Source organism: Denticeps clupeoides, chromosome 15 (assembly GCF_900700375.1).
Source record: "Denticeps clupeoides chromosome 15, fDenClu1.1, whole genome shotgun sequence".
In the NCBI taxonomy this organism is placed as follows: domain Eukaryota; kingdom Metazoa; phylum Chordata; class Actinopteri; order Clupeiformes; family Denticipitidae; genus Denticeps; species Denticeps clupeoides.
Window position 1 is genome coordinate 17,528,340 of NC_041721.1, and position 245,536 is coordinate 17,773,875.

A 245,536-nucleotide genomic window follows, 5' to 3' on the forward strand; every position below is an offset into this window, starting at 1 on the left:
TTAATCCCTCTCGCCAGATTTTTCCTTTTTTCTTCTTTTTATATTCTTTTTTTGTGTGTGTAATAACACACAGTTCTCTCGCTCTCGCTCTCTTCCTCTCTCTCTCTCTCCGTCGCTCTGCTCTTTTCCTCCCTTCTTTAACTGAGATAAATCCCAGCGGGCCTCGCTGACAGTTCTCCATTGAGTCGAGGGCCAGGGGGTGACAGCTGGTGAGGAGCCGGCGTGAAAGAGCGGAGGACCCCGTAGCTCCTGCCCTCCAATCCCCTACGCGCGCTTGGGCTCCCTCGGCCAGGATGGACAGGGGAGGTGTGGAGCGGGCGCGGCGCCAGCTGCACGCAACAGACCCTCCCCAGATCTCTGACGGGGGGTCAGGAGAGACCCCCAAAACACTCCACAGAGGAGAGGGGGGACAGGTGAGGGATGCGGAGATCACGGGTTCACCAGTGCAGTCCAACAAGAATTAATGAATGACAGAGTGCAGAAGACACCCTATAGAACATCGGTGCATAAAATATTAACTTTTGGGAACTTTTGGGAATAATTTTCCAAAAAGGATATTCTTGGGAGGATATGGTTTAGGAGTTGGTGTGTGTGTGTGTGTGTGTGTGTGTGTGTTTGAGCGCACATGTGCCCCGTCTGGTGCCCCCCGCACCTCTCGCCTGTGACAGGACGTTTCCCCCTCTCCCCTCTGGCAGTTGCCACGGTGCCCGGGCTGGCTAACGAGGGCCTCTCTGATGGCCATATGGGCCTCTCTCATTAACCGCGGTGTGACAGGGACCGAGCCCAGTGCAGGGGCTGCGCGGCTCGGCCACCACATCACATACACACACACACTGTCACATGAAAGCGCACTAATGCACAGAGACAAAACTCCCACACACTCTCCCTCGCAAGGCGTGTTTAGCTGGAGCCGCGTCCCAGAGCAGGAGGGACATTTATGAAGGACAGAAGACGCTTTGCTCCCCCAAAGAACAAAACTCACACCACATTAGCTAAAATAGCTTTAACTGATTAATTGAATTGATTTGCTGTACATACACAGTAATTATTATCCAACTGTACGGTGTGGTGATGTAAAATATTTTCAATATTCTGCCCTGCCGCTATTGAATTTATTTAAAGCAGAGTGTCAAAAAAGACCTAAAAATTATTCTGAAAAATGACTGCTCGAACTTGATTCTGGCATGATAATGCTCTTCATAGTTCACATCACGTGTTAACATACTAATTTGACATGCTATGTGATTCAATTTCTTGTTTAGAATAATAAAAATTCTGAAAACAAAATGCAGTGCCATGGTCCTCTTTAGTTATAAAGCATTAATTACACATTTACACACTTATGCGAGAAAGGGTGAATGGTGGATGTCTTCCCTGGTCTCTCTGACTTGGGAAGGTTACTGAGGCAGGCACTGCTGCTTCCTCATCTGCATCCACCATTCGTCATGAAAGAACACGAGAGAGAGACAGAGAGAAATATAGGAGGAGGGAGGGAGCCCCCTACGGAAAGGAGAGAAGGAGAAAATATCTCGTTTACAGCATAGTTCATGTAAACCACTCAGCCTCCGACAAAAAAATTGAAAGCCATGGATTGTCGTTTAGGATTTTTCTTTTCTTAGTCATGTTGGACAGTGGCCGGTCCATAGTGTGTTGTAGAGTGAAAGTAAACTGATTGTCATTGTGAAGCACTGCACCACAGCACACGGTGACACAACGAAATGTGTCCTCTGCTTTTAACCAATCACCCTGAGTGAGCAGTGAGCAGCCATGACAGGCGCCCGGGAGCAGTGTGTGGGGACGGTGCTCAGTGGCACCTCAGTGGCACCTTGGCAGCTCGGCATTCGAACCAGCAACCTTCTGATTACGGGGCCGCTTCTTTAACTGCTAGGACACCACTGCCCCATAAAAGGACCACAGATCGAGGCTTAAATGTGAAATTTGCTTTGAAGCACATGAAAATAGGCACGCGGAGAAGGGGGAAAGAAAAACAGGGCCTGGCTGCGGCAGTGAATGGATGCGAGGAGGATGCGCAGAGGTCAAATGTGGGAAGGTGATCAATATACCATTAACATAGCAGTCCTTCCGGCAGGAGAGCACGGACGGAGGAGGAACACGTCCCCTCTGAGAGTTGGTGAGCACTCGGTGAACAGCGTAGGGCTAAATATACACGCGCAGTATGAGCTCGCGTCGAAATGTAGCCTCGTCCCGTGTCACGACTCCCTCCGGGCAAGATCTGGGTGCGAACGCGAGCGGATCGAGCAGTTAACCTATGTAAATTCAACATCTGTTCTGCCACGGAACAAATCCGCTATCAATATCACTGTCTGGTAGGGATTGTGTTGCGGTAATGAAGGCGGTTTCAATCTGATCTTTTCAGAAGCAGGCATGCCAACTCATCACGACCCCGAATGACCTGAGTCATGCAAACATCATCAACAAATCTATAAAATGCACCTTAAAATAGAGCCAGTGTTGTTTTACAACTAGTGCAACATGGTGATAGTTGCTACAATATATGATACAGTACAGCGACTATAATTACGGCATATAAGTGAAGAAATGAGCTTCCACTGATGTGAGGTCAGCTGAAGGCGACACAGTCCTTCTGCACTGGTGAAACCATCAGGGCCTAAGGAGCATTTTTGTTTTAAAGGACCCATTTTATGAAAATTTTACTTTATGTAACATTTCTGATTATTTAACATTAATAGGAGTTTCCCTAGCCTGTCTATGGTCCTATTGTAGCTAAAAATGTGTAACGAAAGCTTTGGTCATTCTGCTCCGCCGTTCAGAGAGCGGCAGCTCAGACGCTCAGATCTGGAAAAGTTTACCTCCCGTTTCTCATGCTTTTTCCGGCCAGAGAATTGCCCACCCCACCCCTTAAACATTATCTCCATCAACCGTCATGGCTTCCAAATGTGTAAAGCATTGCAGTTGCTCAGTGTTTGGATGTAAAAATGACTGAAGAACCAGTGGGTTCATTTAATTCACAACGTCCTGTCTGCACCAAACATTGTTCTTGGTGAATGGTGTTAAACATCATTTCAACGAATGGCCCCTCAACTTCTCCTCCTCGTCCCGCCTCTCTCCTCTTCATTTGCAGTCAGAGCTACAGACATGGTCCTGGGGAAATTTCATTGTGGGACCAAGGACAGTGGTGGCCTAGCGGTTAAGAAAGCGCCCATGTAATCAGAAGGTTGCCGGTTCGAATCCCGATCAGCCAAGGTGCCACTGAGGTGACACTGACCAAAGCACCATCTCCACACACTGCTCGCCTGTCATGGCTGCCCACTGCTCACTAAGGGTTATGGTTAAAAGCAAAGGACACATTTCATTGTGTCGCTGTGTATCACAATAACTTTGATTTTTCACTTCAAGCATTTTGAAAAGAGACTTTAGATACAGTATTAGGGAACCACTAAGACCACTAAGTAAAAAATCATCTTTATTTAATGATGGGTTGAGTTCGTACCCTTTTTTATCAGCTCCGTTTCAGAAGGACCTGTTTCGCACACTCACAATGTACAATATATATATATAATAAACAATAAAGAAAAAATTGCTTGCGGAGAGAGCTAACTACCCAAGCAGTACCCTAACTGACACACAAGATTAAGTTTAACTAGAAGCCAAAATTCCAGGGGAAATTTTGATGGGCCTGTCCGGGCATTGGTCACAGCCGCGGGTGTAGCCTCCTGAACTGGTGTCAACTTTAAGAGCGGGCGGTCCTATTAGAATGGTCGATGGGTCAGGCACACCCATGCAGTCGTGATGTTTGAATGATGTTGAAAAATTAGCAATTTAACATTCTAAAGCTAGCATGCTAACGTCAAAAATGCTAACAGGGCGTGGCCAAGAAGGATGTTGCCATAAGAGCATGATTCAAAATGAAGTGGCAGCTTTTTGATTGTGTTGAAGGACAGTTATAGTCTTATTCTGTAGGATTTAATTCTTTCCATTAGAAATGCATTGAATGTTTGAGCGTTAATAACTCGGCCACGCCCAGTCCGATCGCTTATAAAAGTAATAGCACACCTCACACAATATAGTACTAATTTTTTATATGAAGCAAGCCAGTGTGCGTGCTTCGGTACGACCCGCATTAATTGCCGAAATGTGGAAAAACACAATAGTAACGTTAACACTAGAAGCCAAAATTCCAGGGGAAATTTTGATGGGCCTGTCCGGGCGTTTTTCGTAGGAGCGCGGGCATGGTAACATCAAAAATGCTAACAGGGCTTGGCCAAGGTGCTTCACATGAAATTTGGTGACGTTTGGAGCATGTTTAAAAATTAGCATGTTAGCATGCTAATGCTAGCATGCTAACATCAGAAACGCTAACAGGGCGTGTCCAAGATGCGTGACGTTAAATTTGGTGATGTTTGGAGCATGTTTAACAATTAGCATGTTAGCATGCTAACGCTAACATCAAAAACGGTAACAGGGCGTGGCCAAGATGCGTCACTGTAAATTTGGTGACGTTTGGAGCATGTTTAAAAATTAGCATGTTAGCATGCTAATGCTAGCATGCTAACATCAGAAACGCTAACAGGGCGTGTCCAAGATGCGTGACGTTAAATTTGGTGATGTTTGGAGCATGTTTAACAATTAGCATGTTAGCATGCTAATGCTAACATCAAAAACGGTAACAGGGCGTGGCCAAGATGCGTCACTGTAAATTTGGTGACGTTTGGAGCATGTTTAAAAATTAGCATGTTAGCATGCTAATGCTAACATCAAAAACGGTAACAGGGCGTGGCCAAGATGCGTCACTGTAAATTTGGTGACGTTTGGAGCATGTTTAAAAATTAGCATGTTAGCATGCTAATGCTAACATCAAAACCGCTAACAGGGTGTGGCCGAGATGAGTCATGTTAGATTTGGTGATGTTTGGACAATGTCCCTAATAAAGCAGCCAAAGGACCAGGGGGTCTTAATAATGTGGATGATTGTCATCCTAATGAAGCTGCTGGTTTAATCTGCCATTGAATTACAGTGCTGGCGCTGCTGCTGTATCAGTACCCCTTGTAGGACCCCCTTTGCTGGCAATGACACAGTAGCAGTACCACTTAAAAGGGGCCCCATTTTACCAATGCTACCAGTGCTAAAACTAGCATTCAATACATTTCAATGGGAAATGACCGTGTTTGATCGTTAATAGCTCGGCCACGCCCACTCCGATCGCTTATAAAAGTAATAGCACACCTCACACAATAAAGAACTAATTTTTGATATGTAGCACGCCGGTGTGCGTGCTTCGGTACGACCCGCATTAAGTGCCGAAAAAAGGCTGAAATAATAATAATAATAACTAGAAGCCAAAATTCCAGGGGAAATTTTGATGGGCCTGTCCGGGCGTTTTTCGTAGGAGCGCGGGCATGCTAACATCAAAAATGCTAACAGGGCTTGGCCAAGGTGCTTCACATGAAATTTGGTGTTGTTTGGAGCATGTTTAAAAATTAGCATGTTAACATGCTAATGCTAGCATGCTAACATCAAAAACGCTAACAGGGCGTGGCCAAGATGAGTCACTGTAAATTTGGTGACGTTTGGAGCATGTTTAAAAATTAGCATGTTAGCATGCTAACATCAGAAACGCTAACAGGGCGTGTCCAAGATGCGTGACGTTAAATTTGGTGATGTTTGGAGCATGTTTAACAATTAGCATGTTAGCATGCTAACGCTAACATCAAAAACGGTAACAGGGCGTGGCCAAGATGCGTCACTGTAAATTTGGTGACGTTTGGAGCATGTTTAAAAATTAGCATGTTAGCATGCTAATGCTAACATCAAAAACGGTAACAGGGCGTGGCCAAGATGCGTCACTGTAAATTTGGTGACGTTTGGAGCATGTTTAAAAATTAGCATGTTAGCATGCTAATGCTAACATCAAAACCGCTAACAGGGTGTGGCCGAGATGAGTCATGTTAGATTTGGTGATGTTTGGACAATGTCCCTAATAAAGCAGCCAAAGGACCAGGGGGTCTTAATAATGTGGATGATTGTCATCCTAATGAAGCTGCTGGTTTAATCTGCCATTGAATCACAGTGCTGGCGCTGCTGCTGTATCAGTACCCCTTGTAGGACCCCCTTTGCTGGCAATGACACAGTAGCAGTACCACTTAAAAGGGGCCCCATTTTACCAATGCTACCAATGCTAAAATTAGCATTCAATGCGTTCTAATGGGAAAATGACCCTGTTTGAGCGTTAATAGCTCGGCCACGCCCACTCCGATCGCTTATAAAAGTAATAGCACACCTCACACAATATAGTACTAATTTTTGATATATAGCACGCCGGTGTGCGTGGTTCGGTACGACCCGCATTAATTGCCGAAGAGCGAGGCTGAAATAATAATAATAACTAGAAGCCAAAATTCCAGGGGAAATTTTGATGGGCCTGTCCGGGCGTTTTTCGTAGGAGCGCGGGCATGGTAACATCAAAAATGCTAACAGGGCTTGGCCAAGGTGCTTCACATGAAATTTGGTGACGTTTGGAGCATGTTTAAAAATTAGCATGTTAGCATGCTAATGCTAGCATGCTAACATCAGAAACGCTAACAGGGCGTGTCCAAGATGCGTGACGTTAAATTTGGTGATGTTTGGAGCATGTTTAACAATTAGCATGTTAGCATGCTAACGCTAACATCAAAAACGGTAACAGGGCGTGGCCGAGATGCGTCACTGTAAATTTGGTGACATTTGGAGCATGTTTAAAAATTAGCATGTTAGCATGCTAATGCTAGCATGCTAACATCAGAAACGCTAACAGGGCGTGTCCAAGATGCGTGACGTTAAATTTGGTGATGTTTGGAGCATGTTTAACAATTAGCATGTTAGCATGCTAACGCTAACATCAAAAACGGTAACAGGGCGTGGCCAAGTTGCGTCACTGTAAATTTGGTGACGTTTGGAGCATGTTTAAAAATTAGCATGTTAGCATGCTAATGCTAACATCAAAACCGCTAACAGGGTGTGGCCGAGATGAGTCATGTTAGATTTGGTGATGTTTGGACAATGTCCCTAATAAAGCAGCCAAAGGACCAGGGGGTCTTAATAATGTGGATGATTGTCATCCTAATGAAGCTGCTGGTTTAATCTGCCATTGAATTACAGTGCTGTCGCTGCTGCTGTATCAGTACCCCTTGTAGGACCCCCTTTGCTGGCAATGACACAGTAGCAGTACCACTTAAAAGGGGCCCCATTTTACCAATGCTACCAGTGCTAAAACTAGCATTCAATACATTTCAATGGGAAATGACCGTGTTTGATCGTTAATAGCTCGGCCACGCCCACTCCGATCGCTTATAAAAGTAATAGCACACCTCACACAATAAAGAACTAATTTTTGATATGTAGCACGCCGGTGTGCGTGCTTCGGTACGACCCGCATTAAGTGCCGAAAAAAGGCTGAAATAATAATAATAATAATAATAATAAATAAATTTTTTTTTTTCCCATTGACACTTTTTTGTTTTTTCAAATTTGTGCATAATCCGTAAATCAGACAGAGACAAACCATACGTCAAAAATTAGATCTTGATGAGATCTACGAGACACCATTAAAAACTTTTTTCTATGTCAAACCATCTGGACACAAAGTCCAAAAAAGTCCAATTTTGGACTAGGATAAGATACGCGTTCCGAAAACGCTTTTTGGCGAATTGCGCGCGGACCGTAAATCCGGCCGAGCCGAGCCATACGTCAAACCGTGCGGAAGGAAAAGCCGCACGACCTGATATGAGACTTGTGTGTGTGCTGTGAAGCGTTTGTTCGCAAATCTTAAGAAACCAAATTTTTTCACACTTTTAATGTTTTGATCACAATTTGTGGCCCTCCTGTAGTCCCCAAACAAGCAATCAATACGTCATTTTGTGCGGAGAGGTCAGGCCTTCGGTCTGACCTCTCCGTTTTTTTTGTGCGTCTGACGGCCTTAGCGTGGCAGCCACAAATGCGAGACATGGCCTTTTTGGCCTTCTTCCCTATGTCCCATGTTTTCCTGACCACTGTTGCTGGTAGCAACACATCCAATATGTCAGATTGTGTGTCTCGGCGAGGCCTTCGGCCTCGCCTCGACTCCCGTGTCTCTAGCTTTTACGGCTGGTCACAGGGAGCTGAAAACCTCTTCCTCTGTGCATTAGTAAACCACACTTTTTACACTTTGAACCCGATTTGTGGGCGGGCCGTACGACTTACCAAAATAAACAATACGTCATATTGTGCGGAGTGGTCAGGCCTTCGGCCTGACCACTCCGTTGTTTCTGTACGTTTCACGGTTTTTGCGTGGCAGCCTTGAACGTAAGACATGTCCTTTTATTGCCTTTTTCCCAGTGTTCCGGGTTTTTCCGGGTTTTCCAAACCCGCGTTGGTGGCACCGACTCGTCCCATATGTCAGATTGTGTGTCTCGGCGAGGCCTTCGGCCTCGCCTCGACTCCCGTGTCTCTAGCTTTTACGGCTGGTCACTGGGAGCCAAAAACGTGTTCCCAGCACGATAGTAAACGGTACTTTTTACACTTTGAACCCGATTTGTGGGCGGGCCGTACGACCTACCAAAATAAACAATACGTCATATTGTGCGGAGTGGTCAGGCCTTCGGCCTGACCACTCCGTTGTTTCTGTACGTTTCACGGTTTTTGCGTGGCAGCCTTGAACGTAAGACGTGTCCTTTTTTGCTGGTCCAGCACAATAGTAAGTGGTCTGTCATGCTGACAGGCCCAAATAAATAAATAAATAAATAAACTTTTTTTCGCCCATTGACACTTTTTTGTTTTTTCAAATTTGTCAATGATCCGTAAATCAGACAGAGAGAAACCATACGTCAAAGCGTCGGTCTTGGAGAGATCTACGATACAACATCAAAATCTTTTTTCTATGTCAAACCATCTGGACACAAAGTCCAAAAAAGTCCAATTTTGGACTAGGATAATAAACGCGTTCCGAAAACGCTTTTTGGCGAATTGCGCGCGGACCGTAAATCCGGCCGAGCCGAGCCATACGTCAAACCGTGCGGAAGGAAAAGCCGCACGACCTGATATGAGACTTGTGTGTGTGCTGTGAAGGGTTTGTTCGCAAATCTTAAGAAACCAAATTTTTTCACACTTTTAATGTTTTGATCACAATTTGTGGCCCTCCTGTAGTCCCCAAACAAGCAATCAATACGTCATTTTGTGCGGAGAGGTCAGGCCTTCGGCCTGACCTCTCCGTTTTTTTTTGTGCGTCTGACGGCCTTAGCGTGGCAGCCACAAATGCGAGACATGGCATTTTTGCCCTTCTTCCCTATGTCCCATGTTTTCCTGACCACTGTTGCTGGTAGCAACACATCCAATATGTCAGATTGTGTGTCTCGGCGAGGCCTTCGGCCTCGCCTCGACTCCCTTGTCTCTAGCTTTTACGGCTGGTCACAGGGAGCCAAAAACTTGTTCATAGCACGATAGTAAATGGTACTTTTTACACTTTGAACCCGATTTGTGGGCGGGCCGTACGACCTACCAAAATAAACAATACGTCATATTGTGCGGAGTGGTCAGGCCTTCGGCCTGACCACTCCGTTGTTTCTGTACGTTTAACGGTTTTTGCGTGGCAGCCTTGAACGTAAGACGTGTCCTTTTTTGCTGCTCCCAGCACAATAGTAAGTGGTCTGTCATGCTGACAGGCCCAAACTAGAAGCCAAAATTCCAGGGGAAATTTTGATGGGCCTGTCCGGGCGTTTTTCGTAGGAGCGCGGGCATGGTAACATCAAAAATGCTAACAGGGCTTGGCCAAGGTGCTTCACATGAAATTTGGTGACGTTTGGAGCATGTTTAAAAATTAGCATGTTAGCATGCTAATGCTAGCATGCTAACATCAGAAACGCTAACAGGGCGTGTCCAAGATGCGTGACGTTAAATTTGGTGATGTTTGGAGCATGTTTAACAATTAGCATGTTAGCATGCTAACGCTAACATCAAAAACGGTAACAGGGCGTGGCCGCGATGCGTCACTGTAAATTTGGTGACATTTGGAGCATGTTTAAAAATTAGCATGTTAGCATGCTAATGCTAGCATGCTAACATCAGAAACGCTAACAGGGCGTGTCCAAGATGCGTGACGTTAAATTTGGTGATGTTTGGAGCATGTTTAACAATTAGCATGTTAGCATGCTAACGCTAACATCAAAAACGGTAACAGGGCGTGGCCAAGTTGCGTCACTGTAAATTTGGTGACGTTTGGAGCATGTTTAAAAATTAGCATGTTAGCATGCTAATGCTAACATCAAAACCGCTAACAGGGTGTGGCCGAGATGAGTCATGTTAGATTTGGTGATGTTTGGACAATGTCCCTAATAAAGCAGCCAAAGGACCAGGGGGTCTTAATAATGTGGATGATTGTCATCCTAATGAAGCTGCTGGTTTAATCTGCCATTGAATCACAGTGCTGTCGCTGCTGCTGTATCAGTACCCCTTGTAGGACCCCCTTTGCTGGCAATGACACAGTAGCAGTACCACTTAAAAGGGGCCCCATTTTACCAATGCTACCAGTGCTAAAACTAGCATTCAATACATTTCAATGGGAAATGACCGTGTTTGATCGTTAATAGCTCGGCCACGCCCACTCCGATCGCTTATAAAAGTAATAGCACACCTCACACAATAAAGAACTAATTTTTGATATGTAGCACGCCGGTGTGCGTGCTTCGGTACGACCCGCATTAAGTGCCGAAAAAAGGCTGAAATAATAATAATAATAATAAATAAATTTTTGTTTTTCCCATTGACACTTTTTTGTTTTTTCAAATTTGTGCATAATCCGTAAATCAGACAGAGACAAACCATACGTCAAAAATTAGATCTTGATGAGATCTACGAGACACCATTAAAAACTTTTTTCTATGTCAAACCATCTGGACACAAAGTCCAAAAAAGTCCAATTTTGGACTAGGATAAGATACGCGTTCCGAAAACGCTTTTTGGCGAATTGCGCGCGGACCGTAAATCCGGCCGAGCCGAGCCATACGTCAAACCGTGCGGAAGGAAAAGCCGCACGACCTGATATGAGACTTGTGTGTGTGCTGTGAAGCGTTTGTTCGCAAATCTTAAGAAACCAAATTTTTTCACACTTTTAATGTTTTGATCACAATTTGTGGCCCTCCTGTAGTCCCCAAACAAGCAATCAATACGTCATTTTGTGCGGAGAGGTCAGGCCTTCGGCCTGACCTCTCCGTTTTTTTTGTGCGTCTGACGGCCTTAGCGTGGCAGCCACAAATGCGAGACATGGCATTTTTGCCCTTCTTCCCTATGTCCCATGTTTTCCTGACCACTGTTGCTGGTAGCAACACATCCAATATGTCAGATTGTGTGTCTCGGCGAGGCCTTCGGCCTCGCCTCGACTCCCGTGTCTCTAGCTTTTACGGCTGGTCACAGGGAGCCAAAAACCTGTTCCCAGAACGATAGTAAACGGTACTTTTTACACTTTGAACCCGATTTGTGGGCGGGCCGTACGACCTACCAAAATAAACAATACGTCATATTGTGCGGAGTGGTCAGGCCTTCGGCCTGACCACTCCGTTGTTTCTGTACGTTTCACGGTTTTTGCGTGGCAGCCTTGAACGTAAGACGTGTCCTTTTTTGCTGGTCCAGCACAATAGTAAGTGGTCTGTCATGCTGACAGGCCCAAATAAATAAATTTTTGTTTTTCCCATTGACACTTTTTTGTTTTTTCAAATTTGTGCATAATCCGTAAATCAGACAGAGACAAACCATACGTCAAAAATTAGATCTTGATGAGATCTACGAGACACCATTAAAAACTTTTTTCTATGTCAAACCATCTGGACACAAAGTCCAAAAAAGTCCAATTTTGGACTAGGATAAGATACGCGTTCCGAAAACGCTTTTTGGCGAATTGCGCGCGGACCGTAAATCCGGCCGAGCCGAGCCATATGTCAAACCGTGCGGAAGGAAAAGCCGCACGACCTGATATGAGACTTGTGTGTGTGCTGTGAAGCGTTTGTTCGCAAATCTTAAGAAACCAAATTTTTTCACACTTTTAATGTTTTGATCACAATTTGTGGCCCTCCTGTAGTCCCCAAACAAGCAATCAATACGTCATTTTGTGCGGAGAGGTCAGGCCTTCGGCCTGACCTCTCCGTTTTTTTTGTGCGTCTGACGGCCTTAGCGTGGCAGCCACAAATGCGAGACATGGCATTTTTGCCCTTCTTCCCTATGTCCCATGTTTTCCTGACCACTGTTGCTGGTAGCAACACATCCAATATGTCAGATTGTGTGTCTCGGCGAGGCCTTCGGCCTCGCCTCGACTCCCGTGTCTCTAGCTTTTACGGCTGGTCACTGGGAGCCAAAAACGTGTTCCCAGCACGATAGTAAACGGTACTTTTTACACTTTGAACCCGATTTGTGGGCGGGCCGTACGACCTACCAAAATAAACAATACGTCATATTGTGCGGAGTGGTCAGGCCTTCGGCCTGACCACTCCGTTGTTTCTGTACGTTTCACGGTTTTTGCGTGGCAGCCTTGAACGTAAGACGTGTCCTTTTTTGCTGGTCCAGCACAATAGTAAGTGGTCTGTCATGCTGACAGGCCCAAACTAGAAGCCAAAATTCCAGGGGAAATTTTGATGGGCCTGTCCGGGCGTTTTTCGTAGGAGCGCGGGCATGCTAACATCAAAAATGCTAACAGGGCTTGGCCAAGGTGCTTCACATGAAATTTGGTGTTGTTTGGAGCATGTTTAAAAATTAGCATGTTAACATGCTAATGCTAGCATGCTAACATCAAAAACGCTAACAGGGTGTGGCCAAGATGCGTCACTGTAAATTTGGTCACGTTTGGAGCATGTTAAAAAATTAGCATGTTAGCATGCTAATGCTAGCATGCTAACATCAGAAACGCTAACAGGGCGTGTCCAAGATGCGTGACGTGAAATTTGGTGATGTTTGGAGCATGTTTAACAATTAGCATGTTAGCATGCTAATGCTAACATCAAAAATGGTAACAGGGCGTGGCCAAGATGCGTCACTGTAAATTTGGTGACGTTTGGAGCATGTTTAAAAATTAGCGTGTTAGCATGCTAATGCTAGCATGCTAACATCAAGAACGCTAACAGGGCGTGTCCAAGATGCGTCACGTTAAATTTTGTGATGTTTGGAGCATGTTTAACAATTAGCATGTTAGCATGCTAATGCTAACATCAAAACCGCTAACAGGGTGTGGCCGAGATGAGTCATGTTAGATTTGGTGATGTTTGGACAATGTCCCTAATAAAGCAGCCAAAGGACCAGGGGGTCTTAATAATGTGGATGATTGTCATCCTAATGAAGCTGCTGGTTTAATCTGCCATTGAATTACAGTGCTGTCGCTGCTGCTGTATCAGTACCCCTTGTAGGACCCCCTTTGCTGGCAATGACACAGTAGCAGTACCACTTAAAAGGGGCCCCATTTTACCAATGCTACCAATGCTAAAATTAGCATTCAATGCGTTCTAATGGGAAAATGACCCTGTTTGAGCGTTAATAGCTCGGCCACGCCCACTCCGATCGCTTATAAAAGTAATAGCACACCTCACACAATATAGTACTAATTTTTGATATATAGCACGCCGGTGTGCGTGGTTCGGTACGACCCGCATTAATTGCCGAAGAGCGAGGCTGAAATAATAATAATAAACTAGAAGCCAAAATTCCAGGGGAAATTTTGATGGGCCTGTCCGGGCGTTTTTCGTAGGAGCGCGGGCATGCTAACATCAAAAATGCTAACAGGGCTTGGCCAAGGTGCTTGACATGAAATTTGGTGTTGTTTGGAGCATGTTTAAAAATTAGCATGTTAACATGCTAATGCTAGCATGCTAACATCGAAAACGCTAACCGGGTGTGGCCAAGATGCGTCACTGTAAATTTGGTCACGTTTGGAGCATGTTTAAAAAATTAGCATGTTAGCATGCTAATGCTAGCATGCTAACATCAGAAACGCTAACAGGGCGTGTCCAAGATGCGTGACGTTAAATTTGGTGATGTTTGGAGCATGTTTAACAATTAGCATGTTAGCATGCTAATGCTAACATCAAAAATGTTAACAGGGCGTGGCCGAGATGCGTCACTGTAAATTTGGTGACGTTTGGAGCATGTTTAAAAAATTAGCATGTTAGCATGCTAATGCTAGCATGCTAACATCAGAAACGCTAACAGGGCGTGTCCAAGATGCGTGACGTTAAATTTGGTGATGTTTGGAGCATGTTTAACAATTAGCATGTTAGCATGCTAACGCTAACATAAAAAATGGTAACAGGGCGTGGCCAAGATGAGTCACTGTAAATTTGGTGACGTTTGGAGCATGTTTAAAAATTAGCATGTTAGCATGCTAATGCTAACATCAAAAACGGTAACAGGGCGTGGCCAAGATGCGTCACTGTAAATTTGGTGACGTTTGGAGCATGTTTAAAAATTAGCATGTTAGCATGCTAATGCTAACATCAAAACCGCTAACAGGGTGTGGCCGAGATGAGTCATGTTAGATTTGGTGATGTTTGGACAATGTCCCTAATAAAGCAGCCAAAGGACCAGGGGGTCTTAATAATGTGGATGATTGTCATCCTAATGAAGCTGCTGGTTTAATCTGCCATTGAATTACAGTGCTGTCGCTGCTGCTGTATCAGTACCCCTTGTAGGACCCCCTTTGCTGGCAATGACACAGTAGCAGTACCACTTAAAAGGGGCCCCATTTTACCAATGCTACCAGTGCTAAAACTAGCATTCAATACATTTCAATGGGAAATGACCCTGTTTGATCGTTAATAGCTCGGCCACGCCCAGTCCGATCGCTTATAAAAGTAATAGCACACCTCACACAATAAAGAACTAATTTTTGATATGTAGCACGCCGGTGTGCGTGCTTCGGTACGACCCGCATTAAGTGCCGAAAAAAGGCTGAAATAATAATAATAAATAAATTTTTGTTTTTCCCATTGACACTTTTTTGTTTTTTCAAATTTGTGCATAATCCGTAAATCAGACAGAGACAAACCATACGTCAAAAATTAGGTCTTGATGAGATCTACGAGACACCATTAAAAACTTTTTTCTATGTCAAACCATCTGGACACAAAGTCCAAAAAAGTCCAATTTTGGACTAGGATAAGATACGCGTTCCGAAAACGCTTTTTGGCGAATTGCGCGCGGACCGTAAATCCGGCCGAGCCGAGCCATACGTCAAACCGTGCGGAAGGAAAAGCCGCACGACCTGATATGAGACTTGTGTGTGTGCTGTGAAGCGTTTGTTCGCAAATCTTAAGAAACCAAATTTTTTCACACTTTTAATGTTTTGATCACAATTTGTGGCCCTCCTGTAGTCCCCAAACAAGCAATCAATACGTCATTTTGTGCGGAGAGGTCAGGCCTTCGGCCTGACCTCTCCGTTTTTTTTGTGCGTCTCACGGCCTTAGCGTGGCAGCCACAAATGCGAGACATGGCATTTTTGCCCTTCTTCCCTATTTCCCATGTTTTCCTGACCACTGTTGGTGGTAGCAACACATCCAATATGTCAGATTGTGTGTCTCGGCGAGGCCTACGGCCTCGCCTCGACTCCCTTGTCTCTAGCTTTTACGGCTGGTCACAGGGAGCCAAAAACTTGTTCATAGCACGATAGTAAACGGTACTTTTTACACTTTGAACCCGATTTGTGGGCGGGCCGTACGACCTACCAAAATAAACAATACGTCATATTGTGCGGAGTGGTCAGGCCTTCGGCCTGACCACTCCGTTGTTTCTGTACGTTTCACGGTTTTTGCGTGGCAGCCTTGAACGTAAGACGTGTCCTTTTTTGCTGCTCCCAGCACAATAGTAAGTGGTCTGTCATGCTGACAGGCCCAAACTAGAAGCCAAAATTCCAGGGGAAATTTTGATGGGCCTGTCCGGGCGTTTTTCGTAGGAGCGCGGGCATGGTAACATCAAAAATGCTAACAGGGCTTGGCCAAGGTGCTTCACATGAAATTTGGTGACGTTTGGAGCATGTTTAAAAATTAGCATGTTAGCATGCTAATGCTAGCATGCTAACATCAGAAACGCTAACAGGGCGTGTCCAAGATGCGTGACGTTAAATTTGGTGATGTTTGGAGCATGTTTAACAATTAGCATGTTAGCATGCTAACGCTAACATCAAAAACGGTAACAGGGCGTGGCCAAGATGCGTCACTGTAAATTTGGTGACGTTTGGAGCATGTTTAAAAATTAGCATGTTAGCATGCTAATGCTAGCATGCTAACATCAGAAACGCTAACAGGGCGTGTCCAAGATGCGTGACGTTAAATTTGGTGATGTTTGGAGCATGTTTAACAATTAGCATGTTAGCATGCTAATGCTAACATCAAAAACGGTAACAGGGCGTGGCCAAGATGCGTCACTGTAAATTTGGTGACGTTTGGAGCATGTTTAAAAATTAGCATGTTAGCATGCTAATGCTAACATCAAAAACGGTAACAGGGCGTGGCCAAGATGCGTCACTGTAAATTTGGTGACGTTTGGAGCATGTTTAAAAATTAGCATGTTAGCATGCTAATGCTAACATCAAAACCGCTAACAGGGTGTGGCCGAGATGAGTCATGTTAGATTTGGTGATGTTTGGACAATGTCCCTAATAAAGCAGCCAAAGGACCAGGGGGTCTTAATAATGTGGATGATTGTCATCCTAATGAAGCTGCTGGTTTAATCTGCCATTGAATTACAGTGCTGGCGCTGCTGCTGTATCAGTACCCCTTGTAGGACCCCCTTTGCTGGCAATGACACAGTAGCAGTACCACTTAAAAGGGGCCCCATTTTACCAATGCTACCAGTGCTAAAACTAGCATTCAATACATTTCAATGGGAAATGACCGTGTTTGATCGTTAATAGCTCGGCCACGCCCACTCCGATCGCTTATAAAAGTAATAGCACACCTCACACAATAAAGAACTAATTTTTGATATGTAGCACGCCGGTGTGCGTGCTTCGGTACGACCCGCATTAAGTGCCGAAAAAAGGCTGAAATAATAATAATAATAACTAGAAGCCAAAATTCCAGGGGAAATTTTGATGGGCCTGTCCGGGCGTTTTTCGTAGGAGCGCGGGCATGGTAACATCAAAAATGCTAACAGGGCTTGGCCAAGGTGCTTCACATGAAATTTGGTGACGTTTGGAGCATGTTTAAAAATTAGCATGTTAGCATGCTAATGCTAGCATGCTAACATCAGAAACGCTAACAGGGCGTGTCCAAGATGCGTGACGTTAAATTTGGTGATGTTTGGAGCATGTTTAACAATTAGCATGTTAGCATGCTAACGCTAACATCAAAAACGGTAACAGGGCGTGGCCGCGATGCGTCACTGTAAATTTGGTGACATTTGGAGCATGTTTAAAAATTAGCATGTTAGCATGCTAATGCTAGCATGCTAACATCAGAAACGCTAACAGGGCGTGTCCAAGATGCGTGACGTTAAATTTGGTGATGTTTGGAGCATGTTTAACAATTAGCATGTTAGCATGCTAACGCTAACATCAAAAACGGTAACAGGGCGTGGCCAAGTTGCGTCACTGTAAATTTGGTGACGTTTGGAGCATGTTTAAAAATTAGCATGTTAGCATGCTAATGCTAACATCAAAACCGCTAACAGGGTGTGGCCGAGATGAGTCATGTTAGATTTGGTGATGTTTGGACAATGTCCCTAATAAAGCAGCCAAAGGACCAGGGGGTCTTAATAATGTGGATGATTGTCATCCTAATGAAGCTGCTGGTTTAATCTGCCATTGAATCACAGTGCTGTCGCTGCTGCTGTATCAGTACCCCTTGTAGGACCCCCTTTGCTGGCAATGACACAGTAGCAGTACCACTTAAAAGGGGCCCCATTTTACCAATGCTACCAGTGCTAAAACTAGCATTCAATACATTTCAATGGGAAATGACCGTGTTTGATCGTTAATAGCTCGGCCACGCCCACTCCGATCGCTTATAAAAGTAATAGCACACCTCACACAATAAAGAACTAATTTTTGATATGTAGCACGCCGGTGTGCGTGCTTCGGTACGACCCGCATTAAGTGCCGAAAAAAGGCTGAAATAATAATAATAATAATAAATAAATTTTTGTTTTTCCCATTGACACTTTTTTGTTTTTTCAAATTTGTGCATAATCCGTAAATCAGACAGAGACAAACCATACGTCAAAAATTAGATCTTGATGAGATCTACGAGACACCATTAAAAACTTTTTTCTATGTCAAACCATCTGGACACAAAGTCCAAAAAAGTCCAATTTTGGACTAGGATAAGATACGCGTTCCGAAAACGCTTTTTGGCGAATTGCGCGCGGACCGTAAATCCGGCCGAGCCGAGCCATACGTCAAACCGTGCGGAAGGAAAAGCCGCACGACCTGATATGAGACTTGTGTGTGTGCTGTGAAGCGTTTGTTCGCAAATCTTAAGAAACCAAATTTTTTCACACTTTTAATGTTTTGATCACAATTTGTGGCCCTCCTGTAGTCCCCAAACAAGCAATCAATACGTCATTTTGTGCGGAGAGGTCAGGCCTTCGGCCTGACCTCTCCGTTTTTTTTTGTGCGTCTGACGGCCTTAGCGTGGCAGCCACAAATGCGAGACATGGCATTTTTGCCCTTCTTCCCTATGTCCCATGTTTTCCTGACCACTGTTGCTGGTAGCAACACATCCAATATGTCAGATTGTGTGTCTCGGCGAGGCCTTCGGCCTCGCCTCGACTCCCGTGTCTCTAGCTTTTACGGCTGGTCACAGGGAGCCAAAAACCTGTTCCCAGAACGATAGTAAACGGTACTTTTTACACTTTGAACCCGATTTGTGGGCGGGCCGTACGACCTACCAAAATAAACAATACGTCATATTGTGCGGAGTGGTCAGGCCTTCGGCCTGACCACTCCGTTGTTTCTGTACGTTTCACGGTTTTTGCGTGGCAGCCTTGAACGTAAGACGTGTCCTTTTTTGCTGGTCCAGCACAATAGTAAGTGGTCTGTCATGCTGACAGGCCCAAACTAGAAGCCAAAATTCCAGGGGAAATTTTGATGGGCCTGTCCGGGCGTTTTTCGTAGGAGCGCGGGCATGCTAACATCAAAAATGCTAACAGGGCTTGGCCAAGGTGCTTCACATGAAATTTGGTGTTGTTTGGAGCATGTTTAAAAATTAGCATGTTAACATGCTAATGCTAGCATGCTAACATCAAAAACGCTAACAGGGCGTGGCCAAGATGAGTCACTGTAAATTTGGTGACGTTTGGAGCATGTTTAAAAATTAGCATGTTAGCATGCTAACATCAGAAACGCTAACAGGGCGTGTCCAAGATGCGTGACGTTAAATTTGGTGATGTTTGGAGCATGTTTAACAATTAGCATGTTAGCATGCTAACGCTAACATCAAAAACGGTAACAGGGCGTGGCCAAGATGCGTCACTGTAAATTTGGTGACGTTTGGAGCATGTTTAAAAATTAGCATGTTAGCATGCTAATGCTAACATCAAAAACGGTAACAGGGCGTGGCCAAGATGCGTCACTGTAAATTTGGTGACGTTTGGAGCATGTTTAAAAATTAGCATGTTAGCATGCTAATGCTAACATCAAAACCGCTAACAGGGTGTGGCCGAGATGAGTCATGTTAGATTTGGTGATGTTTGGACAATGTCCCTAATAAAGCAGCCAAAGGACCAGGGGGTCTTAATAATGTGGATGATTGTCATCCTAATGAAGCTGCTGGTTTAATCTGCCATTGAATCACAGTGCTGGCGCTGCTGCTGTATCAGTACCCCTTGTAGGACCCCCTTTGCTGGCAATGACACAGTAGCAGTACCACTTAAAAGGGGCCCCATTTTACCAATGCTACCAATGCTAAAATTAGCATTCAATGCGTTCTAATGGGAAAATGACCCTGTTTGAGCGTTAATAGCTCGGCCACGCCCACTCCGATCGCTTATAAAAGTAATAGCACACCTCACACAATATAGTACTAATTTTTGATATATAGCACGCCGGTGTGCGTGGTTCGGTACGACCCGCATTAATTGCCGAAGAGCGAGGCTGAAATAATAATAATAATAAATAAATAAATAAATAAACTTTTTTTCGCCCATTGACACTTTTTTGTTTTTTCAAATTTGTCAATGATCCGTAAATCAGACAGAGAGAAACCATACGTCAAAGCGTCGGTCTTGGAGAGATCTACGATACAACATCAAAATCTTTTTTCTATGTCAAACCATCTGGACACAAAGTCCAAAAAAGTCCAATTTTGGACTAGGATAATAAACGCGTTCCGAAAACGCTTTTTGGCGAATTGCGCGCGGACCGTAAATCCGGCCGAGCCGAGCCATACGTCAAACCGTGCGGAAGGAAAAGCCGCACGACCTGATATGAGACTTGTGTGTGTGCTGTGAAGGGTTTGTTCGCAAATCTTAAGAAACCAAATTTTTTCACACTTTTAATGTTTTGATCACAATTTGTGGCCCTCCTGTAGTCCCCAAACAAGCAATCAATACGTCATTTTGTGCGGAGAGGTCAGGCCTTCGGCCTGACCTCTCCGTTTTTTTTGTGCGTCTGACGGCCTTAGCGTGGCAGCCACAAATGCGAGACATGGCATTTTTGCCCTTCTTCCCTATGTCCCATGTTTTCCTGACCACTGTTGCTGGTAGCAACACATCCAATATGTCAGATTGTGTGTCTCGGCGAGGCCTTCGGCCTCGCCTCGACTCCCTTGTCTCTAGCTTTTACGGCTGGTCACAGGGAGCCAAAAACTTGTTCATAGCACGATAGTAAATGGTACTTTTTACACTTTGAACCCGATTTGTGGGCGGGCCGTACGACCTACCAAAATAAACAATACGTCATATTGTGCGGAGTGGTCAGGCCTTCGGCCTGACCACTCCGTTGTTTCTGTACGTTTAACGGTTTTTGCGTGGCAGCCTTGAACGTAAGACGTGTCCTTTTTTGCTGCTCCCAGCACAATAGTAAGTGGTCTGTCATGCTGACAGGCCCAAACTAGAAGCCAAAATTCCAGGGGAAATTTTGATGGGCCTGTCCGGGCGTTTTTCGTAGGAGCGCGGGCATGGTAACATCAAAAATGCTAACAGGGCTTGGCCAAGGTGCTTCACATGAAATTTGGTGACGTTTGGAGCATGTTTAAAAATTAGCATGTTAGCATGCTAATGCTAGCATGCTAACATCAGAAACGCTAACAGGGCGTGTCCAAGATGCGTGACGTTAAATTTGGTGATGTTTGGAGCATGTTTAACAATTAGCATGTTAGCATGCTAACGCTAACATCAAAAACGGTAACAGGGCGTGGCCGCGATGCGTCACTGTAAATTTGGTGACATTTGGAGCATGTTTAAAAATTAGCATGTTAGCATGCTAATGCTAGCATGCTAACATCAGAAACGCTAACAGGGCGTGTCCAAGATGCGTGACGTTAAATTTGGTGATGTTTGGAGCATGTTTAACAATTAGCATGTTAGCATGCTAACGCTAACATCAAAAACGGTAACAGGGCGTGGCCAAGTTGCGTCACTGTAAATTTGGTGACGTTTGGAGCATGTTTAAAAATTAGCATGTTAGCATGCTAATGCTAACATCAAAACCGCTAACAGGGTGTGGCCGAGATGAGTCATGTTAGATTTGGTGATGTTTGGACAATGTCCCTAATAAAGCAGCCAAAGGACCAGGGGGTCTTAATAATGTGGATGATTGTCATCCTAATGAAGCTGCTGGTTTAATCTGCCATTGAATCACAGTGCTGTCGCTGCTGCTGTATCAGTACCCCTTGTAGGACCCCCTTTGCTGGCAATGACACAGTAGCAGTACCACTTAAAAGGGGCCCCATTTTACCAATGCTACCAGTGCTAAAACTAGCATTCAATACATTTCAATGGGAAATGACCGTGTTTGATCGTTAATAGCTCGGCCACGCCCACTCCGATCGCTTATAAAAGTAATAGCACACCTCACACAATAAAGAACTAATTTTTGATATGTAGCACGCCGGTGTGCGTGCTTCGGTACGACCCGCATTAAGTGCCGAAAAAAGGCTGAAATAATAATAATAATAATAAATAAATTTTTGTTTTTCCCATTGACACTTTTTTGTTTTTTCAAATTTGTGCATAATCCGTAAATCAGACAGAGACAAACCATACGTCAAAAATTAGATCTTGATGAGATCTACGAGACACCATTAAAAACTTTTTTCTATGTCAAACCATCTGGACACAAAGTCCAAAAAAGTCCAATTTTGGACTAGGATAAGATACGCGTTCCGAAAACGCTTTTTGGCGAATTGCGCGCGGACCGTAAATCCGGCCGAGCCGAGCCATACGTCAAACCGTGCGGAAGGAAAAGCCGCACGACCTGATATGAGACTTGTGTGTGTGCTGTGAAGCGTTTGTTCGCAAATCTTAAGAAACCAAATTTTTTCACACTTTTAATGTTTTGATCACAATTTGTGGCCCTCCTGTAGTCCCCAAACAAGCAATCAATACGTCATTTTGTGCGGAGAGGTCAGGCCTTCGGCCTGACCTCTCCGTTTTTTTTGTGCGTCTGACGGCCTTAGCGTGGCAGCCACAAATGCGAGACATGGCATTTTTGCCCTTCTTCCCTATGTCCCATGTTTTCCTGACCACTGTTGCTGGTAGCAACACATCCAATATGTCAGATTGTGTGTCTCGGCGAGGCCTTCGGCCTCGCCTCGACTCCCGTGTCTCTAGCTTTTACGGCTGGTCACAGGGAGCCAAAAACCTGTTCCCAGAACGATAGTAAACGGTACTTTTTACACTTTGAACCCGATTTGTGGGCGGGCCGTACGACCTACCAAAATAAACAATACGTCATATTGTGCGGAGTGGTCAGGCCTTCGGCCTGACCACTCCGTTGTTTCTGTACGTTTCACGGTTTTTGCGTGGCAGCCTTGAACGTAAGACGTGTCCTTTTTTGCTGGTCCAGCACAATAGTAAGTGGTCTGTCATGCTGACAGGCCCAAATAAATAAATTTTTGTTTTTCCCATTGACACTTTTTTGTTTTTTCAAATTTGTGCATAATCCGTAAATCAGACAGAGACAAACCATACGTCAAAAATTAGATCTTGATGAGATCTACGAGACACCATTAAAAACTTTTTTCTATGTCAAACCATCTGGACACAAAGTCCAAAAAAGTCCAATTTTGGACTAGGATAAGATACGCGTTCCGAAAACGCTTTTTGGCGAATTGCGCGCGGACCGTAAATCCGGCCGAGCCGAGCCATACGTCAAACCGTGCGGAAGGAAAAGCCGCACGACCTGATATGAGACTTGTGTGTGTGCTGTGAAGCGTTTGTTCGCAAATCTTAAGAAACCAAATTTTTTCACACTTTTAATGTTTTGATCACAATTTGTGGCCCTCCTGTAGTCCCCAAACAAGCAATCAATACGTCATTTTGTGCGGAGAGGTCAGGCCTTCGGCCTGACCTCTCCGTTTTTTTTGTGCGTCTGACGGCCTTAGCGTGGCAGCCACAAATGCGAGACATGGCCTTTTTGCCCTTCTTCCCTATTTCCCATGTTTTCCTGACCACTGTTGGTGGTAGCAACACATCCAATATGTCAGATTGTGTGTCTCGGCGAGGCCTTCGGCCTCGCCTCGACTCCCGTGTTTCTAGCTTTTACGGCTGGTCACAGGGAGCCAAAAACCTGTTCCCAGAACGATAGTAAACGGTACTTTTTACACTTTGAACCCGATTTGTGGGCGGGCCGTACGACCTACCAAAATAAACAATACGTCATATTGTGCGGAGTGGTCAGGCCTTCGGCCTGACCACTCCGTTGTTTCTGTACGTTTCACGGTTTTTGCGTGGCAGCCTTGAACGTAAGACGTGTCCTTTTTTGCTGGTCCAGCACAATAGTAAGTGGTCTGTCATGCTGACAGGCCCAAATAAATAAATAAATAAACTTTTTTTCGCCCATTGACACTTTTTTGTTTTTTCAAATTTGTCAATGATCCGTAAATCAGACAGAGAGAAACCATACGTCAAAGCGTCGGTCTTGGAGAGATCTACGATAGAACATCAAAATCTTTTTTCTATGTCAAACCATCTGGACACAAAGTCCAAAAAAGTCCAATTTTGGACTAGGATAATAAACGCGTTCCGAAAACGCTTTTTGGCGAATTGCGCGCCGACCGTAAATCCGGCCGAGCCGAGCCATACGTCAAACCGTGCGGAAGGAAAAGCCGCACGACGTGATATGAGACTTGTGTGTGTGCTGTGAAGCGTTTGTTCGCAAATCTTAAGAAACCAAATTTTTTCACACTTTTAATGTTTTGATCACAATTTCTGGCCCTCCTGTAGTCCCCAAACAAGCAATCAATATGTCATTTTGTGCGGAGAGGTCAGGCCTTCGGCCTGACCTCTCCGTTTTTTTTGTGCGTCTGACGGCCTTAGCGTGGCAGCCACAAATGCGAGACATGGCATTTTTGCCCTTCTTCCCTATGTCCCATGTTTTCCTGACCACTGTTGCTGGTAGCAACACATCCAATATGTCAGATTGTGTGTCTCGGCGAGGCCTTCGGCCTCGCCTCAACTCCCGTGTCTCTAGCTTTTACGGCTGGTCACAGGGAGCTGAAAACCTCTTCCTCTGTGCATTAGTAAACCACACTTTTTACACTTTGAACACGATTTGTGGGCGGGCCGTACGACTTACCAAAATAAACAATACGTCATATTGTGCGGAGTGGTCAGGCCTTCGGCCTGACCACTCCGTTGTTTCTGTACGTTTCACGGTTTTTGCGTGGCAGCCTTGAACGTGAGACATGTCCTTTTATTGCCTTTTTCCCAGTGTTCCGGATTTATCCGGGTTTTCCAAACCCCCGTTGGTGGCACCGACTTGTCCCATATGTCAGATTGTGTGTCTCGGCGAGGCCTTCGGCCTCGCCTCGACTCCCTTGTCTCTAGCTTTTACGGCTGGTCACAGGGAGCCAAAAACTTGTTCATAGCACGATAGTAAACGGTACTTTTTACACTTTGAACCCGATTTGTGGGCGGGCCGTACGACCTACCAAAATAAACAATACGTCATATTGTGCGGAGTGGTCAGGCCTTCGGCCTGACCACTCCGTTGTTTCTGTACGTTTAACGGTTTTTGCGTGGCAGCCTTGAACGTAAGACGTGTCCTTTTTTGCTGCTCCCAGCACAATAGTAAGTGGTCTGTCATGCTGACAGGCCCAAATAAGAACATTAACATTTTCAGGGAGTTATGTGCTTGTTGCACTAAGATTGAAGTGAAGCACAGTCAATTTCTGCTGCCTACCAGGACTCCACATGCTGAGACATATTTTAGGCCAGGCCATTCGACACATTTTATTATTTATATGCCCTTAATCTGGCTTCATTTTAGCTTTACAGTCTTACATTATTAAATATATAATATAAATGTTATTTTTTATTTGAAATACATGTGCCGATCCTTGTATGGCTGTTTTGTGGAGATTCCGGTGTGAACTGTATACACTTCCTCCTGCCCAGACAAACATGGGGATCTGCATTTTTCATTTTCCATAGACGTCCCCTGTCCCCAGAAACACTTTTCTTAAACTCATCTGTCTCTCTGTAGGCCCAAAGGTCTTCACATCATTAGAATACTGGCAGGAGAAGTTATTCTCTCTTTCTCCCTCTCTCACAGTGTTTTGTTTTAACTCATTTTAAGCCCTAAATGTGTTTCCTTCCCAGGCAGGAGGGCGCCAGCAGCCCCAGTGGTCATGATAACTGTTATCTGCAGGACGTGATTATGTTTAGGCCTCTGCTCTCCCTCAGCGCGAGCAAGGCGCGGCTAATGGGGAGAGAAATGAAAGTGCAGCGAATCAAAGTGTGTTTTGGAGGTCATTTGTGACACGTTCACTTTATTTTCCCGCACTCGTCCGCCAAGCTCCGTTCCTCTCCATCTCTCCACTCTTCCTTAAATATGTGTATGTGGGTGTGAGTGTGTGTTTTTGTGAGGTTAGGTGAGGGACAGAATGAGGGCTAAATAAGGAGCGAAAGCATGAGAGGAGGGGGGAGAAAGGAGGCCGATAAGGAAATCTGCTGAAAGACTCTAACGGATTGTTGGAGGTAATGAATCCATGGCGCTAGTGGGGCTGGGCCATTGTGGGCCAGTAATTGCTGCAGTGTTCATCTGCAGGCTGAGAAATTCCAGCGAAAGGGCTTCATACAAAACACCTGCGCTCTTCAACAATATTTTCTCACTGACAGACCCACTTCCTTTCTGGCTCTTATTCATTCTTCTGTTTCGTTTTTTTTTTTTACATTCTTTTCTATTCAGTGGGCTTCCTGTGAACGGTGGCACAGGTCCATTATGTGCCTAACAGGGGGAAGAAGAGAGCGAGACCTCATGGGAAATGAGGAGAGAGGGAGAGCATGATGCTAATTACAAAGTGAAGAAAGAAAGCCTCCACTGGTGTGAGATCAGTGGAAGACGACACCGTTCTTCTTCACTGCTAAGACCGGCAGGGCTTCAGGAGCGTTTTAGTTCTTCATTAATGATGGGTGGGTTTCTTAGCCTTTATTTATTATGCAGTCGTTTAATTATTTATTTGTTTGTTTGTTTATTAAATAAAAAACATACATTGTAAGTTATTAACAGAAATAAACAGTTTTAGGCTGAATGGATAGATAACTATTTGTTGATGTTTAAATATTTAAGACAGACAGAGGACATCTTGAAATTTTATTTTTATTTTTTCAATTAATATTTCCTTTTTCTTTTTTTTAGGGGGAGCAACAACTGACAGCTCTCGTGCGCCCTTCTTCAAATGCGTTTATTTCTTGCCATTAAGTTATTCAAGCTTGCGCATGTGTGAGTGTGAAAGATAGCCGGAGAAACAGAGAGCAATACAAATGCGGTACTGTGGGTGCCCAACCCAGTTCCTCATGATCCACCAGGATCTACAGGTACCCGTATCTGGCCCATATAAGAAAGTCTGTACAATTTTGTATCCAACTTTGATTCATACTCTGATTACCAATTTAAAACAATAAATGTGTGATTATTTTTCAGACCATTTATCTGAGTGCAATGGCTCAGCATGGTACATATGGTGACGATAAACATAATGTAATAATGTCATTTCTTCACTGATAATAGACATTAACCATTTTTTTCTCTTGTACGTCCCTAGGATAATTCCAAACCATAAAACAGTATAATTATGACCAATATTAGAAATTACTAATTGTAGGGAAGTGATTGTCATCATGTAACACTGCAGCACAACACATGGTGCACACAACAAAATGTGTCCTCTGCACTTAACCCATCACCTTGGTAAGCAGTGGGCAGCCATGAAAGGCATAGAGCCATTGAGCAGTGTGTGGTGACGGTACCTTGCTCAGTGGCATCCAGTGACACCTCGGCAGAACAGGCAACCTTCCAATTACGCGTCTTTACCGGCTAGGCAACCATTGTCCCTTTAGGCCACTGTTCCCCCTTTAATTAGTACACTGCTCTTTTTGATTTTGTAAAGCTTTTTTTAAAGCACTTTACACTGTGAATCAAGTTTACCTTGAAAATTGAACCGGTATTTTTCCTCTGATTGTGACTGGAACTGGTAACTCTGCAGAAGTTCTCGGCAGTTCTCTCTGCAGTCAGACTGACATTAGCGATCAGCTTCCATAAGGATCTGTGAGCACCCTGTAAAATAAAGGTGCTTCATGGGCAGCGAGACTCCGAGTGCACCCTGGACAGGTGAGACCACGTGACCCCCAATTAGAGCCCAGCGGGTCCCGAGTCTCTGAGGCCTGCCACTCACTGCAAGGCCCGAGGCTAAAGAGCGGTTGGCGGTAGTGCTGCACGCGGCCTGACTGCAAACCACTGATTACGGTGTGATACCGATAACAGGGCTGACTGGAGGCTGAGAAAGCACGAGGATCTCACACATTTTTGCTTCATACACAAGAAAACACCCTGATTTACCAAAAATACAGAACATGCATGAATATACCCACTACAATCACTTCACAGACAGATTTAGTGATTCTGGTCATTTCACAGCCCAAAAAAATAAAGGGAACACCTAAACAACTCAATGTAATTCCAAGTCAATCACACTTCTGTGAACTGTCTCACCAAACTTGTCAACGTTGATCAATTTGACAATCAATTTGACATGCTGTCGCGCAAATGGAATAGACAACAGGTGGAAATTATAGCGTAGTGTCCAGAGCATGGAGGCGCTACCAGGAGACAGGCCAGTACATCAGGAGACATGGACGAGGCCGTACGAGGGCAGCAGCCCAACAGCAGGACTGCTACATCTGCCTTAGTGCAAGGAGGAGCACTGCCAGAGCCCCGCAAAAGGACCTCCAGCAGGCCACAGATGTGCATGTGTCTGCTCAAATGGTCAGAAACAGACTCCATGAGGGTGGTATGAGGGTCCGACGTCCACAGGTGCATTGCCAGAGAACACCAAGATTGGCAAATTCACCACTGACACCCTGTGCTCTTCACAGATGAAAGCAGGTTCCTCTGAGCACATGTGACAGACGTGACAGTCTGGAGACACTGTGGACAAATTAACAGTGTACAAAATAACACACGTGGTGATTTGTACTAAAGGAAAACTTGCAAATTAACTAAATGAGTAATATTTTAGGCTCTTCAAAGCAGCAAACTCTACCTGTGATGGCAGAATTTCACACTCTTCTTTCAACCACCTTAAGTTCAACAATTCACATGGTTTTCTGAAAGTCCTGAGAGAGTTCCTATGTTGGCTGCTTTTTGTCATGTTAAGCATTTTTCATGAAGCTGCTTGTGATGCTCTGTTGACTGGAACATCAAGCTCATTAAAGACACATTTGTGGAGCTTGTTACAGATTAATGCTGGATTCTGACAAAAGATTTTCACACATTGATGTTCGCTTGTTCACAGATCTGGTGACTGAAGGTCACATTGTATGCATTGTGGTTATTCGCCGTCCGATCCACTAGCGTGGGTCTGGAGAAGACTTGAGGAGAGGAATGAATGTGACAAAGTCATGTTCTTCCTTATTTCCCCTGTTAAGACCACTCTCATCCTTCTTTTCCTCCTCCTACTTTCTCTGGTCATTTCATCCATTACTGATCCCTATTAGAAATGTAAAAGTTCATTTGTTTGTTAGGCGTGTATTGTCTTTCAGTTGGGGATGCGGGGGCCTGACTATTCTACATTTTTATTTACTTTTAACAGAGTTCCGCTTGACAGAAATCGGATTCTTCATTTGGCCTTGCAGCACTGTACCTCCTCCACTTGGTAATAGCTACAATATGCAGCGTGCGATCTGCACGCAAAATCACCCCCCGCCCTGTGATCCCAAACAGCCGGATGGAGGTGGCGGCTGCTGGTGTGTGGTGGTGGTGGTGGTGGTGGTGGTGGTGGGGTATGTGCTCTGCTACTTGCAATGCACCTGCTTGCAATTATTAGCAAAGAGAGGGAGAGAGAGAGAGAGAGAGGGAGAGAAGTATGAAACAGACAGAGAGAGAGAGAGAGAGAGAGAATGTAGAGTCTGTAACTCAGCACTGAAGGCTTCTTTCTCCTCACACCCCCAGGCGCTCCAATTAAAGCACAGCAACCTGAAAAGCTGTCAGGATCAATCAGGCGGCAGACGCGCCACCCCAAACACGTATAAGCATTTGTTTGCATTGCAGGCACTTGCCGGGGAGACTTTGCACTGGGTATAAATCTAATTTATTAAAGTGAGCGCTGATGACGCGATAACCCCCATTTTTAATGATCTCTTTCAACCAGCCTGCTGTTCCTCTATAGACTGGTGACAAATTAAAGGGGGGAAAAGCAGCATGAAGTATACTAGTAAGGTGGTGGGGCAGCAAACAGCTTCAAAGACAGAAACAGGGGTGGATATATGGGAAAGTTCCATAACAGCAAAGATTGCGGGTGTATTCATAATGAATATAATGCCCATATCCTTACAAAGGCCAATCGCCTGCATGCATGCAAAGTTATTGTGATTTCAATAAAGGCATGCCTGATATGTCTTGCTCAGAATCCAGTATTTTACACCTTTGTGGAAAAAAAGTTTTTTATATATATACATTTTTATAATAACACACACACACACTGGGTAAAATCTGTGTTTTTGTTTTTTGGTAATAATAGCAGCATTTAATTTTATAATTAATTGTTATATAAATTGTTGTTTTACTTGAGGATGTGCGATTTTTTGAAAAGTTGGATAACTTTCATTCCCAGTGAAAGTGCCGTAATGACTCTCTCCCCATTCATTTACATAGGAGCCTGGTCTCATTTGCCCAAAACAACTGCCCAATGCTATTATCAAAATGGCAACCAAATGGTGAGACATGACCACAAGGGAGTCTGTTTTGACTGTCTAAGGAACAGTTTGCATTGTTGTTCTGAGAATCCTGAAGACAAGTTGCTAATATTTCTTGTGACACGCACCCACGTCTTTAAACTAACAAATTATTTTGCCCAGTCAAAACTGTTTTTATGTCCTAATTTGCATACTGTGTACAGTTCACTGCTAAAATTAGATGAAGACCGCTTCTGATTGGCTTATTATTGCTACACCAAAATCTGGAAACTGAAGGTCACTTAATGCAACTTTTATCATATTCATACTCATCAACCAATCAATCACGGGGGTCATCCGCCTGCACTCATCCGGCACTCACATTCACTATTGATCTGCAGTGGAACCTCAAACCAAAAAATACACCCACACTTGAGTTCCTATTCTCGTTTTGAAATTTTTTTAGTTTAAGACCTGCTAAACCCCAACACCCCTCGACTTCAATACACATCTCATCTTTTTTGAGATTTTAGCGATGCAGTGAGGGAGAAAGGACAGGGAGAGGCGAAGGTGAGCTGCCGGGACAGTGATTAATCCTCCCGATTCTGCGGTCTGAAGGAGGGGTGCAGGCGCTGGGGCAGGTTGAACTGCGGGAGGGGAGAGCTGGAGCGGTAAATCGGTGACTCGCGGCAGCTGGGCACTTTAAAATAAAGCTGTTTATTAAAGCTCATTGCTCATCAACTGCATTTAAACCTTAAACTGCTTAAAACTGCTGATCTGTAGAAGAAGAAAAGAAAGAAAGAAAAAAAGTTGACTACATGGTGAGATACATGAGAGTATTCTGTTCTTTGTTTAATTCATGTGCGTCAAGGTCGAGGTGCATCATTTGCATCAAGGTTGACCGTTTGACGGTTTTGTTTCCCTTCTTTCTGGTTTTGCCAGGTCTGGTTTAAAAAGCATGACTGTGCTATGTTCATTCGACACCAGTTAACCCCTGGCGGTGACCCAGACCGCTGTGTTCTCTGCTCGCACGGTGTGGTCACTCCTAAACAGGCCCTGCCTAGATGAAGCTCAGCGGCTGCTTAATGTGAGCCAGCGCAGCGCGTCGCCATGGCTAATAGGGACCCAATTAAAACTAATAAGAGGATATAATAACACAGTTCTGCAAGCCATGTGGGAAACACCTACCGTCGGTGTGTGTGTGTGTGTGTGTGTGTGTGTGTAAGAGAGCAGGGTCTGCACAATGTAAACAGTGTCAAAACAATACAGGTGCCTCTCTGTTCCACATTGTGTGTGTTCTCCCCCGCCTCGCCCTCTGTTGCCGTGGCAGTGTCTCCTCCACCTCCCGCTCCTCTCCTTTACCCTCTCCCCTCTTAAAATAATGCTTTTACTTTATTTTGAGAAAAACAGACTTCGAGTGTAGTGTGACGCCATGCAGTGGCATGTTTTCAGCAGAGAGGAATATCGCTGAGGCAGTGATGCTAACGTGCAAGAACTACATTCACACACACACACACACACACACACACAAACATTCTTACATCTTGCTGAAGTCTGATGGTTATTATGTCCCCAAGAAGCAATATTTCTCAGCCACAATAACTATAATAATGCAATCAATAAAAAAATATATAAGTGCAAATTATATAATCTTTAAGCAATAATGCACAAAACCCATAAAACAAAAATCTAAATAATGCAATAACTATAATAACTATATAACTATAACAATAACTATAATAATGCAATCAATAAAAATATATATAAGTGCAAATTATATAATCTTTAAGCAATAATGCACAAAACCCATAAAACAAAAATCTAAAGCTACAGACAATGCAGTTTTTATTATTATTATGATGATGACGGCAGGTGGGCTGAACATGTCTATCTTCATGAGGGTGGCATTTTTAACTTATTGATTGATTGATTGATTGATTTTTGATTGAAATGCATTTTCTAGGAGAAGTAAAATATTCCCACAGTATTTTCCTATTTCCTGAAATTTCTGAGGAAGGACAAGTCCATGCACATACACAAATACAACGTACACGCTGAACACACTGAATAATTTTAAGCCAATGCCCCATTGATCCTTGTAGCTATTAAACATATCATTATTGGCCGGAACCACCATCAGGCATCCTACCACCAATAATCAATCAGAGGGGAGGGCGGATCTACAAGTAGACGTGACAAACTGGTTATCGATTTGCCGTCACCCGCTGGTCCACACCTCAGCCTGCATGAAGGCCCATTGAAACATTCCAACTACGGTAATTGCATTAGACACCTTGTCTGCGCAACTTTGTACAGTTAATCGCCATATAATCTGGCGGCATGACTGGCGCCGCATCTGATTAGCTGAGTCAGGAGGTTAATGCGGATGATGCCAGGCTCGCTCAGGAGAAGAGTGCGAGAGGGAAGGAGCTTCATATGGCTCTTTCTGTACATTCACGTCTGCACAGTCTCAGTTTATTGGATTAAAAATGCTCTTAGAATCCACACAGAATTCTGCACTTACAGGATTCGTTTAGAATTTCCTGCTCTTCATTTGTCACCTTCCTAAAAATCTTATTATCAGTAATGCCCTAGTAATAACATCAGTCACATTTGCAACGTCCAGATTCAGTTGCAGGAAAGGTAACAAAGACAATACTATCAGCACAAACCCAGGCTTATAGTTGTCCGACTTGTGGATTGGTTTGAAAAATGTAGGGGACATGAAGTCATTGTTGTCAAAACTTTCACACGGTAACCCTCACAATAGATGCAAAAACCAAATTCATATGAGCGGAGCCTGAGTCTATGTGCTAGGACATACAGTTTGACTCTTGAAAGGGCATCAACTCCCTCACCAAACTGTCTCAGACACGTTTGATGCACTTGTCCTCTAAAGTGTGTAAGTCAGCAAATCCTTAGGTCCAGCCCCAAAACACCCCCCTTACCCCCACCCACCCCCACTCCTAGGCTGAGAGGACAGGAATGCCTTGAAGAAGAGGGGAGGACAGGGCAAAGGGCATCCAGGTGCCAGGTGTGATGGGCATCGGCTCAGCCAGGGGCGACAGGGGTCAGCAGGCTGCTGCGGGTGGCACCAGCGGGGAGGCCAGTCCTCCTGGCACTTGGCGCTAGAGGAGAGGTCAAGGCCGGTCAGAGCCACCGGCCCCCTATCCGAGTTCCCAGACCGGTGGGCTAAAAAGATCCTCTAACACACAAACCGCTCAGACAAAATATTTAACCCCTTAACACCCAGGATCTATTAGCAGACACCCATTCCGTGCCTTAGTTCCATGTAGTTACTTTATAAATAATAATTATGCTGTTTAGCACACCTCACATCCCCCCTGACCACAACGAGTTCTCAACAGCCATCCTTTTTTTAACATTTGTAAAAATGAATTCTAGGTTGGTGAGTGATTTTGAAGTGAAATCGCTCCGTGCTCCGACCAACTTCTGAAGATCAACATTCAACCTGGTGGTAGGCATTGATAGTCAAATTACACTTACACATAATAACTTACATAATAACGTCTTATAATCGAGCTCAAAAAAAAAATGGCTTAATATGTCATTTCTGCTGAAACTCTGCCTGTCTCTCCAGTTTTGTGTCCTGAACCATTTCTGAAGAGTTTCAGGTTAACTGTTTTGTGCCCCTGATTTCTTGATTGTAGGGTGGTAGTAGCCTAGTGGGTAACACACTCGCCTATGAACCAGAAGACCCAGGTTCAAATCCCGCTTACTACCATTGTGTCCCTGAGCAAGACACTTAACCCTAAGTTGCTCCAGGGAGACTGTACCTGTAACTACTGATTGTAAGTCGCTCTGGATAAGGGCGTCTGATAAATGCCGTAAATGTAAATGTAAATGTAAATGATTGTGTGTGCCTAGTAATAGGCAAAAATGATTGGTGCAGGGCAGGAAAAGCTGCAAACGAACAAGGGATTTATTTAAACTCAAAAGACAAATATACAAAAACAGTGAAACAGGACCAGCGCAGTGATACAACATGACTGACCTGACACTGACATGGCACAGCAGGATACATTTCTACACACAGACACAGAGACAGACAATCAGGTAATCAGGACAACATTAGACAAAAACAATACGCCCCACATAGTCAGGTTCGTGACAGTAAATTGTTCCATCTTTGCCTTGTCCACGTCCAGTCATTTGTCTGTTATCATATCCTGTGTTTTGATGTCTGAGTAATTGGTCATTTGAACAAATCATGGTGCACAAGGAGGTGTAAATAAAAATAATAAAAAGTTCCCTTGGCTATCCGAAAATACACCACAGCACAGGAAAGCTTTGTACAAAATTAGTTTGAGAGCAAAAAAAGTTTGACAGCTAAAAGTTGGCCTCTAAAGTCAAAAGCAGTTCGACCCCCTCACCCCTGCTCACCAAAAAAATAAAATGAAAAAAATAACATATAATTATATACTAAGTGGAATTAATCACAGCAGTGTCCCAGTTGTTTGTGTTGATGAGAGGCAATGATATTAAGAGCAGGAGACTGTAATCAAGGTTAGAATAATGCATGCACCCTGATAAAAAAAAAAAAAAAACAGAAATAAAAAAATAAATACTTAAATAGAATAAAAATCACAGCCTCACCTCCGTAATCAGGTAAACAAACAGCGATTTCTCCAGCGAACGTTGAGCAAACGGTTTCTGTTTACGGAGTAAATGAAATGACAATCACAAACACACTCATAGACATGCTCGCACTTTCACACACACTCACACACATACACACATACACAAATCAGGCTCCACATATTGTATCTGTGCACCAATGACCTTAGCTGGAAAGAGACAGTTACTGTGTTTGGCAAAGGCCACCAGCAATGAGCTTGAACAGTGTAGAGCTTTGATTTTATTTAAATTTAAATGAAATGATTTTGCCTACAGCACTCACTGTGGTAGAGTCCTATGCAATACAACAATAAAGTGAAATGGCAGAATTAAAGTTGATAGTGAAACAATTCTGAGATGCATTAGATGTGAACCATGGATCAGGGTTAAAACTGATTTTGTTGCCATTGCTCCAGTGCCAGTTCCACAAGTATGTAATTTGGAATGTACAATTTCAAGCAATTTGGAACTGTTTTTCTGGGTAGCATGATAATGTATGACCTAATATCTAGAAACAGAGATCAAAGGTCAAGATTTATATAAAATGTATAATGGAGTTATTTGATTGTGTAAAAATGTAGATTTTGTCCTTTGTTATTTCAGCAAGTTATTTCAGGTCTACTGAAGCATCTATAGGTCCACAATAAATTATTTAATCAATTAAGGCAATCTTTGGATCATCACCCTTTGCTTAAGTCTATTTTAAATAATACAAATTAAATGAAACCATTAGAATATTCTAGAGCTTACTCTGAATTATTGTCATTACTACAAATAATACTGTTATTACAGTTAATAATTATAATAATGAAAATAATGAAAGGTTTTTTAGATTTTCATTTCTTATGCGCACCTTATTTACATGATACGTTTATTTTCTCTCCTCAGAAGAGCTCATTACTCGCAGGCCGGGCCGGCTCTGTTTTCCACACAGGTAAATTACAATGTGACCAGAGACCCGGCTCGTTAGCAAGCTTGTCAATCAGCAACGGGCCAGGCAGAGCGGCAAACCTGGGGCGCCGACAGAGGGGTCAGTGATGAAGATGTTCATTTTCCATTCATCCATCACGCCTCTCCTCAAATCAATTTACTGCACATCAGCTTCACTGGGACCTGACAACAGTAGGACTTCGGTAATTATGTCTGCTGTATAACAAAAAATAACTTGAAAGAAAATAGGCGAAAGGAAATTGTGCCTGGCTATACATTAATCATGCATGTTCCTGCACAACTAGTGAAATGAGTGAATCTAAGGTAGACGGGTTTATGGTTTAGTGCAATTTAATAAAGTGATTTACAGTACATTGATTTGTTGTTGTTTATACTCTCTCTCTCTCTCTCTCTCTCGCTCTCTCTCTCCCAGTCGCTCTTCGTTATTTATTCTCTTTGAGATTTGGAGAGCGATGGTAGGAAGGCTGTGGCTTGAGATGTCTCGCATGCATTATTGGCTTCCTGCATATGTCAGCACAGCAGTTCGGTTATGGCATTTGTCTTTTCTCTTCTCTTCTATATATTTTTTTTTAGTTTTGAGCATAAATTTTGTATATTAAAAAATAATTAATTAAATTAACAAAAAAATTGTTACAAAATTTATTAGACAGCCTTTATTTGGAATATATATATATATATACACACATACACACACAAATACACATTACCTTTGCAATATGGCACAAGGTGAAAAAATTCAGTAAAGAAAGAGAAGAGAAGAATGAGGGAGATTGTCGGCTTTCATTCCAGGAGATGTCATGCTGCTTGGGTAAACTGCTCTCTGTCAGGTCCTCCTCAGGCCTGCTGCCTATGCCACCGCCCCCGCTGCACTCACACCACGCCAGCCGTGCCAACAACAGCCACCATGCAGTGCCCATCCTGCCAAGAGCAGACCCCTGTCCATCCCTCTCTCTCTCACGTGCTGGAGCAGATGCCAATCGTCCCTAACAGACAGCCTTCGCTGTGCCAACAGACGCTGCGAGGTGTGAAGTGGAGGTGGGGAGGACAGGAACAGGGGTTGCAAGAGAACACACAGGGCCGCCAAACATAGAGACCTCCACGACAGCACGGTGGAAAAAAAAAAAACAGACACAATTTTGCTCTCCTGAGAGATGGCACCCCACCACCAAAAGGCTTTTGTAGCATTCTAGATCTGTTTCCCCGATCCCATTATCTCCTAAAGTGTGTGACGTGTGAGTTGTAATTAGTGGCTCAGAAGTGAATAGAAAGTCCCACTGAACACACATTTTGGGAATACTCATTTGGGTAGGTGTGTGTCTCTCTTTCCAAATCCCTCTCATCCAATTCCTAAAATCACACACCCTCCATCTCTAAAAACACACACACACACAGCCCTGACCTCACCTCTTTTGTGGTGACACACGCCACGTCCTGCAGGAGGCCGAATCCAGGCCAAGCTGAATGAGCTAAAAAATGGGCAGAGCTGGTCCCAAGCACACAGAAGGGTGTGTGTGTGTGTGTGTGTGTGTGTGCATGCCCTGGACCCTTGGGTGGGCAGAACCGGCTGCTATCGATAGCCCTGGAGCTTTCCTTTTGGGCCAGTGAACCACATCGAGCTGGAGAGACTGGAGATAATGGTGGAGGTGGTACTTAAATTTCAATGAACCAAGGCAACTCAAGTAATTAGCGCGTGGGATCCATACGACGGGTGCTAATCAGAGCTAAAGCTACCCAGAGCTCAGCTACAAGGGACAGGCATAGTCTGTCCCTCTCTCCCTGACGGTCTCCGACTGTCCCCTCGCTTGCCAGCATCACATCGAAATGCATCACATCGAAAAAGTCTTTTTATTTTCATTATAACTAGCAAACAGCAATTTCTTATTCTTTTGTTTTTTTGCACTTGCTGGCTTACTGTTCTGCTCTCTCAACTGCAGCTAATACTGGCGTATTTATTAAAAAAAGGAACAAACACATTTCAAGTAGATCATTTTTGTGATGTTTTTATATGTGAATTCTGTCATTTGTGAATGAACATTGAACTAGATGTTTTTGGGCTTGAACCTACACCACCACTAACACCGTCTCTTGTTTTCGACCCCACTCCCTCTTTGTGTCCGTCACTCCCCCCTCATGCGCCTTAAGAACTGAACGGGAGACACGAGGAAGGAGAAGGGTGACAAAGGGAGGGGGGCAGATTTCTAATTTGGCTCGGGTGTCGGAGGACAGGGATGAGGCTCTGTCCTGCCATTGAGGCTTCATTAGAGGAACAATGGTGTCCCCGCAATTTAATTAGGAGAGGTTAATAAGCAGGAGCAAGGCAATTCATTACCCAGGATGCTCTCTGTTGCAACGAGTAAGGGGCATGCTGGAGAGAGTGGGGACAAGAGGTCCGAGTTTCAATCGGTTGTCATCTCCCTGTCAGAGTCGTCCTGAAGATGAAGACGTGCCCTTACAGACGCAGAGAGGATTTGGCATTTAGAGACATTACCTAAAAACTATGACAATTAGTTCCATGTAACCGCTAGAACCAATAGAGTTTAATAGAACTTAGTCTCAACTTAATTCCCAACATCATCATGCATTAGGGCATATCCTGGCAAGGACATTAAACCCTTCACAGGTTTAGAGCCACAAATAGTATTAGAAAAAAACAATTCTAAACACAGTATAAATATATAGTTATGTTGGAATAAGGAAACCATCTTGAACATAGATTTGCCTGACATTAGTGTTATTGTTTTAAGCAAAGCCTAAATATTGTTTTTCCCAAATAGTTGAATAGTTGAATTATGAATTGAAGGTGAGTTATCTATTTAGTCTCCTTATCCAAGGTAATCTAGTAACTCCATGACATGTATAAGCTGGAATTTTTAATTGAGTGATTACTGACACATGTTTGTCATTTGAAATGGACGGTGGAAGGACGGTGGAAGGACGGTGGATGGACGGTGGAAGGAAGGTGGGTGCACCTATTATAGCACCTATGAGCCGGTATGACTGCTGGAATAAACAATAAGCATATCATTGTAGTGCATTAACATATGCATTTGCAAAAAAGCATATACTTGCTATAAACTGAAGCTCCATATAGGATTATATGCTGTGTCAGTCACACGACATTTATAAGATTTATCTACCAATTGATTAATAAATTGGGTTTTCTTGTCACTGTGCATAATGGACAGTGGCAGAAGATAACACACAAAGCATGAAATGAATGTACATCAACCAGGTGTGCTAAGTTTTACTGTATGTACAGTAAAATCAATAAACCTTCTTCCAGGTTCTTGTTTGTGTAAAGATCGTGAGAGGAGCTGTGGCATCTGACATGGCCTCAAAGCTCAGACACCTACCTAAGCCGCTACTACCTCTGCTGTTCCTGTTAACGCAGGCCCAAGATCGATCTCATTTCGCAGCCAGCCGCCAACACACCACTAGTCTCAGCATCCAGCCCCGGCCCCAGCTGCCTATTAAAATTCACGGGTCGTAGAGACACGTTCCACTGCAAAAAAAAAAAAAAAAAACGCTACCCTTCCCTCCGCCGGCAAGCAACAACAGAGATGGGCGAAATATCGTTGCTTCGGCGGTGACACTCGCCTACTGATGCAACTTCAAATTAAGACACCGACGCCTCGTCACATAAAAATACGCAGCAAAAAAAAAAAAAAAAAAAGAGGCCAGTGACATGACCAAAAATAGCCCTCATTTTCCACAGTGTGCTATGCTGCGCATATTAGCGTGAATCACAGGACATTACACAGAACAGCAGCGATGGGACAATTACATTTGATGCCCAGTGTTTTCCCAGAGGTCAGACGTGCCTCCGTCTCTCTGATGGGGGACAATGAACAGCGTGCAAAAGAGAGCCGACAACAATAACTGAGTGCAATAACTCGTGTGCACACAAAAAAAAAAGATATGGCAAGGCACTAGCATGCTAGGCTAATGAACAATGGAGCAAATGGAACAATGGAGAAAAAAAAAACACACTTGTAACATTCAACAGTTCTTGAACAAACTAATTTGGAATTAAATGAGTTCATTAATGGTGGTAGTTTGTTTTAGCACACCACATAACAGACATTTTTCTGCTACACTTTTGGAAGTCCAATAGTTTTGAGTACATGAGTCCAAAGCATATAACAAGTATGATATATTACATAGAATCCTGGCGCCGACAAGAAACACGGGAAGATGGTGTTTTCTAACTGCGTTGTATGTTACTGACAACAATAATAATATTAATAAAGGACTAAATTAGTTATGCAAACTTTATTTTAACCATATGCTATAACTGATGTGCATTCTCTCTTCTTAAAAATGTCCGGCTCTCTCAAAACTACTTTCTTCCAATTATTTCTTTTATAACCCATTAGCCAGAAAGTTTGTTTTGGTCAGAAAAGAATACGTCCCCATTGCCGCAAATTTCCCAGTTAAGCACGAAAAATGTATCATAAGTCGTAATTACGAATTCCGAACTGGGCAGTGGGGGCTTATTACATGCATTTGAACACAGAATAACTTGACAAAATGTGTTGAATGTGCCGTTATTGCGTAATTCAATTAACTGATTTATAAAAAAAAATAATAGCAAATGATCAGCATGCTCAAGGTCATAACTGATGGGGGGGGGGGGACTCAGCAGCCAGATGAGATTTGTCCTCTGTCCAATGCATTTTCTGCCTGCTTTCTTGACTGTGCGTCGCCTATAATGGTACATCATTACCGTCACATCTATGTGTTTATAGCTGCAGCGCCATTCTAAAGCTTTCAAACAAGCGATTGTGTGCATGTTACGAAATTTTCATACTACACAGTGATGTGAGATGTCATTTTGTTGTTTGAAAATGAGGGAGGGAGACAGAGGTAATGTGTTAGCGTGTCACCACCTGGGCCGGCTGTACGGACACTTTTACGGCTGACGGAGTACTAATAGTAATGGCCTGGCCTTGGTAATAAGTATAATGGCTATGGCAGTTTTTTTACCAGCCTGCAAGGCTTTAGTTTTTATCCTTTTCCCTTGTACAGTTTGCTTCTCCCGAACAGTGTTGAGTTGTGTTGATTGGTTAAGACTGCAGGGACACAAAGTGAGGAAATTGTGAAAGAGCATGTTTGTATAGGGGAAATTACGGGAAATGTGGGAGAAGTTAAAAAAAAAAAAAAAAAACATTATGCTGATTGCACTAATTCACGGTTCAGTGTTTATTCCACCCCCTTATTACACCAAGGCCCACACAAAGGCATAACACAGGTGTACAGCACAGTGAGTGTGGCTTGTGTGTACGTGTGTGTGTGTGTGTGTGTGTGTGTGGTTTATATGTTTATTAGACTAAATACTGGGGAAAAGAACTTTTAACAACTTAACTTTTAATGATTTCTAACATATATGGCACAGGGTACAGAAACTACTTACAAATAAAGTGTGAATGTCAATTTATGTGTTTTTTAGTAATAAATATAGCACTGTAATGTTATTTTAAATTGCTTTACTTTTGCACCAATTATAAAATTGCAAAGTGCAATATTATCAAGGTAATCAACATACTGAAAGCAAGAAAAAAAAATGTTTAACAGACTGCCTCTCCAAAGAGTGAAACTTGACAGCAATTCTTCATTTTTGGCAAGGTTGTTTTTTATCCCAAAGCTGATGTGAGAAGAAGAACAACAACAATTTAAATTGCTGTGAAGCGCCGCTTCCCCAGCATCTTCAGTCCAATTGCTCAAGTTTCACTCATAGAAAAAAAAAGTAAGAAATAAATAAAAGAAATAAATGTTGAACAGGAAGAGGAAGAAAAGTGACATTTGTGAAGGGATGCTAATCAGATGAGAGAGAGAGAGAAAAAACTTTTGCTCTTTTACCACCCCGAAACACGACTCGGCAACATGGCAGCACAACAAAACAGTTGTTTGTTTGTTTGTTTATTTATTTATTAACTTTCTTCTCTCTCTCTCTCTCTCTCTCTCTCGCTGTCTCTCCTTCATTTCCAGGAATGTCGGTTTGATACTTTATTATACATCGACATCAAAAGTTGCGGAAGATATACGAGCGTTTTGTCTGTCTTTGCTGATTTTGGTTTGATTTGTCGCGCATCTTTCATGCTATTTGTTAGCGCTGATTTCTCCCAGTGCAGCGTGTACCCACATTGCCGTTCACACGCCACGTTGAGGTTCCTTGCATGAGAGGGAGATTGGAAGGGAAATAAATAAAAGGCGAAGAAAGGGCGAGGAGAGGAGGATCAGAGGAAGGGTGCAGAGAAAAGGAAAAGGAGGAGGGGGCTCGAAAAGAGATGGGGTGGGAGAACTAAAGTGGAACACGATGGAGTCTATATTTTAATATTCCTGCTTTTTTATGGCTGGAATTTAAAAAAAAAAAAAAAGAAAGGACAGACAGGAACAGAAGGAGGGATGGACGGACGGACGGAGGGGTTGGGGGGGGGGGTAGCATTTCATTTGCCCCCAAATGCCCCCCGCTACCAAGCAGCCCCTATTTTACACACAGTCTCTTCAGGTGGTGCTCCAGCCCCTTCTGAAGAGCCAGCCGGGCCCGGACAAAAAGAACGAGGGAGAGGGAGCCTTTGTGTTCCAAAGGAGTGACGCCACTGGAGTGGGCAGCTGTCGCCCTCTCTCTCTCTCTCCCTCTCTGTCCTTCGTTCCCCTGATCCCCATCTCTCTCCGGGGTCCACACATTATTTCATTAATACTGTAGCCGTGAGTCACTCCCGGAACAAGTTAGTGTGTGCTGCTGCGCAGGGAAGGAGTGGGAGTGGGTCGTTTGTCGCCCCCGTCCCCCTCTGATTGAAGCCTCTGTCACCGAGACGCGAGCGAAGAAAAGGGGAGCCGCACAAAAACCAGCGCAAGACTTTGAGCGCACCCCGAGTTCACCAACGGGCGCCGCCACCCAGGAGCGGAAATGAGCGTGTGACACAGGATTCAATTAAGCACCCTACCTCGGCGCGCTCCGAATTCACCCTGACACTTTGAATTCAAACCTCACTACTGTTCAGTGTGTGTGTGTGTGTGTGTGTGTGTGTGTGTGTGTGTGTGAAACAGAGAGAGAGGGAGAGCAGAGTACTGTAACAAAGAGTGTCACACGGCAGTGCCTGCTCCATCACCCAACGGTGACTGGCTCGATCTAATGCACCACCCAGGCTCCACTAACCTGCATCGCCATCTAGTGGCTGTCAGCAGCAACTGCACTTCCCTGTCTGTGACCTCTGCCCCGAGACCTCCAACAAATCTGGAACAAAACACACAATGAAAATACTTTAAAGAACAGCTCAGCTTAAAGGTTTTAGTTACGTTTGTGCAATGTTAATTGATATTGGTGGTTTTGTACACTGGATGTTATACTGCATATAATTTACTGGACATTTGTGGACAATATGTTGTATATACAGGTATGCATCGTGTGTGAGCTGGATACACGTGACTGTGTGATTCCGCAACTCTTCCATAATGAAATCATGCGAGTCATCAGGGTCGAAGTGGGACGGCGTGCAGGCAGGTCAACCACTGGCTCGGAACTAAGCTACTTTGACCTGGTCTGGTAGTGCTTGCCAACGCAAAACAAACGCGCGCACACACACGCACACACACACACACACACATTCATAGACTGTCAGCTACAAGAAGCCTTCTCTCAAACAGCGGCATCACTGCGGGCACAAAAGCTGCAGTTTTTATACATAAAAAAGAAAAAATAGAGAGATTTCTACAGTGAACTATAGCAGGATTAAAAATGTAAGGCATTTTTTCACATGAGAAAATATGAAACTGTAATCATCAAACAGCAAAAAAACACTCTTACTTAAGTGGTGTCTCTTAAATTAAAGATTTTAGATAAAGACTCTTATGATGATTTATTGATAATGGGCCGATACAGTTCAACATACAATCTGTAAAAATACAGAAATACACATGTTCATTACAGTGAACATGTGTATTTCACACATATGTTCCGATGCCTTTGATGTTTCTTGTCATTTTCATAGCAGATTAATAGGACGAGTGTCATGACTGCTGATAATCTACAGTGTGTAACAAGCTTTAGTCATTTAAATTCCATTACCTAACTGCATATTACCCAGGGACCGCCATCAGAATTTAATCAACACATTCACATTTAAATATTAACAACATGTGCATAATCGTCCCTTATCACCCTAAACAATTACATTTGCACAAGGCTGTTGTACCACCATGTAAACAAAAAACACACTGATCTTGACAATTTACAAACAATTTATAATCTTTTTTTTTTATTTCTTTTTAAACCCAATAGAAAAATATACGATATTAAATAGAAAAAACATGTATCTATACTTTAGCCCCAATTACTATTATTATTAATGTATATATTTTTTATATGAACATTTCTGTATATCTGTATTTTTTATATTACGGTTATATATATATATATTAAAAATACATGTAATTTTTGTCTGTACAGAAATGAATTATTCATTGTTACATAATAGCACATTTTGTTTATTCTAATATTAAAAAAATAATAACTGGTTGAACCGAGCTGCAGATTTTAAATGAAACATATCTGAGTTAATAAAGTGACACCCAGCCACCCGAGTGTCCCCCTATTTACTCATGAGCCTCTAATTTTCACCTGTACAGTCGGATTAATTGGGTCTAGTCGGATGTTAGTGCAGCAGCAGTCGTGGCGTCTGTCGCCGGGGCTTCAGCCACGCGCTCCCAACGTGTAATTAGGCGGGGCGAGGGGAGCGAGGAGGTGCTGCACCACGGGCCCCTCGGCGGCGGGCCGGGGAGGAGGAGAGAGGACGATTACGCATGCAGACATTACAAATGCAATTGTCTTGCGAACGTGGCTGCGTGGAAATGGACTTTTTGATTATTCAGTTGGTTGTGATAATTAAATATTCCATGCCCTGGGTTTGCCGAAGCCACTGAACCACACATGGGATATTTAACAGTGCTTGACAGATGTTTTAAATAATGTTTATTTATCAATACAAATATAAAGTGTCTTAAAAAGGGACACCCCCTGGGACACAGTGTCTGACTGTATTAGCTCATTTTTCACTGCTCAAGAACTTCCAGGATTATAATACCTACAAAAGAAACGTTTTATGGAACATGAGGAAAGAACACTTCTCTTGCGCAATACAACACTTTTAATGGTGATTAAAGTCACCAGTTGGTCTCCTCTGCCAGCCAATATGAATTACACAACCCTTAGATGAAGCATTTATGTCCTTTTTTCGCTGTCAGTTCGCACATGCAAATAAAAGAGCCACTCAAAAGTATAAATTAATAAATGAATACATGATCACACTGAACTAAATATCTATTCAAATGTATGAATTAATAACTGAATACATGGCCACATTTATTCATAATCTCCATGGCAACACAGACAGGGCCAGATATCTGAGAGGGAAAGAAAAAAAAAGTCATTATACTTTAATTAGTGAGATTTTATCATTGCCCAGCTCGTGAAAAAAAAAAAAGAAAACATGCAATATTCTATGTATTTACATTTAAAAATGTCAATGCCATTCAATAACACTGCATCATTAGCAAGTCGAACAAAGACAGACGCACTTTCTGAAGCGGTATAAAGGAAAAGGCCCGGCCTGCTTAAAGTTTAGACCGGGCGAGGATCTAGCTCTCAACCCAACTAACTCTCAGGATGAGAATTTATCTTGGAATGATATTTTTTTTGCATTAAAGTGCACCACCAGGGGTCCTTGTCATTGGACGAATTTGCTCCCTCTTCATGGGTGAGTGTTCATTATCCTCCTTATTGCTACTTATCGAGGGGAAATCTTAAGGGAATCATTAAGAAAAATAAAACTTAAAAACTCTCTAGGTCACATCTGAGTGCCTGTCACTGCTATAGCTACAGAGCTGTTTAAGACTAATTAAATCTCAGGGGGATTGTCTATGATCGAATAGTAATAAAATAAATTATCACATTTTTTTGTTTGTTCCAGGTCATGGGGCGACAACCTTACCCTGAACATGAAAAAGTGATTGACAGTCACTTTAAAACAGGCAAATAGTGTTAAAATGTCAAAGCATGGCTAATAATGGGGTAAATAAAGAAAATGAAATAATTTCACGTGCCACCGTGCACAGATGCATCTGAGTAGATTTTCTGCAATGAGGCTGCTCCAGCCAACCACCAGCAGGTAAGAGCGTGCGCGATCCGGACCCGCGGTGTTTAGGGTGTGTGTACTTTCGAGGCTCATCCACATCAAAGGGGCATTTACCGGACATTGTCCGTGCCAAGCAATAACTTTTACTGATCCCCCCTTTTGATGGACATTTGAGCACCACTTGTGATGCTCTGGTTGGGGGTCGGGGGGGGTTCCGGAGGTTGGTGGTAAGCACCGAATTGAAAGAAAATAAACAAATCAGAGACAATTAAGTGTGAACCCTCATCAAATATTCATAAGCGAGCTAACCTTCCGTGACAAGCCATCACGCCACCTTACCCCCCTCCTTTCGACACTACCAACGCCCCACCCCATCTTTTTTTTTCCATGTCCTGATCGCATTTTCCATGTCCTGATCGTCCCACTTAAATCAAATTACTAATTAGCAAATTGAATCAACAATTAGAGCAAAAGAGCTACATGGAATTAACGTCAGCCGGGTTGTGTTTTGTCATCCTGTCAGTAAAACTCCAAAAGTTCTCTCTCCTTTTTTTTTTTTTCTTCTCCCGCGGTGATGTTCCTCCCTCTCTCTGGCTCAAAGTCATCGGCCCCTCGCTCAGGGCCACCCTGCCCTCGCTTTCAGAGCCGCTTCCTCCTGTGACAACTGTCTGCGTGTTTGAGTGCGTGAGTGTGTATTTTTGGGACGTCTCCACCGGCGACTGTCCCTGGCGTCCTCCTCGGCGTTCCTCTCTTCCTCCCCGGCCTTATGTCTATTGACGTTTTCCCGGGCCGTAGCGCCGGAGCTCCGGGTCCGGAGCGTGGCTGCTCTCATTATGCTAATTCGGGCCCCAGTGATGGGCATGTTCACTTTCATGCATTGCGCCGCCATGTCACGAGTCACTTAGGATTTAAGTAACTTTCTGAGAAATTGTCACAGAGATTTTTGTTGTTTTGGGGGGGGGGGGGTTACATCACGACGACCCCCCTCCCAACCTGCCACTGTCAATTCAGTCAGCAAGTAAAAACAGACATACGTTTGCTCGATTTCCTCCTCGTGACAGAGATTTAACTGGAATCGGGCTGCGCGGGCCTACCGGCGTGTGAATTTTTGAATAATAACAACGATGAAATGTTAACCGCTGGAATAAATACATTTCAATGGCGGCTCTTTGTAATAAAATATGGTAAAGAGTGGCAGTTAGTGTATATTTTAAAACTATTCTTCCGCTTACTAACAAGCCCAACTCAAAAAGAGATGACAGCTTTCCCTGCAAGGAAATATTAATAATCATGTTGCATTAAAAGTCACAGAGAAAGACAATTTGCAACGAAGCGAACTCCTTAAATGGAAATTTAATAAAGTGTCAGATTTTCTTTATTTCTTTCGCCTTTTTTTTCTTCTACAAAGTTTCTGAAGAGGATCTCAAGCAAAATGAGTTTGCAGCCGAGGACTCAAACTCTCATGGGGCTGATGAGGACAGGCTAATTTCTGTCACTGTAAATTTATGGCTGTTACGGGACAGATCCTTTTACGTCATTAGTCGAAAAAAAAGTGTTTCGCTGGGCCTGACAGTGACCACCCAGGTCTTCTGAAAGGCCGTTACATTACTTTTGCCTTTGTGAGTGCACATGCAATGTGAAATCTGTAGTTGCATTTGGAATCTATAGTTTATTTTCATTTAAATGTTTTCTACTGTAATTTTTCATCACTTTGCATTTGCATCATTATGACTGTGCTATGTAATGTGTGCTGTGTACGGTTCACTTTTTTGTGTGTTTATCCATGACTTATCTATCTACCTTGCTATCTAAAGGCTACAATAGTGAAGTGTTCATGCTACTAATCATACTTGGGACATAATAGTTTTGGTTATTTGCTACAAAATAACTGCAACCTAATCCTGCATGTCATATGGGGAGGCACATGATCCGGTCAACAAGGTGCATGTTGCATCCAGTCACTGTGAGTGAGAAGAGAGCAGGGAGAGGAGACAGGGGATCTCCTTCTGCTCGTCTGCACTCCTGCATCTTTTGTTTCGAGGACAGAACCACGCTGCAAGTAAAAAAAAAATTAAAAAATTACAAATAAGTGTCACCAGGCATTTTTTAATATTCATTGCTTTCCCCCAGCTCAGATCAGCATTTTCCATTAAGCATTAATTAGCAGCCAGAGGGAAGACCAAACAAAAATCAGGAGCAGAATTGCTAATTATGATGGCTGGGATGGGAGGAGGCCTGGGCACCGCTTCCATGCTGGAGGAGTTGGTGATGGGACAGGTACGTAGTGGCACAATCTGAAACTCTCGATAATGGGGATTGCGACCTCTGGAACCGTGGGAAATATGTGGGTTTTACTTGGGTTTTACACCTGCAGGATCACCAAGGCCATGGTCATCATCAAGCACCTTTCAGACAAGCAAGGATGTAGTCAACGCCACCAAAAAACTATGAAACTGTGTGTGTGTGTGTTTGCCACAGTAATTACCATAAACAGTTTTTTTTAATGAGAGCAAAACATGGCATTATATGTATTTATACATATAATTTCATATTCATTTCAACTTTTATTTATTCCCCCCTACACAAAAAAAAATGCCAGCATCCTCCTGCATTGCATCTGGAATATTTGCCTTGAGGATTACATTAACATGTGTCATTAATGTGCCACATTATTCATCGCAGCATTTCATTGCATTTGCAAGAACACAAATGTATATGTATGACATTGTGCTTAGATTGTAAGAAAATTAATACATTTTGAAGATTTGAATAAGAGGCATGAAAAATTCTGCATAACATAATACTGCATCACTGTCTCTGCGACAAAGTGATACTGGGCAAAATTAAATTAAACATTACCCTTACAATACATGGATATTTATTTGCATGTATAATTGATAGTTTACAGAAAAAGGTCATTTTATTAACATTTCAAAATAGAAAGTAAAAAAAAAAGGGAATAAATAAATAAATACGCATTGTTTCAGCTGGGGAAAAACAATAAAAATGGGCTATCGTTGCTTTTATCTGTTTGGCAAAGGGTTTTAGGGGATCCCCACCACGTAAGACGTGGATAAAAGGAACACGGTGGAAAAATAAATGATATTGTTGCCAGGGCATTAGCCATAAGCCCTCGCTATCATTTGAAATGTATTGGTGAATTGTAATCAGGTATTTTAGCTTTGCAAAGCTCTGGTCGGCTCCGAAAGCCCTGTGCCATCTGCTTGGCATCGGGTTCTCTGACTGACACGATGGGAGGCTTACGTGGGGAAAGACCACCCCCCCCCACACACACACACGCAAACTCTTTTTAACTTCTTAATAGAATCCAAAATAAATCTAGGCATTGCGATGGATGTGCACAGCAACGCAAATCCACAGCAAACGTCCTGCGGCTGCTGCTGACCACCAGGGTGAAGGTGTCTAGCAGCTTTCAGCAGAGGATTTCAATATGGATAAAACAACCGTATATCCTACTAGATATGATGGAGGGGTTTCATATCAAGATATTGATGCAAAAACAGATTTCTATATTACTGTATAATCTACATAAATGTATCTGGTAAAGCTAGTTAGTGGACCTCAAGAGACAATTTTGGACATATATGGTCTGTCATTATATGGAGCCTGGGGAACTGCCCCAGTGACAAGCCGATATATCGTTTGGTTCATATTTGCACAGTTCAAAGTTTGTCACAGGTTCAGAAATTCACATACAAGGAATAATAAACAGACAATAAAAAATTATATTACATTTTGGACAGAACATTTATTATTTAGAGTAGTTACAGTTGTGTGCCTGTGCGTGCATGTGTGTGTGTTAAACAGTGTCAGTACAATGAATGGTCAGGATGAAAGGATCGCGGGCACACGAGGTGACCCCCGTGACCCCGCCCCCTCATCTGATGAAGCCCACCGTTTTCGTTAACAACCTTTGAGCAACGCCGAATTGTCCGACCTCACTTCGGAGCGCTTCAGCCCCCCGCCGAAGCTGGAGGGTCTTTCAGAAAAACCTCTTCTGGCCGCGTTTGAACTGACCAACTGGCAGCGCTCTGAACACTGGACACAAGAGTGGCCCTTTTTGTCTCCGCACCTGGAGGTGCGGAGGCACAGAAGGACGTAAGATCCATTTTGTTGTTGGTTTGTACCCTCTCAGCAATGTTTTCTTGCAAGTAAAAAAATTAATCTAACACAGCGTCTGCTAATGAACACGTTTGAAACACCTTCTCAGAAACCTTTCGGCATTGTCGGCGTCTCTTTTACAAAGAAGGAAAAATTTAAATGAGTGGCCACATCATTTCCAAAAGGAAGAGTCATCCTCATCCCGCTCCCACTTTCTCTTGCTCTGTTCTCACAGCCTATCAACATCCATTACCACAAATTAGAGTTCAATAAAATTGCTATTCAGAGATAATTAGGGGGTTCTGTGTTGGGGAGGTGGGGTGGAGTGTGTGGTGTGTGTGCGCCTGTGTGTGTGTATGTGTCTGTGTGAGTCATTTTGTGTGTGTGTGTCTGTGTGTGGTGGGGTGAGGGGTGTGGGGAGGGGTGATGTCATGGACGCCGCCGAAGGTCTTCAGTTGGGGGAAGTGGAGTGTGACACCGCTGTGCCCTTGGAGCCCCCCTCCATAGCCCAGTCCAATCCCAGCAACCCCTGCAGCGGTCCCAGCCACCCCCGCCCTCACCTGCTGAGAGGGGCACCGCTCCAAATTAAACAAATTATTTCAATCCCTTCTGTTTCTACCCCCCCTCCTTCTTCTTCTTCTTCTTCAGCGAGGACCGTGAAAAGTGCCACACAATGATCCCATGTAACACTGACGATTAACAAGGCTTCGAGGGGGGAGAAGTACACTTAATTGGCAAAAGGTTTGTCTTCCATTAATTAACACTTTTTGGCTAACACAAGCTTCCTATCTACACATGCAGAAATACACAAGCGAAATATTTTTTTGCACAGTGACAGGATCCTATTTTGGGGGGGGGGACCTAAGAGTGTTCATATTTTTAATTGAGTAAATATTAACTTAATCAAACAGTTAAAGATATTAAAGATAATTTATTTTAAAGCTGAATGCTATTTAATAGAATAGTAATCATTTAATGGCATTCCCAAAACAAATCTTTTTAATGCAGTAATGAATACATTCCTATGTCAAAAACATTTAAAATAAATAAAATATTAATCACAAAAGCATTTTATACTTTAAATATTTATACATTAGGCACATATACTTTTACAGTAATACATAGAATATAGAATCATAAGTTCCACCTTAATATTTCATGATGCTATAGAATCTATAGGTAAAAATGTAGGTCTAAATGTAGCTTTCATTAAAAGTTTCAAATAAAACATATTTTTATAACTTTTTTTATTTTTATCATCCACAAATTTTAATTATATTGGTTAAATTAGTCATCTTTAATTTTTTTTTTTTTGCGGTGTATGCTGTAGTGATATATAATAATATAAAATATAATTTTCTTAGACATAAGTGCTCTTCATTAAAATTTCTTCTTATGAACGTGTGGAAAGTAGCTTTGTGGTGCAGAAATGTAACTAAAATAAGGTGTTGTGTGTATCATCTATTAGAATTTTAGTGTGGATTAAATGTGACTGAAGGAGTAGGTTGGAACATTTATTTATTTGATACATTTTGTTTACCTCATTTATTTTTCATCCTATATCTATTATTTACCTCATATCTGCATCCCATTCTCCCCACTCACTTTACAGAGATGGTGTCTGCAGCCAGGGTCAAAAAAATAAAGCTACAAATTCCACGCGGACACTGATGCAGAGTGACCGGGCTGGGACATTCACACACAGCCTCCGGAGAGAAGCAGATAGAGGGAGAAAGAAAGAGGCGGACAGAGAGCGAGCGGGAGAGAAAGACAGTGGGAGAGCAGGTGTCTGGGCAGAAGGGCACAGCTCTGGATGCCCTCATTGTGGGCCGGCAGACAGCTACACAAAACAGGGCCCCTGGCTGCCTGTCCCAGGGGTCACGGTGGAACTTATCACACCATGGCCTTGTTTATTGGGTGGCCTTATACAGGCCAGCCCCTTACGCTCCAGTACCAAACATGCACTTTCGCAGGCGATACCGGCCCGGCTGAAAAGAGACACCGCTCGCTCTGCCCCCCACCCCTTCTTTTTTTTTTTGCCTCCCTCAAACTTTGTCAAAAGGGTAACTCCTCTAGTTTTTTCTTCCACGTTAGAAAGCAGCCACCAAGAACAAATACGACAAACGATACCACAGGTGTGGCCTTCCTTCCCCACTTTTAGCCCCTGAAAGGAGCCCTTTACACACCAAACAGAGCGCCACTGGCTCTGTGATCAGCAATTATGCACTTTAGAGGTAATAAATATAGCCGAGGGGCGAGGACGCCTCAGGAGACCACCAGCAGTCTGCCACTGCACCTCCTCAGTTTCTGAAAATTAAAGGACAGACAGTGCAAAGTATGTATACATAGAATGGAAATGATTCTGCTTCAGAATAAAGTACGCATTCTGCATATATATCAATATCTGTTACCATCCCAACCCGTATACTTTCTTTACTTATGATAGTACTAAAAGAAAGCAATTGCAGTCAATTATTATTCCAATTGCTCCATTACTCCATTGCACTAAAGTAACTGCTGTATTTGTTAAGGTATAGGACGAACCTAATAACTATTTTAGGTAGCTATCAAAAACAAGCAATATGCAATAAAAAAAGACAATACATTTAAAAGCATTTTTACAATTTGACTGAAGCCAATAAATAATAAACACAACAATAAAGTCAACATAAGTCATTTTAAAGAACTTTTTAAAGTTATTTGATTATAGATTATTTATTTTAGCACTATATTAATAACAACACACACATTGATGTTCAACTATGGAATTTTTAACATGTTTAACTGTGTGTGAGTGTGTGAGTGTGTGGTTTATTATTATGCCAAATGAAGATACATTAGGTTTTTAGTAAAATATGAAGCCACTCCAGAGTTCAAAATATGCAGGTCACCATTAATCTTGCCAAAAATATTCCACTAATTCACAGTTTTGTTTTGTTTTTTCATGTTGTTTAAGTCTGTCTCTGTGGATTAGAACCCACATCACCCACGTGAAGTGCAGCATGGGTAATATTTCGGGGCTGGTTAGGGCCATGTTCGTGTCTAATGGCTAAAGGGTCATTATGTGCAGTGTGCTCAGAATGCCGGATGAAGCTCTGTTTTTAATGGATTGGAATTGAACCAAAAACAAATGGACAGAATGGCGGTAATGTGTTGCGCATAGTTTGAGTGTAACTTCTCGACTCTGCCCTGGCACACGTTCAGGAAAAAAGCACACTCTGAGCATCCAAGCTGCTGCAGTATTCCAAGAATTCAAGCAAAACTGACCCCCAAAACTCATTCCGACACACCGCCAGACCTGCCTACAAAAGGTCATTAGGATGTGAATTAGCAGTCCGGGGTCCGGATGATTAATTCTATAGGAAAACAATGTGTGCTGGGTAAACTGTATGGTCTGCATGCATTAAACTGAATGAACTTTCTGTACTACAGAGTGATATCATGTTCAGGTCTGGAAGAAGAGCTCTGAAATCACGGATGCAGATCGTCCTTAAAACACAGCAGGAACAAATCCAGAATTAGAAGAAATGGTAAATAAATGTACCAATGAAGAACGAAATACCAGCTCAGAGCCATCGTTTACTTCTCATGAACGGTTTCTCACCATTTTAAAATTGTCATGCTTTCCTGGACAATATGGCTGACCAGAACCATCTGAATAAGAAACACTTGAAACCTAGAACTTCAGACCAGGGCTGTGTACCATCAGTAATCTCACTACATCATACATGGTACATTTACTGCATCATTACATATTGCAAGACTCTACAGGAAAAAAAATTTCAATCTAAAACTATGATGGCATAAAGAATACAGATTTAAGCAATAAAAAAGTTAGGTTCAATTAGGTTCAATGATTAATGATTATCTGATATAGACTGTATATATCTTGGCATCTAATTTGTAGATTGTAGAAAAATTATAGATGAAAAATGTGCGTGTTTTAGTATTGCAAAATGAATTATGGGACTACTCAAATGTTTTTTTTGTTTGTTTCTGACACCCCTACCTGAGACAGCATGTGCAGAACAGGGGCATAAACCAGGAGCGGCCAGCTAAGAACAACAAGAACAAAACCCTGGCACAAAGCGGCAACCTAAGAACACTACAGGACAAGGAGAACCCATTGGGGCTCCTGACAAAGACCCCACTCAGAAGTCCGGGTATCTGAAACACTGACTGGCCGATTGGGGGCTTGACCGGAGTAAACTGAGCATTTAGGGTATGAATATGGACCAAAAATCTTGATCAGATGCACTGTATTCATATAAAATATTGCTAAGTTAATACTCGATATGGAATAAGTTGCATGTATTTGTTATGCCAGTTCCGTTTCTTTTTTTTTTTCATTCTGCAATTGAGTAGAGCAGCTCTCCTTCACTGACTCATAACAGGCTCCCTGGGAGTTCTCGACTGCGCTCTTTCACCAATCCCCCATCTCGCTTCCGAACCTCCACTTGAACAAGCTCCACATCTCACTTGTAGAAGAGTGGGATTCCGCGGGCACTTCGGAACGCTGTGCTCGCCCCCTCCGAGTGCTGGCCTTGTGTTGTCTATTCAGTGTGGTGAGACCAAAGCGCACTCGCCATCAAGAGTACCCAGAATCCATTGGAGGGTCTTGCTACTTTTCTAAAAAGTCTTTAAATAAATGTAAATAGTGCATGACTGAGACAAAAAAAAAAACAAATAGGATTTTGCACAAATATAGCCCCATGATAACAGGTCAAATTCTGGTAAACGTCTCCATGTACTATTGTCTCCTGCTATGCATGTTCTGTCTCCCAAGTTCCTCTCAAATCCGTGTGCCAGCACCATGTTTTCTGAAATTCACTTGCTATTTATGGACAGCAAACAGCGTTACATACATGGGGGACGCCTGAATTTTGGCCACCATGAGTACCAATTGGGCATGCTGCACACTGCCAATTGGAGGGGCTCTGGTGGTCGCCGAGGGCTGGAGGGGAGTTCGAGGGGAGCTCGAAGGGGAGAGGGGAAGTGACAGCCGACAGTTGCTCCGCATTGCAGCAGGCTGTGGTGTCACACCTGTCACCCATCCGTCAGCTGCCACGGCGGAGCGGAACACCTCACTCAGTCATATCAATGGCAACTGCCAAGTATGCCCTCGGTGGTGTCATCCGGAGAGCTCCACTGTCTTACACTCACAGCTTCTGTCACTCGGAAAGAGGAGACGCGGTGTGTATTTACATATAGAAAGGTCACAAACAGCCTCCAGGCAACGTGCTAATTAGAGAGACACTACCAAAAAATGAGAAAAAGAGAGCGGGCAAAATGACGCGGAGAGAATAAAACGTCCTCGGATAAGTTTAAGGAAACATGGAGTTGCGAGAGTGTTTTAAAGAGCTGAGGTCAAAGATGAGGGAAGTGTGCTCTTTTTTTTGTTTTTTTTTTTTGAGCCTTCTGGTGAAGGTTGTAGCAATATGGCAGGATATAGCAGGAAGAGGGTGTCTGTGAAACATCACGGGACTTTGTAGGCCCGGGTCTGTTTTTTTTTTTTTGTTTTTTTTGTCGACATTGGAAGTGACAACGAACTTGCGCTTTTGAGAAGATGTAGCAGCATCACGATTAGCTGCGGCCTGGCCTGCTCAGAGACGTAAGCCATATGACGATATTCAGATGACCGGGCTTGTATGATCTCACTTATCCCAGATAAGCAAATCAACCTTTATAATTCAATGTGACAAGCTGACAAGGAAAATAAGTGTAAAATGTTATACTTCTGTGAATTTTTGTGTCACGTCGCCGTCTGTGCACTTGTTTTTCCTCTCTGTCCATAGCCGAGGGCTCCTTTCTCCCGAGCGCAGCGGCACTTTGTTTCCAGGCCTTCAGACAGATCCCCCTTCGCCCTAGTGAATTTGCTGATTAATTTTGGACGCTCTCCTTAATTAACACCCCAAAGGAAGTGTAGATTTCCGAACCTCTTGTTCCGTGGAAAAAAAAACAACTGGAGTCTGGAGGAAAAAAAAAAAAAAAAAAAGGGTGACCCCCAGGGAGACAGGCGCGCTGATGTCCGAAATGACATTACAGGAGCAATCTCACTCACTCGAGGTGGAGACCTGGACGGAGGCAATGCCTCGGGAGCTCCCGGGCCTTTTAATCAGTGACTGGAAACGAGCTTCCTATTAGTCTAATTTCATTTTGCTCCGCAGTTGACGAAAAGTGGGGCTTGCAAGATGCCACCCGACGCTTGAAACACGCTGCTCTTGTGCCAGCGCTGGTGCCGCCGGGCTCCCAGTCATTAATTGGTGGCGCTCTTACTTCCAGTGAAATTGGCAGATGACGGACGAGGGCGAAAATAAAAATGTGATTCGTTTTTCAAATATTCGGAAGGAATTTCACTAATTGGGTTGAATGGCTCCTGTCTCCTGTGTTGACAGCCAGATGAAATGTGTGACAACCTCAAGGCCTGGAGAGCTCCGTCCTCGTGCCAACTCCTAAAGACACTGACAAGGGGATGGAGTGGAAGGAAGGAACAAAAAAAAAAAGAAAGAAAGAAAGAAACGAAGCACACAAAGGCGAAAGAGGCTCAACTCGGCTACATACCCGGGGGAAATTTTATATTGCTAAATCTCTAACTCATCGAGTTTCACTAATGGCGACGCAGATCCTACTTCAGCGACCGTTTATTCACAATCAGGACTCAAAGCAGATGAGCGCAGGACCACAGATGGCCTTCATGTTGTCCAAAACCTCAATTTAATTAGCATTTAGCTCAGATGTATCAGTTCCATGCAGATGTAATGTTATCACACTGGGGACACCAGTATGCAGTCGGACACTGATAAGGTGTTCAGCGTGAAAAATTGAGAGGTCCAGCGTTACTTGTTCTGGTGACCCCGGTGCTGGCCAAAGTTACGGTTCTTGCGTAGGTCAAGTTGCATAAAAAAAGAGGGATTCCAAGCCATATACAGACCACGAGCTAATTATCCACCCGTGCAATCTTCTTGCTTCCTGCGAAGCAGACATATCTGTTTGAGGAGCCCGTTTTCGGGAACCTCCGCAAGACAATTGTGTACTTTGTTCTCCGGCCGGGGAAAACAAAAAAAACAAAAAAACCCAGCGCAGTTACAAAAGGACAAGAAATCCGGGTGTAATTGGTATATTTGGGAGCGTCCTGTTTCATGGCCGAGGTTAGCCCCGGTGAAATGTAGCTGGTAAGAGTAGAGGAAAGTCTTGCCTCACTAGCTTGCCCTGTGCGGTCCTCTATGTTCCCTGGTTGCCCCGGCGGTCCGTGACACGGTGAGGTGGGGGGGGGACACGAGGTAGGCAGGGAAGGAGGGGCTGCTTCGGGAGAGGAGCGATGATAGTGGCTTGATCGGGAGGTATAAGTAACAAATGAGATCAATTAAAGTGTCCAAGAGGGGCACCTGCCACGGAGTCGGGTTGCACTAAACGATGCCTGCCTGCTTTGTTTCGCTCTCACAGGATTCCATTTGCAACCTCATCACTCCCCACGGCAACAATGGGCTGGATTGTTTGCTAATGGAGAGAGCTCCGCGAGAGACGGCTCCTCTTTTTTTTTTTTTTCCACTGGAACTCTTACGTATCGCTGCGATCTTGGTCTTGGGACATTGGGACGAGGCCGGGGGGAGGAGGGCCCGGGCTCGGATATGTTCGCTATAAATGACCCACCCCCCCACCCGCCCCTGTGTTTTGCCCCCAGACTCAACTCCCGAGGATCTCAACAAGCTTAATTTGTAACAAATTTGTAACTCCAACTCCCTTTAATTGACTCAAAGTGGCTCAAACAAGGGGCTGATTGAGCAGAATAATGGCAGCGAGGGGGATAACCAAACTCCTCGCGGTAAAGCGTCTGGGAAGGGATCCGGCCGGTCCGATTTTGCTGTCAGACAGTTTGACGGACTGGTTTGTTTATCGGGAGATTGCAAATAAAAAAAATAAAAAAACCAACAACACGATAAAAAGAAGCTTTTGCACCAAAACAAAGTTTTAGGAGAGATCTAATCGACGCTAACGCTGAGTTTATGAGAAAAAAACACTATGGGCACAACACACGTTCCCCAAAGAACAGCGTAGACCGTGATTGCATCTGAAAATTGTCAGTGTTGCAATAATCGGTGACAAGGCAGCTCAAGTTGCACATCCTGCTAAACAAGGCGCTCAATAAGTAAACGCTTGCATTTTTTAGCACTTTTTTTAGTATTTACGGAGTCACCCAATTACACGGTTACTTATCACAGCCGAGGGATGAGATTAAAATGGGTCCGCGGTGAAACAAGCCTTTACTGGGGGTTAAAGAAATGGAAGCCACTCGACCACTGTGCCCGTCCACCTTTCCAATCGCCGCTGATGAATGTGCCACCATCACCTATTCATCTGGTGCAGTTAGGAAAGATTGTTTACTATAACCTTGTAATCAGCCCGGCTGACAAGGGACTATTACCCGTGATAACAAGCCCGCCGCAATCCAAGGCTGGAAGAAGAGCAGCCTGGGAGACGGGCCCGTTCTGATGCCTTATTGATAGAGCGCGGCGGCCCTGTTATCTTTGGCCATAATTTGTTGTCAAGAACTGTGATTTACATTTCAGTTGGATTACACCTTTTAATGCATCGCACGCCCGGAGAGGGGGGGCCCAGCACTGAATATTCCGCGCCGCCGGTGGATTTCAAATGACGGCACATTTCCAGTCCTCAAGTGGAGAGGATTACAATTACAATTAAAAATCAAAAGGCTGCGTGTCCATCTAACGATCCAGCATAACCCTTTGTGTACCACTTAATGATGAGACGTGAGGAGAGAGACAGAAGAGAGCGAGAGAGAGAGAAAGCGAAGGATTGGCAGATGCACAGCACTTCCTGTTAATCACAAGGCTTTACTACGGCTTCATTTGAATATTACATAATAAGTGTTGTTTTAGAGGAAAGTGCACATTCTCAACAACATGCAAATGTCAGTCATTTGGCAGGAGGTAAAAGGAAATTTGGACAGTCCTTTTAAAACAATAGTGTGTGGGATTATTATTGCAAAGTCCAATTACCTCCCAAGATATTCTTTTGAAATGGAGCCTGTGATGATGAGCAACAAAGCCTGAATACGTACATGTTGGTCTGGAGAATTTAATACCCTGTTTGAGATATTGCATGCATTTTATGGTATTTTAATTTGAAATTAATAAAAATAAGTCTGTTTTTGTTATTAGTCACATACATCCAAATGATCCAAGGCATTCATCCATCAAGATATTATCCATGTCTGGGTTGTCTTATAATTTGTCTACAATGATTTATAAAAAATACTTCTTTTTGCAAGCTAAAGTGGCGATACAAGTCTTCAGTGTAGTAGCTGAAAGTCCCACACGTTAAAGCATCATTTTTTTCAGGTCATCTTTGCACGTCCGCTGTTGGTCCGCTGTAGGTGCAGACTGTGACGCCAGATGACGTATATATTTTAATGTCTTCCAAGCGTATACGAATGTATTTACCTCCGTAGCACCTCCGTATAAGGGCTCATTCTAGTCCAAATTAAGTCATTCCCACTCGTCATCTGGCATGCCGGTGACGTGACAGTCTGCATCTTCAGTCGACCAACAGCGGATGTGCAAAGATGGCCTGAGAAAGACATTGCTCTAACGTGTCCATGCACAGTGGGTAATGTCGATTTCTTGCACATGTTAGACATCCCCATGATGTCCAAAAAATTTACAAAGTTAGGGTTTGTCTAAATATTGACATCCAAGTAGGGGTCATAGCTAAACGTCAAAATAGCGGACATAGTTTGCAGGTCGTGTAAAAGTCCAGAATTGGTCATGGACTAACGGACGCAATATAGACATGATCTGCATGACCATAAGACATCTAATGTTTAGTCGGATAAAAATGTTTTCATGTCCTTTCACGTCATTTAGTTTTTGCCTTTTTATTCACTCAGAAAAGTTTATGAATTAAAGTAGTACTTACAGTTTTTGGATGTACATTGTATTCTGGACCAGAATTTACAAAAACTTATCATTTAGGCTCTCACTGAAATGTTATTATTTGCAATGGACAGAATTTTATCTGCAGGATTCATAGGAAAAAATGAAATAATTAGAATAGAAAAAGTGTCATTCTATAGGTTCTATAAGGGCAGGTGTGTTTGAATCAATGGCCTTCTCACTCCATCACTCCAACTACAAAAAGTGGCAAATGCAATGCATAAATATGCAGTACATAAATATGGGCCTTTATTGTTTTTTTTATATAAAATGTTGTTTATTCATTATCTTGAATTGTTAAAGAAATTATGTAAAACAATTTCTCAGTGAGAATTTGGTGTGTAATAAATTCCCTACATATTCATGTGATTCAAATAAATTCTGTAACTGGAAGGCAAGAACGATACCAATTAAATAGAAGAAGGGCTGGGCTGAAAAGTCAAAAGGCATTCGTTTGTAATTGTAAATTATATTTTATCATATCAAACTGGAACAAATAAGGGGGGAGATATTCATTTTGTGTTTCAGTTGTGCATTCCATTGTGGAACATGTTAATCCCAATTTGAGATCCTTATTTCTTTTTTTTTTTTTGTCCTCAGCAAACTGATAAGGCACCTAAAGATTTGGGTCTGAATAGGGCCTAACAATTACGAACGACACCAGCAGCAACATCATTTAGTTTTATTCAAGTGATTATATCAACTATTAGCTGCAGTCATAAAAAAGAGGAAAAAAACCTCTGGCTCTGTGAATAGCCGCACAGATAAAGCGTTTCTCCCACAATGCTCTCTGATAACTAGCCACATAATGTGTCTTTAATGAATTAGCTTGTGAGAAGATACAACAAACGCCATTCACAGCAATGCGCTGCTGAAATTACGGTTCACGGCGGCCATTAAGAGTCTCGCCACGTGTTTCGAGGAGGTGGGGGGTGCGACCATCAGATTGCGGGGAGGGGAGGGTGAAGGGAAATAAAAAAAAAAACGGGGGCAATTCTCCCACCTCATCAGGAGCCTTTGTGTTCAGGCGACGGTCGTGGTGCCAGGCGGTGTTTCAAGGACCTGCTCCTCCTTCAAGTTGTTCAAACTCAATCAACACGATACCTGTCGTGCCCAGGCCTGGTAACGGGGCCCTACTTTCACACCCTGCCTTGCGCCCGTCTCTTCTCCCCCGTGTTGCAATTTATTATCCTGAGCCTGGTGAAAACAACACATAAATCTCACTACTGTATAAACCATTATATATAATAAAGCATTAAACAACATTAGCGTATTACAAAAAAAACCTCTATCATTATTGCATAATGTGTTATTATGATAAAACATTAAACAATATTAGTGAATTATAACTGTACCATATACTACTACACATGCACATTACTAATATATTCATTATTATCACTACATTTTTAGATTTTCACATTAACAACATTATTGTTTCAAGTATAGCTCATTAAATATAAATCATCGTTGTGATATTCCAAAAACATTACTATATTTCATATCTATGTGCTACATATTTGTGGTTCTACAAATCAAACCAAATGACAATATTTTGCAGGGTTACTACTGTACTTAACAGAAATATACTACACACAAAATAAAAAGATTTGTTTTATAGAAAAGTGACTGCGATATCTGTGGCTCTTAACTGATGCAAGATACATTTTCTTGTTGTTTCTTCTTCATGCATTTTTGTAGTTGTGCTTCTTCAGTTTACCTAGGCATAGCCGTGCACCATTTGTTTTCCCACGTCAGTGAAACAAGACTGTTACAGATGTTTGGACACCCAATCCCCTGCAGTTTTGTCCATATGTGAACACATTATGGTGTTTTATTTAGACATGTGTGCAAGGCCTGCGAAGCAACGCAGATGGCCGTTTTTCCGAAAGGTTACGTAGCATCCATATTTCTGCGTGATTCTTCATATGTCAGTTTAGCAATCTGAAGCCAGAGGATTCATGTGGCGTTCCAGTCTTTCCAAATGTGGATAATGGGGATGTTGCTATTGTGCCTCATGCCAGCATTCATGTTCACCATGAGGAGTTTGCATTAGTGTAGGTGTAAAATGCCTATGCCAAGCAGGTAGAAAGATTGCAGAGATTAATATGTTACATAAAGGGGGAAAGAAACAGATATTCTACTTGTATGAACTGTGGCCAAAAAATATTCAAACATCTTTAATTTATTTAATTAATGTATCTATTTTACTTTATTTATGTATATATTTATTTACACTGTTCCTGGCTTCAATATTAATGTTCAATAATGTTCTAACTTTTAGATCAAATGATTAAGTGCTGTTATTTCATGAAACACTTTCAGTTGGAATAAATACAGACTGCTTTTGTTGCTGTTTTTATTTAGGTTGATTTAATAAAATTCAGTTTGAGTATAGACTGTTGTTCAATTTTGATATCCATTGTAAAAGGGCTTTTTCTACTTCAATTGGCCTTGCATGTTACAGATGTGCAGTGTTTCCATGTATTGGAAGTTTATAAATAAATGAAAATTGCATGTCTTGTAGTGACATCTAGTGGTCATTTGAAGGATTTCCTGTGGATATTTACTGTTCTGGGGGGACACTGGAGTGAGTTCCATTTTCACAAGGGATAAGTATACAAATCTTCAGGTTAATTGGGAAATTTTACAACTCCACTATGGTAATCCCTGCAGAATACCCCCTCCATTTAGAAATATGGCAGATTCAAACAATCAAGAAGCTGAAAAGGATCTGATTGGTCTTGTCTGAGCTTTCTGGTAGAATCCTTTTTCAAACCTGCTTTTGACATCTCTGTTCTTGCTGTACCAGAACATTGTGACCACCCCATGCTCTGACTGCCCTCATAATTTCCCCATGCTCCCACCTCCACCTTTAATTTAGTTCAGGCTAATGGATTTGTTCTTTAAAAGCACCACTGTTTGTTCTCATGTTATTGCTCGCCCCACAACAGACTGATTAAATATAACAGCGCTCAACAATGTCGGCCTACACTTGCTTCATAATTCCCCCCCCCAAACAAAACCAAGGGCAAATCAAGTGGCGGATGATGACAGACTAGGGCCGGCGATGCGCAGTGGCACGGCTCTGATGTTGGTTAATTGAGGCTTTGTCACCGGGGATCCAGAAAGAGGGGGTTGTGCGCATAGCGGGTGTTCAAAGACGCTGCTCTTCTCCACGACAATGTTTCATTAGGACCGTCTCCAAGCTTTGATGTGTGCCACTCGTGCAGCACCTGTAGCTTTGATAGTGAAGGCCGGGAGGGGTAGGCCATGATCTCCATGACCTCCACTGACACAGACCTGCACCCTGAGCCAAGTAAGCGAGAAATGGAGAAAGGATGCTATAAAGTGAGCAGTAACGCAAACACAATACCCCAAAATTCCCAATATTTTCCGCAGTTTTTTTTATCGTCTGCATATTTAACATGAATTTCTGTTCTGTATTATTTTAAACTAATTCATTCTTAAAGAAACAATCCTTGTGGCCATTCTTAGCCTTGTCAAGACCCTGAGTAAAGCGATAAGGCCTTCCTTAGATTCCTATCTCTTGTGTAACGAGCCTTTTATGTACTCTGTGTGCTTATTTATGTATATTTCCACAGACACAAAACCAAACCCTCACCTTTGCCATTGTCCTCAATGTCAATAGGTCCCAATTCATTTGGGCTAAGCTCAATGATGGGCTTTTATTGAGGAGAAGAAGAAGAGAAAAACACACATTCAAAGCAGAAGAGGAAGACATCTTAAATAAAGTGCAAATCAATAATTCCCTGCTGACACTTGAGAAGAGTTGAATGCGGAAGCTCTCGATTGCAGAGAAATGGGTCGCTGAGGACCCAAAGCACTACCAATCACTCCTTCTCCACAACACTGCGTCGGGGGGGTCATTTGGGACCAGTGTGTTGAACCGAGCTTGATCTGATGCCTCTTGTCCCGGCGCCGAAACATCACCATTAACCGATATTCACCGCGCTCGTCCGCGCAGTTCTGTTCGAAATAGCCCGTCAGTCCTGTAATGGTTGGACATACTTTTGGCGGCACTCCGGTGTCACGTGCGGTGTTAATAGAGGAATATCAGCGTTATCGCCTGCTCTCTTTCCCTCCCGTACGGTGAGCTTTACAGCCGAACCAGTTGTTGGCTAATTCCCCCCTCGAACGACGAGCCGGTGTAATCACATACCCCAATTAGCCACCCCTGCTCCCCAGCTTCCTCTGCCACGGTCTTCTCACCGCGCCGCGTAATTAGCTTTCATCTGTCGTGCCGGCAAAACTAAAAGAGGGGAGGGGAGGAACGACAGAAAGGAGCACCTCTGCGACTGTGAAGGCCTCCCCTCCTCTCTACTTCTCCCTCGCTTTCCCTCCCGTCCCAGGCCGGAACCACCCCTCGTGTCCAATCAAATCCAATCTCGTTTTCTTGGCGAAGCCACGGGCGTCCTTGTTTTGGGATGAGCGACGTCCCGGACTGACCGGAAAGCGGAAACGGTTTAAAAATCCCCCCGTTGAGCAACATATGTTTTTTTCCCTCATTCCTCATGTTTAGACTGCAGCACCTTATGGTTGGTTGTTCCCGAACTCCCAGCACTGCCATAATGATGCATTTGAACAATGAGCGAATGAACGGTGCTGTGTCACAGCAATTCTGCAAGATTGAAGTATGCCAAGGTCTTGCAAGTGCATTTAAGACATGAGCGCTGTTGTGGACGTTCTTGGACAACATGAGTCATAATTTCACATTTGGTCTCTATATTTAGCCATGGTCTGGACAATATTGGTTGCAGACCGCCAGGTTGGAATGATGTCCGGTCAAAGAGGACAAAAGAAAAATGAAGAGGAGCTGCATTCTGTGGAGGGAAGGAGAGGAAAGACATGCACTCCATCAGTATTCCTCCCCACCTCCCCCTCTCCCTCACCACCTATTTGTTCTCTTATCTCTGCTTGTCCCAAACGAATCGATGAGGCGCTTGTTAGCCCAGGGACACTCGTCACATGCTGCCTGCTCCGCAGTGAGGGCTCCGGACCAGCCCTCACTTTGGACCTGGTGCTGCTTTAACTGTGGAGCAGCATTTCGTGTACATTTCTAATTCACTGATGTTAATTCATCTCCAGACCTTGGGTTTTGAAACAATAATGAATGAAACCAGAGATGAAGATGTTGCATATTGGGAGCGAAACTCTGCATCTTTGGTTTAATAGCAGATGTAGAATGTAGATATAGATGTAGATATAGAAAGGGATATAACAAACTGAAGAAATGAACGTGTGTGTGATGAACTGACAGAAAGAGACTTAAATAGTCCAGACTGAGTTCAAAAGTAGCATGGGTGAGAGATCTCTACGGGTTTCTGCCAAATTTCAACATTTTTGATACAAACATCATTAAAGTTCATCTTTTGGATGCCTGAAATAACCGCTTTCCAACAAAAAGCAGTCCCTTCTTGATAGTAGTTCTAATGCTAATACTGGGGCAGTGGTGGCCTAGTGGAAGTGGTCCCGTAATGAGAAGGTTGCCGGTTCGAATCCCGATCCGCCAAGGTGCCACTGAGCAAAGCACCGTCCCCACACACTGCTCCTGGGCGCCTGTCATGGCTGCCCACTGCTCACCAAGGGTGATGGGTTAAATGCAGAGGACACTCCTGCTGCTGTTTATCACAATGACAGTCCTTTCACTTTCATACTGATATATTTTCTGGTTGATATCCAAGTCTGCAATACAGTTAAAGCTAGCAAGCACTCATTCTTTTTCTTGTTTGCATGCATTCATTTTCCCAAACACTGGGAAATCCAGCCTGTAATATGAATGTTTCTTATTTTCTTCATGCAGGATTCTGATCAGAATCTGTCCAAACATTGTCTCCAGGAAGACAGGGGAAATGCAGCAATGTCACAAGTAAACTGGCACAGGAGCGATTTAGATTGTTCTTCACAATGCACAGCACGGCCAGCTGACCAAAGTCATTTGAGCCAATTTTCGCTTCTTTTCTAGCCACTGAATAAAAAAAAAAAAACGCCGAACCTGCAGCCACTTGGCCCAGCAATCAGACCAAAAGCAGTCGCTGTGGTTCTCCTATGCGTAGTTACAAGGCTTAGACCAGAAATAGCTGACACCCCGTCAAGGACAAAAATAGGTCTCTTTATACTGTTCTTATAATTATGTTGCAAATAACACATGGAAATGAACAAGGCTCTGTGAAATTCTCTTTTAAACCAATTACCAGTTTTAGCGAGCTGTAGACTGCGCGTCGGTGCATCAGTCAGCCATGTGGTGCGACACCCCCACATTCCGTTCAATTTGTCCCGTGTAAAAAGGGCACTAGCAGTATTAATGTCACCGGCGTTGGATAATCCCCAATTTAAACAGGAAAACCCCGATCGAGTCTCAAACATGGACGGCCATGTAAAACTGGAACTTCGGCATTTTGCGGGGGCAGTTCTCAGACTCGTGGAAGAAAGTTGCAGTTTATCACTTGCCACGGCGTCGCTTCGGAAGTGACAAACAGATAAATTGTAAAGTCAAACAGTGAAGTAATATAGTAATAATAAAACTGATCGTATGATAATAATATGCAAATGTGCAATGCTTTAGGCTGCGCAGATCATGCTTGCCTGGATTCGGGCCTGTCTCCCTCATTTGTGATTGCGCCGGGTGAAATGGTGCAAGGATCATTTACAACTTTTCATAACATGAATATGGATTTGGTCACTGGAGAAAACATTATTAATGATGGTTTGTTTGTGAACTGTTATGAGGGAAATTTAGGGAAAAAACTAAGAACAAAGGGCAAGTTTACCTCAAATGAACACACTGGTTTCATTTAACTTATTTTGAAACTTCTAAATCATTTTTTTACCATTTTTAAAAATATGTGAGAAATTATATTCATGTATTACATAAGGAATTCAGCTAAATGCAATATAATGACTTTGTTACTCCAATTATCTAATAAAGTCAATAACATACATACATTTCTTGTAGCAGAAGCACAATCTAATTTCTCTGATAAAGGCTAAAGTTGGTTTAAAAAAGATTACAATAATGCTCAAAATTCAACAGCAATTAACAGAGAATGATCAAAAGGAGCAATATCTCTCCTTACAGCTCATTGTCACTTATGATAATCATCTGATCTGATGAGTGAGGGTGTTTGAAAAGAAAACATCAGTAGAGATTTATTCCTGTTTAAGGCTTCCGCTGGTTGAAGGACTGACTTTTTCATGTCCCTCTGCAGTGAAAGTAGCGAATCCCACTCAGGTTGTTTTGACACTTCACACTGACAGGACCAGACTGGAAAGAGTCTAATTGCTCATCTGGCAGAATCATAACAGGTTTAGGAGGTCTGGTGAGAATCTGAGAAGATTAGACACTGTACTCTCCAAGATTCCTTTAAAAGACTGCCACATAAATATGCTATAATACAATCAAATGGTTAAATTGCTTTTAATAATTTCATTCCCCTTAAGGTATTATTGGAAGTTTCTCAAACTTCTTTTCACAATTAATGGAGGGTTTTGGCTTCAAAGGACCTTTGAAAGCTTGAAATGGTCACATACGCAGCTGGTTAGCAGAGTGTCAGCACCATGTGGATTTCACATGGTTCCCCACTCAGTATTCAGGCCGTTTCCAGTCCAGGTGAAGTGTGTCGAAATGGGCGGAGCGCCAGGGCGGGGCCGAGCGTGAGCCGAACCCGGGATGTGGGAACGCTCTTGCCCCTTCTTGCTGGACTCTGTGCAGAAGGGGGCTTATCCTCTTAATAAATAAACCTTGCGCAGGGAATAAGAGAGGGAAAAAAAAAACACTAGATCAGTCTTGGATCCAGCTGGCACGGCGCTCGACAGAGTAGGGATTATCCCTTTCACTTAGCCGCGGTGCTAATTTCTCCTGCCAGGTTGAACTCCCAGAATGCATCTGGGGGATTGGCTGTCTCCCCTCAGACTCACACACAAGTCTCTCTGTCTCTCTTTCTTGCTTGCTTGCGGTCTGCCGCTCACTCTGCCTTTCACAGCGATGAGAACAAAACTGGTCCCTCCTTTGATCCCTGTTTAAACATTCGTCCCACAGATTGTGGGGGTGAGATTTTAGCGTCTGATTTGGCATAGTGACTGAGATTTCAAATGACTGATGGAAAGTTAGATTCTTTTGTTCAGTCTATCCATCTATCTATCTATCTATCTATCTATCTATCTATCTATCTATTTATGTCTATATATAATAGAGCAGTGAGAATCATGAACCACAAAATTGATATATGAATATCAATTTTTATCAGCTATTTGTATCAATCAACACAGTCACTGCCAAAATGGAAAAGATGTTTTTTTTAATGGTTTTGAATAAAATATTGTTTACTATGTACTAGGTGCTAATGTGCTTTTTTAATGTGTGTTTTCTTTAAAGTCAGAAAAAATGTCTCAATGGTTCTCATCCTTCAAAATGTTTTTGCAGTGCCGATCGCTCACCCTTGACCTCCAGTGGCACGTTACTGTGTTATAGTGACTGGACTCTCGCCACACTGCTGTCTTTTTTTTTCTGCTGCGTGTGCATCCACTGGTGGGTTTTACAATACTGGTATATAAAGGTGTAAACCTATTTTTTCTTGAGAGCCATCTTGTATACTGTTCTTCGTGAATGGGAGAGCTCAGGTGTGAGAGGACACAAAAATGGACATCTGGGAAATAGAGGAGTCCTCTCTGACCTGCTTTATATGAAGCCTCTAGGCTGCACAACTAATAGCATCAGATGAACTCCAATAAAGTGCACGCTTTGCACTGCTCAACGTCGGTCAAATCACTGATTCGTCCGAGGTGCTTGACAATTTTACAGTATCTGCCAGTAAGGGCCATTATTCCAAATGACATGCATATGAGCGATTTACACCATGGGGTAATTTGTCATGCTCAATTAACACGTCATAAATCACCAGGAAAATTCGCTGGCCTAAAACTTGTTTGTGAAAGTCATGTTTACGGGTTTGCTCAGCATTTAAAATGCGAATTAAAATGTGCAGGCCCATTACTCCTATCTTGGCCCAGGGTTCCTACCAGGCTCCTCCTCTCTTGACATTTTTAAAGGCGCGGCCAGTGCCCTTGAGCTGTTTAGCACACAAAGCGCAGGAATATCCACTTTGTTATTGTGTGGAGCTAAAGATTTACCTTAATCCCCGAGATGCTCCACTACCTTAATTTAATCTATTGGCGGCATAAAAATATGCGGCGGCTATCTGAAATGAACGTGCGGCGCGCGTTATCGTACGCCGCACTGGAGACAGCTGGATTAGCGCTTAGCCCGGCGCGCTAAAACCGCATGCATTTAGCTAGCCTGCCGCTACACAACGCTAAAGCAACGTCTGAAGACACAAAAAGTGACACACGGGAGCTCGTGGCCACCAGTATTTTATGTTTAGGCCTTTGAATATCCTGAAATCACTAATTCTACGTAAACATATTGAATTTTATAATTTAATATGGGGTTTTGCATGGGCCCATTAGAACAACACAGTATGGCAAAAATGTCTTAACTTATCTAAATTCAGCATATGCAATGTTTTAATTCTGGGCACCAGTAGCCCACCTTTGAGGGCAACCTCGAGTGATAATATTCACATTCACTCTATTTAAATTGAAATGCTGTTTACTTTCATGTCGGCGCTACACACCTCAGAACTACCAGACTTTTTATTCAGATTATAGAAGACGAACCATGAGAAAAGGAAGCGAGTTGGACTCGATATCCCCGAGGGGGGCTGATTAAATATTGTACGGGGTGGCGGGGTCCCCTCGCTGAGGTTCACAAGACTGACCCTTCGGGCTGAAACTCAGGTGCCTCTCCTGCCGCCGCGGCCGGCATCACAAGGCCCCGCTCCGCTCCGCTCCGGCGTCTCCCCCAACTAGCTGCTGAGCTGTTTGTTTAGGAATCTCGGCCCGAAAATTGTATTCCATCGACCATGCTCGCTATCAACACACAATTATCTGGGTTAATCATGTGGAACAGTGGCAAATTCACCTGGGGCTTAGCAACTAATGACATTCTCGTCTGGCCTGCTTTAGTGAAATAGCCTAGCACCTGCAGCAGGAACAGAGAGATTGCCAAAGAAAATTTGGTCTCATTTTGCCCTCCCTCCCCCTTTGCTCGCTCTTTTGCTCTCCCTCATGCCCTCTCTTTCCATCCCCCTGTACCCCTCCCTCCTTTTTCCACTATCTACCCCCCCCGTCTCACTTCTTCATTTTTTTTTCTTTTTTCTGTCTCTTCGCCTATCTTTCAGTCTCTCAACCTTCGCAGCCCCCTCTCTCTCCGGCGCTGCGCAATTCCCCGTTCGTGTCTTCCAGGGGGTGGGCCTTCTATTGTTTCCCACCTCCCATCTTCTGTCTTTGTTTGTTTAGCCTTTTCATTTCTGAGCAATGAGCGCCGCAGTGTTCGCTCGACAAAAAGTATGTCGGGTCTCACCTCCGTGAATATTATTACTGGGCTCCTTCCACTGGAAGCGAGTTTGGGGGAGGTGGGCCGGGAGAGACGCGGCAGAAGTTGTCTGCTTCGGATCCGCCGCTCCCGCCGAACAGCATTCTCGCTGCATAATTACTCCGAGAATTCGGTGCAGTCAGCGCCCCGTTCTCCGTATGAAGTCATTCTGAGCCGCCGTACAGTACGGGAGGCATCGCCCACCCATTGTTCATAATTATTTATCAATATCCAGCACATACTTCCCCATCACTGATCCCATTCATGTGTGAAATGGGTGCCTCGGCGAGTCGCGGACACCTCTGTGTGCACACAGTGATTAGCATTGGCCCTGTCCCTGTTCCGAGCGGCGAGCGTGATACCATCCCTTATTAATTACATGGGTGTGGAATTTGGCCTTTTTTCCCCCCCTTCCTTTGTACATTTGCTCATGATATTATGAGCAAATTGACTTTCCGGGGACTGACCGAAAGTCTGTCAGACAGTCTGAGAACTCCAGACCTCCTCCTCCTGTCTCAGGATTAGAGGCCTTTTTAAAGAGAGGTACTCTTGCAGTTTTGAGCAGCGTACAAAAAAATATTAAATTACGTTAAGGATTGTAGAATGGATTGAGTGTGCCATGGAAGGATTTTATAAACCGACACAAAACCCGAAAGCCATTTTCATTAGTGCCTTGGTGCAAATAGATTTGCTCGCACACACTGACAACACTTTGGCCTGTTTGTTCTTGGAGGTAATTGAAAAGTGCACCAAAAATAATCAAATTTACGGGTTTAAGCATGCATTTCAGCGCAGGAGAGGTGCCACCGTAGGAAGCACCGTCGTGCTCCCGCAAAGTCTGTGACATGGTTTAATAGTCTCACAGAATTCATAAAACGCCCCTGAAGGCTTCTGTAATCTCCCCTTTTTTCCCAGCTTAATAGGAGATAATACAAGAGCGTGCCCCAATGAATCAGTATGCAACAGCGGCTTTGATTTGATAATTAATACCAACGTTGGAAATAGATTTGTGATTTGGCAGCACAGGTCTGTGGGTCTGATACTGTGGTTTCTCTCTCTCTCTCTCTCTCTCTCTCTATCACTCCCATCTCTCTCTGTCTCTCTTTCTCTCCAAAACCAAGTCCCTGTTCCACTGGAACATCCACGTCCATGGAGCTAATCTCTCTCTCTCTCTCTCTCTCTCTCTCTTTTTTTTCTTCCAAAAAACGTTAATTCTTTGACTAAAGCCTGTTATCTCATTAAGGAGCCCTGCGTTGGGATTCGATGGCTTCCTGACATCTGTATTCATTCCCCTGGAAATTAGTCTTGACACAAATTTAATGAAAAAAGAGAGAGAGGGATTTATTTTTTTTTTTTTTTTGCTTGGAACGGTGAAGATTAGAGAGGCAGGCCAAGAGTATCAGGGAGACAAATCGCTTCTTTAGTTTTGCTCACATCTTTGTGCAGGATTAATAATCGCTGTGATGCGATGCCTGGGATCTTTCTTTTTTTTTTTAATTATCATTTACCTGCATGTTTTTGAGGCCAAGGAACAAAGGAAATCCCTGAAGTTGTCCCTTAGTAAAGAGCAACCTATCCGGGGCTGATTTTCCAGCAGAAGCTTCTGAAGGCACCGTGAGAGTCAGCGCGTGGGATGCCCGTCGTCTGCCACCGCACAACTTTCCATCCAGCACCACCCTTCCATCGCGCCCTCCACCCCTCCGCACCCCCCCCAGCGAAGGCTGCGCCAGGAGCAGAACTGATAATTCCCCTCTGTTTGAAAAAAAAAAAAAAGAGATGAAAGCACTCATGGATGAAAGAAACTTGGATTTAATCTTTCTCTCTCTCTCTCTCTCTCCACTCTTCACTCACTCTCCTCCTCTCTCTATCTCACAACACTGTTGTCTCCTACGCGACAAAAGTAAGAGATGAGAAGACGCTGTGCGACCCCAGTTTAGAATGACTGGAAGCAGGTGAGGTGACTAGTTTAAAAGGGAAACAGGAAATAACCTTTTCTCCAGCAGATGATCCCACCAGGAGCTGGGAGCTTCTTCCATAACTAAAGAACTACCGGTGTAGACTGAATGCTCTGTTTTAGTGCCTGTCCGGAATGTTACGAGCTCTGGAGAGAGAGATGTAGCACTTGAGCATGTTCACTAATGTCAGGTCAGGTTTACAGAAGATACGGAGAAGAAAAGACACTTGACAGCAATCTGGATCTTGGAGAGGAGGAACTCACTCCCCACCCAGCCCTTTTTGTTTGGTTGCACCTATTTCGGACCACAAGAACAACACACTGAATACTCGGGCACATCTCCTCTAGTTTTCTTGTCTTAATACACCTTGTTCACCTAGATTGTCATAATTCAAGAAGGTCTCCAATGCGCTTTCGTGCAATACACCACGAAAATACCCCTGTAAGTGTTACTTTGACTTGTACTTGCATCAGCTGGAGCTCTGGACCAGATGCCGGGTACTGACACAACTAGTGTTCCTGCCAAACTGAGTCGATCTGGACAAACTTTCATTGAATTGGTGCCTGAAAGATGGCTGGATCAACAGAAGCTGCTTTTCCACGGTTTCTAATGTAAACACTGACCTAATGAAACCTGGGGGTGAGAGATGGAGCGATAGAGAGGAGCCATCAGCCCTTTGCAAGTGTCCCACAATCTTCTGTTTGGACCCCAGAAAATCGATTCTCGCTCCAGTTGCGGAGCGAAACGGCTGGCAAAATAACAATGAGCGAAGGGACAAGCTGGAGAGATGGACGTGTGGCCCCCTCCGAAGAGAGAAGTGTAAGAAGGAGCGGGAATGAAGGCCGAGGTCGCGGGAGACACTGGCACCGGCGGGGCCAGGGGGACTCCCTCCCTGCCAATGACATGTTTAACAGCTGCTTGTTGATCCTTTAGACCTTCATTAACCCCGAGGAAGGCGGCAGAGGAGAGCCGGGGCCACGGGGGCCACGCCGCAATCACAGACCTCATTACGCACACAAAAAGCGCTGGCCAGACGAGAAGGAGGGATGGAAGCGGGAGGAAGAGAGACCGAGAACTAATAAAAGAGACGGAGAGATGAATAGGAGAGGGTTAAACATTCCAGCTGTGGCCGGACCCCACCCCCTGTGATGGAAAAGTGGTGTCCAGGTGTGTCCCTCTGGCCACAGTCATACAGTAATGTTTCATGAGACAAGATCCAGCGTCCCAGAAGGCCAATCCCCCTTTTTTCCAGTTAACCCGCCCATCCGTTGGCCACCCAGGGGACAGTCACCCCTCCGGCCCAAATCAGACAGCGCTTCGGCCACGCTCCAAATATGACTTGGAGCTATCGGAGACCCGGCCAATCCACACAGCGCCTAAAAGTGGGATTGAGGGGCGGGGGGTCTGTAATTGTTCAAGAGGCAGGGGTCCAACACCGGCACCCAGGGTCCTGAAAGGTCTCAATTCCAGAGACACGGAGTAATTCCTTCTACTTGGTTGCGCAAGGGTGTGTATAATTGTGCCCCCTGGGCGAGTGGCGGCGAAGAATGGCGCTGAGTGGCGGCGAATCTTCCCAGGCCCGGTCCCAAGTCACAGGGCGGATTAAGGCCCGAGAGGTGCTTGTGTCGTCTGAACGCGCCCTTTCTTCCCCTCCCGGCGGACAAAGGGACCCCTGAAACTAGGTGTGTTTGCTGGCTGGGCGGAAGTTTTGGAACTTGTCTCGGGTGACACGTTTGAGCCTCCCCACCGCCGCCACCGCCACCTCTTTTAATGACATTTTCTACTGATGGAAAAAAAAAAAAAGAGAAGAAGAAGTGGGGAGGAACGAGATTAAAACGCCTATGCAAGCGTCTTTAATGCCCCTGCCGTAATTGTTCTGGACAGTCCCATCTCTCGGGGACAAAGACCTCGGCGATGGGGGAGACCAACAGCGGCGTGGGGCTGCGGGGGTGACAGTCGCGCAGCCGGGGGAGGCGCAGGAGGGGAACGGCGCCGGTAATGAATCTGCCAGCAGATTCTCGCGGAGGGTCGGAGGGAATAAAGAGACGAAGACGAAAAAAAAAAATGGAATCCGGGAGATATGAGCGGAGCGGGCCCGCGTTTCCGCGCGTTCATTAAAAGCCACCTTAAAACATCAATTCGCCGCGACGGCGTGACGAGGGCCGATGTGACAGAGATGTTTAAACCGGGAGCCGGTGGCGGAAGCGAATGTGACAGGTTCAGGTGTAATTATGCTCGGCTTGCTCACATTTGAGATTAAAGAAAAAGAGGAACACGGTGATGAGACGCGTCGGTTCATACACACACACACACACACACACACACACACACTCGAAGATCAGAGCCGCACACCAGCACGTGGCTCTAAGATTTACTTTTTATTTCCTGATTATCAATGTGTGAAGTTGCAAAAATGTATGAAATTCTTCCCTATGTGATCGTGCATTTAAAAAAAAACTGAAATTGCGGAAATTGCTGGAGGAACACATTCGAATTTACTGTTATTTACTTTTACATGTTTATTGACATTTTTTTTATTTCTTTCAGGTAAGCCTAGAAAATACGTCTGCTTACTGTAATCCCACACTTGCCCTTCTTGTTCACATCCTCGGACTTAGTGGGGCTGAGAGCGCAGGTGGGAGATAAAGCGGGTGGAGCCCAACGCTGAAGCAACGCTGCCCTCTAGCGGCCACTTTACACAACTGCTGAAAAACTAAAAAGTGCTTCTGCTGGGTTCCGATAAAGAACATTCGGCTAATTTTGGCACATGCGTAGAGACATTTTTCTCAGAGCATGGGCTTTTACATATATTTAATTAAAATAAATAACAATATAGATAAATTGAACGAACTGAGTTATAAAACTAAAGTTATTTGTAGATCGGGTCCTAGCGAACCAGATGATATGAGATCTCTATCAGTAATAGAGATCTTAAAGCACATATGTGAGGCACACTGGTTAAAAACATCTGCCAAATGCTGTAAATGGAAAAAGAGAAGCAGATCTACACTGTATCTCATATTCTACAAACAATAGACAGTTTAATTTCACACAAAATCTGTCAAAATAAAATCAAAATATGATCATTTCTCATTAGGGAATTAATTTCATCATTGAACGACCAATTACAGATGCTTATGAATTTACATTGAATTAGCATGTTAAATGTTTCACACTAAATATTTCTTTATAATACATGATGTATTTTTACAAGCATTTTTACAAATATTCAGTATTACCTCATGTGTGAAATGAGAGTGAACATCAACATAACTAAAATACCACGACCATTAATATTAACCCTGAAACAGACACGTTCATATCTTTAATGACTATATGTTTTAAAAAATGACTTTTTATGATAGTGAATGGATTCACTAATGAGAATAAGGAGTTGGGTTAAATGATTATAAATTATACTTCAGGTATACTGAAACGATAATAAAAAATGTATCCATACAATGCACAATCATTTCTTTGTGTAAAACATAATTTTTACTATAAATTTTTTAAATGTTCAAAAAATATGTCAAACAGTCAAAAGGCCTGGTACATTCTACACAGCTACTATACAGTGACGCTATAATAGCTCTTTATTAATCATGCATTTATCTTTTTATTACAAGTTTTTTCCGTGCAGGGTCACTGAATAACCTGTCATGTGGATCTCTGTGACCCTGACCAGGCTAAATGTCTCCTGACAACAGCACAGCAAGTAAGCAGTGTGTGTAATTGAAAGTCGCGTCGGCGACGGGCGGAGCTGAAATGGGACCTGTCGGTCAATTGCGGGCAAACCAATGCTCTTGTCAGCATAATGTATCCTGTAGCCTGTACTTTCTTTTTTCTCGGAGGTGTAAAGGCCTTGTTTGGCCAGTAAACCTCATCGGCCTCAGCACCACCAGCAATTCAACTTTTTTTAAGAAAGACATTTCAACATATACTGGGGTATTTATCCTTGTGCTAATTACTATAATACTGTGACTTTTGGATGATCTGTGGCTATACATATTCAGTTTCCACTTCCTCTATAGTCTGGGAGGTGTAAAACTGACTGCTTGTTTTCTCATCCTTTGCAGTTCCATTGTTGCCTCCGCTGCGTTGGTCTGGCATGGATCTCGCTATCAAGACAAAGAGGAGTCCAGCCAGGAGGCAGAAGAAGATGCCCACGGGGGCGAGCATGAAGGAAGGCCCGTAGCAAAAGCTGAGGTGGAAACTGTGGCAGATCTGTGCCCCCTGCTGGAGAACATGCTGTTCCAGCGTGTCTGTCGCGTGGAACCACACTACATACAGCACCAAAACACACAGCCAAATGGAACCTGCAGAGAGGGAGAAATAATAATGGCTGCGATCCCAACCTACACCAGCAGTAAATAATAAAATGAGTTCTTAGATGGATGCTAGATGAAGGTAGCAAATGAAATGAGACTAAAAATTCCTTCTTCACGGGGTCTCCGATTCCAATCATCTCTGTTCTCCGTTGTTGTCCCTGGCTGGTGGAACAACCTGCCCTCCTCCACACGACTAGCCGAGACTATCACCACTTTTAAGAAGCAGGTGAAAACCCTCTTGTTCAAAAAATATTACAGACAAATCTAACACTTACACATGCACATGCGTACACATTGCACAAACAATACAAAAATGTATAAATACATTATAATTTTTCTTCGTCTAGCACCTAACTATCTCTGAGCATGCTCTTCACTGACAAGTTTGAGCCTTATCAGGGCTCTTAGTTTGTAAACTCAATATTCTATAGAAATCGAACGAGAATTGCTGGTGTCTTCCTCTTGTACATCGCTTTGGATAAAAGCGTCTGCTAAATAAAGTAAAGTAAAGTAAAGGTTATATATACACAGTGTTCGGAAGGTTACTTTTAAAATGTATTCCATTACAGATTACAGAATACATGCCCCAATATGTAGTTTGTAACATATTCTGTTAAGTTACTCAATGTGAGTAATGTATTCTGAATACTTTGGATTACTTATAATATATTGTCATGCTTTTTACAACTACATGAATGTAGCAATCACAGATAATAATAAAAACCTGTTTTTCCCTAACCATTTCTTTTTTTTATAAAGCTGTGAAAGTGGAAGAGAAACATAAAATATGCCATTGAAAAGTATTTACTGTTATGGTGACCAACATATTCCATCACTTGGTACGATTTACTTATTTCAGTGCATCCATACACTGTAAAATGTGAACACTGTCTAAAATTGAAGCAATCTGTCACACCTAATAGTTTAACATTGACATAATGTAAATAAACAGGTAACAGCAGGGTCGATTCGTTTATTTACATCACGTCAATGTTAAAATATTAGGTGTGACAGATTACTTCAATCTCTTCAAGTTTAGCCAGTGCTCACTTTTTGTCAGTGTACAAGAAGCTCACCTCCCATCAGGAAGAAGACGCCGCCTGATTTATATAGAGCTCGACAGTGACAGGCGGAAGCTCCGACTCCAAGGAAGGCACCAATCACAACTGCACCGATGCCCAGCATTATGAATGCGATCCAAAATTCCCTGTAAACTTATTCAAAATGAAAAGACAAAATTATTAAGTTGTACCCAAAAGAAGGTGATCACAGAATCTGTAAACCTTCGTTTCGTACCCACTGCAGAGTCGTGGTCGGTAACGGTGTGTGCTGCCATCAGAGGTTTTGGGAACAGGTACGCATGTGTGCAGGTCTTAGAGGACAGTTGATCGGCTGTTGAAGGGATGACAGCCATGCGTTAATTCATTTTGCATTTACTTTATCCAGCGATGAGTTGGTAGGATGTTTAAATTGGAAGAGGTTTTACTGTTCTTGTACTGTAACCAGTTTTGATAAAACTTTGACAACCATCATAAAAATTTGCAGCATTTTATTCATTTATCAAGTGAATAGGAGTAAAACTGCAAGTGAGCGAACCCAGGCTTGCCTGCACGGAGCCTTAACTTACTAATCCAGAACTTCTTTTGGAAGTCCTTGTGAGCTTGGCCCTCAAAGAAGCACCTCCAGAACAGACCCTCGTGGTAGAACAGAGCAGAACCTGGTTCCATTCTACCCTCTGCCGCATCGGCCTGAAACAGAAGCAACCAAAGTGTATTGCAAAGTGTGTTATATACACTGCTCAGAAAAAGAAAGGGAACACTATACATCCTAATACGTCCTAGATCGAAATTAATACAATTCTTATTAAATACTTTGTTCTTTACATAGTTGAACATGCTGACAGCAAAATCACACAAAAGGTATTGATGAAAATCAAATTTATCAACCCATGGAGGTCTGGATTTGGAGTCACACTCAAAATTAAAGTGGAAAAACACACTACAGGCACATCCAACTTTGATGTAATGTCTTTAAAAGAGGTCAAAATGAGACTCAGTAGTGTGTGTGACCTCCATGTGCCTGTATGATCTCCCTACAACACCTGGACATGCTCCTGATGAGGTGGTGGATGTCTCTTGAGGGTTCTCCTCTCAGACCTGGACTCCTCCACGTCTCCAGATGTTCTGGCCTGTCTCCTGATAGCGCCTCTATGCTCTGGACACTACACTAGCAAACCTTCTTGCCACAGCTCGCATTGATGTGCCATCCTGGATGAGCTGCACTACCTGAGCCGCTTGTGTGAGTTGTAGACTCCGTCTCATGCTACTACAAGAGCGACAGCACCGCCAGCATTCAAAAGTGACCAAAACATGAGCCATAAAGCACAGGAACTGAGAAGTGGTCTATGGTCCCCACATGCATGGGGACGTCTTGCTAATTGCCTATAATTTCCACCTGTTGTCGATTCCATTTGTACAACAGCATGTGACATTGATTGTCAGTGTTGCTTCCTACATAGACGGTTTGATTCCACAGAAGTGCAATTGACTCGGAGTTACATTGTGTGGTTTAAGTGTTCCTTTATTTATTTGAGCAATGTATATATAATGGTATCTGATGGTATACTAATACATTTATTACCTTCACAAAATCTTCCAGCATCTCAAAGGTTCGTTAAATGTGTCACAATAAGTCACCAAGAATCTTCTCTGGAACAGAATATTCATTTCAGAAGCACATGCTTCACGGCTCCAAAGTCGTGGGTTAAGATGTGTTTAGCTGTGTGACACTCTTAATTCTAAACTGTCCATAGATATGCAGGTGAGTGGCATGAGTGATTGCGTGCCGCTTACCACCCTGAGGACAACTTAAAGTTGCCAGTTCACCTGGTGTACCTTTGGACAGTGGGAGGGACACGGAGAACCCGGAGGAAACCCATGGCAACATGGAGAGAGCATGCAAACACAACATCCGAGCCAGGATTCTAACTCACGATATGCACAAAGGCTGTTCCAAGATTCTGTCAAACAGACCATACAGACCATCAGACCATGGAGTCTGGTACTTCTTGTAACTTTATTAATAAAGGAAGTATTTACAGAAAAGTTGAAAAGCACAATTTCAGAGAATGGTGGGCATTTTGAGCAATGTCCTGATTATCAAAATACATATACATATTAGAATCATTTCATTCTGTCAGAAGTGTAGAATTATTAATATGTGTGTTACCCATGGAGGAAATATCATTTGGTCTCCTGCTTCACATGACTCTGCAGCGAGCGACCAGTAGTCCGTGCCGAATGAGGAAAGGAGAAAGAGCGTTCCCAAAGCCCCAGAGAAGCCAGCGAAGAACTTGGCCACAGCCAGCGTTGTCCCCGGAGGACCTGATAAGGGTGACATTAGTGTTTTTCTGTCCATTTTCAGAGTCTTGCTGCCCCATGAGGGAAGGGCAGCAGTACTGTAGCAGGGTCTGTAAGAGGTCTGACGTGTTTGGGGTGAAAATGGAGTCCTGCCTAAAAATATAAATCCTGGAATGGCTTGCTCGCAACACCAACCAAAATAGATATATCGCTAGGGCGAGCATAACAGAGATATAAATTGCCGCATAACTACGGGGTGGTAGTAGCCTTGGGGTAACACACTCACCTATGAACCAGAAGACCCAGGTTCAAGTCCCGCTTACTCCCATTGTGTCCCTGAGCAAGACACTTAACCCTAAGTTGCTCCGGTGGGGGGGAATGTCCCTGTAACTACTGATTGTAAGTCGCTCTGGATAAGGGCGTCTGATAAATGCTGTAAATGTAATGTAAATGCATAAAAAAGGAACTTTAATTTAAGTCTGAGACTTAATGTCTGTGACATTTGACATGATAGCTTAATATTACAGGTCTCAGAAGAACCACCGTAGACTTTAACACTAAATGTGAAGCTTTCTGAAACCCAGGGTCACAGAATTGAAAACTCTGGCGATCTGGAATTCTGCAAACCTGCCAATATAAGTGGAAGTGATTGTTTTTGTCATTGTGAAAACAGCAGCACAGCACATGGTGGCAGTTTGGGATTTGAACCCGTAACCTCAGTTATCAGTTCATTTCCTTCTTATAAAGAAAAAATAATTGAGCAAAATGAAATGAGCGTTTTCCAAGTCCACCCCAGAGAGACAATTTTCAGTGCAAGCATTCATCACACATTCGTCCATTACAATTCACAGTTTATGTAAGTCTGGAGGAAGCTGGAGCCTATCTTAGCAAGAGAGGAGAACATCTTTTGAATATACAGCATTAAAATTAAAATGATGATTTGACAACAACCATCAAAAATTCTCCTTCTAGTGGATCTAAGTAAAACTGCAAGTGAGTCAGGTTAGCCTGCATGGAGCCTAAATTAAGTCAAGTATTCTCAAGTAATCAAGATCCAGATGGATGGACAATCATACCTGCAATATCTTTCATCACATTTAGTGCTATGTGTTTTGTAAAAAAAAAAGACAACAACATTAAAACTTTGAGGCCGTGGCCTTAACCATGTAAGTTGTAAGATGTAGACTTGTATCTTTAGAAATCGTGTCTGCGTTTTTTCCAGAAAAAATAAAATGAACCCACTGGTTCTTCAAAGTCTTGCATGACAGAACTAAAAAAATTTTCACATCCAATCAACTGCAATGCTTTGCACATTTGGAAGCCATGACGGTCAGTGGAGCTCCTTTTTTAGGGCAGGGATGGGAAATTCTCTGGGCGAACAAACGGGAGGTAACCTTTCACCTTATGGTGGCATAAGGGAACAAATTCCAGATCCGACCGATTCTGAAGCAGAATGGCCAAAGCACACTTTACTATGGCAAGCACTTTTAACATTTAATAGTTAGAAAGGATATGTATTGCAGATGTCCATAATTTAATTATTCCTATAGTAAAAATGAACACTTCAGTTATCAACAATGAAACTCTTCCTAAACACATTTTCCCTTTCAGACATCAACATTATTCTTTCTAGAAGAAATGACGCCACGTTTCCCAGTCATGTCTATTGGGCTGTCTATTTCAGATATCCGGAATGAGTTTTCTACCTATCTGCAGTAACATTCTTACTAGGAGATTTGTACATGTGAGATATTTACCAATCAGTTCTTACTATTCACAATTTTCATTTTGGATATAAAATATTCAAAACACATTTCCGATATCCAAAATGATATTCTGAATATCCACAATACATTGTGACTATTAAAAATACCATTAAGGATATCGAAAATTTGTATTATGTCAAGTATAAATGATATTTCAGAAATGTTCAATTACATTTACAACTAGACACATTGCAGGGATACACAAATATAGCATTATATCTAATCAGATATGATGGCATTTTAGCAAAATAACAATTTTATTGACATGCCACAGTTATATTGTAAATATCAGTAATAGCATTTCATCTATAAAGTTCTTAAATTTACTCTGACTAGTTATAATTGCATTTCACAATACCAATAAAAATTAAGAAAATTTAATAAGATTTACTGGGTAGACTAAGTGTGTATTGATGTCCATAATTTATATCTGCCTAGTCAAATTGCTCACTTCAGCTATCCAGAACAAAACTGTTCCTAGGAGAAATGACTTCACATTTCCTATTCATGTCTATTAGTCTTTACATTTCAGATATCCAGAATGAGTATTCTGCATATCTGCAGATAATCTGAAAAAATCTGAAAATATAATTTATATTGGTAATAATGAATATTTTTTGAATATCTATATTTACCATTTTTACTACTGAGAAAATAGTTTTGACCAGTTTATATAATATTTTAACTGTATCTAAAATTAATTGCATATAGGAGTGACGTTTCCTTCCTGGTAGTAGCCTAGTGGGTAACACACTCGCCTATAAACCAGAAAACCCAGGTTCAAATACTTACTACTACTACCTACTTACTACCATTGTGTACCTGAGCAAGACACTTAACCCTAAGTTGCTCCAGGGGGACTGTCCCTGTAACTACTGATTGTCTGATAAATGCTGTAAATGTAAATATGTTAAAACAGCTTGCCATATTTTACACCTACCCCATTTCTAGCCACTGCAGGACCATAGACTGGGAACTGAGAATTAATGTTAGATAATCTCACAAAGTCAAATTTTCCTAAAAGGGGACCATTAATTTTCCTTTTTTTACTGTCGGGTTTCGCGTATACCGCGGTAACACACTGTGACCACGTGGTGGCAGCAGAGTCTTAATAAAAACAATGACGTTCACTTTTCACTGTAATAAATAGCTGGCTTGTAAATTGCATCACGTAACACTATCCTACCGACTCTTCGATTAATCCGTTTGGATGAATCAGAAAATGCTGAGATCTTTCTGTCAATGTTCACAGTGTTGGGTTCTCCATAGAACACAGAATGCAAGCCTTTTTTTCCCAATTCGGCTGGTCATTTATACATTTAAATAATCGTGGCTCAACTAAAACGTATTGAGAACTGTATTCATCCAAGGATTTGAAAGCTCTATTTTCTGGTGCGTGTGTTTACATCCCGCAGCGCCGCCGGGTTTTATAGCCGAGGCGAGGCACGTGCTGTCGCAGGGTGCCCGTGGAAGGGGCGGAGCGTTGTCGCTACGTCACGCAAAGGCGGGGCGACGCGGGTCCGCACCGCCGCAGAGCAGAGGCGAAGTGCGCGGACGCGGAAAAAAAATGTGGCGACGCGACCGAGCCGCCGCCGCCGCCGCCACCGCCACTTCGGATGCGAAAAAGAGCGATGGGATGATGGTCCGCGCCGTCACAAACGTGAGTGTTCCCGCGCGCGCTGCGTATGACCTTTTGTTTACTGCTGCGGCGGCTTTGCGGCAGCGATGGGCACGCCGGTTCTTTTGAATCTTTAGAGGAAGTGAATCGGCTCGGAACGTTCCCTTAAAAGATTCGTTGTGCGAATCGTTACCGAAGAGCAAAGTTGGGGGGGTGGGGGGGCTGTGTACACTGCGTGACATCGTGTTCCACGCCGCGACCCGTCCTGCGTGTTGGGGTTGTCGGGATGGCCGCTCCAGCCCCACAACATGATATTTACTGAGATGCTCGCGCCTGTTCGTTCGTGTTGATGCAGATTGTCCCACGAGTGAAGAATGTAAACTTTTTTTAAAATTCCCTTCGCTGCTTGCCGAAGTATTTTATGGATTTATTGATCCATTGGGAGGCGAACGTGTCGTGCGTTTGTCAAATGCACTTGTTCTCTTGTTATTGCACGTAGCGCCTCTATTACCCGCCTTAATTTCAGCCTCGTTTATTCCACGCAGCATCTGATGTATCCCGCTATATCTGGGCTTGTTTGGAGGTGGAGCGTTGGTGTGATCACATTGTGTGGGAGCTTTTAGCAAGAGATGACAGTGTTTGCGAAGTGAAATGGCTGATAACACTCTGGGTGGCATCTGTTGGTCCCACTCGGCCTGTGAGGAACCAGGACTCCTGCCACGTGCCAGTCTGGAGCAGTTCGGGGTATTTTAGCTGCCGCTCCTCCATCTCAGAGTGTATTCACGCCGTTTCAAGATGATGCTGGTGTCATTCCATCATTATCACTCCATCATTTACATTTACATTTACGGCATTTGGCAGACGCCCTTATCCAGAGCGACTTACAACATGCTTTCAAGTTGCCATCGATGAAGAGATCAATTCTGGTTCACTAGGACCCCCAACTATGAATACATCTATTTTATTCACAGTATTTTACCAGTATTTGCTAATAATAACCCTTTCATATAATTTACATTTTATGGATTTTATCAGACGCCCTTGTCCAGAGCTACAGAGTTACAGGGACAGTCCCCCTGGAGACACTCGGGGTTAAGTGTCTTGCGCAAGGACACAGTAGCAGTAAGTGGGGTTTGAACCTGGGACCTTGTGTTCTTCTGGTTCATACCTGCCATGCTACGACCACCCAAAGGCTTGTGGTGAAACGTACAATGGCACAGTGCAAAATATTTTATATATATTGTATTTAAATATTTTCCCGACAGGTTCATTTACATTCATGCAAATCAGTATTATGTTGTTGACAACATTGCGACTCCCGCGAATCTTCTGTGGATTGTGCAGCCTTGCATCTCAGGATTGTGTTGTTTGCAGTATGCTGGCCCTGCCGTCTTGGAGGCGAAGGTCTGAGACGGCTCGTCTTTCCCAGAGTCTCACGGTTATCCGTCTACAAGCACGAGGCTGCAGGAGCTGAGGAACCTTCCATTACCTCCCCGACTGTGCACGCCAGTTAAAACCGCGGAGATCTCTCTTCCTGAATGCCTTTTTTTTTTTTTTTTTTTTTTTCAAGAGGCGTCTGCAGAGTGTTAAAATGCAGCCGGGCGTTGGGTTTTTATCACTTGCTGTCATTCAGGGTCAGCAGCAAGGTGACATGCGTGCTTTTGTTGTTGAGTTTGGTCACGATTATTTAAAAAATCCTTATTAAGGTTTTCTTTTCTTTTTTTTTTTACTGTGTTGGAACGTGGAAAAAAAACGTATAGCCATTGCAAGTGGTTTTACTTTACCAGGATCACAGGCAGTGGCGGTTTAATACAAACCCGAGTTGTGCTTACATGTCACCAGCGCGGCTCTCAGCGCGACTGGTAGATGATGCAGGTGCTCCGTCTGCCCTGCTCACACCGGAATAATCCTTTTGGAAATGAAGGACGCGATGCTTCAGGCAAAGTGCCCGAGACACTGGCATGGAAATTGGGGTAATCTGAGAAAGTATTGATACAGGTTTTAGAAGAACAGCACTGCAGTCGTGTTTGGAGGGTGTCCAGCTACGGTGTACGGTCTGAGAGTGGGTCACAAAGTCCGGAGATCTAACCATTCACTGGCAATGGGTCAGGCGCTCTATTGAACTACAATTGATTGCTGGAAATATGTAACTTTTGCATAATTCATCATTATTACTTCTGTTCATCTTTTTAAAACTTTTTTTTTTTTGTCCCTCTGTACCATGTATAAATGGTGCTTGTTTAATGACATCCTCCTATATTCCCGTGTGTAACTGCATTAATGGAGAATGATGTACGTTCAGTAGCCACGCCTCCCACATTCTGATGCTGGCATGTTTCCTACACGCACTCTGATGCCTGCAAATTGTCTACTGTGTACTTGGTGGCAACATTGCACATTTCTATCAATACATAAATATTATTAAAAATGTTGTAAAGTAAAGTAAGTAAAGTAAAGTGAAGTGATTGTCACATGTGATACACAGGAGCACAGCACACGATGCACACAGTGAAATTTGTCCTCTGCATTTAACCCATCACCCTGATGAGCAGTGGGCAGCCATGACAGGCGCCCGGGGAGCAGTGGACTGGCACCCAGTGTCCCGGGACAGGTTCTGGCAGAGTAGAACTTATAGAAAGGGAGTGAGAACAGAGAATAAGGCGTTTAAATAATTAACCACAATTCCTTGTGTGGTGGTTAATGGTCAGGTAAAATTTCAGGATTGTGACATAATGTCCAAGAAATTATAATCAGTCAATGAAAATTCCACTACAGTGGATAAATGAAATAAAATGCACCTGTAGGACGCATGGTTACATAACTTCAGTCCAGGACTATGGTAGTCAAATGTGATAAGAAATGTACAGAAGCTCCATTATAAATAGTCTAATGAAATAAAGAAAAATCTGTTTTGATAATGATAATTCAGCATTTATTTGTTTATCTTTCACTATTTCACTCGCTCACTCCCCAAGGCCCACGCTAGATCTCTGTATGAGATCGCAGTGACTCATCTCTCCCACTCTCCCACCCGAGGTGCAGAAGCCTGTTGATTTATCATCTCACCCTCCAAAAGATGTCTCTCATTCTGGAACCTTCTCTGCCACCGAGCCTTCAGAAACGTGTGCTGCCGCTTGGCGTCCAACATATGGACAGTCCGTGGCTGTGAACATTCTAGTAGATGCTAGATGCTCGTCTATCTTGCTAGAAGTGTCTAGTAAGCGATTTGACTTGAACCTACAGTTTGTATATCCCCCTGGGAAGTGATTGTGACACACAGCAGCACAGCACACGGTGCACACAGTGGGCAGTGGGCAGCCATGACTGGCGCCTGGGGAGCAGTGTGTCTTTCTTGTGGGGGACGGTGCTTTGCTCAGTGGGATTCGAACCGGCAACGTTCTGATTACGGGGCCATTTCCTTAACCGCTAGGCCACCACTGCCCCAACAATGGTACTACCACTACAATAGTAGTAAGTGGTGTTTGAACCTGGGACTTTACTAACCTGACCACAATGTGATGTGGTTCGGAACGTCTTGTTAATGAATCAGTTTACTTGTTTCTTTTGTAATGGCTCAGCCGCATTAATTATATGCACCAAATTGCATTGAACCTGCTGCTCTCTCCCAGTGTGAAGGGGGGGTGTAATGACTAAGGTTGTTTCCTGCAGACCTCTGGTACGGGTCGCGGCATGGAAACCATGTATTGATTGGCAGGTGGGGATATGTTTCATCTTCAATGACTTTCTGTTACGGAGACGCTATCGACCGACGCACGATGGGAATCGAAAGCGGGGCTGCAAGTCTGCACCACTGGAGGAAAGAAGGCTCGTGCCTCCGAACGTGATGGCGAAGACCTCATCCCCCGGGTCAGAGCCCATGCAGTTCCATTTTATGTATTTTGTTACATAACCGTGGTCGTCTTCGTGTCTCAGGAAGCACACACTGGGGTCCCAGACGTGAGGAGTAAATTATGAATGGTTCACGCTTGCAAACAGGCATTCAAGGTGGGACCTGTAATGCAATGGTCTGATTTAAAGTTTCATCTGTGTTGCATGTGTATCTGCAAGTGTAATCGCACCATGCATAGTGTGTTTAGCAGGCCTGGGTGGATGCTGCTTGGGCAGGATGTCCTCTTCTGCTCTGTGTATCAAAGCATCTCCTGTTTGCTTAGTATACGCGCCGTCCCTTTATTTATCATATCTCAGCCCAGTCTGTGCTTTATGTGCTTTTTTCATCTGTATTTGTATCAGTCTCTGTAGAGCAGCGTTTACTAGAGGGCACATGATCCGATCAGCTGTGGCTACAGGCTTATATACAGTAGGTGGGTAAAAAAAAAAAAAAAAATAGATAGATAGATAATCTATACAAATCAGCTTCATCCTATGACCATGACATTGTATCCTGTCATCAGGCATGATCCCTATTGACTATTATAACAGATTCTGTAGCAGCATGTCCATCACCACCATCAAACACCAAATGAGGGGAGAAGACTAAGATTCATTACTGTAGAAAACATTGCTTATTGGATTTATCATTTTCCTTTATGCTTTTGACCAGTAAGACCATGGTTTTGAATTCTGTGCACGCTTCACAGCATTATGGCTTGCTGTGGATGGAAATTGTACTCAGTCCTGTGACTCAGTGGAGACTTCAACTACACAAAGAAAAAACAAAAAGACTATTTTAAAGCAGAAGTAGGTCCTAGATGAAGGTAACCAGGAGTCATTTTGGCAAGAGGAAGCAGCTCCAAGATAATGACATTTTGTGCTGGAGTTTTGAGGAGTTTTAGCTGGCAGGCAATTGCCACATAAAAACTCAAGTCAAGTTGTTCATTTTGTGAGGCCTAAATGAGGTTTAGATGTCTTTGGAGACTTTCGGACCCTCCTTCAAGATGAATGAAGCACCAGAATCACAAATTCAGCTAAAGCTCAAATAGCTGATTCTCTACGTGATGTGTGTTTATCCCCATAACTAGTGGTCAGAACTATGAAGAATTGTGACATGTATGTAGTACTTGTCATGCCTTATTACTGGGTACAATAAACAGTTATAACAAAAGTCATACAAGCAGTTTGAAAACTTGCCATGTGGTTCACAGGACTCAGAAAACTAGTCTCACTTGTTAAAACCTCCACAATAAAATTCTATGAAGCATTCAGACAAAACTATTGCACCAAATATTTCAATGCATAATGGGTGTCAAAACTGTGCAGCACTTCAATAAAATAATGTTTATGCAACCCCAATATATGCTGCTTAAATGACCAAGATGGTGTGATGCACGGGACAACATCATCACTGGTTTAAAAGCTACTCTATTGCTGTTAAGTTTAACATATGATAGCCAGTACTAAGAGTTAAAATGTGGTGCATTGTATGAATATATTTTAATTAAGCCTGATGCACTATTCAATATAACATATATATAACCTGAATTTTGAATGTCTAGATTATGATAATAATTAGTTTGATTGAAATTAGTAACCATGTTTCAAACGTCTGCAAAATCTTCAGGTTTTTAAATACATTAAATGATGTTCCGCATTATCTGAGTACCCATTTTAAATACTAGGACAAGGAAAAGTACAAATATTACAGACATTTTTTTGCCATTTTGCTTTCATTTTCCAGAGAATATTGAAGAACTACCGTAGTAATAAAAACAAGTTTGAAGAAAATGGTACATTGAAAGCAAAAACAATGCAGGATTGTATCTGCCTTGTGTCTGGGTGGCATTTTCCAAATCATGTGTGCATCCTAAAGGTTACAGAGGTAAAGAGTCTGTAGGTCATACTCGTGTTCTGCCCAAGCCGCTCCAACGATGCTTTGACTTGCAAATCAGCCTGCTGTATTCTGTGTTCTGCTGTCCCTCGTTCTCCGTAAATGAGAAGCAGTCCATGCTTTCTGGCAAACTACCAATATGCAGTAGTGATCTGTAGTTATAAATGCCGTAAATGTAAATCTCATCATTGGATTATTAAAATACATGATTTAAAATAAGAGTTTTTAGGGGCGTATTATACATCCCTTTTCCAGTCGTCATGCTGTTCTGCCGCCTGCTTGCGAAGCAACGGTCCAAACTGGTAAAAACTCGCCGCCTCCTCCCCATGAGGCTGGAAGGCGGATAAGAAGACGTGCCTAAACTGACAGCTAAAGACTGAGGCCTGCAACGTCATGCAAAGGTCATGACTTATGGTGTGGGATGTCAGGAGGAAGACCTGGCAGATGCTCTCGACGTGGCTTCGGCCCTGATGTTGTTCTGTGTTTTTCGATTGTGGTCCATCTCTGTAGCCCCAGATTCAGCGTTGCTGTGTGAAATAACCATTTAACGTTTTTTTTTTTTTTTTTTTTTTTTTGGAGTTCACTCCCTCAGGTCTGATGAATGACTAATTATATTATAGATATAACTGTCTGTGCCAGAACTTTCCTGTGGAAGAAAGTGCGTCTCGTATGAATCACTCCATTTTAAGCATGCACCATCAAGTTTCTCACCGTTTCTTTCAATTTTGGTCCGGGCTTAATGCAGCGATGTCATCAGACAGAAAAGCATGGGGATCTGCAGACCTTATCTAAAGCTTTGTTTACATTGATCCAGAATTTGGGAAACTTTGTCTATTTTGTACTACTGCTTATTAAATTGCCATGAAATAGCATACTGTTCATGATTTGGAGGGGGAAAATGTGATAAATACACAACATTTACAATTATGCCATTTAGCAGACAGGGTTTTTGAATTACAAAAATTTATTTAGTAAATATAACACAATTAATATATATGTTTCTTTTGTAAAGTACATTTCAGTTGATTATGCTGGATTTTTTCACATTGAGTGAAAGTGACTGAATTGAAAAACTGAAATCAACGTAATCATGTTTGGCCACCACCGGAAATGGAAATGGGCAGCAAGAAGTGTCAGTGGGCAGGTTAATTTACACGAGCCCGCCTACTGGGGGACGAGCCGAACAAGGCGGTTGCCGGCGGTGATTGGTGGTTCTGTTGATGGGTTGGTGACTGTGTGACAGGAATATGGAGTAGGGGTTGCTGAAATCGTTTTGAACGCTTCAAGGGTTGGTTGTAAAGTGCTTTGTTACATTCTCTGATTTGACTATATAAATGTATTTTTGGAACTTCCAGATACATAACAGAAGAGCTACACGATACATTTGAGTGATGTAAGCATTAATAAATCAAGTTGATGTTACCGTTGAAAATCTCATACTCCAGAAGTGATAAAATTGCGTTGGCATTACACAATAAAACATGAATTAAATATTTTAGTTTTGAAGAGTAACAATTAATTGAGAAAAAGAGAAAGATTTATGTCAGTATGCCGTATTCTGATCATGTGGGACTGATTTACACCTTGGAAGGATTGTTTTTTTCCGTGTCTTACCCACTAAGATACTACCACCCATTCCACTGTGAGGCTTATCACATTACTTACTGTTTTAGCGATTTGGATTTATTGGATTTAATCTGGATATTGTTTCATCTTACTGGTGCTAGAGGGAGAGTTGATGAACTGAAACAGTCTGTGATCAGTGGTTTCACAGTCCAGATAATGAAACAAGCACACCCTTCATCATTATGAAGTATGTGGAGTGACATTGCACCCAGATAACAGTAGCAACCGAAGATCAAGTGTCAAGGTCTGTGTTCCATTGTGGTTAATTTTTATTTTATTATTTTATTTTTGGTGTGTGTGCGTGTGTGTTTATTTTTATTTTTTTTTTTCCACAGAGACTTGAGTCAGCGAAGTGTGAGCGGTGGGGTAGGGAGGTGTTTTTTTTTTTTTTTTTTTTTTTTAGATGGCCTTGTACATCAGTTGGTGTCAGAAAGTGAGCAAGTGTTGCCACACATGGACCGACACCAACTGGTGTAACAAGAAACACATTCCTCCAGGTGTGCTTCCTTGCTCAGTTACTATTTGCAGTTTAGCAATATTGAGACTTCCTGCTTGATGCTTGAAGTGTGTGTGTGTGTGTGTGTGTGTGTGTGTGTGTGTGTGTGTGTGTGTGTGTGTGTGTGTGTGTGTGTGTGTGTGTGTGTGTGTGTGATGAAACTTTTCTTATCTTAAATAAAAAAGGAAGATTGTTGCCTGAATCTGTTCAGGCAACAAAATTAAGAACTGGATGAAAACACTTTGTTGCTGTGTGTGTGTGTGTGTGTGTGTGCGCGCGCGCACGCATGCGTTCTCATTTTCATTTGAAAGGGTTACATCTGTTGGTGCCTTCTAAAGAAATTATTCACGGCACCATCTAAGAAATCTGCCCTTTTAAATGAGCTCGCTTTTTGTTTGCTGTGTGAAACAGGACGCGCACACACACCCATACCCACACTCACCAATACACACACACTCCTTCTCGTACGCCCTGGGAGAGGGAGGGGCGGAGGCTCGGGGCTATTGAACTGCCTTTCTGTTTGGGATCTGAGGCCATCTGGACCTCTCCGCTTTCTAAACAGGCTTCCCAGTGCAGGAGTTACGGCTTGGAACGGCATCAGATACAGCGCGGCATTCTTAATATTACATAACAATTTATGTGCATCTAATATAATACTAATATAAACTATACACATGTCTGTACCAAGTTCACTAGGGTCCGTTATTGAAATGTGTCTTCTCCCAGTGATGGGTGCTCCAGTTTCCTCCCATATTCCATAATCACTCTGGTCAAGTGAATTTGTGCTATGAAATTGCGGGTACAGTGTTTTAAATACATGCTACATTCTAGAGATCGCTTTATATAACATAAGCAGGATAAGACATTTGATGCATTTTAATGCATTTCCATTTAAGAAATTCTCATTTCTCATGTAGTCTCCATTCATGAGCATACCTGAGCAGAACTTCAAAGGCAGCCTGGGAAATTTGTAATTCTTGCTCAGCCCTCGTGACAAGGCACCCGATTGTCACTTTTGCTGAACAACTAGCTGTCTTCTGTGTTTTATCTTTGACCTTCCTGGGGAGCAGTTGACATGAATGTGAATGTTGTGAATTGGACGGGATTCTTTTTTTCAGACGCGCAGAGGTATGGACTAGTTTAGTGAAACTCTTTGCCAAAAAAAGATCCATGTATGTCGAAGGATCCAAAGGTCAGAGGATGAAAAGTATGTAAGAGTTTCACTGTGGCTACGTGGGTGTTGGAGAACAGTGTCAGATCTGAGGGTGTTTGGCACCATGGTTACGTGCTCCACTCCGGTACAGGAAGGTAGAGCGCTGTGCAGTGACTGCAGCTCTGGCAGCTTGCAAGTCACAAGCTCGCTTACAGTTTGCCCTTTTATGGGAGAAGTTTTGTGTTGTGGTTTTGTCTGGTCAAATGTCTGGGAAAGGGAAGGCCTCAACTAAACAATGACGCTTAGCTTGAATCTCACAGAAAGGCTACGTTGAGTATTTTACAGGTTAAACAATTTGGTTCTTATTCTGAGGAATACTATAAAAATTATAGCATTTTTTTGTATTCATATATTAATACTTCAGTGAATCGGTTGTTGGTTCTGATGTCTGTGAAGGTTGTAGTTTAATTTGAATTAACTGATTATTAGAAATCGTGGAAATCAAGGCTCAAACCAGACACATTGGGTCTCCCTTTAGCATTGACAATCACTTTATATGGAAGGCCCTATGAAAGTAGTTTTTATATTTTTATAAATTCTGTTTTTTTTTCCATTTTAATTCTTCTGAATGTTTTTCATTATAAACATATTTATGGAGTGGGTCGGGAGAAAAAAGAACAAATGCAATATGACCCCATTTAATCACTGTTCAACAAAGGGCTTTGGCATTTACGCGTTGCTTTTTTTAAACATTTTACATTTAAATAATATGTGCATTTCATGCAAATAACTATTTTGCAATATTCCATATGTAAAATAAAAGTGCTTCACGTTTGACCTCAACATAAAAAAACATTTTAGTTGTGCCCATTTGCATTATGAACTGGAACAATGATCATGAAACATCATGAAAAATCATGTTTTGAATCAGCTGATTCATTTGCCAGAGTTTGCAGGGATTCGACAGTGACAGCCCCTTTGCCATCGCTGACTGTGAGTTTACATTGCGTCAGTGTGCGAAAGTCCTGTCTCAACAGGAAACACGTGTAGTGAACTGCAGTGTCCGGAAAAGCGAATTATACGCAATTTACAACCGATTCCATTTAGTTTTGTTCATTTCTGCGATTCAGTCTGCGTTTTCCACATTTCGGAAATCATAGTGCTATATACATACTATATACATGCAGAGTGACTTACAGTCAGTAGTTACAGGGACAATGCCCCCTGGAGAGACTCAATAGCAATAAGTGGGGTTTGAACCGGAGACTTTGTCAGTTACACTTCAAATTTATACATTTACTATAGGTGTGACCCTTCACACCTAGGCCAGTGGTGGCCTAGCGGTTAAGGAAGCGGCCCCGTAATCAGAAGGTTGCCGGTTCGAATCCCGATCCACAAAGGTGCCACTGAGGTGCCACTGAGCAAAGCACCGTCCCCACACACTGCTCCCCGGGCACCGGTCATGGCTGCCCACTGCTCACCAAGGGTGATGGGATAAATGCAGAGGACAAATTTCACTGTGTGCACCGTGTGCTGTGCTGCTGTGTATCACATGTGACAATCACTTCACTTTAACTTAACTTTAACACTGGTCTCGCAATTCGATTCAATTATCAATGGATCGCGATGCATCCGTTAAATTTTTCTCCATTACTTTGCTTTATGTTTTCAAATGCATCGTAGTTATTTGAGTGAAGGCCTCGTTCACAGGGATGTCTGAAACAGGCGACCGTTTCCCACTCATTGAAGCAAATCTTAAGCATTAAACGGCCAGTTTAACAAAGTAAATACCACCGTATCGGTTCTGTCACCTGGCATGCATGAGAGAACATTACGGTGAAGAGAAGTGAAATCCGCCTGGGTCTAGGCCAGACAGCTGTGGAAAGAGGAAGCCCAAAAAATGTCCAGCTTTTACACATTCTGTTCACTCCTTTTTTCTTTCGTAACTGTCTCTACTTTCATTTTACTTCAGTAGCAGTCGCTAAATACAGTACGTTTGTGATTATTATATTTCATTCATTTTTAATATGGTTCATGTTTTCGTTACATTTTCAGTGGCCATGAAGTCTGCTGTATCTGAAAAATGTTTGATATGTTTTTGTCATCGATAAGATCAGTGTTTCTATTCTTGGTTATGCAAGATGCTGAAATAAGATCAAGTAATAACTTGAATGTACATTTTTAACCAGTTGCGGTCAGCGGTGAACGTTTGCATGTGTGTTAGGCCTTCATGTGGGAAAGTGTGTCAGGGTAAACCTGTGGGGGATCAGCACTGCAGGCTAACCACTTCACGTGACACAAATCTTGAGGGTCTCCAGAAGCAGGACCTAAATCTGGAATTGTTGATGCTCTCTGAACTGTTCCTCTAGGAGAGCAGAATGAGGAGAAGCTCCTCTTTGGCCTAATCATGGTGGAGATTAATAGCTGTGCCCCATGTTCTGAGTTGAGTTGTTGTTTTTATAGTCTGCCATCCATCCTTTAGAAGGTACCCTTGGTGAACTAGGTGGGTGAAGTGATTGTAATTGTGAACACTGCAGCACAGCACACAGTGACACAACTAAATGTCTCCTCTGCTTTTAACCAATCAGCCTTAGTGAGCAGTGGGCAGCCATGACAGGCACCCTGGGAGAAGCGTGTGACCTTCGCTCAGTGGCACCTTGGCGGACCAGGATTGGAATCTGTAACCTGCTGGTTTCAGGTCTACTTCCTTAACCGCTGGGCCACCACTGCCTTAGAAGTTTGGGGGTTTGGGGACCGCTGAGGTCTTCTTGAGTAAGGTACCGTCCCCTCACACTACTCCACATGCTTTGTGCAGGATTACCTGCACTTTTAGCCAGTCCCACAATGAGATTTCCCCAGGATCCACTGTCTGTAGCTTTAAATGCTAATAAGGAGTAGAGCCACTTTTTTAGGGGAGGGGTGGGAAATTGTCTGTATGGACAAAGCATGGGAAAGGGGAGGTAAGCAGTTAAGGAAGCAGCCCCGTAATCAGAAGGTTGCCGGTTCGAATCACAAGCCGCCAAGGTGCTACCGAGGTGCCACTGAGCAAAGCACCGTGTTACATATGCACATGGGCAGTGTGCGTTTTGTGTGTGTTCCAGGTTGTGGGTGTTGCTGTAAGGGATTCTGGGTATACGGAAATAAAAGAGAAAAGAAGCAGACCGCGTGTTGAGAGTCCGCGTGGTTATTCGCAAATAGCAAACACAACACACCGTCCCCAACACACTGCTCCCCGGGCACCTGTCATGGCTGCCCACTGCTCACCAAGAGTGTTGGTTAAAAGCAGAGGACACATTTCGATATGTGCACAGTGTGCTGTGCTGTGTATCACAATGACAATCACTTCACTTTCACTTCACTGAGCTTCAGAATGACCAAAACACTTCTATTTACTCCTATCGCCATTTCTAGCCACTGCAGGACCATAGATAGGCTAGGGGAACTTGTATTATATCAAATAATTGGTTAATGTTAACTAAAGTGAAATTTTCAAGTGATCGCTCACATGCTTAAAGGTCCCCTTTCTCAAGCCACCAGTGACAGGGACATGGCAACATCACGCTACAGCATAGCCATTCAAAAGCTGTACTGTAGTGTCTAACTGCGCCCCAAGGTCTGTAATATACTGGCCTAATAAACCATTTTCAGCTCTCTCTGAGGTGAGAAGGAGGTCTGGTGATGGAAGGCCAGGATGGAAATAGGCTACTCTCTCTCACTCATTTTTACCCTGAACTGGGTTAATGGCTCAATTTGGATGTATGGTGGGAAATGTAGGCCAGTCTTCCACATCTTCCACCATAAGTGTGAGAAATTCCGGGTCTAATGTGCTTTCAGCATATTGCAGAGCCCTAATAATAATTTGTTTGCTGGAAAGCAAGGCACCGCGTAACTCAGGCCAGTTCTGTTTTCATTTGGAGCATATACACAAATCTATTAGTAGTGATTGATTGATTAATATTCAAATGTTTGAAATGACCACCGGCTGGTGGTTTTATTATTAATTATTTGATATCATTATTATTGTATTTAATATTAGTTATTAGCCCTAATGGTGACTAATTGCTGTAGCCAAGTGCAAATGGGATTCTTTTGGTCTTGGCACTAGTTCTGCATTAAATTAGTATTAAGATACGAGTTCACCTTTTTGCCCAATTCATAAATACAGAAAAGTTGAAAACTCTATGCATGAAACCGACAGTATCAGCTAAAAATATTCATATTAGTTCATTACTGCTTGCAAGGATGAGTGATGAAGGTGTCAGAAAGCAGTGTGAGAGTAACAGGTCTCTCCCTCTGTGAGAGGGTGAGACGTGAGGCATCCTGCTGACCTGATGTTAGTAACTCTGCTCTCGTGTGTGTGTGTGTGTGTGTGTGTGTGTGTGTGTGTGTGTGTGATGTGTGTGTGTGTGTGTGTGTGTGTGTGCACCTCTGAGTGGGTAAGAACTTGCAATGGGGACAGTCATTGCTCTGTAAGTGTTTTTTTTTAGTTTTTTTTTTACTCATATTCTCCATGGCAGGGAGACAAGTACGTGTCTGAGCCACACATACACACACATACACACACATACACACCCCAGCTGCTGTAACAGCCACTCACTCCACATATGCTCTCATGCATTATAAAGTGCCCGTGGAGTACTAGACATGTTTCGGACTCTGTCATTAAGAATGTTATTAAGGCTTTTTCTGCAGGCAAGTAGGATCATCTGTGATGTAAATCTTTTCTTTTAGAATTTGAAGATGTTTAGCATGTGTAAAAGCTGATTGCATGCACTGTGGCATCATGGTTATTGAGGTGAAATCCATGTAAACACATATGACATACACCCTGGCACACAGTATGTGCTCATAGACGAGGCCGCTTCCATTCAGGGACACGTGGCAACAGAATCTGGACCAGGTTCCTCAGGAGACTCGCATCATTATTGCTGGAGGGGCAATGCAATCATGGAGAGAAAAAAAAACACAAGACTGAGGGAACAAAGGCCAGAGGCGAAAGAGTCCAGGGAGCTCCAGACTATGCAGCTCATGCTGAGTACTGTGCTGAAAACAGTTTTTAATGTTAGACCTGTGCTGACTGCGATGACACGCTCTTCAGAAATCAAAAAAAGCCTGCAGAAATTGTATTATAGAATTTAGAACAAATAAAAAAAACACTCACACATATTTGCTTTCTGTAGCTCTGTTGTCCCACAATAGCACAAATAGAGGCAGTGGTGGCCTAGCATACTTTTATCTGAAGGGTTGCGGGTTCAAATCCTGAACCGCCAAGGTGCAACTGAGGTCCAATTGGTCAAAGCACCGTCGCCCCACACTGCTCCCTGGGCGCCTTTCATGGCTTCCCACTGCTCACCAAGGGTGATGGTTAAATGAGGGCTTCTGTAGTCTTAAATTGAATTGTCAAAAATTAAGGCCTTAAATGTAATCAAAAATCCTTATATTGCAGAGTTAAAGTAAAAATACTTTATAGTAAAAATACAAAACATTATTTACTGGTAGCCTCTAAATTATTTGGTGAATTTCTAATATGTGTTTAGCATTTTTGTGCATGAGATCTGAATTAGCAAAGCCACCCATAGAGCTAGACTGCAGCTATTTAACTGAATAAACAGTTGGTAAACACAAGTACATCTTATTGAACATAATTTATTTTCATCACCAATTATCATATTAGAACAGCTTTCTCAAGCAGTTTGTGATGCATTTTGGAAACAGGAGATGAGCCCCTGGTCTAATGCGCCACCTGGCTTGAGAAACCCGTTCTCAAAGACTTACTTTTAGTCATTATTTGGGTAGCACACATATTCTGAATGCCTTTGTCAGAATTCAAATGAGGCATTTTAATCTATATTAATTTAGATTACTCTAGATTAATCTAGATTAATTCCAAGATTACAGTGAAATTAATCTATATTAAGAAAATTAATCTATGCCAACCTCTAATATATATATATATATATATATATATATATATATATATATATATATATATATATATATTGTTTTTGTTTTTGTTTTTTTGTGCAGTGTGTGTGTGTGTGTGTGTGTGTGTAAGTGTTAGATTTGTCTGAAATACTTTTTGAATAGGCGGGTTTTCAACTGCTTCTTAAAGGTTGTAGTAGTCTCGGCTAGTCGTGTGGAGGAGGGCAAGTTGTCCCACCAGCCAGGGACAACAACGGAGAACAGGGTTAATTGGAATCGGAGACCCCGTGAAGAAGGAATTTTTAGTCTCATTTCATTTGCAGATCTGAGAGAGCATGCAGGAGTGTAGCTAGGTAGTATTGTATTGACATAGGGGGGTGCAGTTTCATTTACAGCCCTGTAGGCAGCATCAAGGATTTGAACTCAATGCGAGCAGCTACCGGGAGCCAGTGGCGTAACATGGGTGTATTTTGTCTGGTTGAAGATGAGACGGGCTGCCATATTTTGGATCATCTGGAGTGGTTTTATGGTGACTGCAGAGGCTCCAGCCAGGTGAGAGTTACATTAGTTGAGTTTGAGATGACCGTGGCCTGGACGAGGAGCTGCGTAGCCTGTTGCGAGAGAAAAGGCCGAATCCTGCGAATGTCGTAGAGAGTGAACCTGCAGGATCTGGAGATCGCAGCAACGTGATGGTTCAAACTCAGTTTGTCATCTATCCAAACTCCAAGGCCTGGAGTTTACAGACTCCGTGGGTGTTAAAAGTAGCGAGCCAATTTGAATTGAGAGGTTTTGCTGAGGGGAGTTGTTGCCCGGAAAGATCAGAAGTTATATGTCATATCGATTGCTTACATGAACACAAAATTATGCAATTAATATTATGAGTACATTGGCTGAAGCGACAACATATTATGTCATTTTCATATTATCTCTAAATGAGCGGTCAGCAAATTCAAAGTTCTGGTCTATTTTACCTTTTCTTTACCGTATGATTCACAGCTTGTAAACTTGTTTTGTCGATTTGTCGTTAAAGTTTTTCGCATGTTTTTAATAAATGTATTAATTAATGATTAATGTTTATTTGATTTGCAAATTGCATTTACTATTGTCAGGTGATTGTGACCACATATATAAAACTGTGGGGGCTCCTGTTCCTGACCCAGATAAATACAGAGGATTTATTATTGCGGGGGGGGCTCCAAAGACGTTCATGATTTTTATTTCCTTTTTTTTTTGTTTGTTTGTTTGTTTGTTTGTTTATTTTTTGTGTGCTTTTAGTTTCCTCTTATTTTAGTTTATTGAACTAAAATCTTGATACTTTGGTTATAGATACAAGTGTTTTTCGACTATATTAAAACATTTCACAACATTTTTTTTCTATTTATTGTCCTGCCTGCTGAGTGATGGACGATGGTTTGCAGCCCCAAGCATGAGAATCGCATACTATTATGAAAGTGAAAGTCAAGTGATTGTAATTGTGATACACTGTAGCACAGCACACGGTGACACAATGAAATGTTTCCTCTGCTTTTAATCATCACCATTAGTGAGCAGTGGGCAGCCATGAAAGATGCCCAGGGAGCAACGTGTGGGGACCACCATGGAGTTTTAGGATTCAAACCAGCAACCTTCGAATTACGGGGCCGCTTTCTTAACCACCAAGCCACCACTGTTCCATAAATATTTATCTCAAGAAAGCCAAATCATGAGGTTTTTTTGTGTCCTTCTGTCAAAATCTTCCATTGCTATCAATAAATCGCTTTGAATTTTTATTAATGCAAAGCCATGCACTGCTTATTTGCTTGAATCCACCCAATTGAAATATGATGTTTCTGGGCAACCGTAAACTGCTAATGAACTGAAGAATGATTTTCTCTTGGTGAATTTTTGATTGACTTACACAGTTAATCAGTAATGAGATACGCATGTCGACATGTTGGAAGACATTTCTTGTTTTTACTGATAATAGCCCAATAGAACTCAAACTCACAGACACTTATTGACTAACTGCTTAATCAAGCTATAATCACAGACTTATTGCTTGATTTAATCATTTTGAAGAAACCTCTTGAGTCACTGGTAAAAATAAATAAATAAATAAATGCCTTTAGGCCTCACTCAGTTTTATATATATATATTTTTTTTTGTTCTTCACGACAGTTTTGGTAGGCAGGAGCAGCCCTGAAGCGAGTGTGGCTTATCCTAAGGCTGATAATCAATCACACGACCTGGGGTCACTGGATCGCAGGCGTTCAGGATCCCCAGAGGCGTCCGCTGTGTCCAGATGTCGGCTAGAGAGCGGGTGTCGCGGCACCGGCCGTGGTCTGTGTACCGGGCCAACACCTTCGACCTTTCCTCTGAGATGCTAGGCCTCGCCCTTGCAGGTGACCACCAGTCTGCTTTAGCATCTTCTCTTTGTATGCCTACACAACAGCCCCGACAAGGACTAATTGCTCTAGCCAAGTTCTAATAGGATCCTCTGCGGTGTTGGCACACATTATTCATTTATTTTGCTTGTCATTTGAACAGAGGCTAATTTCTCAGCATTTGTCTCTCCAGGAAACAGCCTAGATCCAGATGAACCTGTTCTGGAGTTCAGTCTTGGTGAGTAAAGTGGTAGCCTTGCCATTATGGGATATGTTTTGACTGAAATCCAATTGTAAGAGAGGAGCTGGCAGAGAGCTCAAAGGTCAGGCCTTATTGGAGTAAGAGTCTGCTTAGTGCTGTTGGATCAGGATCAGAATCACGTTTATTGGCCAAGTATGAGCTACTTAATTCCAGTCGATGGTGTCTCTCAAGTTCAACAGTATGAAACAACAACAATATACAATATAGTCAACATTTTTCTACTGTAAACAGAAAATAAAAAAATGATCCCATTGAATCACCACGGAACTGCATGAGTGCTCTGCCAGGATCTGTGTTTGAGTCCTTCCTGAGCTAAATGCCAAGGTGCACAGGACTCACTCACTTGCTGAATTATGAGGATTGCTGGATGCTGACCCTCAGCACTTCTCAGTTCATATCCCTGCCATCTTGGCATATGCTGGCATTTCCATGCACGTCTTTGTGAAATGTCAGGGCAATATTTGACCATAGTTTGACCCTTTCAGCCATTATTTGTGAAACTGCATATTTGTCTGCATTGGTTTACCACTTAGTTCTTTCAATATATTAATGCATTAAAGCTTGCAATAATCTGAATATATTATATTATATGCATCTTGAATACATTGTATTGTTTTTAATGCACATTTATTATATATATACTGATCCCAATATCCTCCCATAATTCCATAATTTAGCTAGCTACTTAGATTCAGAGGTCTCGCCAGATAGCTGCCTCGAAAGTTCATCAAACCTTTCTTTCAGATTCTTCATAGTCATGTCACAGGAGAATCCAGAATGCAGTTGTGGGCTGCATATATAAAGTGACTCTAACGTGGGTCTTATACAGACCCAGATGTCCATATTCCACTGATGTTTTGTTTCTGTGTATAAGTTTTTATTTCTTGCTGTGTGTGCATGCTTGTGTTTTTGTGTGCGGTGCGTGTGGCCGTCCAGCCTGCAGTGAGCTCATCACGCCGTCTCTGGATCGAAAGCCCAACATCTTTGTGGCGGTGAGTTGCACAACGCCCCCTCAGGCCTTCTGGACCAAACACGCCCAGACGGAGATCATCGAGGTGAGAACCAGCACTTAGACCGCTGTTTTGTGGCAGCATTTTAGAGCCCGAATCTATGTAAACATGCATTTTAGAATTAAAAAAAAAAAACACTTAATCAATTTAACTGAGCATTTCTGGTCACTGACCATCAGTAGATGGTATAAATCATTCTTAGTGACTATTAAATTGATTTACTTGCCTTGCCCTTACCTTTGCCTGTGCTTTCCATCTGCAGGGCACCAATAATCCCATCTTCTTGAGCAGCATCGCTTTCTTTCAGGACTCGCTCATCAACCAGCAGACTCAGATCAAGATGTCTGTGTATGACGTCAAGGACCGATCTCAGGGCACTGTGAGGGTCCCATCCTAAAGTTACACTTACTTTAAAGATGGAGGTCCAGGCATGTGGACTCCAGAGAGTAGCATTACACCGAAAAAACATTTATTGCTTGAAGTATCATAATATGCGTATTGTGAAATGATGGGCACGTTTTTTAATGTTTTAGATGTACTTATTGGGCTCCGCCATGTTTCCTGTAAAAGAGTTGCTTCAGGACCATAGCCACAGGTTAAACCTAACGCTGAGGTAAATTACATTTACCTGTAAAGTCAAATGTTATTTCCCATGATAATAATTGAATTGTAAACCATTCCTTTCAGAAAAACTTACCTAGCTCAGTCATATTACATCAATCATTTTCTACAGATCTGCGGAGAATGTACAAGTGGGAAGTATTGCAGTTATTGCCTGGCAAATGGAGGAGAAGCGGGACCAGAGTCCAGTTGCTCGGTTACCAGATACCATAAATGGCAGGGTATGCTTCTGCGTGAAAATGCTTTTTTTTTTTTTTTAAGAAAACCTGTGCAGCCTGAAAAATAACCTTTCTTTATTTTTAAATTATTAATGTTTGTCTTTTAAGCTTTGATGCGGTCTGTATTTAAATGACACCTGACCTCCCTGTATGACATTCAATAGTTATGGAGTTATGGATCATATATTTATTTTGTCCCAATTATTTTTATCTGAAAATACTAAAATATATAGTTTGATAATCATTGATGTGTTCCTACTTCTTCTCTCTAGACAAACTATAATTTTTGGCCATAGAAGGAAAAACTTTTTTTTTTTTTTTTTCCACCAGATGGTTTTACCTGTGGATGAAAGTCTTACAGAGTCCGTGGGAGTCAGAGCAAAATATGCCTCATTATGCAAAGACATGTTCTTGAGATCAGGTAAGTCTTCTTAAAAAGCTGTGTTTTTCTGTCACCATTACACTTCCATTTAAAGAGGCGGTCTGGGTTATCTGTGCCATTGAAAATGAAGGCAGGATCCAAGGATCAATTGTCCATGAATCCAAATGTATTGCCATGTGCTGGTGAATATTTCAGTACTAGATCCTGCTTTCCTTGTAAAAGTAGATCCCAATAGATGATCCGGTCTGCCTCTTTCAAACAATTAATTATTCTGGTGTTTTCTGTTGATGCAGCCTGCTCACACGCTAGAAAGTTTTGGAAAACTTGTTCCCTGTTTCCAGAAATAATCATAGCTGTGAAATTCCTTGTTTATTCCTGATATGAGTTTTAGTGAAAGGTTGATATGGTTGTGATGATAGCAAAATGGCATCCCAGAATGGCTGTACAATTAGTAACATAAAACAGCAACATAAAGTGTCCTGGTCACTTATCCTGATTAACCAGGGGTTTGGGGTTAAATGTTACATAGTTTACATATATAGTACATACTAAATGCTGACTCCATATGAATCGAAACACTGATGAAATATTTTGGTTGTGAATTTTTTTCTGCAGTGTTTGGCGGCACCATGTCCCGCATGTATCGTTTCCCCACCACGGATGGAAACCACCTGCGTGTCCTGGAGCAGATGGCCGAGACCGTGCTGTCCCTCAACATCCCACGCCAGTTCGTCAAACTCCTGCTGGAGGAGGACACTGCCAGGTGAGAGAATTTCTGTACAAAAATGTTTTATTTTTTGTACAGATGGTAACCCCTTACTGAACTATAGACGGTTGCCCTGTATTATTCAGTATCTAACAAATTTTAATTTGTTCAATAAACGCATGCAGGAAGTACATGGGTTCAAAATCATGGAATGCAGTATTACATAAACACATAGGAGTACATTTTGGAGTTTTGAGTCCTTTTTTTATGCATGAGAAATGTATAGGTGTGGACTTCAATTCTAAAGGGATTTAATCAGTGGTGGCCTAGTGGCTAATGATGTAGACACATAATCGAAAACTTGCAGGTTCAAATCCCAAACCACTAAGGCCGTCCCCTTGACCAAGGTAGTGTCCCCACAGACTGCTCCCTGGTACAATGAATGCATCATTATGAATAGTTAGATTAATCGATGTACTGTAAAAATAATGGCTAGATTAATCGTTTGAAAAATAATCATTTTGCCCTAGTCACATGATGAATGTGACAATGTGAATTAATATCCTGATAATCGTTTTTCACTTCACCTTTACTGACTCCATAGCTGAAGGGTTGAATTTTATCATCACCACCCATATGTGTCTAGAGTATGTGAGCTGGAGGAACTGGGAGAGCTGTCTCCATGCTGGGAGAATCTTCGGAGGCAGATAATCACTCAGTACCAGACCATAATTCTGACCTACCAAGACACCCTCAAAAACCTCCACAACTACAAAGGTACGCTCCTATCTTGAGTGTCAACCACTGAGAGAGAACGTGGTGGAATATTCTAGCAACTTTTGCTGCCAGACCCAAAATTTCATTTGGTACTGAGATCTGGATCACGTTGACTGGATGCTCCATTACATCAGCGATCAACATCCTAAAATAAACTGCAGGGTCATAAACAGTGAAACGTTCAAGACTTCATTAGTATTTCAGTAATTTATATTTTAATTCTGAAATAACTGGTTAATTAATTTGTCTAAGAGCAGTGTGTTAAAGTATGACTTCAGAATCTGTATTTACTGTATTTAGTTAAAACAAATTGCCATTATTTATTTTTATTTATTTTTGCAAGTCACATTATATGCTTTTATTTATGGCTGATGGCTTGTTAGTTTTGCTGATCATTAGATTAACCCGTATAAGCCTTTTAATGGGTTAATTTGACTTTTCCCTTCATCTGCCCTAGGTCCCTTGTTTAAAGCGAGTAATCTGAAAGCAGACAGGAAGTTGGAGTTCATTCCCACCAATCTCCACGTACAGAGGATGAGAGTGCAGGACGAGTCTGGCTCTGGTGCACATTTTCTCTCTCTGCCTTTGTGTTTAATGTTTATATATGAATACAATCATTTTCACTATTAAACACACCTTACATTCAATCCCTGACAGCCATTCACTTGCTGACCCTGGATCAGCTGCTGGCTCTGCCTAAACAAGAGCAGAATGTAGCACAGTGATCTGACCTAGAATCTGTTCATTATCAGAACTTATTTAAAACAGCTGAAAATAGCAAACCACCAAAGGCTCCTCATTACTGACTCGGGATCAGCTTTTATACCAGCTTCATTATTCAAAATGTAATCCTTACTGACAGTGATGTGACGTGGTGAACTCACATTTCTGTAGGATTCTGTTATTTGTCCTAAATGTTTCAGGGAATGTGCACCTGTCTACATTGTCAAATCACCAGAGATTGTTAGACTTGCCCACTAATACTAATATACCGCAAACCCCATCCTCCTCCTCTGCAGATCACACATATGACGTAGTAACAATTGGCGCACCAGCCGCCCACTGCCAGGGTTTTAAGAACAGCGGCCTGAGAAAACTCATCCAGAAGTTTGAGGAGGCAAAGAAACAGTAAGTGACTGGTGCCGCTGTGATGCAGAGTTGGATGTATCCACTGGCCATGTCTGCTGAGCTATATTAAAAAGGCACTACCAGCCTATCGATAATACAACGTGATCTGATCACAGTTTATACAAATCCCAAAAACTGGAAATCGGTTCGGGATTTTTATGAATCAGTATGAAACGCTCAACTTCCTCATAACTGTGTGGCTGGAATCTTTCTCAGCTGGCCTGCAGTTTGTGTTTGAATGATTCTGGTGATGTTGGAAATTCATGCTTTCATTTTCTTCAGCTTTCAATAATTTTTTAAGAGTCCTGCTGAAGTAAAGATGTAGACCGCTGCCGTTGCATGCTTTTTAAACCCCTTACTTAGTTTTTTTGTTTTCCCATAAGATTTTTCTTATTTATATTCATAGCTGTTCATGATTTTAAATCTGTGTTTCATAATTTTGGCTGAATTGTTGTTTTTAGAGCAATTATTTTATGACAAGTTTTTTAATTGAACTTTTTTTTTCTAATTAGCTTTTATGAGGAGGAATGGTGAGTTCATTCGTGCCTGTTTTATTTCTGAACCACTATTTGTTTTTTGGCATGACATTCGTGAGTCCATTCTCATTTCTGTCACCAGTTTTGTACAGTTCTCAGTGCATTACCAAGCCTGCCCCATATGAAGATGTATTTATGTTTGAATATATTTATGTATGAGGACACTTTGCTTGTTTACACGTTTTCCTGTTTACAAAAGCTTTTTGTCCAGATACATTTTGTGTTTGTGTTAAGGATCTACATTGTGAGGTGTATTCTGCCACCCCGTGCCCATTTTCTCCAGCCTGTTTTATGAAGGTGACACCAGGTGTCCCAACTCGCGTGTTTGTGACATCATTTCCAGCGTTCATATTTTGCTTTCTTATAACCTGTCCGTACTGTACTGATACTGATTCAGACACAAACTTGTTTGTTCCTAAGTTGGTTGTTTTAGACGTGTTAGTCCTTCTGATTCGTTTTAAAATTCATTTAGTCGACATCAGCGTTGCCAGTTGAGGCGGAGCTAAGCTGAGCCTCAGCTGGGAGACTCACGTGCGGCTCGCCGTATGCTGGCCGGCAGCTCCAGCGAGATGGATGTGGAGGGAAGGCGGGGTGCTGATGTAATGGTCGAGGGACGGTTATGTAAAGCGCACGTTGCCCTTCAGACAGGGATCCAGTCAGATGCGGTGTGCATTTCAGACTGGGAGTCACTGGATATTTGTCACTGATGCTTGTGTGTTGGTTAGTTTGTGTGCTCTACACCCATACGTTCACTGTGAGGGGCCAGATGTTTCTAAAATATTTTTCCCTCCACAAGGTAGATTTGAGTTTGTATGACCATAAACGTCACTCCCAACTAGCTATATCGTGTAGACAGTTTATCAATGTTATAAGTGCCTAAGGGAAGAATCCCTGTCAAGTGTCGAACTGTGTGTGTGTGTGTGTGTGTGTGTGTGTGTGTGTGTGTGACCATGTAACCCAGGTCTCTCTCACCCCCTCAGCAGCGCCCTGTCCAGCTCTCAGTCCATCGTCTACCTCCCTCACGACATCGTCCGCGCCAAGGAGATCATCGGCCACATCAACACTCTGAAGACGCAGGTCGGTTACTACGCCGAGCGGCTGGCCCGGGCCGCTAAAGAGCGCTCTGCTAACGGCCTGGAGAGGACGCTCGCCATACTGGCTGACAAGGTACTGTATGCGCGTATGTGGTTGTTGAATTGATTATGTGTCCAATACAAGTTGGTCATCATTCTGGTCAAATAGACAAATAGTGGAAGTAATGCTGTTCAGGCCTGTAGTGTGACATGAACATTAGTTATCTGAAGTGGATGACGTAAGACCGCACACAGCGTTATCTGCAAACACATGGCCAGTGTTTCAACTGGCGCCTTCATCAGTGGCAGAACACCATTAGCAGCCCTTCGTTTTACTAATACTTCATTTTCAACATGGCACAGAACACAAATACGTATCTACATCAGCAATATTTTATCATACGGTGCATTTCAAGTCCGTACTGTAATGAAAGATGGAGATTTGCTTTTTCAGCTTATATAATGGCAGAATTCATAAGGACATTTTTATTTTTTTAATTGAAACTAATTTTAGTTTTAGTGTTTCATTAGAAAGGCTTCTATTGCAACACTTAAAAAAAATGTGTAACATTACTTTTGTCCCCAACTGGAAACACTATTTGCTACAGGATATTTAAGAAAACATTGCCTTTTCATTAATGGAAATCAAACACAAAATTCTGTAAATATATATTTATTTTTTGGCCAGAATCACACATTTCAGGTTTATCAGTTTCTGCTATTGAAGCTGACTTTAATAAACAGTGGATTATTCAGTTGTATAGATTAGCCAGTAAGGAAATTGATAGGCTCTTGGGCTGCAGCCCAGCCAGGCCAATCAGATGTTTCATTGATCGTAATCAATGTGCTATTGCTAGTAAACAGATGTCACCTGCACCTGATGTCGAGCTCCAGTTTCCTTGTGACCTTGACCTAGATGGAAGACAGGAATAAATGGGTTGAAATATTTATTCCCATGCATTTGGTGGACTACAGTTATTCCGTTTTGGTTTTAGCTCAGCAAAGACGTTCGCATCCGCCCCTCATCTCCTTTCTCCCATTATGTGTATCTCAGACTCGTCAGCTGGTAACGGTCTGTGACTGTAAGCTGTTGGCCTCAGCCATCCAGGCTCTGAACGCCGCACGCCCAGAGTACATCGCCTCCAAGATATCGCCCTCTGCTGAGTCGGAGCAGGTGGTGCTGCGCAACGACCAGGACACGCTGCTGGCCAAGTGGAGCGGCCGCAACAGCCGGACCTCGCTGCATGTGGACTGGCATGAAGAGGAGTGGGTAAGGCCTGCAGTTGCTTCGCTTCTATCAGCTCCTGTTCAGCTGTTTACAGGATCGGTCCAGGATCAAGTTTTTTGGTTGACTGTGCGCGAATAATAGAGACTGTGAACCTGGGCAAGTTCAGACCTTCCAGAAATACAGTCTCTGACAAAAGTCTTGTCGCTTATCTATTTTGCAGAAACACCTGCTGTTAACCTGCCTTTTAATTAATCAATTGGTGTTAGAAATAGCTCATATGAAAAGCTAAAACCCTACTGACTTTAATGCATGGAAATGAGTTAGTTTCACTGAAAAAAGATTTATCATTTAATCAAGACAGAAAGCTCACATTTTGTTTTGTCGCCTATGCAGAAATTGAACAAATTTACTGCAAATACAAAAATATGTCTGCAAATTAAGTAGCGGTGCTGTGAGATCCAAATGTAACATCTTGTATGACTTCCATGTGCTTGAAGGACTGCATCCATGCGGTTTGGCAAGGGTTCATACAATTTATTGATGAAGTCATCAGGAATAGCAAAGAAAGCAGTCTTGCATGCCTCCCAGAGTTCATCAATATTCTTTGGTTTCATCTTCCATGCTTCCTCTTTCAATCCTACCCCACACATGCTCAATGATGTTCATGTCTGGTGACTGGGCTGGCTAATCCTGGAGCATCTTGATATTCTTTGCCTTGAGGAACTTTGATGTGGAGATGGAAGTATGTGATTGAGCACCATCCTGCTTCAGAATTTGGCCTCTTTTATGGTTGGGAACATAAAACGGTAGCTACGATTTCTTGGTATTTCAGACTATTGATGTTGCCTTCCACCCTGCAGATCTCTTGCACACCCCCATACTGGATGTAACCCCAAACCATGATATTTCCAGCAGCAAACTTCACTGTTTTCGGATCCATGCAGGCTCCAGTAAGTCTCCTGCAATATTTGCAGCGACTGTGGTGTATTTCAACAGAAGATTCATCTAAAAAAAACCCACCTTCTGCCACTTTTCCAGCGTCCAACCTTTTAGCAGGCTGTGGGCCTTGGCAAATGCCACACGGTTTTTAATTGTCTTTTGATTAGTGTTTGCTTCTGGTCACTGAGTTGACCATGGAGGCCATTTCAAGACAGAATCTGACAAACTGTTCTCGTTGACATAGGGAATTCAGGTGACCAGGTCTCGTGGAGTTCTGCTGCAGTGGAAGATGGGCTGGCCTTGGAATTTTCGAGCCAACAAACGGTCCTCCAGTCTCTTTTTTTTAATCCTCTGTACTTGACACTGAGACACATTGAAGGTGTCGGCCACATCAGCAGTGGATCTGGTCTTCAGCCTCTTGATAATCAACACTTTAGTCTCAGGGTGAATCTTAGGCATGTTTGCAGAGGTCTAGTTGCAGTTGATGTGAAGGTCTAGTGTTCTGGTTTTCTTTTTACATTTACATTACATCACACCTGAGACCTAATTCATCCATTATTAGTCACAGGTGAAGCTCATATGACAAGGCGACAACACTTGTGTTTTTGTAAAAATTGACTCATTGGGCTTTACCAATCTATGAATATTAGAATACTTTTTTACAGTTTCGTTTTGCACTGAAACATTTATTACAAAAGCTGTTGGGAATAAAATGAGCCATATTTGGTAAAAAAAAAAAAAAAAGTTGATTAGAAAAATATTTTAGTGGCACTTGAGGTCAATTTGTACACAACGACAAGACTTTTGTCAGGAACTGTATGCAGGGAACTCCTTTGTTCTGCGTTCATGCAGAATGTACAGTTTGTTCTTTCTATATTTAGATGGTTTATACTTTACACAAGACATGTACCTCTGTTCAGCATTTCAATTTTATGTCTTTTAAATGCCTCAACAGTTTTATATGCTGAGGCACTTTAGTGTTCATCTGTCCTGATGTTGACCCCATCTTTGTGGTTGTAGAGGTCAGATTGTACTTAACTCTGAAAGAACCAGTGCAGGATGTGTCATGGAGAAAACTAAGAGCTAATTCAGTCTGAAACACGTCAGAAACTTGTTGAGGAGAAACAGAAGCTAATAATTTGTAGGACCTTAAGTAGCATAGCTACATCCTTCAGGGGGCATTTCCCTCAATAATTTGAACAATTGATTTGTCCAATATCATCGGCCCATCCCCCGTTAGCATGGCCACCAATGGAGGTTTCTACCTACTTCTCATGCGTACAAATATGAAATCTGACCCAAAAGTATTTGTGTGTGTGCTTGTGTTGTCTGACGTCATCAATTGATTTCTGCTTGCGCATATTTTTTAATACTCTCGGGCTATCTAACAGTTATCATTTTAATTAGGAATGAGCTGACATAAACTAACAGTTGTGCAATTTGTTTATGCAGCTACAATATTCAAGGGCTTCCCAAGCTTATCTTAGTTTTTTTCCCAGTTAGTGGGACTTGTTGGGGCCTGTTCGGCCTTCTGGAAGTCTTAGGCCTGTGTAAAAGGATCAGATGTCTACAGAATACGCAAAAGGCCTCAAAGGCTTAAAATATTTAAACAGAATATTATTTCATAATTTAAAATAAGTATTTCAAGTGAAACCTGGGTCAAGGACCTCAAAGACACCAATTGGTTGCGAAATGAGCAGTGGTCAGCCATGTAAGGTCCCCGGGGCTGGTACCTTGATCAAGGGGACCTTAGTGGCACCTTGGCAGTTCAGGATTTGAACCCCCAACCCATCGGTTACAAGTACACATACGAGTACACCCACTAGGCCACCAGTTCAAACCAGTTAGTTAAAGAAATCTGAAACATTCAAACTTATTGCATCTGTGTAATAAAAATCCTATTTTTATTGCTAAAACCTTCAGCTACAAATGAGTATGCTGAGAAAAAATGTCTTTCTGTACACTTTATGGAATGTATTCAAAGTTCATATGATAACTTCATCCAAATCTAGTGAGAGAATAATACCAGTTCTCATAGAACAAGGAGACCTGTGTTGAGGATTCTGAAAGTTTTGGTCTGGTTTCTGTAGGTGCTCCAGATTGCTCTCACAGTTATATATATATATATATATATATATATAGAGGTTGGTGATGCTAAGTGGGCCCTTGTGTGAGTGTGTAGGTGTGTGACCTTGACCTGAATAACTTGGTTCAATAAATAGACTGAATCATTGCTTTTTTTTCCTTCAGGAGAAGGTGTGGGTGAACGTGGACAAGAGCCTGGAGTGCATTGTTCAACGGGTGGACAAGCTGCTGCAGCACGAGCGTCTCCACAGCAGCAGCAGCAGCAGCGAGGACATGTTTTCCATCGACCAGCAGGGCGGCACCCCAATCAAGAAAGGTAATGGGAGGACACGGGCGTACTGGATAAACCCCGCCTGCACGGAGGACCATTCATCGGCACCTCTGCTGCCACCACCATCCTCCTCCTCCTGTACCCAGCATGCTGAGCTCAGCTCTCCACCTTCCTCATCACCACCATCATCCTCCTCAATGCCTGTTCTCATCACTGCATGCCAGTCCACCTATAACTCTTACTGTAGGTTATTTCTCATCACTTCTTACAAAAATTGTTTTGGTTTCTCTTCTTATTTCAAAAGTACCAGTATTATTTCTTAGTGTGAGATGATTTAGCTGAACTGGATGCTGCTCTAATTTGCATGGCTGTTAGAATGACTTTGCTGCTGTTCTGAGATAATCTGATTGGCCACTGGACAGCAATAGCATTGTGGCCATAGACTCTCTCTCTCTCTCTCTCTCTCTCTCGGTTTCTCTGTCTCTCTCTCTCTCATGTTAAGCCCAGTTTGTATCCTGGTCTGTCATCCTTTCTGTTCTCCCTCTTTTTCTGTTCTTTTTATGAACTTGCTTTGATATGCTAAATGTCGCTCCATCTTGATCTTGATCTACTGACCATCATCCACCGTCTCTTCCAGTTGTCACTGAGTTGTGGCCAGAGTTCCTTGCCTGTGTCTGTGTTCTCTATATCATCTACATGCTGCCTCTGCCTCCGTAATGTTAATTATTGTTTTTATGGATTTAAATATTTACCTTTTTTGTATGGTTTTAATCCTGCTACATGCAACAAAAAGCTTTAATCTCATGCAATTGTTTTGTTATTAGATGATTCTTGGGGGTCTCTTGTTTGCATGTTTTGTGTCTTTATAACTAATGGCCTCTTGCAGCCTCCGCCTCGTTCATCATCCAGCAAATACACGTTGCTCTTCTGGGCTTCCTCTCTGGTCCTCTGGGCCTGTTTCCTCTCCCATTTTCATCTCCAAGATTGGCACAGGAGCACTGGGCATTGATCGCAGCTCTCTAGCAGAGAGAACTGCAGACATAAGTTAAAGGCAGCAGTGTGGTGAGCTCTGATCACAGTTTATGAGCTGGATCTTGCTGACTGCATCAACAAGCAGCCAACCAAGGGCCTGAGTCAGGGTCACAGTAATCTTTTTTTTTTTTTTTTTTTTTTTTATACATATAATTAATAAATATTGTATGCATATATAATACATAAATGATATTATGCTCATTAATTATGCTTTATTTTGCTCATTGCAGTCATTCAGTCCCACCATTTGATGGATTTTTTTTTTTTTTTAATGATTTGTTGCTTTTCTGTTTTGTTTTTAGCCTCATCCTCATCGTTCATGTGTCTATAGTTCTGTCCAGTTTATGCATGTTTTGGTGCAATTTGGTACGTCTGAATGTGCCTGGTTTTGGCTGTTTTGGGGGCTGTTTTCGTGTCCCCTGTGTGTGACTCTGGCTAGGCCAGGCTGCTGCAGTGTTGCTGAAGGTGCTTGACCTAACCATGCATGTTGCACCTCCACCCCCTTTAGATGGCAGCCCCAGCAGCGAGGAGGCATCCGCAGGTGAGAGTCCTCTCCACCCCAACCGCTTCTGTCAGTCCAGCTTCAGCCAAATGTCCCGTCACACTCACTGTTAATCATGCTGCTATTTATAAATACAGATTAATTTCACTAATCAAGGTTGTTTTTAGGTAGTTTGATGGTAAATTTCAGTTTTATCAATAGTGTGTGTGTGTGTTTCTGTTTGTGTGTATTCTATGCGTGTGTATACACGTGTGTGTATGTGCGTACACCTCCAGGCGAGTGGAGCGAGGCGCTGTACCCACTCTTGACTACACTGACTGAGTGTGTTGCCATGATGAGCGATAAGGCCAAGAAGTCCATGGTTTTCCTGCTAATGCAGGACAGCGCCCCAACCATCGCCATGGACCTGAGTCTGCAATACCGCCGGGACGTGGTCTTTTGCCAGACAGTGAGTTACACGCATGTGCACACACAGATCTGCATCTCTTCAACCATGTTTCGACACTTCTACTTATTTACGTTTTTTTCTTTCGTGAAACTTTTCGAATTCTCTTGACCACCTTGAGTTAGACCATGAAGACGGGTTTCCAACAATCTAGAAAATTCAAGAAAAAATATGTATTGTGTTTGATTCTTCAAAATAACAGTCTCCATAGCCTCTGTAGTGTTTTTGATTGGTAGTGTAGATAGAAAAACATACATACACATAAAGGAAATTCTGTCTTTCTGTCTCTTTCTGTAGCTCACAGCACTGATCTGTAGTTTTATCATCAAGCTGAGGAACTGTCTCCGTGACGACAGCTTCCTCAGGCAGCTCTACACTATTGGCTTGCTGGCTCAGTTTGAGAGTCTGCTGAGCACCTATGGTATATTCACTCACACACACACACACACACACACACACACAGAGGCACAATCTACAACGTTGTATAGCTCTGTCTTTAATTAAGCCCTGTAGATTAATTTGTAGTGTGTGTGTGTGTGTGTCAGGTGAGGAGTTATCTATGCTTGAAGACATGAGTGTGGGCATCATGGACCTGAGGAATGTGACCTTTAAGGTGACCCAGGCCAGTTCAAATGCTGCCGCGGACATGCTTCCTGTCATCACCGGCAACCGCGATGGGTTCAACGTCCGCATCCCATTGCCGGGGACGCTGTTTGATGCATTGCCGAGGGAGATCCAGAACGGCATGTTGCTGCGGGTCCAGCCTGTGCTGTTCAACGTGGGCATCAATGAACAGCAGACCCTGGCAGAGAAGTGAGCACCATCTTGGTTACATGTAGAAATTTCAAAACAGTAGGTCCTCTAAATGATGACCTTAATGAAGATAATTATGCGACTAAAAACACTGTGTATTATTGTATCATTCATTGGATGGGAATATGGTGCATCTCATCATACCCATAAATCACAAGAATATCTGCTGCGTTTGAGCGGTACTGTGATCCAGTAAAAATGAAGGTGTTTTTTTTTTTTTTTTTAAATAAAGGTTCTCTTTGTTTAAAGGTTTGGAGACACGTCGCTGCAGGAGATTATCAACCTGGAGAGCCTGGCGCGACTCAACTCCTATTACGAGCAGTTCAAAGAAGTCCTACCTGAGGACTGTGAGTCAGACTCCATCACTCACATGAAACGCTCCCCAGTGTTTATTTCCAGGCCCGTTTCACGGCGTCTTCAGAGGAACAGAGCTGAAATATTTAGAGGGAAAAGACTTCACTTCTCCAATCGAATGTAACAAGATATGCAATTCCTTTCAGCCTGTTTGTGTTACTTTTAAAGACTTTTAAATTCTGTGAAAAAAATTAATATTTGATTGTGACGTCTGCTATCTGTAAATGTTTTGGAGTCATTAAATGTGTTTACAGAAAACTCATTTTGCAAAACTTATGAATCATTCAGAGGGAAATAGTTTTGATACTAAAAACAGGAAGTATTTCTAGATAAGGTGCACGTAACAGCCTCCTTCAGAAAAAAACCACAGTGTTCCCCTTTAGCAGAAGATCTTTCTGAATTATGCCGTCTGAAAGGATTTGGACATACAAGACCTAAACATTTTATTTGATCATGCCTTGCTTTTTCCTCAGGTCTACCTCGGTCCCGTAGTCAGACCTGCCTACCTGAGCTGCTGAGATTCCTGGGCCAAAACGTCCATGCCAGGAAGAACAAGAATGTAGATATCCTGTGGCAGGCTGCAGAGGTAAGAAAATCTCCACTTCCTGTTCACCAGTTTCTGGTAATACCAGCCTTATCACGACAGGGATCAGTTTTCAGACACAGAGGGCTACTTCTGGATCTGGTTTTGCATTGCATTCACCCTTTCCTTGTGTTAAACTGGAAGAATACCTTAAGCATATGGCTGAGCTCCTTTGTGTAAATTTGTTAACTGATAGATATATATTCTATTTAACCAGCCATACCACTTTAAGTACATTGACCATATGTGCTCGTACTTTGCTTCAACTAGAGTCCAAAATAAATTACAGTTTGATCAGAGCCCTCGATTTTTTACATCAGTGATATATTGATGTTTCTGTCTCTCATTTCATATATCCTTGTATATTACACAGTAACTGTGTGCAGTATTTATTGGTAAAATGGAAATGTCGATGGTCACCTCCAATAGTGACACTTGTTGAAGATCTAAGGTCTATTATTTCTAAGGTGTGACCATCTGTGTTTTCATATCTCTGTTCTGTCTATTGTGAATTGTTATTGATGTTTGTGGAAGCAGAGATTCCAATAAGGCAACTTCAGGAAGTCATTGTGAAAATGGGGCGCCATCTGGTGGCAATATGAAGCGTGGTGCTACTATTTTGAATAACATATAGTGGTCCAAAAAGTGGTAATGTACTGAAGCTTAGATTTGAAAAGGGAAAGTAATAATCATGAACATAAAGAGTCAGTCAGTATCTCTCTGTGTCCTGGTTTCAGATCTGTCGGCGGCTGAATGGTGTGCGCTTCACCAGCTGTAAGAGTGCAAAGGACCGCACGGCCATGTCCGTGACCCTGGAGCAGTGCCTGATCCTGCAGCACGAGCACGGCATGGCGCCCCAGGTCTTCACACAGGCACTGGACTGCATGCGCAGGTAACAAACTACCCAATACCCGCTTATCGTTTTAAATGAATGAAGATTAGCGTCAAAGATTAAAATCGTTTATTTTGGGTAAGAAAATTCATCCTCGTCAGAGTGAATATGTATCTTGATGATCCTTTCTACAAATGCCTGAAATAGTAACATTTTATGAAAAGTTGACTTTCAGATGTTAAAATGTACTTTTGCTTAACCATAAGCAGCCATTAGTCTGAATATAATGTTACTGAACTTTTGCAGTCTGCAGCAGTGTCTGCCGCTTGTTGGACTGTGAAGCCGCGTTGTTTTTGGTTGCCCATGTTTGGTTCCTCTCAGTGGAGCACCACTCCCCACCTCCTTTTCCATAATACCAGTTCATCTCATCCCTTATTTCTATCGGCTCACCCCGCCTGCTGATAGAGGGATAAGTGTAAGGGTGAAGTTGGGCTTCCGCCCGGGAGTGGGGTCGTTGGGGAGTAACTCTGGTGGTTGAGGTGTTCCTCAGCTCTATGCAGGAAGTGCATGCGTGGCTACCGGCTTTTCTCCTGGCATTGGTGCACTTCACAAACCCTCCTCCTGCTTCCTGGCTTTCCCACAGCCTTCCTCAGATCTCCTCCTCTTCCTCGTCCTGTTCTGGACCCTCCCTCTTTATCTATTCGGGGTGGGGGGTGATTTGAAGGGAAGGTGATTATTTTATCTTTATATATATTTGTTTTTATTATTATTATTTATTTGGAAATTATGGTATGGGGTGGTTGCCATGGCAACGCTACAAATTGCCATTGTCAACCATCCCTCCTTACTTGCCGCCCTCTACTGGCCTGATTTGTGCCTGTTGCATGCTGTGCTTGTACTGCATGGTCCCTTCCTCTGCTCTCTCCAAAACTTACATGAAGGTCCCCCTCTCTTTATCCTCCATGTTTGCGTGGATGCATGTTCACCCATCACTACATCCTGCAATCATGCTGATGCTGCAGCTCATCTTTCCAAGTTGCTTCATTTTCCAAAGTGCCTAATACAGGACACTTAATTTTCCTCTTTATTCTCTCTTTGTCTGTCTCTTTGTGTGTTTGTGCTCATTCTTCTCTCTTCTCTCTCATGTAAACATGACTTTTCTTTTTTGGATTTTACATTCTTTGCTTCTTTACTGCCCTCTGACTACCCTTCTTAATTTTGGTGTTGTGAACCTGTTTTCTCTCTGTCCCCCCCTTACGTTGCGTGCATGTGTCATTTCCATCGCTCCCTCCACCTCTCCCTCTACAGCATTGGGACCAGGGAGGGGGTCATCCAGAAGAACCTGAGTGGCCTGCTGCCCATTCGGGACCTCAGGCTGGACCCCAACCTGCTCTACTCTCTCCCCCTTCTGGCCCTCAGCCCCAACCTGTTGGTCGTCTGGCTCTTTCTGAGCGTGGCCTTCCTGCTGGCCAAGCTCCGCTGCAGCTAAGGAGCTTCTCTCGCACTCTTTCCAAATTCTCTGGCTACTCTGTCCTCACACTTCCGAGAGCAAGACCGTCTGACCTCTCTCTTTTAAACTTTTTTCTTCTTCAAGGCGAGGTTTTTCTCCAAGCCAAACTTAACCTCCTTGCTCTTGAGACGTTTGTCCTCTGTACAAACTACTATGTTCTTCCCACCATTGTTCTCCACTCAAATACCAAAGTTGCTGGTTAAGGGTCCTGTCAGTTCCTCTTGAGCTGTGGAACGAACTTGATGCAAATTGAAGGTTCCATGTCCTGTAAGTCCCTGTAATAGAATGTGCCATGGAAAAGCGCCCCATTGTGTCGCACCTCTCTGGACCTGGCCCAATGTGAGCTGGTGGTTGTGGCTACTTTCTCTCTAACTTTGCCTTATTTGCACTATTAAGATGATGTTAAGTTCTACAAATGTAAATGTAAATTAGTTTGTATTTCTAACCTTGCAAATATTTAGAAAATGATATAATAGAATCATTTTAAGTTATAAACCTGATCTTAACAATAATATATATATATTATTTATTTTTTTTCCAATTTACTAATGTTGCGCTTCCTAGTTGTTGGTTGTATACAGATACAAAAAAAAATATATCTTTATTTCTATCCGTATTTACATCTGTATATATTGAGGGGTGGGGATGTATTGCTTTGCTTTTGGCATCTTCCATTTGTCGTTCGTGCCAAGTATAGGTTTGCACGGCTTTTAAGATTTGGACATCAGATGCAGTAATGTGGCTGCTTCCAGAACCCTGTGCAATGTTTCCGTCCCAGTGGTCCCACCTGGTCCGGGTGTCTTCCTACATAGCAGGATGAGCGCTATCCGCTTCCATTCCAGCTTTGCACTTTTATTGTGTATGAGATTGTCATGTTTAAGGGCAATTGAATTATGGTTGCTTGAGGGTTTTATGCAAGTTTCAGGTATAAACATTTATGGTTACAAATAGAGGTTGTTTAATGAAATTTTAATATGGAGTGTTATTATTTAGATCATGTATGGTGAGGGGGAAGAAAGTGTCACATTACAAATATACCCATTCTTGGTGCCATAAAAAAGTTCAAGATGCTAAAGGCTCTGCACAGAAAACAATTGTACAAATGTTAATTATTTAGGCTTCAGACCTTTATGGTATTTAAATGCACTTTTAATTAAACTTCTTCTCCCTTAGCGTGCAATTGCAGAATATACAATTCGAAGGAAAGTGTTCAGTGTGTTCCAATAATAAGAAATAGTTTGATGGTTCTGAAGAGATTTTATTAACATGCAAATCATAACAACCTTTTTTTATTTTATCTTGTGTTATATTTTAATGGCATGTTGGCCCCGTTTTGCATTTATGGTTATGAGTTATGTAATCCTATCTTCACTCATATGTTCCTGTAGTTATAAAACCGGCATTTCGTTATTTTTATTAGTGTTAAGATATCAGAGCAACTGGATTATTTGGATGCACTTTGATTAGCATATTTGGCTTGAATGTGTTTTTTATGTGAAGGCGAATTAAAAGCAGGGATTTTTAGAGTATTTTTGTTTGAAAGATTCTAGAAACTATTTTACAGTGTAATGTTTACATCCCATCAACTACACACACACACACACACACACACACAGAGTTCTGATTAGACGTGGTCTGTTTTGTGTGGTCGCTGTTAGCTGTCAATTCTGCTGTTCCACCCAGATTGCATTCTTAAGAACAAATCTGATCCATAACTACCTCTTTGCTCCCTGACATCTGGTGTGTGTGTGTGTGTGTGTGTGTGTATATATATATATATATATATATATATATATATATTATTTCAGTTGTGTGCAGAGTATATAAAAAGATAATGTTAGCATGTGTTTGCTAAAGATTCTATTTTACATACACCTGGTTATACAATATATTTCTCAGGCTGCGTTTGTGCTGGGGGTTGAATAGGGTGGTAGTTCGGGTGGGCGTGGGTTGAAAGTCTATTCCTATGATTTCTTTTTATGATATACAAACAATGAGACACTTTTTTTCTGCCTCTCTCTTTCCTGATCTTTGGTTCACAGTGTGAAATTAGAGTGAAAATGGAATCGTGGCCAAATAGAAGTGTGAGCTTTAGTGCTGAAGGATAGGATACCGATATATGCATTGTGTGTGTGGTTCTTTTTTTTTTTTTTTTTTTTATTGTCACACAGACTCATGCGTTAACCCCATGCTTACAACCCAACCATCCTGTCATTGCTCCATCTACGCTCCACCCTCCCTGTCCCCATTCACATTTGGGTGTTTGTGTTTCCTTGTTGTTGTTGTTTTTTTTCATGATCCATGTTTTGTTTTGTTTTTTATTATTATTATGTATTCTGTTCAGCACCATAATCTTGTAACATTGTTGCATTTTGTTGTCTTTTTATCTTGTCCTTTTTGTCTATCTTTCCTTGTTTCCTCCTCCACTCTGTCTATTTCTGGTTCTCCTCTTGTCTCCTCTACCTGCTGTACTCTCAGTGAGGGATGCCGCCGGGAGAACACGGTGAAGAACGTGGGATGTCGCAAGTATGCATTTAACTCCCTCCAGCTCAAGGCCTTTCCCAGACATTACAGACCCCCCGAGGGCACCTACGGGAAAGTGGAGACCTGAGACGCCTAAATGCCTTTTACACCCACCAATCAATGGCTGGTCTTTAAACAAAATATACATCACACTGTAGTGCTACTGTTAAACTTCCTGAACTATACATGTGCACTGACTGAGTTACAGACGTGCAGTGAATGCAGCCGGGGGAAAAATGATGAAAAAGTTCTCACCATTTCAGATTCAGTATGTGTGCAGCATCCATGTAGTCACTGTTGTTCTTCTAAAAGAAAATATTGCTGCACTGTTCTGTCTGTGACCATGATATTGTCACCCGTCCATCAATGTGATTCTATTTGTATTATGAACATCTGATAAATATAAGGGTTTCACGACTGCTTCTGTTTTTACACTGGCTGCCTTTGATGTGGAGGAGCTTTATACAGGACAGACAGTGATCATCTGTGTTTTACTAAAATGGGATTATTAAAATCACGGCCATTTAGGCACATACACTGTGGTCTGAGCTAAACCCCTCAGAAGGAGGCCATGTGATTAAAAATATATTTCCATATGCACCCCTTACACTATCTGCATCAGATATACAAGGAAGGATGGACCCAACCTCTGTGGTGACTTGGTTTTGTCTGGTTCAGCACTGATTTGCCCACATCCACAGAAAAATGTATCAGTATGGTTATTCTTTGATTTGTCGCCAACTAAATGCATTTTCATTTGTCATCATTCAGTGCGTTCTTTGTTTTATGTTGTATGCTCATTTGCTGCTTTTATTTATTTGTCAGACAAAATGTTAGTCATTTTTGGAAATATCTTGAGTTGAACATGTGTGTCCTTATGCGTAGTCCAGCTTTAAACAACAGTACAGCATTATAGCAAGACAGCTGTCAACATGGTTCACATGCTTACATCTAACAATTATCTTAGATCTTATTATTTGAAAGTCTTTTTGCTATTCTTAGATCTTATTTTTCATGACTATACTTTATATACTATAGTGTATAGTGTGAGATATGCTTGGAAATATTTGGATTGGACTTTTTATTTATTTCTTAATATTGTACTGGAGTCATATCTTTTATGTTCTCTCCATAGACCAGGCATCTGCTGTAAAGTATGCTTTGAATAAAATACAGTTAAAATACCAAATGACTTAATAAGCTTCTGTGTCTTAATTGGTTGTTTTCAGAAAACAGTTTGCAGTATGATTTCTATAACTAAATGTTTGTCTAAGTTGCAAAATATAATTCCATTTAAAATGTGTATTGTAAGCGAACGTAGCAGCAGGACAAAAGAGGCCTTCAATCCAATGGACCAGTCTGAGTTTGCATGCCTGGCCTTCTCATCCAACGACAGGGCTTGACCTCACAACTGCTCTTCTGGAAGACTGGGCAAAAACTCCTATAAACACACTCCTAAACCCTGTGGAAAGCTTTACCAGAAGAGTTGGAGCTGTTATGGCTGCAAATTGTGTGCCAGGATTAGCCTGCATGTTCAAGTGTGGTGGTGTTGCAATAGTCATATCTCAGGGTTAGGATGTGCTCCCTTAATATTGCTATAAGATACCCTCATCCATGTTCAAAAACGGTAGTCAAAGTGTTTTGTTTTTTATTAAGATATACCTTTTCTGAAGATTTCAAATATAAAATATTTTTTAATCAAAAGGCAACTGTTATGGTGCGGGCAACTGCACGGCCAGGCCACTAGAGGGCCCCCAAGTTGCGACCAAATTTAGAACTGCAGCTGTACATTCTGACTACTCACTTGGCCGCATGATTCTCGATTAATGCACCGAATGACGAGGAAAGTATTGAAAGAAGGGGAGTGAAAAACGTAAAAAGGACTCTGGTAAGTACAACGTATTGTGCGCGCATGGATACATACTCTAGATGTCGCATTCAGCCTCAGCAGAGCAGCCTGCAATGAGACGCTAAAGTCACAAAATAGGGCGTAACACGGCCACTTGCCGCGGGCTTCAGGGATGTCACTTCAGACGCACATACCGGAGAAAACGCGGGTTTCAGTGCCCAATGCAGGCCGCGTTCGGTCTGAAAGCGGGAATAAGTGAAGAGGAAAAAAAAGTTTATTTATTACTGTTTTTGTTATTTCAGTGCATATGTTACTGCTTATTACTGATTTAATGCAGTTTTATTTACAAGCCAAATTACCAACATAACATCCAAAGTTGCCTCTTTTAAAATCGCCTCCATGTTTTTATTACAATCCGCGCTGCGCTGCACGTCGTGCGTCGTTGTCATGGTAACGGAGTTTATCACAACATAAAATTAACCGTCAGAGCTGCGAGGCGACAGATCCGAGTGGCGGCGTGTTGGGTGAGTAGCGAACCTGTCTGACTGGCGCCATGATTTACAGATAAAACCCTGACGAGAAACTGCAGCGGCCCGACATCGGTGTAGCATCGTTTTAGCTCACAGACTCTCATACGAATATTCACGCAAATGGCGTCACTTCTGCGAATTCGTTACAGTTTTACTGTAGTGCGTGAGCAGCTCGTGGAATAAAGTCATTTACTTTCCTAGTCTGGTTGCCTGACTGTCGTTTTCTGTGTACTTTTAATGCTCAGGAGTTTAGCGTTTCTAGATGCAGTTTCGCTACAAATTCATCTTTATGTTCTTTAGTCACATGGTTCTCACCCTGTCTGGTTGCATGTTGAGATGTTGAAAACAGATTGCTACCTTCTATGCTTTAATTTCAGACCTCTTCATCACTATTAACCAGTCATGTGTTTGTACAAAAATCGGTATTATTCATTTTATTTTCTCTATCATTTCATATAATTAGAGATTTCAGAGATTCCAGAGAGACTAGATTCATCAGAGAAGAAAGGTTCCAGAGAGAAAGGAAGAGGAGATTTCCATAGAAGAGGGATTCATCAGGGAGGAGGAGTTTTCCAGAGAAGAGAAGATTCCTAATCCAGCAGCAGAGATGACCAGCGTCCGCTGCTACACACATTGCAAAGCTAAGAAGTTTTCACTGACCTGGACCATCACTAACTTCAGCGTTGCTGATGGCTATGTGCAGAGCGCGACCTTCACCAATAAGAGTGGAAAGTTGAAATGGTAGGTGTGGCGTCCTGGACTGCTGCACGAGGCTCTGGCTGCTGGTGCTCTGAATGGCGGTTCCTTTCTCACACTGTCTTTCTTCTGTCTCTGTCTTGTCAGGGCCATGGTCTTGTACTCGAGTGCTGTGAGAAGCCAGGATGACCAATACATGTCTCTCTACTTCAGTCTGGTCCATGGTCCACCGAGAGGTATCCGTGTCAATGGCAGGATGGCCATTCTCAACAGGGAGGGAGAGGAGTCCATTTCCAAAGGTGAGTCTGTCTGGAGATTCAAAATAGTGAAACTGAAGAACACAAAGTGTTTGTGCACGTGTTTCACTGAACTCACATGGCCTACTTGTGTGCTTTTGTTCTGCAGAGCTGGGTAAAGCGATGTCAATGAAGGAAGGGAAAGCCATCGGTTTCAGCAAATTTGCCAGAAGGGATGACATCATGGACAAGGAAGCAGGAATTCTTCTGGACGATGCCCTAACAGTGACCTGTGAAGTATGTTCTGTCTGCATAACCACACTGACTACATTGTGAACATTAGACTGTCAGATGTGTCAGTAATGGCGTCTTTTATTGGACGCTGACAGCGTTGTTGTGCACCACCTCCGTTGTGTGTGTGTGGATGTTGTAGCTGAGTGAAGTGTAGTAACTGCTGTGTTGGCTTGTTGTAGATCCAAGTGTTGTGTAGGTCCAAGAACACCCAGCATCCGCAGGTGAAGATGCCTGAGTATAGCATGGCTGATGAGCTTGGCGACCTGTGGGACCAGTCCCTGTTCCCAGACTGCTCTTTGTTTGTGGCGGGACAGGAGTTCCAGGCCCACAAAGCCATCCTAGCAGGTACCATGCTCACATGTGCAGAAACAGCAACAGTGATTGGTGGAAGCGACGATGTTCAGGCGATCTAACGTTGCTCCTTCTCTTTCTCTACCTCTGCAGCTCGCTGTCCAGTATTCAGGGCCATGTTCACGCACGACATGATGGAGCGTCAGACCGTAAGTCTCTATCCTTCATCTTAGCCCTTGTCCTGTAATCCCCAATATGTTGCACATTAAAGCAGAAAAGAAAGATTTATAAGACTCATTCTGTGTGGTTTAACAGGAGCAGTCTAAACTCCGGCTTCTCTCTTAATGTCATTGTCTAGAACTGAACTCATCTCAGCTCTGCTTTCCCCTCTAGAACCGTGTGGAGATCCATGAGATGGAGCCAGAGGTGCTTAAAGAACTGCTCACCTTCATCTACTCCGGCAAGGCACCTAACCTACAGGACGTGGCCGCTGAGCTCTTAGTAGCAGCAGACATGGTAGCTAATGCTCACACACACACACACACACACACACACACACACTAATGCTCCTCAGCACATACTCAGTCAGCAGGATCTCAGACATTCTTTTTTCTCCCTCCCAGTATCTTCTTGAGCGGCTGAAGAGGATGTGTGAGGAAGCTTTGTGTAGCAGTCTCACGGTGGAGAATGCTGCCGAGATCCTCATATTCACAGACCTCCACTTGACCCCGGATCTGAAGGACGAGGCCATCAACTTCATCAACAGGTGGGTGAGGGTTCCACAGCTCATTTACTCTGGACTGTTCAAGTCAAAGTCAAAGTCAGCTTTATTGTCAATTCTGCCACATGTACAGGACATGCAGAGAATTGAAATTACGTTACTCTCAGACCCATACAATAACATTAAATACAAAACAGTAACATTGAATACAAAGGTATAAATACAATTTTAAAAAACACAATATACAATTTTAAAAACACCATATACAAATAAGGGCACATGGTGGAGAGTGCAAACCCATGTAGTGCAACAGAGGTAAGTTTAAAGTGACAAATAACCCTTTTCTTTCCTTTTTGTTTTAGCCATACTTTGAACATCATGAGGACACCTGGATGGAAGATCTTACAGAGAGATCATCCGCACCTCGTTGGAGAGCTGAATCGCTCTGTGTTCTCTGCTGGGCAATCACCAGCCAAACGGCTTCGGCTTTTATAATTGTCCCCTTTTTTCAGTGTGTTCAAATATTTAAGCTCTTCTTATAATATTTATTTCATATTTGATATTTTGTAAATTAAATTGTAACATTTTAATTTGTTTTGTTCACAACCCTGTCTGTTCACAGCTGTGACTGTTTTAATTTCACAAAATTGTTAGAAAACACATTCTCCTGCACACCCACACACATACAGTTTAAGTTGCTCTACAGACTTTAACTGAACCTCTGATTCTCTTTCCAGATTTCCAGTTTGTTTGGAGTCTGGAGGTATGTAGCACATTGATTTATTTCCATTTTATTAGTATTTAGTATTACTTTTTTTTTATATTTTATTATCGTTACTATTTTAAGAATAGTTTAATCACACTATATATTTATTTATTGTTGTTGTAGTCTTATTGCATTTAAGCATTGTTTAATTCAGTTATATGACAGTTATATTGGTTAGAATTTAGGTTGATAAGTATGTACAGTATTGACAGGACTGAATGTCATTGATATGATGTCTGTATGTTGATGTGTGTTGTTCTAATGACATGGTAGCACAGTGCTTGAAGCTGCTGCCTTATAGAAAGAAACTGGGTTCTAGTCCTGGCCTGGTTTCTTTCTATATGGAGTTTGCGTGCGCTGCGCTGTGTTCATGTGGGTTTTTCTCCGGGTACTCCGGTTTCCCACACACTTCCAAAAATGTTTCTAATATCAAATTATTTTTAAAATTATAATTTTGGCTTGGAAATCTTATTCTTCTGTTTCTTATTATTATTATTATTATTCCAAATTTTTATTTCTCACTGCAACCAGTCTACAGTTTTCATCGCACATCCACGAAACGTTACGTTGATGTTAGCATGCTAGCATGTTCCAAGCATCACCATATTTCAAGTGACTCATTATGGCCATGCCCTCTTGGCATTTTTTATATACTAACATGATCATTTTTAAACATGCCCCAAACATCACCAAATTTTATGTGACACATTGTGGCCACACCCCGTTAGCTTGCTAACATGCACATTTTTTAACATGCTCCAAACGTCACCAATTTGCAGTTGACATCATGCCCATGACCCATTTTTTTTATATATATATATATATTTTACCAATTCCACAAAATAAACTAATTCAACAATGATTTCACTCTTCCTCTTCATCCTTTCATCCTCTTTTACTTTTTACTTTGTCTTTTCACCTTTCATTGTTTTCCAAGCCAAAATCGAAGTTTGTTCATGAACTTCCTTTTGTTGTTTGAAATCTGTCACTTGTAAGTAGTTTAATTTGGCAGTTAAATTTAGTCAAGCCACTGGTTGTTATGTGAACCAGTATGAATTGGCAAACCAACCCCAAACCCTGGTGGTGTATGGTAACACATTCACCTTCTTGGTGAACGTACCAGGTTCAAATCCTGGCCAGGGTGTACTGGTTTGCCCTCAACATAGTTGAAACAGGTGAAAGTCGTACAGTTGAATTTTTATTTAAGGTAAACTACTGAAGAACTTGCTTTTAAAAATTCTTTTGTATTATTGCAGTTTTTTGTATTATTGGTCTTCGTCTTTGTCTTCCACCGCTTATCCGGGTCGCGGGGGCAGCATCCCAAGTAGGGAATCCCAGACAGCCCTCTCCCCAACCACCTCCACCAGCTCCTCTGGCAGGACCTGAAGAAGGTCCAGTCCACAGCTGGATGAGTCCATGTATCCAGTTCGGGCGGGGCCCAACCGGGACCCATGGGCGGAAGCCCGGCCACCAGGCACTCGCTCACAGGCCCCAAGCCCAGGCCTGGCTCTAGGGTGGGATCCCGGTAACACTCTGGGCCGGGTACACTGACTCTTTGTTGTTCCTTCCATGAAAGATCTTCTGAACCCTTCTCACCCTTTACCTAAGACCAATTTGTCATGGGAGACCCTACCAGGGGCACCAAGTGCCCCAGACAACATAACTCCTAGGATCATTAGGCTCTCAAACTCCACCATGATAAGGTGACGGTTCGAGGAGGAGTGTATTATTGGTTCAACACATAAATCAAGCATTTCATTTACATTTAATTTCCAAGCAATTCACTGCATATCATACTATGTATGACTGTGTACATGACAAATAAAATTTGAATTAAAATTAGAAAAATTTGATTTAATTCCTGTGAGTAGCTTGTACAACCTCTAGAATAAATGTCAGTATCCGGTCCGGAAGGGGCTAGAACCGGATTCTGGGTTCAGAACAGATTTTTGTGTTTGTCCCTGTGTTATTAACAGGTATGGCCTGCATGTTGGTATGCAGCCAAAAAAAAATCTAATCAACTTTAGTTGCACCAAACTGGTCATTAGGTGCATCAACTAGTCATTATATTTCTACTTTAGTTATATGTCAGTCACTAACAAAATGGCTCTTGAAGCTGGCTCTTTGAAGTGAATGATTGGAGCCAACTCCTGCCAGTGAGTTAGAGTTACTAACTCTAACGTTTTTTTTCTGTTTTTTTTTTTAGAATGGTCTGGCTGAAGATCCACTGTGGTGCTGGATGTTTACTTTGATGTCAGATTTCCTTCTGTTTATTTAATATGGTGACAATGTTCGCTGCTTTAAAACATTTTAATATCATTAATTACGTTAAATTCAGTTTTAATAAATGGAAATTGAAATTTCTTTTTGCATATGCTGAACACGATGTCATCTTTTAATAAATCTGATGTTTATTTGTGCCAAATGTGTTGCTACATTTATAGGCGTTACTGGCATCGTTGAAGTGGGGAGATTAATCTCACCTTTATTTTACAAACACGTGAATACACACCACACCCAACGGCATTTGCAATCCAGCAGGAAATTTCAGTGAGGAAATGTGAAATGTCGGAGTGATGAGAAGACAGTCTGCAGGGGGCGAAAAGTTTGGACACACCTTCTCATTCAATGTGTTTTCTTTATTTTCATGACCATTTACATTGGTAGATTCTCACTGAAGGTATCAAAACTTTGAATGAATTCATGTGGAGTTATGTACTTAACAAAAATAAATAAATAACTAAAAACATGTTTTATATTCTATTTTTTTCAAAATAGCCACCCTTTGCTCTGATTACTGCTTTGCACACTCTTGGCATTCTCTCGATGAGCTTCAAGAGGTCGTCACCTGAAATGCTTTTCCAGCAGTTTTGAGTTCCCAGAGGTTTTTAGCACTTGTTGGCCCGTTTGCCTTCATGCTAAACATCTCAGGGGTGACTGTGGAGGCCAGGCCTGCACTTTTTGTTAATACAGGCCTGTATTGTATGATTACAGGCATTATGTGATTATATTGTTTATAACACATTTATCATTATCTGCTTACCTTTATGCATTTATACAGTTCGGGTGTTTTTCTGATCATATGGGTTTAATTTCAAACAGTCTGACCACTATATAGTTTGGTTTCAGCACTATTTATATAATAGATATTGTGGTGGTGGAGGCCGGCCATGAGTTGGGACCAGCATGCCTTGCGGGCGCCGACAGGACGGGTGCAGCCGGGGACTGTAAATAGTTAACCATGTTATGGGTAAAGCCACCTACTGGCTTCTGTTCAATAAAAAGCGTTATTCCGAAACCCTCATGATGGAGCCGACTTCTCCTTTCCTGGCTCGTCACATTGGTGTCAGAAGTGGGATCGCCAGCCATGCCACTGAAGGAAATGGAAGAAGTCCAGATCGGGTTAGACCAGGATGCCGAGCTTTATGCCCTACCTGGTCGGCCCGATGGGGCGTCCTCGAGTGGGAGGCACTCAAAGTTCTGCTCGACCTACCGGAGTGGGCGCAGCGCGACTACTCCTGCCTCAATGCACTGGAGCGGCGTTTTGGACAACCCGGTAGGCCCAGCCGCGCCTGCTGGGTGGACAACGACGTGAGACACAGGATGAGGGGATGGTACGAGCTTCTGCACAGGTGGGACGCCACCCCTGACTGGGGCGGGACCCTTGCTATCGCTGTGGTGAGGAAGGGCACACTCTGGATGCAGTGGATGAGCTACAGCAGCGGAGCAGCACGCACCTCATGCCCGAACAGCGGCAGCAGCTGCAGGACCTGCTGACACCAAACATACACCTTTTTGCGGCATGTGACGAGTATTGTGGTCGCACCAAATGGGTTCAGCACCCTATCAGATGCCGTTGGCCAAGCGTCGGAGCAGAAAATTCATGAGCTGGCGGCAGCCGTTGTTATCCAACCATTGGACAGCCCATGGGCGGCGCCCGCGGACCTCGTGAAAAAGAAGGACAACTCCTGGCGGTTCTGCGTGGATTACCACCGCCTCAATGCGGTGACGCACAAAGACTCCTACTAACTCCCGCGCATAGATGACACCCTGGACTATGTGACCAGATCACGGTGGTTCGGCTCCCTCGACCTGCAGAGTGGATACTGGCAGGTAGAGCTGACCCCGGAGGCCCAACCGAAAATGGCTTTCACGGTAGGCCAGGGACTGTGGGAGTTCACAGTGATGCTGTTCGGGTTGTGCAACATTCGAGCAGGTGATGGAGCACATGCTAGCGGACATCCCTCGGAATAAATGTAGTGTCTCCTTGGACGACATATTAGTGCATGCTCCCACCTTCGAGGAGGCTGAAGGAAGTGTTCAATCCCGCGGTTCAATCCCGCGAAATGCTCCCTCCTACGGACACAAACTGAATTCTTGGGCCATGTAGTGAGTGGAGAGGGGGTAATGACGGAGCCAGCCAAGGCGGCCGCCGTACGAGACAGGCCGACCCCGGACAACGTGGCCGAGCTGCGCAGTTTTTTGGGTCTCGTGTCGTACTACCAGCAGTTTATTAAAGACTTTAAAGACATTAAAGAGCAGAAACTGGACTGGTGCGCCAAGACCAAGGTGCTGCACTCCCAGTTCGAGTCCCTAGAGATCCAAAATAGATTATTATTTCAACGTTGAACCAATGAATTACCGGGCCATTGGTGGTGCCCCAAGGTCTCAGAACGACTCGTGCTCAAAATGATACATGGGCACACTGGGGCTGTGCATTTTGGCGTGGCCAAGATGGTGAGGAGGCTACGAGACCGTTTTTATTGGCCAGGCTGCCGGCGGGACACTGAACTATTTGTACACACATGTAATGCCTGTAAGGGACCAAGTGGGTGCTCGCACGCCCCTATGCAGTCCTACATCATGGGCATGCCCATGGAACGAGTGGGGGAGGACATCTTAGGGCCATTTTCTACAGACTGATGCCGGAAACCGCTACATTCTTGTCACCATGGATTAGTTTACAAAGTGGCCAGAAGCGTATGTGGTCCCGGATCAGAGCACACTGGGCCACTTCACGACAACACCAGGGGGCAGCTACACTGAAGCAAAAAGAGCTTACGACTCGCAGAGCTGCGGCAGGGACTTTGTACCTGGTGATCAGGTTTGGGTTTACAGCCCCTCCTGGAAAAAGGGGCAGACGCCAAAATTGGCCAGTCACTGGCGAGGGTCAGGACAGGTGCTGCAAAAGATCTCAGACGTTGTGTACCGGGTGAGTCAGCCCGGACACGAGAAAAGCTGTGGTCCTACATCAGGATCGGATGGCCCCTTACCACCCTCATGTAGAACGGACTGAGAGCACTCCATCCCCTGACCTCACCCCATGCATAGAGAACCAAGGCGAGGCCCCGCAGCAGGACCTGAGTGCGACTGGAGTGCAGCGTGCGGAAGAGAAACATGAGAAATATTTTTTCATTTCATAAAACTTTGCTCATTCCCCAAATTATGTTGTAATCAAACTCTTCTTTCTTGCTTTAATGATTCTATGTAACTTTACATTCAACCCTTTCTACATTTAATCGAGTGCTGGTACATGTATGAATACAGCTCTCATCTCTTCTTCTCCAAAACCATGCACATGTACAACTGCACATGTTATGAACTAACCCACTAACCCAAGTTTAAATTTACAGTTAGGGATATTTTTTGTTAAATAGTAAGTAAGTCTTTAGAATATGGCTTACATTAGAGAAAAGCACTATTAAGGAGTGAGAGTAGGTACTCATAGGTTTCTAGCACACCCTCTCCTGAGAGACATAGAGGAAACCTTTCCTCCAATGACGTTCTAAAAATATAAAAACATAGCCAGTCTTTCAAATATTACACACGCAGAGCAAACAGAGAAAACTCAAGCAAATGAGCCTCTGCTCCCTTTTATATGTTATAATGTGGTCAGTGAGAGCATCACAGTCCTGTATCCTACAGGTTCTTACCGATTCAGCCTCCTTGCTTATGATCATCCAAACGTCTACCTCTGATCAAACACTGTTAGATAATACAGAAAGCAAATTTAAAAAGACACATCTCAGTATTAACTACTCTGCCTTTAATACATACTTTTCCATACCGGTGTTCATCAGGGTGAGGCACCACCATCTCCTCATCTTTGGCATGTCAAGGTACACATAAAAGACAACAAATTCAAGATAATTGTCTTCATACATAAGAATGTGTAAAATTTTAGAGCATTGCAGAGCACATCTCTGTACATACAGCACTGAAGTGGAATAGCTCACACAAAAAAATAATAAGAGAGGAGAGGGAGGTTGCAGGCAAAACCTTAGTTATTACAAAAAATTATTTAAAATTATCAGTGAAATGAATTACTGACATACAAAATGTACATTATATCAAATGTTCAATTAATGTTGTATAACATGGTACATAATAAGTAATTACCTGTGCAGAATCATTTTTTAAAAAGTGCACAAGGCATGTCATTACTCCAAAGAAGGTGTTATACTTGATCTATACTTGATACTTGTCTTGTTGGTGTGAATTAGATGAAGCATATTAGTCATCCCTGTCTGCTATAAATTTAGCTGATTTAATCAAAAGCAGTGATGTTAAGAGTTTTTGGTATGACAAAGTGCTGGAACCATTGATTGATGACATATTGGAGAGACATGGACTTTCCATTGAAAAACCTAAAGATTGTGAAGCGCACCATTTATTGAATTGTTGCTGACAATCTTAGTGCTCACAGTATTGCCGGATTTGTGGAACATTTCTCTGGAAAATATGCCTGCAGATTTTATACAGCAGAGAAAGAAGAATACCAGACCAAGAAATTAGAGCTGAAACATTCTGCATCAGAACTGAAGAACAACATTCTGCTCATCTTAAGTTTACAAAAGACAGTGACTTGCCTCACCATTGAAAGGGGTGTGAAGGGGGGATGTGTTTTCAGAAAAATGATCACTTCAAAGTTTACACAGGATTCCCGGCTGATAATCTCTTTGAGTCACTTTTGAGATAGCTTTGTGCTTGAGAGTCTTTTCATATTTCACTTTGGAACAAAATGACAAGACAAATTGTCCACATACTGTTGCGCTCACATTTTCTGCAAGAAGAACAGTAGGGGGTAATGCCCATGAAAATTGGAGCCTTTTTTGATTGGAGACAAAGTGCCTGCTAATGAACCTGCATGGCAAGAGAGATCTTGTTGTCACTCCTTCACACACCAAAGCTTCTATAGCATATCTGGCCTTCAAGATATCTGAACATAAAATCAGATTTCAAGAGTTTTTTCCTGAGACTAAACTTTTGCCCAAACACCAATACTTGGACCATTACCCTGACCTAATTTAGAAATGTGGCCCTCTGGTTGCTCTGTGGACAATGCGATTCGAAGCTAAGCATGGCTTCTTTAAAAATAGCTGTGCATCACACCAAATACTTCAAGAATGTGCTCGTATCGTTGGCACAAAGACATCAGTTTCATGTGGCATATCATCAAGAGCAGCTTACACCAAGATTGGAAGTATCACGTGTTTCTAATCTTCCCATTGATGTTCTTAATGAAGACATATCACTCACTGTACAATGGAAACACGCAAACCTGGAGGTGAAAGTGAAAGTGAAGTGAATGTCACTTGTGATACACAGCAGTGCAGCACATGGTGCACACAATGAAATTTGTCCTCTGCATTTAACCCATCAACCTGAGTGAGCAGTGGGCAGACATGACAGTCGCCTGGGGAGCAGTGTGTGGGGACGGTGCTTTGCTCAGTGGCACCTCAGTGGCACCTTGGCGGATCAGGATTAGAACCGGAAACCTTCCGATTACAGGGCCGCTTCCTTAAAGGCCAGGCCACTGCTGCCCCGCCAGGCCACCACTGTCATGTGTGATTGGCCAAGAAAGTAACATTTAAAGGCTTCACATACAGATATGGTATATGGTAATTGCTCATGGAGAATGTTCAGGACTTCCAGAGTTTGCCAAATTTGTGCAAATTATTGTGTTGCAGGACAAACCACTGCTCATTGTCAGAGAAGACTTGATGCATGGTGTGGGGCAGTGGTGGCCTAGCAGGTAGGGAAGTGGCCCCATAATCAGAAGGTTGCCGGTTTGAATCATGGCCTGTCAAAGTGCCACTGAGGTGAGCAAAGCACTGTCCCCACTGCTCACTAAGGGTGATGGTTAAAAGCAGAGGACAATCCGCCAGAACTGAAAGGTGTAATGGAAAATTTTATGGGATTTTATTAGAGTATAACAACAAATTGCATTTTTTTTCTGTGCTTTTTCAATGCACGTACAAAGGTGTATTTTGATTTAGGATTTGCAGGAATCCGTTTGTGCTTTTGGAAGGACAGCTTAATCTTCTGCTTTAGTAAAAAACAGAATGGCAAAACATGCTTATCAGGGTTTTGTCCCAGCTCTGCAAGCTGGCCACAGAAAGAGGGTAGGGGTGATAAATAAATACATGTGTGTACCTTAGTGAGACAGCGTTTTTCTGATGCTCAGCAGAGGCTCTCAATAAACTTTTTTCTCACCGAGTTGGGTTATTGAAATTTTTATTTTCCACAACAAAGGAAATTGCACAGGTTCGCGCACAGCATATTTCTGTGCCTCTCGAGAAAACACTTGATTTTACATGACTTGAAAAGACACACATCTGTCTATATAAGGTCCCACAGTTTACAGTTCATGACAGAGCACAAACCAAGCAAGAAGTTAAAGGAATTGTCTCTAGACTTTGAAGGTCCCAATGAGCACAGTGGCCTTCATCATCCATAAGTGGAAGAAGTTCAAAATCACCAGGACTCTACCCCGCCACCTAAACTAGGCGGCCGAGGAAGAAGGTCATAGTCAGGGAGGTGACTAAGAACCCAATGGTCACTCTGTCAGAGTGGACAGAGGAGAACCTTCTAGAAGGACAACCATTTCTGCATAAATCAACCAATCAGGCCTGTATGGTAGAGTGGCCAGACAGAAAAAAACACTCCTTAGAAAAAAGGCACATGGCAGCCCGCCTGGAATTTGCCAAAAGCCACCTGAAGGACTCTCAACAAATCGGAGAAAGAAAACTTTCTGGTCTTTGGTATGAATGCCAGGCATTGCGTTTGCACTGTATAGGCTATTCTACTTACTACTGCATGCTTTCAGGCTGCAGGCTGTAAAAGTTTAGGCTACAGACACTCAGCATTGAAAAGCTGATGCTAATCATCTGGGCAACATTATCCAACAGCAGTCAAGTTGTCATTTGTGTCAAACTAATTGTACATTTGTTAAAACATTAAAACAAAATATGACTTATTCTTTGCTTGAAGTGATGCTTGAAGCGATAACTCATCTGATACTTGACTGGCACTAGGACCCAGAGGAGACGCCTTGTTTCATGGTGAGGTGCTGCTGTCTGAGAAATATGCCATTTCCTTTCAGTTCAAGCGGATTTTTCACTCAGTAATGGAAGGTTTTAATATGTAGTTAAGTACAATACTTGGGTAAAAATGTAAGTGAGTAAAAGTAAAATGACATATTTTAAAAACAACTTAATAAATAACAACTTATTCAATTACAGTAACGTGAGTAAATGTAATTTTATACTTTCCACCTCTGGGGATTAAGTTCATTTTCAATGCAATTCATCTGATCACTCTTCATAACATTCTGCAGTTTATGCAAATTGCCATAATAAAAGTATAAGCAGCAAACTGATGAAAACCAGTATTTGTGTCATTCTCAAAACTTTTGGCCATGACTGTATATGCCCATTACATTAAACAAGGGTTTGTTAACAAAAAAACACTTCTTTAGCATTTTATTTGCGGCTCGGTCCTAAATACATGTCTGACATTTGTAATAAACCAAAACAATAATAATCACTTCTCAAATTTGCTGATTAACGGTTCTTTAATTCTGTTTTCCACGTTGGGAGGAATACAGAACGTTCATTCATTTAAAAGTAGTGCTACCCCGTTCTAAGATGGCGGCTCTGTTGACACCTACACGCCCACAGACAGCCCTCTTTAACGCGAAATCTAGCGTTTATGTCCATGACAATATTATATACGTCAGATTTTTGTAACAAACCAAAACAATAATAATCACTTCTCAAATTTGCTGATTAATGGTTCTTTAACTCCGTTTTCCACGTTGGGAGGAATACACGGATGTTCATTCATTTAAAAGGACCTCTACCCCGTTCCAAGATGGCGGCTCTGTTGACACGTTCACGCCCACAGACAGCCCTGTTTAACGCGATATCTAGCGTTTATATCCGTGACAAAACTCTGTTGGACTCTTGGCTCTGACCCCCTCCGGTACATTTTAACACTGGAAACGGCGTCTGGAGCTGGTGGATCGGTTGGAGAAGTGGGTGAAGGTTAGTGTTTGCTTTTGGGTACATTAGCAGTTGTGTTCAGTTTCTCTTTGGTGTTCTGCAAATCTTAATTTAAGATGTAAGTCCTCGCCAGCCCTGAAGTGGCTTATGTGGCAGATTGCAGTAAAGAAAAATACACATTATAAATCATTTGATTGTTGATATCTTGGTAAAATGGTTAATCTTCCTGGTTAATTTCATTGTGAAAGTTTACATAAAACATTTAGCTTTGATTTATGGCATGCATTCACTGTCACATTTATTTCAGCCTCGAGTTATTTATATGTTCATGAATGTAGAGTGGCACCATGTGTAGTCGCCTCCAGCGCATCACAAAGATTTGCAGAGTTTCATGCTCCCTGAACCATTCTTTCACAGATAAATCCTGGCATTTCCTTCTTGGAATACAGAAAAGAAACCCATTGAAATGAAAGGTTGTTAAATATATATTCATTCAATTTCCAGACCCATAATACTGCCTCCACAGGCCTGTACAGTAGGGACTGTTATGCACAAAACACTCTGCAACAAAGTTTAGACTCATCAGACCACACCTTTTCCATTGTTCAAAAGTCCAAACTTTATTTTATTGCCTTCACTTAAAAGGGGGTTTCTTACAGCTACACAGCTGCTTAGACACAGTCCTGCAATCTTCTGTCGAGATGTCCCTTTTCTTGGATTTGACTTCCAAGGTCAATGATCATGGTCCACTGAGATAAGGGGTTCCCCACAGTTCTTTCAGATTTTAATAACCCTAACCATATTTTTATCTCCTTAGTTGCTTTATTTGCTTATTTAAATCCAGGCAGCATATTATATGCTATGTTTTATAAGTTGAAGTTGAAACTTTATTGTCATTACATAGTGAAACGGAATAACGTTTCTCTGGAACCTGGTGATACATTTTTAACCTGGTGTAAAATTTAAACAACGTCACATACTGACACAAAGTCCACATGTGCGACAAAGACAAACTGGGCTGCATAAAGTGCAAACAGGGGACACAGGCCGTGCAAGAGTAGCATTTAACCAAAAATATGTAGACAGCGCAAAACTAGTGAAATGAATTATAAATGTGCAAAGTAAAAATAGTTCAAGTACTGCTGTGCAAAATGGAATAGTGCATTCAAGGGTGGTAGTAGCCTAGTGGGTAACACACTCGCCTATGAACCAGAAGACCCGGGTTCAAATCCCGCTTACTACCATTGTGTCCCTGAGCAAGACACTTAACCCTAAGTTGCTCCGAGGGGGGACTGTCCCTGTAAATACTGTCGCTCTGGATAAGGGCGTCTGATAAATGCCATAAATGTCATAGATAATATTGCGGACAGTTAATATTACTCAATATAACAGAGGTTGTGTGTGTAACGTCCTGGTCTAGGTCAGGAACGTGAACAATTAGAAAGAGAACAATTTGAAAAATCACAGGGTAACTACTGTGAGCAGGGCATCTGTCTGCTGTATTTCCCCTCTCTCCTCTTTCCTCTCCTCGCAGGAGACCCACGCCATCTTTAACAGCCTCACTCCGATGGGAGCAAATCAGAGTCAGGTATGGGAGGAGTTCCATAAATTACAGGCTCCTCCTACAAACAAGTCAGTGAAAACAGACCACACATCACATGACCACGGGATGGAACAGTGTGTCAGTCCAGAGTTGGAAAGTCCCTGAGTGTTCAGGTGTCTGATGGCCTGTGGGATGAAGCTGTTCCAGAGTCTGGCAGTGAGGGCCCGAATGCTTTGGTACCTTTTTCCAGATGGTAGGAGGGTGAAGAGTGCATGTGAGGGGTGTGTAGAGTCTTTCCCAATGCTGGTGGCTTTCCTGATGCAGCGTGTGTGGTAAATGCCCTTAATGGAGGGAACAGAGACTCTGATGATCTTCTCAGCTGTCCTCACTACCTGCTGTAGGGTCTCATTGCTGTAATGGTTTCATTTTGCTTGTCTACATTTATGAATGAATGAATGAATGAATGAATGAATGAATGATAAATTACTCAGGTTTCTAGTATTTATATATACATTTATTTATAGTGCAAGTTTATTACAGGACCGTTTGCAAAAACACTGAATATGCAATAGTGTATGAAATGAGAGACCCCTTGAGATACTGAGCAACTTTTTCTGTATGAAACATTTTATGAATTGCATGACATCTCAGTGGAGCTGTGACCATATTCCAGTTCTTACTGTATGCAGTTCTCCAAGGGTCTGCTAGTAAAATTACTCACAGCAAGGAGAGCTTCCTATAGCATGAGGGTGAGGTTAGAGTGGCAGAGAAAGTGGAGCAATGGCTTTTTCATCAGTGCCTGGAGTGAATGAAGTGTAATGACCCACTGATTGAGTTTGTCTGTGTTGTTTTTGACTAGCTACGTTACTGTCCGTGGAAGTTCTCCATTTGCAAAATTACTGAGGAACAGAGGCACCCTGCACTTTTCAACCCTTTACCCAAAGCACGGTAAATATATTTCTGTCACGTTGGGCTGGACATGGCGATGAAGGAGGACTCATACGCACAACTTCACACGACAGGGGTTTAATACAAACTGCACACGACAAGGGAACATTAACACGTAATGACCCAACACGAACAGGATAGTTTTATACAATTATATAAATATACACCAGGTGAACACGATCAGAGAACATTACACGAGACGAACATGAAACTCTGGGCCGCTTTTCAGGAGTCAAGAACTGTGGTACTCTTCTAGTGGTATGCTGGGAGACACCTGATATGTGTTTAAATGTGTGCTTTGTCATCCACTATGAATATTAGTCAATGATAAATATTCAAATTAGTAAAATGGCCTCCTGTAGTGATTATATATGGACACATTTTCCAATAGAAGAGCAGATGGCGAAAAAGCTGATATTGGACGTGGACTGCGGGGTAGATGATGCCCAGGCTATCATGATGGCATTGGCTGTTCCAGATGTACAAATCCTGGGCATAACCTGCGTGCAAGGAAACACCTCAGTGGACAACATCTGCAAAAATACACTGCGGGTCCTCAAAGTCTGCCAGCGTATGGAGGTACATCACACTCTGTCGTTCATTCACGAAAAAAAGTACATTTATACAGACAATTGTACATGAAACATGTGTGTTGGTTTAGATATCAGTGTTCCGTGGAGCTTCTGAGCCTCTCCTGGGTGGTAGCCTGTCTTCAGAAGGTTTTCATGGAAAAGATGGCTTGGGGGACGCCCCTGATCCCATGGCACCGGGCCTGGAACTGGTACAGAAGGAGGGAGCTGTGGCAGCCATGACCAGGATTGTCAGTGAGCACCCAGGAGAGGTAACAGGACCAACAAAATGCTGTTATCTGAGGTTTCCTCATCAAGGGCATGTAGAATGTGTATTTTTTTGCTTGCTTGCTTTAGGTATCCCTTGTAGCTACAGGTCCTCTAACAAACCTGGCTTTGGCAGCGAGGATAGACCCCACGTTCCCTCAGAAGCTTAAAGGCCTGTACATCATGGGAGGCAACACTGAGTGTGAGTGTGTTTGTCCTCTTATGGGAACTGTAATGCAATCACACTTTTTCTTTAATAAATCATTGAATAATTGCCTGTGCGCTTGCAGCACGAGGGAACACTACAGTGTGTGCAGAGTTCAACTTCGCCTCTGATCCTGAGGCCGCTTATATTGTGCTGAACAGCTATAAGTGTCCTACCTACATTGCCACATGGGAGTTTACCTGCCGCAACAAGTTACCATGGGTACGTATTTATTTTCCAGTTTCATACTTATAGCTATTGCTATAATCAGTCAAGAAAATAAAACCTTTTGAAGATCTGTGACAAAAGGTGAAAAACTCTCCCAACTGGCTGAATTCAGGTAGCAACATTCATTGTTGTTCAATGTTCTATTCCCCATTTACAGGGCTTCTGTGATGGCTGGCTATCTCAAGACTCTGAGAAGGCTCGTTTTATGAAAAAAATCTTCAAGCACTCCATGGACGTTTCTTACAATGAGCGATATCAGAAGGAGATGGTGGATGGTATGGGCTTCATGTCCTGTGACTCCTATGCTGTGGCCGCAGCCATTGATGAGTCATTTATGACAGAAAGTGACCACATAGCTGTTACCGTGGAGCTTACAGGGACACACACCCGTGGAATGATGGTTCTGGACACGCTTGATGTCCTCCAAAATAAACACAAAGTTCATATCATGAAGAAAGTAGACCTGGAGATGTTTAAGAGGATGTTGATGAATGCTCTTAAGTAACCAAAGAGTCAAGGAACTGATTTAGTCCCTTAGTTCATTTTTACTAATAAAAATAATAGTTTGATGAACTTGTGTATTTCAGTCATTGTTGATTAAACGTTGTCTATGAATAATGGTGTAATCAATTACTTGAATGCATTTTTATGTATACAATTTTAATGTATTACACGAATTATGAGCATGGCCCTTAGTGCATACATTTCCCACAAGGCAATGGGACTAGACGTGAGCGCTTCCGGTGTGGACGTGTTCACTTCGAGACAGGAAGTTTTCTCTTGTGTTGTCAGTAACTGGAAGCGGAGCTGCTTAGTACGGCCACGTTTGGGTGGGGGGCTGGTTTCGCAGGTGAGTTCGTGTGCTGGATTTCTAATGTTTTCATGTGTTGTCTGTCAAAAATGCCAGCGTGTCGGCGCTGAAACGACCATTCAAATCATGTCAACAGTGCTGCACATTAGCATTAGCATCTAGGCTGCCTCGACCTGGGAGTGTTTCTATAAATGATCAAAATTATGGCCACTCTCTACAACACCGGGTATTAGGTAATAATGTCGTCTAATGATAAATTCTTTAGCTGACAAAATTTTCTTTTCTTCCTACTCCTTGTATTATTTTACTCATGTTAGATAGTGTCTTGGGTTCCTACTCTGATTAGCTGCTGATCAGCTTTAAACCACTGGTTCAGGTTCATCACATAATTATTGTTAATTCAGTGTCATTACTACTGTATTTTTCTAATTAGTCTATACACTGTATGTATATTGAAGTTGTATGCATGTCCCATAACTGGAGGGATGTAATATTACGTAGAAACCCAGTTACTACCCTGTATTAATACCACACAGCATTGATTACAGTTATTAAACCGTAAGTAAGCATGTGTATATGGGAAATAAGTTCATTCTTTCATGGATTTTGGTTCAAGTTAAAGCCTGGTAGTTTGGATTGAATCATTTGAATGTATTCAGTGTGTCTGTTCTGCAGTGAATCTGTTGTGTAGCGTCCTCGTATCATATCAGATTTCTCACGCTCACTTTCACCCCCCGTCCCTCGTCACCCAGCACCATGTTGCCCACCACCTCCTACAATCCACTGAGCCAAGGCAACGGGGCCCTGAACAGCCGCGACGCCGCTCGCCACACAGCCGGCGCCAAGCGCTACAAGTACCTGCGGCGGCTGCTGCACATCAAGCAGATGGACTTCGAGTTCGCCGTGTGGCAGATGCTCTACCTGTTCACCTCGCCCCAGAGGGTCTATCGCAACTTCCACTACCGCAAGCAGACCAAGGACCAGTGGGCTCGGGACGACCCTGCTTTTCTGGTTTTGCTCAGTGTCTGGCTGTGTGGTTAGTACACTATGGGTGGGGAAAGAGGGAGATCTTGTGATGAACTCTCTGTGGTGCATGTAAAAACGGCCGTTTGTTATAGTCCACCCTCTCATCATAATTCAATTATTGCTGTTTTTATTATTAGTTATGTAAAAATTATGATATTGCAGGTTAATCCAAAGGGCGATTCTCTGGAAAATGAGAAAAAGATGAAGGTTACCTCTCGCATTGTAAAATCTTTACTAATTTAAATGAAATTCAAAGCGTATTATAATCATAACCCAGACATTCAAAGTTTAGATTATATACGTTATATTGAATAGTGTATCAGGCTTAATAAAAAATATATTCATACAAGGCACCACATTTTAACTCTTAGTTCTGGCTATCATATGTTAAACTTAACAGCACTTGTGTAGCTTTTAAACCAATGACATTGTTGTCTCGTGCAATCACACCATCTTGGTCATTTTAGTTAAGATAAAGTGAAGTGATTGTCATTGTGATAGCACAGCACACACAGTGAAATGTGTCCTCTGCCTTTAACCCATCACCCTTAGTGAGCAGTGTGTGCGAATGGTGCTTTGCTCAATGGTACCTCAGTGGCACCTTGGCGGATCGGGACTCGAACCAGCAACCTTCTGATTAAGGGGGCCACTTCCTTAACCGCTAGGCCACCACTGCCCATATTACATATATTGTATGTTACATATATTGGTGTTGCATAAACATTATTTTATTGAAGTGTTGCACAGTTTTGACATTTGAAATATTTGGTGCTTGTAGAGTTCACAGAATTTTACTGTGGAAGTTGGTTTTAACTGATTCCCGTGCATCACATGGCAAGTTTGTCATAACTTTATATTGAAGTACCCAGTAGTAAAACACTTCTTCATAGTTCTGACCACTAGTTATGGGGATAAAATAACTTGCATTATCAAAATGTCGAGAATTGTCCCAAAGTAAGTGACTGACCCTGTTTCCCTGTTCTGTAGTTTCCACTATGGGCTTTGGTTTTGTGTTGGACATGGACTTTGTGGAGACCTTAAAGCTGCTGCTGTGGGTTGTGTTCATCGACTGCATTGGTGTTGGACTCCTTATATCTACACTTATGTGGTGAGAAGGTTATAACGTGTATCTAATAAGTGCTTCTGTGTGTAGATCTTGTCTTATGTGTGTTTTGGTAAAAATTACAGTTCATTACATTAGTTGATTTTGTCTGACGTTCTCAGTCCATTTCTACTTTAATGAATATTGGATCAGCATCTAGTACTGAGACAGAGTGTAAGAGGATGATCTTCACATTTTCCACTCCAGGGTGGTGACTAATAAATATCTGATGAAACAGCCGAGCCGAGACTACGATGTGGAATGGGGTTATGCTTTTGATGTGCACCTCAATGCCTTCTACCCTCTGCTGGTCATATTGCATTTTCTGCAGCTGTTTTTCATAAACCGTGAGTGCAGAATTTCATGAATGCGTTGATTATATTATATTTATCATGTGGCCATTGTTTAAACAGTACTGTGCAAGTTTTAGGTGGTAGTGAAGCTAATTACAGCTAATTAATTTTTCATCTTCCCAACACTAATAGTTCAGGAAGAACATAAAAATAATAATGATTAAAAACAAAAGTGAATATCTAGAGAACTAGGTGTCGCCCTATAACTATAAACTAACGAAAATTGGATTGCTGCTAGGAGAACAATAGCAGAACAGAGTCTTTTTCCATATACACAATACCATTGTTTCACGAAAGTAAGGAAATTCTGTGTTAAATGTTTTGGGTAAATCAAATGTTGCTCGATGTTTGAGGTTTTTTTTTTTTTTTGACAAAATTGCTTGCAGCGTAGATAAAGAGTCGTTTAGTTTTCACTGGTATTTTGCACAGTAATACACATGGTAGCATCTAGTACTGCGTCATATCACCATGATTATTCATAACATGGATCATATTGCAGATACCCAGCCTCAGCGGGATTTAACTTCCATGCCTTTTGTTTCTGTTCGTCTCTCTCAGATATCGTTGTCATAAACTCAGACTGGTTCCTGGGTTACTTTGTGGGCAACACACTGTGGCTGACTGCCATTGGCTACTACATCTACATCACCTTCTTGGGCTACAGTGGTGAGTCAGATGAAGTCTATAATGGCTAATGTAATGTTTTCTCCGGTTTTTACTGTAACACGCTATATTTATGTGTCAGCGCATAATGTCCATCATGTCCCTTGTCATGTTTTATGTTGTGTGTTATTCCGTTTGCAATATGTCTTTTTGCACACTGTGAATCTCCAAAGCTTCGCAATATCGTCTCTCTGTGTACTTGTATATAGTGAGATGACAATAAAGTGGACTTTGACTTTGATTTCAGTGCCATGTAGATTAGGGACCATGTGACAATGTTTAAAACAATGCAGATAACATATTCCATGCTTTCTAACCCTAAACTTTAGTATATACTTATGTACAAGGTAAGGTAAGATATACAATTTTACAGATATATTTTAATCAGGCCCTGTTAAGAAAATAAAATGTAACGTAATTTACATATAAGTTATAAGTCAGGTTTTATTCATAATATTTAAAGGTTTCAGTGTATTAAATCAGGTTTGCACTATGGCTGTTTGTCTCTGTGAGGACACATGGAAACGGACATTTTCTCAGTATAAGGTGATCTCGAACAGTGCTTGGTTTAATTTTCCTCATCTCTGTCCACAGCTCTACCGTTCCTGAAAAACACAGTGTTACTGCTCTATCCGTTCGCTCTGCTCGTCTTGTTATATGTTCTTTCCATCTCGCTTGGGTGGAACTTCACCAAGGGACTCTGCTGGTTCTACAAGTACAGGGTCCAGTAAGGAGGAAATCATGTGTGGAAGGGTCATGCAGCCCTGAACTGTTTTGGGCTGTGAAAGGACCTCGTCATGGAAACGCTGTGCAAGTCGGGAGACGTACTTTACGTGACTTTCTTTTGCAGAGCGTGCTGTGGATTTTGTATACTTTGTAAATAACATGGAGATTGTAGATTAAAAAAAAGAAATAAATTGTGAGTGCTTTAAATAATATGTTAAATATGCGTGGTGGAGAATAGGAGACCAAAAAAGCATCAGTCAGAATGAATGGTGAGTGGTGCAGATGATTATCAGGTCTGAGGTCTCTTTTTCTGAGTGTACATTCCTGTTTCTCAAAAAATAAAAAAACACCTTCAATAAAGAGGTTTTTACTGTTTTCTACCTCCAGTTTTTTTTGCGTCAGGTAAAGTACAGTAGTGAGGCAATGGGCTATACCACTTGTTAATTCATAGGGAAATTTGAGCGTCTTTATACTCTTTTAACACTTTATCAGAATCAGTGGTTGGTCAGACATTATTTTAGGTCATAATATGGAACTGGCGTAAGTGTATGAGCAACAATGAAAAAATACTCTCTAGTCTCTTAAAGAGTGGTTTTTAATTCCATTACATGGAAATCCAAGGACTATAAATTTAGAATTTTATTGATTGGCCTAAATAGAAATAGTAATAACGTTAATGTACAAGCTCTTCAATTTTTATTTCGTCTGAATGCTCTGTCAGTCCATGCTTTTGTCACTCCAGGCCATAGACTTCCTTTTGGCCAGCGCCATCCATGATGGCTGACTGTGTTCTGCTGTCGGCTGCTGCTGCAGCTGCTGTGCCACTGCCGGGGAGGACAAATGTGACTCTAAGTTGGTGGCGGTTGACAGTGCTGAGGGGAAACAAAAGTATATTTAGAAGACAATAATTACGTTGGTTTGTGGGCTTGTAAATTTTCACTGGCCGAACAAATGGTAGCTGCATGTTGTCTATTATGCGTTTTTTTCCTCAACTCAGTTTACCAACTACAATATATTTCAATTCAATGGCACGTAACGCATAATTTAGGGGGAGGAGGGGAGAGAAAATGATACATATACAAAAACCAAATGCACTACAATATCAACATAAAACAATTTTATGGATATATGGTTTGATTATGGTAAAAAATATAAAATATGTATTTTCACAAAAACATGGGCAGAGTACCTGGTTTTGAGATGTGATTGGACCATTCTCCATCTGTAGTCTCTGGCTTGCAGCTAGTGTGGAATTTCTGGGGAGTAATCGTGTCATTATTCTCTATTTTTATATATATGACACAGTTTCTCAAAAAACACCAATATCAGGGTAGTGGGTAAGGAAGCGGACCCGTAATCGAAAGGTTGCTGGGTCGAATCCCGAGCCGCCAAGGTGCCACTGAGCAATGTACCGTCCCCACACACTGCTCCTCGGGCGCCGTTCATGAAGCCCACTGCTCACCAAGGGTGATGGTTAAATACAGAGGACACATTTTGTTGTGTCACTTTTTGCTGTGCTTCACAATGACCATCACTTTGCTTTCACTTTCAATGCTGAACTTTACAGTTTTTACTTGCAAATCAACCACTAGGTGTCACTGAAAATACAGTTTTACCCGGCAATGAAAAATGCACCATTACATTACATTAAGCATTACATTGACAAGTGTCTTCAGTGCATTATTTGCAGCGTTTGATGCTTTACCTTATGTTCTGTCACGTTTAGTCCATCTTTCTTCTGCTCAACCAATGCGGTGCTCTCAGTCTTGCCTTGGCTGACAGAAGCCATTTCTGTTCTCCACTTGGCCAAGGCAGGTTTATCAGATGGCGTTCGAGGAAACGGCTTTGGCAACGTTGGTGTTTGAGTGGCGGACTGAGTTGCGGTAGGTGTTGGTTTGGCAGCTGGCTGTACTGGATGCTGTGGCTGGAGGGTCAGTTGATTCGTTCTGGCCGGGGGTTTGGGTTGCATGGATGACCTTGGGGCCGACTGTTGTGGAGGAGTTGAGGTTTCCATCATGGCCTTGCTGCTGTGTTGCTGCTGGTGGCTCCTGGTTTTCTCTCGCGCCATGCTCATCCAAACAGGTTCCAAACTCAGGCCCTCTGGTTCTCTGGATGTTCTTAGTGAAGGTCTGGAACCTTGGCAAGGACAGAAAAGACTGAAATTGTCAGTATGATTTAAGAGTACCCATTGATTTGGACCACAGTGGAAACTTAGATTCACATTGATTAGCAAAACTCTTTGCATCTTTATGCATATTAGGGAAATTTGTCTCCTGTGAACTCCAGAAGCCAACCTTCCATTTCACTTTTCACTTTTTTCACTCTGGGTAACATGATTTGATTATTCTGGATTTGCTTATTCTGCATGCTTAAGTCTGAATTTACAAAATCACTGGTGGTAGAATGTTTGAGTTCCAAGACTTGTCTTACAGCTTAAAATATTTTACCTGCATCTGCAATTTGGTCTTTTGCCTGCAGGTCAGTATCATCTAAAAGATAAAAACCATATGGCCAAATTTGAACTCTTTCCACTGACACAGTTAATCAGCACGGGATCACATGACACTCACCTAAATGTCTGAGAGTTCTGGAAGCCTCTTTGCTTTGGATGTCCCCTGCTGGTGACACGACTGTGCTTCTGCTTTCAGAGGTCAAGGAGAGGCTGCTTCTGAGGTGCGTGATTTGTTGATCTCTTTTGAAGTGACTGCCCTCATCTCTGCAAGGATGAGAAGTTTGTGCGGGTTCCGCATGGCCAATTGACAAGTTTTCCGAGATGGATCTCACAGAGCCTGCCTCTAAACTGTGGCGCTTCAAGGTGGCTTCAGTCTGGGCAACTTCAGCGCGATATCTCAGAGACATGGAGGTGGTGCGCAGCTTCACCCCAAAAGCACTTCTACTTTCCTCCTCTGCATTGCTGGTCTTTTCCTTATTTCCAGCCTCCTTCATCTCCAGCACAGTTTCTTCTGGCTTTCCTGTTGCTCTGCTGACAGGACTGGTTGCTGTGGCTCTCTTTCCAGCAGTTGTCAGAAGGTTCCACTGTGCCTCCTTACGCCTCTCATCTTCTGAAATGTCCAAGGTCATATCTTGTTCATTAAAGGTCAGTAGGGTCTTGGGTGGCTCCTCTGGATTGTCCACAGACTCGCCTTCACTACTTTCACTTGTCCTGGATCGACGCTGGGCTGATGAGATAGGAAAGCGAAAAGATCCTGATGCTTTATTGTCTATCTTAGAAGCTTCCACTAAAAGAGGATTCGCTGTGGTGCTAAAATTGTGCTCATCAGTCTCATTACCTGAAAATTCAGAGGATTCCCTCTGAGAAATAGGGTCATGGGGTCCCAGGGGTGACTTTCTGGCACGAGGTGCTGGGATTGGTCGATATTTGGTGGGGGATCCTGTTGGATGAGGATCTTTGGCTGTTGGGTTCGAAACCATTTTGTCTGTCTTTTCTCCACATGCCATGATCGCCACAGCTTCTGTGGATGTCAAAGGCAGCTCATATTGACTTAAGACATCTAAATCCTGCTCAGGGTTCACAGGTTCTAGGGTTTGAGTGATGTAGGTGCCAGTATTCTCTCTCTTCTCCTGACACACATGGAGATCTACCGCCATTGAGTTGTCATTTGACATAGGTTCATCAACATCCACTGTAAGCTCATCTACAGAGACCTCTTTGATAGATGCAGTCCTACTAGAAGGTTCTGATTTTATCAGCTCTTGCGGCATGGGTTTGAGGAACAGCGGATTGGTTATGACCAATTCTTCAAGCTGCTTCTGTCTTGGGTCTTCATTCTCAGTAATGTCAGGCCCAGAACCAAAGCCCGGGATTGGATTTTCTAGGTCCAGCACATGCATTGACAGGGGCAAAGGTGCTGGATCCGTCTCAAAGGAATTATGGCTTTCTGTCTCACTCTTCATGATCTGGACTGAGTGAGCACGAACTCGGCCGGCCGGCATGGGCAGATCAATCACCTCATCCACAAGCTCCTCTCCTTCAGACAAGGTGATGCTCAGATCATGCATGCTCTCTGAACGGGACCTGTAGACAGTCTGAAAAAGGAGAGGCATGAATAGTAATAACCAATGAAATCGATCCTAAAATCGACTTATTAATTGGCTTCAACGATGGTTGTTTCTCCACTCTGCAAAATTGGTTTGAAGGCATCTTGGATGTTTACTGTTCTAAATGTGAGATAAAGCATTTCAAGATCTTACTGCTGGCCCCCTTTTTCCCTTATTGCTGGCCCGCTGTTTCCTGGGTTTTACTGCCATGCGGTGGCGGGCAGCTGACGTGTCCAGGCTGGGTGTGAACTGGGCGGGGCTGCTGAAGTCAATGCCAAGAGAATCAGGAACTGCAGGAGGTATTGGACTGGAGGGGGGCGAGGACAGGCATGACACAGGCGACAGTGGTCTTGATAAAGACCATGATGGAGCCTGAGGGGGTTTGTTAGAGATTTCGGATTTGGGTCTTTAGTCAGTGTATATGAAGAAGACAAAAAAGAAGAAGACAAAATCTGATCTCCATAAAGCTACCTTCTATCCTGACATACAACTTTATTTACCTGTTCTTCCTCTTCACTTCCTGTGCCAGCCAGACTTAAAGAACTGTGGTGCCTGTCAGGAAACTGTGGAAGCAGTGATCAATACATAAATTATTTGCAATGATATTATGCACATGTTGGATATTGATTTGGGTACTTTGTAAGGTGCTCCACGTGTTGGCCCATCCTGAAAAGACACTTCTGGGGGGCTGTTAGGCAAACCGTCATCCTCCGAAGTTGTACCAGAATCCTCGAATCGTTTGGTGGGGATCCGGAGGGGAGCCGGCCCCAGACGCAGGTTCTGCTGCTGCAGCTTCAGCTGCCAGTTTACATTTCAAACCATTAGAAAAGCAAATCAGCACATCTCGGAATTTCCGGGAATACATTAATGCAACTACTGGCATTTTAATGCTGCTAATGTCTGAAAAGCACATAAATGCTGTATTGTATCTAATAAGGTTTTGCTGAGGTCAGTTCAAATCCTGCTGAATTACTCACCTGTAAGGCCTTTATTTTGTCGTGGACGTTCTCCTGAGATAACACTCGAGTTGGCTCAGCAGAGCTCTGCGTCTGGTCAGCCAGGAAGATGCTGTCATGAGACAGTGCTCTGGAGCCCAATGTCCCCTTTGGGTACCTGCGGAAATGTCAGGGGATCTATTATTGGATCATCTGTCGGTGGCTACTAAGGAGCTATGAACGATAAATCAAGCAGTTAATTGAGGTAACCAGGGTGCAAAATTGTCTTCTGGTCTACAGCTTAGTGACTGGTGAACTGAGGAAAAAAAAAATGCTGCCGAATTAGATTCATGAAAAACATCCTAGAATGCCTTCTTTCAGCCAACCAGGTCTGCATTTCTGCTAGTGTGAAGGAATTTCCCAACCTCAACCTGACAATCAGCAGGGAAGGTTTTATATATATTTACAGCTGCATCTACAGATGCTAAGGACAATTGTGTGTTGTGTGTGTGTGTGCATATTTTTGTGTGTCTGCATATTTCTGCAGTTCACCAAATGCGTACAAACCCATAAAATGGTTAATTTGCACTTGCCTGCTAACAGATTCCATAATGTTTTACCTCCATGACTTCATAATATAATTTGACATCATCTGTTTGACAGGACCCTTGCATTCCAACATGCTGATGTAAATGATGTTGTTACATTCATAAAATTTCACATGGTGCTACAGGCTCTGTGCTCTTACAGGAAGTCCTCTTCGGAGTCGTATCCCTCTCTGCCTCTCTGCGGAGCGGTCATGTCACTTGCGGACTGACTCTGTTTCATCAGCCCCTCACTGTCCTTCCTCTTCAGTTTTCCAAACAGGCGGGTCTTCAGGGCCTTAAACCTGGACTTCTTACGTCCTGGAAAAAACTGATGAGATTATTATGGCCTGCAATTGCTCCCTTAATCTGCTTGCATCTCACAGATGCTACAGTGTTTGCAGAGTGTCAATTATTCACAGGGCTGCTTGGTTTCATAGTGCTTCAAACGTGAGAATGAAGGACCTCTGACCTGTGAGTTCTTCTGTGTTGCCATCTGACTCTCCCGAGTTGCTTTCCATGTTTTTTCTGATTAGCTGCATAGTGAGACACATAGGTCACAATAAAAAAAGATCATGACAGATTTTTTAAATCAAATAAAAGCATGGTTCTTGTGTGTGTGTGTGTGTGTGTGCATAATTATGTATAATGCAAATATTATGTCATATGTTGGCATATTTACTTAAAACCTGTTTTATGTTCAGGTGTGAAGAAGTAATTGACGAATGCCCCAAGGTAAGGCTTAATATATATATAATGCAGGCATTACAGGTACCCCAATGAGTAATTTGTAGAAGGACCTCCTGTTTTGTTCATTTGACCATCAACATCTGTCCAACCACAAAATCCCATTACACATTCCATGATTTGCTTAGGAACGTGTTAGTGGTGTTGCACTGATTTAGCTGCTCCTGCTGAATCTGCATCATGCGCACGCTGCTCTATCAAGTTCAGATGAAACCTACTGATTTCACATAAGAAGGTAGATGAATTACTACATCTCCACCAGCTCCCTCATCTGACTACAGGCCTCGGCAGACTTTGCTTCGGTTGCCTAGCAGGGCTCCGGGTGGCGTGGTGTGGCATTAAATAGCACAGAGACAGCCTGTCTGGGCTTGACTCCTCTCCCAGGCTCGTCCCGCCTTAAATCCTGGGGGACAAAGCCACCCGACTCGGAGCTCCACACATCCACTGCTCACAGAGTCACCCAGGAAGTGCCTGAGAGAAGGTCTGAAACGTGCATCCAGGCCAACGGCCGACTCGCCCCGGGCTGGGAAGGACAACTGATAAATGAACGTATAACAATAATAAACAACAGAGGCCTTTGTCTGCGCCGGAGCCCTATCCCATTACCTATTGAGGGTACTGAAAGGGAGGCAAACACGGACCCAGGCCCGGTCTGTTTGGGGAGCGTAAGCTGGCACCTGCGCTGAGTTACCCGGAGTTACTCCCCGCCATTGCCGAGACGGTAAACCTGAAAGGGGCACACATGCTGCTGGCATGTCCCTGGTGGCCTCCGGTGACATATCTGGCCTTTTTTTCCATCTCTGCTGTTGTGATGCTTGCCCGCAGAGAGAGGATTATTTTCAGCCACTGCTTCACGCACGTACGCTCCCTTCTTAGCCCTATTTTCAAAGCGATACAATAGATGTAGCGCATGGGGCTTTTTCGCTAATGTCAGATCAAGCACGTCCTCAGGATTTACATAAATAGAGAAAAGCAGGAAAGAACCGCTTGCCAGTTTACTCTCTGTGTTCTTTTTTTCTATCAACCCAGAAAACAAACTTTTTATGAGCAGAGTTTAAGTCTTCACACTCTCACACACACAAATTCCTCATTTTGTATGATGGAAAACCCTGTCTCATTGAAAGTGAAATGATTGTCATTGTGATACACTGCAGCACAGCGCACGGTGCACACAACAAAATGTGTCCTCTGCATATTGCGATATTCTACAGTTTACTGAAAAGGTAAAAAACAGCTGAATACAAGATGCTGTGTACGATCTGGATTTGAACTAACTGAACTAGTGGATAAAATGCATGAGATTGAAAAGAAGATATTTAATTGCCCAGTCAGTTATTTAAGGCCATTGAGGTGCTTGTAGAGGACTGAGCCAGCATCATATTTTTATAAGCAGAATGTCAATATTTGATGTCCCTGTATCGATACAATATCACCACATAAAATATCACAATATATTGCTGTATCGATATTTTCAAAACACTGCAAAATACATCATGTAATATTGTTGACAAATAAAATTATACTAAATATGGTTTACAAAATAAAAACTATTCTAAAATGTCTCTTCATTTTCAATACATATGCAGTATTTCTATTTCCTGTTTCCATGATTTAATTTTTTTTTTGTTCAACTAGGTACTATGTTGGTTGGGTTAAATAGAATTGCATTACTGACACTTGATGGATGCGACTAAGACTAATAAAATCTAAAATGACAGCTTAAAGTAAAGAATAGACTAGTCTGAAGTGAGGGGAAAAAGAAATAAAGTAATATGTCTACAATACAAAATATAAACATAAGGAAAAGCAGGTAACAGCAAACAGTAAATATGAATTAAATATAAATACAAATCACATTTTGCAAATGAATCAACCTGAGCCAAAGCAAACATTCAGCCAAAATGTGTGTGAGTACCACCAACCTGATTTTGAAGCCAATATTACAGGTAGTACAGGTTAAAAGGTAAATTTTACCCTTGATCCAGCAGGTGAACTCTAATTATACTCTTCCACTTGCAGTTCATTGTCTTCAATTATATGGAAATATAAATAAACGGTATTGACATAAGGCAAAGTACACAGAACACCGAGCAAATTCATTCATCATATAAACTGGCCTGCGTGTGAGAGGAAAACAGGGAGGGTCCCAGCAGACAGAGCTGGCAGGTCTTCCGTTCTCGGCAAACCCAAACAGCAAAGATAATCCCCACTTTTAATTCTGTTTTCCATCAAAACAAGTCTGGACATCGGCTAATCCTCACAGGCCTTCTAATGAAGTTCTATCAAACGACATTACTGGGACGTATCCCATCCCAAGTCTGTCCAAATGTGTTTATTTACATCAAATCAGACATTCATGTCGCATTTCTCTTCATTTTATCACCAGATTCGTTCAGAACAGTTCACTTAGCTGTTTCTCAGCAGTGTGGCAGTACGTGTGTTCTCTAAAGTTACTGATTTCATAACTTTTCATGAAAAACTGAAGGATATAAATTGCTGCATAAAAAGGAGATGTTTGTTTCCCAAGCCAGCTGTACTGATGAAAAAGAATGTTATTAGAACACTGTCTAACCCAAACCTCCAGTCAAGGTTTGTTTTTTTTCTGATTTCTTTCTCTTACTCAGTGTGAACATGACAATACATGACATGACAGTACTTCTTAAGACAACAAACCAATTTTTTATAATTGAAAAGATTGAAATTTTACAATTCAAGACTGAACCAGGTCCTGTGGATGGTTAGTGTTTTGCATGAATTTGTTTTTCACATTGGACAATGGGTCCCAGCTAAATATATATTCAAATTCCAACTTGCTTCATTTGATAAACATGAGAAGAAACCAGAGAAGTGACAGACATGTAGAAGTGACTTGATGACTGTAGAATTGCTAATTAATAAAAACAAAGCAACATGGCACAGATAGAGATAAGCAGCTTTTGGGACAAAAGCATTAGTAATTAAGATCCAGCTCTGTTTCTTAGACATTGAATTTCTTCAACTACCGGGTAATAGTAGCCTAGCGGGTAACAAACTCGCCTATGAACCAGAAGACCCAGGTTCAAATCCCACTTACTACCATTGTGTCCCTGAGCAAGACGCTTAACCCTAAGTTGTTCCAGGGGGGGACTGTCCCAGTAACTACTGATTGTAAGTCGCTCTGGATAAGGGCGTCTGGTAAATGCTGTAAATGTAAATGTAAACACGATGAGCTTCTCATTAGATAATCCACTCCACAAAATAGCACCAATCAAATGGTTAAACCCCATATAGTTATAATAATCGTTTTTATATATCTTAATAGTGGTTATAAACTTATTTAGTTCAGCATTATACTTAACTCTTATGGTCTTCCTCCTGTGACCTGATTGAACACTATGCTGCTGTGGAAAAAAAGCATCCACTAAATAAATACAAAGAACATGTTTACACAGACGCAAGCCCATAAACAGATAAATGGAATTCCTTTTCCAATGCCATTTTCAGTGTTTGGAAAGGGTGGTGGTGGCCTAGTGTGTTAGGTCACTATGAACCAGAGGCTCAAAAAGTCCCAGGTTCAAACCCCACTTACTACCTTTGTGTCCCTGAGCAAGACATCTCAAGGGGGACTGTCCCTGTCACTACTGTAAGGCGCTCTTGATACAGGCGTCTGATGAATTCCGTAAAATGTAATTCTTCAGTAGAAAATTAATGGAGTATTAAAAATATGAATCAGTTCATTCACAAACCATATTAGAACAAAGATCTCCTCTCTCACTGAACACATTCATTTGTGTGAAACGTTGGTTTTGGTTTCGATGTTCTGTTTTATTATAAATTTACTTTCAAGCAACCGCCACCTTGCTGAGGGCATTTAAACATTAACAGAGGCATTCTGCAGTTGCCAAGATAACTGGAGATCATTTACAGCCTTTTACTGATGCAGAGGAACTTCTCCTGCACTCGGGTGGGCCTTCTCCAAGACGTGAACTTTGAACTGCCATTATTCCGCAGCATGCCGGCCACTCCCATGGAAACAGACAATACCCTGCAACTGCAGTCACGTGGCAGTGCCCACCATCTGCTGAGATGGGCTCTGTCCACTTATTTATGGCCTAGCCGCGCGCTTAAACTTTCTTATTCCACAAGGCACCAAAAGCAAAAGAAAGGTGCATTTGTTAATTATAATCTATAATATTACGAATGTTCAAACAAGTGACCATGTCTGTTTACTGCAGATCTGGACTGCAGTAGTATCACCTTTCTTTTCTTTAAGTCGTTACGCTCCGTACACTCTTCTGTATCAGTCTAAATAATTAGCGCAGCAAAATGTGTGAGAGGTGGCTGGAAAAACCAGCATTGGCAGCACGATTTCCAAGCAGAGTGCTGGGTGAGCTGGTGGACCAGCATAGTCTCCTTACATTTAGGGCAATGGGCCGATTTCTGGCTCCGATTGCATTAAATAAATAAGAAAAGCGAGGTTTTTATATATATACACAACCTCAGTGTTTCATATATAACTTGGGACGTCACGCTTACTGTTCATTACGCATGTAACAAATAAAAATGTAACATATATTTTTACATTAATATGTTGTGGTAAGCGCAGGTCAGTGTTAGCATATAACAGAACATGTGATTATATTATTTTATATTCATTTCATTTTGTTCAAACTGGTTGGAGGGTAATTAATGTAACTGTTATGATCGTGATTATTATTGACGCTTCACAGACTTGTCACAACGAATGGCATTTCATTCATGAGAAAAACATTTTTTTTTTGGTTCCTGTTACTGTTTTTTTATCCAGCAAGAGCATTTCAATAATACCCACAAAGAACCATGAAATACTAGCATACTAATACCAAACTATATTCAATGTTTAAGTTATAATGTCGACTGCACTCCATCATTCATCTCAGGCTCACAAATGGATTCATGATGGTGTTTTGTGACGTAACGAAGTCGTCCGAACAGGCAATTCGCAGCGGAACTCTAACCCCCGTAAACAGACCCTCGTACACGGCGAAGTAAAGGAAATAAAAAAGGAAATAAAGCCCCGTCCTACCTGCGCAGGTCCGCTCACCTCCACCGCGCCGGCGGCTTCTGCGCCGGCCGCTTCCGCGCAGGCAGGCGGCGCTCCGGAGGGCGAGGTCGGGGGCCAGAGGGGAGATTTAACGCCAACAAAATCCACTAAAGTTCAAATTCTCCGCAAGGCAAAAGCCTTAAAAAAAATAATAAAAGAACTAATAACTAAAGACACGCCTCGTTCAATCTGAAAAATCCTCATTAGCAGAGTCAGGTTAGCCTAGTCCACTCATTCCAAGTCTTACATATTTACAGGACACTGTATGCACATGCAGAATATTTAACATGTAAAAGAGCAGAAAAGTTGGTGTTTGATCGCGTTCTCTTGCTCTGAGGGGATAGGACGGGGACACGACGAATACTTTATAAAGATGCTTACTTACCAGTTATGGATTTCTCACAAAGATGACTAGGAAACGTGCAAATATAGAAATCTTAACATCATTATTCTGACTAAACGCTGATGTGGTGTGTCTCATTCCGCCACTCTTGAGGAACAAGAGTTGATTTCTCATGAATAGGTAAAACTATGAAGATGTTTGCCGTGAACTATCACCAAAGACTGACCTCTTATGGCTGTTAAGTGTGACCACATTTTGGAATGGAGCTCCGCTCAGACACACACAATACTCACAATAAGTTAGGAATGTTATTTACATGAGTGCTTTTTCTATTTGATCTGAATTTTATCGAAATAAGCAAAAGTTCCATTTCATATTACTAATAATGTATCAGAAGAAACACTTCCCGCAATGACAGCGACGCCTCATGCTCCTCACCAGCTTCATGATGTTGTTCTGAGGCAATGTGTTCCACTCTTCTACAAGTGCTACACACAGTCCTGCCAGGTCATTCAGTCTCTGCTTCAACTGGTCCCAGACGTGCTCTATGGGGCCTACGAGGCACTCCAACTTCCTGAAGTCGAGCTGTGACAATTCTGCCACGATGTGGTGGAGCATTATATCCATGAACAGAAAGTCAGGGCTATGCTGGTGGGGGGGGTGATGACACAGCCAGTAGTTCTGTGCCTTGATGCATGTCTGCTGATCACGACCGGCAGTCACCCGAAGGCGCGCCGTGGCCAGGTGACCCTGCTCGTCCATTAAGTGACGTTGTGTGTTCGTGGCTCTTTGGGATGGAATGATTTACTGACAATACCAGCTTTTTATACACACAGAATGTTGAAATTGATGCCACGTTCAGAACGTGTCTCTTGGTTTTGGCCCCAATATAAAGCCTATACCTGTATACAATGATACCATTACATTGAAAACACATAATGAGGTGTGCATATCACCCCAATACAATTACCTCCTGATCCCAAAAATATCTGAAGTGAATCAAATATGACATCCACTTAGTCTCTCACAGTATCCCGAACTTATTGTGAGAAGTGTGTGCGTGTGTGTGTATATATATATGTATGTGTGTGCGTGTGTGTATGTATATATGTATATATAAAAGGCCTTTTACCCTATGTTGTTTTCTGACACGCACATAATTTCTCAGACATGAAGACATAAGAATGATATTCTTGTTAATGCACACTCCACAGGCTTACACAAAACAATACTCACTTATTGTGGAAATAAAACTTATTCACTGCTGCACAGATTATTGATATCATTACTCTCAACCAAAGACGAAAGGCATGAATACAGAAATGTCTTTTTTTCTTTTTTAAATCCCTTGAAAATCCAAATGCTTTTTCCAAAGCGTTCTGTTTTCCTACATTTTCCCATTGCCTGGAAGCCAGGTCCAGTGAAGAGCTATCAGACCCCTTCATTCATTTGATTAAGCAGATGCTCGTCCTGCGGGTTCCTGAGTCTTCCCATTAGAGCAAAAGCGTGTGGTATGAAGTCCATTGTCTTCTAACAAGAGTTTCCTCCTGTAAACATGTGCAAACAGCTTGAAAAACATTCAGTTCAAGTCTTTAAAAAAAAAGGCTGAAAATTTATTGTCCATATGGTGAGATTAACATTACGATGAAGGATCGAAAACAGGATGTCACAAAGGATTTAACAAATAGCAAAACAATATTGACATCAAGGACAGTAAATCTCCCAATGTCCTTTACCTTTAAACATTTCTTCTTTCCAGAAAAACTTTATTTGATAGGATCTGCGAATAGTATTAGCTTTACATGCATAACACAGCAGGGTCATGTGGTGCAAAGTCTTGATGGGTGCTCTACGACACTGACTACGCAGTACGATATACCAACGTAGGAAACAGAACTAAACTAAAACTCAAACCTGGCAAACAGAAGAAAGAGTAAAGAGTCGCTGATCGTAATGGCCATCCAGTCGGCAATACAACAGATAGGAGCTTTTTTCCCCACCGCAATAAAAACAGACATTTCAAAACAGTCTCTTTCTCTGTGCGCCCCCCAAATGACCCTGACCATACACCTCCATCCATACCTCCATCCATCCTTAGGCTAGCACATACAGCAGTCTCTATGGTGGACGTACGTGAAAGGCTGTCTCACAGTCCTTCCAATGAACATCGACTTCACGGTTTCTCGTTTTTAATAAACGGACGTGGACGGGGTGCAGGCAGAGGACGAGTTAATGACCGGTCAACATTTTACTCACTGGCTCATCCCCCCCTTACCCGCTGCTCCTCTTGTTTAAGTCGCACATACTTCTGTGGGGGCGCTGGGCTGAGCGGCGGATGGCGCAGTCTCACCCTTGTCCGGCTCCGTCGTCTGACTAGCAGCCAGAGATTTTTTAAAAAGACGGATGCTCAGCTGCAGCAACTCGCTGTCCACCACCGGGGCACCGGAGTACATCTGCTTGGTGGTCCCCTGTTCACAGAGACCATACGTCATAAACATCATGCATCTATTCAACTCTGCAACCCCCGCAACAGCACGGGTGGCCGCTACAAATGACAGAGAGGAAGGCCTGGACTACGAGCAGCTGGTGCAGACCTTGTCGTTTTTCAGCAGCTGTCTGCGGATGGCCATGTCACGACGGGCACAGAGCGCTTTGCAACAGGGGCCCAGATTCCGCAGCAGACCTGCCCTCTCCACACGCCGGTTCAGGGCAGCCATGTTCAGGGCGCCCAAGTCATGCTCAAACAGCTTATCTACATCTGGAAGAGGAAAGCAGCTAGGTTAAAGTTTACCTAGTTAGCATTAGCTTAGCATTTCATTAGTCTCCACAGGTGCATGAGGCATTTATTATATGTTTCATCATAGTTGATGCATTTCCTATGTATTATAAGGTATCAATATAATGTGTTAACATAAATTATTATAAATATAAATTAGAATTTCATTTAGTTTTATTTGTTCTGTTTGCCACATGCACAAATCCTCCTGATTGAAAGTGAAGTGATTGTCATTGTGATACACAGCAGCACAGCACAAGGTGCACACAGTGAACATTTTCCTCTGCATTTAACAAATCACCATTGTGATTCCTTTGCTCAGTGGCACCTTGGCGGATCGGGATTCGAACTAGCAACCTTCTGCTTACGGGGCCACCACTGCCCCAGTGATTGAAGTGTTCTGAATTTCATTGTACCTCTTTAGAAAATAGACCCTTACTAGGCATAAGCATAATGATTTACAGCCTACACCACTGAAATGCTCATAGTACCTGTTAAATCGGCATTTTCAACCCATCTCACCTTTAGGATCCTCCAGCTCGCCACTGCACACCTCTTTAACACGGGCGAGGAGCCGAGGGCCAGCCAACCTGCGAGACACGCCTGCCCTGAGGAGAACGGCACCCGGGGTGAACTTAAGCAGCGCCGCACCCGGAGTCCGCGGCTCCTGCTTCTGCTTGGGCATCAGGCTGGACCAGTCCACATCAATCACATCAAGAGGCCCTGAGGACAGGACGGTAAAGACCCACATTACACTCGATCTCTGTGTTTCAATGGTTTAATCTGCAAACAGAAAAAGTGTCCAGAGATCTTTACCTGGGGTCTTCTCATCATCCTGTTGCTCTTCTTTCTTCTGAGCACTGTCAGCTAGAATCTCATCCAATTCGTCATCACTGATTGGCTCATACTCCTCACCACCAGAAACCACTGACTGGGCATCCTCACCCTTGCCATCCTCCTCTTCTACAAAACATGGACAATCAATCGCACGTTCAGGACATTACAGGAAGACTGTTAATACTTCTACTTACCATCTAGACTGTCCACCTTGTCTGGTTCACTGGCTTCCCCATGAAGATGCTGGCTGTCTGAGGGCTTCTCTGTCTCCATGGCGACAGATTCCCGTGGCAGCAGAGGTTCGTAGTCCCCTCTATCCAACCGGCCCTCCCCCCTGGTCTTTGGCTCATTATGTGGCAGAAGATCGAACGGCAGCAGTGTCTCGCGTTCGCCGCGTTCTCGGTCCCTGTGGTCCCGCTCGCGGTCCCCACGCTCTCGGTCCCGCTCACCGCGGTCCATGCGGTCGTGGGACTGGGATGACGAGAGCAAGCCCTCCGGCAGGAGGCGTTCACGGTCGCGCAGGTCCCTGGGCTCGCGTTCCCGGATGGGCTCGCGGTTGGCTCCGCGGTGGGGCAGCAGGGGCTCCCGCGGTCCCCTCCATTCTCGCGACTCGGGCTCCCAGTCTCGCTGCGGCTGCGGCGCTCCTGGCTGTGGCTGCTGCGACGGCAGCTGTTGCTGGCGCAAGTCTTTGCGGTCGCGGTCAAACTGATCCCGATCGCGTTCTCGGTCCCGGTCGCGGCTATCGTACGACCCGGCCCGGGACCGCGCTTGACGTTCCGACTCGGGGGAACTGCGACGAGAGCTATGGCTGCGGGAGTCCTGCCGGTCTGGAGAATGGGAAAAAAATTGGAAATAAACTGAATAGTTACATATGACAGGAATAATAAATAAATAAATAATATATATATAGTGACAATCGTTTCAAATAAAGTTGAAAAGTGAAAAATTAAGTCATTTTTAGTAGTTTAAGGTGAAATTGTGAGTGAAAAAATAAATATAATTAACATTCATAAGTATTAAGGATTTTTTAGAGAGTTTAAAATGTGCAGAAAGTGAAGTGATTATCACTTGTGATACACAACAGCACAGGGTGCACACAGTGAAATTTGTCCTCTGCATTGAGCAGGGAGCAGCGTGTGGGGACGGTGCTCAGTGGCACGTTGGCGGATCGGGATTCGAACCGGCAACCTTCCGATTACGGGGCCGCCCCGGTCGACAGGCTACAGCGATGAACATGATTGCACCCTGCATGCCTTGATAACCTGTAGCTCACCTGAGGAAGTACTGCGGCTGGGTTCGCCGCGTCGTAGCTGATCAATGCGCGACTTCCGCTCAGACGACGGCGGCTCAGTGGCCACGCCCCTGTCCCGCTCGCGGGAAGCGTTGCCGCCTGCGGGCTGCCGTCCTCTGCGGGACCGCGGGGCTTGGGGGTTCTCGTCGCGATGGGCGGAGTCGTTGGAGGGGGACCGGAGGCGGCGGGACGCGGTGCGGCTGGGGTCGCTGCCCAGGCTGCTGCTGCGCTTGGTGGGCGGCTGGTCCTGGGAGGACGGCTTGCGGAGGAGATGCTGGGGCAGCAGGGGCTGCGGCGGCAGCGTCTGCATTAACATCGGGGGGTCCGAGAGCAGCGGTGCAATCGGCGGGTCCGACCTGTCGCGGGCCACCCTGCCGCCCCTCCTGCTGGAGAAGGCTTCGGCTGGCAGCAGGCTCCTGGTTTCCGGAGGGGCGGAGTGAGGGGCCACCAGAGGTAAATCCCCCCGGTCAGGAACGTCCTCGTCAGACCAGTCGCTGAAGTTGGGGTCCATTTTGAGAGGAAGCTGCAGAGGGGACCGCTGACTGGCCGCCAGTGCTCTCTGGGAGGGGAGATCCTCTTTGGTGATTGGCGGGGGCGTGCGGGGACCCCGCCTCCTCTTGCTGATGGCATGGTGCTGCACTACAGGCTCCTCCTCTGAAACGTCAGAGTCTCCGCCCCTTGAGTGCTTGCGTTTCTTGTCCAGGGCCTTTTTCTTGGGCAGTTTTCGGGGGGAGATCAGGGCGGGAGGCGGGTCCGGGGCAGGAGCGCTGGGGGCGGGTTCAAGGTTAAAGCGCTCGCCTCCTGTGACGCCTTCTTCCTCTCTCCTGGTCTTCTTCAGACCCTTCTTCTGAGCCTTGGCCTTCTTCTTGCCGTCGTCGTGGCTGACGCTGCTTGACACCTCCCTCTCTCTGTCCCGCTCCTCGACCGCGGAAGAGCTGGGCAGGGGCGGGGTCGGGTCCCGGTCTTTACCCCACCTGCTCTCTGAAGCTCTGGCGTCACCGCTGCTCTCCTGCTGATGTTCCCCCCGCCGGTCTCCTCCGCCCCTGCCGCCGGCACTTCTCTCCACGCGGGCGTCGCCCTCCTCGTGGCCGCGGGCGCGCGAGTCCTTCTTGTCACCCGCGCCGGTCGTCGTCTTTCCAGCGGGAAGGCTTTTCGTCCGTTACGACGCGAGGCGGGGTGCGGGGAGCCTCCTGAGGACGGACCACCTGGCTCAGGAGCCGGTGCTTGTCGCCGGCTGCGGGGACAAGGACGGTAAATTTAGGACCAAGTCACGGCGCAGAGACGTGAAGCGGTGACGGCTGCTGCTCACGCGCGCACCTTTCTCCTCCGCGCTGTTGTAACCGTCGCTGTCTGCGGGGCTGGCGTCTCGCGCTCGCTTCGGGGAGGGACGTGGGCTCGGGGTGTTTTCCACACGATGCCTCTTGCGGCTGTGAGACAAAAAAGGACCAAATTGTACTTAAAATTCGCACAAAAGCAAAGCATGATGGAACCAAAAGAATTGAATTGAAGAAAAAAAAAGATCTAGAACACACTTACCTGGTCTTGCGGTCTTCATGCGAGTCGCGAACGGAGCGTTCATCTCGTCCTTCCTCTCTCCTCTCCCTCCGTTCCTCTCTTCCTTTCTCTCGCTCGTCCCATTCCCTCTGCCGCTCCCGCTCCCTCTGCTCCCTCTGCTCCCGTTCCCTCTCTCTCTCCTTCCTTTCCCGCTCTCTCTCCTCTCGCTCTCTCTCTCGCTCCCGTTCTCGCTCTCTCTCCCTCTCCCGCTCGCGCTCCCTCTCTCGGTTGCGCTCGCGCTCCCGCTCTGCCTCGCGCTCCCGCTCTCGTTCCCTCTCCTCCCTCTCGCGCTCCCTCTCTTTTTCTCGCTCGCGCTCCCTCTCTCTCTCCCTCTCTCGAGTCCGGTCATCTCGCCGGTCGTCTCCGCGCTCCGCCCGCCGCTCCTCTCGTCTCTCCTCTCGGTCGGGCTCCTCCGCACGACTCTGGTGTCGGGTGGGCGACTGCGCTCTAGTCTCTGAAAGACGAGCGGGACGAAGGTTACGTTACATGGAAAACGTGTCTACCCGGCATTGTGTAATACCAGAAGTTTCCGCACCCCTGTCCCGGTTGTCCCTGCGATCGGCGTGAGCGCCACGGCGGTCGTAGGACGAATCGCGGGCCTGCTCTCCTCTCTGGCGCTCGCTGTCGTAGCGCTCGCTTGCGCGGTCGGCGAGGCGTTCGTTTGCGCGGTCGCCGGTGCGGTCCGAGCCTCTCTCCAGGCTCCGGTCGCGGGCGCTGCTTCGCGACTCCCAGCTGTCGTGACCGTTTTCACCTTGAGAGGCGCGTGAGCCTCTGGCAGAACCTGCAAGCAAATCCACAGCTCAATATTTGGATATAATAATATTACGTGTACCTGTATACTGCATCTAATCAATCACGTGTTGTGATCGTTCCAAATTACGCTTTCGTAGCCCCATTTATATATATATATATAAAAAAAAAAAAAAAAAAAAAAGATTCCTGAAGTTAAGATTAAATAAAGAATGTTGGTTCCTGTTCCGGCATTTTGGCATAAAGTGGTAGATGCTACAGACAGACGGAAATCAGGTGAAGTGACCCCGTGGTGACCCTGAGCGAGCTCACCTTTCTCGGACGTTTCTGCGGCACGGCCCCGCCCCCGGACAGACCTCTCGCCACGCGTCTCATTCCTGGACTCCAAGCGTGTTTCAGATCTGCTCTCCTCCCGGCTGTGACCCCTCCCATAACTACCGCGCTCCTCCTGGAGGGCCTCTTCTTTCCTGTGGGCATCAGCTCGCTCGCGCTCCCTCTCGCGCTCCCGCTCTCGTTCTCTTTCTCGCTCCCGGTCGCGCTCACGCTCTCTGTACTCGGGGGCGTCTCGTGCGGTCCGTCCCTCGTTTCTGGAGTCGCTGCGTGTGTCTTTGCTGTCCTGTCGGTGCTGCCGCTCATCTCTGGTGTCCCGGCGATCCCTCGTGTCGCGACGCTCTCGCGTGTCTCTTGCGTCACGGTCATCGCGTGTCTCTCGAGAAGTGCTCTGTTCCGTCTCGTAATCGCGATCTTCGCGCTCCTTGTCTCGCCGTCCCCGACTCTCTGGTAGTAGACGGAATAAAGGATCAAACACGTAAGAACTTGATTTAAGAGCTTGTTTACTTCAGAATTATCCCAGCTCACCATCTCTGCGCTCATGGCGCCGTTCCTGGACTACTGGACTCCTGTCCCGCTCCACCCGGCTACCTCTCTCTCGACCCTGTGAGTGGTGCCGGCTGGGGCTGGAGCGTCTCTGCGGCAGGGGTGAAGGGTCGCGGGGCGTCGGAGGAGACCGCGAGCGCCTGTGGGCTGAGGACGAGGGGGGCGAAGTGTGCCCAGGATCACCCCTGACGTGGGGAGGAGAGTTGGGGCTCCTGCCCCTCCTGCGTGGGGAAGGCGAGTGTCTCTGGGCTGAAGAACCTGAGTGGGAAGAGGGGGAGTGGTGGCGAGCGGGCGGAGGAGATGGGCTGCGATGGTGACGACTGGGTGGAGTCCGCGATCTGTGAGATTAAAAAATAAATTAATAAATTCCAGGACACTAAATCGCAACCAAAAAGCTACAAACATGCCTAAATATGAACTTTATAAAAGCATTAATGTTTATCTTACTTGCAAAGTTGTCACAGACAACTATTCAACCAAACTGACATTTGCTTTAGTGTTGAATGGTGAATGTTGCCTCCACAAGAAGTATACGAAGGCGTCCAATTAGTAGAGAAAGTATACCTGCGAGGGGAGGCTAACACCGCTTGTCTCTGGGACGAGGCTTTGGGCGATAAGGACTTCCTGCGGCTGCTTGGAGACACCTCTCTAGAGGGGGACGAAATGCTTCCAGAACGCTCCTCCGAGGTCACTGAACGCTTGGCTTTGTGGGAGCTTTCCGAACGATCCCTTAATAGTTAAACAAAAAATATAACATTTAATAAACATTTACTCAAAACCTAGTCCTTCATGAACAGAATTCTTCTAGAAGCTCGTACCTGCGTTTTTCCTTCTTCTCTTTGTGCTTCTCTAGATCACGACCCCGCTCCTTCACCTCCTTAGCACGGTCCTCGGACTTCTCCTTGTTCTTGTGCTTCACCTTGTGTTTCTTTGTCACCACAGCGCTTTCGACAGGAACTGGGGGAGGAGGGCTGGGTGTTCTTGGCCCTTTTTTCTTTCCATGGGAACCCTTAGAGGATCTGAAAAGAAAATTGTAAAATAATGACAGGATGACACAATCCATGAAGTTCTACCAATTTAAATTATAATCATTCAAGAAGAGAACTCCCAACTTTTATATCAGTCTTATTGGTCCCCTAACACTGTATCTAAAGTCTCTTTCGGAAATTCAGTCATGGTGCAGAATTACAGCCACTGATCCAGTCCCACAACGAGATTTCCCAGGACGCTCCATTTCAGTGTCTGTAGCTTTAAATGCTAATGAGGAGGAGAGCGGCCTCCTCGCGTTTTTCCAGAAAAAAAAAAATGAACCCACTGGTTCTTCAGTCTCTTGTGACGGAACTAAAAAATATATTTGTGCTCATTTTTACATCCAATCACCAAGCAACTGCAATGTTTCTGACATTTTGAAGCTATGACGGTTGGTGGAGACAATGTTTAAGATGAGAAGGGGGAAATTCTCTGGGTGGGCAAAGCATGAGAAAGTGGAGGTAACATTTCCCCTTATGACGTCATAAGGGGACAAATTCCAGCTCAGACCATCTGAGCTGTCGCTCCCAGTGAAGCAGAATGACCAAGGCTCTCTTTACACCTATCGGCATTTCTAGCCAGTGCAGGACCACAGACAGGCTGGGGGAACTAATGTTAAAAGTGAAATTTGTGATTGACACCTTTAAGAAAGTAATAATACTTCCTTAAGGAATTCCCTTATGCCTGAAACTTGGCTTTCCAGATGAAGATCAGATACTCACCTGGACTCAGCCTCCTCGAACCTGGCCTCTGACACTGGCGAGATGATGGATGAGGCCTTCTTCTCCTTCTTCCCAGCGAATGAGCTCTTACCAGAGACCTTATGCTTGGGTGAGTTACTGGACTTCAGGGATGTCGGCGACCCTTTGGAGCTTACAGGCTCAGGGGAAGCCTAAATAAAGAAATATCAAAGCCCTGTGACCATCAGTAATGACATCAAACCTCATAATTAAACTGAACTCTGACACTGAACTTGGAAATATAGAGCAATAAAGCAGTATGGAACGATAATAAACATCCATAAAATTCCTCAACCCCAATAAAAGTAAACATTTGAAATATAAAAAGAAATGTAAGAACCCCTTACCAAAATGTGTTAATGTTACACTGTCAGGGTCATTTATATTTAAAGCACTTATCAGATGCCTTATCCAGAGCGCCTTACAATCAGTAGTTACAGGGACAGTCCCCCTGGAGACACTCAGGGTTAAGTGTCTTGTTCAGGGAAAGTAATGGTAGTAAGTGGGGTTTGAACCTGATGGAACAGATGGGGGTGACTGTTCTTCTGGTTACAGATGAGTGTGTTACCCACTTGGCTACTACCCCCTACTACACACAACTATTGGTAAGCCTATTTAAGAAACAGTTTAGACAGTAAAATACATTGTGAGAATTTTTGACCATTCTTACCATCGGCATGCTGCTTGTCCTGTTCTTACTGACCTGCTCCTGAGGAAAAAAAACAGAGGCTCTCAATGCACCGCTTACACACCCGCAGGCTTCAGCTTCTCTATTACGTCAATCTTGAATTCTCTTACCTCTTTCTTGATTATCTCTTCTCTCTTGTCTATGTTCTCCTGCTCCAGCTTCATCAGCTCTCGCTGAATCTTCTGCCTCTTCATCTCCAAAGATAATTCGTAATCGTAGTCACCGTTATCAGAGTCTGGATGAAAAAACAAAAGGTGTGGTGTTATAAAACTCTCCCCAGAACTGCACATCCTGCTCAGTCGGATGAGAGCACAGTTAAACCCCGACCTCTCAATGGCGTGTGTGAGCAGACAATTTCACAGATTACAAGCCTGCCACTCTAGATGGCCGGGGAGCACGCTAGACCTCACCTTCACGGCTGGCTTCCCACTCTGCTGGCTCTTCTTCGCTGGCTGGGGTTCGCTCCTTGGTGATCTTTATGTCCTCTTTCTCCCGATGTCTCCCTCGAGAGGAATCGCGTTGCTGCAGCAGAAAAGCAAACCAAACTTAATCAGAACCTGGTAGATTCTTAAAATGTCCAAATCAATGAATAAAGGTCCCCTATCATGAAAAATAATCTCACAAAGTGAAATTAACATTAATACGAGCCTGTCTGTGGTCCTGCAGTGGCTAGAAATGGTGATAGGGGTAGCAAGGGCTTTGGTCATTCTGCTTCGCCGTTCAGAGAGCGGCAGCTCAGACACTCGGATCTGAAATTTGTCCCCTTATGACGTCATTAGGGAAAAGGTTACCTCTAATGCCCTCCCCCCAGAAAATAGCTCCAACGACTGTCATGGCTTCCAAACGTGCGCAATTTTTTTTGTTTTGTTCAGTCACGCGGGACTCTGAAGAACCAGTGGGTTCATTGATTTTTTTTTTTTTTCCTGGAAAAATGCAGACACAACTTCCTGTCTGGAATGTCAAACATTTTGGTTGGTAAATGGTGTTGACGACGATTCCTATGAATGCCTGATCACTTCTTTAGGCTGCTCTCCTCCTTGCCCCGCCTCTCTCCTCCTCATTAGCATTTAATTCTCATTGGGACTGGATCAAAGTGGCTTTAATTCTGCACCACAGCAGACTTCATATACAGCATTAGGGGAACCAATAAGATTGGTATAAAAGCAATAAAATTCATAATAGGGGACCTTTAATAAGTGACCTTTGACCTTCTGAGGAAGAAGAGAGAAAAAAAAAAAAAAAAAAAAAAAAAACCTCCTACTCTGGCTGTGGGGGATACTGGCTCGTCTGGTTCTCTTTTCTGACTGTTCTCTTCAACATCCTGTCTCTTATTTTTCATCCTCTCCCGGAGGTCCCCAGTGGGCCTCTCCGCAGACCTGGTCAAATACCACAGTATTTCATACAAAAAAAAAAGTTCAACATGAGCACTTATAACACGCACAAGATTAATTACAGAACATCTTACCTGCTGAACGTTCCAGAAAAGCCTTTGCCTCGTGGCTGAGTTCCATGGGTGTAGCGGCAAGTGTTGCCGTAACTGCAGTTCCCTGTTTTTAACCAATTTCTACAGTGTGTCTGGGAGAGGACCAAGCACAGGTTGAGGAAAGATACACAAAGTGTGTCAACGTAAATGTACCTATTTCATTAGGAAAAGCACTCACCTCAGCAGCATTACCTCCTCCCGTACTGGGGCCGAGTCTCTCAAACACGCTTGGCCGGCGAGAAGGTGCAGTGCTGCTGCTGCTGTCAGATATGGTCTTCGAGTTCTCCACTGTCACCTTCCGCCTGATCTTGGACATTCTGCAGGGCTGCAACACCAAATGCTCACAAGTTCATGGACATGGTCTGCGGTGGAGCCATTTTGGAACATCTCATCACAATCCAAACTCCAGAAACAACAAATGAGTCCCCATAGTTATACAGGGAGAAGGTGGTGACCTTCTGTAAAGGCCATTAAGTCGGAACGCGTGACACTTTCCACAAAATTTGTTGTGGTCAAGTGACAAATGGGGGTTTAGCCAAATAAGCAGCGAACATGAAATGCGATCTGGAGTTCCGTAAAGACTATATAAAGACGCAAGTCGGAAATCACTTCATCGATGTTAACTTGAAAGCACGTTGTAAGTCGCTCTGGATAAGGGCGTTTGCCAAATACCTTAAATGTAAATGAAAAGGCGCACTTCTACAGGACTGTGCAGGTGACAGCGTCGACGCTGCAGACGCGCCCGTGGAAAAGACACGCGACAGAAACAACGCAGCGATCTGTAATCGTCCATCATCTCAAAAGCGACGTGGACGAGCACCAGGCCTGGCGGCGTCGGGATGGCCACCGCGCTGCGGACAAAAGCGGGGAGCCTCACCCGGATTATTAATCGGGCGTCGCGTCCAGTTTCGCTTCTGGGGAGCTTTGTTTGATGAAACTACGAGGTTGAAAGTTGCATTTCAACAGCCGGGCGCCACCCAACCCGCCTTCATGGTGCTAGCAACATTGTGCTACAAATGCTAGCTGCGGTCCAGTGTGGCAGCGCTCGGGCTGGACGGGAACGCAAAGAACTGTGGGACACTGGAGGTCTTAAGTGCATTTACGCCTGTGACCGCCAGGGGTCAGAACATCCATCCTGACGGAATAGATGTACAAGAAAATGCTTTTTAAAGTACCTTGGTTTCGATCTCTTAAAATGTTTAAGCTCTCATAAATATAAAGCAATTATAAGAAAAAGAACGACAAAGAACTGCCGTAAGTGTAAATTGAAGTTATTAAACTGACTTTCAGAGACACTCAGGGTTACGTGTCTTGCTCAGGGACACCATAGAAGTGAGTGAGGTTCGAACCTGGGACTTGTTCTTCTGTTCCATTTCCATCTCTTTCTGGCTGGGTGTTATTTGAAAAAAATATACACACACAATTTTTTGGTTATTTTGTTTTTATTGTAGTTTTAGAAATATATCACATATTGAACAACGCATACATCAAGGGAACAAGACCCCAAATGTTTTGTTTTTTTTTCATGTATATTGAGAGAATGACATTTTGGGAAAAAGTTGGCACAAATGGAGGACCATACACTTTGATCAAAAGTTTCTTCCAAGTCTTTTTACTAGACAATCTGCAAGACAGGTACCTTTAAAATGGAAGATCTGGGTTAAAAGCAATGGGTGAACATAAAGAATTAGGAATTTTTAAGTATCTCCTTACGTCACTCCAGGCCAACAAAGTGCTACAGATAACTGGGTTGCTGGAAATAGTCTCAATCATTTTAAAAATTTCAAGCAAAACTAACAGGGTTGGATCCTTACTGGAAGTGGCCTGATATTGTATATTAGTGAATGTGAAGTGATTGTCATTGTGAAACACTGCAGCACAGCACACGGTGACACAACAAATTGTGTCCTCTGCTTTTAACCATCACCCTTAGTGAGCAGTGGGCAGCCATGACAGGCGGGGAGCAGTGTGTGGGGATGGTACTTTTGCTCAGTGACACCTCAGCGGATTGGGGTTCGAACTGGCAACCTCCTGATTATGGGGCCCCATATTAAAGAGTCTACGCAGGTTGTCTTGACAAAACCGGTTAATCTCCGAGCTAAAAGGTTAGTAACGATTTTGTAATCTATATTTAGAATTGGACTATATGAGGAGCAGTCTAAGGAGTTTTTTTTAAGTAAACTAATTACTGTAGACTTCCAGGTGTCTGGAAGCTGACCTGAGAAGACGGTACAGGCATAAATATTGGGCCAAAATGTCCGACAGAATTCCAGAGGGTAGCCATCAAGGCCTGGAGATTTACTGCTAGGCATATCCAGAATGACTGTCCAGACCTCCTCTGAAGTGAAAGGGGCATTAAACATGGAACGGTCAAGAAATAGTCTTTAACGAAGAACGGATGTCAGTCTCCATGCCACTGCTGTCAGAGGAGTAAAGGCTTCTATAAAAATCTCTAAAAGTTGTATTGATCAGAGTAGGGTCTTGAGCAACTGTGCCCTGAGTGGTCTTAATGGAATTAATGGAGCGCTCATTTTGCTGGATTTTTAAATGGTGTGCGAGAAGTCGGCCAGGTCTGTTTCCATGTATATAATATTTCTGTTTTTTTGTGACTCGAGTGTATTCCATATGAAGTTTTGTCTTTGCCTCAATCAATATCGTAGGACATTCATAGGACAGAGTTTGGGTAATTTTTCCTTTTTCCTCCAGAATTTTCCTATTTTGGAAACCACGTAAAGTAGCTTTGGAGCATCCCACATAACAGCAGGAGAAACTGGGGAGTTCCTATTATTGTGCCAAAATTGTGAAAGTTTTACACTAACAAATTCACAGAAGTCAATGAAGTGTCCAAAGTGGAGTTTTATATATGCAGGAGGATAATTGCACATTTAGATGCACTTGGGCATGGTCTGAGAGGTCTTGGGCACTTGGGCATGGTCTGAGAGGTCATGTCACATGACTGTATAACATGCATATAATTCTTTTGATTAAAAAATTAATCCAGCCTTGAATAAGAGTTGTGGGGATGAGAATAAAAGGTACAGTCTCTGATATTTGGGTGAAGCTCCCTCCAAATCCAGTATCCTTAGTCAGAATATTAAGAGTGCGGGAGGATTTTGGATTACTAAGGACAATTTCTCTCTACATTTGGTATCTTTTGTTTATGTATTAATAGGTCTATTTGTTAAATTAAAAAAGTATTCTAATGATAAATATTTTGCTGTTGTGTTTTTAAAAAATGTATATAGTGCATCTCTTGCGATGTGGAAGTTATGCTAGTGGATTTTCTGTGCGTGAATGAAAATATGTAGGAATGTTCTGTGACTAGAAACCTAATTTGTCTACTGAAACAATAAAAAAGACAGAAAAAAAGAGAGACGTCAAACATTGCAACTGACCTAATGATTTTGCCTTTATGTGAATACACATTAAACATACAATAATTAAAGTAAAATATAAGAGTTGTTGCTAAAAGAAATAGTAGGCATTCTGTAGTCTTCTGTTCAGCTCTGCGGTGGAGATGCCCACTGTTTCTTCTGGATAACTCTCAGGGTTATACCCTTCACTGCCAGGGCAGCCTCTTTACTGGCTTTGGTAATGTAGCTCGGTGGAAGCAGGAATCCATACGTGCCACGGTCCTGCAGCTCAAACGTGAAGGAGTACTCGATTCCCATCTTATAGGCCCAGTCATCTGAGCCTCCTGGAGCCAGGTCTGGACACGAAGACACACATACCGCATTTCACATTCAGATTAAGAGAATGGTGTAGTCTCTCGAAATTACTCCACAATACCTACATATTGTTTTGGCACCAGCACCGTATTTGTATTGGTTCCTGTAATATCTGCGGATGTTCTGGGCTGCCTCCTGTACGAGTGCAAGCTAAAAGAAAACCATCAAACATTCAGAAAAGTATATAAAAGATTTTAATACACTTTGGCGGGTTTAACTGACCAGCTCGTCATGGTTCTGTGCTTGCTCATAGGAGCAGGAGTAGGGGAAGAGCAGCATCTGTGAGTACGAATGGATGGAGAAATAGAGCTTCACAGTGTCCTTATGGGAACGTAAGAAGTTGGCCACCGCCCTGGACTCTGGTTCAGATTCTGGGAACTGGCCACAGTAGATCTCTTCACAAGGGTAATCAGATGCACCCTCAGCTTTGAAAGGATTTCAAATAATGGTTATGGTCTTGGTTATCAACCAGAGGGTTATGGCAAAGGTCAGTAGTAGACATTAGTCTTAAAGGTGCCCTATTATGATATTTTTTGCTTTTATATAGGTCTTATTGGTCTCCTAATACTGTATCTAAAGTCTAATACTGTATCTAAGTCTCAGTCGTGGTGCAGAATTACAGCTACTTTGATCCAGTCCCACAATGAGATTTCCCAGGACGTGCCGTTTCGTCGTCTGTAGCTTTTAATGCTAATGAGGAGAAGAGAGGCAGGACGAGGAGGTGAGCAGCCTATAGAAGTTGAGCGTGCATTTGCGGAGGTAACCTTTCTCCTTATGACGTCATAAGGGGAGAAATTCCAGATCCGACCGCCTGAGCTGCCACTCTCTGAACGGTCAAGCAGAATGACCAAAGTTCTCTTTACACCTTCGCCATTTCTAGCCACTGCAGGATCATAGACAGGCTAGAATGAGAATAAGAATCAGAATATCTTTATTGTCATTGTAACAAGTACAATAAAATTAGGGGCAGTCTCTGAGCTGGAGAGGTATCTTAAATACTGTGTGTAAAAAAGAAAATGAGACAGGAGAACCCTATATTAAAAAGAAGATAACTAGCATAAATACTAATGTAATACAAAATCTAATACAAAATATGATACAAAATGTAACATTACAAGGCAAAGGTGAGGTAGACATGGGGGAACTTTAATGTTAATTAATGTTAAATAATCTCATAAAGTGAAATTTTCATAATAGGAGACCTTTAAGTGCCTGTTATCATCATAGTTATTCGTAAACCCATACGGGTCATTGTGAACATGAATTTGTATTAATGTGATGGATGCTTGGTGTTAGCACTTACTGCACCAATTCGCATCAAAGTTTCGGTTGAGATCCGTTCCTATGCAGTCACTATGTGGATGCTTTGATCGGTTCTTTCTCCACATGCGGTTCTGTACAAGCAACAAAACTTTATTCAGAATTAACCTGTCTCCTAAAATAACTCCATATGGCATAGTATTGATGAGGTTACAAAAGAATACTTTTGTTTCATTTTGACAGAAAAAATGTCTTACTGTCGTCCAAGTGTACTTGTACCCATCTGGATTCATGACGGGGAGAACATACAGATCCAAAGTGTCCAGCAACTGAGTGACTTCCACGTTTTCTCCATAATATTTCAAACACTGTGTGATGGACAAGGATGCAAAATCAATTATGGATATAACTAAAGATGCATTCAAAAGAAGACAGAGAGCTAGTGATACTGACATGATCTACAAACCACAGGCAGAAAGCTGGCGAGATCCACTCCCTGGCGTGGATACCACAGTCAATCCACATCGCCTTCTTAGCATCATTACTCTTTCTACCAGACAACTGTTCAGCACAGTAGAGTGGAACAAATGATCTTGTTGGAAAAGTAGACAGACCATATGTGAGTTTGTATGGATGTATAAAGAAAATATGAATAGCAAGAGTACCTTCAGAACATAAAGTGGTCGTTTCTCATAGGATGAGCCAATCAGAATGACCTTTGCCCTGTCAGGATTGTCCGTTATTGTCCTGTTTATCCAGTAATAAATCTAGAGAAGAAAAAGCATGATTGTGTTTCTCTTAACATACTGTTATGCTGTAGTATGGTGCATTCGTATTTTTGCTCACATCTTCCAGCGAGTGGTATCTCTCATAGAAAGTCTCACTGCTTCTTGGGTCGCTGGTGTGATTTCTGGTTTGCATGGCAATTAGTTCCTGGGTGTCCTGCAGCAAGACCCTATGAGCACAGAATACATGGTTAAAGAAAGAATGTCACATGATGTAATTGCTTATTACCTCATCAGCATGGTGGAAGCGTAGGGCTCCAGAAAAACCGTACCTATGTGCGAGCAGGTGAGTTTTCAGCAGGTCGGTTACGTTCTGGACATGGTGCTTGGGGATGTAGAGATGAACCTCGGTGTCTGGCTTGATGTGTCTCGCCGAGGCAGGCTGCCAAAGCACAGTCTGAACAAGAACGAACATTCCCGATTAATGTTCATTTCAGTGTGCAGCTGTAAGGAGTCGCCTTGAATCATTCCCCTCTTCATTTTTACGATAAAATTCGAAGATAAAATTGCATCCTTTCAAGGAGCCACACCTCATGCTGAGTGGACATATTTCTCAGAATGTCCACTTCCGCCGGCGTCTTGGCGATGATGGAGAGAACCTGATCACTGTATATGAGATGGAACAGAGAGCACACATCAGTACTATATGAACACAAATAGCTGAGATTTCATCAAAGATGACATTTCTCTTAATGTGGGGGGGAAAAAAAACATACGCTATATTTCTTGTTAAAGTATTTAAACGTAACCAGACAAGGTGCATTACATCATTCTATGCTTGTCTGAATTGTGTACCCTTTATACAAGATGAGCACGGTATACAAATGCAAACTTACTGTTCAGGTGTACCGTAACTTTCTTCAGGAAATATACCAGAGCTTGTCAAGAGAGCCACTAATAGCAAGAACCTCATTTTCTCCGACTCTCCAAGACTTGTGCAATAATTTGTGCAAAACAGTAGAAAGGGCAACAGTATTGATTTTGCGTCATGGTTTAATACTGACACAAAATGGCGACACTGAGTTTGTAATTATTATAAACATGGGCCGTGTTTAATCATCAGCATCAGAAGCACACATATAATAATACGTTAGTATGAAGACATGACCACAAGCTCTACGAAAAAACCCGAAACTTCGAGCGTTGCAATTGGCGCTTTACGCCTCCGGAGCAACAGGTGGCGCTAAGCGCCTTTCTGTGCGCCAAGCGCAAAACCGGTGTCATCACTTCCTGGTCCTTAGGAACCGTGTTGTCAACAAAAATGTCTGGCCACGATCACCTGAGCCTCTGCCTGTGCGACCTAATCAGGTAAGAAGTGGGTCAGTTTCATCCGGACACGTTTATACGCTGAAATAAATCCGCGCCGTGACATCAGCTCCCGTTGTCTGACTTGCCTGGCGTTGTCTGCGACAGAATGCTGCAGAATGAATGGGACGTTTGCCTTCGTAAACCACTGCGCTGGACGATGTGTCGCCCAGTTTCACACCGAAAATGACCAAACTGGAGCATTTTTAGAAAAATACAAAGTCATTTCTCCCAGTTTATATAATGAGTGTAAATGCTGTGGATACGTTTAAAACGTGTAATATGGCGGTGGAACAACTGTCATTCCATTTTGACGCAGATACAGTACAGGCCAAAAGTTGGGACACACCTTCTCATTCAATGTGTTTTCTTTATTTTCATGACCATTTACGTTGGTAGATTCTCACTGAAGGCATCAAAACTATGAATGAACACATGTGGAGTTACGTACTTAACAAAAAGTGGAGACCTGACCTCCACAGTCACCGGACCTGAACCCAATCCAGATGGTTTGGTGGTGAGCTGGACCGCAGAGTGAAGGCAAAGGGGCCAACAAGTGCTAAACACCTCTGGGAACTCCTGTTGGAAAACCAGTCAGGTGACGACCTCTTGAAGCTCATCGAGAGAATGCCAAGAGTGTTCAAAGCAGTAATCAGAGCAAAGAAACTAGAATATAAAACATGTTTTCAGTTATTTCACCTTTTTTTTTAAGTACATAACTCCACATGTGTTCATTCATAGTTTTGATGCCTTCAGTGAGAGTCTACCAACGTAAATGGTCATGAAAATAAAGAAAACACATTGAATGAGAAGGTGTGTCTGAACTTTTGGCCTGTACTTTACGCCGATTTGATTTCAGCGCTGACTAACTCTCTGTGTTTACTCAGGCTGATGTGGTCGCTGGTGCTGCCGTGCGTCTACCTGTGCCTGGTGCTGTCAGCCCTGCTCCTCCTGCTGGTTCTGGGCGTGCGGGCATGGCTGCAGATGAAGAGGAAGGCCAGACTGGTACAGGACCCCTCGCCGACTGTGGCATTTTTCCACCCTTACTGCAACGCCGGGGGTGGAGGGGAGCGAGTGCTCTGGTGCGCACTGAGAGCCCTGCAGAATAGGTGAGGAGGAGTGTGGGCCACACACGTGTAGTGTGTGGTGGAGGAAAGGAGGTCCCTCTCACGCCGCTGCTGGGGTTTCCATCACACGACGCCTCGGCTCGTTACGGCAGTGTTTCATCTCAAGTGCCACTTCCTCGATTAATTGGGGTGAATCCTGTTGGAGATTGTATGAGGATTTATTTCCAAATGGAGCCAACACACAAGAGAAAGTATTCACCTATGTTTATTTATTCCTTTTTATTTTGTTGACTCAAAATGACAGAGACAGAGAATGAATGAAAAGAAATCACTGAAATGCACATATAAAAACGAATTACACAATCACATATTGTAACGGGAGACCGCAAACTACTTCATAGGAAGTTTTAAATTTTGTTTTATTTTTTTAAATATTATGTTTAGATAAGAAAAAATGTCCTGTGTTTAGTTCTTTCTCACCCTGTAGTATCAAAAATAGTACTAAGTACTATGGTACGTACTGTGGTAAAAAAAAAACAGCAAATATTAAAAATATATGCGCGTTGTGCAGAGGATAAACATTGTATATACTCTGAGTATAATTTGCCCGGGGAGCAGTGTATGGGGACGGTGCTTTGCTCAGTGGCACCTTGGCGGGTCGGGATTTGAACTGTCAACCTTCTGAATACAGGGCCACTTTCTAGGCCACCACTCAACCATATATATTTGACTGTTACACATGCATCAGAAGGATTACAGTTGGAGCAGTCAGGCCACTGGTTAATTCTTCAGATCAGTTGACTCTGTATTTAAATAATTTTACCTTGTGACAGGTACCCGGATGTCTCGTTTGTGGTATACACTGGTGACCAAGATGTGACCGGTGAGCAGATCCTGGAAGGCGCTCGAAGACGCTTCAACGTCCGTCTGCCACGGCCTGTGCGCTTCGTGTTTCTGAAACACCGCCTCCTAGTGGAGGACCGTCTCTACCCCCACTTCACCCTGCTGGGCCAGAGCGTGGGCTCCATCTGCCTGGGCTGGGAAGCCATCACCGAGTTTGTACCAGACGTGTACATCGACTCCATGGGCTATGCCTTCACCCTCCCTGTCTTCCGCTTCCTGGGTGGCTGCAGCGTGGCCAGCTATGTGCACTACCCAACCATCAGCACTGACATGCTAGCCGTGGTCCGAGAGAGAAACCCACGGTGAGGTTCGCTCCAGCAGATTTCCTAGTTGTGTACCAAAAGCTTGCCATATGCATTATAATCCCTTATTGTTATAAATCAGTGTAATAGACATGTAACTTTAAGCATTTATGTATTATATTGTAATGATATTATTGTCTGGTAAGTAAATTTGTGATTGACTTTTTCCTTGACTTTCTTCATCAGCTTCAACAATGCAGACTACATCAGCAGTAATCCTTTTCTGAGTGCCATTAAGGTGGTGTATTACTGTGCATTTGCACTACTCTACGGGCTTTCCGGCTCCTGCAGTGATGTCGTCATGGTGAACTCCACCTGGACCCTGCGCCACATCCTGGCCCTTTGGCGCGCCCCCAACCGCACCAGTGTGGTTTACCCACCATGTGATGTCCAGGCCTTTCTCAGCATTCCTCTAGAAGAGGAGCAGGCAGATGACAAAAAATGCCACTCTGTGGTGTCTGTGGGCCAGTTCCGCCCAGAGAAGGACCACCTACTCCAGATCCGGGCTTTCAAGAAGCTTCTGGACCGGAAGGGACAGGGACCTGGGGGGCGTGAGGGGGTAAAGCTGGTTCTGATTGGAGGATGTCGTAACCAAGAAGATGAGGAAAGGGTGCTGATGCTCAGGGGGCTGTGCCAGGAACTTGGTGTGGCGGACAGGGTGGAGTTTAAACTTAACATCTCATTTGAAGAGCTGAAGAAGGAGCTGGCTCAGGCCACAATTGGACTGCACACCATGTGGAATGAGCATTTTGGCATTGGTAAGAACATCGCTTTACTTTACTATGTGTTTGCTTTGAGTATATCCACCTAAATGTAACACCTTTAGAACAAAACAAAAAAAAAATTTATCAAGTGCATTCGTAGTACATTTTTCCTGTGTGCTAAATGAGGAGATTGCATTTGTGTGTGTCTGTGTGTGTATAATCATTGCAAGCATGTTTCTGTCTCAGTAATACTTTAGTATATTAAATGTAAGTACACTAATTTGTAGTAATTGTACTAAAAGTGTATTCAGATGTGCTACCAATCACAAGCACATTTCATTCTCCTGTACTTAAAAATATTTAAGTGAAACTTGATGATGTCTCAAAATAGTAGTAAAGTACACTTAAGTTTATCTTAATGATGTATATTTAGTACACTAAGTAGAATAAAAGTGAGTACATTGTAATATAAGTCCACTTAAATGAATTGTACTTTCCTGAAATGTACTGGCAGGTGTGGTGGAGTGCATGGCAGCAGGAACAGTCATACTGGCCCACAAGTCCGGCGGCCCCAAGCTGGACATTGTGGTGCCACATGAGGGCGGACAGACGGGCTTCTTAGCAGACGACGATGACAGCTACGCTGACGCGATGGAGCGGATTTTGTCGATGGCGCCCACCGCGCGACTGGAGGTCCGACGCCGAGCCCGTGAATCCGTCACACGTTTCTCTGACCAGGAATTCGACGCTTCCTTCCTGGCAGCAGCGGAGCAGCTAATGGGAACACTGGAGCGATGAGGTGGATCTTCTTTTCCTCCAACCTGACAGACTGTAGGAGGGGCCTCACTCCGCCCACCTGAAACAACCCCCCCAACCCATCATCACCACCACTACTCCGTCCAAGGGTTCGATTCAGACAGTCATTGCAGAACTGAAAGCTTAGCGGCCGTTTTCACTCAAGCTTGTTGGCTTTAGTTGACACGCTGCACTTTTCTCCTCCTGGTTTGTAACTGTCCCATAATTTGCTACATTCTACTGAAGCAAGAGGATCTTCACTGAGGATCATTTAGTGCAAGCGCCACCGCAGCAGGAAGCATAAAGCTTTTACCTTGCTTTCAGGTTTATCTGAGGTAGAATACATTTGCACCAAGCATGTCTCCATGTGCTCTTTACATTCCGTACAACTGTGGGGTACAGTGGGATTCGAAATCCGTTTGGGTTTCGTCAAACACCGATGGGATTCTAGAGAAGGGGAGATTTGGGTTTTTTGAATTACAGTTATCCAGGATGGGGATATGCCTTTGACAATCGGCCTTTAAAAAAAGGCAAGGCTTCTCATCTGGATAATGAGACTGAGATGGAAATAAGAACAATCTTCACATCCCACTATTTGTTCAACATCTTGATCATTTTATTTTAGGATAAAGTCTCTTCACATTGAATGTTCTCTCTATTTCATTTGTGTGAATGTTTACAAATAAACCTGTTGACACCAATGAGCTGTCATGTGTTCTGGTGACAGTACATTAGTCAATGTAGCATGTCGTTATTAAAAAAAAAAAAATCTGAATATTAGTCATTCAGCGCAGTGTTATGCTTTTCTAATCAAACGTATGAAATGGAATGGAAGGCAATTTCAAAAAACGTCTCTCAACGCAGGACTCAGGGTCCAGAGTGGGATGTTGACACGGTCAAGGCCAGTGTACGTACGACCAAAGTAAGCAACAGACGAATTCAACAAGTCAATGACAGGATGAGGGGAGGGAGGGGAAGTTACAGAAGGTGTCACAGCGAGTATTTAAAGGGGACGTTACGCTTCCAGTGGCTTCTTTGCTGGCTTCCCACAGGATGAAATTCTTTCTTTTTACCCTGGTGCTAGTCCTGGGACTGGGTGCCTCAGGTGAGTTTGTACTGGTAGGAAACATCTAGTTTTACCATGAGGAATCGTTTTTTTTTTTCATAAGGAAATAATATTATAAAATATAAATTTGGTAGTCAATGGAGTTGAAAATGTACCATACACATACATTTTTGTATAATTTTATAAACCAATGAACAACACTTGTTTTTTGTAAGTGGATTTTTAATTCTCGTTTAAACTAAATTACATTCTTTGATATCTGCCAGGTTTCCCGCTGTTCCAGCCTGAACTTGCTTCCAAAGCTGACAAGGCACTGCACGTGGCTCTAGGCCAGTTCAATGCACAGTATGCCAGAAGCCGTCTGTACAGGGTGTCCAAAGGGTCTGTCAAGAGGGTGAGATCCAGATTCAAATAGCAGAGGTTCTCTGGCATTCCTACAACAATTCAACATAGTACAATATAGTCTAGTAAGACTGAAACTTGTCTCGTCCAGGTAGTTCCAATGGCAAGGAACGTCCATGACTTGTTTCTGACCTTCACTGTGAGAGAGACAGACTGTCTGAAGACCTCTGAAGCAGATCCACAGATGTGCATGTTCCGACAGGGCTTCTTTGCGGTGAGATCCACAACTGGAGGTCTACATATATATTACACAGCTTCATGTCTGTAAGCACTGATTCCTCATCCCCTTAAATTATTCTGTATCTCAGCACCTCATAGGTAAATGAGATCTTTATCGCTGTACAACAACAGTCCTGCAAGCCAAGTCTGTAAAATGAGCACACAGCAATGCAGGTTCACTGGGTTCAGGCCCACTGGCTCTGCATTGGAACTGTGGGCGGAGTCTCACCACCTTTGGGCCTTGAGGCACATGATACAATGTTACACAAGCCTTTGTTACCCAACTTATTTGTTCTTTATGCTTGAGAACTGGTTCATTCATTTCACCCACTTCTGTAGCCGGAAGCCTCCTGCTACTCCCGTGTGCGTCTGACTGGTGAGGTCACCAAGGTCATTGACCTTAGGTGCAACAAAGGAGACAGCTACAGCTCTGAGTCCAGCAGTGAAGAGGTCAGAGAAGAAGACACAAAGAAATGAATGAATATTTATTTATTTATTTATTTTCTTTATTTAATTTTTTAAGGTGGGCCGCAGATGGGCCGTTCCATTCCTCCCCATAGGTAAATATTAACTGTGTTTTCACACAGTAGCCTCGTGTGTATTAAAGCCTTAATTAGTGGATTACATGCATACTGAATATTAGCCATTCAATCCTCATCACAAGACTAATTTGTGCTTATCTGTGTCTTATAAAGTTTGGAAAACATTATTTTGGGCTAGAAGGAGCAGGCTTTTGTAAATGCCAGTTCACATCAATATGCCACACTAAATACAATCTTACAATCAGTAGTTAGTCATAACAAGACTAACAATGGATATGATATTCATATTATACTATGCACAATCATTTTTGTACTGCTAATTATACTATATGTATACATTAGTATTTTGTTATCTGTGCAACACAAGTCATTCATAAAGTGCGATCTAAATCTTCTCCGTCTCTTCAGACCCGGCCCCAACTCAATCTCCCTTTAACATAGATCCACCACTGCTGCACCAAGATCCCAGCCCCAGGGAACATGGGTGGAGAGACATCTTTAACAACCGCCTGGAGTAATGGGCAGAATGAAGTGTCAAGGGACCATACTCCGTAAATAGTACAATAAATGTGCAAAAGAATGAACGCAGCACTTTTCCAAATACTTCGCACATTTACATGCAAATACATTACTCTCTTTAGAATTAAAGGGGGGTGGCACGGTGAGATTGGGTTTGAATCCTGGCTTGAATCTTGTGTATATAGAGTTTGTATGCTTTCCCCAGTGTTGGTGCAGGTTTCCTCCAGGTTTTCTGGTTTCCTCCCACTGTCCAAAGGCATGTACACTGCAGCTGCAAATCTTGGCCCGAGCCTGGCTGATCCAGCTCAATTTCATTTCAGTTGTGCTCGGGTTCGGTCAAGCTCATGCGGTGAAAGAGCGATCAGCAAACACAAACTTCCAGTCTATAGTACCTATCATTCCGTTATGATTTGCTGCTTGTAAAAGTGTTTTGAATGTTGGAAAGTTTTTTTTTTTTTTTAAATGAAATGTAATTTTTTTTTTATTAAATGTTAATTTTATTCACAATTATTGGCCACCATTGTCAGTTGATGTGTTTCAATAACTGTGAGAAAGAGCTGCTTATTTCTCTCTGCTCTTAGTCAAAATTATTTTATGCCTGATTACAGCTGTAGGTGGATTGGTTGACGGTAGGCGTAGGCGCGTGTGTGTGTGTGTGTGTGTGTGTGTGTGTGCGCCCTGTGGTGGCCTGGTGCCGCGCCCCTTGGCCTAGTGTGCTGGGATTGGCTCTGACAGCCGCAAACCTGATTAACAGGACTAAGCGGTGAAGGTGAGTGAGTGAGAGAATTAAAGAGGCAGGAGTCAGATAGGTTTTCATTTCAACATTTATATAGTGATCTTACATTTAAATGCAAAGACACGGTCTTCATTTTCCCGATAAGATTTATAAGAGGTGCCCTGGGAACGGTCCAAGAGATCCCAGAAAAACCATCCAACTTCAATAATTTAATGCCTGATTCAGTGATATATTAGGCAAAACCTGAAAAAAAAAAAAAAAATAGAACATGTTGCGTGAAAACGGTTGTCCTTTGTCAGTCATGATACTTCCAGTTCGGTGGGAGGCAGAACATGTCTTTTGTGTGGTCCATAAGAAATTTCCAGCTGTTGGTTTCCATCTTATTTGACAGTTCTTTAATGATGGACCGTGATTAGACCACAACTTACATTGCCCTATATTGAAAAGCGGTCTATTGAATGCACCATTCCTTAAAGCTGATTCAATTAAAAAAAAAAAAAAAAAAAAACCTCCGTGGCTCTAAATACACTAAATTAAAAGGCCATATGAAGTGTGAGACAAGCTCACATGATACTCTATGATCTTCCTGTGATGCTGTTCAAGCAGCAACAGGAAGTGGCACCTTATTGGCAAATTTAGGCCCACTTATATGACTGTTGCCTGCTCGTTTAAGGATCCGGTCAGAAGAAGGCAGAGATGCAGGCAGGCAAAAAAAGCAGCTGAATTTTTTCTTTTTTTTTGCACAGAGATACTGCAGTAATAAGAACTGAAATGAAGAGACTAAACAAGCCAAGGGTATAAACCAACACACCACACTTTACATCCAGACGTAGCTTTCAGAGAGCATTTGATTTGATCAAAATTATTATTTGAATGTGTAAATTAAATTTCTCATCTAAATATGCTCTGCACCTTGAGGTGAAGACAGACAGTACCAGAATTTCCAGAGTATTATGTGGACAAATACAAATGCAAATTTAAAAGCAAAGTCTGGTTACAAGCCACTGTTCAAAGCCATACTTCAAAAACACACCAATTTCCGATCTCTTCTCTTCTTAAGACATTTCAGTTTTAAATTACAACGATGAGGCCCAGCCCTCAGCAAAACACACTTCCTCGTTGGGTGACTTCCTATACTTACTCACTGCCACAGTCCATCAAAGATGATTTTGTGTTACACACTTCACACTACAGAGAATATTCCGGAATCGCAGCAAATTCAGAGGGATCTGTGGTGAAGCCCAGCCACCAAAGCGGTCTACTCAGATTATGTGTTCGTAGTGTGATGCTTGCTGCGAACCCCCAAAACACCCATTTCAAGGCAACTTGTCAATTATCATTCATTCAAACACAACTGAAAAATAAGACAGACAATCTCAAATCTCAGATATTAAATATTGTTTTTTTTTCCCTGGGTATAAAAAAAACAAAACAAAAAAACACAGAAAGCAAAAAATTAAAAACCCCTTCCCCTTAGTCCCAAGTACACAGACATGTGAATATGAAGTCCATGCAGTACCAGTCTGTTGTGGGTAGATCATTTCTGTGTGTATACACTCATGACGGGGCGAAGCTGAGCTGTGGTCGGAATTATTTTTTTCTTCTTCTTTCATTCATATTTCTTGAGTTCATGTGTAGATAGGTAGGTAGATAATATTGGATTACTGCTTAGCACACATGTTCTTCCACAAACACCTCAGAACAGGCTGAGAAGGAATGAACCATTAAAAGGAAATACGGTTAAAAGGGTCAGTCGGCCAGTTGATTCTTTTCACACTAGTTTGTGAGTTTGGTGCTGTTGTCCCGTTTGGGAGGTGCAGGAGGTGGCCCCCTCCGTAGGGTTGCATAGCCTGAGATGTTCCCCGACATGTAGGAACCCCCATTTCCATTCCCACTGTGCAACAGTTCAGGTGGAGGTGGTGGCAGCGCCATGTCATCCATGGTTGTTGTGACCACGGGCTCAGCGTTGGTTGAAGCAGGGTTGGCAGCCGAGCCCTGCCGGCTGACTGACTTGCGCTTTAGTGTCCGGCTCAGATCGTCCAAGAAGTTGGGCTGCGTGGGAGCAGAGACGGGGGGTGCACCTGGAGGTGAAAGGGGGCGAAGGACCTCCGAGGCCATTGGGGTTGGGGTGCTACTATTGCTTCGACGAGCCAGCGTGGGTGGAGGGGTCTTCTTCAAAGAGGCTCTTCCAGCAGACCAGATGTTGGAAGAAGAATGGGGCTGAGGGTTTACTACAGCCACTTTAGTGGCTCCTCCATGGATGTCAACTGGAAGAGGTGGAGGAGGTGGCAAATCCATGTCCAGAGGAGGCGGTGGAAAGGAATAGGAGTAGTCACTTCCAGGTTGTGGCAAGGGTGAAGAGTCGCTGGCAGCTTTACCGACTTTGCCTTGCAATGCCAGAGGAAGGTTGGCCAAATTCAGCTTGCCTGGTTTGGGGGGTGCAGGAGGAGCTCCGGTGGACGTATCCTTAGAAGGAATTGAAGAGCAGTTGGAGGGTGGGCCTGATCCTGAAGCAGGACCAAACCTGTTGACCAAGTTCTCCAACCTCAAGCGAGCCTCCTGGTACTCGGCAGAGGAGTCGGACTTAGTGCTTGAGTTGCGCTGGGGTGCTGGCGGAGGCCTCTTTAAGGTTCCTGGGGGGGATTTCCTCATGGGGGAGCCTCCAGATTTGGTGGTGCTGGTAGGGGGCAAAGGAGGTGGTGGGGGCAGGACAGGTCCTGGACCAGGTGGAGGCGGTGGGGGAGGAGGAGGAGGAGGTGGCGGCGGCGGAGCTGGGAAAGTCAGACTGTTCTCTGGAGGTGGTGGAGGAAATTCAGGGGACTGTGCCGGCACTCCTCCTGGTTGCCACCTGGGCTTGGTCTTGACTGCTGGGGGAGAAAGTGGAGCTTTCTGGCTCTCCACGTGATTGGCTGTTGCCCCTGGAAACTGACTAGCAATTTGTTTGACCAGGGACGAGGATGAAAGGGGTGCCACAGGAGGAGGTTTGGAGATGCTGTGTTGTTTTGGAAGAGTGGGTGGAGGATGACTTTTCAGTGATACTGTTGAAGGGGGCAGAGGAGGTGGTGGCGGCGGGGGAGGTGGAGGTGGTGGTGAGGGGGCAACAAAAGATGCAGTAGGAGGAGGCTGGGAAAGGGGAGCAACAGGGAGCACTGCTGGGCCTAAGGGCTTTGGGGCAGTGTGAGGGGGAAAGTGGCATCCGGAGAAAGTCTTGGGTGGAGCAGGAGGTGGAGCTACAGGTGGAGGTGGTGGAGGAGGAAAAGGCATTGCATTAGCCAGGGACTGCTGGGGTGGCAGAGGAGGCGGTGGTGGAGGGGGAGGAGGTGGAGGAGGGGTAGGAGGTGGAGGCGGGGGCGGCGGTGCAGACTGGGCCTGGATTTGGGGAGGTGGAGAAGGAGTGAGGTCTGAGGGCGGAGGGGGGAATTTTGGAGAGCCATTGGCAGCCGGCTTGATTGCGAAGGGCAGCCCCGAAGGAGCTGGAGCTGGAGGTGGTGGTGGTGGTGGTGGAGGAGGCGGGGGGACTCCATTGCTTTGTAGGAGCGGTGGAGGCGGGGTTGGGGCGGGAGGAGGCGGTGAAGGAGGCTGTGGGCTCAGGGCAGGTGTGCCCAGTTTAAGAACAGCCATAGCGGAGCCCGGAGCAGGCATTTGAGTAGGTGGTGGTGGAGGTGGAGGTGGAGGAGGAGGTGGGGGCATATTTGCCTCTGGTCGGGGGCCACCATTGACTGCAGAGACACTGTTCAGGTGAGGTTTGGTCGTCTGAGGGGGTGGGGCTGGAACCTGGGACTGGGTTTTGTGTTGGTTCTGCTGAAGCCTGGTGATAGTGCTATACTTGGCAAAAACAGTTGGAGCTTTAGACTGGTGTTGGGATGAGCCAACCCAGGCGGGGGGAATGCTGGGAGGTGGAGGAGGAGGTGGGGGAGGAGGAGAAGGCTGGGGAGGAGGTATGGGCATCACATTGGGCTGGGGCTGAGGAGGCTGGGCATGGATTTCAGAAAATGGAAAAGTGTGCTGAGGGAGTTGGGGTAGTCGTTGTGGGGTATGGGGCAGAGGTTGAGGTGTAAGAGGGGAGTGATTGTGACCCTGGGGAGTATGTGGAGGGAGTGGTGGGGCAGGTGGAGTATGTGCAGGGGGTGGTGAAGCATGTTGCATCTGGTTATGTGGCATATGTGGGATTTGGGGTACTGGTGTATGTTGTATATGTGTGATTTGTGACTGTAGGGTGTTGGTGATATGCTGGCTATGTGGGGTTTGGGGTTGTGGGATATTATGAGGAGGATTGGGTGTTTGGGGCGTTTGAGGAGGGTGGGGAGAGCTGGATGATCTGCTGGATTCTGTCTTCATCTGTGAAATTGAAAAGTAATAAAACATGTTCAAACAATACTAATATATAAAACACAGTACATACTCATATGTGTGTATTTTTAAAAGCAGTAATTAGATACCATTGTGTCAGCTAGTTATTGATAAAGGGAGATGAAAGGAAAGCTAGAGAGATGCTCACCCGTGTGCTCTCCTCCATCTGAGTCCCTCGCTTCCAGGCTTCAGAGAAGATTGAACTGACCACACTCTGGGAGCGTGCGTGGAATGAAGATGTTCCATCAGACATACCGCTATCAGTCACACAGGAATGGTTAGAGCGGGACTCTGCACAAAACACACACAGACACTGTTAGGGCACAATTTACAAAGAGAACCTGCTGTGACTGTGTTTGGTTCTAACCAACAATACCAACCTGGTATACTGGCAGAGCTGCAGCCCGACCTGATGCTGGAGCTTGACAGAGAGGTCCAGTCGTACGCCGCTTCAGTCCGCTTCATGGCCTCCTGATAGTTCACATACAGCTGCTTGCCATACTGCTCCCACACACAGACGTGCACAACAAAAATACACATTTAATTCCAAAACAGGAACTTTACTTTCAATACAAATGGTGGGCAAAATGGCAACACCGTGAGTACTGTGAGTTCACCTTGGCAATGCGAATACCGTTGACCCATTGGTGTAAGGTCCTGACATCATCACAGCACAGGTATTTAATATACTGAGACTTTTTCTGGATCTGGGGGTGCTAGTAACAAAACAGACAAACAAAGAAACAGACAAGTTACCATAATAACAGCCTGACATTAAATACATGAATATTATATTCGTTTTTCACAATTGCACTATTGGGGGTCTGTGTGAAACAATATTTCAATACACTGTATACTGTGTATACAAATTTTCCTTTGAAAGCCATTGACAGATTTAAGCCTGGATAAAAAACTTGGATTAATAGCCATAATTAAAATTTTGTTTGAAAAATTCAAATATGACCTGATTATTTTCAGTATCTCAACAACAACATTTAACAAACGGTCGCACAAGATATGTTTGTGTTCCTCCATAACCACTAGATGGCGCCACAGTACAACAAGGCAAAATTACTAGTCACCTTAAAACAAAGCAATTCAACAAAGTAATCTTCTAGTTAAGGACATAAGAATAAAAAGATAAATGTTTGTTCTTAAAGATGATATATTCCCTAAATAAGTCAAGGACTGAAAATTTTCTGGTATAACCACAGACACGATGACCATCTGGCAGATGGTGGTGATATATGAGCGGTCTTTGCAACTGTAATGAAGATGATGTAATGGCTTAGATAAGCCAGCTACCAAAAGGTCCAGGAGAATTTTTTTATAGGTTTCAGATATGCAGGGAAAAAATGAGGACCAGAATGGTCATGTACCTAGATATATTATATTTCACACACACACACACACACACACACACACACACACACACACACACACACACACACACACTGCAGGGTTACCTTCAGAGCAAGGCAGTAGTCAGTAGGCGCCTTATATTTGCTGCGATAGTCATGACCGTAGTACACGTTCACATGGTCCAGCTGCAGGAAGCACACAAGGTCCCTGGAGGCCTGGGGGACGGGAGGGACAGTGAACCACAGGGATTCAAACACTGAAACACAGCAACAGCGCCACACAGCAGAAAAGGGATACACTGAAAACAAGGAATTTCACTGCAGAACTACAGGTTTCTCTGGCTATGCCTGATGTAAACAATTAAAGTACATTGTATCAGGTATTCAGTTCATAGAAATACATAATATGGCCTCATATTAGACAGCTTTCAATTTAGGAAAAGATTACAGAATTTATGAATGATACTACTGATACTATGAAATTTGATTTAAAGATATCTGCTTAATTAGCAAAGGGGAAGGCAATATACTATAAGGAAACTGTTAGCAGGATTCCCACCCTGACACCCACCCAGTTTCCATCTTATTAAAATCTGCAACACCATGGGCCAACATGTGCCCAGCTAGAGCCTCTCCCCATTTTGTGGTAACAAACTATGAATGACCCTGTGACGTAATTGTACAGGAAGGGCTCCATTATCATGATAATAAACAGGAAATGGCAAGGAGTTCAGAAGCATGTCCATGTGATAACTCCTAAGGGACAAGACTCCAAACACACATATATAGTGAGTTGGTCAAGCCTGAGAAACTCACCCAGGGGGATATTCATTGTTCTGTATGTGTGTTTGCTGGTAATGTTCATGAATGTAAGAGTCGCTAATGATAATAACAGCCCCCTTTAGGGGCAGAAGGTTGTCGGTTCGAATCCCGATCTGCCAAGGTGACACTGAGCAAAGCACCGTCCCCACACACTGCTCCCTGGGCGCCTGTCATGACTCCCCACTGCTCACTGGTTAAATGCAGAGGACAAATTTCACTGTGTGCACCGTGTGCTGTTGTGTATCACAATGACAATCACTTCACTTTACTTTTTACTTAACAGATCCAATGTGCATATTTAATTTTGGTAGTGGACGTGGACCAAAGATTACATTTGCCCATTGATGTTCCATGAACAAGTGGTGGAATGGAGACAGGACTGTGTGCTCAATGTTGCCAGATTGGGTTGTTTTGAATTTGATATTATGAAAGTACTAACTAACCCAACAATTATTTAAGTAGTCTCTGCCCTTATATGGTTTGTTTGTGTTCAGGCACATTTCTGGACCATTTTCGCCTGAAACAATCATATAACTGGCAACACTTGAAGTGTGTGATGCACTGATAGGAGAGTTTGAATAATCTAGAATGAAGACGTAGGGTATGTACGCATATGCATTTACCTTCGCCTTCCCCTTAGGCACAAAATAGATGCCGGAGGCACGGAGCAGGAAGTAGCGCTTCTTCCATGACTTCTTGCCATCATCCTTCAGCCAAAGAATTCCCTCCATCTCCGGAACAGAGACAGAGCTGCCACAGAAACACTCCTATGTGTAGAACACACACACATACACATACACACATTACATGTAAAGGCGAGTGTGTTAACCACTAGGCTACTACAATCCACATTTTTCTTTGGACACAGATATCGACTGTGCTGCCATGACTTTGGAAGAAAATAAGGCTCCATTGAAAATACTGTGTAATTTGAGCCATGAAATTATATATGCTATATAATTATTTCCCTAGGTCCTCACAAAGACTTGTGTATGTGACTCTCACCTCCAGCAGAGCCTCTTTGTTCCTGTCAGCCATCTCTAATGTCTCTTTCCTACCCAACAGGTAGTTCTGTAGACAGGGAGCAGATATAGTCACTGCATTATACTCGGTGGTTGCTTCATTGAACATAATGTATAATGTATTGTGTTTATTGTTTGAAAATGGAAAGAGATTATTTTCCTTATTGCATTATGCCGTCATCTAAAAAACACCCACACATACACACAGTTTGGGTGTCAAGTGGAGGATATAGTTTTACTCTCCAGCCAAATAAATTATTCATCCTTAGCTGACAGTGCCCTATATCTGACCCGCTCCCACATGTTTTCTCTTTAACAGCAATTATATCCTCATTCTGTGACTGTGTATTTTTGGCAGTGCGGTGAAGTTCGGAAGGCAGTTCTATACACAAGTTGTAAACCGTGTTCACCTGTGGGTTCTTGAAGAGGGCGTACTTCTCAATACGCTCAATAAACATGAGTTTGTTCTGGCTGTCTCTGGTCCAGTTTAATAGGTTCTCTACCAGGTTCTCATGGTCCTCAAAGATTCGGTCTGATTTAAAAAAAAAAAGCAGCAAGTTAAGCATTAGATCTAAAGATAAACAGCAACACCTGAACATGTGAATGAAAAAGATGGTAATTTTCTCACCCATCTGCAGCTCGGGGATGGTCTCCACCAGTGCCCAGTCGGGGCTGTAGCCACAGTGGGATTTGTCCAGCAGGCTGTCCAGTACCTGCCTGACCGACTGGCGCTCGTCCACCATCATAGTCTTTGAACTCTCATCTGACATGTGCACCCGGATCACCAGCTGGAGAGGGAGCGGTAGAGAGAGAGTGTGTGTGTGTGTGTGTGTGTGAAGCAGGATGGGGGTGGAGACAGACACAGTGTGATTAGCACAGTATCAGCACATCGAGAGTCTTTCCGACCAGCTAATGTCATTATAACCCTGCATGTTCTCATGAATCTCATGGTCCAAACTGTCTCTCTGTTCCTTCTGGCCTGAATACCTGCCCTCTCTATAGTCAGTCACCATGGAAACAGCCCCACTCACAACTATTTGTTCACTGGTTTTCCTTCCTTGGACCACTTTTGGTTGAAGAGCCCATCCAAGATCTGAATGATCAGAGAAGCGCAGACTCTGTACACACAGCTAACTGACCTGGTTATGCATTTACTACATTTGTTATGCTTCAAAAGATCAGTGTGAATTGGACACACACACACACACACACACACACACACACACAGTTTCAGAACAGAAAATAATTCGAAACATGCTTCAAAATTTTTTATCAAAAAGCAGAAAAATTAAGATGCAGAGCCCTCATGTAAAACCACTGGGAGTTCTGTATACAGTGGTGATTCCCATTCCCCGAAAATTCACAACTTAATCCGCGTTTTTACATCTGAGGTGTGTCACAAAGCGTTCGTCTGTCCCACTTCCCGCACACTGCTTCTGAACGACAGTGAAACAGACAGAGTGCCCATCTCCGCCATGGTCTGTGCCTTCGGAGAGACGACTCCTATTGTTCATCAGAGAAAACGGATGAACTTGCCCAGTGGGGAGAATTAACCGCCCATACAGCAGGGCTGGACAACTGGGCTCTCATGAGGGTTTCTGTGGCCCTCAGTCACACCAAATCCTCAATATACAAAGATTCTCACACACACATATGCAACACACACCCCGCAGTGACCTAATTTCTGTGTGAGGAGTGATGCTACGCTGCGCTGAGGAGGATCTGTACATAACCAAGTGTGTGTGTGTGTGTGTGTGTGTGTGTATTGGCTGGACTCACCTTTTTCACCTGTGCCTCTTTGATCTTTTCTAAAGCCACCCTAATTTTCTCTGCCTTCAGTTTGGCAGCCTGCTCCTCCTGTACATACACACAAGGAAGGTTTTAACATACAGAACCACACACACAACACAAAACGGACAAAGAACCGCACAGAAAACAAGAATACACACAAAAGACAAAAACTGAACATAGCAGTCATGCAAAGACAGCTACACATGCGATGCAGAACCGGTGCAAGGAAAACGGTGCAACCATAACATTCATCTGACAGGTGGGTTATTGCCAGAAAAAAAATAACTAAACCTTACCTGCCCCTTCCAACAAGATGTCATCATGTCTGACCCCCAAAAATAAAACCCAGTACAAGAACCAACGTTTACAGAGCTCTTCGCTGGAGGGGTGGATGGGTGGAAGGATACACTAGCAGTCCAATGCAGTAGCAACCCCCCAAAAAAATACAGGGCTTCAGACCCTCAAATGAATCCCGCACGTAAGCACTCGTCATTGAAAAAGATGAGGGGAGTGATGAAAGTCTTGGAAATGAAGAAAACGAGAGGACGTTTTCTCCAACAGATCTCCATCCAAAGCGTAGCGTGGCGGTGGTGGTGGAGGATACGTCCTCCAGTGATGATGAGACACACAGAGAACACAGGAAAAACCAACAGAGGGAAAATCCCAGATGCAACGTGTGTGTGTGTGTGTCCTTAAAATGTAATTCATCCTCTACCAGCAGCAGTCAATGAAAATGTCTCTCCCTTTCACACACACACACACACACACACACACACACAGCTGCATAAGTCGGGAGCGTGACCAATCGCAGTGCTTAACCCCACCCCCATCACAGCAGCCCCCGTGAGGATCACAGACAGACCAAAATCAGACACTGCACGCTCGTCCATATCAAACCAAGAGGTCCCGACCCCCTTTCTAACAGCCAATCTGGACTGCGACTAACCCCACCCCTACAGGTTAAGGGAAGGGGGCTTTCTGTAATGAGACTGGGACAAGTGGTTATTTATGACTTTTTATCATTTATTATGGAAGTGGTGATGCCTGAGAAACTCCTTGAATTATCTTGAGCATACAGATATAGAATATTTTTCGTATAAAATCTGTCAATTGTTTTTACTTAAACCAATTTTATTTATAATCTGACAATCAGATTTGAAGATGTTTTTGTATGGAAATTAAATGTCAATATAATTAAGTTATTTTGAAGGTGTAATAACTGGCCATGGAATATGGAATAGTCATAAAAAGGAATCAATTTATCTCAACTCTTCTGGTCCAGTAAGGGATTTTGATGAAAATTTTGTGATAACAGAATTTCTTTCCTGACACCATTTGTCATGAGAAATATGGCAGCAAAATCTCTTGCAGTTTGACTGCTTTGTATCGTGAGACGTCTGAGAGCTGGAGAGAATCTCTCCTCTGGAGAAACAGGCTTTGGCAGAGGCAACTATAAAGGGCCCACAGATCCCCTTTGAAGTCTCTCTCACTCGCTCTCTCCGGTCTTCTCCTCCCTTCCGTTATGGTTTTTATATTCTGACTAACAAGCACTAGAGATGGTGCTAATCCACACACCACACACATTTGTGAACTGCATTGTTCTACGCAGACAGACTAACGCTACTGCAGTGTTGCATGTTGCAAAGACGTGTGCGTGTGTTTATGCAGAAATATGTTAAATTGCCTCGGCTTCAACAGAATTGTGTGCTTCTGCTCTCTCCTTCTCTATGTGAGTGTTAAGTGTGCCACTGACACACAAACACACTCTGGGGTCTGAAATGCATTGGCAGGCTGACTGTGTCTGCATGCATGCACCTTACACACACACACACACACACACACACACACACACAAACTAAAAAAAAAAAAAAAAAAAAATCCTCAAATCAAACGATTTCTCCAGCAGTTCACTTCTCATTATTTTGGAGGTTCCACCACACAACTGCACTCATTACCCTAGATGCTTTAGTCTTTGAGTGCCACATTCATGACTTGCCATTTAGATTTTTCATACAATTTACATAAATTATGTCTAAAGGATGACTAGTAGTTAACTCATCTATGGCTGAAAATGGCAATAAGGTGCATCCCTAAGGTGTAGCTGTGGGAAGCTGCAGGGTGTACTACATTGTTAATCACATATCATATAAACAATGATAAATAGAAACACTCACTAATTAGCACATCTAATAACCATCATAGAAAATTAAGTTGTGACCTAAATCAGCACATGTACAATCGCTCACATGTCCAAAATGGTGCACTTGGCATTTTCCTCTTCATTGACCTCAGTGTTCTTTTGTACGGAGTACTTCCTGTCTGCTGGATTTAGAATCAAACCTATTTTCTTACTGCCAGTAATTCAAACACGGCCATCTCCTGTTGGTTTCATAAAAAAAACTTCCCATAACCCGCCCCCAATCCCAAAACAAGCAGGCGATCCTGAAACTCATGCAGCCTCAATGAAGAGCAAAATTTTGTAGGTGGTTTGCTGGTTTTGGAACATCCAGTTCCAAATATAATGCTAAATGAAAAAACAATAATGGAATTCAAGTATCCCCAACGCCTCTGACACCAAATGAGGAAGGGGAGGGAATCAGGACTGCAGAAGTAAGAAATGGCACAGGGTAGAGCAAGAGGTGAAATGTGATGCATCCTTTGAAGGCAGCACCCCCCCCCAAGGGTTGTTAAATGAGATGGTCTCGTCTACAGATAATTAGACTAGGTGAATGCACCTCCAGCGGTGGCTGGTACACGTTGACAAATGTTGGCCCAGGACACATTTCTGGGCTGCTTTCAAATGAGCACGGGAGTCAAATGCAATCTTACAAGGATGCATCCCATAACAGGGGATTCAACCTGCAAAAGTGGGCAGGGGGCGAGACAGTACGGGTGGTTATGAAGCAGCAGATGAGACACAGCCAATTGCATGCAGACAGAGAAGAAGCAAGTGTCTCTGGGCATCACCTTGGTCAGCAGGTGAGAGGGCTTTCCTGCAATACTTTTCAGAATCAGAGATGTTTCTTTGTCCAGATACGAGTGCTTGGTGCGAAGAAAAACAAACAAGAATGTCAGTGCAGTGATTCTCAATGATTCCTCATTACAAAAAAAAGCATTAGGTTTAAAAAGAGTGAAAGCAGACAGGATAATTAGCATTGATTGTGGTCATTAATTAGGCAGTTATGGAAAGATATCACCTCATCCCAAAGCAGTTCTGAATATAACAAATATCCCCAGTGTGAAAAAAAACTAAACAAGAAAAAAAAAAAAAAAAAACTAAGAACTCGGTATAAGCATTTGTGGTTTTCTCAAGGCTTTACGCTACTTAAATAACACTCCATAGATAACAGTTTAAACACACAAACACATACACACTTAACGCACACATGCTGAATAAGCAACAAAAATGGTTAAATACACAGAATACAAGTTTCATAACATGCATGAGAAATGTTTAAAGAGAAAGGTCCATTAAGAGGTCACTTAAGGTCACCTAAGAGACCAACATAAACGCTGCAGTGGAATAATGTCTCTGGTGTGCATCTTCCCAGATCTCCATAAGACTTTAGACTTCCAAGCATGCAAATGTTAACTGGTGACACACACACACACACACACACACACACACACACACACAAACAAATCACATACACTTACAGTGGCCAGATCCAACTCCCCTTCCTGTGAGGTAAAGTCAAGGTGTCGCCTGGCTGGCTTACCATTGGGCCTTCGCTGTGATGCATGCAGGGAAAAGGGAGGTGCAGACCATGGAGAAAGACAGACAGGTGGACAGACAGAGGTGACAATGCAGTCATGCAGGGAAAGAACCAGGTAAGGGGCAGAGCAAGACAAAAAAAAAAAAAAAAAAAACCACCACCACTTCACGCAAATAACTGTACAATGCATAGCACACACATTACACATGTACTGTAGACATATGTAATTATAAATATTCAGTAGCCATACTTATAATTACAGGAAAATAAATTAGTTTGCCTTTCATGCATCATTATGCATGCAGCACAAATACACCCAACATCTACAACAAACGACATTTGACCAAGTACTAAGCCCAGAGGAACTTAGGTTCATTTTAGACCGGAGTGTGTTGTGGTATGTGTGTACCATTTATAACCGCTGTAATTTCTCTGTCATGTCTGCACCATTAATAACGGTCATCTCTCTGAATTCCCGTACCACCTTTCTGTGAAATCTTAGACCACTTAAAAAGCCTAATAGTCTAACTAATAGACCAAATGACACATGCACACCTATCTCACTGTGTCAGTTAGTTTGGGAGCCAGGATGGGGAAACTGTGTGTGTATATATATATATGTGTGTGTGTGTGTGTGTGTGTGTGCAAATGACTGGCAATTTCCTTTGACTATTTCTAGACAAACATTAAAATGTCAGTGAGACATTTAAAGGACTAGGTCTGGGGTGCCTGCCGCCGCCCCGCCCCCCCCCAGGTCAAGGTCCACTTTCTATTGTCTCAGCACCCCACAGCCACACCCCACCTGACCTTAACCGCTATGTAAACTGCACAATGATAGAATCAACCGCAGAGACGCTGACCCGGTGAATGTCTGTTTTTACGACCCCAAGAATTACCGGTTAGAAGGGAAAATGAATGCATAGTGGTCCTGGTGATGTGGTCTCTTAATATCGTACTTCTGACTTGATTTATTTAATTGTTTATTGGCCCTTTTGTGGTATTTTTTGGCCTAAATTTGTCTTCCTTGTCAGTGTTCATTACCTCTGAGCTGGTCTGACCCTGTGTGCTCGGGGCCGCGGGGGTACTGGGGATTGTGTCTTCTTTCTCAGGACACCGGGGGCCCTTGTCCATGTCCAGCGAGTCCATGCTGGAGGCAGACACGGAGTTGACGCTGGATCGGGAGGAGTGGCCGATCGAGCGTCCGTCCTGCTCGCTGACCGCCCCGACCGAGCCGGTCCGCCTGTGTTGGGAGGAGGCACATGAGGAAGAGGAGGAGGAAGATGAGGCGGAGCTGGTCTGTCTTGCTGCTTCGTCCATGCTGAGAGAGGCTTTCTCGAGCTGGGCGGTGATGTCATCCAGGGACAGGTTGGACGCCAGGGGTTGGCCTTGGCGCACGGTTCCCGCCGGAGAGGCGCGGGTGCTGCTGTTGGTGCTGCCGCCGCTGCTGCTACCGCCTCCCCCACCGCCGCGGCCGGTGGACTGCCTCTGGCGGGTGGACATGGCCTGGCGGGAGGAGGTGCCTGCAGGTTTACTGATGGTGTTCAACTCGTGTTCTATGGTGCTCAGATCAGCCATGAGAGCATCCAGGTCCACTGCCTCGCCCTGATTTAGTGCCTCTGTGAGAGATGGATGAATTGAAGAAAAGGGGGAAAAAAAACGGAAAAACACTGCTCACCGCGCACAGACTCAGGCCTACCATTGATGTTGTACATGGAGAACCGGTAGGAAAAATTGGCCAGGTTGGTTTCCTGCCTCAGTGGAGCTTTCTGCACCTTCTCTGGACGTCCATCATCCAAACTCTGAGAAGCAAGAAGTCATGAAAGTTAATATAAGAAATCACAAACAACCAGAAGAATCCAGAACTTAGCAAGAGCAAATCAACCAAACCGCATCCCAACAGCCTAAATATTTTGAGATCCATTATTTTCCACTTTTCTACCAGGAATGCTGACAATTTTCATGGTTGCTATGAGATGGTTGCCAGGCACACCTGAGTGAGTTTGTCCAATTCGCCGAGCCAGGCGCCAAACATCTTGTCCAGGTCCTGGTCCTCTTTATCGCTGTCCTCCTCCGCTGCGTGGTCCAGCTCGTCGTCTGACAGCTGCTCCATCTTCACAAGCACACAGACCCACCCACACACACACAAACACACTTGCATTATTATTTGTACATTTTCTGCTGCTCTTATCTAGTATGCTAACACTAGTATGGTGCAGCCCGGGAACAGAGTTTCCCTCTTCTGCTCCCGCCTCTTCACAGGGTCTCCGATCTCAATTAACCCTGTTCTCCTTTGTTGTCCCTGGCTGGTGGGACAACTTGCCATGCTCCATTCGACTAGCCGAGACTACTACCACCTTTAAGAAGCAGTTGAAAACCCACTTATTCAAAAAGTATTTCAGACTAATCTTATAATCTTAACACTTACATGCACACACACTGCACAAAATTAAAAAACACTTAACAGTTTTCGAGCATGTTCTTTTTCTCACAAGTTAGGCCTTATCAGAACTCTTAGTTTTGTAAACTCAAAATCTATAGAAATCGAACGAGAATTGCTGGGGTCTTCCTCTTGTAAGTCGCTTTGGATAAAAGCGTCTGCAAAGTAAAGTAACCCAGCTAAACACATTCAAATAAACAGAAAAACAACACATTTAATTTAATCTTTAAATCATAAAAAAAAAAAAAAACACGTGTCTGCTGCCATGACAAGCCACTTTATGCATTTCAAGACACTATAGTCTCTTTAGTGGTTGCCATGGCAACAAAATCTACGAGACATTAGGGTTTCCATAGAAACATACAGACATTTCTATTGTAGAAGCACCTGTTCCAGTCTGCAAAACCTTTGAGTGTGTTTAAATGCAGATACTGCAGCTAAAAATTGCAGGCTGATTCCACCCTATGTTAATCTAAACGCTTTAAATTGATCAAAACTGATATATGCGGTGAATTAAAATGTCTTTTTCATCTGAATATTTAAGACTGAACAGAAGAATATAAAGCACTGCCCTCTGCTGGATGATGCTGGTATGTTAAAAAAAAGAAAAAAAGTGTGTACGAATGGAATTTTAGCATGAAAACTCATATACCATAACACACTTTCATGGATAATTTCTCTAATGTAGGACGATTCTCTACGTGATGTATGGGACATTTTGATAAGACAAGTTACTTTATCCCCATAACTATAAACAAGTGTGACATGTATGTATTACTTGACATGTTTTACTACTGGGTTCTTCAATAAAAGGGTGTGACAAAAGCCATACAAGCAGTTTGAAAACTTGCCTTGGGATGGACAGGACACAGGAAATGAGTCTAACCCCTTAAAACCAACTTCCACAACCCAATAAAATAACGCATATGCAATTCCAAAATATGCAGCTAAAATGACCAAGATGGTGTGATGCGCGGAACAATGCCACTTATCTAAAAACTACACGAGTGCTGTTAACATATGATAGCCAGTATTAAGAATTAAACGAGGTGCATTGTATGAATATTTTAATTATTCTATTCGATATAACATATATAAACTGAACTTTGAATGTCTGGGTTATGATAATAATAATTTGCTTATAATTTCACTGAAATTAGTTAAAATTTACATTGTGAGAGGCAACCTTCAGGTTTTAAATACATCTTAAATATTAGGACAAGTAAAGGTGCAAATATTACAGATTTTATATTAGCATTTTGGTTTCATTTTCCATAGAATCGCCCCATAGAATAATAATCAACAAATAGAAAATGAGTACCACACACTCTTCTCCCTCTCTCATACAGAAGAGCATGTGTTTTGAAAAGGAATGTCCCAAACCCTTAACTGACATTTGCAGCTGCTTTGTGTATATGTGTGTGTGTGTGTGTGTGTGTGTGTGAGAGAGAGTATAAACTCTGGACCTTTCCAGTTGCTGCACTGTTGGTCATTTCTTCTTCATACAGGCGCACAAGCAACACGGCATGACCACCCCCTCCCCTCCCAAAAAAGGAGGAAGGTTTAGACAGATGAGGAAAGACACGAAACACGGCCGAGTGGGACCAAAGCAAAAACACACCACTCCCTTATCTATTCCTGATAGAGTTTACACACACCACCCCTCATTCCAAACCAGAAAAGAAACCCACACAGAACCCAGTCCAGCAGCAGAAGCTGGCAAATAATATAAAACCTGGTTGGTGTCCGTTTCTTCATCTTCAGTCGTTTCATGGAACCACAAGGGTCCAAATGTGGTCCATTACCACATTTATTTTCCACGCAACTTATCCTTGTTCCAGCCCCATCTAGTAGTACATCATTATTTGACACTGGACCCTTCGCTACTGACTGAAAGTTGTTCTGGATACGGGCGTCTGATAAATGCTATAAACAATTGATAGAATACTAGATGTAGGGTTTTAAAACATACTGATTATCGTTGATTAATGATCCCAGAAACGGTCAGCCTTCATTTCCAAAACCACAAAAGTAAAACAGGCCAATTACACCCAAACAGAAAAATCACAGCATATCAGAGAACATCGAGACAGAGAGAGACTTATCACATCCTACACGTGTCTCGCATCAAGCTTCATCAGACAGAAACACGACTCTCCTCCCTCCCGCATTCTTCTTGCCTCTCCTCCTCACCATCTGAAGGTCACACTGGCCTGTAGCCTGGGTGGCATTTTCCTGTTCATTGTGAGAGTGTTGCAGGGGATTGTGGGAGAAAGCCCAGCATTAGATCTTAATCACCCATTAGCATTTATCCACCCTGTGTGTGTGTATTTTACTCAAAGGAGGAAGAGGAAGAAAAGTGGGGGTAAGAAAATGCTGACATCACAACTGGCTCAGTTGGTCAGTTCAGCCTCCCCCTGAGGACACACACACACACACACATTCACTGACCAGCGCAAAATGCCAATCTACATAAACAATTGCAGAGTGTGTTAGGGCAGTTTGTCCATGTGTTCAGAGCGTGTGTGTGTGTGTGTGTGTGTTATTCACTCGTCAGCTCAGCAAGAGGTAGGAATTACTGATGCGTTCAGTAACGGGATGGATAAGAATAGTTTCAGTTCACACACACGTGTCACCCCAGCCCACCCTCCCAAACACACTACTGTTGTCCCAGTCCCTGGGAATTAACCCCAGAGTAATTATGAGTCTTACACACACACTTTAATAAATAAAACACACTTACAGGATCAATAAAATGCATTTAGCAATGAGGAAAACTGTACAAAACAATAAGATGGATCCATCACTCTCACACACACACACATTCACCACACTGGTTCTGACAGTGGCGATTCACAAAGTGTGTGACCCCCATAACTAACCTTGTTCTCAATTTTAATACAACATTGTATGAGACCCACCTGGACAACATATGTTTGGTTGTGTGTGTGTGTGTGTGCTTGTGTTACTAGTTGCATGTCCACATTGGGCAATGATAAAGAATGCAAAGTGTGTTGATTTTTAAAGTGTGTTTTAGGTCAAGTGAGCATGAAAAAAAGTAGCTGTCTAAGGAATGCTACAGCAATGTGTATTTGTGTGTGTGTGTGTGTGTGTGTGTGTGTGTATATATATAAAGATGGACCATAATCTCTAATAGTCTCAGGGCTTCTGTGCCCTTGATTCTCATGTGTGTGTCTCTCTCAGACAAACAAACTCATTGGAGACTCGGTGTGAAGTCAGAGAGACGGTGTGTGTGTGTTCACACACAAGCACACACTTTTGTGGACCACTCCTTGACATTGCTCTAGCCAATAGGGAAAGAATATTCTTCTTGGCAGCTGTCAATTGAATCAGATGGTGAAGGGGGGAGGGGGGTCTGTATAAAATACTGTGATTGTGTGTGTATGTGTGTGTGGGTGAGTAATTTCCCAGTCAACCACTCACTCTGTCTCTTGTCTGTAATTTCCCGTCTCCTCCCTGGGTAAACAGACTTCATTAGAGACATTCGACTGTGACGCCAAACCGTTCTCAGCCAATGCTTAAGAAGGACTCACACACACACACACACATACACATACACACACACACACTCCTGGCTGCAGTGAAAGAGCTCCTTTGACAGTAAAGCTGGCCGGGATCAGAGTCCAGGCGTAAAGGGTGTTACCTTGTGCGCAAGTGTGAAGTAGTACAGCTGGAGATTAGGAACACACACACACACACACACACACCTCCTGCTGCTTGAAGGAAAGCTAAAACTGGTCTACATGTTTTTGGAGTCTTTTATAAAATCAGTGTAATTTAAAAGGATTTTCATCTTGATATTTGATATCCTGAAATACAAAGAAGCAGAAGCAGCTCTGCTTACATCCATCAATCCATCATCGAAATCCTCCCCATCAAGTTCAGGGTCACGGGGAAGCAGGAGTTTTTCCCAGTGCTCCACAGTGGTTGACATCACTTGGTCAACACACCATGCACAAAGGGGGGACATTAAGCTTCAATAGTGGAAGGATAACACAGGAGCACCAAAAACAATGGTTATAGCCTGGATGATTTCTCAGTACTGATTATATTCCCCATAAAATATCTTGATTGAGAATATGTAAAGGCCATCAAATAAAATCAAGAAAACAATTAAAATAATGAAAACTAACTGGGTGTTGAAGAGTTTACAATGCTTACAGTTACACTTGCAATTAGAAAAAAAAGCAAGTGGCTGTCACACTGTGTGGACCAATATTCAAATTCTACAAAAAGAAATGAATAAATATCAGAATAATTATCCATTTCCAATTCTGATGCGTCTATCCATTGGAAGGCGAACTCATTTACCCTGCTTTCGCTTCCTAACCAAGCAAAAATGGCGACTTCTACAGACCTTGTTGTTGTGGACTGAACTGGAATATCCAGGGTCGCGTGTGCATGCGCTCGCTCGCTCACACACACACACACACACACACACACACACACACACACACACACACACACACACACACGCTCTGCTTTGCAAATAGACGTTATGGAAATCAGACCCGCAGAGAGGAAAAACTCAGCAACGCAGGTAACAGCCAAGCCGGTCTGCTGCCGATCTATCAGGATCTGAATCTTCAGATATCAATCAAACAAACTGAGGTTTCGCTCCCTCTGCTGCAGTGGGGTCATCGGGTTCATCTCCGATGGGGTTTCTTGAGAGTCCCACAGTTGAGGCACATACATCTCCGGCCTGGACTGAAGGACATGTAAGAGCTCTCACACACACACACACACACACACACACATACAGTTGAGTGTGACTGAGTGCTGCTTTCCCTGCCTGTCTTCTTGTAGAAATTCCAGTCTAATAAGAAATCAATCTTTATCTGCCATCCTCTTCCTCTCTCTCTCTCTCTCTCTCTCTCTCTGTCTCTCTTGCACTCTCTCTGAGGGTCTCAGGTGGTACACGGACAATAAACATTGATGTAGCCCCCAGGCTAGACAGAAACCCACTACACACACACACACACATACTCGCAGCATTAGCTCAGTGAGAGAGCTAGTGCATGGTCCAGTGAAACACTCCTGGCCTGGAGCCCAGAGTGCTGGTGTAACTGGTGTGTGGACCTGAAGAACACACACACACACACACACACACACACACACACACACACTCCTGCAATGAAGGACGTACAGCAGCAAGAGACTGTGTAAATGCGCACACATGCTGCAATTTTGTACATGGGGCGCACAATACCACTGAACATGCATGTACTGTAAGTACGTGTGTGTGTGTGTGTGTGTGTGTGTGTGTCTATACTCATTTGCTGACAGAACAGCTTTCCCCACTCATCTCCTCCAACAGCTGGGAATGTCATCCCCCACCAATCCACAGCAAACTGTGCTCCAAAAACGGGTCTCGTCACTCGACAGGCACACTGCCACCTGACCTCTGACCTCCGCAGATGGTGGGGAGGCCAGTTATTATGACAGGAGATAAGATGCCCTTGTCCTGTTAACACAACACTACACACAGTCTGAAACTGCTTTTTTGGTCTCCCCATTTTAAAATGGGGAAAACAAAGATCAAAACGTGTTAAGGAACCAACAAAATCGAACCGGATGTCATTTCTGCATGTGAGTGGCACGCAACCTCTGCCACACAAACCCGACCCGGACTTCCAGGAAGACTCTTGTCCTGTGGAAAGCCCTTTTGAAAAGTGGGTCAGAGGCCAGGCTCTCACATGGTTCGAGTTAAGAGTGGAATGATCCTCCTGAAGCGCAACGTTCAGACGACATTCTCACAATGTCCCAGCAACAACAACAACAGGTTTAGTCGCACAGTAGAATGAAAATATGAATATAGCACACTCACCTTTGGGGCCAGTCCTTACAGCAGACCTCAGTTTCCGAATGTAGGAGCTCAGGGTTACTGGGTTTCTAAAAAAAGAAAATAAGTAGTAGCCCAAAAGTAGTACATTAATTTACTTTATCAACAAACACAATGCACAATCAATACACAGTAATATTACATTAACTCTTTTCAGGTATGACATTGATACAGTGACACCATTTGCCATTTTCTTTATGAAAACTTGTTGTATTGTGGTTCAAGCTTTGGGAGAGAACCAGATTGTCACCTACTGTTCCCAGACGTCCAAAACACAATAAACTGTGGCATATGTTCATATCAAGGTTCCCATCAAGTGGTAGAAACATTCAGTCTATTTTCAGAGGGGAAAAAACTGTTCTAAGAACATCAAAGTGCTGAAAAAGTAGCTGAGGGAGGTGCTGAGCAAAAATCACTGCCACATGTGACACTCGACCACATCAGTAAGGTTCCACCGCTGAGCTTCGAACCCGCAACTCATGCCAGTCGAGTGGGACCTGACTCACCTGAGTGAATCACTGCACACATGAATCATTGCTGAAGCTACTACGGGGGGCCTGAGGGGGTAAATGTGTTTGTTTCGGTGTCTGACTACAGCCGTGATTTGGACACAAAAGTCAACATGTGACTGTGTGTGTGTGTGTGTGTGTCCAGACTGCTGCCGTCAGTGTAAGTGGTGTGTTTAGATGACTGCGAGTCCACACGAGGCACATGCAGATGAGGCGCTGACATTCCTGGAGTTTTCGAGGGAGGAGGGAAAAATTCTCGTGAAAAATGTGCAATAAACAGAAAACAGAATCGCCTGCATCAGCAAAGCCAGTGTGTGTGTGAATGTGTGTGTACGTGCACGCTCTTTATAGTGTATGTTATCAATTAATTCAACAAAATAGACAAAAGATATCAAAACCAAATCTTTAATATTCAAACCAAGGTCTCCAATAAAAGCTTTGATAATAAACCATCTTTAAATGTACATGAAGTAGAGTAGCTAGAAAAGTTAAATCAGAAAGTTAATTAATAGTTATGAGCCTGTGGTGTGAAGATCGGTGAGCATTACATATATTTTCTCCAACCTGTGACCCTCCAAACAAAAGGTCTGAACCTTTCTCCCTACTCTCCTCACGCAGCAAATTCTTCCCATACTCGCCTGTCAATCCCAAATCCACACACAAATTAAACAGCGCACACACACACACACACACACACACACTGCTCATAATAGTCCAGTCAGACAAGAGAACGGAGGTCCCCTTGATCAAAGCACCGTCCCCACACACTTCTCCCCGGGCGCCTTTCATGGCTGCCCACTGCTCACCAAGGCTGATGGTTAAATGCAGAGGACGCATTTTGTTGTGTCACCATGTGCTGTGCTTCACAATGACAAAAACAGAGTTCACACAAAAGAGTTCAATCTATTCTGCAATGCATTACACACCATTTTATACATTACTAAAACACAGTAAGCCAGATTCTGAAACCCCATGACTCCTGTTATAAGGGAACGTTTTCATTTCTTGAGAAACTTTATTTCTGTCATAATCATATGACAACACGGCCGGTCATCATGCTACTCTGGCCTCATAACGCAAACAGCAAAGCTGATTGCAGTTCAGCTGGCTCAACAAGATAACGGTCAAACACAGGCAAACACGCAGGATGGATTTTAATTCGCTTCCTTTTGAAAACACGTTGGCCTCGTTTCGGCCCTCCTGAACACACCCATGGTGAGCTGAGGCAGTGTGTGCTCCTGTGAGGCCGAACACACACCCCCTAACTTGGCCGTCCGAGCCAAAGTTCAGCAGAACGCTGTTGACCCCCCCCCCCGGCCAGTTTCTCGTTTATTATTTTCCACGCTTGGTCAGGAGGACTTCAATTCGCCGATTCATCTCCCTCAGAGTAAAAACGGGTTAAATGTGTAACAATGGCAGCAGTATGGTGTGGAAGAATGGAATTCACACACGGTTTTGGGTCAGGCGGTTCAGAGCAGAGTTCAGTGGCCAATAAGGCGCCGCTACCCGCACGTCAGCTGGCCAGGTGACGGTGGAAAACTAACCAGCGCAACGCTCGGAAAAAAGGGAGCATCAGGGAACAGAGCAACGAAAACACGGCCGCTAATTAAATTAGCGCTAGGAGACAGGGGAACGGCGACGGAAGCAGGCCCCTGCCACTTTTTGAAGGGCCCAGGTGTGTCCTCCTGCACGCCCCGTTTCCGACTGGCGCCACACCCCACAGAGAAAACAACAAAGCCCCCGACTTCCTGTGCAGACAGGAAGTGAAGGAGCGAGTGGGCACACAACAGTAGCCTCTTCAGAGTGAGAGGAAGTGATGTCAACTATACAAACACACACTTATTTTTGGACTGAGTATAAGAGGTGGGGGGGGGTGGGTCAAGGGTAATAAAAAGAGTCTTTTAGTCACTTTCCCAAGTTCAACCCATCCGAGGGAGGGCGGGCGTGTCGCAGACTAGCAGCTTTACCAAGAGAACGAATCCAGAGAAGATTATTGATTCACTGGCCTTGGCCTCATTAAAATGGAGAGAGTGAGATACTCCAGAGAATGAGTCGGCGAAACCGGGATTAACTCTCGAGTATCAGTTCACCTCGAAACCACGCACACCCTCCAAAATAATATATCCACATTCCTAGAATAGCGGTAACATTAATTTAACAGTTTTCATAGGAAAAGGAATGACCCATTTTCTTGAATTAGCATTTCCCTCTGTCCTGGATTACTATAAAAGATCAAACAGCCAGAATAGACGGAATAAAATGCCAAAACTACTACAGCATGATCAGATGAGTAAATACAAAACCACAAAACCATAAACTCGTATTAGACTAAGGATAAATGCCTTTTTATGCATGTAATATGAAAATTGTTAAAAAAAAAAAAAAAAAAAGATTGTTATTCATATCATTTTCCAAATAGAAGCACACCAACTAATGGAAGACAGAATGAATAGAAAATGATGCATTTAATAAATATATCAAAAGTACTTATGAAATAATCCACATAAAAAAAAAAAATATGTGGGAAGTGCAGAAATGTGCAGTAATCAAACATGCTTGAAAGCCCTATCCTTCGACACAGTGTGGCTGTTTGTGTTTATGTGACAAGGTCACTGAATTGGTTTATTTAAGGCTTGGTCCCCAGGGAGGGTTTGGTTGCAGCTTCCTGTAAAGCCGTACAATACATTCCGAATTGAATTTTTTTGCAATCATGAAGGAACACCCCGCAGAAATTCAAAGGATGTCTGTTATTGAGCTTTGTGTAAATGCAACAATTACATAGCAGGCCGATGGCTCATTGACCTTCTTTTTTTTTTTTTTAAAAGAACAGAATTCAATACAAATCAAGTCTTGGTGACCAAGTGTGTGACACATCCAACACACATCAGTGCTGAGTACCACAGCCAATCATTGATTAACACTGCACCTTTCCAAAGAGGACAATAAATCACCCGGGATCTTTTGAATCATCATCCATTTCAGTTTTTCAGTCAAAACATGACCATGCATCTTTATGTTTATTGTCTGTTTATTGCATATGCACTTGGAATAATATTTTAAAAATATTATATTGTAAATATGAAATCAAGTTATATCGTAAAACAACTGTCAGCATTCATTATTAAATAGTAGCAAAGTTATGGTGGCACTGATGCTGATTTTATGCTCCACTGAGCTTGCATAGATCTAGCTTACATGCAGCATGCACGCAAAACACACACTCACACACTCCTCTGTATCCTCAGTGGTCTGGATTTCATTATTCAGAGCCAGTTCTTAGAGCCCAGGCTCTGGAGTCAAAAGAATTTTCCCACCATGACGTGGGATATGGAAGGAAAAATGCTTACAAGAAGACAAGAGGATTCTCTCATTCCTTCCCCTCCACAATGTTCCTGTACAGAGTTCTTTTTCCCCAACAGGCAAAGGGAGTTCAATGAAATGTTGTAAAAAAAGGACCACCGAAGGCAGATCAGAGAATAAAGACACAACCATCTGGGGAATTACAGTCTTGTCTGTAATTTTTTAAAATACCAATATTCAGTTTTTATTTCTGTATCCTCCACCTACAAAGCCATTATTAATTAAGCTTCTGCATGACTTTCACAGCTCCCCTTAGATGTGTGAAGATCACATGTAGACTGGCTGCCATCCAGAAAGGACCCCGCATCCTTATCAAAATCAAGAGGGTATGAGGAAAAAATGTTAAAAAACGAAAGAAAGACATGTTTAGTGAATGAGAGTTCTGCTTTCAGACCGGCTGCACCGCAGCTTTGACCTCCTTTCTAGCAACATAACCTTTCTGCTATAACCGGTCCTTTTTGGCTCACTTAGAAACACACACTCGCCAAAGGAGTTCCGCATTGAGGCCGGTGGCGTGGCTTGTTGACCTGGAGCCAACACGGGGTTCCTGCGTCTCATTTAGATCTATGCACGGCTATGAGCTGTTATGAGGCTAACAGACAAGTGAACTCCATCACACACACTTGCTTAGCTTCTCATCTGAACCCTACATGGGAAATTTAAAGTGGTCTTTGGTAATAGAACTGGATGTGGAAATAAACCTGTCATCTTGTGTCATACAGAATTATGACCAATAAAACAGACCCGTCTTTTATGAAGCCTGTTTAAAACATTAAGAGAGCTACGGCTCTCCTGAAAGCATCACAGACACAGCTTGACCTCACGTAATGCGTTTATACTGGGCGTGCAAATGACTGGCAGTGCCTGCCGACAGTGACATGCGGTGGCTGATGAGTCACCGTCTGTCCCAGAGGCCTGTTCTGGAGACGGAAACAGTGAGGGTTTCTGTGCCACCATGAACCAATCGGGTGGGTGGCTGTGTCTACAGGGGTGGTCAGGATTGTTGTGACCACATGGCCTTGACAGGAAGCTGATGCAGTCAGAGATGTAATGAATGCGCGTGTGAGAAACACACTCATTACATCTCGGCACTGACACAGGAAATTAATTTCAGTTCCGAGTGTAGCAGAATATGTACTGCATATACACCAAAGAGTGTGTATGTGTGTACGTTCAGTATGTATATATGTATATGTGTGTGTGTGTGTGTGTGTGTGAGATAACACTGTAATGATGCATAATATGAGTATTTGATTTTACTGATAGTGAAAAAAAATTGATATGGTAAAAGAACAAAATCACAATAAACAACAGTAATAACGGTTTAACACTAGTGTGCAAAATTCTGCATATTCCTAAGAATGAATATTTTGGGTTTTTAAACTGTGTGTTGTCATCTCCCAGAACCAGGTACCAACGTCATTCTACATAAAATACATAATGGGTGGTTTAAGGTTTGCAGCCTGTGTAATTGTCCAGACAACTTAACAAGACCCGTTGAGGGCCACGTTGGGGGCCAGACACCAAAGCTGGTATCCGAGACCTGGTATTTGAGGTGGGTGCCAAACGCACTGGTTTAGTCAGTTGGTTCCATGCCATCGGAATAACTGTATAGTGTTCTGCACCCGACCCCAACACTACACTTGGAAGCTTATAAACCGGTCAGGTCAAATAACGCGGTTCATGGTGTGTGGGTCTGTCGGCAGATAAAAGCTATTGAGTTGTTCGTTCTTGCAGATACCTTTATTCCGGCATGGATTAGCTGATTAGCATGAAACAGCAAATACTGCAGGCGCGAAGGGAATGATTTAATTGTATAATGGCCATGCTAAATCCTGCCTAGAATGCAGCTAAGTATCAAAGCTCTTACAAGCACGTCTCGCCACACATAATACAAAAAAAAAAAAAAAAAAAACACTGACTGTATAAAAGTGCAGGTCCAACGTGAAGGTTTGGTGAATTTCTGAACATTGTAAGGGTTATACATACACATGCCTTCATTGGTAATGCCATAGCTGCAAATGTGGCTTCTGAATGTGCTGAAGTTTTGGGGAATTTCTGGAAAACTCACTACTGTGAAAGTCAGGTGACTCGGTGGCACACAGCATCGTCACTTTCATGTACTGATTACTACCTAGAATATAAAAGCACATAGTTTGTTGGGAGCTAATTATTTGCTGGGACTGATGAAAGTTAAAAGTAAAAACGGAGGAATGAACGCTGCTGGCGTGCTCTCAGCTGACCTCATAACTGAAGAACGAGGGGAAACGGCACCTTATGACATTCAAATGACAACCCTGCGCCTGAAGCCATTCGAAGAGCCAAACACAAGAACAAACGGTAACGATATCTTTCTCCTTCGCACAAAACACACAGAAGCTGCAAGATTGGAGGAGAAAGCTAGACCAGACAAAACAACCTCCCGCAGGAATTGAAGGCAATCTTGGGTTGTTGTTGGGCGAAAAAAAAAAAAAAAAAAGAAAGGCCCTGTTTTTAACTCACTCCCGTACCCATGTTCTACAGCCGCAATTACACAAGGACACCAGGGTTCCTCTGGGAAGGTCTTTACACTGCCAGTGGAATACTGTTCCCTCATATGTGGACAGAAGAACTTAACCAACCAACTAAACAAATACAGAAAACACAAAAAGATTCCCTAAAATACACAAAAAGATGATGTAATATTCACCTCTGACCTCCTACCAGTGGGTGGTAGAAATGCAGAATATACAAAAGCCACTGCTTTTCAATCCTATTAACTGCGTGTGATTATTTTATTTATTTATTTTGCTTTTTACATCATTTAGTCTCGATAATTGACTTTTCATGTTAAGTTTGTCATGTGAGTTTTCAAATGTAGACATTTGGGCAACTGTTTCAATTATGAAGGTGCGATACCAACTTGTTTTTAGCTCGCAAGCTTGGGCTTATTAATTACACTTGTGATACATAACGATATTAAAATGGGGCATGTTATAAATCTTCACATCTGTGTTTTGATTAAATAATTTTGTCTGTCAATGGCCCACTGTATCCATGGATTTCAGCTCTCTTATTAGTGTGTGAAGCTATGCAGCTGAAGTCTCACTGGATGGAGGGATGATATCCATCCCAGATGGCTTTGGGTCGGGCCCCCATAGTTATGGTGATCTCAGTGAGGTCACACAGGTCTAAGAGAACTGCGGCCCCTGCAAGGAGGATCATGGGAAGGAGGACCTCGGCCAACTGAGTCTTGGATGAAAGATCACTTCTGAGGCCAACAGCAGACATCAGGTCACACCAGTGCACAGGCTACATGTAGCTTCCAGCCAAGCAGCTTCACTTCTTCCCAGCATTCACAGAGGTTGCTTCACAAATCAGACACTTTCAATTAATTAGATAACCAAAGCCAGATCTCTTTCAACAGCCAATGACAAGAAAATGCTGGATTCTACTTTTCATACAGTTCCTCCATCATACACATAAAAAAGAAATAGTTAAAAAAAAAAAAAACTTTCAGTGAATTCAGTGACAACAGCCAAGTGTCACAGGCAAACATCCTGATGTTCACATACCCAATCATGAATGGAATGCTGTGCCAAGATTCCCTCCATATCTAATATTCACCTCTGACCTCCTATCAGCGGGTGGTAGAAATGCAGAATATACAAAAGCCACTGCTTCACATGACATAAAAACAATGCATGACAGATGATACACACACACACACACACACACACACAAATATATACATATATATGAGGAATAACAACAATGAAAAACACACTGGTATCGGTTTATCTTGTAATTGTATCAGACAGACATGGCCGCGCTCATTCTATTTCTGTACTTCTTTTGCAGAAACTCAGCACTGTTGGTGAACATTTGACAAGCTTGAAAAGCAAATGTCACACCACCCCCATCTGTGCTATTTTTTTACTCTGAGCTGAATCACAAGTTTTATTGGTTTCAATAAAACATGCAGTCAAACACACATCCACAGTTCGGCCTATGCATTTTCCTCCAAAAAACACATTTTGCACAATGAATCATGGTGGCATTCTATGCCTGAAGCATAAGGAAGGACGGCCCGGTGATGTGGTTCACATGTGGAGATCCAAGATCAGTAACATGTGCAACAAACTGACATCCCCGCTGAGGGATGCATTTCCTGTCACATGACCTTCCTTGTCAGCACTCATTGGCACACACAGGCGAGAGGAGCAAAAGAGCCCAGGCCATCTGCTGTTGCCGGAGCTTTAAGGATGTGCTGCAGAACAAGCTAACTGAATGATAACTGCATTAAGGAGACACGGGTGCAGGGTGAGGGAGAAGGACAGAGAGATTGAAAAAGAAATACAAGATGCTGATGCACAAGCAGTAGTCTTCTTTTCTTTTTTTGTATAAAGCAGCCAAACAAAGAGACCAAGCCCCTTTCCTGAGCCCCTTACTTCTGCCTGATCCAATCACACCTGCCAATCCCGATGGAGCCCTCAGTCCCCTCCTGCTTTATTGTGACCACAACACTGGAACAATGAAATCGAGGGGGGGGGGCTACTTAATAGTCAGGCGGTTCAATTTATGGTGTTTTGATAAATCCTCAACAGCACATACTTACTAAAGGCCCTTCATAGAGAGTTTGCTTTTATTATTATTATATTCGATTGTTTGTCATTTATGCAGATGACAAACCCTTCAATACATGACAACCAAAAATCATTCTAATGTCACAGTGAAAGGCCAATTCCAGTCGGCATAATGAATAGCCTACAAGCCAACATTTGCACAGCCGCCACAGACACATTACAGACCCAACAAACAAAGACATCGGCCATGTAATTGAATTGTAATGGGTTTGACGCTTGATGTCATCACGCCTTGTGCGATGTATGTCTCCATTATAGCAATCATAATCAAGCGGCTGCTGCTGCTGTATGTTTGACCAGCCCTGGCACCAACCAAATTAACCAAACACACCCAGCAGCTGCTCCCTGGCAGCAGACGTGTCCAAATGTACCCACTGCTGCCCACCAGGTGTCCACTCAAAAGGGGTCAGGGGGTCTGTTTTGACCCTTCTTGTGTTGCCCTCAGTCCGCTTCATGGTGGGTTATAGGCTACTTTGATGCCCCTCCACCAACTCAGATGTAACCGAAGCTCTGTAAAACTACACCCAGGGTAAGCAGGAGTCTCTTTGTGTGGCTGACCCCCCCACTGACGTCCCCCAAGGACGTTTGCCTTTAGATCTTTCGCTGTTAAAACACTTCTGGATTTCCCATCACATGTCAACCACTCAGATACATGTATGTAAGCTCGCCCTCCACCCTCTAAAGACCCGGCAGAGAGCCTCGCGACAGCTGCTTTACTCGTTCTGCATGGCGGCCTCCTCACCACAGCCCATCTCTGAGTGGCGCTTCCGTCTCCACGCTCCTGGAATGACACGCGTTAAACCCACAACATGCGGGGAGGATGAAGCAGTGTGTGCATTTTCACTGCAGACGACAACATAGAAGGTAAGAACCGGCCCTTGGGGGATTGGTCAGGGACGGCAGGGTTCTACAATCCAAGTCTACGTGTTTTTTGTTTTTTTTTGGCTTCTCTCGTGGAGGAGACCTCAGCTCGCTGGCACACATCTGCTTGTGCAAATACACAACAGCACACTCAGCTGCTCAGTGTTTGTCTGGACTCAGTAGGAAGTCCCTGAAGGAGAACATTACTTTTTCCACTTGGCTTGCAGCGGGACACGTGTACGTATAGAAGTGGAGGGGAACTGAGGATACCGCCTTCTGCCAAGTACCCACAACCACGAGTCTGTTCTGGTATCTCATACGCTAGGGATTCATCAGAAGATCAGAAGTAGTAAATATGCCCGGTGGGTTTGCTTCTATTTTAATGAAAGTTATGTACACATGAACCTATGAAATTATGTTAAATGTATAATCTGTGAACTAGAACATAAATCATGCAAGAAAACAAACTGTTTAAAACATGACACAATACAGATTATAATTCCACTTGATGGTGGATTTTATCCGTGTACACGGCCCAGACTGAGGCTCGACACCAATGGTCCCAGATGGCGCCCAGACATGCGCTGTAGGCCACTCGACCTCCAGCACCTTTCGCCGACCCCACAGTGCCAGAGAGCGTTGAGTCACTGTCCACAGACCTCGTCATCATCACTCTTTCTGACACCCCGCCCGCTGGCAGATGATTTGATGTTTATTCATCATGCATTATTAATCAGGGCCATGATGTATATTTCACATCGCAATTTAGGCCCCAGTGCAGCCTGCTGTGAGAGTTTACATTCTGCATGTGGGAGACTACATGGGGACAGGGTCCCGTCACGGAAATACGCAAAATGTCCCCTTATTAACACGTGCCGTCATGGCAGACCGGCTGTTACTGGCCTCCTTTTTCTTGGGTGGGGGTGAGTGAAGACTGGTCCTGACAGCTGCTTGTCCTGCCGAGTACCTCCGTCTGAAGGAGGCCACAGCCCTGGATCAGGGTGGCGGGACAACCGGATTATCCAAACCGTTCAGATTAACGCACATTTACCAACAAGTTCGGCGGTGATCTGCCAATCTCGTCCTGTCTCTCTCTCTCTCTCTCACACACACACACACACACACACACACACACACGAGGGTGTGTGAAAACGAGGGACAGGGACGAGTGGCCGAACAATGGGAGAAGGTGGGCTGCCCCCCGCAGGCATGCGACATCACTCTCTCTCTATATACATTATATATATTTCATTCCCATCTGCGTTCTAGGAGTTTACGTGACACTTGATTTGTAAAATAACCCGCATTAACCAAGGCAGAAGGGCGGCTCGTCAGGAGGCGAAACTTCAATTCAATCTGGCGACAGGGTGGGGGACGCGTACATTACCACATAATACATGGGGGATTTTTAATAATAGAAAGAAGAAAAAAAAAACTCATTCAACGTTCACAACACCGCCGAGCATCTCGCACGACGCGCAAATTCTCCTCATTATCGGAGGAGAGAGAGGGAGAGAAAAAGCTCCTCTGCGCCCATTTTTTTCCGCCGTGCGCGAACACGCCCTGCGTTAACAATACGCCGCCGCCGCTGAATGGACATGTGCCGGGCCATCTGCCCCCGACGCTCCGAAATAAACGCCGACATGGCACCCGTTCCGATGCGGGGCCGCCAGAATAAAATCCGGAGCCTGACCCGGATTATCGCGCTGGCTAATGATTGCCTAGAGACGATATAAAGACCTTCGTAAGGATCAGATTGAGGGAACATTTTATAAGGGTCCCAATGGGTGCTACAGGACACAGCCAACAAGTCTTATTCTGATATCTTTCTACTAAAAACAGAAATGAGTGAAACGGAACAAGTGAAGGTACTTACTCTGCTCTCTCTTCGGGGCTGCTGCAACAATTAAATCCCTCTTGTTCGCGAACTGAAACGCTGCAACAGGGGTCTTCAGATAAAGGGGGGGGGTTATAAGAACCGCGCCGGTTCTGAGCGGCAGGACGGCTGGTCCGCCTCTCCCCGGCTCTGCCTGACCCGTCGCCTCGGTCGCGCCCGTTCGGTTATTGATCCATCAGCCCGGGCTCCCTCTCCCATTCTCTCCCAGGGAACAGGCGGAGAGCCATTTCCTGTCCAGCCGCGGCCGAACGGACCAATCCGAGCAGCGGGGGCTGCGCGGCCACGCCCACCAGACGGGGACAGCGGACACGGGGACACTTTCCCCCAGACAGTCCTTTCCGAGTTCTAACATACGTTTTTTTATTTCAGACCTAAACTATTATTTATCACACGTGAAGTTATGTTGTGACGAATTATATGCTTTGCTGTGATGGCTGCATTTTTACACCCCTGGCTTCTGTCAAGCACCTAAAGTTGTCCAGCAGACCCGAAAGAGTTCCTATATTGGTGAACTAAGTGTTCCGAGCAGTCATGAGGTCTGAAGAATCTGATTCATGAAACATGCTTTCTCTTCAGATCCATCTTATGCTTTTAAAATCGCCTACAAATGAATAAATTCGCACACATACAGAAGAAATTAGACAACTCAGTCAAATGCTGAATCATGATTTATTTCTTCGGCACAGAACAGCTAAACATGAAACATTTCAAATGTTCAGTGACTAACTTGAAAGTAGGTTTGAAGAGTGGAAACAGACACCAGGTTCTTTATTTTTATGAGAAAAGAAAAAAAAAAGTGTGTGACCACTTGAAGATGCCCCAGGGCTTCAGAGATTAAAGGGGAAGAAAACAAAGAACAGAAGGCAGAGGTGTAAGACGAGACCCTCTGTGGCAAAATTGGATATTCTTGCACTATGCATCATGTTAAAAGTAAATAAAAAAAGTTTCTTGGGTGCAAACCTCCCCAATTATTTGTATTACGTTGCACCTTCAGTATGACTGATACAGACTTTGGGTTCTGGGAAAGTCGGAATACGTTCAGGCTGAGGGTCCACCTGGGATGTGTCACTGTGGCTCATTGTATGAGACCGTAAAAAGCCTGACGAGTCTTGCTGCACTCTGTCTTACCTGCATGTGGGGTTGGTTGGGGTTGTGACATTGATTACATTGTATGAGATGTAAAATGAAGCTCAAAGTAAGATTATGATATTAGATATATATTGCTAAATGGTCTTGTTTGGTGTTTTGACCCCATATAAGTTCATGTGAGCTGCAGCCTTAAACCTGAAAACTGAATGTGCAGGGCTGACCTTGGCACAGGTAAGTGAATCTGATGCTTTGAAGAATTAGCATCAAGCATCATTTGTTATAAGCTTGGTGACACAGTTAATGAGCTCAGGGAACTGTGTGTTCTGGAAGTGGCCACGGTCCGAGTATTTGTGTAACTCGCCTTGCAGGCCCTCGGCCACCTCTTCCTGTTCATCCCACGGCAGGAAGGGATCGTCGGTGGAGCCGAACTGGACAATGTGTCTTGTGTTCCCCTTGATGCGTTCCCACTCCCATGGGCGGCTGAAGTAGCCACTCTCCCTCTCATTCTCATCTCCCAGGTCTGACGTGTAGGCACCCACTAGGACGATGGCGAGGACTTTGTGGGACTCTGCGTACCGCATGGCCGCAGCGGCACCAGAGCTGTGTCCGATGATTACGGTGTCCTCGTCACACTTCAGCTCCTTTTCCATAAACGGCAACCAGATGCTCTCCCTGGCTGTCACAGGGTCGGGCATGTTTTCCAAGCGGCAGGTCACACCTGGAATCTGAAGGACAGTTGTTCGGCATTCATTTGACTCAAATGTAAAAGTGGACAGTACAAGATAAGAGAAGCAAAAAATAAACAGCATAGAGAATATGCAAACACCATAATAAAATATATAACCAATTTGAAATTAGGGGCGGGACATGTCAATACTTTTACATTTACAGCATTTATCAGACGCCCTTATCCAGAGCAACTGACAATCAGTAGTTACAGGGACTCAGGGTTAAGTGTCTTGCACAGGGACACAATGGTAGTAAGTGGGATTTGAACCTGAGTCTTCTGGTTCATAGGCAAGCGTGTTACCCACTAGGCTACTACCAGCCCTTTTAGGCTACTTTTGGTGATATTGTACAGATATAATAGAAGCCAGTATCAAGAAAAATAAGCTAAGGGCTTAAATATGTGTTTTGAAGGAAAAACCATTGCTTCTTTACATTTTAAAATGTACTGAGAGGTGGTCCGTCTTTAGGTACTACAAAGAGGACATTTACGCAATTTACGTAATTTCAATTCTCTGCATGTCCTGTACATGTGGCAGAATTGACAATAAAGCTGACTTGAAAGAGACAAAAGTTCGGCAATATGTTGAGTATTGTAGAATTATATGGTGGGCAACGTGTCGCATTGTTCGTCATATTCTCTGGTTCCCACCATAACTGCAATCCAGTCGATCTGCACGAAATTAGGAGTTGATCTCCAAAACCCACGACAGACTACAACGAACCGCCAGCAAACACGTGGTGAAACGTGTACCTTGTTTATCTGTTTTTTGGCCCAGCCGTACCAGTTACAGCGTTCTACGTTCCCCGCGCCATTCCCTGGAACGATAACTACCGTCTTTTCGGGCATTTTGCTCCACGTTGTTGCAGTTTGTCAGGACTGAATCGGTTCCGCGCATGCGCACGCCGAAAAGTAGGCACCTTCTCGCCCGGTCCGTCCCAGGTCGACTTTACGGCACAGTCGGATCTGCGTGTTCTTTTACTGAGATCGAAGCGAGGGTGTCTGCGGTTTCTTGCAAAACAGAGAACCTTGGAGACCTTGAACTCGCTGAATGCAGCGAGTTCATGTACTTCCGGTATGGCGCGGCTACGACCGGACGCCTTCCATGCAGTCTGTGCAACAGGCCTTGTTTCCAGTCCAGCGTTTGTAAAGTCCGATCACGACGCCATCTTCCTCATGCCGGAAGATCAACAAAGCTTTCCCGGTGAAGAGGGAGGTGCAGCACTGGTCGGCCCAATCAGAGGACACGCCGCATTACCCCCTGGGTGACGTCGACTTGGATGCGTTGTGCGCATGCGCAACGGTCTCTGTTTCGCCACCCCGCACCTCAGCGCTCCACAGAAGACAAACTCTCCCGGACCACCGCGCTGACGTCATGATGCTGCACATACTGCACTTTCACTTCTCTTACTACTGTAATTACACACAACATTTCAACCCTCTGAATTGGGAATGCATAAAAGAATGTTTTAGCTCTTGGTCAAAACATATTTTATAACAACATTATTTTAAAGTACACTTAGGTGAACAGGAAAGTATCTGTCAAGTAATTGCTTGTAAACTCAACTATTTATTACATTTTCAAGTAAAGAAAAAACAAACTCAAAAGCCATTCCTAGTGCAGCTGAGTTCAGATGTCTTCATACCGCCTCCTTCCTGGGTTTCTGGCACACCACCTTATGTTTAGGCCAGTGCTTCACCTGACACTCTCTGTAGTCACAAGAACAGAGAAGCGGGAATATTAGATTATATTAAATAAGTGTTCATTCATTCAGATTAATTATGACCTCCAGTTTTCTTCCACACTTTCTATGTGAATCTATGCTAATATACAGAATAGTCTCCCAGTTGGGACAGGATATACTTGCCTGCTGCAGTACCACTCGAGCTGACAACGGGAACAGCGCTTTGAGACCATGTTACCACAGAAACCACACCAAGAACTTTCTTCCGGGAAATATTGTTTGTACATCGGATGCAGCCTGAGTTGAAAAAAATAATTACATTTTAAGAGTACTTCAAATTTACATTGAAATTGTTGCGGTCAGATTAAAAAAACTGTATATGGGGAGAATAATTACTAAATTACAATTTTTTAGGAGCAACTTACAGATTATTTAGCTCCTCATCCTGTCAAATAGAGTAACTCCAGTAATTTCTGTCAATTCTCATAATTCATCACCATAGGTGAGGATAGGGGCATTGACAGGTAAATTCAGAGCCTTGTGTTTATACGACAATGTACTGAACCCCATGCATCAAATGTGAATTTGAGGTATGACCTAACTAATCAGTGTGGTCAGCGTGTATTTGATTGAGACTTAAGATTCTGAATTGTCTGTAGAAATCTATCCACTCTCGTTCTTTTCCTTTGTCTGGTAATCGGTTCCATGCACACCAAAAGGAACTTGAAAAAATGTGCAGCGTGAGCTAAACTGAAGTGAAAATGGAAATTCAGTCACCATGTGTATTGTTTTATAACCACACAGTCAACCATGGAGGCATGTTTCTAATCTCCAGCTCACATCTCGTCTCTGATCCCTTCCCCATCTTCTTATCCATGCAGCGTGTAATTGTGTCAAATTAGTGTGGTGATATGCAACTGGAGATGCGTATCTGTCTTACCTGGCTGCCTGTTCTGTCAGCTCACTTTTTGAGGGGTTGAAGGTGTTCTTCAGCTAATATTTGGCAATGGCCTCCCACTTGCCTGCATTCTCCTCCATGATGCTGTCCCATATTTCTGGCATCTGGTGGTAAGACATCCAAACTGGTGAGAGAATGTTACCATGTGTGCGTAAGTGTGTATTTGAGTGTGATCTATACCTCCTCCACGAATAGGTTCTTCTGTGGGGGGGCGGGGTCTGTAAACGTCAGGCGCATGAGGAAGCTCAAAAGGTGGCTCAGCCTGGGAAGCTGGTCAATAACGACATCAGGTAGAAATTGTCTGAGCTGTGGAGTCAAACACAAACAGTCAACATAAAAACCTGTAACATGACAATGAGTTAACTGTATATAAGAAAGTGAAGTGAACTGCTGTTTAATTCTGTTCAAAGCAGGTAGGCAATCAAAAGTCACCACACATTTATCAAAACAAATATAAGTGCAGAAAACTTATAAAATTGCAAGATACAGTTCAATACGTCAAAGAATCAAGTTGACCCACTGATCTCAAATATTAATATTTGATATGTTCCCAGACTGATTCCTAAAACATGTAAAAAGTTTAGGAAGAGGAATCAGTTCCATAATAAACCCCACATGCCCTTCCTCAACCTTGACAATATGGATGCAGAACACAGTTCACGGGTAGGATTTGTGCATTTTAGCATCTTCCATAATGTGACACCAGGGGCCACCAACCAACTGGACTCAGCGGTGTCGCATACTTCATGAAACGTAGGCAAAACGCCTGCACTATCCCTATCTACTCTTCTAATGTTGGACACTTTCAAATCAAATTTAGTTGACTTTTGTTATATTTACTTGATGCAGGTCTCACAAGATATTAATAACATGTCGCCAACTAAAACAATAATGACTGCAGTAATAAAACAGTCAAAGGTTCGTTTAAATCCAAGTGGTGACTTTTTGGGGAGGGTATCCAACTATTGTAAGTATTGTAGTTAGTATCAGCTGTCTTCTTTGACACAAATGTGAACTATGACCTATGTTCTGATTAACCTCTCAAGTCATTTCTACATCTTCTCTTAAAAATCTCATCTGTGTATATGTTCTACCTTTAACAGCTGGCTCTTGTTGAAGTCGTTGAAGTCATATTTGGAATGGCATTCAGGCCTCAGCAGCAGGTTCAAGAGGGCAATCCACACATGCCCATCCTGCTTGGATATCTTCAGCTGGTCTTCAGGACGAACCTCCCTCCAGTTTCCATCCACGTACTTCTCAAGCCTGTCTATAGAGGGAGAAAGCTAGTAAAACAGGGAAAATATAGAACCTCTTCCTAAACTAATCTAATATCACAACCAATTCGCCGTACAAACTTCACCAGAATAGTTTCTCTTTTGCATCTCTACACTGCCCCAGTTTACTTCTACATTAGACTTCCAAAATAGCTGATGCATTATTATGTTTGTTTCGTTACCTCCATTCTGTCGGCTCCAGGGACTGTGCTCCACCAGCTGCACCAGCACACAGGGGAAGTTATGGGTACACAGGAGTCTACTGAGCACACTCGGACGGAAGCTGTGGGAGAAATAAGCATTATGACTATCACAATGTCTCAAACCAGACCAAAGTGGAGCATTTACACTATAAACAGAGCTGAAAGTTTGACTGAATTGAATGTTGAATTATTCTTAGGGCAATAATCTGATAGATACATTTACACAGATAGAATAAAATAGTCATTATAGCTTTATAGAGTGGCTAGATTTAACAAGCAGAAAACATTACGCAGTTGTGTTCTGCACAAGTATACTATAAGCATATGCATGGAAAATTTTGTTATTAATGTTTAGATTTGTCAATTTCCCATCTAAGTCATTTTCAGTTTATTTGCAAAGATAGAATGCAGTGCTAATTAAAAATTGTAGATAGCCTTGAACTGCAGTACATACCTGTCTAAGTTGACAGTGATGTAGCACAACACAGACAAGGCCTTGAGGGCGACCTCAAACTCCAGCTCATCACTTTACTTCTGAAGCATCTGAATGGGGAAAACAATGGTCAGAGGTGAAAAAAACGTACTCAGAGTTACTTAATGATGGAATCTTGGTACTGTTTGACATCAACTAAACAACTTACCTGTAAAGTGGTGATTTCTTCAGAAAGATGCTGGCTGTGTGCCGTCTTCCCTATTAGAAGGGTAAGTTTACGATGGCAGTAGTCCACCAGGTCCACAACCACATCATCAGCAGCTTCACAGTAATTCTGCAAAAGAAACCCAAATGCTTACCATGTTAATCCAGACTGTTCCTGTCTCAGGTGTTCATATTCTCAACATTCTGAATTCTTAAGATCTGAATCTGATGACACTTTCAGTGTCATTGCAGGATCTCCAACAGAACAACATGTACAGATGTAATGTACACATGAGATGATGGCATAATTTCAAGTGTTCATAGATGTATACTCACTTCATGATAGATTATATCCTCCAGAAGGGTTATGAGTGTGTCTTCATGGTAAATCTGATTGAAAGAATAAAAAAACGCTGCAGATTCTGTTTTATAGCACATAAAGACTTGCAAAGGGTAAATGTTACTATGAAGGAACTTACCACCATGCACAAAGGAATTCCACACTTTGATTTGAGGTCCTGAAGTTTACAAAACAGTGAGAATATCTTCTGTTTCCAAATTTCAACAGTAATCAAGCTGTGGACCAGCGTGGGAATCTGTATGGATATTATAAAAATTAACCAGACTGTTAATAGGAGCTTTGGTAAATACAAGAACTACACCATCCAGTAAGTATAACACTTTTCTAATAATCAGTGAAGATGGAACTGCTGATAAAGTTCCTGTTAAATGCAGATACCTTTATGTCATTAATAACATAAAATATTTTTTCTGACCCATTTGATGTTCTATACAAGCGTTTGCTGATCTATCCAAGAAAAGTGAGGACATTTCTAAAAGACCCGTAACTTTTAAACGGTAGTGATTATAAAAACGATCTGTTAGTGGTGTGTTCAGTTCTCTGACCTTTCCCAGTGAAAACAGTAGCTCCTTGACAAACCCATCCCGGTTGACACTGGCATCCAGTACAGCTTGCATTCTGAGTTTCTCCATGTTCTCTTGCTGATGAAACCACCTGTCATTCAGAAGACCACAGGTCAGCAGACATTACTAGAATTCATTTGATTATTAGCAATTACTACAATGTTGTATGCAATTACTACAATGTTGTATGCACCCTTAGTGCTAATGTCAAAATGTTCTTTAGGAAAAAAATGAAAACAAAGTCAAATTAGTGAAACATGCTTCAATAACAGGGAATTCAGACACCGAGCACCGACCTGGCGGAGCCGACTTCCTTCAGGGGAAACTTCTTCAGACTGTGGATTATAGTCATTGCATCTTTCAACTGTAGCACGTTCTCCATTTCGACTCAGTTTACTAAAGAAAGAACGATCAACTTAAATATGTTTGCTATGTTGACAAAGACCTTCGCGGGCTGTGATTGGACAGCCGCTCGCCCACTACCCAATCAGAACTTTCCCTGCCCGCGCATGCGCACTCCGAAAGCCGGCATGCTGCTTCTGTAATACGTTCATGCACGACTTTAGGGCACAGTCGGATCTGCGTGTTCTTGTACTAACAAAAAATAACTGAAAACATATTTTATATTCTAGTTTCTTCAAAATAGCCAACCTTTGCTCTGATTACTGCTTTGCACACTCTTGGCATTCTCTCGGTTTTCCAACAGTCTTGAAGGAGTTCCCAGAGGTGTCTAGCACTTGTTGGCCCCTTTGCCTTCACTCTGCGGTCCAGCTCACACCAAACCAGATATCTCGATTGGGTTCATGTCCGGTGACTGTGGAGGCCAGGTCTCCACTTTTTGTTAAGTACATAACCACACATGTGTTCTTCATAGTTTTGATGCCTTCAGTGACAAACTACCATTTTACATTTAAAGCATTTATTAGACGCCCTTATCCAGAGCGACTTACAATCAGTAGTTACAGGGACAGTCCCCCTGGAGCAACTTAGGGTTAAGTGTCTTGCTCAGGGACAATGGTAGTAAGTGGGATTTGAACCTGGGTTACTACCATCTACCAGTATAAATGGTCATGAAAATAAAGAAAACACATTGAATGAGGAGGTGTTGTCCAAACTTTTGGCCATTACTGTACTTCCTGTGAGTTGTTAACGTTTGGTCTTTTGTGCTGAACCTATTTATAGTTTATGGCAAGTTTTTTATTCATAGATGTAAATATAGTAACAAAAAAACCTCTTTAAATTTATTTCAAATGTTACCTTGATTCTATTACTGGTTCTTCTGACCGGAAGGCTATAAAAAGCATTTGCATTTTGAATCACCTTGGTCTTTCTGTTTAACTTATATTTCTTACTTTCGATTCTATGTACCCCTGGCATCTTACTTTATTTATTTATTTATTGTTAATTTCTTGTAAATGTATCTTTTTGTAAATTATGACTGACTGCTTAAATTGTTCTTTAAAGATTAAATTTTTTAAAAGTTTGTGCTGGTACTGTGCGTCGTGATCTGTAGTGTGTATTCCTGACCACCAGGGGTCAGTGTGCCACAAACCAAATAAATGATTGAATACGTAAATTTCTTCCCTCGAAGAAATACTAATCCTTTTATACTTTTAATCTTCATTTTTCCGAGACAACACCAGAAAAGACAACGCAAATCGCGGAGATCGTACATTCAACTTATTAATAGATTTCGTCAGCAAAATGGAAAATTAATTCCTCTAGTTTTGCCAATGGGAGACATCGACAAGGAAAAAAATGGGAATATTTCCGAATGTCTCCAAAAGTCTTAGATGAATTGCTCCTCATATCGAACACAATCCGACTCTCGGTGGCCCAGTAGGCGGCGCTCTGCGACTGGCTGTCACCCTTCTCGCACCTGGGATGAGCTACAAGCGTGGCTCAGTCACAGTCGGTTGTCCCAACCAATACGGGCTTCGTAAAAAAAATCGAGTTTGTTGCACACCCGGATCAAGCAAAATGGAAAATAATTAAGAAGCGTTTTTTTTCCTTTTGGTGTGTCTATGGAATTATCCCAATTGTTTAGGATCAATCGATGTGAGGAGACGCGTCAGGGTACGAGCAGCACAGAACAGCGGCAGCCAGTTTCACGACTACCAGGGGCATTTCACTTTTATTTTGATGGCAGCGTGTGTGACGCAAGGTACCGTTTCTCTGTTCTCTGACTGTCACTGTGTCTTTCCACGAAATCGTAGCCAGCTGCCACTGCCACCACCATCAGAATTGCCAGGGAGTGAAGTGCTGTCTTCACTGTCAACATTTTATGTGAGCTTATGCAATGTGACAATGACTGAATTATATTTGTCAAATAAATAACACATGAAAATGATTCAATAAGTTAGTTTAGTTCAAACTAAAATGTTAAGACATTATTAATAAAGCATCTGAAGACACATACTTTTAATAACATACTTTTATTCAAATCCGCTTTCTAATCAACACAATAAAACGTGTGCTGAATAACACACACAATGTTGGTAGACTATATAACCAAACAGGCAAACACCAGTGTGTTTCTATTCATGAGACAGCATTGGCTGTTTTAATTCTTTCAACAGTCTCTTAGCATCATGTTCTGGGACCTGCTGAAGAAAACATTTTAGGTGCAGCCCGTGTATCCTTGTTGCATTTCCAAGAATTTCATCAACAGCTTCAAGCTCTTGGGACCCATTTTATTTTTTTGCCCTTTCTTGGAGAGTTGAAGCAGAATCAATTGATGGTGGTGATGGTGATAGGCTGACTGCAGGAGTGTTCGGGCTTGTAGGTTGATCAACATCTTCATCTGGTGTCTGGTTGTCAAATAATCAGATGCTAGGTAATCAATACTTTGCATGCTTTGCGTATACATTTACATTTACATTTACGGCATTTGGCAGACGCCCTTATCCAGAGCGACTTACAACGTGCTTTCAAGTTACCATCGATGAAGAGATCAATTCCGGTTCACTAGGACCCCAACTATGAATACATCTATTTAATTCACTCTGTTGTAGATTCTGTACACAAAGTTTGACAAGAAAATTACAATTTAATCTAAATATTCTTTAAAGTGGAAGGTCTTGAGCTGTCGTTTGAAGGTGCTCAGTGACTGAGCTGTTCTGACCTCGAGGGGAAGTTCATTCCACCACCGAGGGGCCAAGACGGAGAAGAGTCTAGATGAATGTTTTCCTTTTACCTTCAGAGATGGAGGGACCAGGCGAGCAGTACTGGAGGCCCCAGGCAGTATATGAGGTCCCAGGTTCAATCCCCGGCATCTGGGGCAGTGTTGCCAAGCGGTTAAGGAAGCGGCCCTGTAATCCCGATCCGCCAAGGTCCCACTGAGGTGCCACTGAGCAAAGCACCGTCCCTACACACTGCTCCCCGGGCACCTGTCATGGCTGCCCACTGCTCACTCAGGGTGATGTTTAAATACAGAGGACAAATTTCACTGTGTGCACCATGTGCTGTGCTGCTGTGTATCACAATGACAATCAATCACTTCAATCAATCACTTCAATACTAAGTATTTATCTCAGATCATATCAGATTATAATTTGTACCATCAATACTATAACGCCGATGGCTTGCTCAGGGGCTTTTGGACTCGGCATACACATTTACACACTACGTTTTCTCAGAGGTTTAACATGGTCAACCGTGACTATCTGATTGAGTGTAAAGAAGTGTGATTAATTTGCACTATAGAAAGAGGATCAGAAAAGAGATGGTATAGTTCTGAATAATAACATTATTAATTCACATACATTAAATTAAGACCGGATGCTGTTATGTGAATGTTATTTGGGATTGTAGTGTGTTGCTAGGGGTCTAGCATGCATACAATAATACAATACATAATGCTTTTAGCATTAAAAATGTAACGTTATTATGAACATTATGTAAAAAAACACTTACCTCGTCAATTCCAGGGAAATTAGTTTCTGTAATTTTGTGGTTGACATGACACTTCATCTAGTCCAGATGGCAGATGATTGCGGTCAACAGCTTTGTTTCGCTGCCAACTTTTTCTTGGCTCGAACATGTCAGTCTGCCACTTGTTACAACTCGTTTTTACAAACTTAACATTCAGGATGTTTGAAATTGCTTGATAACTATTTCTACATGCTATTTTGTTCTGTCACATCATATAAATTAGGATAATTGTGGACTTGCTTAATCAATATGACCTCAAGTGTCACTATCTTCATTATTGACTGTAGATTTACATTTACATTTACAGCATTTATCAGACGCCCTTATCCAGAGCGACTTACAATCAGTATTACAGGGACAGTCTCCCTGGAGCAATTTAGGGTTAAGTGTCTTGCTCAGGGACACAATGGTAGTAAGTGGGATTCGAACCTGGGTCTTCTGGTTCATAGGCGAGTGTGTTACCCACTAGGCTACTACCACCCTACATGTGTAGATCTCACAACACTGCCCACTACCTCCTACGCAGGCATTGCATCTCCGTATATGTTATGTTACATTTCTGAGTATGTGCAAAAAATTGGAGCAAACAATGCAGGAAACAGGCCACGGCTGTACGTATGCACATATGTAGACATGAAGTATATATCTGCTTTTACAGAGATTAAAGCCAACAAGGATGTCTGTGGTTTCTTGCAAAACTTGCACGAGAACCTTGAAGACTATGTCCTCTGGAAAGTCGCCTGGCCTAGATGGGTTAACAAATGAGTCTTATAAATTATTTTTGGAATGATATTAGACAGATACTGTATAAAGCGGTTTTGCGTGTATTTCAACAGGCAATCTCTCCAATACAATGAAACAAGGAGTAGTTATTTTAATTGCAAACCCAAGCAAAGCAATACAATGTTTGGATAACTGGAGACCAATCACACTGTACTGACTAGAACATTTTAGATCATGTTTTTGCTGATAGAATAAACAGGGGACTGCTGGATATGATAGATGAAAATCAATCAGCCTTTATGAAATTAGAACATTAAATGGAAACGCGTCACCCATAAAACGTGCCACGCAACCAGTCATGTTACATTTTCACCTGTTAATGCAGCAAACGTCAAATACACGCCTCTCTAAAATCTCTGCTTTTTTCGAGGTGAAATGCTGAGAAAAATATTGTTGCCAGATGTATGATAATTAGTGTATTTGTACAATAATTTTACCCTCTGTATGATCGATATTCCTATGGTCACCGTCGTCTTCCTCTGCTCATCCAGGTCGCGGGGGCAAGATTCCAAGTAGGGAATCCCAGACAGCCTTCTCCCCAGCCACCTCCACCATCTCCTCTGACCAGATGGATGAACCACCTCAACTGGCTCTTTCGATGTGGAGGAGCAGCGGTTCTACTCTGAGTCATTCCCAAATGTCCGAGCTCCTCACCCTATCTCTAAGGCTGTGCCCGGCCACCCTACGGAGGAAACCCATTTCGGCCGCTTGTATCCGCTATCTCGTTCTTTCGGTCATTACCCAAAGTTCATGACCATAGGTGAGGATTGGGACGTAGATCGACCGGTAAATCAAGAGCCTTGCTTTCTGGCTCAGCTCCCTCTTCACCACAACAGATCACTGCAGATGCAGCCCCAGTTGGCAAGCCACCCTTTTCCGGTCAAGAACCATGGTCTCAGATTTGGAGGTGCTGATTCTCATCACAACCGCTTCACAATCGGCTGCGAACCTACCCAGCAAGAGCTGAAGGTCAGAACCTGATGAAGCTAGGAGGACCACATCATCCGCAAAAAGAAGAGACAAGATTCTCCTGCAACCAAACTCGACACCCTCCACACCACAGCGCCTAGAAATTCTGTCCATATAGATTATGAACAGAACCAGTGACAAAGGGTAGCCCTGGTGGAGTCCAACCCTGAATGGGAACAGATCCAACTTACTGCTGGCTATGAGGACCAAACTCACGCTCTTCTGGTACAGGGACTGAATGGCCCTTAACAAAAGGCCATCTACCCCATACTCCTGGAGAGCCCCCAATAGGGTGCTCCTGGGGACATGCTCATAAGCCTTCTCCAAATCCACAAAACACGTGGATTGGTTGGGCAAACTCCCATTCCCCTTCCATCACCCTAGCAAGGGTAAAGAGCTGGTCCACATTTCCACGACCAGGACGAAAACCACATTGCTACTCAACTATTGACCGAACCATCCTCTCCAGAACCTTGGAGTAGACCTTTCCAGGGAGGCTGAGGAGTGTGATCCCCCTATAGTTAGAAAACACCCTCTGGTCCCCTTTCTTAAAAACTGGGACAACCACCCCAGTCTGCCACTCCACCGGAACTGCCCACGATTTCCACACTATGTTGCAGGGACGTGTCAACCACGACAGCCCTACAACATCCATAGCCATGAGATACCCAGGACGGATCGTATCCTCCCCCCCGGGGCTCTGCCGCTGTGTAGCTTTGACTGCCTCTGTGTAGCTGATTGACCTGCCCCTGAGATTGGGGTCCATACCCAGGTATTCCAGCTCTTGTTCCTCCTTGGAATGTGCATTGGTGAGATTGAGGAGCTCCTCAAAGTATTCCTTCCACCGCCCGACTATAGCCCCAGTCGACGTCAGCAGCTCCCCATCCCCACTGTAAACAGTGTGAGCGAGTTGCTGCCTTCCTCTCCTGAGGCGTCAGATGGTTTTGCCAGAACCTGATTGGAGCTGATTGCTAGTCTCCCTTCGTGGCCTCACTGAACTCCTCCCATGCCCGAGATTTTGCCTCACCAACCATCTGGTACCTGTCTGCTGCATCAGGAGACCCACAGACCAGCCATGCCCTGTAGGCCGCCTTCTTCAGCCCAACGGCTCCCCTAACCTCTGGTGTCCACCAGCAGATACGGGGGTTACCGCCACGACTGGCACCGGCCACCTTGCGACCACAGCTAGCAACAGCCGCCTCAACATTTGCAGAACGGAACAAGGCTCTCGAGACGCAGTCAAAGCTCTGCCGGAGGTAGGAATTGAAGACCATCTTGAAAGGGTCTTCAAGGGTCTTGGGTCTGCCAGGTCTACGTGGCATCTTCCTCTGCCATCTGATCCAACTCACCTCCAGGTCAGCACCGTGTCTAAAACATATGGTCGCAAGTCAGATGATAAGACCACAAAGTCAATCATCGACATGCGACCTAGGCTGCCCTGGTACCAAGTGTACCGATGGGCATCCTTATGTTCGAACATGGTATTCGTTATAACTGTTTGATTTGCACATTCATTTATGATTTATGATTTCATAAATTGCTGTGTCTGATATGACTTTTCCTGATATCTATAGAATCAATGTGGTCATAAGTTTGTTGGGTTTACACTAGTGGTGGGCCGTTATCGGTGTTAACGTGCTGCGTTAACGTGAGACTCTTATCGGGCGATAAAAAAAATATCGCTGTTAATCTATTCACAAAGTTGGGTTGGGAGCTGGGTCTATACTACGCAAGCTATTGTGCCGGAGTTAGATTTATGGTTAGATTTATAAGTATATTTCTTTTTTCTTGTGTCTTTTATTTTCTTATTTCCTAAAGACTTTTATTTTGTTTTTAAGACCCAGTTCAGGTCTCTTGGACACATGGCGTGAGCTGTGAGAGGTGCGTGGGGTTTGTGTGCAAAAAGTTATTTCTTTCATTTTAATTTATGTACATAATAGGAATATTTTGCATGTGTGTTATTTTGTGAATATTTTTCTATGTTCTTTTACTACTGTATATTGTAGAGAGAGGTGCAGAAAGACACAATGTTCTGACGCGACCTTGCTTTTTGTACAGGAATGCAGTATTGTAAATTGTGAATGCTTTATGTTAATGTTCAGTTCTCTTGGACACATGGTGTGAGTTGTGAAAGTAGAGAGAGGTGCAGAAAGACGCGATGTGTGACGCGATGTTCTGACGCTACCTTGCTTTTTGTACAGAATACACTTTGCACAGAAAATCTCTTGGGTGTCAGCTCATCATTTGCGGTTCAAGAAACAAAACCAAAAAGTTCCACAACGCAGAAGAAGAACCGCTACACTATGATGACTTTCACCTTGATATTTTAGCGCGGATGTATACCTAGCCGAATTGTAGGGGGCGAGAACGAGTCTTCGAACTGTGAAATTACCACATCAATCGTGACATGGTAACATGGATGCAGCTATTTAACTGAATAAACAGTTGGTAAACACAAGTACGTCTTACTGAACATAATTTATTTTCATCACCGATTATCACAGTAGAACAGCTTTCTCAAGCAGTTTGTGATGCATTTTGGAAACAGGAGATGAGCCTCTGATCTAATGCACCACCTGGCTTGAGAAACCCGTTCTCAAAGACTTACTTTTAGTCATTATTTGGGTAGCACACATATTCTGAATGCCTTCGGCAGAATTCAAATGAGCCATTTTAAACTAGATTAATGTAGATTAATGTAGAATCTAGATTAATCTAGATTAATTCCAAGATTACATTGAGATTAATCTAGATTAAGAAAATTAATCTATGGCCACCTCTAGTTTACACTGACTATTTGGAGTGGAATGCAAAATGATACGCATGTATATCAATCTCCCTGCCGTGGTGTGTGTTAGCATTCGGGAGAGGACAATAATCTGTTGTATCTTAAAAAATATCTATATATAAAATAAAGTGACCCTTTGCTTTACTGTAAACATTGCTTCATGGTGTACTTAATCTTTGCTAGACCTCTGGCAGCAGTACTAATACAGATTGGCAAGGCCACTTGTTAGTTACACTATCCACCACTGGCAAGTGACGCCACCTTGGCATTTGCGTACTCTAAATTTGTTAAGTGGCTTGTTTTGACAAAAGTTCTAAAAGTTAAATGATCACCCATTTTAAAATAATAAAAGGAGTATAACCTGTATCTGTGTTTTTAAAAAGATCTGTTTAAAAACAGCATCTGTTTTTTTTCTTATCAATATTCATAAGGCTTTTAGACAGACATTAGTGACAGCATTAATCTCAAACTTAATATTCCTATTTTTGATATTGGTGTTATCCTATTTAATGTGGAAGACTTGAATTCTGCCTTCTCTGATGCCATTAATATTGATGTACTATTAGCCACATTGACTAGTTGTGGCCAAAAGAGAATGACACACACTACGTTTGTTGCTTCAGTGTTTTTAGGTTTTTTTGTCAGTTAATATTTGCAGTGTTGGCCATTTTTTCAAGACCTCTGAAATTTGCTCTGGCATGCTGTCCATCAACTTCTGGGCCAAATTCTAACTGATGACAACCGATTCCTTCATAAACAGTGCTTGAAGTTGGTCAGAATTTGTGGGTTTTTGTTAATCCACCTGCCTCTTGAGGATTGACCACAAATTCTCAATTGGATTAAGGTCCAGGGAGTTTCCTGGTCATGGACCCAAATTTCAATGTTTTGTTCCCTGAGCCACTCAGCATGCCAAACCCTGTATTTTTTGTAGAATATCAGTCTGTCCTTTTTCTAGGATAGAGAAGTAGCTTCTTGACATCAGGCCATCCTTGGGGCAGTGGTCTTGCAGGAAAGGAAACAGACATGTAATCAGGAGGTTGTCAGTTTGCCATTTTAATTGATGTGGGTAAGAGATCCCGCACCAGATTCCCGCTAGGCTGTACAAAAGGAATTGACAATTTATTTCATATAAAACCAAACACAGTGGTGGCCTAGCAGTTAAGGAATCCCGATCCACTGAGCGAAGCACCATCCCCACACACTGCTTCACAGGCCCCTGTTGTGGCTGCCCACTGCTCAGAGGACATATTTCGTTGTGTGTACAGTAGGGCTGCAACTAACGATTATTTTAATAATCTATTAGTCTGTCGATTTTTTTTTTATTAATCGTAGAATCGGATAAAAAAAACAAAAAACAAGAAAAGCATTCAAAAACAGAACCAAAATCTTTAGAAAGTGCACAAACATGTTGCTCCTTGAGCTGTTATAATAATAAAATAATAAAATAAAAATGGACTAACACAAAAAACATACACATGTATGCTTTACATCTGCCAAATATACTTTTTTTTAAAAATAAAGTGCCACTTGAGCTGCCAGAACGATAAATAAATGATAAAAAATACATCACAAATCAGAAAATTTAACAGGATTTGTTTGAATGTCAGAACTTGTTCTCTACACTACACTGCAGATGCACAAACTCTCACACTGACACACACATACACACACACACACAGACACACTTACTCTCTCTCTCTCTCAAGCTCACTTAAATTAAATTATTACCATCAATGTAGGGTAATAATGTGCAAGGTTCATTTATACACCACATTTAAACACAGCTTAAGATGACCAAGTGCTATAAAATAACTTTAAAAAAGTACAACACACACAAATATATTTGTCAATAACAACCTATATGGGACAAAGCACAGAATATACACAGCAAAAAAATGCTTTTCTAACTTAGTAGTTTTGTCCTGTTTTCAGTCCAAATATCTAAAACATCTTAAATCAAGATACATTTACTAGACACATGAAATAGCATAAGAAGTTGTCTTGTTTTCTGAAAAAACATTAAGTGATTGTTTGCATAAAACAAGCAAAATTATCTGCCAATGGGGTAAGAAAACTAATCTTAATGAGATATAATCCCAAACAGACGTTTTAAGCATCACTTAATTTCTCATGCCATTTTCTTGTCTAGTAATCTTGATTTAAGATTTTTTTAGATATTTGGATTGGAAACTAGACAAAATTACTAGGTAAGAAAAGCAGTGTTTTTTTTGCAGTGTATCTATACATGACAACAGATTGAAAAATGAATGGTCCAAAAAAGGCTAGTGAATAAAAACATGCCTTTAGTCTTTTAATGCGAAGTGCAAAGTAACTATAGCACCCCTGCTTTACTACTGTTATTAACGCGCTAACGCTAACTTGTCATGCTTGTCCAGCTGGATAACTGGTAAACACCAGCACCAGGGACATTACGTTCCTCACTTCAAATTCTGTAGTGACTTACCCTGCTGCTGAACTCCCTTCCTCCTCATCAAACACGTGTTTCAGGTGCTGGATCATTGCCGTGGTGCTCCCATGCCGTGCCATGTCGCTTTTGCATATTTTCGCGCAGATTTCTCTGCCTCCGCCATGTATCTTTCTTCTACCTCCGCTTGTTTTTTTCTTTTGCTCCGCGCTGTCTATGAGGCGGCAAACTCTGCTAGCATCTGTGCTCGAGAGAGACCGAGTATGTTCACTCGGCTCCGCGCTCAAATAAAGTTTTTTTTGTTTTTAATAATCAAATGTCTCCGTGTCGGGCGACACAACGATTATCAATTTAATCGATTCATTGTTGCAGCCCTAGTGTACAGTGAGATGAGCTGTGTGAGAATGAGAATCACTTCACTTTCACATAAAACATTTACATTTACATTTACAGCATTTATCAGACGCCCTTATCCAGAGCGACTTACAATCAGTATTTACAGGGACAGTCTCCCTGGAGACACTCAGGGTTAGGTGTCTTGCTCAGGGACACAATGGTAGTAAGTGGGATTCGAACCCGGGTCTTCTGGTTCATAGGCGAGTGTGTTACCCACTAGGCTACTACCACCCATAAAACACATCAACGACAAGTGCCAGTGCCAAGTGCTTAATATTGCCAACAAAGAATTTATCACACAGTGAACTAAGGAATAGTCCTAGGGCTGCAACTAACGATTATTTTAATAATCGATTAATCTGTCAATGATCTTTTTTATTAATCATAGAATCAGATAAAAAACAAGAAAAGCATTCATTTCCAACACTTTATTCAAAAATCTTTAGAAAGTACACAAACATGATGCTCTTTGAGCTGTTATAATAATAATAAAATAAAATAAAAATGGACTAACACAAAAAACTTACACATGTATGCTTTACTTTGCCAAATATAGACTTTTTTCTTTTTAATAAAGTGCCACCTGAGCTGCCAGAACGATAAATAATTTATAAAAAAATAAAGAACGATACAAATCAGAAAATTTAACAGGATTTGAATTTCAAAGAATTTTGAAGAATTTCGAAGAATTCTATTGGTTTTTTTTCGAAGAATCTTTCGAAGAATTTTTAAAGGGAGGCTATTTAAACAGCAGGGTCGGCTACGGACTGTTAGTCAGCGTTAGACTTTCACTTGAGTAAAATCAAATTTCAGACCCACGATGGACCAGATAGATACAACCCCTGAGGAGAAGCAGGACCATGTCGAGGCTCCGGTCGACGTGCAGCTCTCAGGCTTTACTTGCCTCAATGTCAACGCCAAGCCATTTGTTCCCAACGTGAACGCAGCCGAATTCATACCGGCCTTCGCATCCAAAGGGAAGGCGGAAAAGCCGGAGTTGGATGGTGGTGACACACCAGCAGTTATGAATGTTTCAGAAACAATATTTCCAGTGGAGAATGGAGTGGCAGAGATAGAAGTGGAGGAAGCGTTGGAACAGGAAGGAGTGTAGCAAAGCGAGGAAGAGCCAGGGGTTGGGCTAGGGGATGACGATGGCCCAGGCAGTGATCTTCTACCAGATGAAGGAATGGAGGAAGAGGAGGAAGTGCCAAAACCTAAAAAAGTCCCCACCCAGCCAAACGCCTGCAAAAAAGAACATGTCAATGTGGTCTTCATCGGCCATGTTGATGCCGGCAAGTCCACTATTGGGGGACAGATTATGTATTTGACAGGAATGGTGGAGAAGAGGACACTGGAAAAGTATGAGAGGGAAGCTAAAGAGAAGAACAGGGAAACCTGGTACCTTTCTTGGGCATTAGACACAAACCAAGAAGAGAGAGACAAGGGGAAGACAGTGGAGGTTGGGCGTGCATATTTTGAGACTGATAAAAAGACCTTTACCATACTGGATGCCCCAGGCCATAAATGTTTTGTCCCAAATATGATTGGAGGAGCATCACAAGCTGACCTGGCAGTGCTGGTGATCTCTGCGAGGAAGGGAGAGTTTGAGACAGGCTTTGAGAAAGGAGGCCAGACGCGGGAGCATGCTATGTTGGCAAAGATGGCAGGAGTGAAACATCTGATTGTTCTCATCAATAAAATGGACGACACCACAGTAAACTGGAGTCTAGAGAGGTATGAAGAATGTAAGGAGAAACTTGTGCCATTTTTGAAGAAGGTTGGCTTCAACCCCAGAAAAGATGTTCACTTCATGCCATGTTCTGGACTCACGGGGGCTAACCTGAAAGAGCCAGAGGACTTGTGCTCTTGGTACACAGGGTTACCGTTCATTCCTCACCTGGATAGCTTGCCAAACTTCAACAGATCAAGTGATGGACCAGTCAGGTTACCAATTGTTGATAAGTATAAGGACATGGGCACTGTGATCCTTGGGAAGCTGGAGTCAGGGTCCATCATTAAAACACAGCAGCTTGTTATGATGCCAAACAGACACACTGTGGAGGTCATCAATCTCCTCTCACATGATGTTGAAACTAATGATGCGGGCCCAGGAGAGAATCTGAAGCTGCGACTAAAAGGAATTGAGGAGGAAGAAATCCTGCCTGGCTTCATCCTCTGCAACGCAGAGAACCTCTGCCACTCAGGGCGCACCTTTGATGCCCAGATTGTAATCATTGAACACCCTTCTATCATCTGTCCGGGCTATAATGCAGTTCTACACCTCCACACCTGTATTGAAGAAGTTCAGATTACGGCCTTAATCTGTCTGGTAGACAAAAAGACGGGCGAAAAGAGCAGGACGCGACCTCGCTTTGTCAAACAGGACCAAGCGTGCATTGCCCGTCTGCAAACTGCCGGAACCATCTGCCTTGAGACATACAAAGACTTCCCGCAAATGGGCCGGTTCACCCTCAGGGGTGAAGGTAAAACCATCGCCATTGGAAAGGTGTTGAAGCTTGTTCCAGACAAGGACTGAAACTGTTGAATGGGTTTTGAGGAATGACAAAGATGAGGCAGAGGTATATTGCTGCAGCAGCAGACCCTCCTACACAACCTGCTCCTCCCACTGATCAGCTCTGCTCCCCTCCTGCCTCCCGAAGACCAGTTTAAAAACTCTAAAGGAAAGGGTTTTTAAGCAAATTAAACAAAAGAAGAAATAGTGGCCACATATGTCAGCTTTCTCATATTAAGAGAGCTCAGCAATTCCATTTTGTTCAAGCCCCTTGAGAAATGTGAGAAATAAAAATTACCAATGTAAACCAAAATGTCATTATCTTGGTTGTACCTGTCTCCCATTGCTCACTTTGGTTTCTCTTAGGCCGTTCTTGAAACACAGCCTAGCGTGTTCACATGTTATTAAAGCAAAATTATGACAATAAAATATTAAATTGTGGAAATTATTTCTCTTTAAAAAAAAAAAAAAGAGCCAAATCCAGCGGAGCGGGGAAACGGCAGCGGGGCAGCGCATTAAGGGGACCGCGGCCCGGAGAGCCCATAACCCCCTGAGAGGGAGCAGTGTTTCTGGTGGGGCAGCTGGGGCAACGCTACAGCCCACGACTACGGTGCAGAGTAGAGGTGGTGAGTTGTGAGGCTTTAATTGACACGGGTGTGCCAGGTACCGTGGGCGCTGCACCCCAAGGTTGGCAGAGGGGCACGTCTGCGGACTGTAACTGGAGAACAGGTGCCATTGCTGGAAGGCAGGAATTGGAGCTACGGTAGGGGGCGTCTCCTGGCCACACGTGTTCTGGTTAGCTGATATCCAGGACTGTTAGTCAGCATTAGTCTTTAACTTGAGTACAATCAAATTTCAGACCCACGATGGACCAGATACATACAACCCCTGATTCCTGGGAGAAGGAGGACGATGTCGAGGGCCTGGTCGACGTGCAGCTCTCAGGCTTTACTTGTCAACGCCAAGCCATTTGTTCCCAAAGTGAACGCTGCCGAATTCGTACCAGCCTTCGCCTCCAAAGGGATGCCGGAAAAGCCGAAGTCGGACGGTGGTGACACACCAGCAGTTATGGTTGTTTCAGAAACAGTATCCCCAGTGGAGAATGGAGATGCAGAGATGCATATTTTGAGACTGATAAAAAGCACTTTACCATACCGGATGGTCTTAGGCTGTTCTTGAAACACCGCCTAGCATGTTCACATGTTATTAAAGCAAAATTATGACAATACAATATTAAATTGTGGAAACTGTTTCTCTTTTAAAAAAAAAAGAGAGAGGCTGTTAAAGGACTGTTGTGGCAACCGGAGGGGCTGGACCCAGAACAAAAATTGGAATTAAAATACCTTCTTTTGGCCCACATGGACATTTTTGCTGCCGGAGACGAGGACTGCACGCATACGGATTTAATGCAAATTAGCTACATGAAACTACATGAAAAAACTGCCTTGTTTGCGAGAAATCTATATTTTAGCAATTACCTGATTCCAGGTCTTATAAGAAGTCCTGTAGATGGTTCATAATGTTCACTTCCATCTGTTCTTTGTTTGTGCCCTTCTCACTAAATTCAGGATGGCATGCAGCAAAATCTGTTAGGAAGATAAATCCATTCTTTTTACACTCAGTACTCAAAAGTGATCAAAATGGCAGAATTGTAGTGTAGCAAGATGATGCTAACGGAGACCTGGCTAACACCGCTAACTCCGGACACGAACGTGGCTCTGCCCGGATTCCAGCTGCTGCGGGCGTCAGAACAAAGGAGAGCGGTAAGAGGAAAGAAGGGGGACTGGCAATGTTTGTGAACGACAGATGGTGTAACCCTGGGCACATCACTGTGAAAGAGCAACTTTGCAGCAGAGAGATTGAACTGTTAGCCGTTAGCATGCAACCATACCACCTTCCCAGGGAATTCTCGCATGTTATCGCGATAACGGTGTATGCCCCCCCCCCCCTTCGGCCAACGCGGAGGCAGCCTGTGACTCTCTCCACTCTGTGGTCAGCAGACTGCAGACACATTTCCCCAAGCTCTGTTTTTAATATCGGGTGACTTTAATCATACGTCACTGGACTCCACACTGCCCACCTTCACCCAGTATGTGACATGCCCCACCAGAGACAATAAAGCATTGGACTTACTGAATGCCAACACAAAAGAGGCATACAGTTCATCACCTCTCCCTCCCCTGGGAAGATCTGATCACAACCTGGTGCACCTTGTCCCTGTGTACGAGCCACCAGTCACTCGCACAGTACAGAGACGGTCGGAGGAGAGCGAGGAGGCTCTAAAGGACTGTTTTGAGTCCACTGCACTATAAGACCGAACAGTAAAAGCGTGTCAAATAAACTAGGTTTTGTTAACTCAAAGATTTTAAAAAAAGTTAATTCACCTGTAATATTTTGAGGCATTTGTACTGTTTTTTAATTTTAAGTTTACAGTAATGAACTCCTTTGAGTCTTTTTTGTCATCGTACTCAAATATTTTCATAACATCCGTCTGACGTCACGCTCTTTGCACGCGCGAATCTGTGGAGAATATTGGCCATGTTTGTTCTGCTCGCATCGCATGAGAATTTATTGTGTTATTTTATTATTTTTGATAAAAAGCACTTGACCATACTGGATGGTCTTAGGCTGTTCTTGAAACACAGCCTAGCGTGTTCACATGTTATTAAAGCGAAATTATGACAATAAAATATTAAATTGTGGAAAATATTTCTCTTTAAAAAAAAAAAAGAGAGGCTGTTAAAGGATGGTTGTGGCAACAGGAGGGACTGGACCCAGAACAAAAATGGGAATTAAAAGACCTTCTTTTGGCCCAGATGGACATTTTTGTTGCCCGAGGCGAGGACTGAACGCATACGGATTTAGTGCAAATTACAGAACGAGTATTGTAGAGTCTACCACGGGCCACCAGGGGTGGGACATTTTGGCCTCAGCAAAACACTCAAGCACCTGCACCAGCAGTTGCACTGGCCGGGTTGCAGACGAGACGTGGAGTTATTTGTTCACTGCTGTGATGCCTGTACCCGAAAGAAAGGACCTTCTGACCAGGGACGAGCCCAGCTACAGCTGCTTCCCACAGGTGGCCCCTCGGAGAGAGTGGGCGTGGATGTAATAGGGCCTTTCCCAGTTACTGAGTCCGGCAACAGCTACGTCCTCGTGGCTTTCGATTACTTCACAAAGTGGCCCAAGGTGTACGCAGTTCCGGAACAGAGAGCGGCCACTACAGCGGATAAATTAACTGAGGACCTGTGTTGCCATTTCGGGGCCCCTGAGGAGCTGCACAGCGACCAAGGTCGCAACTTTGAGGCGGCAGTGCTAGAAGAAGTCTGTCGCCGGCTGCAAATAAAAAACCCACTCTACGCCACTTCACACCCAGAGCAGCGGACTGGTCGAGCGTTTTAAACGGACTCTGGCAACCCAGCTGGCGATTCTGACAGCAGAACATCAAAAAGATTCAACTGAATTTACCCCTGCAATGCACTTGTTTGGCTGGGAAATTCAAACTCTGGTGGACCTGGCGTTTGGGGGGCTACCAGTGCCAGAAATTGAGGCTCTGCCCCAAATTGTGCAGGCAATGGCAGGGGCCGTGTACGATCTTAAAGAAAATATCAGAGGTGGTGTACTGGGTGCAAACCGGACCTGGACAACGCACTGTTGTCATACATCGTGATCGGTTGGCGCCCTACCGGGCCAAAGAACTGGTTGTCGACTCCGTAACAAGCAAAACACCCCCCCCTGGCAGAGACGACACTGGAGGCAGGAACAGGGAGTAGAAATGCGGCCGGCAGGAGGCGGCGCGCTCCAGCTCACTTGTCGGACTTTGTACTGGACTGAATGAACATTTTTCGAAATATACAGAGAAAGGTTCATTGTTTCAGTTAAAAAAAAAAAAAAAAGATGTTATTACTGTTGAGAGACTGTTCGATGATTGTGGATGGGATAGTGGGTCACCGGGGCGGCTTACACGTGAAAGGGGGGCTATGTAATGTTGAGGAATTATGCATGGTTCCCTGAATGCACTACGTGCCCGGCTTTAGTTAGGGGCGCCAGTTGGAGTGTTACCCACTGTCTTGAAGAAGACATGTTGCCGTAATGGGCTTGGGGGAAATGTGTGTGTAAAGGCTAGTGGTTAGATGACTTATGTTCTTTTGAAGACCCTCACTTTCTTCAGCACATAGACACCATTCATAAATTTATTAGATCACATTTATGTGAGAAATTGAACTATTGTTTGAAGTAAAGTTTCTGCTGAATTATCTGATATATAATTTCAATAAAATATGTCCCTTTTCAATCACATATAACCTGGTGAAATTTGGTGGCATTGATGGCTTTTCTACGAAGGCAAGTTTCCTAAAACTCTCACGAAAACACTGTCATTAAAAGAATTTGTAGGTCATGTGATGGGACTTATAAACATGTGATGTATTGCTGTCTTATTTATGTTTCAAATGGGTCTATGTCATGTACCTTTAGTATTGAATTTAAGCCTATGTCTGGATCATGTACCTAGATGCTGCATCAAAGCCGGCAACACAGCCAGACCTGAATTACATTTTTATGGAGGGAGTGGGAAGATTTAACTGTCATACAAGTTAGTAAACTTGCAATATTTTTAAGTTTCATGTTGAGTTGAGGTGTGTGAGTGCGGTGTTCCATTTGCAGTAATAATCATTATACACTCCACCTTGCTGGGGAGGCAGTAGCAGAGCCAAGGGAGCTATTCTATTCCCACTATGAACACCACTTTTCAACCTTTCACATGCAGACACAGGATCATCCTCCAGCTCGGAATGTTCACCTTTTCATAATCAAAGCAAATAATATAAAAGATTAGACATAGTTTACCTCTATTGGGTAGAATCTAGTCAAACATCTAGTCATGTAAGACAGAAACATAAATGCGAATGTAAACTACATGAAAAAACTGCCTTGTTTGCGAGAAATCTATATTTGAGCAATTACCTGATTCCAGGTCTTATAAGAAGTCCTGTAGATGGTTTGTGCCCTTCTCACTAAATTCAGGATGTCATGCAGCAAAATCTGTTAGGAGATAAATCAATTCTTTTTACACTCAGTACTCAATGCTTTAGGTGAAACAAATGATCAAAATGACAGAATTGTAGTGTAGCAACATGATGCTAACGGAGACCTGGCTAACACCGCTAACTCCGGACACGAACGTGGCTCTGCCCGGATTCCAGCTGCTGCGGGCGTCAGAACAAAGGAGAGCGGTAAGAGGAAAGAAGGGGGACTGGCAATGTTTGTGAACGACAGATGGTGTAACCCTGGGCACATCGCTGTGAAAGAGCAACTTTGCAGCAGAGAGATTGAACTGTTAGCCGTTAGCATGCAACCATACCACCTTCCCAGGGAATTCTCGCATGTTATCGCGATAACGGTGTATGTCCCCCCCCCCTTCGGCCAACGCGGAGGCAGCCTGTGACTCTCTCCACTCTGTGGTCAGCAGACTGCAGACACATTTCCCCAAGCTCTGTTTTTAATATCGGGTGACTTTAATCATACGTCACTGGACTCCACACTGCCCACTTTCACCCAGTATGTGACATGCCCCACCAGAGACAATAAAGCATTGGACTTACTGAATGCCAACACAAAAGAGGCATACAGTTCATCACCTCTCCCTCCCCTGGGAAGATCTGATCACAACCTGGTGCACCTTGTCCCTGTGTACGAGCCACCAGTCACTCGCACAGTACAGAGACGGTCGGAGGAGAGCGAGGAGGCTCTAAAGGACTGTTTTGAGTCCACTGCACTATAAGACCGAACAGTAAAAGCGTGTCAAATAAACTAGGTTTTGTTAACTCAAAGATTTAAAAAAAAGTTAATTCACCTGTAATATTTTGAGGCATTTGTACTGTTTTTTAATTTTAAGTTTACAGTAATGAACTCCTTTGAGTCTTTTTTGTCATCGTACTCAAATATTTGACGTCACGCACTTTGCACGCGCGAATCTGTGGACAACATTGGCCATGTTTGTTCTGCTCGCATCGCAGTTGTTTTATTATTTTCTGTTTCAAATGCATTTAGAGTCTCAGCAGTTAAGTATGCAGGCATATGAGAAGTGAATGAAGGCAAATTGTATAAAAGTAAAAAAATAAATCAATTAAAAAGTGGAAACTTTGTGGGATGAATCTACTTCTCATAAATTCGACTTTTTGTTAATTCATATTCTGACGCATCTTTAATTGTCATGCATGTTCAGGCATGTTTGTTAGAGCTAGCTAAAGGAGTGCATTGATGCAAAAACGTCAGTGTTATAATTTTGCATACAAGAAGTGTTTTTACAATTAATCTCATCTGATGTACAGAGTTCCCACTCAGGTTTGTTGATCTTCATATACATATAGTTCATATTGTTACTGAAATGTGATTTCCAATGGCGTGGAGGTGCAAAATTTGTTCTGCTGTCTTTGATAAACGAGTACAGTTACTTGAACACTGTCATTTGCATCATAACAGTTTTCCCATGTCATTGCATTACCTTGTCTCTATGATGATTGTGTCTGTACATTTTTTTCAGTAAATGCTTTGAGAGTTCACTTAACATGGGTGCATTCTGAGGCAGTTGTGCATAGTGAAAATCAGGTGGGATGTGTGTCATTCATATGTTCATTGTGTGGATTCAAGCAACCATTTAATGATGCTACTCTTCTTAGCCATTTAAGAACCACTTCTATGCTGTGTTGGACCAACATGCCCCCCATCTTCAGAGTTTATTCAGGAAGAAGGCCGCTCTCACAGGGAGAGTAGCTGAAGTTCTGGATCAGTTGTTCAGCAATTATGAGGTCTGTTAGTTAACCTTTCTGGTAGATGACATACCTATTAGAGGGTTTTTGTCAAACTATAATACATATGTCCTCAAACTCAAGGAACATGTTGCTGTTCATTTGAGACATGCTGCTGTCCTTCGTGCACTCCCTGCATATCTGCATGAGGATGACTCAAGATTTCTGAAGCTGTGGGATGTAAGTAAACATATAAATTGTTTAGAATTAATGCACTTCATTATTTATCTGTTTTTGTGTCAAATATTTGATAGAATCTTATTTATAAATGTAGGAAAAAATACAGAAAAAAGTTTTAAAAGACTTTCTGACACTGCTGGCACTGATTATTGATTAATATGATTATCATGTCATCAGACCTATCTCTTATGCTTAGCTGCCATTCAGGTTGTAGTTGCAGCTGCTGAATATATAAATTAGAGATGTACTGTAGTTATTGCAGTTAAATGTAATGTTAGATTGTCTAATTCAGCAGGCCTTTAATAAATCAACTTTTTTGAACATTTAAAAGATACGTTAAACAAAATGTCTTGTTTAAAATTAGTTGGCTGTTTTTGGAGGCTGGTGAACTAATGCTAGAATGAGTTTGTTAAATTGAGTTTACTCCACTAAGTACATACACTTTATGTAATGCATATATTACATTAATTCTCAGCAATCAACAATTGTAAAATGACCATTACTTTTGTTGGAATTTGTTTTTAGAATTCCACAGATCTCTGGCTTATACAGGGAGTGCAGAATTATTAGGCAAATGAGTATTTTGTCCACATCATCCTCTTCATGCATGTTAGGTGATGTGCATCTCTGTAATGAGAAGGAGTGTGATCTAATGACATCAATGACTCAAATATCTCAAGACTGATTTTTATAAGGTTTTATGGACTGATGAAATGAGAGTGAGTCTTGATGGGCCAGATGGATGGGCCCGTAGCTGGATTGGTAAAGGGCAGAGAGCTCCAGTCCGACTCAGACGCCAGCAAGGTGGAGGTGGAGTACTGGTTTGGGCTGGTATCATCAAAGATGAGCTTGTGGGGCCTTTTCGGGTTGAGGATGGAGTCAAGCTCAACTCCCAGTCCTACTACCAGTTTCTGGAAGACACTTTCTTCAAGCAGTGGTCTGCATCCTTCAAAAAAACATGATTTTCATGCAGGACAATGCTCCATCACACGCGTCCAAGTACTCCACAGCGTGGCTGGCAAGAAAGGGTATAAAAGAAGAAAAACTAATGACATGGCCTCCTTGTTCACCTGATCTGAACCCCATTGAGAACCTGTGGTCCATCATCAAATGTGAGATTTACAAGGAGGGAAAACAGTACACCTCTCTGAACAGTGTCTGGGAGGCTGTGGTTGCTGCTGCACGCAATGTTGATGGTGAACAGATCAAAACACTGACAGAATCCATGAATGGCAGGCTTTTGAGTGTCCTTGCAAAGAAAGGTGGCTATATTGGTCGCTGATTTGTTTTTGAATGTCAGAAATGTATATTTGTGAATGTGGAGATGTTATATTGGTTTCACTGAAATGGGTATATATTTGTTTTTTGTTAAGTTTCCTAATAATTATGCACAGTAATAGTCACCTGCACACACAGATATCCCCCTAAAATAGCTAAAAATAAAAAAAACTAAAAACTACTTCCAGAAACATTCAGCTTTGATATTAGTGAGTTTTTTGGGTTCATTGAGAACATGGTTGTTGTTCAATAATAAAATGATTCCTCAAAAATACAACTTGCCTAATAATTCTGCACTCCCTGTATAGATATATAGATGTGGTGTATCTGTTAGGCTGTGTAGTTGGTCACTGAATGGTCTGAGTATGAAAATAATGTGATTCATATGCTACTGCCTGCAGTCACAGATC

The 245,536-nt window shown here is 43.2% G+C and overlaps 12 protein-coding genes, 1 long non-coding RNA gene and 2 pseudogenes across 39 annotated transcripts; 8 read left to right on the forward strand and 7 right to left on the reverse strand.

The window, feature by feature from the left end:
- Positions 1 to 75,639: 75,639 nt before the first annotated feature.
- On the reverse strand, positions 75,640 to 80,302 carry tmem182b (transmembrane protein 182b). 2 transcript variants are annotated; one of them, XM_028955226.1, is made up of 6 exons: positions 80,056 to 80,302; positions 79,820 to 79,846; positions 78,455 to 78,575; positions 78,124 to 78,219; positions 77,904 to 78,041; positions 75,640 to 76,815 (listed from the first exon to the last, which is right to left on the reverse strand). In XM_028955226.1, exons 1-6 carry the CDS (start codon positions 80,242 to 80,244, stop codon positions 76,499 to 76,501), a joined length of 888 nt encoding a protein of 295 aa, XP_028811059.1. In that variant the 5' UTR covers positions 80,245 to 80,302; the 3' UTR covers positions 75,640 to 76,498. The 2 variants fall into 2 exon arrangements, with proteins under 2 accessions (XP_028811059.1, XP_028811060.1); XM_028955227.1 differs by lacking the exon at positions 79,820 to 79,846.
- Positions 80,303 to 83,473: 3,171 nt separating this feature from the next.
- Positions 83,474 to 121,937, forward strand: inpp4ab (inositol polyphosphate-4-phosphatase type I Ab). Of its 15 annotated transcripts, XM_028954564.1 has the most exons (25): positions 83,474 to 83,612; positions 95,219 to 95,407; positions 100,710 to 100,933; positions 101,109 to 101,153; positions 102,114 to 102,232; positions 102,450 to 102,566; positions 102,721 to 102,800; positions 102,921 to 103,029; positions 103,357 to 103,447; positions 104,024 to 104,171; positions 104,761 to 104,891; positions 105,349 to 105,453; positions 105,911 to 106,019; positions 106,532 to 106,549; positions 107,536 to 107,722; positions 108,683 to 108,898; positions 112,046 to 112,394; positions 113,692 to 113,724; positions 113,961 to 114,133; positions 114,428 to 114,551; positions 114,676 to 114,943; positions 115,193 to 115,290; positions 115,771 to 115,883; positions 116,618 to 116,772; positions 118,021 to 118,201. In XM_028954564.1, the coding sequence occupies exons 3-25, from the start codon at positions 100,834 to 100,836 to the stop codon at positions 118,199 to 118,201; spliced, it is 3,069 nt and encodes a 1,022-aa protein (XP_028810397.1). In that variant the 5' UTR covers positions 83,474 to 83,612; positions 95,219 to 95,407; positions 100,710 to 100,833. The 15 variants fall into 15 exon arrangements, with proteins under 15 accessions (XP_028810397.1, XP_028810396.1, XP_028810401.1 ...); XM_028954563.1 differs by lacking the exon at positions 95,219 to 95,407 and having other exon boundaries at positions 118,021 to 121,937; XM_028954568.1 differs by lacking the exons at positions 95,219 to 95,407; positions 118,021 to 118,201 and adding an exon at positions 120,701 to 121,937.
- Positions 121,938 to 122,538: 601 nt separating this feature from the next.
- Positions 122,539 to 125,865, forward strand: LOC114765138 (speckle-type POZ protein-like). Its single transcript, XM_028955224.1, has 9 exons — positions 122,539 to 122,633; positions 123,588 to 123,865; positions 123,968 to 124,119; positions 124,226 to 124,353; positions 124,530 to 124,695; positions 124,795 to 124,850; positions 125,035 to 125,157; positions 125,265 to 125,407; positions 125,725 to 125,865. The coding sequence occupies exons 2-9, from the start codon at positions 123,732 to 123,734 to the stop codon at positions 125,855 to 125,857; spliced, it is 1,035 nt and encodes a 344-aa protein (XP_028811057.1). The 5' UTR covers positions 122,539 to 122,633; positions 123,588 to 123,731; the 3' UTR covers positions 125,858 to 125,865.
- Positions 125,866 to 136,308: 10,443 nt separating this feature from the next.
- LOC114765027 (inosine-uridine preferring nucleoside hydrolase-like) lies at positions 136,309 to 140,747 on the forward strand. Of its 4 annotated transcripts, XM_028955071.1 has the most exons (8): positions 136,310 to 136,456; positions 137,949 to 138,002; positions 138,817 to 138,905; positions 139,297 to 139,484; positions 139,567 to 139,746; positions 139,832 to 139,943; positions 140,032 to 140,168; positions 140,332 to 140,747. In XM_028955071.1, exons 4-8 carry the CDS (start codon positions 139,305 to 139,307, stop codon positions 140,677 to 140,679), a joined length of 957 nt encoding a protein of 318 aa, XP_028810904.1. In that variant the 5' UTR covers positions 136,310 to 136,456; positions 137,949 to 138,002; positions 138,817 to 138,905; positions 139,297 to 139,304; the 3' UTR covers positions 140,680 to 140,747. The 4 variants fall into 4 exon arrangements, with proteins under 4 accessions (XP_028810902.1, XP_028810904.1, XP_028810905.1 ...); XM_028955069.1 differs by lacking the exon at positions 137,949 to 138,002 and having other exon boundaries at positions 136,309 to 136,456; XM_028955072.1 differs by lacking the exon at positions 136,310 to 136,456 and having other exon boundaries at positions 137,665 to 138,002.
- A 161-nt stretch (positions 140,748 to 140,908) lies between these two features.
- unc50 (unc-50 homolog (C. elegans)) lies at positions 140,909 to 145,230 on the forward strand. Its single transcript, XM_028955075.1, has 6 exons — positions 140,909 to 141,024; positions 141,738 to 142,021; positions 142,999 to 143,119; positions 143,321 to 143,460; positions 144,025 to 144,132; positions 144,724 to 145,230. Exons 2-6 carry the CDS (start codon positions 141,742 to 141,744, stop codon positions 144,858 to 144,860), a joined length of 786 nt encoding a protein of 261 aa, XP_028810908.1. The 5' UTR covers positions 140,909 to 141,024; positions 141,738 to 141,741; the 3' UTR covers positions 144,861 to 145,230.
- A 202-nt stretch (positions 145,231 to 145,432) lies between these two features.
- Positions 145,433 to 157,074, reverse strand: cracdlb (cracd like b). 7 transcript variants are annotated; one of them, XM_028954615.1, is made up of 13 exons: positions 157,024 to 157,074; positions 156,225 to 156,380; positions 150,906 to 150,969; positions 150,598 to 150,754; positions 149,892 to 150,027; positions 149,551 to 149,712; positions 149,415 to 149,477; positions 149,068 to 149,286; positions 147,426 to 148,902; positions 147,303 to 147,344; positions 146,561 to 146,991; positions 146,045 to 146,111; positions 145,433 to 145,727 (listed from the first exon to the last, which is right to left on the reverse strand). In XM_028954615.1, exons 3-13 carry the CDS (start codon positions 150,952 to 150,954, stop codon positions 145,573 to 145,575), a joined length of 2,958 nt encoding a protein of 985 aa, XP_028810448.1. In that variant the 5' UTR covers positions 150,955 to 150,969; positions 156,225 to 156,380; positions 157,024 to 157,074; the 3' UTR covers positions 145,433 to 145,572. The 7 variants fall into 7 exon arrangements, with proteins under 7 accessions (XP_028810448.1, XP_028810447.1, XP_028810450.1 ...); XM_028954614.1 differs by lacking the exon at positions 157,024 to 157,074 and adding an exon at positions 156,628 to 156,764; XM_028954617.1 differs by lacking the exons at positions 156,225 to 156,380; positions 157,024 to 157,074 and adding an exon at positions 153,155 to 154,173.
- A 685-nt stretch (positions 157,075 to 157,759) lies between these two features.
- Positions 157,760 to 169,677, reverse strand: zc3h13 (zinc finger CCCH-type containing 13). The gene is given in 22 exon segments (XM_028954612.1): positions 157,760 to 159,053; positions 159,180 to 159,343; positions 159,884 to 160,084; positions 160,178 to 160,324; positions 160,393 to 161,025; positions 161,472 to 162,606; positions 162,608 to 162,723; positions 162,807 to 162,916; positions 163,026 to 163,497; positions 163,579 to 163,824; positions 164,106 to 164,570; positions 164,652 to 165,007; positions 165,234 to 165,398; positions 165,488 to 165,688; positions 166,421 to 166,590; positions 167,109 to 167,147; positions 167,237 to 167,361; positions 167,537 to 167,648; positions 168,388 to 168,502; positions 168,592 to 168,701; positions 168,788 to 168,934; positions 169,487 to 169,677. Coding segments are annotated over 21 exon segments (5,397 nt in total). The 5' UTR covers positions 168,926 to 168,934; positions 169,487 to 169,677; the 3' UTR covers positions 157,760 to 158,876.
- A 2,432-nt stretch (positions 169,678 to 172,109) lies between these two features.
- On the reverse strand, positions 172,110 to 175,295 carry cpb2 (carboxypeptidase B2 (plasma)). Its single transcript, XM_028955309.1, has 11 exons — positions 175,291 to 175,295; positions 174,913 to 174,988; positions 174,655 to 174,779; positions 174,444 to 174,552; positions 174,263 to 174,364; positions 174,051 to 174,158; positions 173,855 to 173,965; positions 173,641 to 173,731; positions 172,560 to 172,762; positions 172,403 to 172,487; positions 172,110 to 172,318 (listed from the first exon to the last, which is right to left on the reverse strand). The coding sequence occupies exons 1-11, from the start codon at positions 175,293 to 175,295 to the stop codon at positions 172,110 to 172,112; spliced, it is 1,224 nt and encodes a 407-aa protein (XP_028811142.1).
- A 328-nt stretch (positions 175,296 to 175,623) lies between these two features.
- alg11 (ALG11 alpha-1,2-mannosyltransferase) lies at positions 175,624 to 180,159 on the forward strand. Its single transcript, XM_028955122.1, has 5 exons — positions 175,624 to 175,690; positions 176,575 to 176,796; positions 177,588 to 177,959; positions 178,146 to 178,717; positions 179,178 to 180,159. The coding sequence occupies exons 1-5, from the start codon at positions 175,644 to 175,646 to the stop codon at positions 179,459 to 179,461; spliced, it is 1,497 nt and encodes a 498-aa protein (XP_028810955.1). The 5' UTR covers positions 175,624 to 175,643; the 3' UTR covers positions 179,462 to 180,159.
- Positions 180,160 to 180,504: 345 nt separating this feature from the next.
- spp2 (secreted phosphoprotein 2) lies at positions 180,505 to 182,642 on the forward strand. Its single transcript, XM_028955278.1, has 6 exons — positions 180,505 to 180,563; positions 180,791 to 180,918; positions 181,018 to 181,140; positions 181,485 to 181,595; positions 181,669 to 181,705; positions 182,096 to 182,642. The coding sequence occupies exons 1-6, from the start codon at positions 180,512 to 180,514 to the stop codon at positions 182,203 to 182,205; spliced, it is 561 nt and encodes a 186-aa protein (XP_028811111.1). The 5' UTR covers positions 180,505 to 180,511; the 3' UTR covers positions 182,206 to 182,642.
- Positions 182,643 to 183,014: 372 nt separating this feature from the next.
- On the reverse strand, positions 183,015 to 215,804 carry raph1b (Ras association (RalGDS/AF-6) and pleckstrin homology domains 1b). 3 transcript variants are annotated; one of them, XM_028955124.1, is made up of 17 exons: positions 215,536 to 215,804; positions 204,290 to 204,354; positions 197,995 to 198,114; positions 197,701 to 197,803; positions 197,046 to 197,620; positions 195,946 to 196,020; positions 195,256 to 195,330; positions 192,277 to 192,354; positions 191,126 to 191,285; positions 190,908 to 191,029; positions 190,481 to 190,546; positions 190,099 to 190,242; positions 188,759 to 188,869; positions 187,910 to 188,008; positions 187,673 to 187,793; positions 187,441 to 187,583; positions 183,015 to 187,280 (listed from the first exon to the last, which is right to left on the reverse strand). In XM_028955124.1, exons 3-17 carry the CDS (start codon positions 198,112 to 198,114, stop codon positions 184,719 to 184,721), a joined length of 4,554 nt encoding a protein of 1,517 aa, XP_028810957.1. In that variant the 5' UTR covers positions 204,290 to 204,354; positions 215,536 to 215,804; the 3' UTR covers positions 183,015 to 184,718. The 3 variants fall into 3 exon arrangements, with proteins under 3 accessions (XP_028810957.1, XP_028810958.1, XP_028810959.1); XM_028955125.1 differs by lacking the exon at positions 195,946 to 196,020 and having other exon boundaries at positions 215,536 to 215,803; XM_028955126.1 differs by lacking the exons at positions 195,256 to 195,330; positions 195,946 to 196,020 and having other exon boundaries at positions 215,536 to 215,803.
- A 402-nt stretch (positions 215,805 to 216,206) lies between these two features.
- rbbp9 (retinoblastoma binding protein 9) lies at positions 216,207 to 218,579 on the reverse strand. Its single transcript, XM_028955036.1, has 2 exons — positions 218,126 to 218,579; positions 216,207 to 217,370 (listed from the first exon to the last, which is right to left on the reverse strand). The coding sequence occupies exons 1-2, from the start codon at positions 218,219 to 218,221 to the stop codon at positions 216,909 to 216,911; spliced, it is 558 nt and encodes a 185-aa protein (XP_028810869.1). The 5' UTR covers positions 218,222 to 218,579; the 3' UTR covers positions 216,207 to 216,908.
- Positions 218,580 to 219,012: 433 nt separating this feature from the next.
- Positions 219,013 to 223,432, reverse strand: LOC114765231 (zinc finger MYND domain-containing protein 10-like; annotated as a pseudogene).
- Positions 223,433 to 234,943: 11,511 nt separating this feature from the next.
- Positions 234,944 to 237,275, forward strand: LOC114765381 (eukaryotic peptide chain release factor GTP-binding subunit ERF3A pseudogene; annotated as a pseudogene).
- A 4,747-nt stretch (positions 237,276 to 242,022) lies between these two features.
- On the forward strand, positions 242,023 to 243,569 carry LOC114765333 (uncharacterized). Its single transcript, XR_003742598.1, has 3 exons — positions 242,023 to 242,093; positions 243,404 to 243,468; positions 243,540 to 243,569. It is a non-coding gene; the product is annotated as an uncharacterized LOC114765333 (long non-coding RNA).
- The last annotated feature ends 1,967 nt before the right edge of the window (positions 243,570 to 245,536 follow it).

What these genes read in the sequence shown, in the direction of transcription:
- alg11 (XM_028955122.1), top strand. Translation starts at nt 175,644, where the DNA reads ATGTCTGGCCACGATCACCTGAGCCTCTGCCTGTGCGACCTAATCAG. An exon ending in GTCCGAGAGAGAAACCCACG is followed by an intron (nt 177,960 to 178,145) that starts GTGAGGTTCGCT and finishes TTTCTTCATCAG; the next exon opens with CTTCAACAATGCAGACTACA. An exon ending in GAATGAGCATTTTGGCATTG is followed by an intron (nt 178,718 to 179,177) that starts GTAAGAACATCG and finishes ATGTACTGGCAG; the next exon opens with GTGTGGTGGAGTGCATGGCA.
- cracdlb (XM_028954613.1), bottom strand. Translation starts at nt 150,987, where the DNA reads ATGTGTCTCACTATGCAGCTAATCAGAAAAAACATGGAAAGCAACTCG. An exon ending in ACAAAATAAAGGCCTTACAG is followed by an intron (nt 149,713 to 149,891) that starts GTGAGTAATTCA and finishes GTAAACTGGCAG; the next exon opens with CTGAAGCTGCAGCAGCAGAA. An exon ending in AGACCAAATTGCAGATGCAG is followed by an intron (nt 146,992 to 147,302) that starts GTAAAATATTTT and finishes GTCCTTGCCAAG; the next exon opens with GTTCCAGACCTTCACTAAGA.
- rbbp9 (XM_028955036.1), bottom strand. Translation starts at nt 218,221, where the DNA reads ATGCCCGAAAAGACGGTAGTTATCGTTCCAGGGAATGGCGCGGGGAAC. An exon ending in CCAAAAAACAGATAAACAAG is followed by an intron (nt 217,371 to 218,125) that starts GTACACGTTTCA and finishes ACTGTCCTTCAG; the next exon opens with ATTCCAGGTGTGACCTGCCG.
- cpb2 (XM_028955309.1), bottom strand. An exon ending in ATATGTCCACTCAGCATGAG is followed by an intron (nt 174,780 to 174,912) that starts GTGTGGCTCCTT and finishes GTTCTTGTTCAG; the next exon opens with ACTGTGCTTTGGCAGCCTGC. An exon ending in ACTCACCTGCTCGCACATAG is followed by an intron (nt 174,553 to 174,654) that starts GTACGGTTTTTC and finishes CTGTGCTCATAG; the next exon opens with GGTCTTGCTGCAGGACACCC.
- spp2 (XM_028955278.1), top strand. Translation starts at nt 180,512, where the DNA reads ATGAAATTCTTTCTTTTTACCCTGGTGCTAGTCCTGGGACTGGGTGCC. An exon ending in CCTGGGACTGGGTGCCTCAG is followed by an intron (nt 180,564 to 180,790) that starts GTGAGTTTGTAC and finishes GATATCTGCCAG; the next exon opens with GTTTCCCGCTGTTCCAGCCT. An exon ending in CCAAAGGGTCTGTCAAGAGG is followed by an intron (nt 180,919 to 181,017) that starts GTGAGATCCAGA and finishes TGTCTCGTCCAG; the next exon opens with GTAGTTCCAATGGCAAGGAA.
- unc50 (XM_028955075.1), top strand. Translation starts at nt 141,742, where the DNA reads ATGTTGCCCACCACCTCCTACAATCCACTGAGCCAAGGCAACGGGGCC. An exon ending in GCTCAGTGTCTGGCTGTGTG is followed by an intron (nt 142,022 to 142,998) that starts GTTAGTACACTA and finishes CCTGTTCTGTAG; the next exon opens with TTTCCACTATGGGCTTTGGT. An exon ending in CTTATATCTACACTTATGTG is followed by an intron (nt 143,120 to 143,320) that starts GTGAGAAGGTTA and finishes TTTCCACTCCAG; the next exon opens with GGTGGTGACTAATAAATATC.
- LOC114765138 (XM_028955224.1), top strand. Translation starts at nt 123,732, where the DNA reads ATGACCAGCGTCCGCTGCTACACACATTGCAAAGCTAAGAAGTTTTCA. An exon ending in CCCTAACAGTGACCTGTGAA is followed by an intron (nt 124,354 to 124,529) that starts GTATGTTCTGTC and finishes GGCTTGTTGTAG; the next exon opens with ATCCAAGTGTTGTGTAGGTC. An exon ending in TCTTAGTAGCAGCAGACATG is followed by an intron (nt 125,158 to 125,264) that starts GTAGCTAATGCT and finishes TCTCCCTCCCAG; the next exon opens with TATCTTCTTGAGCGGCTGAA.
- raph1b (XM_028955124.1), bottom strand. Translation starts at nt 198,114, where the DNA reads ATGGAGCAGCTGTCAGACGACGAGCTGGACCACGCAGCGGAGGAGGAC. An exon ending in AATTGGACAAACTCACTCAG is followed by an intron (nt 197,804 to 197,994) that starts GTGTGCCTGGCA and finishes CTTGCTTCTCAG; the next exon opens with AGTTTGGATGATGGACGTCC. An exon ending in AAGAGGCACAGGTGAAAAAG is followed by an intron (nt 191,286 to 192,276) that starts GTGAGTCCAGCC and finishes CTCCCTCTCCAG; the next exon opens with CTGGTGATCCGGGTGCACAT.
- LOC114765027 (XM_028955069.1), top strand. Translation starts at nt 139,305, where the DNA reads ATGGCGAAAAAGCTGATATTGGACGTGGACTGCGGGGTAGATGATGCC. An exon ending in AAGTCTGCCAGCGTATGGAG is followed by an intron (nt 139,485 to 139,566) that starts GTACATCACACT and finishes GTGTTGGTTTAG; the next exon opens with ATATCAGTGTTCCGTGGAGC. An exon ending in TCAGTGAGCACCCAGGAGAG is followed by an intron (nt 139,747 to 139,831) that starts GTAACAGGACCA and finishes TGCTTGCTTTAG; the next exon opens with GTATCCCTTGTAGCTACAGG.
- tmem182b (XM_028955226.1), bottom strand. Translation starts at nt 80,244, where the DNA reads ATGGACAGAAAAACACTAATGTCACCCTTATCAGGTCCTCCGGGGACA. An exon ending in CGACCACGACTCTGCAGTGG is followed by an intron (nt 78,042 to 78,123) that starts GTACGAAACGAA and finishes ATTTTGAATAAG; the next exon opens with TTTACAGGGAATTTTGGATC. An exon ending in CGTCTTCTTCCTGATGGGAG is followed by an intron (nt 76,816 to 77,903) that starts GTGAGCTTCTTG and finishes CCCTCTCTGCAG; the next exon opens with GTTCCATTTGGCTGTGTGTT.
- inpp4ab (XM_028954563.1), top strand. Translation starts at nt 100,834, where the DNA reads ATGTCGGCTAGAGAGCGGGTGTCGCGGCACCGGCCGTGGTCTGTGTAC. An exon ending in GTCCACCTATAACTCTTACT is followed by an intron (nt 112,395 to 113,691) that starts GTAGGTTATTTC and finishes CACCCCCTTTAG; the next exon opens with ATGGCAGCCCCAGCAGCGAG. An exon ending in AGAAGTCCTACCTGAGGACT is followed by an intron (nt 115,291 to 115,770) that starts GTGAGTCAGACT and finishes CTTTTTCCTCAG; the next exon opens with GTCTACCTCGGTCCCGTAGT.